This window comes from Wyeomyia smithii, chromosome 3 (assembly GCF_029784165.1).
Source record: "Wyeomyia smithii strain HCP4-BCI-WySm-NY-G18 chromosome 3, ASM2978416v1, whole genome shotgun sequence".
NCBI lineage: Eukaryota > Metazoa > Arthropoda > Insecta > Diptera > Culicidae > Wyeomyia > Wyeomyia smithii.
The window spans coordinates 39,505,729-39,750,526 of record NC_073696.1 but is presented as its reverse complement, the minus strand read 5'-3'; the positions used below and the strand labels follow the sequence as shown (position 1 = coordinate 39,750,526).

Sequence of the window (244,798 nt, the reverse complement as noted above, 5' to 3'; positions counted from 1 at the left end):
ATTGAAAACACAGCCTGTAAGGTTTTTCCCGTAAGGTATAGTATATCCGGATATCCGACTATTCGATTATCCGTATCCGGATATCCGGACATCCGAATAGTATTCGTTTACACATCCGTGATCCAAGCTTCGGATTACCGGATCACGAATATATCCGACTAAAAGTCCCAGCACTAATCGGCACCTTGTGGAGGTTGAAATAGGAGTTGCTGAACAAAGACGGAAGACCACTAGAGGGACTCGAAATCCAAAAACAAAATCAACATGGTGCCATCAAAAAATCTTTAATGGAACATAAATGTTTCGCCTACAGCTAGCAAATTTGAGTTCTTTGTTTAAGTTTCTTGCATGCGCTAATTCGACTGCAAATTAAGCCCTGATTAATACTGTAGAAGCTTCAAATGTAAGAATAGTCAAAAACAAAAAAATAAAAATATTTAACTTCCGTTATCTTCCTCACAATGACCATCGTGAACCACCCGGCAGCACGCACTCTTGAATTGTCCGAAAGCTCAGGGGAAACATTTTGTAATTTTTTTTTTCATTGGTCTGAAATCAAATTATGGTGATAAAATCATAATATCATTACCAACTCAATACGTACAATATTGGAAACATGTTTATGAGGTAGGTGAATTCTTCACGTAATGTAATTATTTGTTAAATAAATTCTGCTTGCACCTCATATAGACGATATGAGCACTCATGTGTTGAAAACTTTTCCTCTCAAGGTCAATTCAAGAACGACATTTTCATCGTGATAATTAAAAAACTAAAACAACAGAAAATCGTTGAAAACTATTTGCACACATCTGTTTTACTGTTTCTGCTGCTGATGTATAAACTGCAAAAGTATCATACGGAAAAAGGCATGTCACTGCCAACTCGAAACAAAAAGATCTTAAACAATTCCGAAGCGTTTGGTATATCTGAAAATTCACACATTAATTAACAATTATGATGTTAATTATGATTCAGATGGTGTCGTAAATAAATCTCATGTCATGCAGTGAAAATTGGTTCTGACAGTAATGATAGCTGCCGTAGAGAAAATGCATATTGCATAGGCGGTTGAAAAACAAACAAATAAATAACTTTCTCGTGTAGGAATGTCACGGCACCTTGAGTGATTGAATTTCTACGTTGTTGTATTTCGGAAGTAGGTACTGTTTGAAACTGTGCAGACCTAACACCGAAGACCATGCGTAACACAGTGGTGCAACAAACACCAGGGCAGTTAGAACTAATTACATTTGAAAAAAAAATCTTCAGAATAATTTATCGAAGCGTAAGTTGGAAAATAAGACGCCATGAACTAGATCTCAATCCAGTCGAATTTAAAATTAGGCATAAGACTCGGAAAGCCCAGAATTAATTAAGATGTAAAAATCAACACATCATAACTCTTTTACCAGCCACCTGAATTTTGATCAATATACAAAAAAATAAACGTAGAATCAGTCATACAAAATTTCGTTCCTCCTATATATTTATCTAAGGTTAATAAGCTAATCAAAACTATCGAAACTAAACTTTTTTATAAAAATTATTTGAATTGATAATAGTCGAATTGAATTAAAATGATTGCCAGCAGAATTTTCTGGCATGACTGCTCCAGTTTTCGATCGAGTGCCGGTAAAAAATGAAGGCAACTTTTTCTAGGTTCTACCAAGCAATTATTAACACTATTATTGACATTTTGATTGCATCTTTTTAGATTTGCTTATGAATTGCTACGCACAACTAACGAGAGTGAAATAGTATATAGATACAAATTTCTTAGCTAAATTTACGCCTACATGTTGCAACATGGTATAAAAACACAGAAACTCAAAAAAATCTAGGACTCAAATTATCTATATAGCTCATCATCGACTATAAAACGAATCACACTCACTCAGATGTCGCTTGTACAGAACAGATCGTCAATTCTGTAGCCTCTGTGTTCAGTTCATACCCCGATCAAATTCTATAGTCTAGACTTTCGTCAAAACGTCTACCCGCGACAAAAAGCGTACCCTCCATCGAGAACCCGATAACTGTCTGTCAGAATTTTTCCTCAAGCGCGAGTAACTCCCACCTCCCCAATCGTGTGCCGGCAGCATTAGTTTATCTTCTTATTCATTTTCATTTATCCTCCGGAACGCTACAATACCAGTAGCACCGGTGTGCGGATCTTTTAGTTTGAATTTACGCGCCAAACAAACCGATAGGTTTTCGATGCGCAATGGCGCGCGCTTCGGCTCGGCTTAATCAGGTTGGTTAAAAATGTAATCCGAAAGTGAGCTATTGGACTACCCAAAATGTGCTACTGAACAAAAGGAAAGTGAAATTGTGAAGACGGTGAGGGTGAAAACGATTATTAGAGTACAATTACTGAGGCGGTTGACATTGATGTGATAAACTGTATGAATAACCAATGAGACTGTGCTTTACGGTGACAATGCGTAGCAATCGAACAACTCCAGTCATTTGTATCATCCTAGCTATCCTTAACAAAGTTAGTGGACGAGAGTTCAGGATAGGGCCATGCAATGTGCAGTATCTCGAACCGTGTACCACGGACACCATAAAATTCTACTTGTTCACCAGTGATAGCCCAGAGGCTGCGCCAATTCTATTAGATAATATTGACCCGAAAGTTCCTGACCATATAAATCTCAGCAACAGAAACAAACTGATCGTGCATGGTTACGCCGGAGGCGTAGATTATAATGTTACTAAAATAATTCGAAACGGTTAGTCTCGTAGTTACCTGAATCAGACAATCTTTCTATGTTCAACGGGATGAATGCTTCTATTACAGCCTATCTGAAGCAGCCCAATACAAACATTTTCGTCGTTGATTGGAGTAAGTTGTCCAACGCACCCTGCTATCCAACGGCGGCCTTCAATACCAAGCAAGCTGGCGAGTGTACAGCAACGTTCCTTATCGGCCTCAAGGCCAATCATCCGAAGTTCAGCTGCCGGGACCTGCATGCTATTGGGTTCAGTCTTGGTGCCCATGTGCTCAGTTTTACCAGCAATGCATTGGAGCAGGCGATTGGAATTAAATTCAAACGCATCACAGGTTCAGTATGACTTCTTTGAAACAAAAAAAAATATTCAAACCGGCATCGGCTTTACTAGTCGCAAGATGTGTATTTCTCCGTTTTTTAACCTCACAACACCCCCAGTCGGTCGCTGTTATATGCCTGCAACGGCTAAACTTTTCTTTTGAAGAGTTGCAAAATTTGTAGCTTGGAGTGCTGTAGGAAATAATGTTACACCAGTACCAGCATCCAGCTCGGTACAGCGTCATCGAATCCAACTCGATACAGTCATGTGAATCGTGTAGAAAAAAAGGCTATCGGCTTCTGATGTCTAATTACGTGATAGGCGTTATAATTCGATCAACGATTACTTCCCAGTGTAATGGGAATGGAAACGGTGTCGTAATAAACCTAGCGATTATCCTAATTCTAAAATTGAAAGCTTCTGAAGATCATGTTATGGGAGCAATTGCAGCTTGTAATTGAAAATGTTTTGAAGCTTTTGTACATTTGAAAAATTTGACTGCCTTAGATTATCGAGTTTTATTCACGAATAGATGAGTTGAATTTTTTTCTTCAGTGGCCACACGCTTATTTTCCGAAGCAATGCTCATTGCTCATTGCGACGATGGATTATTTTCGTTTACCATATTGAGTGACAGAGCAGTGGAATGAATATCAATGGCTCCTAAAATGATAATTAGAAAAGTTTTGGTGATTATCAATCCAAGTAGGTAGTGAAAGTGTTAAGGGGGAACCCTACTCTGGAAAGTGGAAAACAATGAATTTTAGTGATTTTTTTTTTAGATGTTTAGAGTGAAGAACTATTCATTAAGGTATTTTTGAAGATGTGTTTTGCATGTCGTGGATGCAAATATAGTGAGTTATATGCTGTTGGCAGCTGGGAACGCGAATGCTCTCTCTTAATTAGTAACTGACCAGTGGTAAGTTTTCTCGCATCTGCTGAACTGATTTGGCAGAATTTTTTTTTAGCATGTAAAACTTAATTATCTTGTTACATAGCCGTTTTTGAAAAATCCAAAAATTGCCATTATATTAATTTTTTTATGAAAAATCACTATTTAAAAAATCATAAAAAATTGAAAAATTCAGATATCGAAAAATGGCTATTTAATAAGTTAGATAATCCATTCTTACACGCTAAAACAAATTTTAGCCAAATTGGTTCAGTTGATGCTAAGAAAAGTTTACCACTAGTTGCAAAAACCTGGTTTCGAGACAAACGCTGCCAACAGCGTAATACTCCCAATATTTGCATCCACGACATGTCAAATACATGAAACATCACTTCAACTAGAGCGTTTTCATGCCAACTGATCTAAAAATATGCAAAAATTTAATCGACCATTGTTCATTTGAATTAAATTTTGCACACAAATTTGATTCAGGGGCTGTCCACATTCCACGTGATTAGAAGATAAAAATTTTAACTAAAGAAACCAAAATAACTCCGAAATCAGCTGGAAACACTCAAAAGCAACTACGAAAAATGTAAGTGTTTGTTTTTCAAGTTTTGCTGAAAATTGTTCTGTTTTTTTCTTCAACATTTTTAGTAAAATGATGTTGGAAAAACAGAACAATTTTAATTTAACTAAAGCGCTTCTAAAAGTAAGAAAATCCAGGAATAAAAACAATCAAAAATGCACCCTGAAATAACTGGAAGCATTTTAAAACTAATGAACACAGGAAACAGCGAAAAGCCACAACAGAAATTAGTTCCGGATTGAAAAAAAAAAAAACATTCTAAGCAGCAGAGAAAAAAACATTAAGATGTGACAACTTAAAATTTGGGATTTTTTTCTACAGCTGCCAAAAAAGGTGGATAAACTTGAAGAAAAACTGATTTATTTTTCATGAAGATACATTCATTCCCGGCCTCTCATCAAAGCTTTCTTATGATTCCGAAACAAGAGTATTGTACGGCCTTCAAGTCCGCTTTTCGCATCTCTTGATTCTACCGATCAACTGTACTGTTATTTTTGCACCGAAGGAACTCAAAATCCCAAAGGAATCTTTGATTGGACGATACTGACGTGGATACCTTGGGTTGTGTATTTGGGGTTCAAATGGAGTCGAGTGGTTGTTCAGGAACGTTTGTTTTTTTTTTTTTGACGTAATGTGATGATAGTTTATCTGGCCAAAACACATACTTCCCATCGGTATAGTGTTCTGGAAGAAATGGAATCATAATTCTGTTCAAACATTCGTACTGGTATACATTTTGATAGATAGCCAAACCACCAGGCTTTAACCATGATTTGACAAAAAGGAGAAAGTTCTTTTCTGTCCACTACCTTCCTGGCGGATAATAGTTTAGGTATGTGGGCAACCATACATAATAGAAACCGGAAGATTTTTGCTTTCAAAAAAGTTTACCGTAAACTTTTTGCCAGAATTGTTGTGCAATTCATAGCGTATTGTACAATTAACGTGTGGAATGCTTCTTGTTTGGACGCCATTTTGAACTGAACTGAGCATGCATTAACAATACCAAAAATACTGGCATATAAAGGAAAGATGTAGCTTTCATATACATAATATCATTTCTCTATGAGCGTTTTTGTTGTGTAAAAGAGCCCCAGATAAATTCCAGATTTTTAGTTGTGACCCGTTTGTATCTAATAACTCAATAAAAGCAACTATACACCAGAATAAATACCAAACTCAAAAAAAAAATTATTAAATTCAATTTAGAATGCAAAAAAAAAAAACTTTCGTAGATGTGGCTTGAAACATCTGAAAATACTTCGAAAGGCTTGAAGGAATAAAAAAGAATGAATTCCGAACTCAGCTCAAAATAGTTGCGGAACGTCTCTGAAGGCTAGAAAAATCCAACAATGAAACCAATGGTTTAAAACGTTTCAATGAGACAGAAAGAGTCAAAATAAAATATTATTAAAACTTGGATAAAAGGGCTGAAAAATGCTTCTTAGATTCAAAAGAAACATAGGAAAATAAAATTGAAAATTTGGTCTATAATACATAAAAAAAACTCTGAAAAACGGACGAAGCAGAGTAGGTATTACCAAATTACCATATTGATTATACAAAATGAACTTAAATATGGTATGATAGCCAAAAAGAAAATGATTAAAATTTTACCTAAAAGGTCAAAGCAAATATTTAGCTAAAAGTGGTCCCATACTCGGAAGGAACTGATTCCAAATTCAACTCCCCGCTTAGTTGAAAGTGCCTCAAAGAGTTACAACAAAGTTCATAACCAATAATTTCAAGTTATCCTAGAAAAAAAAAACTAAAAATGCCTCTACTAACAGTAGGAAAACAAAAAAAGGAATATATCCAATTTTATCTGAAATTCTTGAGACGAACTCAACATGTTTGCAGAACCTTTCCAAAGAACGAAAAGGTCACGAATAAAATGATTCCAAATTTAACCAAAAGATGTCAATGACTCTAAATTTAAAATATCTGTAGAATTTTTATTATGAGTCAATGTATTTTTTGGCAGATTCCCATTTTTCCGAAAGAATTATACGTCTACGTGAACATTATCATTATCCCATCTCCCCTCCCGTGTAAAAGCGTGGCGTTTTTTAGAAAGACAAAATTATTATCTGAAAAATGTTTTGTAATCATCAATATCTTTTCTACATAGCTCCTCAAAAACGTGTCTTGATGGATAAAAATAACCAGTAACACAAAATGACATCTTTTGCCCATAGACACATCTCTGCGAAGTGCGATGAAAAATGCTCGATGAACTAATTCTAATAATTCGTGATATTTCTCAAAGTTACACTGAATCAATCTTCATTCACTCGAAGCTATATACTTTAACTCTAAGGAATTCTCCTTTATAGCAATAAAAAATCAATGAAATGTGAACTGTGTGAACTACTCTTGACCAGTTCTATCAGCTTCAGTAAACCCACCCTATAGCTCTCTTCCACAATCAGCACTATGAAGCCGATAGTAAAACAAAAATTATGCGAAAGTGATCAGAGGCTAATTTGCATCTGTACTGAGTTTAATAACTGTACAATTTTCTGTTCACCACCAACGGATTACGCACCTTCTACAGAAGCTCAAATGTCACTCACATTGACACCATTTTATCTGATTGTACCGCAAACTAGTTATGGTAGCGTATACTTATAATTAAACACTGAATAATAAGTGTGTTCGTGCATTGCATTATAGTCGATCACTAACATTTTTATTTAAAGTTTCACCAAAAAAAAAACAAACCACTCAAGAATGATTGACCTAAAGTTAAGTTTTTACCAGTTCTAATGAAAAAACTGGTAAACAGCTCGAAGCAGTTGTAATCATGTCACGAATCACCTATTCACGAAGCAGCATCCTTAAATATTCTCTAGCGGTTTTTGAGCCAATACTTAGGTGACTACCGGTTTGGCGTCATCCTGTAAGCAAAGCACGCCACAGTGGTTAATGTCAAGTTCAAGACCAAAATTTACCACTCTATATGATGGTTGACCTTTTTTTGTTTCTGTGACGTATGTTCTATAGAATTGAAATTTATAAAAACGCTTCTACGAGTGCAATAAGTGCTCTTGTACACTAAATGACTTCAACCCTCTAATTACAGGTCTTGATCCAGCGTTGCCGTTCTTCGCCACAGCGCCCACGCAGTGGAAGCTAGACTTAAGTGATGCTGATTTTGTGGATGTCATACACACAAATGCGGGCGTTTATGGAAAAATCGAAACCTGCGGTCACGTGGATTTCTACGTTAACGGTGGGCACAAGCAGCCCATGTGCAAAGGGGATGATAGTAAGTATGCGAACACTGCAATTGAAATATATTCGCAGTTAAATGTAAATAATAATGTAGAGTTTTTATCTCTCAGTAGAGTTTCTTATCTCACTCTTCGTTATAAGTATCCAGCAAATGATAGATAGTCGCAATGGTTTGATTGCAATAGAAGCCAAAAGTCGTACTATAATGTTCGATAGCGTAAATCGATAAAAAATGTTTTTGATAATGATCGTAATGAAAGCTCGTTCTGAATTGAGAACGAGCTCATGCGGAACGCCTCTATAATAGGTGTTAAAACTAATATTTTTCCATAGCAAACAAAATAGAAATCAATATTATATTTTAATTACATCCAATAAAATTAACCTCTCAACACGGCAATTAGAACTAAAACAAGTTTTGGAAATCTTCTAATAATAGTCTGTATCGACCTTTTATAGAACGGACTAAAAGGTAGAAATTTAAAACATGACTAGGTTGAATCAGGCTTAATTTTTTTACTACGCGATTAGTTTTTATTATAAACTAGTGTTTTTGTACATGGTTTCTTTATCGATTTTTTTTATGAGAACGTATCAATTGTAAAAATCCGATCCAAAAACCTTCAAGAACGGTAAGAAGTGCGATGTACGATGGATTTTCATTGCCTGTCCAGCAACAGTTAAACGTTTTTCAACCATCCATCAAGATTGTAACTCCAATTATCTGACCCGTTGCTCATAGCTGTCAAGAAGCAGAACGTAATTTGAACGTCTTTTTAACAAGAAATAAAATCAGTAACTTGTAATGACTGTTAGTTCGAGATCGCAATAACGATTTAAACTTTATGATCCGTACAACCTTCACGATCTTGGCTACTAAGCATGCTAACAAATTTTCTTTCTATTTTTTTTTTTTTTCATCGAACGCTGCCGCTTCGTCTTACTTATCGGGTGGGGTGCTCGCTTGCTCGCTGCATTGACTACAGATGAACCCCTTTGCAGTCACACGATGGCACCTATCTACTTTGCCGAATCGATCTCCAGTAAGACTGGCTTCTGGGCTACGAGATGTACCAATTACTTCACTTACTTTTTCGGCCTGTGCCGGTACAAAGTTGAACATCTACAGGTCCAACACCAACCGCCAACTAGTCAGGAAGGGAGCATCAGCGAAAACAGTTTGGACGATAACTATCGAATATTGATGGGCGAGAGCTGCTCGACTACGTGAGTAGAATTCATCAAATTATGTTAACTGTGTTTTGGTTGAGGACTACAATGTATTTACGCGTCAATTTTTGGTTTACTCTTTCTAAACAGCGCGGAAGGAGTGTACTTTATTTCAACCGGCATGAAGTCACCGTTTGCTATGGGATACTGAGAAAACAAGGCTGAACCGAGGTTCAACGTCTCTAATTGCTTCCTCATCTGATCGATTCTTGGCGTTCCACCATACACAAAATATAATAACTGCGTTCCACCATACACAAAGATAATAACTGCAAAATTGGTGAGCAGTTCAAAAACGGTAGTTGAGACAACTAATCGATTCAAGTGACTGCGGAAACCAGAAATGCGGAAAAAATGCACAGCAGCAGCATCGATGATGAGCTTGACCACAGCAAACCCACTGCCGCATGAGAACCGTAATGAATTTAAATGTCAAGCACCAAGTGTTGAAACATAGACAGTAAGGAAAAAATATAAACAATTGATGTACAGATCAAAATTCTATCTTAGGTCACAAGTCATATACGTAACATACTTCAATCGATGAGACACTGAAATATGTGGTAATTAATCTGAACAAACACTTTATGTTCATTTATTTAAGGAAAAATCTTAATTAGAGCAGCACGCATTTGAATAAATTAAAAGCATCAATCATGTTATATATATCTTAGAGAGAGCTGTTTAATACGGATTTTTGAATCGAGTAACTCGAATACCTTCTTGCATAACTTTTAAAATAGGTTAAAGTATCATATTAAACACATCGCACCAAATTAAAAGTTAAAATATTTTAAAATTTAAATATGTTATAATAATAAATAGTTGATACCGAAATAAAAAAAAAATCCTCAATCTATCGACAACGGATAAGGGGCTACTTATTCATTCATTTATTTATTTTTTTCGAAAAATAAAAGTGGACTATATACATTTATAACTATCCTACAAGTAGGCTTGGTATTTTCCTCAATATGTGAAAAGAGCAGAGTGGATATTTACCCTTTACTTCTTGCCCAGCACTTTTCCCTTCTACTTTGCGCTGTGTTTCTGCTGCTCGCAGAAAAACAAACTTGCTGCTTACACCACAGCTGAGCGTTACAAGAGTGGTGAGTGGGTAAATCACTCTGGTGATAATACACAGAAGTACGCCACGGTGTACACTGCTGAGATAAATTCGATAACATTCGAAGAACAAACATGCGTGACGAGCGGCTGGATTTATTATTTTTTTCGAGATGCAAAGCAAACAACGCAATATACTTTCCTGACTAGATTTTCCCCTCATTTGATATTTACCTAAGAGACACACAGTAAAAGCACTGCAGTGAGCTCTGTTGTTTGTTTATTGAGCGTATTGTCCTCTTGTGTGAAAAAGATCACACCGGTTTTTTATCTCTCTGGAGAGATATTTCATATTCCAGTGCGGTGTTTATTGCGTGCTCCCCAGATACACATGATTGGCTGATTTTTTCAGACAAGTGCGCAGTTCTTTTTGCAGTGAAAGATAATCTCCTACACAAGTAAAACATGGAAATCTGCAAAAAAAGTGTATTGGCTTATAATAAAAAATTCTACTGGTTGGTAACTGAGTCGTCGTTGTCAACTATATTTGAGATAAATTTGGAATGATTTCTTTCTGGCCTCTTCGTTTTCAGGAACATTTTTTAGACATGCTGAGCACATGAACCTGTCAAGAATATCAGGTAAAATAAAAAATATTACCTTTTCCTGTAGCAAACATATTTCTGACTGTTTTAAGCTAATTCAAAAACATTTTCCATAATAAACTTTGTTTTAACTCTTCAAAACACTTTCAGCACAATTCGGAATCCGTTTTGTCTTTAGTAACATATATCTACTTCTAGTAAATTTAGAAACAATTTCTGCGTTATCCTTTTCTTTCATTAGGAGGAGTTCTTCAATCATTAGACTGAATTTCGAACATTTTCTTTTTGGCCTTTTCCTCTCGTTAGAATTACTTTATCAATTTGAACCAAGTTTGGAATTATTTTCTTTTTTTTTTCGGTAAATTTCAGGAGCATTCCCAAGCATGTTTAGTTACTAGTTTTCTATAACTTTTGATAATTTTTCTATCTTTTCTGTCAAAAAAGAACGTCTTAAACCATTGCTGACTTTTTCTAGCAATCATGTTATTTTCTGATCTTTTATTCTTCTGTTCTAGTCTGTTGGAGGTAGGGTGGTCGGTATTACCGACTTTTCGAAAAACCGGTATTTCGGTATTCATAAAAATAAAAACCGGTAAAACCGGTAAAAAACCGGTATTTTTTTTTTTCGGATTAATACAAACCAGAGGTGACTCGTGGTCTTTAAACCTACTTTTTCAACTACAAAATTCTTAAAATCATAGTTTGGGGAAGTAATGATGATTGTCCGCGAAAAAAAACGCATGTCATTCTCTCTGTACTAGGTATTTAAAATAAAACTGAAAAATAATTAAAGATATAAGGTGTCGAACGTCTCCGGTAGTGGTTGTCTTTGGCCGGTTTTCTGCCGCAGTCTTATGTAAAAACCTGCCGAAGTAAGCCACTGCCGAAGAATAAAATTTGGATTCGAAATTTATTTTTTGCTTAGCGTTTCAGGTTGCATCTATGTATGGACGTGTCGCTGCATGATTATGTTTTTGCATTTATGAGTACCTATGATTCATTACGATCCAGATTGTTTTGTAAGATTAGGACCTCTGCGACCATCATTGTTTTGATCTCTTGTGGTATACGATCCAGATACAACACTGGATAACAGTGTTTGAAGAACTCCAATGAATGAATCTAGTGATATGATTGCGAAGAACATAATTTTGAAACTAATGTTATAACAAAAAAATTAATCCACCTAGCGGTCAGACCCAGCCTTTCTCATTCAAACTTTTATTTGTAAAAATAGATTCACATTAACGCTTCAGTCCAATAAATGTATATTCACTCTTTAGGTTCTAAAATATTGATGTTGTAATCTAAACATATAAAAATGTAGTCTGTCAGTCTGTTTGATCCATATAGGCTCGAAAACTACCGAACCGATCGACGTGAAAATTTTTATGTAGGGGTTTTTGGTGCCGATAAAGGTGCCTATGATAGTTTGAGACCCCTCCCTCTTCTGGAAAGGAGGGGTTCAATACAAATGAAACATACATTTCTGCACAACTCAAGAACAAACCAAGCAAATGAAACCGAATTTAGCATGTGGATGTTTTAAATATGTCCATAATGGTTCGACGCCCCTCCCTCTTATGGAAGCACATGTTTCTGCACAAATTTCTGCACATCTCGCGAACTAATCAACTGAATGGAACCATATTTGGCAGGTGAATGTTTTTAGTGGTAACAAATATGTTCCATAATCGACCTCAGGCAACATTTTGGTTGTAAGATGGCAACTTCCGGTTTCTGGAAAACAGCCAAAAATGGACTGTTTCCACCCAATATAATAATATCCGGATAAAGAAAGATACACAGGAGCTAAATTCGACCACAGATACAATTTTGAATTCTAAGATGGCGACTTCCGGTTTCGGAAAAAACAACGGCAAACGACCAAATACCACACGCAAAACTTTTCCTTATTACTTTAGAAGCAATAGCGCAAAATTTCTTTTTGGGTAACAAACCTATTACTTTAAAGGCAATTAAATTCTTCCCCAGTCAAGTAACAACACATACTGACATAAATTTAGCACGTGTTACGGGAGTACGACTATCTAATAATGGTCGTTTCAACCACATGCAAGATTTTTTCTGTCGAAAACTGCTTACTTTCCATCTCAAGCAAAAAAAAAATCACACACCGTCGCATATGTTGCGCATGTTACAAGTTTCTTCAATCTCCAATTCATCCGGTGTGCGTGTATTAGTTCGCATACGGAGTAGAGAAAAAATATGACAAGAGCTGCCAAGCAGCATTTTCTCCGTCATAGAGTATGCAAACGTTGATGATTTCAAAGACTTGAAATGCGTCTTTAAATGACATCACGATCTGTAAACTGCGTTAGAGAAAAACAAAAACATTTGCTTTCCTGCTTTTAGATATCTTTAAAACACATACTCATTGGTTCATGGAAACTCATTTGCACCTGTTTGAAAATACAATACTCGAGCCTATCCAGACAATATTCGCAACTTCGGCAACTCTGGTCAGACAGTATTACATATTTCCATTTCATGTAAACACTGAGGGACGAAACGAAAGTGTTTCTAATTAGACATTTGAGGTTGACGGGTGAGATTCCCATTATGTGTGGATGAAGGGAAGCAAAAATGAATCTGATCGTTGCATCAATACAAATGCAGCGAGTGAAGTCTTGCTAACACATGCATTGCGGTGGGTGCTTGGCTGTATGTTCTCCTCCAGAAACACATACAAGCGTGTGGCCGTCATAATTTTTATTACTTTTTGTTTGTTACTATTTGTGTATAATGCGCAGTCATAAGACACAATAAGTAATAAAAAATTGCCCTAAAGTAATAAAATGTTCCCCGTTTGCGTTGGGTGCACCCAATATGGGTATTTTCGGAAACGTAATGATGCACTGGAACCACAAATCGACTTCAGACACCATTATGTATTGTAGGATGGCAACTTGTGGTTTCTGGAAAACAGCCAAAAATGGCCGATTTCCGTCTAACATGAGTATCTCCGGATCTATAATGATACACAGCAGCTGAAATCGACCACAGACCCCATTTTGGATTCTAGGTTGGCGACTTCCGGTTCCTGGGAAACAGCGGAAAATGATCGAATTACACCCAACATGGGTGTTTCTTCAACCAGAATGACGCTCAGAGGCCAGAAATAATTTTAAATACCATTTGAAATCCAAGATGGCGACTTACGGTTTGTGAAAAACAGCCTAAAATAACCAAATACCATCCAATATGAGTATCTCTGGAACTAGAATGATGCAATGAGCTAACAATTGACCTCAGGCACCATTTTGAATTGCTAAATGGCAACTTTTAGGAAACAGTCGAAAATGACCGAATAATACTCAATATTAATATTTCCGTAATCGAGATGATGCATAGAAACCAAACATTGACCCTGGACACCATTTTGAATTTAAAGACGACCACTTTTAGTTTCGGGAAAACAACCGAAGTAACTAAATACCTCCCAATATTGGTTTTTCCGGTGTCAGATTGATGCCACAAAATCCGCTGGAAATGACCGAATATGAATATATTCAGAATTAAGGCGATGTACAGGAGCCAAAAGTCGAGGATGTTGTCATTTCGATAAAACCAATCATCTCAAACAATTTGTTATTTGACTTTGATCATATCCTATGGCCGATTCATCGTGCCTTTGAAAACGTCGCAAGGAATCAATGAATTTGGAACGTTCAAATAGTACGATACCACATTTAAATTATGTTGATGCCACATATATCGCTCAAAGCAGGTATAGTTTTAAATAGTCTTTGAATTTCTTCTCTTTCCATAACCTTTGAGCAACATATCAAATTGTTATGAAGTTTGTTATTTGTAAGATCGAGAGATGACTCGTTCATATGACACTAGTTATGTTCAAATAAGTCATGTAATCTTTGAGATAATAGACTTCCGTTGTTTTATTAACAATTTAATACATAACGGTTGCTTAAGTTCAATTATAATCAAATGAAATGGGAACGTATAGGGCAGCCAAACTTTGAAACCACGTGTTCAATCATAATTCATCAGTTAACCCTTAGCCTGATAATCTGATAATAATATTGATAATATTGATCAAATCGGTTGTGTAGTTTCTGAGATAATGAAGTTTCGTGATTTTCACATTTCGACACATTACAGACGAAGTTACAGTCCGATTATAGTTAAATTCAATAGGGTGTTATGAGACAGCTAGACCTCTCATTTGACTTTAATTTAGTGAAAATCGGTTCAGCCATCTCTGAGAAAAGTGAGTGAGTCCAAGTAGTCTTCGGAATATGTTCCTTTTCATAGCTGGATTTCACATTTACATTTTTTTTTTACATTTTGATACATAACCTCCAAACTAACAATCCGATTACAATAAAATTTAATAAGGTCTTACGGGACAACAAGACCTTTCAATTGCAATTAATTTCATGAAAATCGGTCCAGCCATCTCTGAGAAAAGTGAGTGAGAATAAAAATCTGCACATACACACACACACACACACACATACACACACACATACAGAAAATACTCAGCTCGTCGAGCTGAGTCGAGTGATATATGTCATTCGGCCCTTTGGAGCACTCTTATACTTTCGGTTTTGCAAGTGATTGCTATACCTTTCTAGGAGAAAGGCAAAACATGCAGATTCTTACTTAATTTTTTTTCTCATTGCAAAACTTAGTTTCAAATTAGTGAATAACTTTAAAATTCATAGAATAACAATATTTCAAACTGTTGAGTAGAGTATATAAATAAAGTAAAAAAAAGGAATCACGATCAGACCAGAATTTACTTTTTACGAATCCGAATGAATAGAAGATAAATACTTCTTTATTCTGTTCGATTAAATTCCGTTCGATTAAACAGATCGTTCAAATTATTTATTATTATAATTATTTTATTAACTTAAGCTCCTGATGGAGAAACGAAAAATGTGGCATATGAACAAGTTTGTAACTGAAATAGAAATAAATGTTTGAAATGAGAGGTTGGTAAAACATATATGAAAATATAGAAAATTATGGAAAACTTTTACACGAGTGAGGCCGGGTACATTCAGCTAGTTGCTAATAAAAGACCGCTGCGGTACGGGCGACGAAGGTTTGAACTAATCAAATTTCACTTTTCACTTCATTCTACTGCTCCTTGAGAGCAGTAATTTTTAGGATGAAATTCTTTATTGGTTGATTATTTCATCCTGTAAACACTTTATATCAACAAAAAATGAATTCCTAATCCAAATTTATATTTATTTATTGTTTTTTAAGTTTTACTTTCAAGTAGCACAAATAATGAATTTTCGCTGTGATTACTGCCTCAAACTATGATTTTCATAATTAGTAGTTGAACTGGCAGGTTCAAAACTCACGCGTTGCCACTGTGAGTATAAGAGTGTAAAAAGACTAGCTGTTCTACTTAAAAAAAATATTTTGCTTTATTGATATGAAGTTTTTTGACATATTATCGATACAAACAAACACATCGTCTGAATCCGAGCAGAACAAACAAAAAGATAACAAAAATTGATAAATAGTTAAGGGTAAATTACTATTTAATGTTGCTTTTGTATAAATGTATTAATTATACATATACATCGCCATGTGATTTGTAAAGCCTGCCTAAGTGAGTAGCATTCATTAGCCTAACAATGATTTATGAATATTGTGACAAGTTTTTTTTTTTTCAATTTAAAGAAAAATACCGAAAAAACCGGTTTTTTCGCCTCTCTAATACCGGTGTTTCGGTATTGAAAAAATATCGGTTTTACCGGTTTTTGTTTTACCGGTAAATTTTGTTTTCATGCTTTTTAAGCTACGTTAAGAGCAACATTTGAATTTTTAATTTGAATTTTTCCTCTTTTAGTACGTTTCTCAGCCCTTTCTGAATAAATTTTGATGCGAGTCTATTTATTTACGTCTTTTCTGGTCAAGGTGGTTTTACAAACAAACGTTTTTCAACTTTTTCTTGTAAAAAATTCTCCACGTGGACAAATAAAGGGAGAGGTGGATTTGGTCAATGTTCACGAATGTCTCCTGGAAGGGACGGGGGGGATCTAAAATGTCGATTTTTGTGTCCACGTGAAATGTGGACGGCCAATAATTCTAAAAAATAAATTATCCATCCATCATTATAACATTTCACGTATCGAGTCTCATTTTTGATATGTTTGATGTTTTTTACATTTTTGACATTCTTGTTTTAAATTTATTATCTTTGATTTTTTAATTTTCTAAAGGGATTTGGGAGGGTTGTGATAAGATAATAAGAACTTTGAGAGTATTGAAGAGAGAGGCAGATTGAGATAGAGCAATCAAAGTCAATACCTTTGTTGTAGCAGTACGGGACTAGAAAAATTAAGGTTTGACACGCTTACTTCACTCGCTCTCAATACAGGTTACGTTGTAGTAGGGATATAAGTGCGAGTTAATATTGAAAAGAGAGAGAATCTGAGAGAAGTGTTATCCTGCGATACCACTCACTGTGCAACGCACAGCACGTTGCGAAGTTCAGACAATGGTCGATTCGAGAACAATATTCGAATTGTTGTTTATCGCGTGACATACACTGAAAGTTCGAATTTCGTTTAGCGATAGAACTCAGAAGTTTCATGTTCTCAAAAAAAAACATGCAAACTTCCAGCTCATTCATGCAGCAGCTTCTTTCCTAGAACCAGGTATAATTACGAAATTCCATTTCCACAGACAGATCGACATTCGCCGCAACCTTGCCATGCATAGTCTGAAATAGTATATTTTCCCAACATTCCTTCACTGGAATAGAGTGCTGATACTAGACACCCATGTTTCCCATGTAAACCAATGACGGGCGCTTGGCTTGTTTTACTTTTTTTAGTAACTATAAGTGACAGGGAACAGGCAAAAATTCTAAAAATTAGAAAAGGACAGGTAGAAACATTGCAAAAGAGAATTTCTACGCTCCGGTTTTTCAGAAAGTTATGACTATGTAGAATTTCTTTAAGGCAAGTCTTGATTCCGGGTGGTCTTTATTTTCTCCGCACGTTCCGGGACATATGGATTACAAGTAAAGAGACTGTAGGATAAAGCCACGCCACTGCACTATTCTAATAGGGTATACCTTTCAAAACAATCTGAAATTGCAAAATTAATTTTAGTTCAGTGCAATTCCATAAAACACGTGCAACCATTTTAATCGACCATTTTTAATAGTAAAAAAATCTGATTATTGCAAGTCACGTACATCATTTTCTCATTCAAAGTTCAGTACAGTTTAGTGGAATATTATGGAATTTTCTATCATAAGCGATGGAAGCAATTCGGTTCGACATAAATTTCAGCACTTTTTTCTAACTGTGTGGTCTGCTTAGATATTTCTATGGACATAGATTTCGTAGAAACAATTCAGATTTTTAAAAGTGAATTTTTTTAAACATATGATTTTTAATAATATTTTTGTATTTTCTTCATCTTAATTTTTTTCTCTTGCTGTGTGAATTTTTCTGAAAGTACAAAATTATTGTCTCCAACTTTTCAAAATAATTATCTATAATTTTGGTCATTCCGACCAAACAAACCGTTCTGGCTTTAAGATTGATTGAAATCATCAATACCGAAAAAAATATTCTGATAGCACAGAATGACATCTTCAGCCCATAGGAGCATCTGTGCAAAGTTGCAGTCAAATAAAATATGGCATAAAAAAATAGTGCATATTGAATATTGTATCACTAAACGCACCACTTTCACTGTACACTAGCGCTCACACAACTACCTTTGCGCGGACGCGAGGCTGAATGAAGCTGATAGTGCGGACCTCTTCACTAGTAGCCTGCCGCGTAGCAGTAGGTACTGTTATTGATTGAAATCAGATTTGTTGATATCCGTCCAGCTGGTTTGCGTAACTAGTGTTTGTGCAGTTTGTGACAACATGCCACTAAGGTAGGGCACGATTTGAATACCTAAATAAACCGCATAGGCACATTCGAAATAAATCAGTAGTGCATCGCATCGCGAATCTAGCTCTGGGTCAATGCAGTATGCAACTATCCGAGATTATGACGGAAGCGGAAACCGGAAGGTACTAGGCAAGCAAACAAACTTACTGATATAGTTCGAAAGTGGTTTACAATTTAAAGAGTGGTTAACGTTTTGCTGAAGGCAAAAATTCGCCAAACTTTTTGAATCAATCTCAAGGTGAAGTGTGAACGAGTGTCGAATATGAAATATATGTTCATTCAAACAACTGTCGTCGAAGAACGTTCGGTATGTTCCCCGGTGTGGGACTGTGCATCGTTTTCAGATAAGGATTTGTGTGTCTCGATATACGTGCATGCGTCGCGCCAGTACAGTTACCGGCAATGTGACTGGAATAATTGGAGCTAAGTATTCGAAATTCAGTAAATCGATTGGTCGGGGTGGTCAGATACGCCTTGGAGCGCTTTTAAATGTGGCCCCCTCGGAAGGGAAAGCAGCTGAATCGTAGTGGCGGATCTCAAAACAAAGCCATCGGCCGTTTGGCAAAGAAGAAAGTACCCGTAGTTAGTTAAAATTTTCACGACCGCTACACCTGGCTGGACGATTGTTTGTCGCCATGTCAATTGAAGTGACCAACATGGCTCAGTTTAGTTGACGCGGTTCTAAGCTTGGCAGCACACCTGGCCACACCGTATGGGGGATGTGCCATCAATTAACACGAACGAATTAGTGCAAGTGTCATGGTTTAGCGAACAATGTGCGTACAGTGAGTAGAAGTGCGGACAATTACTAAATATAATCTTTTGTAAACTGGTCTTAATTTATCTGTTGAATAGGCGTTGATTTATGTGTTGAAATAGGTATTTGGATATAAAATGGATTCTAGGCATTGTACGAATCTGCAAACAAGACTGATAATTCTAACAGGTAAGTTGAAAGTTAATTAACATTACAAGCAAGAAGCGCTCCAAATGAGTAAATGAAAAGTTAATGGGCATTATACGGATTAACTTACCAGATGATATGCGTTAATGTATCATTATTGCATCAGTTTCTGAAACAAAAAGCAGTTATAATTACTCGGACTTAATATGATTTAAAAAATCAAATTGAAATTGAACCCTAATGAATAACTTTAGCATCGTATATCGATTCATGACGGGACACTTTTTTCAACACATCACTGCTCCTAGAAGTTTTACTTATTTTTTACCTTTGATGTACAATAGCTGTAAACAGAGGATTGCGAATGAACCGATACGTTCGTCATTGATTCCCGCTGGGCTCTGATAGAAATTGAGACTGAAGCAAGTTTCAGATGTCTTTAATAACCAAGTAAACTTTAAAAAAAAAAAAAAAAAAAACCAAGTAAACTTCTTGCTAAAATACAAAGTGTGATTCCAACAAATGCCAAAATGGATCATTGTATTTGAAACCCGTTCAACTCCTACTAGATTTAGAAGGTTAGATGTTTCAACCTATTTGTTGAACAAATTTTGGAATCTACGCATCTTTATGTGAAATTTAAAACCAATGAACGTTTTACTCTGCATTTTAAAGAAATGTTCAATGTATGAGAATTTCAATATTTATTTTTCAAACAAACGTTACCGCGTTCTGAATGCAAGCCTACATTTAGGCGAAAAGAATCTGTGCTGACATGTGCTTATTATTTTTTCTATTCTTCAGTATCTCTTCTTCTGGCGGGTGCTACAAACGCCATCCCAGTTATAAGCCGCGAGTCACGCAGTAGCTTCACTATCGGCTCCTGCACCTGGGTAATCGACCGACCATGCCCGGATGACGATGTAAAGTTCTACCTATATACGCGGTCCAACCCCGAAGACCGTCAGTATGTACACATCGACGAAAGCTTGGAAAAGTCAAATCTCAGCACTTCGTACTTCAATCCGTCGCTGCAGACAAAAATCATCATTCATGGTTATAATGCGGACATGTTTCTTGCGCCCTTAATCAACATGAAACAAGGTACGCATTTCTGCGTTATGATAAATGTTATTGCAACTTATGAATTGTGTTTCAGAATACCTTGATCGCGGTAGCTACAATCTGTTTTATGTCGACTGGAGTTTGTTGGGCCCTGGTCCGTGCTATCCATCTGCAGTACACAACACCCGCCACGTGGGAACCTGCATTGCGCAGATGGTGCAGCGGTTGTTGGATTCGGGAACGAATAACATTCATCTTGTTGGGTTCTCACTGGGCGCTCAGGTGACAAACTATGTGGCCGTCAAACTTCGACCATTCAAACTCAAACGAATAAGTGGTCTAGATCCGGCTATGCCTCTATTCATCACGGCCGACGCAGATGATAAACTTGACCCCTCGGATGCGGACTTCGTTGATGTGATACATACGAATGCTTTAGTTCAGGGAAAAATAGAGCGATGTGGGCATGTCGACTTCTACATGAACGGAGGCATTATTCAACCGGGTTGTTGGGCAATTGGACAAAGTAAGCTTTCTATGATTTATTTTCATATTATTATTTCTCTCACAAAAATATATATTTTTTTAGACCCTATGGCATGCAGTCATCATAGAGCTCCAGACTATTTTGCGGAATCAATTCGTAGCCTTTCCGGCTTCTGGGGTTGGAAGTGCAATAGTTATATCTATTATCTATTAGGATTCTGTCCCCACAACAACTACCAGGTGATGGCCGGTGAAGATTGCATCGCTGGAACGGAGGGAATGTACATGGTGACAACGAATTCCGATTCTCCGTTTGCCATCGGCAGGTGGACCGATACTGTTGGTCTGCAGAAAAAAGACCAAGTGCTCAATAAGTTTGGTCTTAATCGGGATCCGTTCATAAGCGACATAGACCAGTGGGGCAAATTGGATAGTAATTTCAACAACGTGGAACATTTCCCAACCCCGTATTCCCAGGATCCGAACAATGCCAACGGTGAAGATTGGCCTTATTTCAATCACATCGGCACCAATAAGCTGACCAAAGACTACATTAAGAAAATTTTAGAACAGGATAAAAATCGGTACGACGATTCGGGGGCGGCAACGAAACAAGCTTCAACGCCAAGTATCATAAGTAATGATGTTGACCAGAATAAAAATGGCCTGAACGACCTGAGGAGGCGCCTTCAACTGAAGGAAGCTAGTATTTCGGAACATTACACGTTACCAATATTTAACACACAATAAAACAGTCCGGGAATTGTGTTCACAAAAAGCCGCCAGTTAAAATATATGGATGACATCAAACTGCATGCAGACATTTTTTATGTTTCACTTATTATTATACTTTACCCGATAGCGTTATGGATGCACCCGAAAAAAATGCACTAACTGTCAACCATTATCAGGATTAATGGCTTTGCTAAGTTGTTGCACTGATAGATTTCGTTTACGAAAAAAAACAGGTTTTTACACAAATGAATGACAGTGGAAATTTTTTAATTGTACCCTACTACCTCAACGGGCTTCGATCACGTAATAGTATTTCGATACAGGCACAAATTGGTATATGTTAAAATAATTCTAAACACAGCTAATTTCCGGAAGCCAGGAACCCGTTTCAAATCATTCTCGATAACGCTGATGTGACTGTTTTACTGAATGGAATTGGCATGCTCGAAAAGCGTCTGTGAAGTGTTACGCGTAATGATTGAAACATGTTGGCGAATATTAGAGGGGTTCAAATTCAAATTCAGAATTATACATAGATTTTCAATTGGCACTTTATTGATTAATTTTTCGCTTATAATTTTGAATCGAAAATTGACTTTCAACTTCATACATTCACCCTTTATTCAACCCTGCTCAGTGTAATAGAAACCAGTTTCTTGTTACAGGTTTTCGAAAAATACACAATCATATGATTAATGTACCTGAGTCGCTAGTTGAAACAGTGATAACAATGCTAGTGATTGTTTCTCCTATGTATGGCTTTAAAACCTTATACAAGCAGGGGAAAATGCCTCAGTTAATTTGCAATTATTGAAACATAAGCATCGCAAACATAATTTTAACTATGGAGAAACTTAGTCGTTACGGTGGAATATTACTTCTCACATCACTATCGGTGTTCTCAGGTGGGTGCAGTTAATACAAGTGACCAGATTGTAAACCACATATTTTCACTTTTTATCATAAATTTCCTCGATTTACTTGGTTTGTGGTTACATCCATTCAGGGTAAATGAACAAACGATTATCTCCGAATAAGTTTGTATAATACTTTCTAGAAAGTATTACAAATTGCTGAAATAGTAGGACTAACGGAAAATCAGTTAGAGGAATCAAGAGTCAAAATATTTATATATCCAAAAAATAAGAATAATGGGTTTATCAAAAAATAATGTTTGAAAAAAGCACTGTCTAGTCGCTAATAGCCAAAAATTTCAAACTGTGGTAAAATGTAAAATTCATGTGTAACCGTAATTTTTTACTTTGTAATTAAAAATACGTGAAAATTTATCTAAAGCGTTTCGAATTGATGAGTAGCTAGCGGTAAGACAATTCGTAGATTTCTTCTTTTAATCGGTTGCTATTAGCGCAATTCATTCTTTTGCTCTTACCACTCAAACGAAAATTCCAATATTCCAGCTGCGGAAGCAAATAAACATCAAAGCTCTAAACAATTGTCGTTATAAATATTAGCAACAATCCCAGCATTACTATCACTGTCTTCAAAATCGTTAATCTCAGCATAAGCTTTCATTGCAAAGCACAAGCACACGCGCAAAAATAATAACACTAACGGCTGGAGCGTGACCTGTTATGAGCTTCTAACTGCCCCAAACACCAATTAGAATCTGGAAGATTTATATGACACAGCAGCGTACGCTAGGCCAATACAAAAAAACTATTCACAAACCAAACGCACGCTCTGTGCTGTATCATCGACTAGCAAAATAATAATAACAGCGAACGCGGCGGACAGAGCGTGATTTTAATAGTCGCAATTTGAACTTCAATTGGAACATTAGTTGGGGCTTTCCGTGGGACGACCTCCAATTAGAAGGTTACCTCTCTTAACCAAAATTCAGTTATCTGGAATTAAATTAGTATGATCGGTACCGTTAGCAGTGAACCAGTGAATTCTGTGGATGCAAAACTGCCATGATTGACTTCCTGATCACACTTGCATGTCAACATTTGCTGCTGAAAAACGTTTTCAACTGTGAGGAATAAATCGCACCGCTAGTGTCAAGTCAGACTGAAAAAGCATTAAGAAAAACTTATTCGGGTTTCCTTCTTTCTCCCAGCAGTGAAGTGTGATATGGAGCAGATGAGAAGCATAGATCCGAACTATGGTGTCACCTGGATGTTCCTGCCGGATGACAAGGGAACACCTCACATCGTTGATTTAACGACGCCTAATGACACTTCGGTAGAACGGGCAGGAAACACCTGCAATGACGATGTTACGTTTTACTTCCACCGACAGTGAGTAGTGTGCTTCTTTTTTGTGTAATTAATCAAACATCATACGTACGTTTTAGGCAAACCAAGAATAACCCAAAAGCTTTTAAGTTTATTAATGACCCCGCGGCTCCATTAAGAATCGATCCATCATACAATCCCAGTTTGCCGACAAAGTTTGTTATTCACGGTTGGCGTAATTCTATCAGCAGTCCTGTTTGTCAAACGATTAAAGACGCGTATCTACAACGACAGGATATGAACCTTTTTGGTATAATTTTTCAGAAGTTTTGTTACGAAAGTGAATGTGAAATTTAGGTAAATCTCTTTCCGCAGTGGTTGACTGGAGTCCGTTGGCGCAAGACACCTTTTACTTCAAATCGGCTGCTGCTACTCGAGATGTAGGTCGGCACGTTGGTGCATTTATAGATCGGATGGTTGTAGAGCAGCTAACCAACCTGGACTCGGTACATATAATAGGACATAGCTTAGGAGCTCATACGTCCGGATTCGCCGGAAGTTTTGTTCGCTCTGGTAGAGTAGCCCGAGTAACCGGCCTCGATCCAGCCCTTCCTGGATTTCACGATCAGCAGCCGGACAAACTACTCGACCCCAGTGATGCTCGATTTGTTGATGTTATCCATACGTGTGCGGGAATGCTAGGGCATGATAAAAACCTTGGACATGTTGATTTTTGGCCAAATGGTGGACGAGCTAACCAACCGGGATGTGGCGGCATGAACGATTTTACGGGCGCTTGTAGTCACGGAAGATCATACGAGTATTACGTGGAGTCTGTTTACACAAGAAATGCATTCTTAGCCTACCCTTGCAGAGATATGAATGATTTTAACAGAAACAACTGCCGTACTGAAGCAGTGCCAATGGGCGATGGAGTGCCAATAGAAGCCCGAGGCACTCACTTTTTAGAAACTAATGCACCGCCCAGATTTGCTAGAGGATTACACAGGTGATATTTTTGAAAAAAGAATTCAATATTTTTATTCAGACGAATAAATGAAATTGTTAACATTATTATTTCTAAAAACAAACGCAGAACGAATAAAACTTAAGCCTAATTTTGGTTATATTCAATCATGAACACTAAGGCTTTTTTTTTCTTAGTAATACATTAGTCCATCACATCTGTTCGGGCAATTATTTCATTTGTAGTACTGTTCATCAGTATATCCTCCGGTCGTGGCTTAATTTCATAGGCAAGAAAACCATCAACGTCATCTAGCTCCTTAGAGGTGAATTTTACAGCGATTGTGGCGCGACCCACGAATTCCGGTGTTAAACTAAACGTATTGCTAATAGTTTCATCAACGGCCACTTCCGAGTGCTAAAAATCAAAATTGTTTGAAAATATTTCCACAGTGCTTCCCTCTTTCTTCTAAGTTACCTTGAAAATCAGTGGTTTCTCGATAGCGGATCCTTCCACGTGGAAAATTCCCTTCCGAAGTGCAATTGGCAGTGGATTCAGTAACGAAATCGTCACTTCTACGGGGTTATGTGAAACCGCTTCATCCGATAACTTGATTTTGATATCGGGTTTTCGAACACGAAAATCGTCCTGAGCGAAAAATTCATACTCGGTGTCCTCGACAGTTGCCAAACAGGAGATATTGAATGCCGCTTGATCACGCAGCTTTCCGTAATACTCATCGAACGTTACATCCATTAGAATGGAATCTTCGGAGCTTGGATCGAGAACAACACTAAACGGTTCCACCTTCACCATTTCACGATATTTTCCTGTGTAAAGTACGGTGTCAACATTGAGGGAGCCATTAACTGTATGTGTCCGTTCCGATGAGCGGTTTTTAATTTGAAGAATCTTGAATCGATAAAAAATTTAAATTAAGAAGGTTACTCTTTAAATTAATTTCCAACATACCACTGAAAACGATTCACCAATTTTGATGTCATCCCGAAGCTCGAAGTTGAAGTAAATTTCATTGAAATCCTCATTCAAATAATACCTGCTAAAAGCACTGTTCGCTTGCTTCAGTGCCTTCAACATGGTATCTCTCTCTTCCTGAGATTTTTCGGCAAATTTGTAGCTGCTCGTGATGTCCTCCCGTTCCCACTTTCCAACGGCTTTCGTGCTAATAAAGTGACCAATCCCTAACACGTCCTTGCGGAGCAGTTTTAAAGGATGCGCCGGACCTGTATAACGCCAAAACACTTTATCCGCATTTACTTCAGCAAACAAAAAGTTGTTATCATAAGGTTTCGCAACTTCTCCAAGCTTTACAGCTAAAACGGATGCCGGTCCACAGTGGAACATCCCATCGGACATTTCCTGGGGAGTTGCATCGATCGCCTGCCAGCCGCCATAGTCTCCATCCGAACTCACTCCCAGGTCAGGCCGTTTCATCCAAACTTCGTTCCATACGTGATAGTTCCAGATCGAGTCCGAATTCAACTCCTCCATAACTTTGCCGTTTTCATCGACAAAGTAGTCAACGGTTAGAGAACTTTGCGTGTCATGAGCACATGAATAGGTTGTTACCACACGCGAAGGAATTCCGATAGCTCTCGCAACTGCAGAAATAATAATTGAATTCATTTGTTTCGTGTTATTTTGAACCTACTCACTAGTTGAAACAACCCCTGAAAATACCCAACATTGTCCGAACTTTACCGGTTTTCGCTTCTTATAAAACTGCTGCATTATTTCCACTGATCCAACCCACTTCGTTGGGGCTGTTCCACCGGAAAAATCAACACCCCAGTTGCCGAGCAGAACACCGTCATCATCTGGTGAATTTACGGCCGCGGATATTGCTCTACTTACGCGTATAGGATCACCCCGATGGGTAGCAGATACTTTGCCGACTTTGGAAATTAACAGTAGCGAACATTCGAGAATGTGCCTTTCGAACTGACCAAACTTCCAAACCGATGGTCGTAAACGATTGTAGGAACCTCTCCAGATGAGCGTCGTATCATTTTTAACACATTCATCGCGAAGGGCCTTGTCTGCAGCGAAATTTAAATTACCAATGAAGACTGTAATTGATAACAAATTAACTCAACATACCGTCTAAATAAACCTGATCATCCTCACACCATGGATTGAAGAGTAAGTAGAACGGTAGAAGCAGTGAATAACTTTTGCCGTATCCTTCGGCCAAAAGTTTCGTATCGATATCCAACTTCCACTTGGTAACCGGTGCAGTAGCGGCTGCTTTAACTAAAATCTCCAGCACATCACCGCTCACGAAGTCGATCGCGGCTCCCCATTCCAGCGGATTCTCGATCATGTGAAGATACTGTTGCAATGCCACACCCACTAGTGTGCCGTGTCCGTGTGTTGGCCGTTCCTCGTCGCCTACACTGAAAATCAGACTCATAGCATCACGGCTCCGATCGAACGGTCGATCGCACATCAATCGAAGACGAAACAGCTGACCTCTTCGAACTACTAGCCTGGCTGGTAATCCACCGCCACTATCTCGGTTCATCAGCTCGAACCGTTTCGTGTGATGTAGTTTGCCATTTTCTTCGATACACAAATCTACCGCTTTCACGGTGAGGACATCAGCTGAAGGGGAGTCTGTATAGAAAGGATAGACATAGTTAGTCGGAAGATAGTGATGAATCAAATACGCAGTTCATCTTAGCTAAAAGGGTAACAATAAGTAAAAAATCTGACTACGGCTTTCTCTGAGGCGAACTACGAGACGTCTGTAACAAAAATATGACTTGTTTACCGTGGTTTAATTCAAGGTCGCTGCACCAGATGAAGTGCATGAGCCCCGATACGTATTTTTAGACAAAACCACGCACTCTCCAAAGCATTTATAAAATGTTCGCTACAGTTCGAAACTAATCGAATGTTTGTTGTTTCGAACACAAGCTTATTTGTTTTTCGAGAGCGAAAAACATGAATCGATAATAAATCGAAACTAACGTTTAAGACGCGAACTGGAATTATCGAATGGACCATCGTGCAAAAGAAAAAACACAGAGGAAACAAGATCTTACACAAATACAAATTTTTAAGAAAAATGGTTCGATATTCAGTCATACTGAATAAACTATCAGAAGTCGGAATAAATACTAAACAACTATTTCAGAGAAAGTGAGATATACAGTCGGCCAAGTTAAAGAATATAGAACCGATCAGCAATGTAAATAATTAGCTCATGATTGATGGTAGCAAACACAATAACCATTATTGATTCATAGATAAAAGTCATTACAAAACGGATGCTCTCACGTTAGGCGATCTACAGGTGCTGCCAATCAACTTTGTTTGATTGATGACAATACAATAATTAATTATCTCAAAAAGCTGATCGCTGGTGTGGATTAGCCGCGCTTTGCTTTTTATTTTTATTCATGTGATGAAACATTTCTTTGAAATATTTAAACAAAACCACAATCCATCACATCAAATGACATTCTCAGCATCCTGTGGGATAGGTTGAGATTCTGTGAATTCAATTGAACAAATTATTACATGAAATATATTTTCATTGACAATACGATTTTTTTATTTCAAGGAGAAGGCTGAATGTTTTAGTTTATCTCTTGGTACCCTAGTTCACATCTGCTGTCGTAATGAATAGTTTGCTATTTTGCTTTTAAGCTCTTGTGGAGGTGATTTAGTTGTCTTTGACAAGTGTTGGACTAACATTCGGCAATCTGATAACTAAAGAAACTAAAGATTGCATGATGCAAAACATAACATAACTTTTATCGTTCATAACAGTTAAATTAAACAATCAATCATCATAATATATTGATTTTTTTGAACGAGAAGCGGTCGGCGTGCGACCAAACCGAGCCAAGCGCCAAAAACATTATTTCGAGTAATCATTAAATCGATCGATTAAAGTTTAACCACCTCGTATGTTTCCTGCAGGCTGCTGCAGAGAGACTTTGTTATAATACCATTGTAAACTGTTCAAATGATTTTGTTTTTTCATGAAAGATAGATTATCAATTTTTCATCCACTGGTGAAAAAACTCAGTTAAAAAAAAATGGCGCTTGGTTCGGTCTGGTCGCACGCCGACCAAGTTACTTAAGCTTTTCTTGATAAGTCGGGTGAAAAGTAATACAAACAAAGATGCTATAACTAAATACTCGTGTCATTTCAAATCCATGCAAATAGCACGAATAGTATTGCTACTGAGTATGATTTCATCGTACGAATGGAGCTATAAAATTTATAGTCACGTTAGAATAATAAAAATAGCTGTTCAACCTATTACTTGGGGAATAATCTGTTTTTAATCCGATAAAACTGTTCAAAAAACATTCAATATGAATATAGGTAATAGGTAAAATGCAATAATTAGCAGAACGTAGTCTTAGCCAATTTAACCATCAAACACTGAAATTGGTGTTTTGCTCTACCGGAGTTGCTCGAATGTTTCAGGGTAAGTGTACTAATAGTGGTGCATTTAGTCATCACAATTCAAGACAGTTTAAATAAGGCAAAATCAACCAAAATACCTGACATGAAAAATGCAGACATTTTGCTGAAAATTTTACTGACCATTACAGACAAAATTAAAGACAAAAAACTGAGTTTAAGGAGGAGTGTACCACAAAAAAACTCTATTTTGTCGTGTCCAATATACAGATAGCAAAACGCAGTATCCAGCAACTTTTTTTCTTCTAAAATTTTCCACAACTTCGCTGAAGAAGCAATCTGGTATATTGAAAATTATAAAAATATTTATTTTATCTAACTGTTAGGTGCATTGATCGAAAAACCGAAAACGCCAAAAGTAAGCCCTTGTTCTATGAATCAATTTTGCTGAAGGCATTGAGTACATAAAATCAGTTTTCCACAGTCAAATCTAAAACGATCACGATTTTTTGAGTTTAGACCACTGTGCACTGTGAGATTTTCAAAAAAAATCTTTCCATCAACTGTAAATGTCATGGAATATAATGTTCGGAATGTGTAGAAAATATTTTGGAAATTATTTCATGAAATGGTGGTTGAAAAACGTGCATTACAATAAGTATTTCGTCGTTTTTGTATCACTCTTCTGTGCTTTACGACCTTCAAAATGGTATTACCCAAAAATGTAGGGTACGACGATTTCTAAACTATGACCAGAGATTCAGGACGTCATAACGAATCGAGTGGTGTACTCAGATTCTTTGTTTATATTAACGGTCTGTGGGAGCACCGTGCCCGGCTAAATGTGCCGTTGAATGTGGGATGTCCGTAAAGCGAGCTTTCACTAATTTCTAGTTTCTCACGAATAAGATCATATGTAGTTATTGATTCTACAACGAAAGGTGAAAATTTAACTGTTCGTGAATGCATAACTGTGTCACGTTGGGGTGGCGCAAAGTAGTCGTTTGTCCAAAACCAAGTTTTTTGATTCCTTTTGGGGCCCGAATAATCCTGAACTTATCGGAAGTCGATTGGTTTTGTCTCTGGTTGGCGCAGATTCAAATTTGTATGGAAAAACCTACTTTTTTACATTTTCCATTCTATGGGGCTCAATAATGCTTCATTAATGCACAACATTACCCTAAAGTATAGTGTTTTAGATGCTTTAATGAAGACACTAAAGACATAGAATGTCCCTAAAAAACTATAGTTGTTCAATGTTGTTGCTAAAAATTATTTTTTCTGCCAACACTACCAGCGTCAATACGAATTCCAGCAGAAGTAACCTGGCATATGGAGTTTATATACGCAGTGGATCTAGCTAATAAAGCTAGGTCAATATTCTAAGTGCAGGTTTGAACAGCTATATCAATTTTTAGGGACATCGTAGCTGTTAAGTGTCTTCAGCAAAGTTGTTAAAAATCAAAATACCTACCTGAAACGTATGGTCCAAACCATTTTGAGCTCTTTAGAATGTAAAATGCTAAAAAGAAGGTTTTCCCATACAAACCTTCATACAAATTAGAAACGCTATACGTCAAACGAAGACAAAACCAATCGACTTTCGGTAAATTTAGGATTGTTTGAGGCCTCAAATAGAACAAATAAACTTAGATCTGGCTTTGTGCTATCCAGTTTTATTTTTCCAATAAAGCAATAATTAGTTTTAACACCCCAAGGTGTACATTTTACCCACACGTGTCCATATTAACCACATTTTTTACATTTTTTCATATTACCTTCAAATAAAATCATAAGATTTCAGCTTTCTAACCATTCCTGTAAATTTTGGTACCCCTAGCAATTACCAAAACGTGAGAGTTCCCGTAGTAGTTGCTCGCTGGGTTCGTCGCTTCAACTTGTTTGAGTCTCTGACAAGATGTTAGTGGCTAGGGGCACCGAAATTCACAGGAATGGTTGAAAACCTATAATCTTTCATTGTTTCTAGTTTGAGCTTAAGGGCCACACCTGTGTTCATCAGTATTATTTTCTGTGGTCTGTTTTAATTCAAAAAAAAAAATAGTTGAAAAAATTAACTTTTTTAACGAAAACATTAAAATAATCGGATTATAAAATTCAACTACTTGTAAAGCCATTGCGTAAAAATAGTATTTCCTTGAGTGTTATAGGAAATCTTCCGTGGCGTGACCCGATTAACCTGCCTCCATATCCTGACCGTTGTCGTCTGCTTGGGATTGACACATTGCAACGACGCAGAGAAGTTCAACAAGCGGTGCTCGGAGCAAAAGTTCTAAACTCCGAAATCGACTCACCAGACATAGCAACCAACCTTGCTTTCACCGAACTAATTTCGGATTCAACGACCCGTTAGCTTGCTACATCCGATCATTCTTCAAAGTGGAACTTTTTTTTTGCTTTCGGTACACCATCATTTAAATTCGCAATGAGAGTTCGTCGTAGTTTTTAATTATATTGACTAGTCCATATTCATTAAGACAATTTTTGTCAGGTGAATTTTTAACAAATAAAGAATGAAGAATAAGAAATCCGACAAACTTTCGCAACTCGTTTTTCAAATAGTTTTTCTCAGTCCTTTTTCTAAATAAGAAGGCCTTTTTACCCCCGACTCTTCGTAAATACCAAGTGAACATACCGTAATCACTTTATTTGCCCTGATAATCGTTAAACTTTGTATAAAGCGACCTTCATCACAGTACAACCACTATTGGCACTATACCTCCATTATAGGAGCGCTTACCCGATGTTATAAATAAGCGCTCATTTACTGCTAGAAACACTGCCGACCATCTATTGAAGGATAGAGCTATGCTACATTAGGCAGTATTGCAGATGACAAGCGAGGCATTTTCAAATTCTTGCTTCCCTGAGGCAATACGATTTAATGAACGGAAATGAGCGGCTGTGGGCATAGGTATTATTTTGCTGTGTTTGCTTGTTCGTCATTTTGCTGCCTTTTGTCAGTTATTTTAGATAATTAGCAATATCACCAAATGATTAGAATTTATTTTCCATTCACATTGTATTATTTCTCAAACAGAAAAGTCGTGAGCTTCAAACACTGTTGACGATCGGTATTTTGTCACTTAGACGTCTATTGGCCACTACTGGCTGAGTTCCGGGAATGGTTTCGAAACCTAGCTTGCGGCCTATCGAAGATGTCGGCCAGGGACGGCCAGACGTCCAAGTGGCCAAATACCGATCACCAACAGTGTAGGTAGTTTTTCAAAAACTTAAAGTTGGATAGGTTGCAAGCGAGGTTCGTTTCAATCTAGCCTGTGTCTCTGGAAGGGTACTAACCCCACGGTTCCCCTCGATAAATCCGGAACTACGGAAAATTTTGAAATGTCCCCTACTGTCCCTAAAACTATGATAAATTTGTGATCACAAAAAGGTTGGATCAAATTCCGTTCAGATCTTGCGGAACGGCAGGTAAAAGAATTTTCTTTTTTTCGGGTCTGGAGGGGTCAGGTACGCAAGTATTTAACACTTCATCGGTGACTGTCAAACGAAACTATGTGTTCAGGAGACACAATAATAATGACCACATCATTAGCAGCAACAAAGAGCACCGCTATCAGTCAATGACAACTAGATCGAAATGAATCAGAATAAAAGTCGGAGAATTCCATTTGACAACCGGTCACCGAGATCAAGTATGATTAGCTGATTATTCAGACTGCATTATATAGGTATGTACCTATATTGTTTGACATTCAATTGTGAATTGAATTTAGTGGCCAGTGAAATGAAATAGAGTAATTTGCTGCTTTCTACACGTGATTAATTGACGCCTTTGTTAGATTTTTTTTCGTTAAATAATACTGAATAACAAAGTATTACTAACAGTTGATCATATTTCAAATTCGTCATATGCCAAACAAGGCTAAAACGACTATCCATTTCTAACCTCAGACAGACAGACACTCAACACTGACAGAATAAATTAACAATTATTGTCTGCTGATTTAATTTCCGACAATCTATCATCGAAAGCGAATTCCATATGGTCGCCTGAATTCTCAAACAAGCGTGTGAACCCAACGGTGTATGCAATGAATCCGGTCAAGGTCGTTTCATGAAAGCATATTCTTCTTGTGAGGTACTGCTGTCAGAAGAATGGTCACTTCCCGATGGTGCTTTCATGCTTAAGAATAGCTCCCACGTCGAAAGCCTAGCGCCTGCCATGCCATCATCGCGCGCGTTTGCGCTACGGGGGCACGCGATTGGCGTGCCGGCGGTAGTGGGTAGCGAGCAGAATCAGAACAATCGCGCTGCTTGCAACACCCACGGAACGTATGCGTGTGCTTCGATAATCGCATTCATTCAAATTAGCGTATTACTCATATTTTTGGTCAGCTGAAAGCGACCAAGAATAGAACCACACATTAGCAGCAAAATTGCAAACTGCAAATTGCGAATTGTTTAGACTGTGCGTTTAATGATCGGTTGGCGTTTGCACTGGCTCGGGCAAACATCAACGCCGGATGATATCTGACAATACTTTGCTCCTAGGACAGAGGTGTGCGAGGCTGTGTCAATTTTTTGCGAGGGTAAATATAGCAAAACAAATTGCAGATGTGATGATTGGTACATTTTAGCTTCAAACAACACACGTTCAAGGAGTGCAGGAGATAAAATATTGGACCAGAATCAAAAAATGTGAATTTATTTTATCAGATTTGAAGTACCTACGATAGAATTCTGTACTTCATTTAGTCCTCAAACCTAAAAGTCATGAACCACACACTGCGTTTATCAAAATAATTAATCAAACCGAATTTTACACAAGGCTGCGAAAAATTTAATGTTCACTACACCTATTCTACTGAGTGATCGCTTGACGACATCCAAAGCGCTGCCCACTTCATCAAACGTTAATATCAATTATATATTCACTGCAGTGAACAAACAAACCGTTTCTTCAATACCATCTGGACTAGACTCAATCAAAAGTCAGCTCCCGTAGCTTGCGACATTTCTTACACATGATGTAATCGCTTCCAACAACATTTGAAATACCTGCATTCCTTACTTATTTCCAGAACAAAAATCAAACCAAACACTCGAATAATCACCTTCTGGTGGTGACCAGTGCACCATTGGTCGTCGGACCCGCTTCCGCCTCCAGGATGTCGGTAACCATCGTTCCACATAGTCATACAAATAGCTCATCCTCGTTTACGATGTACGATAACTAACTGTGTCCGCCGGCGGTTCGCACTACTGCTTAGGAATCGTAACTCTTCGACTTGTCCGCGCGCGACTAGATTTACAACTGGTAGCATGCAGATCGCTACAGATTTTCTTATACAGAATCTCTTCTCATAGATGAATGAAAAGAGAACTCGTTGGATGTTGAATTACAACAAATAACCTAGCTTAAAGCACTTCACATCCGAAGTTCGACTCTGAGTAGCGCCTACTCCTAGCGTGCATTGCATATATCAAATTATTCGCGCCTTATGCATGAACGTGCCGGTTGCTGGCTTGCGTTCAGGATAGAGAGAAGACGATCATTTGATCGACCTATTCGGCCACACAAGAGAATCGTGCATTGCTAACACTAATGATTCTGTGGAATCCCCACTGGTCAAATATGATTCTCTCGCAGCTCCGTATCCGCCGGGCTCCAAGACAGCTTGGACAACACTTGTAACAAACATCAGCGGAAAAGAACACAAATCACAGACTGGCTATTCATCGTCTCGAGATTCGCTCTTCTCACGAATGACTTGCTGATTCATGTCGTCAGAAGCTCCACAACGTCATTGTTGGTCGCGATGTCTAACTGCGGCGTGCCCCTAGGGGCCATACGCCGAAACACGACTATGATGTCATTCCTAAATGCGATTCGTGAATTGCGCACAAAAAATGGTACCTACTTGAGTTTTTTATTATTATCATTAGTTATTATTTAAGGCTTTGTCATTGTTTCCCAATGTCAGAAAGTATTAGCATTATTGATCAATTTGATAACCATGGGAACCATACTCTAAAAAATTGTTACTTTTGCATCCATTCAGAATTGAAACATTGATACTAAATTATGGGAAATTCAATCGAATATTCATCAGAAAGTATTATTAAAAATTCTCTTCTTACAAGTTGTTGAGTTTATTTCTAATATTCCATTTAAAAATATATTTATATTTTATAAAACTTCTAAGGCAGAAACCGACAAAATTATTACAACTTTAAAGCGCGAGTATGCGTATTTAATAGGGTGGCAAAGAAAGTCAACATTTCAAATTTCGCTTAGAAGTAGTGCTCAAAAGTTTCATCTTCTCGAAAAAAGCCTCCATGCATAATTTCAGCTCAATTGGACTTTGGGAACACATGCCTCATGGCGGTCGAAGTTTCTCTTTTTGATCGATGCAAAAAAATAAAAGTTAGGGGTACTGGGGGTAAGCCCGGCCCCCTAAGGAAAATGATTCTTTAGTATGACTTGATGGCAAATATTGTTATATTTCTTTCACAGAATCATTGTCCAGATTGTTTTTTAAAAGATATGAAGACTGTCAGTACTTTCGAAGTGTTATTTTACAAAAAATAGTGAAGTTTTTAAACTATGATAAAAACGACGTTCAGCAACCAGTGCGGGTGAAACCGGCACCCCTTGGGGGTAACACCGGACCTAAGTTTGTTCATGAATTTACTCGAATTAAATGAACCGATTTGAATTCTGAAACCGTCAAATGAGAGATCTTAAATTTCTATACGTACTGTTGAATTTGGTTGTTGTCGGTTAGCTGGTTCTGGAAGAATTGCCGGAACAAGTTCCGGTGAACATTATGTATAAACATTGAAAAAAAAATGATACTCGGCAAACCTATCATGTGGCGCCTTAAATCATATATAGGTATAACTAGTTTCATCGAAGCCAGGATCACATTGACCACATCGGAGCATATTCCAAATACCACCGGGGAAGCGGTCAGTTTTGTGATTTGATCCAGTACATTCGACACCTCTTATAACCCTTGGTTTCATTTATAAATCACAGAAGAGCTTAAGTGCATAAGTCGATCTATTGATTTATTTAGCAGCAAGGCATCGATAATAGATGAAAAATATATGTCAGTAACATCCAACTAACCTCAAACCATGTCGGGCTTACCTTGCTCACTGGATGACGGTCTCACCCCGTCAGCACACATTTTTTAAAAAAGAGTATTTCTGACAATTTATTGCTTTGATTTACCTCAGATCAAATTCTTTTGATTGCTAATAATACAGGCAACAAATTGTAGAACAACGAAAAAAAAATTCAAATGAATAAAAGCTTAAGTTCCACTTACAAAAAATTACATCCTTTTACGCATCGGCTGCTGTAGCGTGTGTTTTGTCTATTATTTTGACGTTTAACGTTTCACGGTGGCTTTGATGTATCTTAAAATGTCCAAAATATCAAATACCAATACTATATATTCTGAAACACAGTTAATTTGTGTTTTCTAGTAAAACCCTAGGGGTGACGGTCTTACCCTCACTGCCGGGCTTACCCCCAGTACCCCTAGTATGTAGTTTATAAAATCGTCCAAATCGAAATTTTTTACTAGATGCTAAATGTCTAATAAATGCATGAAACATCGAGATCTGGTCTTATCTCTAAAGACAATTTTCGGAAGAATCGACTTTCTGGGATTTTGAAAATTTTCGAGCTTGGAGCCAATGCATTGGTATTCATGAAAAAAAAATTAGTTTTATTGTATCACAGTAGGGCTCATGAGTTTCGTCTTCTCGAAAATAATCTTCAATAAAAATTTTATATCAATCGGGCTACGAGAACACGTGCCTCAAAGCGGTCGAATTTCCACTTTTTCGGCTATTAATGAAATTTTTTTAAAAAAATCGACTTTCTGGGACTTTTGAAATAAGGGAGATTCCCTGCTCAAAAATTTCTAAGGCCCAGAAAGTATTTTTTTTTTCGATTTTACTTTTAAGATACACCAGACCCGGCGTTCCATGTATTTTTAAGACTTTTGGCATCTTAAAAAAATTTCGATATCGACAATTTTATGATTTTTCATTAATTTTTCATCGATCAAAAAAGTGAAACTTTGACAGCTTTGAGGCAGGTGTTCCCGAAGTCCGATTGAGCTGAAATTTTGCATGAAGGCTTTTTTCGAGATGACGAAACTTTTGTGCACTGCTTGTGCACCAAGCGAAATTTGAAGGTCTTTGTTGTACCAAATCATAGTATGTAATCATTATTAAAGGAACAAATTATACTTCTCCCAGTTTACCACACAACCTAGTGCTTAGGTAATTTGTAAGTTATTTCATGGTAACATATTTGATCAATGGTAACGTATTTGGTTTAAACATAACACGAGGTGGTCGGATTTATTCGGACTGCAATAAGATATCGCATTAGATACATAAAACCACCAAACTGCTCCTATAATGTATTGATCAAACAAGAATAAAAAGTCCCCTGACTAGTTATTATTTTTTAATCTCTATACTAGTTCCAAATATTCACAAAATTGCAAAAAACTCACTTCGCATTTTAAATACAGTAGCACTCGAGTATCGAGGTTGACGTTGAAAAGTAGTGTCCGATAGCTCTTAAGGGTCCGAAGTTGGTTGGATGGACATCAGCCAACGGTGAAATAAAACGGCTTCCAGCCAAACGTATTTTTCCTGCACTCGCGGGGAACTGGATTTCACATTGGCGATAAATACACTTTCTTTAATTTACACCAACACCGTGCTAACACTATTATTTTATTAACTATTTGTCTTAAATCTAATTAACATTTCGAGCTTTATTTAATCGTGTCAGTAGCGAAAGAGAAGAGAGATCATCTGCGCTAAGCGCTTTTATAGACTCGAACCCAAGCCAAAAATTAACCGCGAATTAGAATCGCAGCCAGTTGATGCAGTTCCTTCTGTCACTCGGTTGTCATGTTGATACTGAGCTACTTGCATCGCGCCGGGGGGAATACGCCCGCTCCAATAGGGTGGTTCACCAACATCCTCGCCCCCCTGAAACGTCCCGTGTTTCAGCCAACTAGTCGCTCTGCTTCAATTCATCGTCCTCTGTTGCCACCGGTAAGATGCATATTTTGTCCACCGGTCTATTTACTGTCCCGTTCGCCGTACGAAGGGTAACTACTCTAACCACCCCGTCTCGCCCTGGATGAGTTTCAACGATTCGTGCCATTCTCCAACGTGTGGGTGGTAGGTTATCGTCCCGAATTACTACTAAGCTTCCCTGCGTGATTTCGACTGGCGGTTTCCACCACTTTCCTCGTCCCTGAAGCTGATTAAGGTATTCCGTTCTCCATCTACGCCAGAAATCTTGTTGCCTTTTTTGTGCCGCTTCCCACATGTTAAGCCTCCCATAATTTGTGTTGGTGTAGTCTGCTGATGGAAGTGATTGAAGCGCAGAACCTACCAGAAAGTGACCTGGTGTAAGCGGTTGCAGATCCTCGGGATCATCCGACATTTGAGTGAGCGGCCGTGAATTCAAGCAACTCTCGACTTGCGTCAAAAGCGTTGTCATATCCTCGTATGAGACTGTCGAGTTCCCAAGCACCTTGAGAAGATGTGTTTTCGCCGACCGTACAGCAGCCTCCCACAGGCCACCGAAATGTGGTGCTCCGGGTGGAATAAACTTCCACTGCATGCCCTCGTCCGCGCACTCTATGGCAACTGTTTGATGATGCCTTTTGGTCTTTAGGTTGTTGAGAAGCTCCTTCATCTGGTTTCTGACTCCAATAAAGTTTGTGCCGTTATCTGACCACAATGTGGCACATTTTCCTCGACGAGCTGTGAACCTTCGCAAAGCCTGGATGAATCGTGCCGTCGAAAGGTCTGTTACTAGCTCCAAATGTGTTGCCTTCGTCGTGAAGCAGACAAAGACGGAAACATACGCCTTTATCGCATTGCGACGATATCCTTGTTTAATATAAACTGGTCCGAAATAATCGACCCCTGTGGTCGAAAATGGTCTCGCCATCGTTACTCTGGATGTCGGTGAGTCAGCCATAAACTGCTGAATCAGCTGAGCACCGCATACATTGATGACAAACTGTTCTCGCTACATTTCTCCCGCCCAAGGGCCAGTATTGAAGCCGAACAGTACTCAATAATAATTGTGGACCAGCGTGCATAAGTTTCATATGATAGCATTGGAAGAGCAATTTGGTAAGCAAATGTTTTGCGGGAAGTACAATGGGGTGCTTTGCATCATCAGACTCTCTCGATTGCCCTAACCTCCCCCCGACCCTCAATAAACCGTCTTCCGCAATGAAGGGATTGTACCAATCACCCCTGCGGTGATGAACGTGGTACGCATTCTTTCTTCGCCAGTGCCTTGAGCTCATTGGGAAATGTTTCTGCTTGGACCACTTGAATGACTTTGTATTCTGCCTGTCGAAGCTCTACTGTTGTTAATGGTCCATCCTGTCGATTTTCTTTACTTCTCAGCCACCGATTGCTCAGGTATCGCCGCCAGTACGCCGTTCGTCGAACTAAAGCGTTGTAATTGGAAAACTGTGTAAAATACCATTCAAAAAAACTAGGATTTTGTGGAGCCACCGCCAACACTACATGTCTTTTCTCCTCTTCCAGGTTCTCAGGTGACAGCGTCTGTGGTTTCGGCCAATGTTGCGTACCTTTGGATAGCCATTCGGGTCCCATCCACCATAAGTTGTTGTTGATAATGTCATCTGGCCTAACTCCCCTAGACACAAGATCAGCCGGATTATGTTCCCCGGTCACATGATTCCAATGGCAGTTTTCAGTCAGCAATTGAATCTTGGACACGCGATTTGCCACAAACGTTGTCCAAGTTGAAGGTGTCGCAAGCAACCAACGTAGCACTGTTGTTGAGTCAGTCCAAAAGAAAACTTCTGCCAAACACCTGACTGAGTCTTTCACCTTTGAAAACAATTCAGCTGCCATTAATGCACCCCGTAATTCCAGTCTGGGAATCGATTGGGTTTTCAACGGTGCAACTCTGGCTTTTGACGATAAAAGTACAACCTTAATCCTACCGGAAGAATCTTCGGTACGCATGTACGCGCAGGCTCCGAAAGCCTTTTCAGAAGCATCCGAAAACATGTGTATTTGGATACAAATTGGATTGCATAGCATAACACAACGGTCGATACGCAGATCATTCAAAAGCGGGATTTGTTGGTGAAATACCCGCCATTCTTCCTCAATCCTTGTTGGCAAGGGAGAGTCCCAAGACAATTTATTCCCCTCTTGATCTTCCAAACACCAAAGTAGTTGCATAAAAATTTTAGCTCGAGTAATCAATGCTCCGATAAGTCCTAACGGGTCGAATAGAGTGGCTATTATTGAGAGAATTTTCCTTTTCGTAAAGTGCACGTCCGGTGACAGAGGCGGTATGTGAAAGCGAAACCGAAAAACATCTGTCTTCGGCATCCAAATTAAACCCAACGTTTTAACCATGGGATCAGGGTCTAGATTAATTCCGTCGTCAACCTGTATAGAGAGGTCCTCTGCCGGTAAACCTTCGAGCACGGTCTTACAATTAGAAGCAAATTTTCGCAACCAAAACCCACCTCGGCGTAACATTTCCTGCAACTGCACTCGTAGTTCTTTAGCTGTATCTGGATCGTTCGCACCTGTTATCACATCATCCATATAACAATCCTCCTTAACTGATTTCGCGGCCAGTGGGAATCGGTGCTGCTCATCTGAAGCCAACTGCATAAGTACCCTAGTTGCCAAAAATGGTGCCGGCTTCGTGCCATACGTAACAGTCGCTAGTTCGTATATGGAAATCGGAACGTTAGGTGAGAGACGCCACAAAATGCACTGAAGCCGCCGATCCTCGGGGCGAATTTCGATTTGCCGAAACATCTTTTCGATGTCGGCGACCACCATAATCTGACGTGTACGACTCCGAAGTATAATTGAGCGCAAATCTTCCTGAATAACAGGGCCTACCAGCAAACTGTCGTTCAAAGAAATATTGGTAGATGTTTTTGCGGAGGCGTCAAACACCACCCGCACCTTAGTAGTTGTGCTGTCTTCCTTCACCACTGGGTGATGTGGGAGGAAGCATCGCTTAACGTTCGCATTGTGTTCATCGGGTATCAAATGCATGTGGCCCATAGATTCATATTCGCTCATGAAGGCTGCATATTGCTCTCGTAGATTTTGATCTCGTTCTAAACGTCTCTCCAACTGCATGAATCTCCGCTCTGCTATAGCCTTCAAATCACCAAGCTGGGATAGCACCTCACTATTCCTCGGATAGGACACCGTGTATCGACCAGAACCTTGCCGTTGTGTAGTTTGTGTAAAATATTCCATGCACCTAGCCTCCTCGGGAGAGTGCTTGTAATCTTGACCGATGTCTTCAGTTTCCCAAAACCTTTCCAGTAAAGTATCTAGTTTGTTACTGATTGCGATGTCGCAAATTACAGACTTAATGGGACTATCCACCAAACATTTGCCCGTAACAACCCAGCCAAACACCGAATCCACCAATGAAGGTAAGGTATCCCCTAATCGGATTTTACGACCAGTTATGAAAAAGTCGAAAAAGGCTTCAGCTCCCAACACCAGGTCAACTGAGCCACCTTTGAAAAATGTTGGATCTGCCAGTTCGATCCCGCTGGGTAGTTTCCATTTATTTATATCGACCGATGATGAAGTCATTTGTGCAGCGATTTTCGGGAGAATGTACATATCCATTGGCTGGGAGAAATCCGTAAATCTCGAACGTACTTTAACAGTAATTTTGCCCTGGGCCCGGGTAGCCAAACCTTGGATGCCAACGACTTCAACCATGCATCGGTGTTCCTTGACCGTGAGTAGTTTCCGCACTCTATTGCTGATCAAATTGCATTCCGCAGCACTGTCCAACAATGCTCTGGCATGAACCTGTCCACCTCGATCATCTTCCAGAGTGACAATCGCAGTGAGCAAAAATACACCCGTCGTTGAACCAGCCGCTGCGTTGCAGGCCACCCTGCTAGTAGTCGCCAAGTTGACAACTTTGGATTCAGTTAGCTCATCACCCGAAGCTGTCGGTGACGGTTTTGGTTCATTATTCACGTTCGGTTTTTCATCGGTTGGTTTACCCTTGAAGCACACTAGCGTGTGATGTTTCCCTTTGCATTGCTTACAAGTGAATTTGGAACTGCATTCTCTCGCATGATGACCACGGCGAAAGCAATTTCGACACAGGGAACGATTTCTAAGTAGTGCATCTCGGTCGGAAACGATCATTTTTTGAAACGATGGGCATTGATAGAGAGGGTGATTATCCGAGCAGCAAACACATTTACTGCTACCCGATGACTGTTGAATCGATGCACTGTATGCCTTAACCGAGGTTGGTCCCTTTGGATGTTTAGGCTGTGTATATTCTACCTTATGTTCATTGGACTTGATAGGCAATGATTCCAGAATTCTGACTCTACGTTGCAAGAACTCAAGCAGCTCCTTAACCGTATCCGATTCCTTAGACGAAGAAAATTCTTCCCATGTTCTACGCGTGCCATGATCCAAGCGCGAACATAGAAGATGAACCAATAGCATATCCTTATAATCAGCCTGTTGAGGGGTGACTTGATCGAGTGACTTAATAGTTTTTTCGAAAGTATCCAGAAGGGTATGTAACTCATTAGCCGATTCTCTCCCAACCGTTGGTAACTCGAAGAGAGCTTGAACCTGTCGTTTGCGGAGAACCTTCGTGTTCGAATATCGCTTCGTTAGTAATTCCCACGCGACGGTATAATTTGCCTTAATGAGAGGGAGTGAATCTATAACCGATAGCGCTTCCCCTTCTAGCTGGCTACGCAAGTAGTGGAACTTTTCTATCTCAGGAAGATCAGTCTGCCAATGAATTAGTGACGTAAAGAGATCACGGAACGTAAGCCATTCGTCTAATTTGCCACTGAATTTTGGAAGGGTAATTTGGGGCAACCGCACATGAGGGGTAGAGGTGGGGGGATTATCGAGAGAGCGAGTAGTCTGATTTAATATGGTTTGATCACAATCTTCCTTTTGCTTACCAATGAGAAATGTTTTTAGCTCGTAGAACCGATTTTCAAAGTCGATGCGATCCTTCACGGAACTGTCCGTATCGGCAATCGATTCTTCGTGGGACTCAACGTCGTTAATAGCCTCGTTCATTCTGTCCCACATGCGATCTAGCTGCTCCAGTCGTACGTCGACCTCCGCCAAATTCGTATCATCCCGGTGCTGTTCCATAAATCGATACATATTGCCGAAAGACGTCTGCAGTCCGCGTAGCTTCGTTTGCAGTGACTTCAGCTGCGGTGATTTGTGTTTAGCAGCAGGCATAGTGTGTTCTGATGGCTCTTGAATATGAGCCTTTTGTTATACTAAAGATGCTCCTCGAACAAACTCCAACTCAAACGATGGTCAGATGTCGATCAGCTGATATTGATTGTACACGACTGGGAACGCGAGTATCCTCTCGGGTATCAATTTATTTCCAATTGCAGCTTGTGTCCTCCAGGTAAGTAAGTGTAGCACAGCGATGAATTAATGTCAAAATCGAGTCGCGAAAACCTGGGTGTCCACAAAACGAAAGACCGCGAGCACTGGGATTTGGATTGTAGGTTATTGGAATCGCACTCACCGATTTTTAATGAGGAATTGGGCCTTGTATAAATAGTTCCGTGGGGTTTCCTCTAGTGAATAAACCGACGCCAATTAGAAAGATGGCGTCGCCTGCTGGGCAATCCGTAGTTCGGTTTAACTTCCTATAGCGATGACTGATGTCTCTTGGATTGGGTAATTGGGTTCCTTCATCCGGTTCGAAGGACCAGTTGTCCGATAGCTCTTAAGGGTCCGAAGTTGGTTGGATGGACATCAGCCAACGGTGAAATAAAACGGCTTCCAGCCAAACGTATTTTTCCTGCACTCGCGGGGAACTGGATTTCACATTGGCGATAAATACACTTTCTTTAATTTACACCAACACCGTGCTAACACTATTATTTTATTAACTATTTGTCTTAAATCTAATTAACATTTCGAGCTTTATTTAATCGTGTCAGTAGCGAAAGAGAAGAGAGATCATCTGCGCTAAGCGCTTTTATAGACTCGAACCCAAGCCAAAAATTAACCGCGAATTAGAATCACAGCCAGTTGATGCAGTTCCTTCTGTCACTCGGTTGTCATGTTGATACTGAGCTACTTGCATCGCGCCGGGGGGAATACGCCCGCTCCAATAGGGTGGTTCACCAACAAGTAGTTTGAGCGAATTTCTATATGAGAAATGAATGAGTGCTTGCTTATTTCAATACTTTTCTGACTCTTGTTGGAATACTTTGTGGATTCCAAAATATTCCTTCGCGTGACGCATGTTCACTTCATAAATTTAAGTGTGTCAAGCATTTTTTAGAAAAACGCTCCTGAACGACAAAATATTCAAAACTGTACAAAATTTCTATAATTGTTTGTAGAATACACATTTAAAATTGCGTAGCGAGACATTAAAAAACATGAAAAGAGGTGATATGAGACATGAAATAAAATATTTTGTTTCTGTGAGAATGTGCAAAACACAAATTTATTATACATGCAGGTTTCTGTGCTAATTTCAGTCATATTATTAATAACTATGATGAATACCAAACAAATAAAGCAAATAATTATGATTACTTTGCTAGGTATACCAAAAAAAAACTGAACACAATTACGCAAAAACAAGTGCATCCTTCAAAGAGCGACCAGCGTTCCGTTCCACATTTTCATTCACTTTAAACGCTAGGAAGCCATCCACGTCATTCAATTCCGTTGCATTAAATTTGGCCGCAATTTGTGCCCGTCCCTCGAACTGAGGCATCATGCGGAACCGCACAGTTGCCATCTCACCCGCCTCTATGTAATCACTAGGGATGTCCACCGATTGCCAAACCCCGGAGCATTCAAACCGGAAGGCTCCATTTGTCAGTGGAATCGGCATCGGATTCTGAAGTGTAGCAGTGATGTAGAGTGGTGCACCGTTCACCGGTTCATTGTCCAGTGCAATTTTGATGTCTGGCTTCCGCACACGGTAGTCCTCTTGGGCGAAATATTCATAGTTAGTTCCCTTCACACTGGCCGAACAAACAATCTTGAAGTATGCCTGATCCAAAATATTGTTGTAGTATTCATCGAAATCGACATTCAATTCAAATACGCTAGAAGAAGATGGTTCCACGTCAATGTTGAAGGGAATCGCCTTCAAAGGCTTCCTTAATCTTCCAGTGTACAGAACTGTATCCACATGTACAATTCCTTCGACAGGATAAGTCCGCTCCTCGGAGTTATTCTTGATATTTAATACAATGGCAAAAGGCTCACCGATTTTAACATCGTTTCTTATGTCAACTTTAAATTCAATATCATGAAAATCCTCGTTCAAATATAATCTTGCGAACGGACTGCCGGTTTGTTTCAATGCTTTCATCATCGTTAGTCTTTCGTCGCAAGTGTGCTCCTCAAATTTATAAGTATTAGTTATGTCTTCTCGCTCCCAGGTTCCAATCGCTTTGGTACTGATGAATTGGCCAATCCTCAACGAATGCTTTGACCGGCGCGGGTCCCAACTTATACATGCCGTCCGACATCTCTTGCGGGGTGGCGTCAACAGCCTGCCAACCATCATACAGCTCGTCAGCTCCTGCTCCAAGATCGGACCGTCGCATCCACAGTTCATTCCACACGTGGAAGTTCCATGTCGAATCAGAACTAAACTCCCTCAAATGCACATTATTCTCACCGAAATAGTAATCGATCGTGAGTGACGCTTCGGAATCATGAGCCGAATTGAAATTGGACACCACCCGGCATGGGATTCCAAGAGCACGAGAAACTGTCAAAAAATGAATATTTGAAAAAGACCAAAATTTTACGATTCTAAATAACATCTTACTTGTCGCTAAAACTCCAGAAAATACCCAGCACTGTCCGTATCTGACGGATCGCTTCGTGTGGTAGTACTGTTGTAAAATCTCCACCGATCCAACCCAAGCCGAAGGAGCGGTACCGTCCGGAAAATGCGTATTCCAGTTTCCCATCAACGCTCCATTGTCATCGTTGCTGTTAACTGCGGCCGAAAGAGCTCGTGAAACTCGAACAGGATTTCCACGATATGTTGCACTTACTCGGCCCACACTCGATAACAGCAGTAGTCCACAATCCAACACATCGCGCTCGAACTGACCCAATTTCCAGATGGTTGGATGAAAACTGCGATCACAGCCACGCCAGATTAGTGTCGTGTCGCCAAGAACATATTCCTCGCGCATTTGCTCGTCTAGTGCAATAGAACATCTCTTTATTTATTGAAATAAAATATTGATAGAAGATCGGCGCAGAATGATGTTTACAAACTGAGTTATTGACTAACGAATGTTGTAATTATTAAACAAATATTCACACTACACTTTGTAACATCGATCTTCACCTTCGCCCAGCTCATCAGTAAATTTACAAACCTTCCATATAAACAGGATCCTTTTCGCACCACGGATTGAATAGTAAATAGATTGGCTCCGGCATGGTGTAGTTTTTCGTTTGTTCGGAACACTTAGTGTCAATCGCGACTTCCCATCTAGAAACAGATGCATTTGCCGAGGCTTGAATGCTAACGAGAAGCGTATTGTCTTCCACTGCTTCCAAACTAGCTTTCCATTCGAACTCGTCCTCATCCACGTTATCGTCTGATTTTGTCAACGGCAAGTAAACAACAGTCCCATTACCGTGACTTACTTTCTCACCATTCATCGGTTGAACGGACAGGATGATGGAAACAGCATCGCGATCCTCGTCGTACGGTCTGTTAGAGTACAGCCTCAGTTTAAAAGGCTGGCCACGCCTCACCACCAAAAGTGAGGAACTGCCATCGATTCGGTGTCGATTCATCAACTCAAACCGCTCGGTATGGTGTTCTGTTCCATTTTGCTCGATACAAGGATCCACATGCACAATCCCAAGAACATCATCTTCCTCTGTTTGATCTACATTTTAAAACGGAATTAAATGTTGTTAATCACTAGTTGCTACAATTTTAAATGTTATCACATAAAGTTATCAAACACTCACAATCGGTTGGTTGCCAAATCAGCAAAGGTTGTAAATTTGGATAAAAACCGTCATACATTTTTTTTTCGCTGCGTTTGAACGACACACGCGCACTTGTTGTACTCGCACAAGCAGATATCCGTGCAAAACGACGAACAACCACAAATCACTCGAACAGACTGACACCTCGCTTTCGACTAGAGAAAGAATTTATACACATTGCGAACGCGTCCTCCGGCGTACTTCTGATTTATTTCGACGTCGTGGGCTTAGTCACTCACGCGGACAAACGCGGTGATGATCTTCTTTCATATTTATATTTTTTTTTCTGGACTTATCAGGCGTTGAAAGTGCGCTAACGATAATAATTTTCAATTGATGATTTATGGTGAGACTGGCATCGGAATATTGTTTCACTCTTGAGCAGTGGAATGGAGCGTGATTGGTGCGAGTATCAAAAAATTAATTGCTCTAACGTGACTGACTATTTGAAACATTACAATTACGATCTAATTACTTAATTGAAAAATGGTATTAGAAACTCAAGACGTTATAATGTTAATTTTTTTTTATCAAACTAGGTAGTAAATTATGCTTTATGAAAGAATTGCGCATGCGAATATGTAATAGAAGAAAGCGTATTATGTTAACTTTCCTCATCGTAAGCGTTACTTGATGACACTTAAAACGTCCAAATATACACGAGTTCAATTCAATTCATTGTCGGCATGTATGAATCATGAGAATTGATGAGAGGAAATACTTATCATCTTCCAAGAAGAGGTTGCTGATAGCTTGTACTCATTTATGAACGAATTTACCACGCGTGATCCTATCAGAACTTAAATATAAGAAAGATTGACTAAGTGTAAAAATCGTAACAATATAACGAATAGAACGTAGAACGATCAACTCAAAACTTAGTTCAATAATTATGACGACCTTTGAAAAACTACTTGATTTTGTTAGTGGTTGCTGTTGGACGAATCCTAATATCAATTGTAAATAAAAAGAAAAGTCATTCTTGTACACCAACTTATAGAATTCAACAAATTAGAATTACTAGAAAACCTGTATGAATCATATGATCCAGAACCCGATTACTCCTCCACCTACACCACACTCCATTTTTCAGTTTTCCACCAAGTATTGATCTTACGCTCGAAGATTCTAAGTGCCCGCCGGTTGGCCTCCTTCATCGACCTACACTCTTGGCCGTTGAGTACCATCGAGTAAAACAGCGTCCTGTAGAGCGTTAATTGCGGGATATCAGTTGCCTACGTAAACCATAAAAAGTCCTTTTTGCGGCTGCGTCGAGATCTGGTGTTGACTTAAAAAAATTAATTTGGATTTTTTTTTCTTTCAAATCGACTTTCTAGGACTTAGATATTTTTGAGCTGGGAAACTCCGTTTCATGAACCTGTGCTACCTGTGCTTTTTTCATTAATCGAAAAAGTGAAACTTCAGCCGCTTTGAAGCACCACTTCCCCAAATTTTGTTCGAGAAGACGAAACTTTTGAACCTTGCCGCCAAACAGTACCAAGATTCTCACTGATTCCTTCTTCAAAGGCATGAATACCTTACCCACTGCTTTGCGGTTAATACCGACGATACATTGGTATCATCCGCAAACCAAGAGCATACAGCATTGAACGGAACATTGGCAACAGAAATCGTTCAATTTGGCGGCCTTAATTTCATCGACACATTACGGCATAGCAGTCTATTTTTGACCTACATACATAGGTTCATGAAAGATCAGTTGAACATTAGTTTATTAACAAGCGACATTTTGTGTTGGTAAAAAGTCAACCTTATCAAGGTGCTCTAAATATTGGACAACTGGAACGATTGCGGTTGAACACAAAAGAGTAAGACCTCGTTCTACCACCTCTAGTGTTTACGCTATGATCAATAGGTGCATCAAAAGAGATCCTGTAAAATTATCCTTCTAAGTACAAAAAGAATCGCAACTCTTGGTATCAAGCCAGACAATCAGACGACGCACAGTGGTCGGAGACCGGAAAAAACTCGAATTTTCATTTCAATATTTTTGATTTTTTGCATTTTTCCGAAGATTGTCAAGCTGTAAATGACCTTTTCCCAAAGTAAAACAATCGATTAAGATATTGGTTTTTCAATCGCACTTTAAATATTGCTAAATCAGGCAATTGCGATGATTTTGATGTTTAAAATCACAATTTTTAGCTTAACTTCAAACGCCTGTAACTGCCTCAGTTTTGATCCGATTTTGATACAACAAATTTCATTTTGAAGAAAAAATTATGTACTTTTTGGTTGATTTTCAAGCCTTACCAAAAATACAACCAATTTCTCAATCGAGGTAAAACATATTGCAGGGAAGCCAGAAAAACATGTTTTTCATTTCTAATTTCATTTCTACCGTACCATCTTGTGAAACAGTTCGGAACGATCGGATAACCTACAACCAATGGAAAATTTATACTTTTCAGATTTTTGGGTCCCGTTTTGCACATCGTTGCTCATAGGGAGATATTTTGTAAATAAAATTATGGAGACGTATGGTGATCAGTTATAAAATATTCAGTTTCGTATATTTAAACAAAATGATTAACTGGAAAGTATAGATTAAGTTTATTCCAGTAGTCTCAAGCGTTTTTATATAAACTTGTAAACCGCTTTAGGTACCAAAAGATGTATAAAGAGAAGATAAATTGAATTGATGAGAAAAAAATATATCGTCTTTTATATTTCCGAAGACGTTAAAATAAACTACCGTACGATCTCATAATTTTCTTTAAAAGGTCTTTCGGTCTTTCGGTCTTTAAAAGGTCTTAGAGGTCTTTCGTAGAAAGATCTTGTATTGATCAAACGGTTTAAAAGCTAACAACTTTTCAAAATAAAATAAATTGAATTATGACGATTCTTGTACCACCACAATTTATAAAGGAGTAGGTACCCCAAGAACCAAACAAAAAAATACGATTCTAAAGATTTTTGATGAGGAACTAGCAAGGGAACCGTCGCTCGTCGCTTTTATTTCGCTTTTCTCATTGCTGTTAACTTCCGACTACTCGACTGAATCGGGAGGTAAAATAAAACTACTTTTACTTTAAATTTTTTTTTCTTTATTATAGGCTTTTAGTCTTCGGACTGGTTCGTCTCTTTTTTACTTTAAAAAAGTACAATTTTACAGTAAATAGAACAAATAAGAGCAATAATAAATGTTGAAATGAATATAAAAGCGGTTTCCCTATTAAAATTTAAATTTTAAGCATGATTGGAGCAAAAAAAAAATCTGATCATGAAAAAGGCCTAACGACACTTTAGATGCGTATATTGCTATTTTAAATATTTTCTGACATCAGTAATGAGTTCGGGTTCACCACAGAAAGCATAAACACAAAAGGCAGAAGCACGAAAGGCAGAATCATAAAAGGCAGAATTCTATGACTGTACACACAAGGCAAAATATTTCAATAAGCAGAAATATGAAAGGCAGAATTTCGAAGGGCGCGTAAGGCAGAATCACAGTTTTGGCGGGAGGTGCAAATCAAGCCTTTTATTAGATCCGAAATGCGCAAACTGGTTTGGCTTAGGTCCTCAAGACTCTCACGTCTCAACGGCTTGTTGGGTATAGCTAACATAAAACAATTCATGCGGCGAAGACTTTTTGTTTTTTTTTTTTCCTAATTTGGTTCAGAGACCTGTCACTGTGCCGTTGAAGCCGGATTATTCTCTCGACGCCCTGCGAAAAAAATCTTTGATTTCTTTGAAAAACCAGGAAAAATGACTTGTATCAGCCTAACCTCATATTGGTTGGACTTCGCAGAAGGCTTACGGTTCTATTCAGTGATGAGTCTAAGTTCATTACATTTGGGAGTTTGGTCTGAGGATGTTTCTCTGCTAACGGTCTCGGAAACAGATGGATTTGGTCTGTTGTGGATCGCCCTTCCCAAAAACCGCACTGGCAGTCTCCGACAAAGACTTTCTGCAACGGCCTCAGTCTATGAAACAGGATGCGGGGCAACCAGAGTTGAGAAGTGTTATGCCTCGATAAATACTAGAATGGGTCAAACTGATCGATTTTCCAGGACCAAGTTTTTTGGTTTCATTTGGGGCTTGAAACAATCCCTAACTTACCGAGAGTCGATTGGTTGTCTCCGCTTGGCACATTGCATTCAAAATTTGTATGGAAATTTGTTTGGGAAAGCTTTACAACAACGTTACGTTAAAGTATATTCTACAAGTTCTGTAAACTGTTTTTGTTAGCTTATAGCCGATTTTAATGAGTTTACCTTCATATGCCCTGACGAAGCCATCCATGCAGCATCAATCATAGTAACCCATAAGTCAGCAGAAAATAATTGACAGCTCTATCAGTCGAACTTTCACCGTGATGGCGGAAACAGTAAAGCTTCTCCATTTATTTAGTGTGCGCGTTCAAAGAACGGTACCCCGCCGCGTCGAAAGTGAACGTCATGCGGCACTTTGTCAGGGGCGGACGAAGACTGATTTGAGCTGCAGGCGAAAACTTATTTTGGCCCCCCTTCATTTTTTCGCTCACAGTCAGGTTTTTTCACGCGGTGGATACGTACCTCTTAAAAAACCGCGTAATTCGAAATTTCGCGTAAAAAACGCGTTAATTCAAAAATCAGCGTAAAAAAGCGTTAATTCAAAAATTTGCATAATTGCATTGCGGGGGCATAGCGTGGTTGGTAACGTCTTCGCCAACCACGCTCGATGCCTGGGTTCGAATCCCACCGCCGACATAGGTGTCGATGGTTGTGAGGTGGCGTGATCCACTCACAACCAACCCAACTGGTATAGATTCAATCCTAGCCGACACCAGGAGATTTTCTGAGGCAAAAAATCTCTGGGATCACGCCTTCCATCGCATGAGGAAGTAAAGCCGTTGGCGCCGGTCCGTTAATCAACGGGTCTTGAGTTAGGGTCCTGGGTTGGAGTTGCCTCCCCGGGCGTCGGTGATTGACTCAACAACAGTTGCGGAACTAGACCGACGGAATATAAGCGGAAACAAAAAAAAAATCGCGTAAAAAAGCTTCGTAAAAAATCCGCGTAAAAACCTGACTGTATATCAATAGTTATGTTCGACATCGCACCTGGATTCCAAAGAGTCCGGTTCGAAGTTCTCCCGGCTTCAATTTCCGATTATTCCGGACCGGACCAGAACGGAGCTATCTGGACCGGGTATTTTTTCCGGAATCCGGTTAAAAATCAAACTCAACGTTTTTTAAATCACAAGCAGCAGACTTACTGGTTTCTTCATTTGCATTTCTATGAATGTGCGTAATTTCAATACAAGTAAAATATTTCAAAGCAGCAAGCGCCCTCCAATGAATGACGAGCAGGCGACCGCCTGCTTCGCCTTCGCCTTAATCCGCCCCTGCACTTTGTAGACGCCAGATACGTTCCAGTATCTATAACATCTTTGCACTATTGGACAATAATCAGAGCGTCGGAAGAAAGCCTGATTCCAGACGGCCGACGACCCTGAGCGTCAAGAAGCTTCAAAAGATGCTTAAGAGGAAGACCGAGGGAAAAGTGGTTACATCACTGCGTGCGCTTGGCCGAGGCTGAATATCGATGTGGTACCTAAGTCGACAAACCCACCCAACGACTAGCTGCGTCCCATTGAGAATTTCTGGCCAATCCTCAAGCGCAAAATCTACTACAACTTTTTTATCACGAAACTGAGCAGGAATTGATAAATAACACGAAGAACTCAAAAACATGCCTACACGCATGTTTTCGTTCGCCTTAGCGACCGCTCGCAAGCGCTTAGAATTTTTTGCAAATAAGCTACTACCTTACACGGGAAATTTAACAAACTCAATTTTCTGTCATATTTTTTTTATCACCATCAGGAAAAAGCCCATTTTTATAAGGCGAACGCTAATGTGAATGTGAATTTTGTAGAATAAAATCAGATTCATAAAAAGCGAGCCTTTGAGATAAGAAGGTAGAGCAAAATCATTTCAAATCGCCTGGAAATACGCGAAAATTTAATCGACCATTTTTGATTTGAAAGAAACTTTGCACACGTATTTGGCTTAGCAAACTGAGCATTTTTCACAGATGGAGAGATTTTTTACACCCATGAGTTACATTCTAAAAGGGCGTATGCCTTTTGGTATAGGTTTTATTCGAAGCATTGTAGCCCAGAAACCGTTGGTTGTATGGAAAAACTGTCTGAGAATGAGTTGTAGGGAATAAAAAATGCACCATAAAAAAATATACACTGTACAAAAAAAAATTTTTTTCGACCAAAAAAAATTAATAATAAACATTAAATTTCAATTTAAAGAAAAAAGAGTTGAATTTTTTTTAATTTTTTTTTTTAAAGAAACTTGACGTTAACACGCAACTTTTTAAAAAAAAGTCCAGGATGGAGAAATGAAAAATAATTTTTTATTGTAGATTAATTTTTTTATGAAAATTCTAATTCAAACATTTTTCAAAATATTTGTATTCTGATGATTTTAAAAGATGCAGAGAGTCATTTTGAATCAAAAAGCTCTTGGTAGTAAACATTCTAAAGGCATTGGTTTTCGAGTTACTAATTTTCTAATTTAAGCTCGAAAAATCATAATTATTTAGGAAAATACACGTTTTTCTTAATTTGTCCATGGTTCTCCAGCAAAAACCATACGTTCATTGGAATGCTTGATCAAAAATATACAATTAATTATTTGACAACAAAACGATTGGGCGAACGGTTCTCAAGAAAAGAGTTAAATGTTCTAAGTGATATAAATATATATAAGAATCAAATATTTATTTTCGAGTTTTATTATCTTAGGAATATATTTTTTTATGACATAGATAATTTACAAAACTAGTTTCACCTTATATTTTATATACATCATAAGTAAATGATTCGTCATCTTTCGAAAACAGCTTCGTTTGATCTTATTTTCTGAAATCGGAACAAAAGAGTAATACTTTTGTGTGGCAGCTATTATTATAGATTTTTTGAAAATATTGCTCCGTTCTGTTACTCCTTGTTCATATTCTTCATATGATACCCAACTAAATGACATTTTTGATGAATTTTTTTTACTTTTCTGATTAGACCAATCATTCAATTCTTTTGCGCTTGTAATGGGATGTTCATGTTCTTTAGCTAAACTTGCATTACCTGCCATTCGTTTTAATATGCCACCAATTGCATCGCATGGGCCTTTACCATGAGAAGTCGCAAAAAATGCCACACTGCATCGACGTTATATTTTGTTTTGAACTTGCAAAGTTTTTTCTATTTTTATATTGTGAGGCAGCTCCATCAGACATTAATATCGCTTTTTTCAACTCTATTGTTGTTTTCAAAAAACTCATTAATTTGGCAATGAACACCTGAACCGCAACAGTATCATGATGGAGTACTTCCGATATTATGATGAAGCTGATATTCTTAAGTGTTCCAGATTCTGAATAGTGAACAACGAAGGAATGAATGGTGGCTTGACTATCATTCCAATAACTACACGAATCACAAATTGATAAAGACGTATTAAAATGAGCTTGACTGTTCAAAATTTTTAATTTTGCAATAACGTTTTCGTTTAATTTGCGTAAGCTTGATAAACACCGATGATCAGAAAAGGGTTTACAGCATTTGGGCTTGGTGTATTCCATTTTCACTTTATTCATCTTCACAAAATGCAAACTGTTACTAACACACCTGGAGTAGTGCAATCGTATTTATATATGAAAACAGATTTTATAGGTCACCCAGTAGTTAATGGTTGCGTACTTTACAAACAGTTATTATAAGTAAACATGTAGGTAGTGTTGCACGACAAACATATTTTTTATAAAACATTCGGCAAGGGGGAACGTGTAGGTAGGCTAAGATTTAGCGCTTGAGTTATTTATCCAATCGTTTTGTTGTCGAAAAATGAATTGTATATTTTGATCAAGCATTCCAATGAATGTATGGTTTTTGCTGGAGAACCATGGACAAATTAAGAAAAACGTGTATTTTCCGAAATATTAATAATTTTTCGAACTTAAATTTAAAATGAGGCGAAAACCGATGCCTTTAGAATGTTTACTACCAAGAGCTTTTTGATTCAAATTTGAATACAAATATTTTGAAAAATGTTTAAATTAGAATTTTTATAAAAAAATCAATCCACCATAAAAAAATTATTTTTCATTTCTCCATCCTGGACTTTTTTTAAAAGTTGCGTGTTAACGTCAAGTTTCTTTTAAAAAAAAATAAAAAAAAATTCAACTCTTTTTTTTTAAATTGAAATTTAATGTTTATTTTTAATTTTTTTGGGTCTAAAAAAATTTTTTTGTACATTGTATATTTTTTTATGGTGCATTTTTAATTCCCTACAACGCATTCTCAGACAGTTTTTTTATACAACCAACGGTTTCTGGGCTACAATGCTTCGAATAAAACCTATGCCAAAAGGCATACGCCCTTTTAGAATGTAACTCATGAGTGTAAAAAATCTCTCCATCTGTGAAAAATGCTCAGTTTGCTAAGCCAAATACGTGTGCAAAGTTTCATTCAAATCAAAAACGGTCGATATTCGACCATAGGTCATTTCGCGCGATCTTGCTCGGTATTCAATTTATGATTATATTTCTGTGTTTTTATCCTCAGAAACATCTTTTTGTCTGGCGGTGCATATTTTTTTCTGGAAAGACAAATTACTGTCCTCAAATTTGCTGAAGACGTTATACCAATCAAACTAAACGTTCTGGTTTCAATTTTTTCCCATTTTAACCTTTTTGTTTCTCATTTCTCCATGATCAGCCATCAATGCTCAGGTAATCTTTTGAAGTTTTTATAGAAAGAAAAATAAATTTTTGAAAAATGAGCTCAGATAAATAAATTTTAATTTTTCTTTTAACTTTTTTCCAATTGTATATATTTTCGGAAATACAAATTATTATCTACAACTTTGTCAAAGACAACACGCCAATCAAACAAACCATTTTGGCTCTAACAATAATTGTAATCATCAATACTTTTTCTACATAGTTTTTCAAAAACGAGCAAAGTTTCAGCCAAATTAAAAATATCAATTTAAAAAAAAACGAAAATTGGGAAATTTCTGTGGAATTGCTCATATGTATTAGCGTTTTGTTGATTTTGGCGGAACCAGAGGTCCTTTGTTAACATCTATAAAGATATTTTCTTTGCAGAAAGTTCAAATAAATAAGTATTTTCTTATCAAGTGAATGTATTCATAAGCAGAAATCTTCACATTTTTGGTTCAATGACTAGTACAGAAACTTAACTATCACATTTGATATGTTACTCAACTAAACTCACCTGCTTCGTCCCTATTTTTCATCTCCAGAACCGGAACAGCCAAAGGGTTTCTTCTCTCGAGCAACCGATCGTGAACGCTCTTGTCTGAATCGTCTGACGCAGAGTCCGCCGGGCAATGCTTCTTACAGTATCGATTGGATCCACAGCACGAACAGCTACAGCAACTGGTTACGTTATTACCCATATTAGAACAGTCGTCACAATAGTTGGGCTTTAGTCTAAAAGCAGTCGCACTAGTCGGTTAGCTGCGCGTTGAAAACAAAGCTTCACTAAAAAATCTCTGTAGCTCACCGCAGCCTCTCCTACTTTATAATAGGCTGTTATCAGACCGTTCAAGCATCAATTATGATACCAGAGAAGGTGCTGTGTTGTGAGTTCAGTGAGGTTAACTATCTGAATGATTTTATGCAAATAGTTATTCTGTACATTCCGTTGGTAACAAAAATTTAACACTATTTTTTTCAATGCGATTTCTCTGCTAAGAAACAGCTGGAACTTTTTTAAAAATTATCTTTTAACACAGCACCATTGTACTTGTTAACTGCATAAGCGCAAAACACAACACCTTGAGGGGCGGCATATTTTGATCCGCCTATGCAACGACAATTGGTGAACGATGATGTCACGACAGATTTTTAATGAAATTTCCCATTCAGGGATACTACATCTACATACAAATCAACAGTGTCACAAAATCGGATGTTTTTTTAGTTCAACATTGGGCGAGTTGTCCGTGTTATTCCTCAGTTGACAACAGATATAAAATCTATATCCTCACACAATGGTAATTGTTTTAGTTATTGCGTGTTGAAATAAATGTATTAGGTAATTATTCGCAAAAACACTTGTCCACTCAGTTATTAACAGTTAGCCGGCGATAGGCCCGCAATTAACATACAGTAAATCACTAGTGGTGATCACTTGCAACCGACCTAAAGTAGAATTCTTATGCAGCTTTAATATAGGCACCTTATTGTACTCATACACAGTAGTAAAGAGTAACACTGGTCGCGACAGGAATTACAAGTCTATCGCGCCGAAGTTATTTGAGCCTTAACAGACGCGTGTTTGATCGGCCCGACTTACGCAAGTAATCTGAATCGTTTTCCGTTGACCGTATCAAGCGAAGTGGATGTATCAGACTGTGCGTAGCATCCGTCCCTGATGGATACGAGAACCTCAGTTTTTTTTTTCATTCATTCTCAAGTAGTTTGTTTCAAGCGCCGTGGGAGTTTACACGCGACATTGAAAGCCGAGAACAGCGAGTGGAGCTGGCAAAATCAAAATATTTTTTCGTGCTATGTTATGTAGAATTGAGATTTAGACAATATTACAAATTCCATTATTATTTCACGCCACAACTTTTCAGAAATGCCAATATAAAAGCCCTTGCTCTTGAAACTATTCAAACCGTTGTTGTTCTGACTGACACCAAACTTTGGAGAGGAGGGGATTAAGCTATATTGCAGTAAAGTTATGCAATATTTTATTACACGTAATAACTGAGGAAACCGTTTTTTAATTGCGGTCGTGACAAATATTTAAATCAACACAGGGAGTGATGTCATATTATTTAATTTACTGTTTAAAATATAACACTTTTTAAATCTCCATCCAGTAACACATAAAAAAGTCCACGAAGTTCTGCTCGATGAAGCTTATCTTGGCAACTTTCTGTGCTCCTCCTAGAATATACTTCCTTGAACGGTTTTCTAAGTATTTAGGTGTGAAAAAGAAATCAATTTGAATTTGAATATCTTTAACATTTCTAATAATCATAAAAGATCTGCAATTCTGAGATCGTCCCTATCTGCGTAAATTTCAAAACCAACGTCAACACATTTCTCGTTTTTACATAGTTGTTGCAGAGTTACATCGATCACTTACCAATTTACCATCGTAAAGATCCGCAGCATCCACTTTGAGATCGAATATGCGCATTTACATTTCATTCCAAACGTGAAAGTTTTTTATCTTCTCAGAAAGGCCTATTACTTCGCTCTGAAAGTAAACACTTTTTCAACACTCCTTATCCTTATAATTTTTAGATTTAGTTTCGTTAAATGTGTTGTTCAAAATTTTGTTATTAAGGACCCGAAAATACTAACACTAATATCACTTTCAAAACCATAATTTATCAAAAAAACTGCATTTTATAGCTAAACATTTAGTCTAAAAGTAAAATATCTCTGCGGATTCCTCAACCACAAGCTAAAAACTATATGTAATGGGATACAATTTTAGTCTTGCCCAATAAGACACTCAAGTAGGTATATAATGATATATATTTTACACAATTTGTCTACAAGCAGTGCTTTATAACAGAAACAAATAACTAATTTAAAGTACGGCACTTGAGACTTTCGCAAATCTACTACGTATATTGTGTGATTCACACAGTGCGAATATTGATGTACTTGGAAATATTAAGTACCTCATTAAGTCATTATTTGTCTGATGCTGAAACTAAACATTTTTATATATTATTATAAATCAATAACTAACAACGTTATAAAGATTTTATAGTATGATAAATTATTCCAAAGATTAAAGTGTTTCGATACAGAAGCCCAATGCAGTGATATAGTGTGCATATGCAATCACAACGGTTTGTAGGTAAACATAACTTATTTATTGCTGCATGCAATCTGAAATGATGCAAAATTCTAACGAGAATAATAAACGAAGCGGTCAGTCCCTTCAACGTATTGTAGCTCTCTCCTGAACTATTTTACCATTTCGATATCCAGTTCAATGTTGAGACCACTGGATCGTTTTAATGTCTATCCCTTCCTGCACCATTTCCCACAGAGGAGACATTTCCCGCAAACGTGTGACATGTTTAATACACTTTTCAGCTGTGTAGTCGATCTCTTCGATCGTTGTAAATCGACCAATTCCGAAACGAATTGAACTGTGCGCCAGATCTTCGTCTGCACCGATAGCACGCAGTACGTAAGAGGGCTCTAGAGAAGCAGACGTGCACGCCGATCCACTCGATAGCGCTACATCTTTCAATGCCATCAGCAGGGATTCACCCTCGACAAAGGCAAACGAAAGATTGATACAACCCGGATACGATTGTACAGGATCGCCGTTACGAATCACCTGTGGCAACGCTGAAAATAGTTTGTCCATCAATCTCTGCGAAAGAAACTCCACCCATTTGTGGTCGTATTCCATTTCGCGCATGGCGATCTCACATGCGGCACCAAGCCCTACTACGAGAGGAGTTGGAACGGTACCACTTCTAATACCACGCTCCTGACCACCGCCACTTTGTATGGCTTCCACTCGAACGCGGGGTCGTCGCCTTACGTACAAGGCACCCACTCCTTTCGGACCATAAATTTTATGTCCCGATATTGACATAAGATCAATGTTCATTTTGTTTACGTCGATAGGAATCTTTCCAATTGCTTGTGCTGCGTCTGTATGGAAAAACACACTTTTTGATCTACATAATTTTCCGATTTCGGCTATCGGTTGTTTCACTCCAATTTCGTTGTTCACCGTCATAATTGAAACAATTGAAGTATCCGGCGTAATAGCTTTATCCAAAGCTTCCAAATTAATTAACCCGTTTTGCTGTACAGGCAGATAAGTCACGCGAAACCCTTCAGCTTCTAGAGCTCGGCAAGAATCCAGTACACATTTGTGCTCAGTTTGAGTCGTAATAACGTGTTTTTTCTTTGTGCCGTAAAACCTCGCGACTCCCTTAACGGAAATGTTATTGGACTCGGTAGCACCAGAAGTAAATATAATTTCTTTTGGATCGGATCCTATCAATCTGGCCACCTGCGTTCGAGACTTTTCCATTGCATCCTCCGATTCCCAACCGTACGCGTGTGTTCGTGAATGTGGATTGCCGTAGTAGCAGGTTAGATAAGGCAACATAGCATCCAAAACTCGAGGATCCTAGAAAAAGGAGGAATACCATGTAGAGCATTCAAGTACAAAACGAATTTACAATAGAGCTGAGATTTTTTATATTAGAAAAGAATAAAAAAATACTTACGAGTGACGTAGTTGCCTGTGCATCCAGATAGAGCGGCCTGCCATCCACAACCTCATCTTTGATATTAAACTGTTTGCCTGAAATTAACAATATGTAATTAATATAATCAAATTCCTTTGATATTACAATCAGTTCACGTATCTAAAAATCAACATTAAGTAATAACCTTGACCAATTACAGCCTGAGAATTACAACGTCATTGCAATTTGTTATCAACACAGCTAAAAAAAATATACACAAAACATTACTCACCGGAACCCAAACCTTGCCGTTCAACACTAGCGGAAACGGAGGCACGACGTGCAATTTGTCGCGAAATTGCTCCACCTAACTTGAGCGAAACATTCAACATTGTGTAAACTAGATGTTCGCTGCCACAAAATACAATTTCTGGAGTATTTAAAAATGATCCACGATAAAAATTATTGTCGGTTACTCCGTCCGCAATAATTTCTGAATAATACTCTTGGCTGTCAAATTTTTACTAAATAGGGTTGTCAATTTAAGAATGAGCTTCAAGTAGAAATAAAAATAAATGTGCCGTTTGAAAATTACGTCATAAGAGTTTTAACTTCTTAGACCGAAAAAAAAATTCTGCTTCATCAGTACATACTATAATATTTGAGTTTTTCTTTACAATTTTTCGTCAAAATGTCAAATTTCATATGTTTTTACATTAATATCTCAATACTCTAACAATTATTCATATTTAAATTTTACATCCTGGTTGATTGCTCAAATGCTGAAATTACCATTAAAACCCTTTTAACACTTTTTTTTATTGTAACAGAGTATATATAATTCCTTAATTTTGATTAGTGTGATAGAACTCCCAGATGGTCTCAAGGTACGATGCTGGCCTAACAAGCCAGTCGTCTAAGGTTCGAGTCTCGTCTCGGGAGAGACTGTTAGCGTCAGTAGGATTTGTAGCGTTAGCCTCGCAATTGTCCTGTACACTAAATAGTCGGCTGCGAAGTCTGTGTATATATAAACAGAAGGTCAAGTTCCGAATCGGAATGTAGCACCAACGCTTTGCTTTGCTTTTTGCGCGAGTGCCAATCCTAAATACAACAATATAAAATCACTTTTGATGTTATTGCCGACATTAAAAGATTTCGGTTTTGGTCGTGTTTTGATTTTGCAGCTTGAAAAACAGCAACAATAACAAACGTACAAGCAAAAAAACGTCACCCGTGGATTGCCTTATTGCCTTTAAACACGAAAAGGTTAGACCCTTTTGAATGAAACGGCTCGTATGTAATCTCTGCAAAAAAAAATAATAACATATTTTTGTGTACTTCGTAAACACTCCACGAACAAATTTCAGTTTTTTGTATTCTATTTAGTGCAAATCTTATCAAATCGGAATTTGGCAAACATGAGCCGTCGAAGACATGCTAGCTCGTCCTCTTCGGAAGACAGCAGCATAGACAGTGAGGAAGAGGCCCGCCTTCGGGATATCAAAGAACGTGATGAGTTTTCCCAGCGCCTGAAGAAGAAAGATGAAGATCGAACACGGAAGGTGGTAGAATCTACTAGCCGGAAAGCGTACGAAGAGGCTGCCAAACGTTTGAAGCTTGAAGCTGACGACCGGGACAAACTGCTACCCAAACTTCGCATCCAATCTCGCCGGCAATATTTGGAAAAACGTAAAGATGACAAAGTGGCTGAACTTGAAGCGGACATCCTTGATGACGAATACCTGTTTGAAGAGTCGGAAATTACAGCTCGGGAACGTGAGGATCGAGAATATAAGAAAAATTTACTACAGATCGCAAAGGAACATGAGAAGGCACGGGAACTGGAACGCATTCAGCGGTATCACATGCCAAAAGATATCAAGAAAGGTGAAAAGGAAGAGTATGTCGAGGTGGACGAACGAGAAAAAATGCCCAATTCGGAACAGAAAAAATGGGAAGCGGAACAACTGGCATCGGCGGTGTATAAATTTGGCTCAAAAGATGCTAAAGCCAGACAACAAGAAGAGTATGAACTACTGCTGGATGACCAAATTGATTTTGTTCAAGCTTTGCGTCTCGATGGAACAAAGTCGAAGGATGATAAACCGCGGGTTACCGAAGCGGAGCGGAAAAAGATGGATATTGAAGAAACAAAAAAGTCTCTTCCTGTATATCCGTTTAAAGAAGATTTAATTGCAGCAGTGAAGGAACATCAAATTTTAATTATTGAAGGAGAAACTGGATCAGGAAAAACAACCCAGATTCCGCAGTACCTATACGAGGCTGGTTTTACCAACGACGGTAAAAAAATTGGCTGCACCCAACCCCGTCGTGTAGCGGCAATGTCCGTTGCAGCACGTGTCGCGCAAGAAATGGGCGTTAAATTGGGTAACGAAGTTGGCTATAGTATTCGTTTCGAAGATTGCACTTCCGAAAGAACGGTTATCAAGTACATGACAGACGGTACGCTTCATAGAGAATTTCTCTCGGAACCAGATCTTGGATCATACAGCGTTATGATTATCGACGAAGCTCACGAGAGGACACTCCATACGGACATTCTCTTTGGTCTGGTGAAGGATATTGTAAGATTTCGTGTGGATTTGAAGTTATTGATATCTAGTGCCACACTGGATGCTGAAAAGTTTTCCGAATTTTTTGATGACGCACCTATTTTTAGAATACCCGGACGACGGTTCCCTGTAAGATAGATTGTTTCAAATATGTACGCATTTATTATAATATATTCTATTTCTAGGTTGACATTTACTACACAAAAGCGCCTGAAGCGGATTATATAGATGCATGTGTTGTATCGGTATTGCAAATCCATGCCACTCAGCCACTAGGAGATATTCTTGTTTTTCTAACAGGTATGTGTTTGTGCATGGCCCAAAACTATTTTGATATAATAATATCTCATTTTTATCCACAGGTCAGGAAGAAATAGAGGCTTGTCAGGAAATGCTACAGGATCGTGTTAAGCGACTTGGATCCAAACTAAAAGAACTGTTAATTCTGCCTATCTACGCTAACCTTCCGTCGGATATGCAAGCTAAAATCTTCGAACCCACTCCTCCGAACGCACGTAAAGTTGTTTTGGCCACAAACATTGCCGAAACATCGCTTACCATCGACAATATCATTTATGTGATAGATCCGGGTTTTGCAAAACAGAATAACTTTAATTCTCGCACAGGAATGGAAACGCTAATGGTAGTACCGATTTCAAAAGCATCCGCTAATCAACGAGCTGGGCGAGCGGGTCGAGTTGCTCCTGGCAAGTGTTTCCGACTGTACACCGCTTGGGCTTACAAACACGAGCTGGAAGATAACACCGTTCCGGAAATTCAACGAATAAATCTAGGCAACGCAGTATTGATGCTAAAGGCATTGGGCATCAACGATCTGCTGCATTTTGATTTTTTGGATCCTCCGCCTCATGAAACTCTGGTCCTAGCGTTGGAGCAATTGTATGCACTGGGTGCGCTTAATCATCACGGAGAGTTAACTAAGCTGGGTCGAAGGATGGCTGAATTTCCTGTCGATCCTATGATGGCCAAAATGCTACTGGCTAGTGAAAAGTACAAATGTTCCGAAGAGGTCGTTTCGGTTGCAGCTATGCTATCTGTAAACGGGGCTATCTTCTACCGACCGAAGGATAAAATTATACATGCTGATACAGCCAGGAAAAATTTCAATCACATACATGGCGATCACCTTAGTCTTCTTCAGGTATATAATCAATGGGCCGAAACGGACTTCAGCACCCAGTGGTGTTACGAGAATTTCATTCAATTTCGCTCAATGAAACGAGCGCGTGATGTTCGTGAGCAGCTAGTAGGTTTGATGCAACGAGTTGAAATCGAAATGGTCTCAGGTCTGCCAGAGACAATCAATATACGAAAAGCCATCACTGCAGGTTACTTCTATCACATATCGCGCCTATCGAAAGGAGGTAATTATAAAACTGTAAAGCACAACCAAGCGGTAATGATACACCCAAATTCGGCACTGTTTGAAGAGCTTCCACGGTGGGTCTTGTATCATGAGTTGGTTTTCACCACCAAAGAGTACATGCGGTCGGTCATTGAAATCGAAAGTAAGTGGCTGTTGGAAGTTGCGCCACACTATTACAAACCGAAAGAACTGGAAGATTCTTCCAACAAAAAAATGCCAAAAACAGTTGGTCGGGCTACGCTAACCGAAGCGTAGCCACGTACATTTCATACTCGGTAAGTCAGCGAATATACATTTCCTACTATTATTCTTCACAAATACGATGCGATTGTTTTTTTGCGATGACATTGCTATGCATTGCTTTAGGGTCCGTTGATTAGAAACACAGCTTAGAATAATTTCAGAATAGTTTATTGGTTCATTCTTTGGGTACTTTTATTGTTCATAAGACAGATACAGTTTGTGTGATATTTTCGTTTTTAAAAGGAAGAATTCGCCAGATACACTTCTATCCATAACAGTACCAAAATCTCAACAGTAAATGAAACAATTCTACAATATACAAATCTTTGAGTACGGACTAGATAATAAGTTATTAAAAATAAATACAATGACTTAGTTAGGCGTTTCTAAAGCACAACTTCTATGGCGGTATATCGAGGTTATTGCACTAAGCAACTAAATTGTAACTTTTTTTATTTCTTCGTTTCCATAGGGTACCACATCTGTTGTTTGCGCTTATCGGTTCACTTTTTTTCCTGCGAGTAAAATATTAGTGAATATCAAGTGAAGCCTTAGCGAGCTTGAAATGCTTAGTTCACTTTGCTATTTAAATGCACAACTTTTGGCTTTCAAATGTACAAGTGGATATTAGATACCTAACGAGTGTATAGTTTGAATCAGTTGAGAGGACATATTTGCACCATTTCATAGAACATTCTTTCTCAATCTCGATCGTGTAGCTTTCGGTGTCGTTTTAAATTCGATGAGCAGGAAAATTTCTTCAGACAAACGTCGCACGTATAGGGGCGTTCACCTAAGGAAATAATTTATTCTAGTAAAATGCCAATACTAATGATGTTGATTATACCTGTATGCGTTCGGTAATGTAACTCGAGACTCCGAGCGTTATCGAAAACCTTTGTGCATGTAGTGCAACGATATGGGTTTTCATCACTATGCACCCGGTAGTGTGTTTTCAATGTCGAAGCGTTGAAGAATGATTTCGAACAGATATCACATTTGTATGGTTTTTCCCCATCGTGTAGCAGCATGTGATGCCGAAGATCACTGAACGTTTTATGACATACATGGCATTCATGATTACTTATGCGTGTGATAGGTATACGAACCGTTGATCCAGGACTTTGAAGCTGGGCAGGTTTTCCAATCCGACTTACAACATTATTGTTGATGTTAACGTCACTACTACTATTAACTAACGTTGTACCTCTCTCATTGTTGACTAGAAAGTTGGGTGTAAAGTTTGCGTTCTTTATGCTTAGTTTCTGTGAATTTTTAACCTTCGAGTGTATGTACTCGACATGCATGTTCAAATTTTTAGCAAAATGGAACGTCTTTGGACAATAAAAACATTTGAAAATCTTCTCTTCTTTGTGACTAGTGATATGCTTCTCAAGTTGTTCTAGGGTTGCGAATTCAGCCGAGCAAAACTCACATTTGAATAGAGAAATATGCGACCTATGCTCTGCAAAGTCGGTGTCGCTGTCCAGAAGAATATCCGTTTGTGATAATTCCCTTTTGATAGAATCGTTTTGTTGCACATCGTCCGAAATGTCATTCGAGTCCGACTCATCCCACTCTTCGATGTCGGCTTCATTAATGTCATCTTCGTCATCCTCATCTTCCTCGTCAGCAGTTCTAATGACAAAGTCTGGCTCTGTCTTGATCACAACTTCCGGTTCGAGGAAGGTCGATCGTAAGTATTCATCGTTTTGAATACATCTCTCACGAAACTGATGGAAGCTCTCGATTTTAGTTTTGCATGATATACAAATAGCGCTCGGATATCCTAGTTTGGGAGATACCTACGATGATGGTCTCACAATGAGCTTATCAAAATCATAAGCATTAGAAAATGACCGATACAAACCTTTACCGTCGTGCAGTCGTAAATGATCATTTGGAGTAGTTCACTCCCGCTATCACCAAAAATAGATTCCAAGTTGTCATCGCCGGACAAGCAAAGCCTGCAAATGTTCTCTATTTTCGCACTAGAAAAGGGAATAATTGTGTGGCAAGCCAAATACGATCAGAATTCTAAGCATCACAACTCAGAAGTAGTTTCCACAAAGAAACATTAAAAATAAACTTACTGAAAGAGGCTCATGTTATTCTTACTGCATTTGCGTGTTCAAATTTCTGAAAAGCGAGGTTTTTTCGTCGAATACTAAGAATTTTTATCCTGCAATAAATTTGTTTACTTTTATCGGCGATGGTAGAATCTGTCAAACAGTAGTTTGCTATGGATGCTCAAAAGTATAACTAACCGGCCTAATTTTTGACGTAGGACACGTCTTTGTTTACTATACTGGGATGCATTCTGTAAAATTGGAAATGAAACGGGCAAATGTTGCGTCAGATTTCAAACGCTAATAACAGCATAACCACATGATGGATAACAATAACCAATATGTTGTTGGATAGATAAAATGTATAACAATTTTGTAATGTGTTAATTATCACTCTAATTTCATTGCTAAGCGGTAAAATTGATAATAATTTCAATAACAAATTTACGCGAATAATGAACCAATTACATGCGAGCATTCCTAGCACAGACGACGTGAATGGACACCATCCGTTCCCTGTGATATTCCCTGTATCAATTTCGAAATAAAAATTGACAGTCTCCCCGTCCCAATAGGTCAATTTATTTTTGCTTCCATGAGCTTTGACTAATATGATGTCTCGAAGGTAAAAGTTTTCCTAAAAGTTTGAAACAATACCCATCCTTGAACAATCTCTAAACTTGAGTGTTAGGTACTGTAGAACCTAATAAAAACTGATGTCTTGAAAGAAAACATGCCAGTAAAAGCAACAGTACCAGTGGAGTATAGAACCGCAGGTGTCTCGTCGTCTATGATTGCATTGGTACTCTTCTATTCGTACTGCAGCAGTACTATTCGTATTGCAGTGGTACACTTTTGTTCGTACATTTCTATTCGTATGCAATTGAGGAAAAACTACAATGCTGCTGTTGATGGTGATTGAAAGTTTATTCCATAAATATGATTGCCGTGAATTACTCAACAAGAATTGTAAATTTTTGCAACGGATATTTTTTTAATTTTATCTTCGATATTCACTAAATAATCGTGACCGGATAGTATCGAAAGAGTAAATTCCTAAATATATACATTTATAGAAGAGTAAGAACCTGCGAATGCTTGTGATTTTTTAGTTTATTTAGTAAGATTCGTACAGAATCTCTTTTTATATTTCAAAATTGTTAGATGATATATTATTATTCTTAGCTTTACCATAATAAACGTATATTTCCTGTTTTCGTAATACAGCGAATGTAGTTGCAGGCAAATGAAAAAATTGTCAAGCAAAAAGTAAAATTGTAATTGTGGATTTCTACGATTTTTTGCTGGAACTTGTTAGGAATTTTGTTCAAAATATTTTCTTATGTTTTCCAATTGATGAACCTTTGTAAGGGCTTCCATATTATTTTGAAAGTAATATCCATACTATAGATTTGATTTAGTTAGAGTTAAATAAGACAAAACCATTCATTATGATAACGTAAGCATTATTGGATTTGGTTTTTGAGGATATAGAGATAATTCTGACTTTGACGCATTATGAGAAATTCTTGGTGCTTCTTCAACAAGCACGATATGCTTGTGCCTTGTTAAATACATATTTTTTTGCACAAAAAAAAAAATACTAAAGGCATAATATCGCCAAATATAAATGATTTTTCTTCGAGTGTTGTTGAATATATTCCAAAAATTGATTTCCAGGGGTGGCTGAAAATAAACACATTGATTCTGTCTGCAGACTCTGTATATTTTGTAACAAAAAATCCCCTAATTACAGTGTTTAGTTCCACGTCACCATTTCATACAACCCTAGGGCTGTATACCTTGTAGTATTTTATTATAATTGAACTTTATTTTAACCTAGATTTTTACCTGAATTTGAATTTAAATTTTGACTGGTGTTTGAATTTCTAAATTTTCCTCAGTCGAATCAACTCCGAGATAGAGCTAAATCATTTGTTCCGGATTCTGAATAAAGCAAGCTTTATGTATGATTTCTTTCATAACATCTAAAAAAAGTCAAAAGAAAGTAGGAGGTTGTATCCAAGACACGACCGCATAAATGACGTAGAACTACGTACACTATTAACAAATGCATTGAGTGTTCATTACACTAGTAACACAACTGGTTTTTTATAACACGAGTTGCACCAACCTTTTAAGCATAATTTTGCAACACGAACAAAAACCTAACAAACCTGAGACAATAAAAAGATTCGACATGGGATTAAAATTTATACCTTATTTTCAAATTAGTTTACTAATTTCTAATGAAACTTTTCACCAGTTATGATATAAATATAAGCTGTAAGCGATAAGAGCTTATTTTTTGCGAATTCGCGTTGCCTAGTGAACATATTATTGCAGTAAACATTAACATTTAGCAGCTCTAGCTGTTAAGTTATTATTAGTCAGTCGAATTGGTCAAATTATAAAACACGCATTTGCCTTAAACACAGTGTTGAAATAGTTACCGCCGTTGTGTTGTTATTTTGTTACAAATTACGAAGAAAGAAAATATTTCCGCACAAAACTTCATTCTACACTCAAACATTATACCATTTTTGTGCATGTGGAATAAAATAAAAAAACTATATAGCCGCTAAATTTCAACTGTAATTTTTACAATAAGAGACGAGACAGTGTCTGATTTCAGATTGCTTACAGCCAGTGGTGGGCACCATTCCGCTAATTCGCTAATTCGCTAATTAGCGACGCTAAATACAGTTAGCGATTTCGCTAATTTTTGAGTTGGTTAGCGAAACTGTTAGCGTCGCTAAAATTTTGGCCTTCAAAACGCTAATCGCTAATTCGCTAAATTTTGTAGAGAAGCGACAATAGAAATATTTAGAAAAACTGTGAATTACTGATGGCGTACGTAAATTGCTTCGAAAGATGAACATACTTTACTGCGAAAGTTACTTTTGTCAGTTTTTTACCCTAGAATGGAGTTTCAGGTATCGTACAAGCCACAGGAGCATTTTGAAGAACAGGCACAAGGTCTAGATTGAATTTCCGGCACACCAAGAACTTTGGTAAATTGCAATGCGCTTGAAATTATAACAACTTTGGTTCTACTTTTTCTATCTATCTATCTATTATCTGAATAATAATTGAATTTTTATTAAAACTTTTTTTAAGAGTTCCTGTTTTTAATGCAAGCTAAATAACTTTTGTTATTCTTGTTTATATAAAATCAAATAAGAATACCGTTTCGCAAACCTCTTACTGTAAATAGCTTTAAAAAGTAATTGTTTTCGTTTGTTTAACCAAAACAGATCAAAGTGGTCCAAATCTTACAAAAACCGAGCAATAAATATAGCGATATGACTATTTACATATTAAAAAGTTAGCGATTAGCGAAAGTTCCGCTAATGTGGGTTTAGCGTTTAGCGATTATCGAGCTAAATTTTCCGGTTAGCGGTGCCCACCACTGCTTACAGCTTTTGACAGCCACTGGTATGTTCGAGCGGTCGCAACTTGGGCACAATCCGAATAGGAATAGCATCAAAACCAAACGTTGTCCGATCGATTGCTCTAGTATCACGAATGGAAATCCTTTCCACAGCTTTACACAACAATAAAACGTCACTTTTGATTTTTTTTTCCGGAATTGAAATTTTCGTGTTCGGTCTAGTTTTGAAACTTCAAAAACAGTCACAATTACAAGTAACAAACGTATAAACCTACAAACCGAAAAACGCATTGGTTACCGTGGATAACACTTCAAACAAAATTAAACAAAAAGTTTCAGTGCATACAGGCATACACTAAAGGCATTTTTATAGCGAACGACTTTGGCAAATCCCATTATGGCAGAGCTAGGGAAGAGAAGAGAGCTAAAAAATGGAGAATGAGAAAATCATAAAAAACACAAACATTAGAGATAATCAAACGTCAAAAAATGACTCACAACTTGCACTTTCCGTCGAATCAATTATACCTTTAAAGTTCTAACATTAGTAATTAGTCGCAATAAGCTGCTGTTCTGTGATAAGCGGTATTCATCACATTTATAAGCCTCAAAAAATCAATTTATAGAATAAAGTGTTTTATTGTCACGAGACATTAGTGTGAATATTGTTTACCATGGTCTCAAAAAGTTAAATAAAACAATCCTCTGAAGAATTAAGTGTTCATTTTTTTTGCAGTCCGTATAAATAATTGTGTTTTTTGAATATCAAAAGTGAGTATTAAATTATTCTTCCGGGATGAGCAGTACAGAACCATTTTTTCACAGTGCATCCAGCAGTTGTAGGTCACCGTATTACGGTTGATACACTCAATGCGGCGACTGGAGGTAGTGCCGTTGAGGATGACCCGGACAGTCCAGTGGAAGCATTCGAGCAAAGTATGTTAACTATAAAAACGCAAACCCGAGGCCCAATCCAAGGTATCCCTAGCAGCCAGAGAACTGAAATTTCTTCGCCTTGCTTTGTAACTTAAGTCATTAGTCGCTAGTTGTAATAGCGCTTTTGTTCCTACTTTGTCTCACGAGCTCGTCAGTGGGCTGAGTCATATGCATGGTCGATTTTAAAAGAAGTTTGATTTACTTTATTTTGAAAAGTTTTATTCGTCACATATTGTCACAATTTTGCATGATAACTTTTTGATTTCAATTCTCTTTGGTTCAACATAGCGCTTTTGGAAGTTTTTTTCATTACTTAAAAAATTGAATTTTCCATTTTTGGTAATACCCTACGAAAGTCGAAACTTTCTTGTAAGTTCCGGTGAATGCTACTTTCATCGACATGACTGTATCTCTTTCTCTAATTTACGGAAAGGCTAAAAGCTGTCAGATATCAACCTTCAATTGCATTGAGTTTTTTTTTCAGATGCATCGGCAAATCTTTGTAGGTTATTTAGTACCTACTTATTAAAAAAAATAATAAATATTTTCATTTTTAGATATCTGGCAGCGTCCAAGCAGTCGACCATTGCCAACCGATGACGGCACAGTGTTACGCTTCGAGATTTCTTGCGCCCGTATACTTCCTCCGGCAGACAGTAACAGCGCTACAGGTGCAAAAAAGTATGTCGTCTACGACGTCAGTGTTCGTGTGGACAGTAAGGAACCAGATCCCAATCCAACCAGTATAGAACGTAGATATACACACTTTTTGAAACTATATGAGAATCTTAAGAAAGAACATCCAACACTGGTTCAAAGCGTAGTTTTTCCCAAAAAGGTCCTGATGGGAAATTTTACCGCTGAACTGGTTGGGGAAAGAAGTGCTGCTTTTGAGAATTTTCTTGATTATATTATTTCGGTGCCTTCACTGCGTGATTCGGAGCATTTTTTAGAATTTTTACAAGCCGACGAACTAAGCAAGGCCTGTCAATTACTGGATGAAAGAAGGAATGAGTTTGCTGTGCCCATTTTGGAGAACACCTTTCGTATACTGAATAAAATCTTCCTGGACAAAAGCAAATGTGTTCTACTGCTCTTATGTCGTCTCGTTGCTGCCTGCACTACTTCTCCGATCCCGCACCCCTTAGCCGAGCAGTGGGCCGAGCTGGCGCTTAGACGTTACGAACACGTGTGCGATACTGATCTGCTGGTACTTTATATACCGTTGCTACAAACTTGTTTGCATTTGTGGTACGATTCGTTTTTTTTTTTTTTAATTTTAAGGCTAACAACTAAAATTTTCATTACAGGTGGCAACGCGGACGCGATAGAACATTACTAGAAGAGCGCCTAGATCAGATGGGTAAAAAAGGTATTAAAGTCAAAGGTGGACCAACACTGGCCAAAGCTATTCATGCCCTTGAACCGAGAGCAGAAACAATATGAACAACAAAGATGTAAACCAGAGCTTTGATATCAGCAATACAGTTCATACATTGAGAACGCGCGAAAGCCGGATATCTATTTTAAATTTTACATCACACATATGTGCATTATCTGTAGTAGATACAATTGATTTGATCTTATTTCCCAACGAGTTATTAGATGTTTATGTGCAACGTTAGGTATTTAAGTGCAATCAAAATATTGGCAGGTTGTGATTTACGTAGTAGTATTTTGAAAGGTACAATGATTATTTCGGTATAAGTTTATTATGTTTGTATTAGCAAAAATGTCCAAACGATAACTGTTTTAGAATTAAATTTAACCTGTCCACAGCATCAATTAACGCTCTTCTACTTATATTGCCAATACATTATGTCAATAAAACCTCTAGCCTGCTCTTTAAAAATATCCCATACAACTGTTAATGAAATGCACCGTGACAACAAACCTTCGTAATACTACTCGCTCAGTGGTTATCATATCAATTTTATATGCAATACGGTCGATTACATTTCGAAATTCTTAAATATACAGTCGTGTAAAAGTGAACTAGTAATCTAATCTCATATCACAACCATTCTACGCACATAACTGGCATAAACCAAATTGCTTTGCTCATTTCAGTTGAAACTAGACAACATTTTTTGCCTTTTGTTCGTCTTCTCTCGTTCTAGATTATTCAAGTCGTGTTGATTCGTGTCCAATAACTGGAAGCGGTCTAAAAGTGCTACAGGTTAAAGCAAAGTTCAATCGCACAATAAAAAATACTCACCTCCTTACTCCAGGAAAACGCAATTGTCGCATCTTTTGAAAACAATTGCATAGGTAAAGTGTACTTAAAAGATATATACCAGCCACTAGGTTACGGACGAAAATAAAGCCAGCTTCCCCTTTCGATGCTTCGATCAACCGCGTCAGTAGTGTCCGAGTTTTGTTGAAGCTATGAAAATAGCAAAACATTGTACGTACAATAATTGCCTACAAAAAGAAGCGAAAAAATGCTTATTGATAAAAAGTAAATTTTATTGACTTTATTGTACATACCAATATTTTTTCATCTCGTAGATACCGTAGAAAATATTGGTTTGGAACCCATAATAAACGTAAGGAAAGCTCACATATTATAACATTCACAGCTATCTATAATTCAAAAGAAAACTTTTTCATAGCATTCAGCATATTAATTTGACGAGTTAATAAAAATAAAAACACGCATCAATAAGAGTTTAGTTTTAAATATTGATAGGCGGTTTTCATTAAATCATTAGACTGCGGTTTAGGTCTTTTACGTTATAGTAATTTAAAACCTTTGACCAATTTTTTCGAATGTCACAAATATACCTTGAAGGCAAATGGCAGTAAAGTCTTCGCTGAGTCGTTTCTTGCGCGTCGATTCGACGTTTTTTCCAGCCAATTTTCAAAGAGAATACTACTGGCTATCACAAACATAACCGACGCGAAATCGGGAAACATGGTTTCCGGTGCTTTACTCAGTTCTCCGAATAGGTCTACTAAACTTAGAGAAGTAGCGTGTCCTATAATGGGACCGAGTACAATCGCAGCTCTTTGATAGTTGAAAGCCATATTGATTATATGTTAAGTTTTTGTCAGATTCGGCTAGTCCACTGTCAAATCTTAAAATAAGGCAGAGCTTTCTTTGATTTTTTCATGAAATTTAAGTACCCACGGTTATGTCTCAAAAGCATCCCAGCAAAGACAGGGACAATACAAAAATATTATTTTAAGGGATTCTATTCCCTAATTACTTCAGCCCAAAACATTAACTGGTTAAATTTTCCAACATTCTGTGGCGTTTGTAAAAATATACTCTGTAAAGCGAATATTTTTACCATAAAAATCATGAATACACTCGAAAATATCATAACTTCAAATACTTCACTAGCATCATTCATACGGGTACGGTTAAACGACCCATAACAATATTAGGACAGCATGATTCAAACAACCCTGATATCCTTCGACGAAAAGTTTTGGTTGTTTAGGGATGTTTGAGTTCTTAACAGTTGTAGTTAACCAACAAAACGTTGTCGGAAATATAGGCATACCATCAACACACACGTTTTGATTTTTGATATCACCTCACAAATTGTAATGTTCAACTACAATATAAATAATTTGTGACAAGCAAAATTTGTTCATGTAGGTAATAGACTTTACAAGTCAGAAGGTCAGTATTTTAATTAATAATCTTATCGCTAAGCTGTCAGTAGACGCCCCGTGCCTTCGCAAAATTGTATAATGTACCTAATCTATGTCATAACAAGTTTGATGTTGAGCAAACCGTTTCATAAAATATACGTTACTTCTGGTGTAAATAACAACATTGATTTTTTTTTCACTCAAACAAGCATCCCTAGATTTTCAAATCATCAGCATCTTCATCTGAACCTACTATAGGTGATAGCATAGCCTGCCTCATTTCTCGATATAATAGAACTAACTATGAAAGTGACGATAACGAAGCTACTCGCATCCTGCCGGCCGACAGTTGCAGTGGAGCGGAACTCCAGCCCGCATGTTCCGTGTACGGCGAAACTCTCGAAAGGCGACAAATCCCTAACAGTTAAGCGGAAATTGTGTTGATTCATTCCTCTTTGAGTTTGATGTTCCTAAGTGGTTAGGGGAATCCTCCTCCCGCGTGGGTTTGATGCTTTACTGCTTTCAAGAAGCGGTTTTCTGCTGAATGAATCCACTTGTTGAATGGGTGACTATATACTCCGTTTTCCACTAGAAAAAAAGGTAACATTCTGTTTCATTTTCTCCTATGGTAAAAAACCTTTCTTTCCTTTCAGCGAATTTTCACCCCATGCTATTAGTTGCGGACGGGCCGGAACCAGATTCAACGATAGAAAGGTGATGAGCTAGCTTTAAATGATGAAAATCAGATATTCGATTCTGGATTTTGTTTTCCAGTTTATTTTTCTTTGTGCAAAATCTGGTACGTAAAAAAATTGTTTCAATATGAAACTTATGAGAAAGTCATCTCTCAAAGTATTTATATCTGCTTTTATATTATATTATTATTATTATTTTAGTATTTTAATCTGCTTTTATTCATATTATTCGATTTGAAAAGTTCATGTTTCGTGGCAATGGAGCTAAGTTCCAGTGTGAGGTCTGTTTGTCTATGATTGAACGTTTCTCGTTTTGCCCAGAGTATACTAGTTGCATAGAGAGTGGGAAAATAATGGATGAAAAGCTAGCCGAGAATCTTAACAGACGGTACGAGAAAGGAATACAGGATAAAAGCTTTTCGCAGTGTTTCATGAGATTGGCAGTGATTTATTTGTGTACATATGTATTGAATAGGTAGCGACTTTTTGTCTGACTGGAGGATTGCAAAGCTTCGGGTATATGGCGCACATAAGTTGTTTATTCGCTTTTACTCTTCGTACCTTGACAACTGAAGTTTGAAGATTATTTTAAAATTTTCTATTGCTATGGTTTTGATTTTTACTTTCGACTCATTTTTTGACGTAAAACCAGCTCTTTCGGGAAGTTCGGTTACATAGGGACGTAAATTGAAAATCTAAAAACGTGAAAAGGGAAACTATAGTACCATTGAAAATTGTCAAGCCTTTTTGAAACGCAGATTCCGACCTCTGATTAGTCACTTAATGCTTGCTCTTCCTAGCCCGGTTGTCAGAATTACACAGCTAGTAAACCTGGAATGCACTATTCGGGCTATATAAGAACCTGCTCCTGCTTAAACCAATCATAATACTAGAAGATGGCGACTAGAAGGGTCCTAAAGGGTGTTACGGTCAAGAATTGTCCAAACGAAATAATGTGTAAATTATTCTTTTTTTTGTCAAGCTCAATTCGCACAGAATAAAGGAAAAATATTGACTCATGCTTCCTTTCTAGCGAATGCGAGTGGCCGTCCGTCCTTTTGACTCCTAGTTTTGTGCAGCCTTCTTGGACGATTGTCCAGTATTTTTCTGTAGGGCGAAGTTCTGGTGTGCTGGGAGGATTCATGTTCTTTGGCATCACCTAGACGTTGGTCACGGCACTCCTTGGCCTTTTTCCCGATGGGCCGATTTGTTTTACCTATCGTCACGATTTGGAGCTACCACCATTTTGTAAGTCGACAATCCGCTCGTTTATAGCTAAATTCACAGTTGTAGACGACATCTCGGATGGGAAGGTTGGGCTTCCGCTTAAAACTGATGGCCACTCCTTTCATCGTTTTGCGGTCTTCGATTTCGGATATCGATTTACTTTTATATTTATTTTTTATTCGAGAATTTTTTTTAATTAAACGTTTTTTTGGAGGGAAAGCCGTTTAAAACCGTTATGTGCTCGACAAAAAAGTACCTTTACGCGTCCAACGGAGTACCCGGGTACTCACAAATTAAATTCTTATCAGTTTTGCAGTTTGCCTCCTATGTCGATAGTTTTAGCACCAAAAGATTCAGAAAGTCATCTTTATATTTTCAAATAAGCGTTGGTGGTGTCCCGTAAGAATTTTCTTATTTCCGAAAATCTGGGTTTCCGGGTATATATTCCGAAAAAAAAACCAAGCTGCGAATGCGCGTATCGTTGAAAAAAAGCAGGGATAAAAACTTTAAAATTTCTGCCTTACAGTGACGAACCCGCTATTCGACCAATTCAATATTTATTAATTAATGATCAAACCAGCAAGAGAAGCAATGCAAGGACGAGTGATTAAATACAACGATTCTATGACACTTATTAGAGCCATTTACACAACGTTCGAAAAACTAAAAACAGAAGAGAGTTCTAAAAAGTTATAATCTGAAACAGTAAATACATTGAAGGAATTACAGCATTAGAAATCCATCTTCGAGGGTCGCCTTATTCAAAATCGACGATACTGAGAGATTCTATTCGCGAAGAAAGAATGGAGCGATTCAACCGCTAGCCCAAATTCTAAATTTGACGATTCGCATTGTTTGATCAATGTTCATGTTCGGTTTTATTTTGGACCGAACTGTAACATAGTTGTCCGGGCTAGGTAACGGACTGGGTTATGCTTCCGAGGTGTGAAAAAGTTTGGACAAAATAAATTGAACTGAACGTAAACATGAATCACAAGAAGCACACTGCAGGAAGTTTAGATACTGCCTGAATATTGAATATTTGAAAAAACTAGTCTTGTGTGTCATTTTTTGCCCACGATTTGTTCAATCCAAGAAATCAAAAAGTGGACAATAAAAATTTCTGGAAAATCTGGTCAATTTTTGCAGCAAAATTTGTTTTGCATTGTTCTTATATAATCAAACATATAAAACTGTGATTGGGCTCACCAAAAGATAGAGTAATTTAACCTTTTCGGATTTAAACATGGTTCTTTTGAGATTTAATAGATTTCTCATTTGTTTTTTTTTTTACCTAGTATCAATCAAATATATGAGAAAATTGCGTGGTGGGGCAATGAAAACGCGTGGGGGGGCTAAGCCCCCCTAGCCCCCCCGGTAGCTACGGGCCTGGGTGAAAGTGTCAGCGGTAGGTGCAGCGGCGCTTCCTCTATTAAAAAGTTGCTTTGTGCAGTAGCGGCACTTCATCCAATGAACAATGACACAAGTAAATGAATTGAAGATTTAATATTCTCTCGGTTTGCGCTAGAATAAAAAATGTTAAATGCAATTTTATTCTGCATGCTTTCTGACGGTTAAAACTTGTTTGCGCTGCATAGTGTTTGTTCCATTCCTGCTCAGTGATATCGTATTTATATGGGCAAATTGAAATTTGGTAGCACTTCAACTCCTATATTGCACAAAATTTTAAACATAGTTGATACAAGTAATGTAACAAACAACGTTATGTAGTTTTATGTCAGCTTTGCGGTCAAAGATTTTTTCAAAGAAATTGTGTTTAGTACCAAACGAGATTTCCCTCTTTTGAGACCCTCATGGTGTTTCTAAACTGATAAGATTGGGCCAAACGGGATTCCAGTCACGATCACTAATTGTTAATAGACGTTTTTTGAACGCCAACTTCCTTGTTTCCTTGACATTTTGCTCATCAATGAACATCGATAGTTGCTCGGGCCGCTCCAAGTATTCAATATAGCTTCGCGTTCTTTCGAGTCTGCAAAGTAAAATGTAGCACCAAAGGCCTTTGGTAACGTCTAGTTTATTGGCAATTTTTTGCTCAATAAAATCAGTCATTGTAAAAATCGAAAAATTCACTTTTGGCGCCATACAAAACTATGTGTAATTCAAGTACCAAGATAGTGACTTTAAAGCGACGTATATTTCACTAACTGTGAACAAAAATAAAATATTCTTTTTTAGCCCGCATAATTTAAATTAAAAATTCACCATACTTGTTGATCTTAGTACAGGTATACCTCGATTTTACGCACATTCTTGGATTTGACATGTGCGTAAAATCGAATTGTGCGTAAAATCGAAGCAAGAATTTTAATTTTTTTTATAACTCAAAATTATTTCCCGTAATAGTAAATTTGCAAAAAAACATCTAAGAGAACATTCGATTATTACGTAACGCTTGAAAGAGGGGTTGAAAAGTTTGACAACGTATACAAAAAAATTTCCATGTCAGAAAAAGAGACATAAGAGGGGGAGGGTTCGAAGAAGGTAATTATTTGCGTTACGTAACTAATAGGCATTCTCTAATAAACTATGTATGGCTTCCATAAAATACTTGAAAATACTCGAAATACATACTAAAAATACTTGAAAGGAATTACTTAACGCAATGAATATGGGCGTATGTGTGTATATGTATGTGTGTTGTGTGTGTATGCGTGTGTTAGTGTGTATGTATGTGTCTATGTATGTGTTTATGTGTGCGGATGTGTACAAGTACGTGTGTATGTATATGTATATGTATATGTATATGTATATGTATATGTATATGTATATGTATATGTATATGTATATGTATATGTATATGTATATGTATATGTATATGTATATGTATATGTATATGTATATGTATATGTATATGTATATGTATATGTATATGTATATGTATATGTATATGTATATGTATATGTATATGTATATGTATATGTATATGTATATGTATATGTATATGTATATGTATATGTATATGTATATGTATATGTATATGTATATGTATATGTATATGTATATGTATATGTATATGTATATGTATATGTATATGTATATGTATATGTATATGTATATGTATATGTATATGTATATGTATATGTATATGTATATGTATATGTATATGTATATGTATATGTATATGTATATGTATATGTATATGTATATGTATATGTATATGTATATGTATATGTATATGTATATGTATATGTGTGTATGTGTGTAAGTGTGTTTATGTATGTGTGTCTGTGTATGTACGTGTGTGTTTGAATATGTGTGTGACCCGCACATACTGTTTGCCCACAAACTAACGCCGACCTCCATTGAAAACAGCCCCTCTATTTTGCTACAGTAGGGGTAATAGGGGCATAATGAGCACCCTAACTTGGTTGCTGATTTAAGCATGCAAAACGACAAAAATTTTAAGCTGTCTTCAGTGCAAAACTTGAATTAACTATCTATAATTAAAGGTACACTATTCACAAATTGAAAAGTTTATCGTATAATGGGGAAAAACACAAATTAGATTCATGCATCAAAAACTAGCAATCAGTCGATGTGTGGGGCACAATGAGCACCCCACTGGGGCATAATGAGCACCTACGGGGTATAATGAGCACTCTTATAGAACATATCTGGAAACTGTGTAGAAGTACAACTAATGGGCCAACGTTTTTTGCGGGATGCCGTGATACTTGACGGCTTATTTCGTGAATGTTCCATCGCCCCTTATGGTGGCCAATTCTGCCTGCAGTCCCTTTTTCTGACCGATTCGGTCTCAAAGATTTTCTAATATATGTTCGCACCATCACTGTAAACAAACACTGACTATGGAAACAGACAAACTCACAAGTCTACTGAGATGAATTTTAGGTAAGTTTATGTGACAAGGTGTGCTCATTTCACCCCACCTAAAGGTGACCATTTTGCCACTATCGAATTAGTTAAAGTTAACATGCGATTTTAATACTAATTATAGCTTAAAATCAAAACTTCAATGATGGTGAAATTTGGGATACGACCCATACGTAATATCGATGTGTCTACATACTTGATTGAGCCATTTAAACGAACGTAAAAGCTTATTTTGTAGTGCGCAATAATAATAATTTTTCCAACATCCGGAAAACAAATTGATTTTTTCAATATATTTCCATATTTTAAACAGACAAACCACTTTTGTTCTACATAGAGAGATACTGTAGTAACTACGGAAGAGTTCCACATACCATATTGTATTAAAAAATGCGTAGTTTCGCATAAAAGAGGGGTGCCCATTTCGCCTCGTGTGCTCATTATGCCCCTAATCCCCCTAGACGTTTTATATAGAAGTGTGAGTAAATTACTCTAAAAAAGCTGTGTGCGTACGACATCTAATATTTCACACGTTAGACACGTACAAAACCTTAAAAAAGCTTGCTGCTTCGAGATGTTATTGTTACTGTCTCTCGGAGGGTTTCGGCAGATTCGCAAGCCTATTTGGACAGCCCTTTATTTGTGAACGATGTCTAATATGTGTAATCCTGCGTTATGCACAATTTACCCGAAAACATTAGAATTAAAAATGTTTTTGAAAATAGTGTGCGTAAAATCGAGGTAAAATGTGTGTATAATCGAGGTATTCCTGTAGTTTGGATTTTGAATTATAGAACTACAGAAATCTTCTCAACTATAAACATTTGTGTTTTATGTAACATAACGTGTAGCGAAAAAACCTTTGTAGCAACAAGTATTACGGTTGAGCAATCGAATTGGTTTCCATCTTATCTATTCCGCTTACAGTAGCTAATTATCGCAACGTCCACCAAAAACAGTCGATTTAATCTGAACGTGAACATGTTGGTATATACATACACGTCCGGAAGGGGCACTTGAATTGGATTTGCACTCTGTATCGCTCATATCTACTTCATTCATGCATATGTATAAACGAGCACAACTTATCACAATCTGCTTCCCACAGAGTCAACCGTCAGGAGTGGAAACCAGTCCTGTTCTTGTCTAGGTGCTAAATGTAGGAGTGATGTGCACTAGATTTGAGATATTTACCGCCACAACGTCCTAAACCTCAGCATGGTGATATTTAGTCAATGGCCAATGAACATAATAAAATAGTCCAAATTATACTTATCATTCATTACTGTAACTGTGAGTCTATCTAGCTTCTTTCAATTAAGATTACTATTGAAAGTATATACACGAATTAATTGCTAAACAACTTTTTGGTTAACAAAATTATTATCCTGACGATTAACCAACATACCTTTTTATACTTTTGCTATCTAGAAGCGATATTCCATCGGTCAGGAGTGAGTTCCACTGTGGCCCATCAATCCCTTTGGAACAACTAGAGTCTCTCAACTCTCACCGTTAGCAACCAACCAGCCTTATCGAAGAGTCGGTAGGTATGTACATGAATATTCACACATTTTCTCAACTGCCGTAACTACGGATGGCGGACGACAGCACAGACCATCGAGAATGAGAATTTAAGTGAATGAAGTGCACGTATTCTGTGATTTGCTCTAGTGAAGAACGAACTCTGCTTTAAAAGCCTGTCACGGCCAGTGTTGGCTTTCAGTAGCATATGAACGGTGCGATCGCGAGCACAAGCGTGTAAATACCTAGAAGTGGGTGGAAGTGATCCGACGCGAGTGAAGGCGGTATAATATAAGGGGGTTGAAAAGCTCTCGTTTGATGTAACCTGTTGCATTCGCACGTTTCGTTTTCGAAGGTGTGTGGATTGAAACGACAATTGCAGAATCGGTCAAGTGCGAAAAATCGTTTCGGTGGTTTTGGGTCTGTGGTGTTAGAAATCAACCCCCCACTTGTGTTGTGCGGTAAAGTTGTTGCCGAAGTGGCATTGAACAAAATAGCTGGTTGAGACTTTGAACTTGAACGGTGACGAAAAGAGAGGTAATTTTTTTCCGATCCGTTTTATAGCGTACCTGGGAGTGGTATGTGTAGAACATTGTAGGGGGCAAAACGGAAGTATAAGGAGAGTTGCGAAATTAATTCCTTTCATTTGATTTATGAAGGACAACGATTGCAGAAAACAGTTTTTGAACGCAAACTGTTTCGTGGAAGTGAACGGTGGTGTATTTTGCCGCTGAACAAGAGCGGAAGTGACAACTAAGTTTATCGCTGTTAGATAAAAGTTATAATGAATTTGTTCGTATCTATGTAATTTTTAATGATACTTTATACTCTTGATTCCAAGAGTTGAAACTAATTGTTTAAAAATTATTAAAAAACGCTCATTCAATATATGGTAACATTTTGAAGTCGATTAGCAATAACCCTAAACAACCTATCGAATAACAGATACGATTGAGTAAATAAGTTTCGGTAATCGAAGAAAAGTCAATTTTACAAGCTGTTTCCGCTATACATCAGTGCTTCCAACCAACGCCGCAGTAAATTAAGTTATTTGCTCCTTTCAATCTATAATTGAGTTATATTCGTCAGAAACTCTACGCTCCGCTTGTACAATTCGGGAGTGACATATACTGCTGGTACCCGGATAACTGTCCCATAATGAAAAACAACATGTTTTTTTTTATTTCTCTTTCTTAAGGAGATTTTCAGCCTTCGGCTGGTTCAGCTCCGGAAGCCCCGGAAGGGAGTTTCCCTGATTGCTATACATAATTGTTACAAATAATACATCCAAAAAAAGAGAAGTTTTTCGTGTTCACTGTCGGAGTTTGTTCTTGTCGGTGTTATTTCGTTTTCGGCTGCCTGTCTAGGTACTGTCGATGAAATGCTTGACGTCTTGTTTATCACCATGTCAGATTTGATTATATATACTGGTATCCTTCAAATTTAATAGTGTAGCTTCCGTTGATGGATCGTTCGCCAGGGCATCTCTAATACTGTCCGGGATTCCATGGAAATCCCGGATGCTTTGAAAACAGGGACAGTTTATAACCATGTGTTCCACCGTCATTGTAGTATTACAAGTGTCGCATCTTTTTTTAAAGGTTGTTGCTCTACCCATATTATGGGTAAAACGTGTATGTCCTGATCGTAGGCGGGATAAAACGCGTTGGTCGCGCCAGTTCGAAACATCCACCCATTTGGTGGTTTCGCCTTTTACTTTGCGAGTGAAAAGTGTCGTGTTAATTGACCATTCTGCAGACCAGGAAGAACGAAGAGCACATTTCACAAATTTTTTAGCGTCGTGTCCTGGGACATATTTGGTTGGCAGCGTGCCGGAACGGCCAATAGCCGCAAGATGGTCGGCCTCAATGTTGCCTTGGATTCCGCAGTAGCCCGGGATCCAAACAAAAACTGTATTCTGGGGGCCCACTTTTGTACTGCTTGTATCCATGGGTGTTTTGATGTCGGTGATTCCAATGCAGCGAGGGCACTAGCGGAGTCGGACATAATACATAAAGGTTTGTTAGCTGGTGTGGTGGCCGCGTAAAATATTGCTGCTGTTTCGGCCGAGAAGATCGAACATTGATCTGGTAGACGAGAAAAAACGCTGCAAGTCTGATCGGCAATTCCGAAACCTACCCTGTTTGCAGTCTTGGAGCCGTCGGTGAACCGATGGTGAAAATCTTGATATTGCTTACCCAGCAATTCTGCAACGTGTGCGTGCATGGCACGAGAATCATCTCCTGCTCGAAATTTGTTACTAATGGAACGATCGATTTCCAGAGTTGGCGCATTCCATCTCCTAGTTCCAGTCCAGTGGATGCATGCCACCGGAGGGAGCTCTAGATGGGTGAGGGAGCTGAGAACTCTATTCCCCTCTTTGAGGAGAAAGACCTCAGAGTTTCCATAGGTTTTCTCTAAATAACTGATGGTTCTGCAGTTTAATATTTCCGCGAATTGGTACTGGAAGAGCAGGATGCCGAGTTCAACGCAGGCGGATTCGGCTGGGGTAGATGGGAGAAGTCCTGCGATGATTCGTGTTGCATGATTGTATATGGGAGAAAGTTTTGTGTTAAACGAGTCGCCGGCCATGCAATATAACTCGATACCGTAAAATAATTTACTGTTTACTGTGGCTTTGGAGACTCGGAGAAGAATGTCTCTGTTGCTGCTCTTGTGTGGTTTAGAGAGCGTTTTGAGTATGTTCAAACGAGTCCTACATTTTTCTCTAGTATCGTTGAAATGATCTACAAATTTAAGGCAACGGTCCAGTCGTACACCGAGGATTTGAATAGTCTTTTTAAAAGGGATTGGGGTTCCGTTCGAAGTAACGGCCTTTGGTAGTGGGCGATGGGTAGATCTGCATATGTGGGACCTCACACTCTTTTCCGCTGATAGAACGAAGCCGACTTTGGATGCCCATTTAGTAGCAGCTGATACGGCGGCTTGAATTTTTGTGTGTAGTCTTTTCAGAGTGCGACCCATTGCCAGCAGGACAATATCATCTGCGTATACGAAGATGTACACATCCTTCACGAGGGATTTGAAAATACCGTTCATGGCGATTAAAAAGATGGTGACTGCAAGGACGGACCCTTGCGGAACACCAGTTTCCTCCGTTCGGGTTGAAGAGAGATGATTGCCGATGGCTACTTGAAAAGTTCGACCACGCAGGAAATTCTTTATGAAGTGCAATAGATGTCCGCCTAGTCCCCATTCGATAAGCTGTTGAATAACGCGTGGGGTCCACGCGCGGTTGTATGCTTTTGCCAAATCCAGAGATACGATGTCCACGTGCATATCTTCTTCCATTGCGTCTTGTAATACGTCTGCGAGCCCTGCGAAGTACGTACTCGTCCCGTGACCGGGGCGGAAAGCGTGTTGGCGGTGGTCTAGGAGAGCGTTGTCCTCGAGGTGTTTAATCAGGCGACGGTTGACCATCCTTTCTAATATTTTGCTGGCACAGCACGTCAACGAGATAGGACGATAGTGGCTTGGAGTAGAAGCTGCTTGACCTTGTTTAGGGATAGGGACTACTAGGCTGTGGTTCCAGGCTGCAGGTAGGGTGTTGTTTGTCCAATGACTGTTTAGAAGGTTCAGGAACGCTAGTTTAGTTTCGACTGGGAGGTATTTAAAAATAGGGTAACCAATATCGTCAGGGCCGGCGGAGTTCCCTTTACAGCGACTCAGGGCGAGGTCCAGTTCCTCCACGCGGAAAGGAGCGTTGATAGCTAGGAGAGGGTTGTCTTCCGGGATGACCATGTCATTCAACGATAGTCGATAGCCGTATAAAATCATTGTCGTATCTGTCAATGGCAGATAAGGAGGCGAAATAATCGGCAAGAGTGTCAGCGACAATTATGGGATCACGTGTGATACCATCTGGCGAACGTATAGTTATCCCTTCCGCTTTTCGTTTTCCGTTTAAGGCATTAATTTTGCTCCATATATCGGATGCGGATTGACCAGCGTTAATGCTTTCTAAGAACTCGTTCCAACTGTTTGTTTTCGCTGATCTAATGATCTGGCGGCATTCGTTTCGCCTCATTCGATATAGCTCGATAGCCTTATCTTTATCTGGGTGGCCGACAGGGAGTCGTTTAGCGGCTCGAAGTGCCTTCCTTCTGGCTTTAACTGCAACTTTAGTTTCGGGAGACCACCAATGAAGCGATTTCCGACCGGGGTTTGAACTTGACTTAGGGATAGCCGCGTTGGCCGCTATGAGAATGCACTCCTCCAATTCCTCCATGTTTACCAATGGACTTTCCTTTGTTAGCTGAACCATAGTTTGTGTGTACATCTCTCAATTGGCCTGGCCGTATAACCATCTAGGACGACGGGATGTTTCTGGGGTAATGTTTCCCATAGAGACGATGATTGGGACATGATCGCTGCCTGCCGGGTCTTCCCAAGTTTTCCACATGAACACATGTTAACAATGGAGGAGCTGACGGCGGATACGTCGATCGCTGTTTCGGTTTGTCCACGGATAAATGTCATGGAACCGTCGTTAAGAATAACGAGGTCCAAATTTTCCAATATTTTGGCGAAAGTAGAGCCGCGGTGGTTGGCTTTTAGACTTCCCCACGAAGGATGGTGTCCGTTAGAGTCACTTAGAACTAAAAGTGGTCCTGAAATATTCTCTAGTGTATGCTGAAGTTTGGGGTGAAGGTCGGCAAGTTTACCATTGGGCAAGTAAATGCTTACAACCGTTATCGGAAAAGGGTAATCTAACTTTATACCGACGATTGGGAGATAAATGTCGAAGTGCATCGGGGAGAATTGCATGTCTTCTGATATGCCAATCGCTACGGAATGGTAGATGTTAGATTGGCTGCAATTATAGATCCAGCGATACTTTCCGCCGAGTGTACGATTCATATGTGATGGATCGGCTCTATGTACCTCATGTAAAGCAATTATAACGGGGGAGTAGTTTCTCACCAAGAGTTCTAAGTCGCCAAGGTTTTTGTAGTAGCCATTGATATTCCACTGTATGGAAAAAGTTGGTTGCTGCGATCTTCATGGTTCAAAGGACCGGGTGGTTAGATTGGCCGATGCGGGGGTAGTGAAGGGTCCCGAGGCCCTATTGGGTTGAAAAACTCTGGCCATGGGATTAAGTAATGGGGCATTTCCATTCCAGTGATCTTGCGGGGGGAAAGTGAGGTTATCACGCGACCCCGAAAGATGTTGAAGATCGGGAGTTAACATTTGTGGTATTGCGGGGCATGATCTGATGGGAGCAGTGTTTGAATGAGTCACACCGGTGGAGAATGATCGACTGTGAGGCATTGATGACGATCCTGCTACGGGTAAGGCAGTGCCTTCTGTTTCCGCATACCAACGATCGTAAACTTCCGAATCGGTACGGGCAAGTATCGGTATGGTTTTTCTGTTGGGGGGTCTAATAGATCTCAGGTGGTTGGTGACATCCTGTAGGGGGGTCGTGAAGTTATCACTCGATTTAGCTTCCAGGCCTCCCTTCGTGTCCTGTTGGGGGATTGTGATGTTATCACTCGACCCGGTGACGCCCAAAAAGAGTCCCGACCGAGTTTCCAAATAGGCCATCTCATCTTCAGTGGTCGAACAGCTTTTGAGTTCGTTGTTGTCCTTAGGGGGATACAGGATAACCTGCTTTTCCGTCCCTTTTGCGACCCAAACAGAAGACCTAGGGTTGTCCGCCTCTTCGTTACTGTGCGTACCGATAGGGCCTCGGTGCTCCTGTGATCCGGTCACGTTTGTTGTTTTTGTGGTGGTGGTGGAAAAGGTGTTCGCGGTAGCGGGTCCCGAAGGAGTAGATACAAGGTTTTGGTTGGTTGGGGTTGTGGTGTATGATGTGGTTATAATTCTGTTAGAGTGATTTTTGTCCTCAGCGGTTGGTTTTTTGCTGTTACGATTTTGAATAGGTTTTGGAACCATGGGTGTTGTAGGAAGTGCAGTTCGTCGGTTAGGTGTTAGGCCAAGCTGAGGACGAGGATGAACGGGTTTTATTGGAGTTCCAACGAATCTATTTTATTCATTGGCTCGTCGCCCGATGATATCGCTAGGTCTAGATTATCGGTAGTACCCGAGAGCATGTTACCATTCAGGCTCGGAGTTTTTTCGAAGTCCGAAAAAATGATTGGTGAGTCAGTTCCTTTTCTTATTTTTGGTTCAATATTCTTCTGTGAAGTGGTTTTTTTCTTAGTTTCGGTGTTCTTCTGATGCTTGGATTTTGATTGGGAGGTATTGGTTACATTGGATATTAGATCTTCGGTTGGTTTTGTTGTGTTAGCTGACAGTAGTTCGTCTGATGTTGGTAGGGAGTTCTGGGTTTGGTTGGCACGAAGGGTAGCAATTTCGTAGTCTTTAGAAGCCACATCTTTTTTGAGTTGCTGATCTTTAGGAGACCAGGTCAGAGATTGTTCCGTATTTTTTCGTTAATGTCATCCTATCTTGTCCTGTAAGGGCGTTTTCCAAGCTTTTGATTCTCTCGTCTTTACGTTGCAGTTCTTCGCGGAGCTCGGTGATAGCCAGCCTGAGTTCGACTAATGTTTGTACATCAGAGTCAAAAGCCACGGGGCTGGTCTTTAGTGTTTCTTCGAGAGCGTTAATTTTCCTGTCCTTATCAACAAGTTCCTTGATTACTTGTTCCAGCCTCAATTCCAGAGTTTCAATCGTCTTATCTTTACTATCTTTGGTCACACCGGCAAAGGATTTGTTGCCAGTGGCCGTTTCGAAGATCCTTCTCGCTGCGGGGTACGAGATTTCCTTGTCCACCCGAATCCGCTGAATGGCGTCTTCTTGTTGATATACCGGGCAATTGCGACTAGAGATTGACTGAAGGTTTGTTAAGCATCTGGGGCAGAAAGCGGTTGCAGTGCAAGGGGAGTTTTCCACAATAGCGTGTTTCTGGGCACAGTGACCACAAGTAGAAGTCGGTTGCTGGCATCGCAGTTTTGTATGTCCAAAAGTGTAGCACTTGAAGCACAACATTGGGGCAGGGTAGTAAGGACGAGTTTTGCATCGGAGGTATCCGATATCAATGTGCTCAGGGATCCGTGTCCCTTCGGTGTGAGAATGATTGTTGCGGTGGGTTCCCTTTCGTTTCCGGGGCCGGTTCGTCTCGTGATCCGGCGAATACTTTCGACTTTTTGTTGTTTTAGATTTGATAAGATAACTTCATCTTTCACCTGTGCGATTTCCTGGCAACTGATCACGCAGCGGACTGTGTTGAGATTTGCATGTTTGGTAATCTGAATCTTAGTTCCATCATCTAATTGGTTCATAGAGAGCAAGCGTTCCACTTGCCATTTAGATCTAACCTTGAGAGCATAGGTTTTACCTCTAGCCTCGGGAATAGCACCGTCAATTTTACCCTTAATCCACCCTTCGATCGATGAGCGGATCATGAATGGGTTTGATGCTAGTTTTCCATCTTCGAGAGCTGATTGAAGTTTTAATACCACCAGTTCGCCATGGAGTCCATTAGGATCCATGTAGGACGGTAACGTTGCGCCGGTGTACGAACTATCCAAGTATTGAGATATTCCTCCCCCACCTGAATCAGGCAGAGGTGGAAACATCCCGTCCAGCGACATCGCTGGCACGGGGTCAAGTAGTGATATAGGTTGCCAGCAGTTTTTTTTTCCGATAGCCGCTCAGATGAATTACAACCGATACAGGGGAGCGAAGGGATTTGCTCTACGAGAGAGCACTCACGGTAGAGAGACGAAGACTTGTATGCAAGTGACGCGCACTGCAATGGCTGCCGAAAAGATAGCGTCTTTGTGATCTGCCTGATTAGAACAAACGAATCTTTCCAAAAATATCACTCCGTTTAGATCACAGGTTATAAACACTTTCGCTTTTGGAGGTCAGCAGTCGACCCCTAAAATGAAATTAGTGAACCGATCGGATATATATGCCCGATTTCACTCGCAGCGACGTAAGAATAAAACGATATATTGAGATGACGTCCGACCGCGACGAAAACGAACTGACGACTGAAAAACAACATGTTTAGAAAACGGCGATTTAAAATTATCCGTGAATTTTCGGATTTCCGACAATTACATCCAGAACCAATGACCATAACAGTTTCATGGCACCACCAGTTTATCGTTGAGAACAAAAAACCATGGATAAAATTGGTTTTACGTTATATAACTTGAAAAAAAGACAAAATGGGACAAAATATGCGGGTACATTTCAAAAGTACTCGCATATTTTGTCCCATCACATATAAATTCAACCAGCAACCGGCAGTATCATTGGCAACCTAGATTGTACTACAGAAAGACAACATTAGTCTAGTTAATTAAATTACATACTTCTATATGCCTGAAATAATCCGGTATACACTAATCTGGAGCAAAATTATATGTTTGCAGTTTGTACCACTATGCAGTGGGACTGTAATGCGGGTACTTTCAATATGGGACGAAAACAACTTGGTATTTTTTCCATGTTTTTCCATACAAAAGTATCAATTTTAATTTTTTTTCAAGAAAATATGATAACAATTAAGTCGATTCCCGATGATAACTCAAAAGTGACCAAAATCAGTATGGGACAGTTATGCGGGTACCGGCAGTATATCTGAACGTTGAAATAACTGCCCTATCGTTTTAATTGTAGTCTAGATATGAATTCTAGAAGTCGCGATATAATTAGTGTTTGTTGTGCTGTATAATTGTATTGACACCAATACTCGACACCTTCAAGTGGAGATTTATTAACACAAATTTATCAACAGTTAACAATAAAAATCTTGAAATCAGTCACAAGAAACAAAATTAAGGAAAAATCGTTCCAGTAGAATTATAAAAGTTGAACAATTCATCCTCAATGGTATTTTGTTGTGTTGGTTTTCTCTAATTTTTTTATATATTTTCACCAAATTTACGGTTTTGCCAAGTTCACGGTAAAACTTTGTTGTCCTTGATACAATCGAAAGTCGACTTACTAATGAAGAAGCATTTTCACGTTTTGGATACATATACTTCAAATACACTAAGGTCGCTTTTTACGCATGTTTTACGCGGATTCCGGAATTTACGCGGATTCCGGAGTTTACGCGCTATTTCTTTGCGCGGATTTCGGTTTCTCTTCACTCGGATTGCAGAATTTACGCGGATTCCGGAATTTACGCGTTTTTTTACGCGTAAAAAGCGACTTTAGTGTACTTCGAGATGACATTTAAATAGAAAAGTATAATCTGAAAAATGTTTATTTCATACATTCGAAAATTAATTTGAAATTAATTCGAAATATACTAATAATCGATAATCTGACAATGCTGATTTTGCTTTTGTTTATACTTTGGTACATTTGTACACACACACGTTTGCTAGATCCATATCCCCTATTGTGTCGTATTGAACAACATCCATTGTTTCACATCATTGCTACCATACTAGGTCAACTGCCGGTTCAGTTTTGTGTTCTCCTGTGCAATATTTAAGTAGATTATAAATTGTGTAATATTTTAGTTCTTCGTTTATTGATCACTTCATACTTTCATTATGCCAGTCCCAATGGAAAAACGTGTAATGTATAGCTATTACATAGCACCCATTTGATAATTTACATGTGTTGTTACTCTTATTTCACTCTAACCTTGTAAGCTTACTAACAAAAATTTGACATGGGAACCAACCGGTTCAAGGCTCCTCCCGTCGTAAGTTAATTTTCTCTACTAACAGATTATGTGCGAATACCACCGTTATAATACCGAACTGCTTTAACAATTGTTCATTACTTTTTCAATCTCTTCAACAAACAGACGGAGATGCAGGCTCCTCAATTCAAAGAGTTCGCCAAGGAGATGGTGGATTACATTGCCAACTATCTGGAGAACATTCGTGATAGGTAAGAATTTGAGCAGTGTAAAGTTAAGACATAAGTTAAATTTTCCCATCATCACACAGCGTTCTTAATTCTTACTAATTAGCAAAAGCACGTCGATTCACCTCACTATCAATGATCCGACATTACTATAAACTTGACCCACAGACAGCAGACTGTTGAACATGAGAGCCGGCTCAAATGCGCTAAATCGTGCAGCGTCTAGCGCAGTACAAAACTGCATTAATTCACTCGTAGGTTCTCAGAGTACACCTGTGCTGTCCGTTCAAGGTTGTACCTATAACTTGGCTGAGCCCATGCAAGCCCGCGCGCAAGCGAAAACCCAATAAAGAGTGACGCGCCAGTAGACCCAGGAAACGAATTCAATCAAGAAACGAAACTCTGGCCCGACTTGCCGCGGTAATGTTGTTGGGCTTTCAAGGTTCTGTCATGAGTTTCTCGATAGCGCGTAACGGTCGAATATTGTCTTTTATACCTATCCGGTTAAGCATTATTGGAGTCCAGTTGAAAAATTTGTTTGTCGTTAAGCTATAAGCAGCTCAGATTGCTGATAATTGTAACTCATGGCAACACAAACTTGCTTTGATATTGTAATAAATAAAATATATTGATTCTGCCGCTTCGATTTTCGCCTATGGTATCAGCTTGCTTCCAATGAGATTATCATATATGCGATAATACCATAAATTATTGAAAAAACTGTAAGTATTTTTGTGCTGGTAACTGAAAGCTAACTTAACTGTATTTACCGCCCTCATTCTCGTTGACATGTATAATTGGTTGTATGTTACCGATTTTACTGACTCAGTTTTTTTATGGAAACAATTTCGAATTTATTTTACCTTTAATAATATTTTGTATTGTGCATACAATCCTAAGAATAGAATGTTTAGAATGTTATTCTGTTAAAATATATTAATTCTAATTTCTCTAATCCTTCATAAAACATCGTTCAAAAAGCAATCACAACGTAGTGCAAAAAGCAACACTTAATTGAGCACGCAATGAAAGGAATGTCTTCACGAGAAGCCAGTTGCAAAAGGTTTGTTGCTTGCGCCCGCTGTGGAAGCAAGACAGGTTTATTATGGTAATTTTCGAGCGTGAGCTGTGTAAATTCAACCAATAATCTAACTGGTAGCGTCAAGGTTCATCACGAACTGTGCAATTCCTGGGGGTTGGAACGTTTTTTGATTCGCTCTGAATCACGAACTGATCGGCCTTTTTGAAAATGATATTGATGACCGATATTTATGTGCGAACAAACAAATTTCCTGCGTAACAAAAAAAACTTATCAGTTGCAAATATTAAGAATTCTATCTCAAGCCCTGTGAATGTTTTTAATACAGCAGACGAAAGCCCTATTCCAATGTCAACAGATAGTAGTAGAGCAGAAGCACCGATTTTGACCATAGTTTTTTTCCATACTAGTATTTAATGAAAATAAAAATAAATTTAATTAAATGATAAAAGTATGGGATTCTTCCGTCCTAAGATATCGAAACGTACATCAAACCATAAAACGGTCATGTCATTCTTCATGAAAAAGAAACAAGTTTGAAAATAGGCTTTTCAGTACTCGATACAATGTTTGTCTTATTTGAACATATTTTTCCTGAAGATTGTAAGTGAATTAATCGTCCAGTACAATGTGAACCTTGAACCAGATGTAGGTATATTTTGTAGAGGTAATACAATCGACATCGTTCACACACAGCACACTAGGTTATGTTTATACTTAACATATCAAAGTTAGTGCTTTCACCCTAATCACATCGAAAAGCGTTAATGAATAAAAATTTCTAAGCTGACCAGACAGACCAGTTTTATCCACGCCACGCACGTTCAGCAACCATTAGTCATCAGAGTGATTCCAAGCGAGATCGGGGAAACCACCTCTTCTGTCTTACCTTTAGGGTATTTTTCTGCGTCTTATCGGTGAAATGTATAACAGAGGGGAAGAGTATAGTTTACGGAGAGAAGTTGAAGTCTTATCGATTATTCATCCCAATTTTTGTACACATCGAAATCTGAAATTAAAAATATTACCTTCACTTTTTTTCTCACCAGACGCGTTCTACCGGAGGTTCAGCCCGGATACCTAAAGCCGTTGATCCCTTCGGAGGCTCCCCAGCAGCCGGAGCAATGGCAGGACGTGATGGCAGACATCGAACGTGTCATTATGCCCGGTGTAACCCATTGGCACAGCCCGAAGTTCCATGCGTATTTTCCGACGGCCAATTCCTATCCGGCAATTGTGGCCGACATGTTAAGTGGTGCCATCGCTTGCATCGGCTTCACCTGGGTAAGTTAGATATAACGTACATTCGTATCGTCTTACTTATCATGTGCGCTTCTTTTCAGATCGCCAGTCCCGCATGTACGGAGTTGGAAGTGGAAATGCTCAACTGGTTGGGCAAGATGTTGGGTCTGCCAGAGGAATTCCTAGCGAGCTCCGGAGGACAAGCAGGTGGCGTGATTCAAGGAACTGCTAGTGAAGCTACTCTTGTTGCTCTCCTCGGTGCGAAAGCTAAAGCCATAAAGCTAGCCCAGGAGGAACATCCGGAATGGGATGAAACAACTATTATTTCTCGACTGGTGGGATACACCTCAAGTAAGCCATTATAATTTTTATCTACCATCACAACAATAACATATAAACAAATTCAAGACCAATCTCATTCATCCGTCGAACGGGCTGGACTACTCGGAGGAGTGAAGCTTCGCTCCTTGAAGGCTGATTCGAATCTTCAACTGCGTGGTGAAACGCTCGAGGAAGCCATCAAGCAAGATCTTGCGGATGGTCTTATTCCCTTCTACGCAGTCTGCACGTTGGGGACAACCAACACCTGTGCGTTCGATCGTCTCGATGAGCTGGGACCGGTAGCTAACAAGTACAATGTTTGGGTGCACGTTGATGCGGCCTACGCAGGATCAGCCTTCATCTGTCCGGAATACCGTCACTACATGAAGGGCATTGAAACGGCCGATTCCTTTAATTTTAACCCACACAAGTGGATGTTGGTCAACTTCGACTGCAGCGCCATGTGGCTGAAGGAACCGTACTGGATTGTCAACGCCTTCAATGTGGATCCACTTTATCTGAAGCATGACATGCAAGGATCGGCTCCCGATTACCGTCACTGGCAGATTCCGCTGGGTCGTCGATTCCGAGCCCTGAAGTTGTGGTTTGTGCTGCGTTTGTATGGTGTGGAAAATATTCAAGCTCACATTCGTCGCCATTGTGCGTTTGCCAAACAATTTGAATCGCTCTGTTTGTCGGATAATCGCTTCGAAATTTTCACAACGGTTCAAATGGGTTTGGTTTGTTTCAAGCTCAAGGGCACTAATGAGCTAAATGAATCTCTACTGAAACTTATAAATGGCCGTGGCAAAATTCACTTGGTACCATCTAAAGTCAACGACACTTACTTCTTGCGCATGGCGGTTTGTTCGAGATTCACCGAGGAAGCTGACATTGACTATTCGTGGAAGGAGGTCGCGGCTGCCGCTGATGAGCTACTCAACAAGTAAAAAGGCCTCCGGAAAAGTTCCTGATAAGGTGCAATAGTATTGTTTTCTCCCTATTGCTCGCTGAACACACGTGAAAACTCTATGCGGGACCATGCAAAGCAACAATAACTACCATTCTATTGATGTATATACATAAGCAGATCGTATTCTCATTGTTATATTTAAGATGTCCCTTGATGTTGATTAGCCGTTGGAAGCATTATAATACAGTAATTTATTGTGGTTTAAAACTCTGTTCACTTGTTTAAAAGAAATTAGTCCATAAACAATAAATTAATTGATAAAATTTTTAACTTCTGCAATTGGACAAATAAGTTTGAAAAATATTCGAAAATTGATTAATTTTATTGCAAATAATCTCACAAAAATTAACTACATTAATTGGTCCAGATTTCATAGCGGTGATGATTATTAGATTGCTCTCTGAGGTCATAAGCTACGCAATATTAGAAATCAGGTCTTGTGAAAAGGTTCTTAGTTCTAGTCGGAATGGATAAAAATGTTTCTTTTCTTTCATGCTAACTTGCAAATCGAGCTTGCATGAAATCAGTTCTTTGCGTTATTGCGTACAAGTACTTTGAAGTGAAGTCGCATGCAAGATTGAGTGAAAGGTTGTGCTATAGCTTAGATACAAGAAACAGAAGAATACACACAAAGTAATTACAGTAAAGGTTCGATAATGTGTGATTATCATTATGTAGAAAAAAGCAATGTTATAAACATTTCCATTATGGCCATTCTTTATAAATATTTATATAATGGCCGAGATTGAACAGTAAAAATTCAGAAACAAAAGTTTAATAATAAGTTATTTGAAAAATAAATTTTATTTTGAGCGTTTCCATGCCAAATGATATGGAAATTCACAAAAATTTGATCGACCTTTTTTGATTTGAATAAAACATTACACAGCTTAGCAAACTGAGTATTTTTCGCGGGTGAATTTTGCAGACTCAGGAGTAATTTTCTAAAAGAAAGTAAGCATGTTCGAATAGGTTTTATTTGAAGCATTGTTGCACAGAAATCTTTCCAACAAGCAATTATGTTGAATAACGGCTTCTTGGGCTATAGTTCAGCCGAAACCCGCTTGTTAATAGCTTAAAAAGCTGTAAATCAACAAAATTGTTTGTTGGGTTTGGTTGTATAAAAAAAACGTCTGCGAATGAATTGCGGGGAACTTATTTTTAGGCTGAAAAAAAAACAGGACAACTAGGTTCAAAAAATGAGACTCTCATGAAGAAAAGTATTTACATTTTATTTTTATCAAAGCATTGATTGAACCTGCCTCATTCTGGTCTAAGAACTATTTAGCTGAGTATAAAATGAAATAAGCTCGTGAAATTTATCACAGGGAAGTTCGCAATCTTGCTTAAAATTATCGTGGCTTTCAACTCAACTCAACTTGCAACCGTGAGTCCACATACCGGTTACGATAAAGAATGCTATTTCAAGTGGCGTAGTACTACCAAAAAGGGCAAAAGAGGTACTCAGTAATATTAACAAATTCCTGGCAGTTCCTGGTCCCCGTGGCTCTGTGGTTAGCGATGTCGGTCAGCTAGCTCTCTCACACGGTTGTGATATCGGGTTCGATTCCCGATCGAGTCGAGGATCTTTTCGAGCTGGAAATTTTCTCGGCTCAGCACTGAAGCACGGTGTATCGTTGTACTTATCCTACACATGCAAAATGTGCCAAAAAAACAATATCGATAACGAATTCCCTCAACTAATCTAGTTGATCGATACGGCTCTTAGCCCCAAGGCTAAGCGTGCGATATTGTTTTTGGCAGCTTGGAAAATTATTTGACGTTTCATAAAATATTGGAACCCAACGGATTGCAACTGTCACGGACTCCGTTTTCATTGACGCTTAATTTGAAAGTTTTTCAGAGTTTGAATACTCGGTACAATAGAGCAAAAATACGGGACAACTAAAAATAGCTAAAAATGGCCGAAAAAACGGTACTGTCCCCTTCAAAACGGTCAGCCTACTTATAATTACAATTTCATTTTTACAAAGACAACATACACTATAAAAAAACTTTTTTTTGCTAAATAAATAATAAGAAACACTAAATTTTAATTTACAAAAAGAAAGAGTAAAATTTTGCTATAGCAAAACTTGTGGTGAAAAGTCCACAATGGAGAAATGAACGATAATTTTTTTATTAAGACCTTTTCAATCAAACAATTTATAATGATTAACTTCATTAATGCACCCGCTTCAAGTTATTTCAATTTTAAGTTAAGAAAATTAACACTGAATTTCAGACTAATACACATAAAATTTAAATTGCCCTTGAAATTTATTTTTCGTTGGAACACGACATTATTCGAAAGTTTTGGTAAAAAGTTCAGGATGCAGAAATGTAAGATCAATTTTTAATTGAAAATTAAATTTTGAAGATTTTTTTCTATTTCAACTTTAAGCAGAATAACAAAACTACAATGATGCAATATAATTTTATTAGTAATTTCAAATCATGAAGCTCTTGGTGATCAACATTCCATATGCACCCGTTTTCGAAAAACTAAGTTTGGAAAATTTGAGCTTTTTATGAAAATATGCCCCTTTTGTAGGTTATTCGTGGTTCTCCAGCAACAAGCATAGATTCATAGAGATGTATAATAGACATAACACAATTCATTCTTTGAGAGCAAAACTCATCCTTCAATAAAAAACTATTATTTCTCCATCCTCAACTTCTTATCACAAATGTCGCTATAACGCTTCTTTGAAAACGCATTGAATAAAATCCAACTCATTTTTAAGTGAAGCATTGGGTCCCCTACAATTCACTCTCAAAAAGTTTATCTGTATAACAATGCTTTGAATAAAATCTGTGCCAAAAAGCTTACGCCCTTTTGGATAATTACTCTAGAGCCTGGAACGGATTTATCCGCGGAAGATACTCGGTTTGTTATTAATGTAACATGTTTGAGTATGAATAAAACGGAAACTTTTACTAGCAAACAGGTTTATAAATACCGAGTTCTATTTTCCCGTAATCAGGGATGAAGTCTTGGTGTAGAAGTTTTGGGTTTTCTTTCGGAGCTTTAATCTGTAAAATCTGTGTAAACGTTGGACGACCGATTTTGAATTATTTTGTAAATGAGTGCAAGAATCGACGGTGTAATAGTTTCATAGAAAACTTTCAATCTGATATCGAGATGAAATACATTTCCTAACCTAGAGTAGACACTAAATCTACAGTTCAACATTCATATTATCTACACAAAGCAACAGTGTCTTTTTTGGCTCCGTAAAACATTAATTTGTATTGCGCCGTGTCACATAAATGTTGTGAACAAAAAAAAACACTGTCTTCAAACGAAGAGTGATGTCCATGACTTTGTTTCCTTTGCAGGGACGCGCACCTCTAGCAAATGAAACAATAAATATTTTTATTATCATTTAAACATGTGTAACTTATGATGCAATAACCCATAGTCATTGCATTTGTTTTTAACTTTATAATATTCTACCTGTTTATCACGAAAAGGCACAATTTTCGTTATGCTTCGCACGAAAGAAAATGTAAACAAAACTGTTTGCTCAAAAAAATGAAACAATAAAACTCTTTTCCGAACAGTACAAAACTCTGTCAGAAGTTAATTATTAAAGTCTCCAACCATAAGCGTTTACGAAGAAAGGAGCCGAAAGCCGAAACAGTAAACAAAAAAAATCCCAAACAGCCACTGTAATATTTACGTGCGTACCATTTTGACAAATGGCCCTCGATGCCCCGGAGGCTTTACTCGTTTTGCGTCAGTGCAAGGCGGCCTAGGCTTGCTGCAGTATGTTTTATAGGCCTCCACCCATCCACCCAGGAAACACCAGCGCACCGCTTTCGTGGCACGCGTTACAGTATTGCTATATGGTTGAACGGCACTGGTGACTGGCGGGAAGTGTGATGCTTTGCATCCTTATCCTGCTCTGAATTGCAAAAGTTTTGTTTCATAAAATATGTGGTGCCTAGTTAATATTTTTATTCACTTATGTGCATACATTGAAATAAAAACCTTTAGATCACTTTTATAATTTAATTTATCAATAGTTTATTTAGTTTTTCGATTCGAATTGATTTGATTATCGCTCTTCACATAACTTACGCACACAAAATCTGTTATGTTCATAAAAACATGTCCTCAAAACATGGATACTCAGTCGGTTACAGTTATGCACAAGCTTGATATTATTCTTGTACATATTGTCATTAATCAACGATTAACTGACGTACGAGTGTAACCAGACCAGCACAATATTTTGCTTATGAAATCCAACCGATTTCTTGCACCACTTTTTTCGGATTCATCTGGGACAGAAAAAAAAAACAAACAGACTATATCGTGTCAGTGCATTTTTACGACTTTGGGTCTATTTCATTTTTCATTTCACCTTCTACAGCCTTCGGTCCAAGAAACTTTGCTAAACTTTTGATGGTTCACTAATTAATTAGCATGGGTATGGGGTTAAGTATATTGAGTAATAAAAACTGCTCTTCCGGTGGATTATATATTCAATTATGTCTGGCTCTCCGAATGCTGGGAGATCCTTATTGTGTAATCTTAACTCAAAAAAAAAAAAAAACACTAGGGTGGCCATACTACTGCTGATCACTGGATTTTATTTTCAAAACATGATATTTTTGTAGAATTCTGATACTGAAAATTCTTATTCTGAATTCAAGGAAGCTCGATTTTTGTACTATTTGTTTGATTCAATTATGAATAGAGTGTTAAATGTATTTAGTTATGCTACCTTTGAATTACAGCAGTGCCACCCTACGATCAAAAAAAAATCTTATCACACGGCAACATAATCATCGTTTCAACAATATCCACTTCACAATCCATCAGTTGCATCACTTTCATGTCAATGTCCACTCGGAGTTTGGTTACTTGAAGTAGCGTACTTCTTGTCTCGGGCTGCTCGTAGTTGACCGGGTGCTATTATTATAGGTACGAAGACATCGCGCGGTGGCGTCTCTGTTGATGAGCGAAGTTCATTGTTTGCATATTGTCTCATCCCTCGAACCTCGTGCCGGTTTCTTTTACGATCGCTAAGCACCTATTTACCTGTCGCGTCAAGTCCCTTCCGGTCCCGCGGTGCACTTAAATCTGTCCACGCAACCACCTCCCAATCTTCGGAGATCCAGCGTCCAGACATAGGCCATCCTTTACTTTTGCGTGCATCGGTAGATCGACACTGTTATGAATTTTGCTCTGTTGGTGTTTTTTGGGGGTCTGGGGAATCGCTGGGCAATGCGTGGCGCGTCAGCAGTTCTGTGCATAAATAAGTCTGGGTCTGAAAGGCTTTCGCTCAGTCTGTGATCAAGTTCGGTTGCGTACAAGATACGAGCCTCAGTCGGAATAGTACATTCGGTGGTTTGGTGAATAAAAAGTAACATAAAGTGATCAAGAGAGCTGTTGTTCAGAGGAGTTATGTGCATTTAATATTTCTTAGTGAAGTTATTCGGTGCTTGAAATTGATTTTAAAAATGGCTAATATGGACATTAATGAGTTTCGTGAGTTCGGAAGAGCAGCCATAGATTTTGTTGCTGATTATCTGGAGAACATCAGAGAAAGGTACGCACGGATTACATCGCATTGCAATCAATCTACTTGTGCAATTGTGGCACGACATGATAACATCTAAGGAAACTATAGGAAAAAAAACTCAAATGAACACAGTGAATGAAGGCAACGTGCGCAAATTGTGATCTTGAAAACAAAGTTTATAAAACATTTGTCAAAACATCAGCTAGTGCCCTTCATTTGGAACATGACTGCATAGCAAACTTAATAGTGAAGCCACTTTTATAAAAGTTTAAAACAGTGTCGATTATATTTGATCTTTTTACTGACAAAGATATGCTAGCTTAGTATTGAAATATTTGTTCAACTTTACATTCAAATTTTCTAGTGTTTATTGTGTAAAGACTTTTATTGGGTGAATCCCAAAGGAAATTTCAGTTTTAGTAGCGTCTTTCTCTCGCTATTCCATCAAGTCAGATACTAATCGATTCACGATCAAACTAACGAACTTTATAGAATTGACATTTTTTTCTGCGACCAAATGAATGTTTTGTGGAAAGTGAAAAGTGTAAAACGTTTCTAACATCTAACTAATAATCAAAAAACCAAAAAATGTCTTTGAACATCAAAACAACCTTGTTAGGTTAATACTTTAACAACGTCCAATCGATTTTCGATCTACTACAAAGTTTCTTGGTTCCCTTGGTTAGGGTTTCAATTTTGATGTTTAATTTAGTTCGTGATTTGATTTGATTTGAAAATGAATTATAAAAAATAATATACCGCGAAAAAAAATTATTTTATATTACAGTAATTCTAAATAAACACTAAATTTTATTTTACAAAAAAGAAGAAGAGATGTATTTTTCCACATTTTTTTTTAACCTAAAACTATAACAAAACTTTGGAAGAAGTCCAGGATGGAGACTTCTATGAATAATTGAACAATATTTTTTGAGAATAATGGTAAATGATTCGAGCAATTATTTTAAATGAAAAAATCATGATGATTTACTTCGTAAATGCATTCGTTTTCATTGGATTGATTGGATGATCCCTGAAAGAGCTAAATTTTTTTTCCTGCTAGAATTCATTACTGGCGCAATGTGCAGAGATAGCAGAGTTATAGTTTATAAAAAAATTCACAATTGCATCACGGAATCATGCGCGAGAAAATCAATAAATTGAGGAAAATAATAAAAAACCAATTCAGGATCACCAAATTTAATCCTTCATTGTAACGCAGAGGAAAACGAAACAGTGCCAGAAATTTTGCTTATGTCGAAGTTTCCAACTTTTTATTATAGTTGTTATAAAGTTATAGATGTCGACACGTTGAAAATATTAACCTATGTTCCAAAATTAAACTATTTAAATGTGACAAATTTGCTAGAAATATAGGAAGAAATTAGACACAAATGATAAAAAACAGCATTAACTTAACCAGTTGTTAATACTGTAGTGATAAAATTTTCCCAGTCTCAATGTCAAGAAAACTTGGGAACACGGATCACCCCAACCACTTAAAATGCTACATATCGACGTTAACAGTGAAACTCAAACGCAAAATGTTTAAAGTGTTTCACGATTCTGATTTATTCTTCCTTTTATTTTCATAAAATCATAAACTACAAAGCGTTCCTATTATTTTATTCACGGCAGCAGTGCCTCAAATGTCACTGGATAATTAAAGTGACATAAATGGTATTCCTATTTTTGCCCATGGGTATTTCCATACAAAATGACCAACACAAAACTTGGAATAAACCATTACCAATTTTGCTCAACGTTGGGGGTATTATTCATATAGGGTGACTTTGGAAAAACCCCAATTGTCGTGTCGACTGGAATATACCCCACGTTGTAAGACCCTTCTCTTTATCGCAAAACACCACATTTTCTGTTCAAAACCTCCTTTTTCCTGCACAATTTAAATACGCCAGATGTCTGAAAGATACTGTTAGATGATTTTTGACGAAAATAAACGAATGAATTTGCAAAAATATCTTTTATATCCGAAAGTGTTGCCAGTAAGGCTGTGCGAGATTTCGAATGATTTCGTATAATTTCGCAAAACTCGAAATTTCCCGAAATTTAGCGAAATTTCGGTTTCGCGAAATTACCGAAAAGTTTCGTTGAATTTCGCTAAACTCCGCCTAAAATTTCACGAAATTAAACTTCCAACTTCGACGATTACGAAATTTCGCGAAATTATATATGAGACCTGGAAGCTCGTGAACAGAAGGAAGAAAGAAAGATGTTTATATTTTGTTCGACATTCAAAAACATTGTAAAATGTATCGTAGATAATCAAACTGTTTAAACAAATTTCATTATTTTAAATACTTAACAACAAATTGTATTGAAAATCATTCTGAATACACTCAACAGAATAGCGTATTTTAATTACTTTCAGGTAAGGAAAGCATTATAGGGTATCGAACGTCTTCGTCAGTGGTTTTCTTCGGCAGTTTTTCTGCAGCAAACTTATGCAAAATGGGGCCGAAGAAAACCACTGACGAAGACGTTCGATACCCTATTTGTTAAAGACAATGAAATATTATTAAAAATTAAACAACCATTATCTATTTGTTATTTTTGTTTTTGAGAAAATGATATTACCGAAATTTCTATTTACAATTTGCGCAATGACTTATGATAAGTTTTCTTTAACCTTCATTTTTTTAATAAATTTTTCATACTTTATTGTGCATATATTTGCAGAATAAGATCATTAATCAATTCTTTTATGAAAATCAAAATGAGTAACATTTTGCTCTTCAAAGTTTCTGATTGTTTTTCCTTTAGTTTATTTATCTTTACTTGTTCTGGCAAATTCAGGATAACGGGCCTATCCACAATTAGTATTAAAATACAATAAAAATAAAAACAACGAGATTTGAAGAATATTTAAATATTCAGTTACGGTAATAAAATAGTGCGTTTTTGAAAGGCCCGATCGTCATACATTTTAGGCAAAAGATTATTAATTCAAGCCCAAGGCAAAAATCATTGTTAGTGTAGAATCAGCTAACATATAACCAAAGTTTCACTCGCATCGAGTTTGTCACATAAATATTGGCGTCTTCACTTAATCAATTATTCAATTTTAATCGGTATTGCGAACAGGAACAGTCTGATTAGAATTGATTTTTCAAAATTTTTACCACACATGTATGTTCAGACTATTTTTCGTTAGGGCGCTTGGCGAATAAAAAGACCACCTGGTTAAAGCTGGAGGGGGCTTACCAAACGACCACGGGGGGGGGGGGGTAGTAGGAATAAAAGGGATCAAAATATGACGACGTATTTTAGGAATGGCCCCAAATGTATTTTATTATTTTTGGGATCGCTGAAACTCACATAGCATATTTTTTTAGGACAAAATTTTTTTCTACAACTTTACCAGTCAAACAAATCGATTTAGGTGAAAAAATATTTTCAATCTCCAATAGAGCACTCAGTGTATAATTAAAATATTTTTACAACCGAAACAATTTGTTTGATTTGCATAGTGTCTCTGGCAAAGTTGTAGAGAGAAATATTGTCCTTCCAAAAATAAACACGCTGTGAAAAAAAATTTTTTTTTTTGAAAATATATAACTTATTTCTTGATATCTTCATCGTTCCGGTTTTTTTTCTTGTAATTTTTATACAAAAAAAAAGATTTTTGAAGAATAAGCTTTTTCATATTAGTTTAAATGTTTCTCTTACATTAAAAATAAATTATTTTTTTAGTGTTTTTTATCGGAAAGATAAAATTACTATCTAAAACTTTGCCGAAGACGCCATACTGATCAAAACACTTTTGGCTCTGAAAATATTTGTGATCACAATAATCCTCCCAAAATAGCATTTTTAATAGCTTCTCAGCCTATAAAAACGTCTATGCAAAGTTTGGGCAAAATCAAAAATGACAAAAAATATAAAAACTGGACATTTTTTGCCAAACTGCTCAGTTAAAAATTAACTTTAACTTATATTAAAGAATGCGCAAAAATATTGACAACTTCAAAGTTTACAGAATAGTTGACTTGAAGTTTGTTTTCCTCGAATTGATGAAGATGTCACTTGGTCAAATCTGACTAAACGGTTTTAAAAAAAAATTCAATAACACTGGTCGACAAAAGCGAAAAAAAGTTTCCCTGACGCTCAAAATGGTTGCCCTTAAAAGGTGTTACAGCTTTTTAACCATTCCTGTGAATTTTGCTACTTTTAGAGAATACAGAAATGCATCAAAAGGCCGCCGAGTAATTGCTTATCGGATTAGTCGCTTCTACGTTTGCTTAGGGACAAAAAAAACTCACAGGAATGGTTGAAAACCTACCTACCATCTCTCATGTTTTCCAGTTTGAGCTCTGGGACAAAACTTGGCTTTTGAATAATGAAAGTGCTATGAAAGAAGGATTACTATTTTAAGCATAGTTTCATTCAAACCAAAAGAATCAGTTCAGAAGTTTATTAAATTATTATTTACAAAGATATTTCAAATGTGATCTTTAAATCATTTGTATTTATCGCGCTTTTATTACCTGCAATATAATTAATATAAATGGATAGGTATATCCTTCAAGATTATAGTTTTCCATTTTTGATATTTTGTCATTGTCGGTTTTTCGATATCTGATACCTACGTTACTCTTCGTCAACCAGGTAAGCACCTTGTGATTCAAATCATTGTAATGCTATGTTTCAGAAACATTTTTTAAATTTTTCGAAATTTCGCGAAATTTGGAGACCAATTTCGTTTCGTCTCGATAACTCGAAATCCACCTCGATTTCGTTTCGACTAATTTGGCGAAACCGAAATTAAGGGTTAATTTCGTTTCGTTTCGTTTCGACACCAGAAAAGCCAGTTTCGCACACCCTTAGTTGCCAGACAGATTTTATTTGCCTTTTAAACTAAATTTGCATTTTTCGGTAAGTTTACTCGATTTTATTTTAAATTTGATGGCATTCTCGTGTTCCTTGGAAATTTTATATAATTTTTTGTTACTTGGAGTACCCAAGAAACAATAGAAACATATAAAAAATAAATTTTGAGCATTTGTTGCACTAACGAAACTCTGAGGTTTCAGGAAACATTTTTGTTACTATGATGAAATTGTAAAGATACAAGTAACAACTAAAGTTGCATCATTGCTTTGAAAAAACCTCACACCAACAATGTAATTCACGATGTTAGTTTTGTTGTTAAAACGTGTAAACGGCATTTGAAAAGTCAAACTTTGCTGAATAGTTCTAGTGGGCGGAGCATAAGATACACAAAATAAATACCAAACAATACTTCCAAAAGTTGCTGTCATGTTCACAAGCTAGAGTAAATTAACCTACAGTGGACCCCTTGCATATAGTGGATCACTCACCAGATTTACTCAATATATGCATAAACTCGAGGAATTTTCAAAAAATTTTATCGGGAAACATGTTATCTGACAAAGTTAAGAGAAATTGAGTTTATCTAACGTGTGGTCCACCATAAAAAAGATGTCAACTATAGGTTAATTCATCCTATAATTTTCACACGATCTTTCGCCTTATATTTGTTTTTGATATGAGGCTATACAGGGAGTTTAATAAATTTGAATTCACCTTAAAAATGTGTTGAAAAATAAAAATACAGAATATCCTGTTGTGAGTCACTTTTTATTTAAGCAATTGGGTTGTTCAACTATTTACGGATTTTCGATTTTTATATATCAGCTGAAGGAGTGTAATTTTCTGAGAAAAACGTGATTTTTCAAAGTTTTATATCATTGTCCTTCGATTTTAAAATGAAGAATTAAAAGTCTCTATAAATCGCTACAATGACCGTTGGTACATGAGCAAACTGTCATTGTAGCGATTTCGAGCAGTTTCAATTCGTAATTTAAAAATTGAAGGAGAACTGTACAAAATTTTTTTTTATAAAAAACTGTTATATCTAAACAACTTAATTGAGAACCCTTACGACATATTAGCTGGGAGCTCCCCCCATTGTGCTATTTGACGAGCTTGAGACGTTTTTCAAAAGAATCACACACGGCACGCACCTAGTCCATCGGCATCTTGTCCCAGAAGTCTTGTGCCCCAACCTGCTCTAGAACCGCGGGACCGGAGGATACTGCCCAACGTCCACGTCTACAGCCGGTCATTTGGACATTGTGTGCCTGCTACAAGACAAAGAGTTTCTCATCAGAAAACACTAACTCCTGACAAGCATGCCGCAAAAGTATCGGTTGGGCTTTACACAGCCTCTTCTTCGTTGTAGCTTCCGCTACGCCGTGAACCATGCGTTTCTTGTACGGCTTGTACCCCAGGGCGATGAACCAGCTACCTCACCATACACTTAAACTTTATTGCCGGGTCTCGGTAATTTTTGCCTAGAACAGCACCACTGTGTACTCGGTTAAAAATATAATCACAGCTGTCACATATTTTCGTGAATCTCGGTTCAACCTAACTGAAATTTCGGCATAAAATATTACCAAGCTATCACTACCGAGATTACGGATATTTTGTGCCGAAGCTTCATTTAAGTGAAGCGAGATTTACGAAAAAATGTGACAGCTGTCATTATTCGCAGTGGCTCCAGATGATAAACTCCCCATATTTTGAGCCGTTGAGGTCGTGTCAAAGTGGTTCGGACACTTCGTATGGAATGACCCACTTATCTTTTGTGGAATTCAATCGAAAAATCTTGCGGAATCCACCATTTTTTAATCAACTGGCTCAATTTCCGCCCTTCCAACAAGTCCGCAGACAATCTTAATGTCGCATATATGTACCTATAGAGCAAATCGATGAATAGCGCTCAGCAGCCATTTGTTTCCGATATTCAAGATATCTGTTTCAGCTCTCTTACTCTCAACTTAGCTGATCCACCATTTGGTTCGCATACTCACTCTGTATCCTGTTTCGATTCTTACTGGCGTCTCTTACGATTTTTTTTCCAACAGCTTTACAATTTCGATATCTACCACAGCTCTGATGTGTCAGAGTGTGCTTCTTCTAGCATTAACATAACTAATTAAAACATCACTTTTCTCAACTCTTTTTTCTCTTAGGGACGTCCTTCCATCGGTAGAGCCGGGATACCTACACGACCTTCTGGCAACGGAAATGCCGGAACAGGGTGAAGACTGGAGATCGATTATGGAAGAATTCAAACGCACCATCCTCCCTGGTTTGACACATTGGCAGTCCCCACACTTTCATGCGTTCTATCCATCGCAAACGTCCTATTCGTCCATAGTAGGCGAAACAATCGCGGCTGGGCTCGGAGTGGTTGGCTTCAGCTGGGTAAAGTCCTTCACAAAGTTATAGAAATAGTACTGTGAATAATTTGGATACATAATTGTAGATATGCAGTCCTGCGTGTACAGAACTGGAAGTCATCATGATGAACTGGATTGGCAAGCTGTTGAATCTTCCGCAATGTTTCCTCAATTGCGACGGTGGAAACGGCGGTGGTATCATTCAAGGTTCAGCCAGTGAATCCACTTTTGTAGCGGTTCTTGTTGCTCGGGAGCAAGCTGTACGCAGACTAAAACTAGAACATCCAGAACTAACGGAGGCGGAAATTCGTGGTCGGTTGGTTGCATACACCAGTGATCAAAGTAACAGTTCAGTGGAAAAATCTGGTATATTGGGTGCCATAAAGATGAGGCTATTACCTGCGGATGATGATTGTGTTCTAAGGGGAAAAACTCTGATCAAAGCCGTCGAAGAAGATAAGGCGAATGGCTTGTTTCCTGTTATAATGGTCGCGACGCTTGGAACGACCGGTACATGTGCTTATGATAATTTGGAAGAAATCGGCCCGTACTGCAATGACAACAACATGTGGCTCCATGTAGATGCAGCATACGCAGGTGCTTCTTTTTGTCTTCCAGAATATGCTTGGATTAAGAAAGGACTCGAAACGGCAGACTCAGTTATCTTCAACTTGCACAAGTGGCTATTCGTAAACTTTGATTGTTGTGCCATGTGGTTCAAGGATGCCGGAAAGATCACCGAAGCATTTAGCGTCGATCGTATTTATCTGCAGCACCAATATCAAGGTCAAAGCAAGGCACCTGATTACCGTCATTGGCAGATCCAACTTGGTAGACGATTCCGTTCCCTGAAAGTGTATATCACTCTTAAAACTATGGGTGCCGAAAAAATACGTAGTCTGATTCGATTCCACATAAGTCTGGCGCAAAAATTCGAACAGTATGTTCGCACTGATAACAGGTTCGAAGTAACATCATCCACACTGGCACTGATCTGTTTCCGCCTTAAGGGAGAGGATAGTCTCTCAAAAGAACTGCTGGATAACATCACCAAGCGTAAGAAAGTTTTCATGATTCCAGCCACCTACCAGGGCAAGTTCATCCTACGATTCATGATTGCCGGGATCGATCCACAACCGGAGGATATTGATTACGCCTGGAATGAGGTGAAAACGCAAACGGATTTATTGCTGGGAGTGGACAACAACGCCAACAGCTTGTCCATTAAAGATATAATGCAACAAGAGGTGTTTGAAAAAGAGAAACCAATAGAAAAAGTTACTGAAAGTCTCAGCGGAATCATGGTAGCAAACGAGAAAGCACATTAGACGGAGATTGATATGTTAGAAATTAATGATGACGTTTCGTAGCACTTCTTTTCCTTCAGGTGTATAATTTTGATTTTTGTAGGTAAGTTTTCTTGCAAGTTTACGAACGAAATTAATAAAAAAGAACAAGTAAAATTGAAATCCTGTGTTCGCTGTTTTTTTTTTTAACCAGACATCGCTGGTTAGAGTTCATTATGCCCTTAAATAAAATACTCCAAAACAGCTTCACGCAACTAATGAAAAAAAATAGTTCAGTCATCTCAAACAACCAATGCCCATGAATGAACTAGTCAGTCAACAATCCATATTTCGGTAGTGTTTCTTTTGTACGATAGAAGCTGTGCTGTCTAGGCAATTCAAAAACTGGCTGCTGATAGGGCAGCGATGGTATTGATGGAAAGAAAAAACGCATCTTGAGTGCTACGAACCAGCCCGAGCTACAGTTTCTATCATTCATATGCAGTCATATCCAAGTATATGTACGAAATGATAGAAACGTGTGTGAAAATGTGTTAAACCCCGAGCCCATTTGCAACTCTTGAAACAGTTTGGAGCGTGGCGATCGAGATTCACATCTGACTTGAAGAAGAGGGAGAAACTATGCGTGACATGAATAGAACATACATATAGAATAAAAGTAGCGCCATAAACAGCATGAGATTAGCATACATTCAACCTGACAGGGTGGTTAGGGTTGGGATAACAGGGAATACCCTATGGGAGGAGAAAACGTAAAATTTCCTTTCCTTCCCCCAACGGATCCCTGGGGTCGGAATACACCACATACAGAAGATGTGCAAATCACTGTTATAAAGCTGTGGAAACGAGATAAGTTCAACACACGAACACATCTAATGGAGTGTCGTTCATACCGCCAGTTTCGGTTGTGAGTGTATCGGGAAAATATCGCCCTTAGCAACGGTGGGTGGAGCTTGGCAGCCGAGGGTTTTCCACCACCGAGAAACATGTACTAAAATTTTCTCTTTCTTCTCTACTCATTTCGTACGGGAAAATCACGGATCTGTTGCAAATATCCCATACCAACTTATGCACAATAAGGCAGCATTTCAACGATTTCAATGAGACTTGAAGCAAAAGATCTGTTCGTTTTACATGACTGTTAAAGTATTCCTACACTGGACCCAACATTTTTCAAGAGTCGCAAATGTAAGATTGCGCAGGATTGTGGCCGATACTTCAGACGACTGCCTCAGAAGCAGTTCTCCGTCGCTTAGGGAATTCTAACTGTCAACCCATTTCTCCGCGAAAAGGACAAGTAAACCGCGTGTGTGCCACAAAAAGGTTTTATTAGCGGTTTTTGGAAAGAAAAAAAAGTGGTAATTAAAATTGATAAAAAACGAACACTCTGGAATAGGACAAGCATCAAGTGATTACACGCGACGGGTTATGGCTTAGAAGAAAGCAGCCGTTTTGCTGTGAAAAATGGACTGTCAAAACGAGTGCAATGATCTTCCAAGAAACGGATTCCACTTTAAAATTGTGCAGCGAGTGGTTGAACTATACTGATATTAATACCAGAACACCAACAACCAAAAACAGGATTACGTATGTAGCTTTAGTTAATGAAATGATCACCCCGAAAAAAATAGTTGATAACGTAAAACATTGTTGTTTTGATAATTTGATAATTTCGTGAAATTTCGGTTTTCGAAATTTTTTTTTGATGCCAAATGACTTAAAAACGCATGAAACGTCGAGAATTGGTGTCATCTGTAAAAAAATTTTTTTGCAAAAATTTACTCTCTGGGACTTAGCCGTTTTTTTCAATTGTGGAAGGCGGAGTTCAAAATGTTTAGAATTTATCTTTTGAAATTGATCACTAGTCTCTCGAAATAGCTTGTATAATGATATACACTATAACTAACATCGAATACATTATGTTTCATTAGGGTGGTTCATTTATTCGGCATAGAGTGGTTCATAAAATTGTGAAAAATGAGTATAAAATAAAAAAGCACTTCGGTTCGTTTGATTGGTGTGACGTCTTCGACAAAGTTGTAGATAATAATTCGGCCTTTCCAAAAAAATTTCACTCCAAAAAATTATTCGTTCAAAAGTTAAAAGAAAGATTGAAAATTAATTATTCAAAAGGGCTCATTTTTTAAAAACTTGATTTTTTAAATATAACCTACGAAATATTACAAAAACAATGAAACCAGTCCGATCATATAGAAATCAAGCAAAATAAGTTATATTTTTTTGAAATAAAAATATTTTCAAAAAAAAAATATTTTCAATTACTTTTTTTAAAAGGCATTTTTTTTTTTGAAAGGACAAAATATTTTCTACAACTTTGCCGACGGTTTATTTGATTGGCATAGTGTATCTGGCAAAGTTGTAAATAATAACTTCGTTCCTCCAAGAAAAATGTACCCTGTAAAAAAAATTAATTTAAAAATATAACTTTTTTTCTGATTTCTCCATGGCCGGTTTCGTTGTTCAGGAAAACTTTCGTAGTTTTCATAAAGAAAATCGGTTGGCTCTAAAAATTTTTGTAATCATCAATACCTATCCGAAATAGCATTTTTCAATAGCTTTTCAAAAATGAGTTTTGTTTCAATAAATTAAACCAATAGCACAAAATGGCATCTTTTGCCTATAAAAACGTCTATGCAAAGATTCAGCCAATGGGCACGTTCACGTTCTGATGATGTAAACTTGACAGAAAATGTATGGTCGAACTGTCAAAACGACGCAAAGCCAGAAACAACGAGTCAATTGTGTTGCGTATCTGATTGAGATCCCTATACTCTCATTATCACTGAATAACATCGATACAGTCTTTTGTCCGATTATACTATAATATAATTATAATTATAATATAATATGAGTGCAACAAGAATTGACTTTTTTTTCTGCCTTGGCTTCTATATATAATTTTTTTGTGTATTTTTATGCAAAACTGAATTTCCCCGAGTTTGAACATATTTCAACTTAAGGGGCAAAAATAGCGCCATTTTGAATTTTTGAGAAACCGGTAATTTTTGTTGTTTTTTCGACGCCATTTTGTTTTGAGGCCAAATATCAAAATTCTAAGAGTTTGTCCACATATTAGCATCCTTTTACCCATCTTTTGAAAAAAAAAAACAGATCTTAAATCGGACAAAAACTGAGCTCAAAACGGTGATTCTACGAAACCGGGTTTGGCATAGTTTTAGTATATTTTTCACAAAGCAAAATAATATCGATTATTTTTGGGCATTAATGGTAATTCGCTAATATCTTGCAGTGGTAGTTAAATTATATCTTATTTTGAGTAAAAAAGTCTCAGAAATCGAATGGTAGGTGTCTGATCTTCGTAAAATGTCTGCAGATAAACCTATTTTAGTATTTTAGGGGAATTGGGGCAAAATCGACATTTTGCCCTACCATTCGATTTCTGAGACTTTTTTACTCAAAATAAGATATAATTTGACTACCACTTTAAGATATTAGCGAATTACCATTAATACTCAGAAATAATCGATATTATTTTGCTTTGTGAAATATACTAAAACTATGCCGAAACCGGTTTCGTAGAATCATCGTTTTGAGCTCAGTTTTTGTCCGATTTAAGATCTGTTTTTTTTTTTCAAAAGATGAATAAAAGGTTGCTAATATGTGGACAAACTCTTAGAATTTTGATATTTGGCCTCAAAACAAAATGGCGTCGAAAAAACACAAAAATTACCGGTTTCTCAAAAATTAAAAATGGCGCCATTGTTGCCCCTTAAGTTGAAATATGTTCAAACTCAGGGAAATTTATTTTCGCATCAAACTTCATCAAAAAATCATACAAAGGAGCCAAGGCAAAAAAATTGTTGCACTCGCCAGAGCACTGTGTGTTCAATCAAGTGTTGGCAAAGGACATTATTGTGGTAAATAAAACGAATAAATTGTCTGGTACAACATTCGAAAGACGAGTGCAACCCAAGTAACACACAAAACATGTTAGAAAATAAGTAACAACGAAAGTAGTCATATAAGTGTACCACAAGCGCAATTGAAAACTTGTGTTATTATATTGTGTTTGAAGTTGATTTTCATCGGTAATACAACCGCATTTCGAAAACAAGCTCGTTTTTTCTGGTTTTGGAGATGTTTTTAATAACATGAGCTCAAGAATGACAATCACTATCACTTGGTCTTTTCGTTAGACATTATCTAATAACAACACTACGTACCTGCTTTTCCTTAGTACAGTAGTCATAGCATTCAACACCTAACTTAAAATTACTTGATCAAATTATTATTTAAATTTTATGAACGATTTCTATATTTATTCGGAGCGGTTTTGACGCGCCATCAAAAGATAAACAAAACGCTTGAAGTGTAACCAATATCACTTCAGATTTTTGTTATTGTATATCTAACAACGTTTTCTAGTTTTGTTAGATTTTATATTCAGATAACGTTGAAACTATGTGAAAACAATTTCAATATTCAAGCGAAAGAAACAACTCTTTTTAAATGGTTGAATATTATTTTTTGTCATCATTTTATAATCAATTAAAACTGCCACTGAAAAAAGAAATTACCGATCTAGCTGCACTGCGCAGACACAACACATTTGCGCATGCGCTGGTTAACAGTTGTCATAGCAACAGATTTGCGCATTGCCGTATTAGTACTCGAGATGTATTTTGCCACTTAATTATATCAAGTTGGCTTGCTTTCATGCAGTTATCGGTACTTGTTCTACTAGCCTTCATATTTTGCGCTTTTCTGGTGATATTGATGTCATGGAATAGGTAACGTCAACTATTCTATACCAACGTGTGTTACTTGGGAAGTGTCTTAAAGAGTAGATTTTTCAAACAAAGTAATATAACATATTACATCAGTTTCCACCGTTTCATTTAAAAGTTTAAGACACTTGGAATCAAAAACATTTTTTAAATATTAAAACTCCATGTACCGTGTGTAATTTTGCAAATGACATGAAAGCATTCAACATTTTCCACGAGACACAATCTTAATTTTGGTTGAGATATTTTTTTTTCTTGCACAGAGTAGTTTGATACATTTTGTAAATTTGTTTTGTAATTTTTTGCCATTTTACTTTACATTTACATTTTACTTTTTCCAATTCAACATTGCCATCCTAACGACAATGATATAACAAATATTATATTTTCCGTAATTTTTCTATTGGTATTCGGTGAAAAGTGATTTTTTTTTCATTTTATACTTATTTTTACACAATATTATGAACCACCCTATGTCGAATAAATGAACCACCCTAATGAAACATAATGTATTCGATGCTAGCTATAGTGTATATCATTATACAAGCTATTTCGAGAGACTAGTGATCAATTTGAAAAAAATAAATTCTAAATATTTTGAACTCCGCCTTCCACAATTGAAAAAACGACTAAGTCCGTAAATTTTTGCAAAAAAAAATTTTTTCAGATGACACCAATTCTCGACGTTTCATGCGTTTTCAAGTCATTTGGCATCAAAAAAAAAATTTCGAAAACCGAAATTTCACGTACCCCCCTTGGGTGATTTTTCGGTTTTCCAAAAAGCCAAACTTCAATCGCTTTGCGCCACCCCATTTAAAGTCCGATTGAGCTGAAATTTTGCACAGGGTGCTTTTTCGAGCAGGTGTATTTTGTATAAGGTTTTTTATTTTGAAATTTTCTGGTCACTTTTTTCCATACGATGATTGGCGCCCCAATGTCCATCTCATTATATCATGTCGAAAATATGGGAATAAACCACGCTCAACTGCTGAAATAACCTAAGCAAGAAAAATACCTACGCGCTGTTTTCTCAACTTGATGAAAATGAAGATGGAACTGATATGCGGTTATAGGCAGTGTAGGTAAATTGTTTATTGTTTTTTTTTTTAGGTGATAAAGGTGACACAGCCAAATAATTATTTGCATGTATTTAAAGATAAGTTTGGAGTTGAGAAGAATTTTTTTCGATTAGAAACAAAATGGTAGATTTATTACCAATTATTAACGGCAGGTCGTTTCTAACAAATCAAACAGCGTGCAAAATTTGCCTTCTGCTTATCTGTGACACAGAAAGTATTTCCATATTCAAAAGTGTCTTCTGTATACAATAATGCACTTTCGTCAAAAATGTCAAAAAATGAATTATTGAATAATGTGATGTATTTTCGCTATATTTATAACTAATGTGATTTTGTATAAAATGCTTAAGTAGTTTTTTTGTATCTAAAACGCTCATTTGAAAAACATGCTTTTGAAAAAATATAGACTTTAAAATTCTCAGATAGATTTTAGATGGAGAGACCCCTAGCTTCTGTGAAGGAAAAATTACGTAAACTATGACATACAGCATGATATGCTAACTTTTTTAAATTTAAAATATTTATCGAATTTCTGAAAATAAATTTATGTAATTATGCGCTTTCAAAACGTTATTTGAAAAAATCGTGAAATATCTGTCAACGTGGAATGTGGATGGAAAAAAATATTCTTTTGTTCTAAATTAGCCGGTAGCACTTACGAAATTTTCCGTGAGTCAAAAAGCGGCACACATAGAGTATTTGTTCAAACATTTACCTTTTTCTCAATAATCTGCTGGAGAGTAAAGTTATATAAAAAACAAACATTCCAAATATCTCACAAAAGATAAGCTACCTATTTCAGGCCGGTAGTTTGTGTCGGAAGCAACTGTCCGAGGCAGCACTGTACGATAAAACAATACTGCAGCTAGTTAGTGCCGGTACCCAAGAAAGTGAAAAGCATGACAAAACGAAGAAACAAGCAAAATGATAACAGGTCTCCCTCCCCTGGCCGCGAACTCTGCCCCCCACTATTCGGTTCTCCCCTACAAAACCTGGCCGTTCGGAATGAGAAATAAACCGTAAAGCGATAGGACCTACTATTTGTTCTTGTTTGGCGGGTGATAAAACTCGTTTTCGTAATATTTTATATTTCTTGTTTGTTGTCTCTCGCGCGGTTTCTTTCGTGGATATGCAGCGCGAATTTGTCTGTTATCACACTTCGCCACGCGGTTCGTAATGTAGGTACCTAGTTTCAAACCGATACCGGCTGTCACTTTACAACGGTGTAACACTAGACGACAGGTTTCCGATAGGTACATAGTCAGCTGTTACGGACAGTGAAGTGATCAGTCAAAAGTCGAAGACTTTGACGCCTTGCAGTTTCTGAGATATGTAAACATCTGAGCCTGTTGAGGAAACAATACGCCCAACAATCAATAACAAGGAACTCAAGCAGCTTGTACATAATCGTAACAAGACTGAAAGAAGTTTACCTTAGTGCCCAAACTGTTGCTCTTTTTCGGAAGTAGTTGTTACTCATTAAGTTTATAATTTTTAGGTAACAAGTAATCTGTGATCCTTACAAGCACGAGGAGCTCGTAACCTCAAGGTTGGTCATGAGTTCGAGTCTTAGTAGAATCAGACCGCTCGGTGTAAGAGGGACTTTGACGCATGGATTTATTCTCAGGCTGCCTCCCATTCCCCTACTTGACTCTTCCCTTATGCTAAATTCCAGAAAAAATAACCAAAATAACTCATGTTTTTAAATCCGGTGATAAGTCAGACCCTAGTAATTTTCGACCTATCTCTTCACTTTTGGTATTAAGCAAAACACTCGAAAAATTTCTAGTGAATAGACTTGTGAATGTTAATGTAAATTTAAGTAAGGCTTCAGAAAACAACAGCGGTTGGACAACTAGTCGATTTTTTAATTGAGAACACTGATAGCAATGCGTTGTCGGAGGTCTTCTCACTGACCTCAAAAAAGCTTTCGATACTCTGAACTACGAAATTCTCCTACGCAAATTAAAATATTTAGAAGTCCGAAGCCTGGCAAACAACATTGTTAAAAGAAATTTAACAAATAGACAACAATTCGTAACTGTTGAGGATTCTCCAAGTTCATTAAGTTCGGTTTATATTGGTGTTCCCTAAGGGAGCAATATCAACCCATTTTTTTTTAATTTACATAAACGATCTAGGAAACCTGCCTCTTTTGGAAATACTTATGTTTTTTGCTGATGATACAGCAATTTCTACCCGAACAATAATGTTTCACATGTCATCTCAAATATTAATCATGAATTAGCAACACTTATGAGATACTTTGATTTCAATCTTCAATCTCTAAACTAAATATGTGCTATTTTATTCCCCGATGAATACAATCATACAGTAAGCAAATCCGTTTGCAGGACTGACAAATATTGAAAAAGTTTCAAAACACTTGTACTTGGACTTGGAATGATCACATAGAACATAGTCAATCCAAGTTTTCTCATCTTTGTGGCCTAATGTACCATATGAAATCATTTATTCCTCGTAATGTACTCCTAAAACTTTATAATGGATGCATTGATTCACATTTGCGATATCTGATCGTTTCCTGGAGGCATGCCTTCAAGTCTAAATTAAAAAAGCTTAAAGTTTTGCGAAACCGATGTCTGAAAATGATTTACTTATTGCCTCTGTTATGTTCTACGGCCTGAACTAATTTTACGCACAAAGTGCTACCAATACAAGGGTTGCGTGAGCTTCATACGAGATTATTTGTCTATGATATTTTGAAAAATCCGACCATTCACCATAATTTGGTTTTACCTGTTAGAAATCATAGTCATAATACTAGGCACGCTAATAATTTAGAGAGGTCTCGAATTTAGAGTATCTTTGGTCAAATCTCTTTCATCTTTCTACGTTTCTTTCGTTTTCAAATCAATTTCAGATAACCTAAAATCTATTGAGAGTAGAATGTTGTTAAACTCAAATTGAAACAATATTACAAATTATAGTCAGTACGTTCTCAATATCAACTGCCTCATCAACTACCAGAAACTCTGTTTGAGTTGTACACTATAAATTCATAGTTATATAGTTCATTATGTAAATTAACTAAGTTTGGTTCAGAGGCCGAACGGGAATTGTAAAGTAGAAGCTAATGAAAGAGCCGATACGTTAGCCAGACAGGGGTCTTGTTCCGATTTCATAGACCCAGAACCATTCTGCGGGGAGTCAAAAACGCCTTGAAAGCAGAATTGAAAACCTGGGAACATCGAACCATACAAGAGAACTGGATATGCTCTAAAGGGCTACGCCATTCGAAATGCTTTAGAACACCAAACGTGAAAGAAACCAGCAGCTGCTTAGTTTAAACAAAAAAGAACTAAGCACAATACCAAACAAAAAAGAATTAATCACAGTACCATGTCCGTGTTTTCAAGAGATCCCTTCAAAGGAACGTTGTTCCACTGGGTATCTCTAGTTTACTATTTTATTGTTAAGTGTTCATCACTATAACACACCAATGTACCATTTATTATTATATTTATTATGTTTTTTGTTTGTACTTGAAGATGAGTACGCTATCAGGGGGCTCAACTTTAGCCTTTTAATGTGGGGGAAGTGGTGGGCCATTAGGAAAAAAAGTTTGTGTATGACACACAAAATTGGAAAAACAAGAAAAATCTGAGATTCTTCGATCAGAAAATCAAGGAATATCAGGAAAAACTAAAAAACAATCAGGAAAAACTCTTAACCGAGGTGCAATTTTCTTTTAAACGGCTCTTCAGCGCTAAAACGGTTTTCTCAGCATAAAATGTTGCTGCTGGACCTCTACTGATTGGTTTCATATCCTGTCGAACTACTATTTTTACTTGGATTTCAGAGTTGCGTTCATCTACGTTACATTTGTTTGTGCTGAATGCTGAAAAATATCAAGGAAATTAACAGTTATGTACTCGGCAATTTGAACACCAGGAAGTACTTGGCAGGGTACCCGGGTCCCCGTGAAAATGAAATTCTTCTAACTTTTTCAGTTCTTGAACAATTTCGGATCTTGACCCGTCATCAGATTGGCGAAACTGTCTATTTTTAGTATACGGGACTTAAAGTTGTTCTAAATCAGGAATCTGCTTCGGAATGGCCATTTCAGAGACGACTCATCCGATGGACTCAAAATAAATGAAAATCAACTCCTGAATTGATTTCATGAATTTTGATACGTTGTTCGGTCTCATCGATATATGGTGCCGAAGCTCCGGATTCACAGGAACCAGATGTGGTCCCAGGTTCCTGTCGGTCCCGGATGCTAAATTTTTCAATCTTTTGACGAGTTTGTCTTTTTGACCCAAAAACATGAAGTAACAATCTTAAGTTGCAAAATGACGTTGGGGTAAATTTCCAGCCTCTGGATATTATGCCAGTTTCGAAAATACCCATGTTGAATGATACTTGGCCTTATTTTCAGCTCTGATTGGTCGAAATCTGTGTTTAAAAAAGGCATTTCCCAATAGTACAATAGTAAATCATATAATTAAAAATTTTCACCTTTTTGTAGACGCTTAGCTAATTTTCCAGTCGATTGCTGAAAGAATGAAGAAAATCTGTGTAAAATCTACTGAGTTATTAGCATTTAAAATTGAAGAATTTTCGTGACTTTTTTTCATATTTTAATTCGCACCCCTATCCCAGAATGTTATCGTAAGACGTAATTCTACGTCAAAGGTAGATAAGAAAAATCTTCTTTTTTTTTTAATTTAGAAAATGCAAATAGCAGAACTTCATTGTGCTTAAGGTTGTTGTAAGCTGTAATACTCTTCCACGAATTTCAGTTCAACCAGTTTCAATAAAACCAAGTAGTTCTGCAGAACTTGGGCAGAATTTGAGTTGAAAATCGCAGTTTGAAACATGATGCCCTCATTGCAAAGCGATTATATTAATCATAATTTTCAAATTGAAAAAAACTAAAAATCTGTTACACGTTCTGCTACAATTTTTAGAATTTATTGTGGAATTCTGACTGATCGGAAAACACCTGATAAATGGCAACCGTCATTGTGGTTCTATTGTATTTAGCCTTTTTTACCAGTATTTTCAGTATTTTTACAAATATTTGCATTTTGCCGTCTCATTCTAAATATATCATTAAATTTCCGAGAAAAACAGAAAATAGTGCTTGGTGGCAAAAGGAAGTATTGTGTCTATTTGACACAAAATGTTGATGAGTTATGCACTGCTTCTTTATCGTGAATTGTGTACCTTGTTCTAATATAAGATTTCATCTTTTTATGCGTTACGTTTCCTATATCTGAATATGATCTGTATATTATCTTTTTTTCAGAAACTTATATTAGACACCCACACAACAACTATTAGTGCGATTATTCGAATTGGAGCTGACTTCTGAAATTGAATAGATAAAAATCACTCTCGTCATCACTGACTGTAGCCAGTATGGGTGCCGTAATCAGTTTTAGTACAATTCAGTACTAAACACCAATGACAGTTTGAACACGGTTGTGTAATAGTTAACATTTGCAAAAATTGAACTGGCAATGGAGTATCAGTGATAGCTTTTATAAACTCGTGCTGTATGTATAGCAAATGAAGCATAATGTAGTTATATGAAGCACATCGGCAGACAGTTTTGGATGTTACTAGACAGACAACAAACAAATTGGTTTAGGTCGATTTGTATGCCTGGTCCAGTCTACCGTACATGTCACTGGCATCGTCGATGATGCAATCATTGACCCACCCATCGATGCTGACCATGCCAGGACTCGATCAACCGCAAAACACGTCCAGCCTGTTACAACCGCAGGCGCATCATTACCAGCATCACAACCACCTTCATCTACCGTCAGTTACCAACGAATCCCCTCGGAATGGTATGGTGGATCCACCTAATCCGGAACTGCTGCTGGCGCTGATAGCACGAAATAAAGCATTCGAAGGTAAGTGATTTATGAGGGGTTCAAATCCGGATGCAGCCATTGAGCACATCGAAGACCCACTCAAACGCTTAAATGCTCAATCATAATCTGTGCCAGTAATATTGTTGCAGGAAAGGTTGAGGTTCTTGATGGCTTCGTGTTTATAACACCAAATCAAAGTTGTTATCACTGTTTATACTTTTGAACGGTTAACTCAGCAGCACCTACCGATATCTATAGTAGCAAAAGTAAAATGTACCTTATCATATGAAGGCGAAAAAAACATACAAACGGACGCAGCGCGTTGATAGTAATCTCTTTTTGTTTATCATAAAGGTCACCGAAATATCGGTTAGAAATCGTTTACCGCCCGTACTTCTGCATTGTTTATTTATACTTTATCTTACGAACTGTTTAAATTTATTAACTCCCGTGATACGTGATGAGAATTCAGATTTGATTGAAGCTAAATATTGCGTATTTGTCAAAAATAGAATATTTTAAAGCTGTAAAACATGCCGAATAAACAATACTTGGAACAACTGACATGAAATCTATCGAGAACTGTGGCGAATGCCTAAGTGCCTATTACTGTTCGCCGATATTTCCACATGTTCATACTTATCTATATGGGTAGCAAACTTAGCAGCACATCCTTGTTACAAGTTATCGAAACAGGTCTAAAATGCTGGTCAAGACAGATACGATCGTTGTTATCGTCAGTCCACCGGGACATGTAATCGTGATACTGTCATGTTACGTCAACGATTTTTGAAAAGCATATTCGACAGCACTACCTACTTCTCTCTACCGGCAAGAATTCCGCTGCGTTTTCGGTTCAGTGAAAATGTCCGGGAGATGTCCGGCGTCACTGAAACAAATACACGTGTGCGTAGTGAATTAACTCAGGGATTTGGAAAACAAGTGCTTCTGGTGTTGTTTCAGTCAAGTGGCTTCTACGCTAATCTGTTGGCAAACGGTTTGAAACCAGAACCAGACCGATGAGTAAGCTTTGCCAAGTTGGGGCTACGCCTTTATCTCTGATTAAACAGTCTCGCAGGGGTTCAAGTGCGCAACAAGTCGTAATGTTTGTGCTTTGGCTTAGTCGATGAGAACAAGTAGCTTTTTGTGATTGCGCACATTGCACGGTTTGTACTGAAAGCGTTTAACGCGGGCTACATAGTAAATTGACCCAAATCTCGTTTCAACGAGTAAATTTATAAATAGTTACCGTTGAGTTGCATTTGTTTTGAGTTCAGCATATTATAGGCATAAATTATTCTACTGATGACAGTTTAAGATTGGTATAGTTATAACTACTTAGCAAAATAATGCGCAACGTCCGGTGAACTATTAACTAACCAGCCCACAGTTCCGGTGAGGCAGAAAAAGAGCGACCAGGAAAACTTACCAACGGAAAAACCGAATTTATTTTTCATTTAGCCACTCTCGGGCAGTCACGTGCCTGCCACACTCATTAGCTTCCGGGGTTATTTGTTTTGAGTGCCTGGAATCCAACGTGTGCACAACGCTCTCTGAAAGCATACCGTACGCACATGCCGAAAAAGGGTGCCCGCCTTGTGCCTGCTGATGGGCGCTATTTCACACCCTGGAAGCGGAAGTTGTAGATTGACTGTAAGGGAAAACTTGTTGACTTACCCGTGTGGAAACCACAGCCCTAATTTAATGCGTAAACTGCAGTTTAACTAGTTTCCAATAGTTTTTCGTACATTGGATGTCGACGATTTTTTGTTCCATTAACCACAATTTTTCTGTAGTAGCCATCTAGCCTCGGAAAAAAAGTTGTGGGAAGCACACCAGCTACGGTTCAAATTGCATTGCATATCAGATTGTAATTGTTTCGAATTGGAAGCATACTGTAACCGAATCTCCCGGGAATTTACGCGTGAGTTTTGCCCTCAGGAAACAATTATAACCCATAACCGGAGCTGTTGATCGAGCCGGGTGAGAGTTTATTTCGCTGGGAAAATGGGAAAAGTTTTTCTTTGATTTTGTGTTTTTGCAAGAACATTATGTTTAGATCAACCCCTAGCGATTTGCTCAGTACTGTTGCTCTTTCATGCTTCGGTTGTCAAGGCGGTTACTTGATGTTGTTGCGGTGGCTAGGGCGTGCGCTAGGAAAAAAATGAACAATATAGAGTACCTAAATGTTATTTTGTAACATAATATTTTGTCCTTAGGCTGTGAACAAACGCATGCAGCGCTTTCGGTTCGGTTTTAGCTGACACGTGATGGCCAAGTGGTGAAATGATGCATGACCTGTATGGTTTCCAAATTGTCAAACATATCCGATTTCTAGGAGTGAAATTTGAATGTTTATCTGATAATAGCTGCCACAGTTCACTGGCTTTTAGATAGTTTATTTCAGCTTAAAAAACTGGAATAGTTTAAACTAGGTATAGACTACTTGAAAGCAAGTTGTTCATTAGGATTACAAATCTTTATCAATCAGTAATAATGTATTTATTATTAGGTAAATTAAGGTGAATTAACAAACCGTTAAATGTAAATTCATATACCACAAAATGAAACAAACTGACTTTTAGACAATGCCGACGCAAATATCATTGTGCAGTATAATACAAAACGTCACAGTGACAATAGGGGGTTGTTATGTATCTTAACAGTAATTTTTCAGGTATTTTTCGTACATTGAGAAATCAGTGACTATGTTTTTCATGGTAAAATTATTGTCGGTGGTGGATTCAATAACAAAAAACTTCGTCGAAACATGGTAATGACTGGAAACTCACAGTAAAAATACCTTGTTTTTCTCTTGGTAACTGTTCTTACCGCAAAATACATGGTACTTTTTTCAAGAGGCATAATTCAGCGGTTGAGAAGGCCATATTATTATCGCAGAGCCATCAAATATTTTAAACGAAAATTCAGAACTGCTTCATAACTTGAAAGGGCATGAAGTAAAATGAAGATTTGTGCTAATAAATCTATTATATATAGAGTGCTGACTCCAAAAATGTAAAACGACACTTGAACGCTTGAAAAACGACCGAACACAATACTGTGATACTAATTTGGAAAAAATATAGCTCATCCAGGCGGGACACGAACCCGCAATATCCTATTATCTGGCATGGCGTTTTATCCAATCAAACTACTGGGTAGCCATAATTATCCAAACCCAATACGCTCATTCTATACGCTCTAGGGTGGCAACAAAAATCGAATTTTTGAATTTCGCTTAGAAGTAGTGCTCAAAAGTTACGTCTTTTCGGAAAAAGCCTCTATGCTAAATTTCAGGGCAATCGGACTATGGGAACACGTGCCTCAAAGCGACCAAAGTTTCACGACGTTTTATGCATTTCTAAGACATTTGGTCTAAAAAAAGTTTTTTTTTGATATAGACGATTTCATGAACCTATGCTTTTTTTCATCGATATTTTTCGTGAAACTTTGCCCGCTTTGAGGCAGAGCAAAGCAAAGCCTTGGCGCTACATTCCGTATCGGAACTCGACCTTCTGTTCCTTATACACAGATTTCGCAGCCAACTGTTAGTGTACAGGACAATTGCGGGGCTAGCGCTGATCCTACTGTACTGACAATAACAGTCTCTTCCGAGCTCGAACCTACGACGACTGGCTTGTTAGGCCAGCATCGTACCTCGAGACCAGCTGGGAGAGCCTGCTTTGAGGCACGTGTTCCCAAAGTCCGATTGAGCAGAAATTTTGCATGGAGGATTTTTTCACGAGGACGAAACTTTTTGGCACTACTTCTAATCTAAAAGGTCAGTTTTAATGCGCTTTCATTGTTTTATTCATTCATTCCTTCAGAGTTTTCGCGACAGAATTGTCGGAGTAGAACCTACGCTTCCGGTTTGCCCAGAAATTCTCAATGTGATGCAGCTGGGAGACGTTGGGCGGGTTCGCCGACTTTGGTACCACATCGTTATTCAGCCGCTCCATCGATCGCTTTGAGTAGCCGACGCCAAATCTAGCTAGAACAACGCGTCTTCGCACTTATGGCATTTCTCGATGAACGACGCAACTTCTGGCAGGCACTTCGCACTATAAATTTTCTTGTTCACGGCCAGCCTAGAGCAAAAAAAAATGACATCCCCTTTCCGCTGACTATCAGCCACAGCAGCACCTTCTTGGGGAATTTTGTGTGTGAAATTAATTTCACCTCGGAGCTCACTTCCCTCGTGGGAGAAGTACACTACGAAGTGCCCTGCCAGTCGTTGCCATCCAGAGTGAGATAGGTCTCGTCGTCCATCACCACCGCCACGTCATGATTCGCCCGGAAAATCGACTTGACCATCTTATTCAGCCGCTGCGTCATTGCCTGCAGCTCCGAGACCAGTGGACGGGACTGCTGCTTCCTGACATGTATGTCCATGTTCACTGGTTACCGCATGCACCAATCTCTTTACTGTTTTACCGCATGCACCAATCTCCCGACCAAACGAGCGATGTAATCCCTTTTTTCTCTTGGTCTTCCTCTTCAGCATGCTCTGGAGCTTTTTATCGCTCAGGGCCGTTGGCCGTCCGGAACCGGGCTTTCTTTCGATGCTCTTATTGTTGTCCAATAGCGCCAAAATGTTGTAGATGCCGGAACGGGTGTATCTGGTGTCCACAAAGTGCCGCACGATGTCCGGTTTCGACGCGGCGGGGTAACGTTTTTCGAACTCTTACACTTTTGGACGCAATAACTTCACTTTTCTCCATATCGGCTAGAGTTCGACTGATAGAGCTGTCAATTTTTTTCTGCTAACTCAAGGGTTACTATGATTGAATGTGATATACACTTGAAAACAATACCTCATCTAGACGGGATTCGAACCCGCAAGCTGCTTGTTTCTATTGATATTGATTTTTTATGAAGAAAAAAAATTAACCTAGCCTTGTGATTTTTGTTATAGGCACTTTATTAGTTTTTTTAACAGATTCGCACATAGGTACTTAAGGCCCGAATACGCACACGGCGTGACAATGCCTTCCTGACCAAAATTGTCAGTACCTTCTCAAAACCTTCTAATGTGCCTTCTAGCATCCACCGCCTTCCGCCTGTCTACACGGAAGGCGCTATCACGCCGTCTGGAACCCCGCCGTGTGCTAACCTTCTTGTCGTCATGCCACCCAATTCATGTTTGTTTATGTTTGTTGGAAGAAAAAATAAGGCAACACACTTCTAGATACCACCAGCAGGCGAAAATGATACAACACGGCGTTGCCAGCGCCTTCGCCAAAAGAAGGCGACACAAGACCGTGTGGAAGGCACGATGCGTCTACACGGAAGGCAGTCAAGTACGCAGCCGAAGGCAGCGAACGACTACTTTCTTCACTAGGAGGCACAGATAGAAGGTTCTGGTTGAAAGGCGTCCCAACGGAAGGCGCAATTACGCTTTTTAATTTGTATGGAGAAGGCATCATTACGCCGTGTGTGTATTCGGGCCTTTACACATCAGGTCTGAATATTCACGAATTGCGTCCTGTGCCAACCATTCCGACCATTTTCGATCTGAACTAATACTTTTTTGGCGCCAGAACGGTTGGCAAAGTTAAAGTCAGTGGCGTAGCCAGTAATTTAAAGGGCGGGAGTAACATGAACGTAATATAAATTTTAAGAGGGTACCCTCATCAATGGCAATCATGTAGCATAACGGGATTAGAAAAACAGTGATTTGGCCGCTCACATCACTCACTCTCAATACGGGTTGCGTTGTAGTAGAGATATGAGTGCGGGAAAAAATTGGGGAGCAAACAACGTAACAGATAAAGTATTTCCTTGCTATCTTTAGCGATATCGTGTACCGTGCTACGCACGTGCTGTTCAAAATAAACTGTTGCGAAGTTAAGTTAATAGTTAATTCGAGAGCAACATTCGAATCGTTGTTTATTGCATGACATAAACAGTAGGGTGCGAATGGAAATTGACTTTTCGAATTTCGATCAGCGGCAGGTTTTGTTTTCTTGAAAAAAGTCCCCATGAAAATTTCAGCGCAATCGTGCAGCTACCTCCTTCCCAGAACCAGGGTATAGTCACAAAATTCCATTCCCACAGACGTACAGACATTTGAAGCAGACTTCTGTTGTGTAGTCTGAACAAACCGGTTTTATGGGGAGTCCAGGGCACCTATACTTTGGGGGCCTTACAAAAGTTTATTTATCATACAAAACGCACAAAAAAATCAAAAAACTTCGTGACACTTTAACATAACTGAATTTTTTATAAAACTTACACAATTCTGCTAATAAATTCTTTAACTTAAGGCCTCCACAAGGTTCTTGGCTTTCGGGCCTCCACAATCCTAAATCCGGCTCTGAGTTTGAAGTAGTATATTTTCTCGAGGTTCCTTCGCTAGACACCTTGTTTCCCGTGAGCGAAACAACGACGGCCGCATGGTAGCGGAATAAGTATGTTTTCTACTACCCAGAGAGTAGCAATGAAGTTTTCTTTCTTGGTAGTATAGGAGACTTTTTTAGAGAAAACGAAGCTTTTGAATCCTACTGCTAACCAAGGTAAAATTTTTCCCATGTATTCCTTGACTCTCCAATAAACAGTAATGTAGAACCCTTATATCAAAAAGAAATGAAGATCGTTGACTCTGGGGCAGTAGATTTGAGAACCCAAAAAAAGGACCAAAAACCATAACGGTTTGTTCAACTGGTATGATGTCTTCCGCAAAGTTGTAGACAGTAATTTTGTCCTTTCAGAAAAAAATATTCATTATAAGACAAATAAAAAGTTTAAGAAAAAAACCTAAATTAATCCACCTAGCGGTCAGACTCAGCCTTTCTCATTCAAACTTATTATTTGTTAAAATAGATTTACATGAATGCTTAAATCCAATAAATGTTTATCCACTCTTTGGGTTCTAAAATATTGATGTTGTAATTAAAGTATAAAATATGAAATTTGACGTAATGTTAGTACGTAATGTTAGTACGTAAATGTTAGGAAATAGCGAAATAAAAGCAATGACTCTTAATTTCGAACAATTTAATCACGAGCGATGCCGGGAACGTTCAGATAGTACGATACCACATTTAAATCATGTTGAGGCCATATATATTTATCGAAGCAGGTAAAGTGTTGAATAGTCTTTGAATTTCTTTTCTTTCTAAAACTTTTAAACAGCATATCAAATTGTTATGAAGTTTATTATTTGTAAGTTTGAGAGATGACTCATTTGTATGACACTAGTTATGTTCAAATAAGTCGTGTAATACTTGAGATAATAGACTTTCGTTGTTTTACAAATTAAAACATAACGCTTGCTTAAGTTTGATTACAATCAAATGAAAAGGTAACGTATTGTTCAAATCGGTTGTGTAGTTTCTAAGATAATGAAGTTTCGTGATTTTCACATTTCGATACATTACAGACGAAGTTGCAGTCCGATTACTGCAAAATTCAATAGGGTGTTATGAGGTAGGTAGACCTTTTATTTGATACTAATTCTGTGGAAATCGGGTCAACCATCTCTGAGAAATATGAGTGAGTCCAAGTAAGTTGTCTTGGAATATGTTTCTTTTCATAGCTGGATTTCACATTTTTAAACATAACAGGCAAAGTAATAATCCGTTTGTAAAAAAAATAATTAGGGTCTCATGGGTTAACAAGGCCTTTCATATGACACTAATTTTATAAAAATCGGGCCAGCCATCTCTGAGAAACATGAGTGAGATTAAATAGTCTCCAAAACACGTTTCTTTCCATAACTTCTGAACCACATGTTCAATCTTCATAAAATTCAAAAGTTGAGGGTTTTCAAGGTAGCCCGTTCATTTGAAACTAATTTTATTCAATCAGATGTGTGGTTTCTGAGATATTGATGTTTCGTGATTTTTACACTTTGATACATAACCTCTAAACTAGAAATCAGATTACAATGAAATTCAATAGCAACCTATGGCGCAACTAGACCTTTCATTTGCAATTAATTTCATTGAAATCTGTTCGATCAGACCATCTCTGAGAATAGTGAGTGCGAAAAAAGGTGCACATACACACGTACACACCCACACACAAACATATACACCTATACATGCTTATATGCAGAAAATGCTCGATTCGTCTAACTGAGTCGAGTAGTATATGACATTCGGCCATTTGGATCACTTTTCTACCTTTTAATTAGCCAATGATCGTTAGGAGGAAGTCAATATGTTTACTTTCATTATGTGATTTCACATTTTCATGAACAACGGACAAAGTTACAATCCGATTGCAATGAAATTCAATAGCAACCTATGGGGCAACTAGACCTTCCCTTTGACACTAATTTTGTGAAAATCGGTTCAGCCATCTCTGAGAAAAATGAGTGAGTTTAAACAACCTCAGGATAACTTTTCTTTACATAACTTTTGAACCATATGTTCAATCATTACGAAATTCAAAAGTTAAGGGTTCTGAAGACAGCCCGATCATTTGAAACCAATTTTATTAAAATCGGTTATGTGGTTTCTGAGATACTGATGTTTCGTGATTTTTACATTTTGATACATAACCTCTAAACTAAAAATCCGATTACAATTAAATTCAATAGCAACCTATGGCGCAACGAGACCTTTCATTTGCAATTAATTTTATGAAAATCGGTCCAGCCATCTCTGAGAAAAGTGAGTGAGAAAAAAAAGTTGCACATACATGCACACACACACACATTAACACATACACACATACACACATACATACATACAGAAAATGCTCAGTTCGTCGAAAGGGGTCGAGTGGTATATGACATTTGGCCATTGGAACCACTTTTATACCTTTGGTTTTTCCAGTGATTGCTATACCTTTCTAGGAGAAAGGCAAAAAGGACTTATCCGAACACACATACCCCTGCACATTTCTATACACATACATATACAAAGTGATATACATACAGTCATATTCGAAGATACATACAGGCACATTCGAATATACACACGAACATATATATGCGCATGCAAAGTCAGTACTTTCTCATTGATGAGAAATAGTATTATTTCACTTCCTCAATAATTGACATTCTTTGAATAATATTACGTTTCTTTTCATAATTTTCGAACCACTTTGACCAATCATCACTAAAGTTTTTAGTTAAGGGTTTGAAAGACAGCCTGTTTTTGTTCAAACCGGTGAGAACATTTATACACAATGTTCAAACTAATCGTCTGATTATAATAAATTCATTTGGTTTTCTTTATTCAAACGCAAAGTTATGCTACTTATGCACAGTATTTCGAATGAAATCTATTTCCTTGTTGGGATCTGTTGCAAATATCTTAAGGAACAAAAATTCCTCTATCAAGTCTGCTCAATGCAGTCCATAAAGTGCTGCTTCTTGTTAACGTATTAATGAAGAGCCACATTAAATAAAAAATGTTTATCTGTTTATCCTTTTCTACATGCACCAGCAAAAGAATTAACAATTTTTTGTCGCAATTCGCGTTACCAAAGTTGCTGAAGGGCCTCTGGTGTTTGGTTATTTTTGTTTCTCCTTCTGGTTTATAAATTTAATTTATTTATAAATTGTCTGAGAATTCCGTAGAATAGTTACATGTTGATACACTGCACTAAAACATGACACCTCATGGCTTAAATGAGCAAACAGCAACCACCAATTTAACTGACAGCAATAGCTCACTATTGTGACTAATCACTCTAATTACCCCGTTTCCTCATATCCCATAAATCAAATAGCACACATTATCGACATTGTGGCACAGATTCGCCAACCATTCATTGATTGCTCTCCTCGACCACTCAGCTCAATCATCGCAGCCCAATTGCGAGCCTATTAATTCATCATCCACCAAATTAGCGCAATTGAATTAAGCCAGGTGACTTTAAAAGCTGTCGTTTCTCGAGGGAATTGCTCCGGCATTAGTGCAATCCCCCAGCGTCCATATCGTTCTGGTAGATGCCGATGTCACTGTCCAAATTGTAGGCGCACTCCTGGGACATCAACTACACAAATTCGAGGAACACGTCTACAAACCGCTCTAAATTTGAACCATCAATCACTGCGAGCTCGGTGATTAGATATTATGTCTTCGATACTGCCGGAGAGCTGAACTGATAAGGCGACAGAGTCTTAAACAATCAAACATCAGGGCGCCAGCTATGGGGCGCAGAGGTGTGTCTTGCCCTGCGATTGTCATTGTCGAGATACACCTGATCGAATGTCTGTTCATAGAAATCAAAATATTAATTTAAATCAGCTGCATTTCAATAGAAATTGTTCTCTTGTTAAAATTCACTATAACAAAGTGTTTTTGTCGATCTTTGTCGATCAATCAACACCTCACCAGTATACAGTGACAATCCGGGGCATCCTATTTCGACTAAACGGTGCTCTGTCGTTGAAGCGTTGAACCTGTATAGGTTTTTTTTTCGGCTGGGAATCGTCATTGAGTTCACTTGATATCGGTAGATGATAGGAGATTGTGCATTTCTATGTTAAGCTGTCATGTCGGAGACAATCGATGAAAATTTATTGTATTCGTTTTAGAGAAAGTATGAACGAAGGAAAGGTTGGCAAAAAATTATAAAATCATGGGCATGCCATAATAACTTTTTGCCGTCTCACGGATTATGAAAATAATGATTCTGGTCTAGAAACGGTCTAAAGTTTTTTTTAGACTTTTACGGATATAATAATTATCGTAAAAAATACGATAAGAAAATTATTCCATATTTTCTTTGGAGCTCCTATCAAAACTTCAATAAATGAAAAACGCTTAAATTCGTATTCGAACTGGTCCAATGTTGCTGTACAGTTTACAATCTCGAGCTGCACTCGAAGTTAACGCCATGTTGGTTTTTATTTCTGTGTTTATGCTTGTAGCACAAATCTAGAAAAGGTGTGGGGCAACGCATGCGTACTACTACCCCGCACCTTCCCCATCCTATTCGCAAAGCCCTATCAGCAGACGGCACTCGCATGTGATTTTGGGTTGGTACATATTATATGTTTTCTGAAACTCCAAAATGCGAAATGTATTTTAAAAAAAATAATGTTATAAAATACATTGACGACAACAACGATGCAACTTTCGCATGTAAATAAATGTTATGTTAATAATTTCATTGGTGGTTATGACTACGATTTTGTGTATTAATATAATAAACACCATAAAAACTTTTAAAAACTTCACATCCACACTTCACCTGTTTACAATTAACCTGAAAGCCTCCCACCAAGAAGCCCGCTGCCGAATATCTACAAATACTGTACCCACAAGCCAACTGTGAACTCAGTTTCTGCTTCGAGTGCCCACTTCGAAGGACAAATATTTGGCTATGCTTTGATGTTGATGTGGTGCGTCGCATGGTTGTGTGTACTGAAGCACAAAAACCGAAACCTCCGTTATCCCCTTATCAGTGTGCGTAGATTCACTGAATGCGCACCGCGTTGCCCGTTTCCGCTTTAGGGTAGGTTGGTAATTCACCAAAGTTTGATGTTGTTACACCGAGAGACAAGTGTGCAAATATTGACTCAATTCATAAATCTTATTTGCCTTTAATTTTTCACCATGCACTGATTCGCAAGGGAACTTGAAGCAATCAGGACTAACAGGCTGGCAAATAAACGCAAAAAGTAAAGCGCGAGTATTGTTTTATTTGAGTTCTTTTTGTTTGCTTATGGTATAATTTGTATTAATTCAGTGTGCTTTGCTGGTGGATTAAACAGTTTGTAATGCATGCATTTTCAACTACGCCATAAATTCATTACGATTAAGTATTCAGTCTTCAAATACAGTCCCAGTTCTACAATGTGTCCATTTAAGCCTTTTTATTGAATGGAAAAGGCAACTATTAGAAAATAATTTAAAGTTTTTTGTCACCCAATCTACTTTTCATTGTGTAAAAGTCAATTCACCGCAACACCTCCTTAGTAGAGCCGAGCGTCCACAAATATCCGGATCGCCATATGGTCGATATCTTCATCACATCCGTAAGTGATTTATGCGGATTCCCATTTGGCCGCACATGACAAATAGCACGCTTATTAATATTTCATGCTTGTACAGGCCTGTTAACTATACAGTTTTTTTTCGTATTCCTCCCCTATCCTGCTTTGATGCCGCGACTAAAAGTCACTTCCGACCATCATCGGGGAATTCCTCTCATTAGGAGGTACCTTCGCCTGTATTACCGCCAACAAAACAAACTACACAGGAATCAATTCATATTCATTACCACTTTTTTATCCCCTACTCTAGCGATATCCTTCGCATCGTTCATATATGGTGCATAAAGGAATAACAACAAATCGGGGGCACGACAGTCACTCGAGAATAGAGTACCAATCTAACACACCCGTCAAAAAAAACGGAGCGCCCGTCTGAAAGCCATAAAAAAGCCCATAAAAATGTCGAAATACCTGACGCATCCTTTGACCAGTGTGTGATCAGAAGAGTAAAACACCAAAAACAACGTTTGGATTACAAGGGGGAGAACTTGCCGACTGGCATTCTTTCGTTCACCATATGGCGTGAACGAAATATCGCGTGCGCTTACGTAATGCGATCAAAGGTTAATCGTTACCTTGCCTGATGTGATGGGCCAGGATGTAGTAGTAGAGAGAGAGAGAGAGAGAGTAGGTGGCACGAAAGAAAACTGTAAAGTCAATCATGATATTGAGACAAATTTGCAGCAGCTTTGGGTTGTATAAGCCACAATAACAAAATATTTCCGTGGAATTCAATTCAAATACAGTCTCATGCGAATGTTCAATATATATCAATTCGAGATAATACCGGTCAATGCCAATCAAGATTTTCTTTAAACTTGATATTCTATAAATTTACAACTACTACAAATGAAAGCACATAACGGTTTCTAGTACAAAATGTGAAAAACATACAATTTCACACCGTTAACAATACTCAATACAGAATGGTTTTAAACCATGTTAATTTGTACGTTAAGTAATATAAACTTAAAGCTTCAAATATAAATATGCATGAAAATTAACATCATATTCATTTACATTGCATGTGAATAAAATGCCACACCAAATATTACATGGTTTCGAATGCTCCATTTATGTGCATTGAAACAAATGTAAATTCACGCGATTTTTTTTTGACTGTGTGGAACACTCCGAAATAGCTGAAAATTTTTAAAATCTTAACGGACCAAACATAGTTTGATTGAAATTTAGTATTCGTTCTCGATAAAAAAAACAAGTACCTTGAGTACTATTGAAAATTGTCAAGCCTTGTTAAAACGCAGAATTCGACCTCGATTGGTCGCTTAATGCTCGACAGACAGACCTAGTAAATCTGGAATGTACTATTTGGCCTATATAAGAGCCACCTTCTGCCTAAACTAGTCATATTAGTTCATGGCAGCGATTAGGACAGTACTTACTTAGCAGCAGCAGCAGTGTCAGTGTCAGCTGGTGCAGAGGCACTTCCTCCAGTAAAAACTTATTTTTGTGCGGTAGCGGGCAGCATCAGTAGTGGGTACATCAGCCGCTTCCCCCAATGAGAAATTGCCGTTTATTGACAACCAACAAACGTTTTTGGATATTGGCACTCGAGATATGTTAGCCGTCAGCTTCCCACTGTGTTATCAGAGCAATGCCCTATCAGTGGAGATAGCGCAGAAATACGATCAGCATCATATCTAATATTAAATTCAACAACAAATTGAGGATAAATTAAATACTTAATTAAAGAGTTTACATTTTCGGGTACGCTGCGTTGGTTGCAGCAGACACCAGTAGCACTAGTGATGGTAACGGCTTCAGCGGTAGGTGCTGCCGTCTTTTAGTGAAAAAATAACAGAAGGATGGTGTGCAAAGGTACGTCCTCAAGTATACGTAAAAGTACATAAGACTGTTTGTTATATTACTAGCATTGTTGCGTTTGACAATGATCAAAAACAATAACTTTTATCCAACACTAATAAATCAACTCTGGAAATAGTGTGATAAGACCGAAAAGATTCAAAATGACATCTGAGGTCGATTTATGGCCATGTTGACTGCCTGATGCTGGCCAGCCAAATACTGCTAAACATTTTTAAAACCAGGTGATGCCCAAAAGGCGGAAAAGGACTCCAGATTCCATTTTGAAATTCAAAGGGGCAGCTTCCGATTTTTAAAACAGACTTCAATAAGCAAATACCACCTTAGGAGTATTTCCAGATTCAAAATGATATTCAGAGACCATAAATCGACCCCAGTGCCTCTTGAATCCTTTTAAGGGTACCACATTATTTCCAGAAAGTTATTTTATTAGTGTTGGATAAAAATTGATGATAATATAAGATAGTCTATAGTAATATTAGCATCAATCATTCGAAGAGTTATTGCGCGGAGAAATTTGCCTTGTACTTATCACTTGAATTCACTCTCGAATGCAACGATGCGAGTATCGTAACAAACAGCTGTATGTTGTTCTACGTCAGCTTTTTGGTCGTTGCTTTGCACACAACTGACACAAGCCTTGTGATTTTTTGTCTAAATTAGTAAAGCTATTGCGAACATAAAAAACTATTACAATTGAAGCTTCTTATAATAATGTTTTCTGTTACATTCTCCGCATAAATAGTATACGACGGTTTTAAATATTCATTTATGAATATCAAATCTCTAGCTAGGGGCTGTTCAAATCATAATTAAAGCTTAAGTGCATTTATTGAAAAAACTTTTTTAAAACTACGTTTGGAATTCAAAACGTCATAACATCATCCATCATTGCCTAGTGAAAATCACGAGCTTTTATTCAAATTTAAGCTTTATTTGAAAATAAAAACATTAATATCCGTAATTTTGATTGTTATTCTAGATCCAACCACTCATTCAATATCATAAGACATATGTTCTGATTCACCCAATACCAAAACAATTCAAAACATATTCCACACTGGCTGCAGCCATTTAAAAAAAAAACGAAGTAATCCACCTAGTGGTGAGACCCAGCCTTTCTCATTCAAACTTTCTTATTTGTTGAAACAAAATCGTAAAAAAACTTCAAATTTTCGAAAAAAATTACATTTTGATAATTTCTACTGGATTCATAGATTACTTTAAATAATAAAATTAGGTAGCCAACAGCATAATTATACCGAACATTTTAAACTAAATGTTCACACGCATACGAACGTATTTACACACATACAAACATGTACATATTCACACACATACAAATTACATTTGAATAAATATGATTAGGCGAATTTTTTTTTCATGATTGTCACTTTTCAGGTAGATGCCGGGTATTAATTTCAGATTTCATTTTGAAATCTGAAATTGCGGCTTCTATCTTTTGGAGTACATCCTAGCCAAATACAATCCAATAAAGGAATTTCTACTCTTTGCGTTACAAAAATAGCGATTTTGTATTTCAAGTAAATGAATTTCATAATGATAAAAGTATAATGTATTAAATTTGACGTAATATTTTTGAAATTGCTTGTGTTAAATACGTAGGCAAAATGAAAGAAATGATTCCCAATTTCGAACAATTCAATTCCGAGGAAGGTCAAGAACGTTCAAGTTAAATGAAAATGATGTTGGGGCCACATATTATTTTCTGAGCAGTGGGTTTTAAACAGTCTTCGGGTTACGTTTCTTTTGAACCACATAATAAATTAATGTGAAATAAATTACCTACTTGTTAGAGACAACCCGTTCATATGACAGCTGTTTTGTTCAAATAAATTATGTGATCTTTGAAATAAGAGACTTACCTTATTGTAACAATTTGATACATAATAGTTAAAGTAAAAGCCTAACTATAATAGAATATTTTGGAATCTTTGGGGCAACTAGACCTTTTATTTGACTCTAAAAACGCCAAAACTGATCTCTGAAGAAAGTGAGTGAGTTTCGAAAGCCTTCGGAGTACATTACTTTTCATAATTTTTGAACCACATGTCCAATCATTGTGAAATTCATTGGTTAAGGGATTTGTAGGTAGCCTGTTCTTTTGATTCCAACATTGTTCAGATCGGTTGTGTAGTTTCTGTGGTAATGCAGTTTCAGTGGTGGGCACCATTCCGCTAATTCGCTAATTCGCTTATTAGCGACGCTAAAATTTAGTTAGCGATTTAGCGATTTCGCTAATTTTTGAGCTGGTTAGCGAAGCTGGTTAGGTAATTCGCTAAATTTTGTGAAGAAGCGACAATAGAAATATTTAGAAAAACTGTGAATTGCTGATGGCGTACGTAAATTGCTTCGAAAGATGAACATACTTCACTGTGAAAGTTACTTTTGTCAGTTTTTTTACCCTAGAATGGAGTTTTAGTTATCGTACAAGCCACAGGAGCATTTTGAAGAACAAGCACAAGTTCTAGATTGAATTTTTTGCACACCAAGGACTTTGGTAAATTGCAATGCGCTTGAAATTATGACAACTTTGGTTCTACTTTTTCGATTCAGATAATAATTGAATTTTCATGAAAACATTCTTAAGAGTATCTATTTTCAATGTAAGCTAAATAACTTTTGTTATTCTTGTTTTTACAAGATCAAATATGAATACCGTTTCGTGAACCTCTTACTGTAAATAGCTTTAAAAAGTAATTGTTTTCGTTTGTTTAACCAAAACAGATCAAAGTGGTCCAAATCTTACAAAACACGAGCAATAAATATAGCGATATGACTATTTACATATTGAAAAGTTAGCGAATAGCGATTAGCGAAAGTTCCGCTAATGCGGGTTTAGCGTTTAGCGTTTAGCAATTATCGAGCTAAATTTTCCGGTTAGCGACTTAGCGATTAGCGTCGCTAAATTTTCGGTTAGCGGTGCCCACCACTGTGCAGTTTTATAATTTTCACATTTTGGTACACAACGGACAAAGTTACAGTCTGATTACAGTATAATTAAATTGTGTATTATGGGGTAGCTGGACCTTTTTCATTTGACACTAATTTTGTGAAAATCGATCCAACCATCTCTGATAAAAATAAGGAGTTAAAGCAGTCTTTGGAACATGTTTCTTTCCAAAACGTGCTTTCACATTTTCATACATAATAGAAAAATTTACAGTTCGATTACAATAAAATTCAATAGGGTCTTATGGGGCAACTAAACCTTCCATACAACACTAATTTTGTGAAAATCGGTCCAGTCATGTCTAGGAGAAATGAATGTGTTTTAACAGCGTCCGGAACACATTTCTAGCGCTAGCCCCGCAATTATCCTGTACACTGAATGGTCGGCTGCGAAGTCTGTGTGAAAATAAATAGAAGGTCGAGTTCCAAATCGGGATGCAGCACCAAGGCTTTGCTTTGCTTTGCTTTAAAGTTTCGCGAGTTACACATTTTGAAACACAGTGCCTAAACTAAAAGTACGACGACGATGAAATTCAATCGCATCCTATGGGGCCACTAGACCTATCATTTGCAACTGATTTCGTGAAAATCGCTCCAGCCATCTCTGAGAAAAGTGAGTGAATTTTAGCAGTCTTTAAAATATGTTTCTTTTTATAACGTAATTTCACATGTTAATGAATAACGGACAATGTTATAGTCTGATTTCAACGAATTTCAATAGCAACCTGTGGGGCAGCTAGACCTTTCATTTGACACTAATTTTGTGGAAATCGGTTCAGCCATCTCTGAGAAAAACGAGTGAGTTTAAACCTCTGGATAACATTTTTTTACATAACTTTTGAACCATATGTTTAACCATTACGAAATTAATAAGTTAAGAGTTTTGGAAATAGCTCATTCTTTTGACATCAATTTTATTGAAATAGGTTGTGTGGTTTCTGAGATATTGATGTTTCGTGATTTTTACATTTTGATACAAAACCTCTAAACTAAAAATCCAATTACACTGAAATTTAATAGCAACCGATGGAGCAACTAGACCTTTCATTTGCAATTATTTTCATGAAAATCAGTTTAGCCATTTCTGAGAAAAGTTGATGAGAAAAATAAGTTGCACACACACACACATACACATACATACACATACACACATACACATACACACATACACATACACATACACACATACATACAGAAAATGCTCAGTTCGTCGAACTGAGTCGAGTGGTATATGACATTCGGCCGTTGGGACCACTTTTGTACCTTTGGTTTTGCCAGTGATTGCTATACCTTTCTAGAAGAAAGGCAAAACAAATTGTATTTGACAATTTTTTATGAAATAAATTTAGACGTGAGATAGAGAAAATGTTTTCAAGGGTTGACTTCAGGGAATTGTGTGAACTATTATTCAAAAATATCGAAAAATTTAATTTTGAATTCCTTCACTGAAAAAAATATAGAACAAAAAGTGATTTGAAATTACGACCCTCTTAGATTTCATTCAAAATAGGTTTTTAAGAGAGACAATTTTGTTGCCAAAACTCTTTTGAATAAACCAAATCAAAGAATACTTTTAGTTAAAAAATTCTCAGCCAAACACATGGAAAACGCTAGACATTATAGACCGTTCCGATAATTATAAATACACTTTCGATCAACCGTCATTTCAAATAAGGTGCAGTATTCAACCAAACGTTGGCTGCATCCTGTTGTTTACATTCAAAAGAAACAGATGCTGTCATTTTTATAACATTTAGTGCGAAATTATGAAAATGCGTGGCCTTTCCCCCGAGCAAAGAAAGCGAATTGTGCACAAATGGGGCACCCCGAGTGGTCTTTCTATAAGAAAATTAGCCAGAGGAGAAGGTATAAGTGTCGGAGCAGTTCAAACCGCATTGCGGAAGTATTGTGAAGAGTGCACATTTACTGATGCCCCAAGACGTGGTAGAAAACCCGGGCCAGTTGATTCCACAATGGACAAAAAGGTGAAGGAATACTACAAGCGGCATCCTTCAGTATCAGTACGAGATGTGGCGAGAAAGCTTGGAACCTCGGCGAGTAACGTTATGCGTGACAAGGGAAGAATGGGTCTGCAGACCCGTCGGAAGCAGAAGCAGCCAAAACAAAATCCAAAACAAGCCGAATCTGTGAAACCGAGAGCTCGGAAGCTTTATGACAAACTTCTGACCAAAAAAATGGGGTGTGTTATTATGGATGACGAAACCTACATAAAACTGGACTATAAGACTCTGCCAGGACCGCAATTTTATACATTACCAAAAAGAAAGGATGTCCCTGGACCAGTGAAAGCCATCTATACCGAAAAATTCGGCAAGAAGGTGATGGTTTGGCACTTGGCAGGCCATTTGTGAATGTGGGAAAATATCTCGTCCATTCATTACGAATGACACAATGAATGGTAAAATTTACGTGAAAGAGTGTTTGCAGAAAAGGTTGTTACCCATGGTTAAGCAGCATAACAATCCTCCAATCTTTTGGCCCGATCTTGCTTCCTGCCATTACTCTAAGGATGCACTAGGGTGGTATAAAACAAATAATGTCACATGTGTCCCAAAAGAGATGAATCCTCCAAACTGCCCTGAAATTCGCCCTATTGAAACTTTTTGGGCTTTGACCAAGGCAAAGCTGAGGAAATATGTCAAACCAGCGGACAATGTTGAAAAATGTAAAAAAGATTGGCTTAAAGTGGTAAAAATGGTCGGAGAACACACTGTGCAAAAGCTTATGAGTAGTGTTAAGAGAAAAGTTAGAGAACTCGCGTATCTCACGAAAAATAATCCCAACTTGAATTGAAACTGGAAAGAAAACACTGATTATCTATATTTCAGAATAAAATGGCTCGAAAAATCCTGTATTTTTTGTTTTATTCAAGAAAGTTGATGTATTTATAATTTTCGGAACAGTCTATATGAAGTTTTCAGTAGATTTTTTCCCTTACAATTGTTCAGTAAAGTTTTTGGCATCTAAATTGTCTATGGCGACATCCATAAATTACGTAGCCAAATAACTCGATGTTTTGAATACTACCACAAATCCACTCCCCTTTGTAACAAAACATACCCAGAGATTTTTCGTTACGTAGCGCTGATCTCACCTAAATCCCCTCCTAAATTTTGGACTTAAGTGAATTTAAGTTGTGTGAGGATATCTATTGATATCCCTTTCAACGATGCTAAACAGAGAATAGTCCAGTAGATTAAGGTCAGGACTGCTACAGACTGTTACAAAAATTATAAACACACATTTAAAATCAATTCAATAATAATGTTTCCTTTCCAATTTATATTCAATTTGCATTATTTTTGGAAGGATACGCGAGCTCTTTAATTTTTTTTAACACCACTCATAAGAATCTGAACAGCACTTTGTCCGACCATTTTCACCAATTCCGGCTAATTTTTCTTGAAGTTTTCAGCATTGTTCGCTGGTTACATATGTTTCCTCAGCTTTGTCCCTTGTCAAAACCCACAAAGTTTTGATAGGGCGAACTTCAGGACAGTTTGGTGGACTCAACTTCTTGGTACACATGTGACATTTCTGGTTTTATACCATTCTAGCACATCCTCAAAGTAATGTCAGGAAGCAAGGTCGAGCCTGAAGATTGTACGATTGTTATGCTCTCTAATCAAGGGTCACAACCTATTTTGTAAACACTCTTTCACTTCAATGGACGTGAAATTTCCCCACATTCGCAAATAGTTCACTAAACCATAATCTTCTTGTCGAGTTTTTCTATGTAAATGGCATTCACTACTTCAGGGACATGTATTTTCTTCGGTGCGTCATAAAATTGCAGTCCTGGCACTCTGACAGAGTCTTATAGTATAATTTTTTGTAGGATTTGTCATCCATTATAACATACCCCAATTTCTTGCCCAGTAGTTTGTTATAGAGCTTTCTAGCCAAAACTTAAAAATTAAATTAGACGTTCACTTCTCATCTCTGTTTCTTTCTGCTCGTTATTTCAACCAGATTTTTGAACCAGCATCGTACCTCGACACCAACTGAGACGAAAGACAGTTATTATTATAAAAATAATATTGAAAAATCGTACTGTTTATTGCGATAAAGAAAGTCAACCAGAGTTGTTGAACCAGAGTAAAGTAAAAAAATACACAAATACATTACCGTTGTTATTGCCAACCACATATTCTATCACCGTCGGTGAGGAAAAGCATTACTGTCCGCCTGAGCCCCGGAAGGAAGCGTATAAGCTTCCCTTCAACCATATAAAATACCATCTGCGGGTATTTATTTCGATAATGATATCCTAATGTACGTACCACACAGCTTGAATTTTTATAGAGATTTAGCACACAACTTATACACAACGATTAACGTAGGATTTTATTCAGTGAGGGTGTGTTGAACAGAACAAGGAAACCAATTACTCATTTCTAATGTGCTGGCTTGGAAATTCAAATCATACTTTCTAAAAAAAGTCTACAGTAAGAGAAACGTTGAAATAATTCGGAAAAATTGTCACAATATATTCACTTCGGATCGATTTTGTGTCACAGAAACAACTCCGCGCCGACGGGAGTTCTATATTATCACCCATGTAATTTTCACACATTTTCAGGCGAAAGACAAAACATGATCATAAATTCATTTTACACCCCAGCTGGCATCGCGCCCGCTTGCCTTCATTCATAGCAGAGCCGCCAGAGGCAGGCACTCTGCAGGTTTGTTTGCTTTTATTGTATTTTATCACTTATAATGCAATAAAATTTAATATTTATACACTTAACCCCTCAGTGAGAGTGCCGTTATCAAATTACGCTGCTCTTAATTCGGTTTAAACTCGAACTGAAATGTATACTGTGTTGGGTGAACACACTCCCTCCGCTTTTGGGGTCATATATTTTCTGCTGTACTATCGGAATTACCAGCAGGAAAAATATGAATAAGAACTATTCTCTGCAAGTAGTTTGCGATGTAGGATATCCAACAAATTTACACTAACAATGACCGTTTTATAATGCGACAGCTTTGATCTTTCTGTTGAATCTGAAATAAAGAAAAATAAATAAAGGAATGTAAAAAATAAGAAACATTATGAATTTAAATATATTGTGAAACGTTGAACCATTTGTTATTTCAAATAATCATATTTTCTATACCGGCTGCATGTAAACCCCATACTACCCATATCATCTAAAATACTTGAGAAACCCAGGAAAACAGGGTTCGATGAAAAAGAGCAAGGACATAAAATATTATTACACGCGAGTGACATTTTCGCAGCAGGATGCCACTACATGTGAGTTTTCGGAGCAGAAAATTTTCCGCCTATTACAGCATGCTGCGAGAGTTGCAGACACATATATAGTGCTGGTATAACATACACCCATTTTCAGGGGGCAGAAAAGGTTCGGAAGAATCAGCGGATGGAGTTTTCCACCGGAGCCGGCGGTTCGTACATAGCAGGGGCAGACAACTCTTTTGAATGCCCATATGGGACCAATTCGGCTGGCAGGGAAAGTTGAATGCGTTATGTGTGTCCTAAATCATTCGTGAATGTCGGCAAAATTAACATAAATGGCTTTGTGCAAACATCTGTTTAGGAAAATTTTGGCGCCTAGCTTGTGATATTACAGAGTTTGCTCTTTTTTAATTCAAAGCAAAACTTCCTTAAATTACAAACATTAGGTGAAATCAATTGAGCCCAGAAACAACTTTGTCTCGATTATTTTCAAACAAAGGAATTTTTAGAGTGTTTAAAAAATACTCCTGGAACATTCAACATTTATACATATTTTTCAAATAGTATGCGATCACTCATAGTACTGATCAAAAGTAAAAACAAGTAATATTGCTTCAAAATCATGTATAATACATGCTTTAAGTTGTTGCTTTAACTTGTGAGATAAATTTTAGTTTGTCTTTAACCTCTGTGACCACATGTCTGCAATTCTAAATGTGCAAAAATACACAAATAGTTTTGAACATATAAAAAGTAAATTGTACCTTACTGGTACTGTAGAAAAAATCCTGATGAGAGCAGCTCATTTCACCTGGATCTTGTTCAAGTAGGTACAAATGAATCACGTGCTTATTTATTTGTCTGCTGTTTTGAATATATGAGTTAAGGGCTTTACTGTCACTGCGAAACAATAGTGATAAATTTAAACAAATGGACAAACTGCTACGCTCTATACCTATCGACTACACAAAATGTGAAAAGTAATACTTTCCAGCCCCGGGGACTGCAGGAGTTGTCTAGTTGAATATAAGCTGGACTCGTTTTTCACCATCCTTAGAATCACGAAACAAGAAAAGTAATTTACATTATTCTGAAGTTTATCTTTAAAAGCAAGATAGTAATGTATATTATGAAAGACAGAAACGTGACTTCAAATAACAAGAAAGACAGGGTTCAATATTATTGAAATTGCTTACGATAAACATATTTTTCTTGATATAAGATATCATAAATTAAGAAAGGTAAATTTATTGTTTTTAATTCATTTACCTTATTTTTAACTCACCTATCTAACATATTGAATTGGAGGGGCGAAATAAGAAAAAAATTAAGACTGTTAGATTGAAGAAAGATTACGCATAATATAAATCAAGCGGAAAGAATGACAAACGTGACGGACATTAGGCATAATGATGATGTGTGAGAGATAAGAATTCGAACGTTCAGTTTCCACAGAAAATCATTTACTAAACATTGAAGCTTAGAAAAGAGGAAAGAGAAATATGATGTCCCTTAAGAACAATGATTCAGAAGTCAAAATCACCTACTAAATACATCGAACACAATAATTATTGACAATAAGTTTGTAAAAGCGTCAAAACCCACAAACACCTTCAGCGGAATTGCAAATAATTGATAACAACTAACGCTTTTCTTAGTGTGAAGCGGTGAATAATAGATCCGCCTGAAATTTTAGATGAAAGCTGACTCGCCGTTGTGGAAGACTTTGCGCTCTCGAAATCAAGCGGCACGCTGTGCCTGTTGACGTTCAATGAATCCACATAAAGGTTCCCCGCCAACAGACGTCAAGCCGTGCAAAGCCACCCGAATCCTCTAGGGACGTCAAGTTTGAGCATCGCTGCAGCCTCGCTGCTGGAGCTGATCAGCACAATCGAAACGACGTCCAAAAGTGAGATTATATTAAATTAGTTTTGATAAATTCTGGTATCTTCACCGTTCATGCACGTCTGGGGTGGTGAGAGACTAGCGTTGGCTGGTGCGATACACCGCCGGCCGTACTCTCTTGGGGTTTCTAGTGATACGTTCACGGTAAAGCGCGACGACCGCCGCCATACCAGACAACCTATTATTTTCAAGATAGGGCGATTTTTTTGCCTTGTCTGGAAGTCCTAGTAGTATTCCACTGCACAGGATTGGATAGTTTGTTACAGCCTTAAAGAATGAGAACTAATTGCTGGAAAATGTGTATGATTCGATCAGGCTTAATCTGAAAAGAAGGGGAAACATAACACGAACCTCATCTTTCTCATGTTCACGTGTTCGTGAGTATTTGCAGGTCCTTTGTGAAAACATGAATGATATTAAAGTGTTTATTACTATCCGATGAACAAATCCACAGGAAACAAACTTGTCCTTTTTGATGTTATCACAACACTCGACCTGCACGCTTTACAAATCTGTCCCCGCTCTCACTCCTACCTAACAGTTATCGGATACAATCCGCACGTGACGACTCTCAAAAGCCGCGAACAATCCACAGAAATCATTCCCGCTAGGCACAGTGTTATCCAAAAGTACTGACTATGCAAGCCTCTGAACTCGTGCGTCGATCCCGAAGGAAACCAATAATTAAATTAGCAGCACGTGCTTCTCTAGGTCTGCGTTATAACACAGCATTTTTCACACAGAATTTGCGATTCCCTGCGAATCAACGATTCTGTTATTACCAGCACATAGGAGCTTACTCCACTGAGATGTTTACCATAATCGATAGACATTAATCACTTTCCATCCACCCACTGATGAGAATGGCGGATCCTTTTCGGGTGAAAAACTGGGAAACGCACTTGTTCTCAGCTGGCGCACGTGGCGCTGATTGTGTTCGCTCTGGTTCTAAATGCAGCAGCTGGAAAAGGATGTGACTGAAAATAAAAGACAAACTTATTTTGCTCACGCATACGTTTTGTGAATCGGTGCGGAGTGGAACCCATAAAGCGACGCTAAATATATGCTGCAACACGGGCCAAGACACGCCTCGCATTTTGTTCTAGCATCCGTATAGGGAAGCATGCGTTTAGTTACCGTCGTGCAATATTCATATTTGATTGCAGCTAGTGCACATTTGGTTGGAACATGAAGCTGAACATTGCTGAAGTGCCGTAATACTCAAGTTTTTAGTTGATGAACCATCATGATAAACATAAAATACTTGAATGTTAAGTGGTCGTAACTTGACTTCTGATTTGGTGTCAGTATGGGTAAAAATTGGGACATTTTCTCGGAAATGCTCAGCATTGCAGCTCAGAAATCTTTGGTTTTATAGAAAAATGAATTGTATAGAAAACACACACACACACAAAAATATACACCGTGAAAAAATTGTTTGTTAATGAATGAACACTAAATTTAATTTACGAAAAAAAAGAGTTGTTTTCTTTTTTCAAAGAAACCTGAAGCTACGAAACTTCTGGTGGAAAGTCCAGGGAGAAAGGCGAATTTTTTATTAAAGCTCAACGTGAAATGGGACGGGAATCCAAGCATAGGAGGATCGATGGCTCTCTCCTGCATTCTACCGCATTTCGGGGATGGCTCATAAAACATCATGAAATTTTCGACTAACCTACAATTATTTGTTGTGAAACTGGTAAACTAGCATCAGAGTACCTTATTGAATCAGTTTGCACATTTGGTTTTACCGTGAAACCTTTGAAACGTTTCAATCTTGCTATTTTTCACATCACTATTTTTTATCTCCCTGTGTTGTTCATATTTTCGCACCGGTAGCTACTAGAATATTTTTCACAAATACCGGTAATCGTCGCGTAATCGTCGCGTTACTACTTAAACTAAGTATACTTTTCTTTTTTACACTACTAATCATCGCGATCGTAACTAATTTTCGCGAAAAGTTGGCCAAATAGGGTGAAACATGCCTGTGTAGCGCCTCGAAAAATCCCGGCTTTTGCCCTTTCTAGCTCCAAGTCAACTGCATGTGTCAAGTTGCGCGCCCATGTTGTCAAGTACTATCAACAGCAGGCTGTGCTAGCATATGAAAATGTTCAAATTGATGATTCTGTTAATTTTGGTGGCATAACCAAATAGGGTAACGACCCCATAATTCGCCCACTCTATCCGAGTACCCACAATTCGCAAACCTATTTTTTTATTGTTCGCAATATAGTGTCAACTCTTAGAACCGTATTTAAACGTAAAAAAGAAACAGCCCAGATTGAAAATAAATTATTATTGGGAAAATTCAATAACAAACCCCGTAAACAGTTTGTTGATTAGTGGGTGGGCGAATTATGGGGTCAGGGCAAATTATGGGTCCCTTACCCTATATAAATTTGGATAAGATGTATTGTTAACAATGATAAAATGAGGCTTGGTTTCCGTTAGGTTTCACCTCAAGTTTTGAAAAACAAAAGAATATTTGTATGGGCATTTACAATCTAAAAACTTATAATGATTAACTTTCTAGATGCATCCGTTTTTAAATCACCGTAAACTGGGGTGACTTTGATCAAGTTTTCGAATATGTCTAGAATGTTATGAGTGTATACTGAATACAAAATTACTGATATTTTTCATTTACATGATATTTCGGGTTTCAATTTTTTTATGTCTGATGGCTTAAAAATGCATATACCGTCAATATCTGCTATTATTTGAAAATAAATTCCTTAGGTGAACTTCAATCGCCTTGCACCACCCCATTTTAGGTCCGATTGAGCTGAAATTTTGCATAGGGTGTTTTTTCGGGCGAGTGAACATTTCGTAATTTTTTTTTCAATTTCCTGGTCACTTTATTCCTGATTCAAGTGATTGGCACCCTAATATTTATATATAAACAATTGTCTACGGAGAGAAAAGGGGATAAAAAATCACCAAAAACTAGTCCACTAATATGGCTTATCCGATAGTCCAAAATTGCACGTTACGTGACGTCTTCGGTTGTCATTAAAAAAAAAACATATAATACCCTGTTGAGATTATTGGAACTCAACATTACCTTTGAGGAAAAATTGCACAATTATAATAATGATTGTTGTATTAATATTTATTTATCTAACGAACAAATCTGGAAACAAAATTTGAAAAAATCACGTATCGTAGCTTGTTGTTTTGTATCCACTTGAACCGATTGTTTGTATACAATAAAAATTGCACAATCAGAGAAGATTACGAAAAATCCCAAGCAGTAGTGCTTTTTGTCACAAATTCTAAAAAAAAGGACAAAAACTAATTGCGTTTAAATGTACGGGCATGTAAAACTTCAGCAAAGTTGAAGACGATTTGCTTTTCCATGTAGGTACATATTGATTTAAAAAAAAAAGATCAACTTTCAAAGATATAAACTTGATATTTTCTGATAGGTCTCTTAGCATCTCTTTCAACAAGACTTATCATCAAAATATCAATTTTTTAATGTGAAAATGTTTTAGACCACGCGATGTTTTTACGAGTTTCCTGAATCTGTTCTCATTTGCCAACTATTAACCCGTTCTATAAACCTACAGTTCCACACATACTTGTCGCAGGATGTGATCATCAATTAATATAATTTTTTTTGCTCACTCATGGATAGTAGACAAATTTATCTTGGATTCCAAACTACTGCGAATGAATAAATGAACTGCTGCTCGAATCCAAACACACGAATAAATTGAGAATTTTTTAATAAACATCAAATTGAAACAAGCAACTTTTATATCCGATGTAATACATTTTGTTCGAAGTTAGCTGCAATTAAATTTTTTCTACATACAAATAACAAACAACAAGCAAATTTTTCAACAGAACTCAAAGAACACTGAATTATTCAGATGATTTTATTATATCAACATAGACCATGATCATAGATAACATGAATGGAACCGAATGTAAATGTAGTGTACGCCACTCTAATGGAAAAGATACTATCAAAATACCACTCTAACAAAATGGGTTAGGTTCTGCTTTTATACAGACCTCCCGTACTTACCTTTCGCCCGCAATGTAAACGTTCGATGTCATATTTCAGACAGACACACCTGAATCTGGTGAACCAGTTCATATGTTCTGTCCTGTCGCATGTCCTTTACCTGCCAGTGGAGTGTCAGTTAATGTCTGCCAACATTTGAGCACTCTCAGAAAGGAGTGGAGCATTCGGGTTAGGGTGGTGCAAAAACGTAAATTTATATTCTGGCCTTCATGATAAAACTAAAACTCCCAGTTAAATGTTACCGAAACATTCAAATATATCGTAACCAACTTCGCAGAAAACCAATATCAATTATCCACTTTCGTACGGAAATCGGTGTCAATGTAATCCACCCCTACTCCTCATAATTGACCTTAATTTATTTATGCATCCTCCCATCTCCCGGAGATCCGCGTCGGCTATTCCCTATCCCACTGCTCGGCAGTTGGTAATGATCCCTATAAACAGAACGTGCTGAAAAATGCATATAAATGTCAATAAGGTATTTTCGGCGATTTACCAACGCATTTTACCCGTTTTGTCACCCTCCGGTTTCGAACTAGAACGAAAGCGTTAACAATAATCCCTCCAAGGCGAAATCCTGTCCTGTTGAGCCCGACCATAAGCATTTAGACCCGGGAGGGGGGTGGCAAAAGACATCAATCCATTACAGCGCACTTAGTCGACAGAAGTATTTAATGCGTTTAATACGAAGCCCATAACAAAAGACCAAGATTTCAATCGTCTCTCGGTTATGGCTCAATAACATTTGCACCCGTTTTGGCTATACCGTAATCGCAGGAATATGTCCCTGTTCACGGCACTGAGAGGCATTCGAACAGATGGTCTGTAGCATATTCTGCTTGTAAGCGGAACAAAGTTGTTGATGGATGTGGTTTGCTCTAGCGATGCACTTACACTTTGGAAAGTGAATTGCTTCGGTACAAAATGTGCCCAATAAAAGTGTCCGAACCATTGGTTGAGATTCACGCGCTAGTTTCGTGAGATTATGTTAATGATCGAAAATCAATAGAATGAAGATTGTAAAACTATTCGTGGAGTAGACCCAAATGTTCCTAACCTATTTTTCTGATAAGCAATCGATTTTATTACCCGTTATGGTGATTGAAATGTAATTTCATCCAGTTGGTAACACACGCAGTAATAAGAATTTAGTGTTTTACAGAATAACTAACAAAACTAAACTAATTTAGTCCGAAGAGAGCCATCAAATTGTTTCCTGCCAGCAGACAGACACAAATATATTCTAAAGCTCTTCCTTCAGACGAAGACTTGGTCAGGTTATTATCATTATTATTATTGTTATTTCAACTTAACATATTCACTTGGCACTTCCACCCAAAGGGCACAGGAGGGAACTGGCAAAAATATCTGCCGTAACTACATGAACGCTTTGCTGAAGTACATAAATATGTTGCTTGGTCGGCTGCCAGTTCTCGCCTGTTCGCCCCAACATGACTATGGACAAGACTTAAGAAAGATTAGTTCCCATGAAAACGTGCACACAGTGCACGACTACAAGTACAGCGTTGAAACAGTATACTTATTATTGGGACCGGGCCGGTTACCAACATTTATCACTAGACCCAGTCTCTACAGCCATTCGCTACTTTGTCCCTTGCCTCGGTCGTATGCTGCTGTAGTGTCCTTTTGCAGCATTTGGGATTTACCCCGACTAGAAACAACCTCCACTAGAGTCGTCGGCTTTTAAGTGATTATCACCCATTTACAACATTTGTCACCATGTGGATAAATCTATATAAGTCTGCTATAATAGTCCTGCGTCGTTCCCTCTTCTATTCACCCATCGCAGATGGAAGGAACTTTTGCGCAACACGATGCAAAAAGTTACGGATCATGAATATGAATGCGGTTAAGTAATTGTTATTGGGCGTATAAACGAAATTTAAAGCCATTACTTGCATACACTTTCCGAAACATGGTACAAAGCAATACTTATTTGTTAGAATGAATCATGGTTCCAAATGCAATGAAGCTAGATACGTTCACATTTTTGTATAGACTGGCTAATTTGGCTTTCGCCTCTGTACATTCACATCAATTTATCACGATTAAGGTACTGTAAATTATTTTAAATTAGTTCAGAAGAATTAAATTATAACAAAAAAAAGAAGTTGGATGCACATTTTGTTGTATGTTTTGAGTTATTTGATTAAAGTTGGTAGATAGATAAAAAAAAGATCGATTTTACTATCGTTTTTAACATACCAATAAATACTTCGCTGCTGGGATTCCGCATAGTTTGATACGATTAATTTAATTATCGTTCGAATTCCTTCCCCTAAGCAAAGTGCCGAGTCAGGATTGAAAACCAAAGAAACCATATCAAATCAACTGACTCTCCGGTGGGTGCGTTGGGCAAACAATGCGTCAAGCATCCCTTCAGAGAAGCACGATTGTTTTCCGTGACAGGGAAACCCTTGAAATCATTTCGCAAAGCGGTACAGTTGTCGGTAAATACCACCCCTCTTCCTCACTCTCAAAAGAGGCAATCTGTTGCGATGATCGGAAACCGGAAAGCGTAGCACCAACTGGAAAGTCAGTTTCTACGCTAAAACAAACATATTTATCCCCGGCAGCACTCGACGGCAGGTTGGATTTTGATACGGCTGCATTAAGTCTGAAAAAAGGGGCTGCGATTCGCAGGAGTGGGTCCAGAATCTGTGCAGCCATACAAAGGGCGAAATCTGTGAGGCTGCTAGTGGAAATATAGCTCTCGTTATTCAATGCCATTGTACTGTAACCAGTCGGTTTCTTTGTTTATGAAAAACCTAATATTTTTTTTCGGGCATTATTTTTGCAGAGGAAAATTTTGGTAATAACTTCTGTAAGATGCCTTCGAAGCTAAAATTTGCAATAAAAATATACAAAATTTCTTTAAACATCAACTGAGATAATACACTGGTCGAAGAAAGCGATAAAAATTCCCCTGAAGCTCAAACTAGAAAAAATGAAAGATTATAAGTTTTTACCCGTTCATGTAAATTTTGGTTCCCTTAGCTAAGTCAGAAGTGTGAAAAGTCTTCAGTGATCTAAATGAAGTTTTCCCGCGAGCAGACGTAGGAGCGACGAACCCGGTGAGAAATAATTTCTCTGCCTTTACACGCACTTTCGAGCTTGCTAAACGCTTAAAATTCAGAGAAACGGTTGATAAGCTATAATCTTTCATATTTTTCCCGGCTGAGCTCTGAGGCAAAACCTGTGTTGACCAGTGTAGTTTATGTTCTATAGCTATATTTCAAAAATTACTACGCCATTTGTTTATTGTTCATTAGGTTGCTAAATGTTCTAGGCCATCAAAACGTGTAGTTCAATACGAGAATGAGAAAAATATCCTTCATGTATTTATTTTTCGTGTATACACAAAAGTCAAAAGCCTATTTAACCGCAACTAATCAAAACCTAGTGATAACATACCAGATAACCTTACATCTAAATTCAAGCGTCTCGAATTTAAACAGAATCAGCTTAACGATTTGAAACGATTGGCAATCTGAGTATTTTCTGTGGATGGAGAAATGTGGGACAGTTTTTTGTGGAGGTCTTAGCTATTTTGTTTTAAAGAATGATCGTATATCAGTGATGTATTATAACTCTACTGGTTATTTCAAATCAAACAGCTCTCGGTGATCAACTTCCTAAATGCATCCGTTTTCGAACACGCTTTATTTTGTAAATTAATCATGAATAATGACGATTGATTTGCACATCATTGAAACTATGAATCGAACATGCTGCACACATAAATACAAATTAGGTCAATTTCCAAAGCAAAATTGGTAGCAATAAGGGTTCAGATTCAAGGGTTCTACGAATTCGCCATACTTCAAAGAACGTCGTTGAAATCTCAGCTTAAACTGAAACACCCCGCCATCATGCAGAAATTAAATAATTAAATCTGATGTTGAACGTCACGCCGGACCGTTGCTTACCGTTTGTGTTTGGTGTTTCCAGGTTGGTGAATCCTACCGCAGAACACAACATCCCGGCATCTGCTACCGTTAAACAGTTTCAGCAACACCCAACGGCGCTCGTTAATATCTTATGAAATATTCAGCACAATTGTGTGTTTAAATATTAAATGCATCAACTTTTGCTCATAGCACCTTTCTACGGGGTTCATTTCGTTTCAAGTTTTCACCAGCAGTCACTCCGTTCATGGTGCCAGCCAAGATCCTGAACTGGCACCGGCTTAGAAGTTGTGCAAACTACCTTTTATCAGACTTACCTCTTAGTGCTATCCATACGATGATCCCATCTGCTATGATGTTTTTCAGCAGACTTTCCGTTTGCCTTCTCATTCATAAATGAACGCGTGTAAATTCTAACTTTGAGAGCATCAACAGCGTCAGAAAGTTTAGTCGAGCATTCCAACGTTCATGTAACAAACAGAAAACCAGGATGAAAATCTTCTACTCCATCAGCCTTTCAACCGCCCCGAGGCTCTGTATTTTCACCTTTTCATACCATTCCATCGTGAGTTGGTAGAGCGAACTTTTCTTCTCTCCAACAGAGCCCATTACTCTGTCATTTAGCGGAGTGGGCAATTGTTGTGCCATCTTGCTTTTTTATAGCCAAACTTAGCTCTACAGGCGCACGGAAAAGGTCGGTTATCCTGACCGAAAAATGTTCACGGTGGTCGCCATTAGAGGGGAAGCTAAATTATATAAATGAAAAGTATTGTGACCGGCAAAGGTGAATCTGTGCCGGTGAGATCAGATCAGTGAACAGTAAAAATTAAAAGCCTGGGTAAAGATTTTCATTGTGTTGGATCCGTTTTTTGTACTTTGTGATGTTTCATCGAGCTATAAGAAAGTAAAGTATTCTGCAAATAAAATTTAACATGCATCTCGGAACGGAACGTACGGTTTACCTTGTTTAAACTTCACTTAATAACATACAAGCAAACACTGCCACCATCGTGTAATTTTATCAATAAAGCAAAATCCGGTCCCGGTTCACACCAGGTCGACGATAAAAATCAATTATTCAGTGCGTCTGTCTCCTCGTTAATTCTCATTCGCTCTGAACTAAACTGTTTCATTTGTTTTCATTAGAGCATATTGCACTCACTACTACAGCGCCCCTGTCTGTACCGTGCCGTGCGGTACTTACAGAATCGAAAACGATTTCACCTCACCATACCCCATGGACATGTTTCCTGTTTCCGTTTACGTGACGCTCGTAGAAGAATCAGTACATGCTAGAGCTAGCCATTCCCCCGGTAAAAGATAATGAAATAATTTAATAAGAAGAATCTTAACTTTTACTCGATTACGAGTACTTTGCAATTTTCGTCCCTGTGCTCCGGAAACTATCTGCGGCAGTTCGACTCGTTGGTACTGTAGTTCGATAAACTTATATTATCTGGCAAGCTGCAAGGATAGAAGCTTATGCCATTTTTTCGCTTACCGAGAAACGTCGAAAAGCGTTTTCATTTTGCGAGAACAAATTTACGATAATGGCCAGCCCTTTAATACCTGATGAGAATCTTTGGAGACAGTTGACCTGGTCGGCAAAAAAACTTGTGCAGAATCCCACAGTTGCTCATAAAGGGGAGTGGACTATGAGCCATCAGCCGCCCACATCATTGCCGAAAAAGAGAAACGAAACATACCACTCTATTAAAGTTCTACAAGTTTTTTTCTCTGTCGAGCTGACTAAAACTTTGCCCTGGAGTCCTTCGGTTGTTTCTTTTTCAACATAAGAAAAGCGCGTCCTCCGGCAGACGTGATGAAACAAAATGCTTCCCCCTGCACGGAGGGTTGGAAACCGAAACCGGAGTGGTTAGTGTTCTGACATAGCAGCAGCAGCAGCAGCAGCTCCTAACGGCTTCCCAGGGACATGCCGTAAAGTGTAGCAATGAATTTTTATTTCAATTTTATTTCGATATAATTCGCAGCAATGCGTAGTCCGTTGTTCGCTGTCGCTTATGTACGGATACCAGCCCCTGATCGTTTTTGGGAACCGAGGCGCACATCAAACCGACGCGTTTCGTTCAGTTGTGTATACAATGACCTTTTGGGGGGGATGAAAACTGTCGTACTTCGAAATAATTTCGGAGACAGTGAATAAAGTTAGATCTGGCTTGAATTCTACTCTATCTTAGAGTAGCATAGCACGTTAATTCCGGCAATAAATCACAAATAAGCCTCAACAATGTTTAGACGCGTTAAGCAGTTGTAAGTGTTCGCTTTTATCCTTTTCGATAAATCAAAATGACCTCCTCGATTTGACTGACAACAGACATATCAGCTTACAACCTTTATAAACAATGACTCCGATTTTATACCATTCCGCAAGCAAGATGCCGGGCAAGTTCTCGTGTATCTTTAATAACTTGTTGGCAAACTAAGTTATATGTAGTGATCAACATCGGGTCCGGTAGACTTCGAAATGCCCCGTTGAAAATCTGAGGTCCGGTCGGAAAGGAATCTCAACACTTCAACAGTACGATTTAGTTTTGGAATGAAACCGGAACGGAACGATTTAAAATGGGTCACGCGTCTGGTGCAAGAGAAGACCGATTTAATTTCGACAGTAAAACTGTCCGTGACAAAAATTACAAATTCTTTGTTCGAGAATACAAAACTTTGAGCTCATTAGGTTCCAATGACCTCAGCTCTAAAATTTCCCAGAAAGTCGATATCTCTCGAAAATTTACCATGTATGTACTGATACCAGATATCAACGTTTCATGCATGGTTTTGCATGGGGACTGTTTTCAAGCAAACGAAACTGTTAAGCCCTTCTTTTAAACGAAATTCGAAAAGTCGATTTTCATTGCCACACTAATCTGTATATTGCCCCAATAACAATTCTAGACATCACGTCACTGCTTGCTTTATTGTTTATTATTTCACACACACACATACACACACACACACACACACACACACACACACACACACACCCACACACAAACTTAATTAAGGACTATTCCAAAAGCAAAAAGCAGACGGTAGTGCTTCACGAAGTTTTAAAATTTCGGATTATCTACTAGTACACTAAAGTCGCTTATTACGCGGGGGATACGTGCCGCGTAAAAAAAAACCGCGTAAATTCCGAAATCCGCATAAAAAAACAAAACGCGTAAATTCCGGAATCCGCGTAAAACAAAAACCGCGTAAATTTCGGAATCCACGTAAAAACCGCGTAAATTCCGGAATCCGCGTAAAAAAGCCGCGCAAAAAAAGCCGCGTAAAAAACCGCGTAAAAAGCGACCTTTGTGTACTTCAATGTACAACAATAAACATTATTGAAAACAATTACTTACAACTTTCTTGCCTTTGAATTTTCTTTGGGACAGAGGGCCCCTCGAAAATAAAGAGTTGTTCGGTCAAAAAATGGTCAAGCAAAAATGTGTGGAAATCGGTAATTTTTTTTTTTTAAACCGAATCATGACAAGTTCAATTCCTACATAATAAAGGAAAAATATTGACTCAAGCTTCCTTTTTAACGAGTGCGAATTTGACCCCTTCTTGCTTGCTTGCAAAATCTCGGACGGAAAGGTAGCGATTCCGCTTGAAACTGCAGCCTCTCTTTTCATCGTTCGTCGCGCTTCGAATTTCAATTTCCCCAGGTCCTGACCGTCTTCCTGGCAGACAACAAACGTTCGCCAAACAGTTTTGTTCAATGATGACATGAACTCGTGCAAAGTTGAACTGAGTAACACTTTTTCAGATTTGAATCCAACTTGAATCTGCTTCCTCTCGATAGTTTGAGTTTTTTTGCACCGCACACTCTGATCGATTGAGTTTAAATGCGTGCAATGCGTGCAGTGCACGATGTATCCAACGATGCAGGCGTTAATGTGACGCGACGAGTTTTGTTCTTAGATCGAATTCATGCTTTCAAAGGACAATGCAACAAACTGTTGCAGCAGACGCGGCGCGAATTTCATCTTAATTCGATTTTTATGCAATTGATGTTATGCAGGATTCAAACTCAAATCTAACTCAAGTGTAATGCACTGTTAGTAGGGTTTACGTGCAAACCGAAAATAAATGTGCAAGCAAGTTTTAAAACTCACTTGGATAAGAGTGCAAAGTCACACTGCCTACTCTGGTTTTGTTACGTTGGTGATGGTTGATTAGGCCACATTCAAAAATTTTGCCAACGGGCTGTGAGTAGATCGGATTTCCGCGATGCAGAAGCAGATTTTGACGCGTTGCTCCTCTTGCTTTGAAGCCATTTTCACAACTGAAGAGCAAATGTCAAAATCAAACATGAGGCATGTCACTAAACACACACACACACATCTTTAAAATGAGGGGTGTTCATGTTTTTTTTTATTCTTTTAGTTTTTTTAATCGACTTGATGGTGATATTGTGCTGACATGCATCAAACTTCAGTTTTATCTCCTTATTTTCATACGGTGTATATTTCTAGAACGACAAAAATACTATCTACAACTACAAGACACATAAATCTAACAAACCATTTTGGCACATATATCTAACAAACCATAGAAAAAATATTTCTATGAAAATTATATTTTTTCCCCATTTTTCCATGATCGAATTATCGTTATTGCTAGCCCCATGGGCGCAACTACGGGGGGCTACGGCTTCAGCCCCCCCTAGAAAGTGTTCAGCCCCCCCTAGAATTTCCCAGAGAATGGTTGTATTCAATATAAATACATTCCATACTACTTATCAGAGCATCAAAATCAAAACAAATTGAGATGTCGTCATTCATTGGCTAAGAACTAGTTCTGCACCCAGGATCGATTCTCAAACCTAGCTCTCTTACTCATCTTACCAGTCAGACGAGAGCTGTAGTAACTCGTGCTGTATCAAGAAGTTGTCGCCATTTTACTCGGTTTTGGGCTGTGTTTCACCAGTTCCCCAGACGTCTCATCACTCGCAAGTCTCTTTCGATCTGGTCGAGCCATCATGCACTTTTTGGTGCCGGCAGGGTTTGCTGAAGAGAAGCGATTTCACAGGGTTGTCGTCCGGCATCCTTACGACGTGACCGGTCCACCGCAACCTATTGTCTTTCGTCAGGTGTGCAATGGGGTTCTCTCCAAGCAGCGCTTGTAGCTAATGGTTCATGCGCTGTCGCCGTTATCCGTCGTCCGTTTGTACTCCACCGTAGATAGTCCACAGCACCTTCCGTTCGAAAACTCCAAGAGGACTTCCGTAGAGGACTACCGGTTATATCAGGGTTTTGTAGTTTTTTGTATCGAAGTGGTCATGTCCGATCAGCACTGTGATTGGTGCGTACGTATGTAATGTCTGAGAAGAACGGGCCGTCGATGAGAACGTGGTCAATTGTTTTGCTGTACGTTGGTCGAGGAAAGAAGGGACTTTGGACAGCCAGCCCGCGGGAAGCTGCGAAGTTGGTGCATAGCTGGCCGTTGTCGTTCGTCACGGTGTGCAGGCTGTGCGGGGCGATCACCGGCTTATATAAGTCTTTCCTTCCGTTCACGTCCCCAATGACGATCTTGATGTCTCTACGCGAGCAGCTATCGTAAAGTTTCTCCAGCTGTGCGTAGAACGTTTCTTTCTCTGCATCAGGTCTTTCTTCGTGAGGGCAGTGCACATTGGGAATAGTGTAGTTGTAGAACCAGCCTTTTATTCTCAATAAACACAACCTGTCGCTGATTGCCTGCCACTTCATCACATGACTCTGCATCCTGCCCAGCACTATAAAACCGCTACCAAGCGGTTGTGCCACCGCTTTGGTGGTACTCTGCCTTGCGGTCACAAATCCACCGCACCTTCTCTCCTTTCAGGCAAAGCTCCTGGAGCGCAACGATGTCGAAGTGGCGGGATTCTAGCTGATCCAGCAGAATCCAGTCGACATCCGGGGCGTTGAGCAATCTACTGTTACATGTACCGAGCTTCTAATCGTCGTCCTTATTTCGTCGGCTGGGTTATTGCCTATTGTTCCGGTTCGTGTTGAATTCTTGATTCGTCGTAGTATGTTTATGTTAGTATGCTGCCTTACTAGGGCTGCGATACCTAGTCTCGTGACGGGGCTGCCGCCTTAAGTGTAGCTGGCGAGACACCGCATTTCATAGTTCAGCCGTTCGATCCGGATCAGTCGCTGTTTGAGCCGCCCCTAGCTTGTGGGGCTCAGACAAACTGCTCTCTAAGGAGCACAACTACCCCTTTCCTGTCAGCATACGACCAAGTTCCCACCGGTTCACCGGTTTTCCCTTGGTTGCTCGTATCCCAGTCGGTAACACGTGGATGTAGGAATAGGGCAACCACACTGGGGTCTATTCTATTCCAGCTAGTACGGGTGTGCTGTTGAAAAGCACTGCCCAGCCTTTTACCAAATCTGGCTCTCCTCAATATCAAATCAGTGTTGCTGAAAGAGGTTGGCGTTGACGCTGTGTTCAAGATATTCAGTACATCTTCGGAGATTCTATCCCGAAGTGATTTTTTCTGCTGTTGCGACACTATTTTAAGCGTTATCAAATAAGCATATTAAAACTCCTTTTTCTGTTTTTTAAAATTACATACATGAAACTAGCCCCCCCTAGAAATTTTCCTTAGTTGCGCCCATGGCTAGCCCTGGAAGTTTTGATGAAGAAATTAGATTTTTTTTTCAAATGAACCTCTGAAACCATGTAGAATTACGTCTTACGACAACATTTAAAAATTTCGGGGTCCAATTTAAAAATTTCGGCATTTCGTCACAAAGTCGGACCCCTTTATAGTTAATTACGTAGCTTTATAACACACCCCCTCCCCACCCCTTTGACCTTTTTTTCGAAAATTTTATTATCAAAAACATACATTGCATCAGAAACGACCAAGAAAAGACAAGAAAGTATTAAAAATGACCCTAAACAGACAAAGCAGTATAAAAAACCAACATTTAGAACAAATTCAATTTTTTTTTCTAATTTCATATTTGCTACGTAGCTTGGCATGAACCCATACCCTCCCCCTCGTCACATTTCGTCACAAAACTGCAAACCCCCTCCTCCCCCCTTGAATACTACGTCATTTATGGATATTCCCTTATGGAGTTTACCGAAGCTGCAGAATTACTGGGAATGGCAGGAAATTCAGCCAGAGATAACAAGTGAATTAGAGTCATCGGTAAATGACAATCCGAAATGATAATGAATTGAACAAATTTGCCGTTGCTGTTACTATTGTGAAACACAATGGCACCTTTTGGCGCCCCAGAATTATGTCATTGAAGTAGTTGAGATTTTTCTATTATAATAAAAAGTTACTGATAATGACAAAAAACAACGCAAAATCGCATATTTGAAATCACTTTTTCTTCCAAGTGTTTTGTTAAACAACAACTGTGATTGGCAACCACTGCAAATATGTAGTAGTGTGATGTTCACCGCAATTCGATGATTCTTCGGTAACCAGTGGTATATACGAAATCAATCCGGTTTGATACAGAAAAGCTTGACATTCATACTTCATTAAAAAGGATGGTACATCTTAAAAAAGACTTCATACCAGTTATTGCCAGCATGAACATAATTTTTCCCAGTCGCACATCGGCAATATGCAACACGCAACAGTTGTACTCTTGATATCTGCTTCCATCCGGCACGAGAACAACTTGATTGTCTTCCTTCCAAGCAGACTCGACAATTTTGTTCAATTTCTTCCTCTATGCAGATTGCCACTTGCACGACGTGCGAGATGATTTTTTTTTATCCTGTGTGGACTTCCTCACTGCGATCAGAATCGTAGATCTATTGTGAGATATGCCCGGGTGTCTGCTGTATCCCGCACTTCTGTTATTGAGAAGTGGCATGCTTATTATTATTATCAGTGCTTGTGTGTATGTGATACTCTTCCTTACACGCTTATTGTTCTACTATACCGATACTCATTCCTCTTGCCAAATATCACCAATTATAATTCCCTGGAGAAGTTTCGTCGTGCGTCCTTCTGGTCAGTTTTATTGATAAGAGGGACTTATTTTTGTTAAGAGGAAGTCACGCAAAGGTATTTTAGATTCAAGCGTAAAGGAAGGGTAACTGGTGGGGAGCCTGAGAATAAACCCATGCTTAAGTCCTTCTGACATCGGATGGCCTGGTTCTACTAAGATTCAAACCCACGACCATCCGCTTGACAAAGCGGACTCTGTAACTTTGCGGCTACGCAGCTCCCCGCGTTCTGTTGCTATCTCGGCAGCACTTTTTATCATTTTCAAAATTTCATCAGCTACTGAGTATTTTATAACAGCTAACAGAGAGACGAGCGCTCCAGCATTAGAGCTTCACAATATTTAACACAATTTATTTTCATCAGCGAAAAAACATTGACATAAAACAGGCTGTCGTAATTTTACGTTAACCTTAAGGTCGTGTCTTATATACAGCCTATTCAACTATTTTTAGATAATAAATTTCACTATTTTATTGTAATTTGTCTTCTTAAATTTTTTTATCGGTGTTTATCAGATCAAGAACGGTCAATTAAAATGGTCGCTCTTATTTTGAAATAACTCCGTCGTTGCAATTTAATAATGCAGCACTGATAAAAGATGTGCTAGATAAAATCAACACATTATCTTTTCAAATGAAAGTTGTTTATATTTTCTTCTACCAAATATCTGTACCAAAATTATATCTATACTTAAAATAATATGTGGCTATCACGAAAAAAATGTTTCGTTTTATGTCACAGTATTGGTAAGTGTATTACCGAAAATGATGCGCTTGGAAAAAAATAAAATACGATTCAAAATGATAATGAACAACGAAAATCGAAGAGCATCGATTCGGAAAATTTTTTTTTTTCGCCAATATGGCTGATACAAATTTCGATTTCTTTTTATGTCTAAGGTTATCAAAGTTAGCAAAGGGGGTGGCTAAAAATAAATAACACCGAGACGAAAAAAAAGAAATATCTTTGATCAAAGTTTGTGTGCAAGTTATGACGTTTGTAACTTGCACTCAAATAAATGTTGAAAAATAACACTTTATTATTATTATTATTTATTTTGCTTGCCTTTTGACGACAAACTCGCTGTCACTTGACTTGTTTGTTGCTAAATAAAGCATTTATGCTGTCGGAAAACCAATAGAATGAACAAAACGGTTTGAGCTTTTTTTTTTCTTTCCCTTTCAATATTCAAGATTTTTGAAGGGGGGTGACATAAAATGAAAATAAAATTTGTTACAGCCTAACTCTGTTCATATATTTATTAAATCATTCGCAGCCTAGCAAAAACTTAACATCTATGTTCAAAAAACTTTAAACTTTGCCTTTGTAAAAACCAAAGTGTTCAGCAGATAGCTACCCACTACTGTATAGTCGTCGTTTCCTTCCCCCAGCTGGATCGCCAATAGCAGCCAAAGCGATGAGCTATTAGAGCTCCTTCTAGTCAACCCCTTCCCAAAGATCTGAAGTTCTTTTGTTCAATTCAGTCGTTGGTTCTGTTTTTCCTTCTTCCTCTCACGTACGCAGGCTATGCCCGCGGTCTCCATATCGATACTTGTTCCCTGGATCTCGAACCGTTTTCCACGAGCAGATGCACAGTCTGTATAGTATACGAAGAGGGTTTACCGCTTTTTATTTATGTCTTCCATGAAACGCTCCCATTTTTCCACATAGCTTAGAGTCGTTTTTCGTTCCGATATTTATAGAGCAACGCTATTCAATCCAGGGAGCTGCTAGTGATGGTGGTGGAAAATGGTGGAAATTTTGTGAAAATGTGACTGAAAAAAATATTTTCCCCGGCTCCCCTTTGCTTTTAGTGCTGTATGAATGCTGCCGAGCTATTGAACGAACGCGGGGAGTTTCGCCTGTCATGTCGTTCGGTTTATGTGAGGATAGAGTAAAATTCCGGCCTGACTCTATCGATGGGTTGGTTTGAGGGTCACAAGAAAAAGAGAGAGTATTTCGACTTTATCTTCTCGTTTATGTTCGCCCCAGTAATGTTGTTATATATGTGCACGCTGTATTGGGGTGTTCTGGGTGTAGCATACGATGGGTTTACTGGTGCAAAACAACGTATACCGACTTTTGTTTGAAGTCTTTGTTCAAAAAATCCCAGCTTAGGCGATGGTAGGAAAACTTCTATTCGGGTCTTTACCATGCAGTGAAGTGCACCGAGCACGGCATTGAAATGGGGTCCTTTTGTGTCACAGATTACCGTCCATTTTCCTGTATGAACGTTGCTGCTTTTCGCAACTGATAGGGTTGGATCATTCGAAAAGTTTTATTTTAATCGTATTTACAATGCATTGTGAGCTGGAACGAAAAACAAAATTAATGTAAATGATTTACATTGCTCAGTCAAAACCTCAATTTAGCACAAAACATGACAAAAATCAGATATCTGATATGTTTAGATGATAAATAAAAGTTACCATTTGAAAAAAAAAACATGGCGGATGGCATCTCTTTGAGATGTGGCAAGCCTGATCCACGGCAATATTTAATGATGTTCATGAAAAACTGTGGTTTGTTGCTGTTATTTAACGCTTTGTTTAATATAATCAATGTATTCTTTATGCATGAAAACTAAAAACAAATCGAATTATTAAAGAAATTGTTCATGTTAAACATATCAAAACACGAACATCACATTTATCGCTCAAAAATAGCAGCTTTATTGAGATTTATCGGTGACATTCCAGTTAATAGTTTCCTCGGATTTGAGACAATCGTTGATTATGCGTCATTCACAGTAGCAGCTAGTTCTACTAAGCCAGCTAATCGCGCTCATTCAAAGCTGCTCAAGCATCAAATTATTCAACAAAGAATTCACCTGCTATGGGTTTGATTTTTGTGAAACTATTCCGATTGCCGTTGCCTCACACCGCATGTGACAATACCGAGCAGCACCGAGTTTTGTGGTTTGATGCATGAACGGTTCATTCATCGACAACATCTAGTGACGACGACGATGACGACGTATACAATTGACATTTAGATGTTTAGACATTCTGCTCTAAAACAGCCAGTACTCGCGTGATACAAAGTTCCGCAAACGAGAACGTCATGATGATATCTCATGTTTTTGCTGCCACCTTTATGCTCTGCGTTTGATAAATAGCCCTTTTATCCAAAGGTTTCCAGAGCTAACCATTGATGGGTGTGGCGGTTCATTATTCGATTGAATTTCTGCCGCATCAGTACGGTTGCACGCGGGGAGGGCACTGTATCGGTTAGCAATGGGCGATATTGTATCGGTATCGGAAATATCGATACTTTTGAGACGATATTTCGATTTTTTGGATCGATACACAAGCGTCCGATACTCGACCGTATCGATACTGAAAACCGCGATATTTGTATCGATATTCTTTTATGCATACGGACCAGCTAGCTGACATGTTACAAGGGCTAACATCTCAATGTGTACACGAGATCACCGCCACTTTTGATACGCTATGTTATGCTGTCTGTCAGCGTCAGTAGAGCCCACAGATCGTAGAACCGCTGCGATGTTGGCTGCGATAAAGCAAAGCAAATCGGATGGAGATGCCAGCTACTTGATACGAGCTGGAACCACTGAAAAGCTGCCACTGTCAGTATAAGTATCGCACAAGTCTATTTGCACTAGCAAAACTTAAGCCTGTATTACACTCTTTGACCAAGCGTCAAATATTTTGCACTTTTTGACAGATACAAATTTGGTCGAAGATAATTATTTGTCACTCTGCAATTTTAACATGAGGCAAACACGGGCAAACAACAAACATGATGTCAAATAAATTTGACCATTATGTCAGAAGGTCAAAAATTTGACCATTAGACAAAGAGTGTACTACAGGCTTTAGATGGAGAAATAGATAGAGAGAATGTTGTGAGCCAAACGAACTGTCAAAATCTGAGCCAAACGCAGCATAGGGCCAAATTCGAAATTTGTTTTACTTAAGCCACACATTTAAAGCCAAAAAGGAGTGCTCAATAATAACGTGTTCTCAAATACTTTCAAAAATAGGCATAGCTCTACGTTGCATTATTAAGGCACAAAACTTATATTATTTCTCTGACAATTGATTAAAATATTGTTTGTTTACATTTATACTCAGATTCATTTGTTTTTATTTCAATTAATTCTACTTTCTGCGTTAAAATGCATCCACAAACCCCTCAAACGAATTTCAACGTTATCAGAAATGATGTTTGGCTTCGATTTAGTTGGGCTATAACCCAACGAGCGGGAGCCCAACTAAAACGTAGCCCAACTAAAAATAGCCCAACGAGCGAAATTTGACTGTATTTTAAAAACAAATATAAGTTTTCTGGTTACACTGTTCAGATCGAATATTTGCAAGCGGAAACTAACTCATGCTTTCCGTCGACACAAGTTAGAGTACAAGTGGAAAAAAAAAATTGCAATATTTATTAGTTAGAAAAATTCAGCGGTAGACTTCACTATCTTATTTTCGCTGACATATCTAACTTTTTTATGTCATCAACTTCCTCATCAATTAATATGGAAGTGTGTCAATAATTTATACAAATAAGACGGGAGCTTCACAGCCCATTGGCCCAGTGAATACAAATCTTGAAGATATAAGTTGTTTAATTCATTTGTTTACCAAAGCTCAGAATTTCTGCATTACCTGTATGTATTTGTTTGTGAAGTCATTTGATTCATGCTGCTCTAGAGAATGCGGATAGATACCAGAAAAACAACAAAAAGTCGGCACATCAAATTTTCATTGCTGGAAACCACCAAAATTTTGCTGATTTTTGGTGTGCTGTGCTTCCAGCAATCTGTTCAGCAAAATGAAATTTGCTAATTATTCAGTAATGCTCAATTGCATAAAAGTGACAGGTCGTTTGCTGCATGTTCGGTAAAACATAATACAACTTGCTGGTTGTCAGCTATGACAATTTGCTGTTCATTCAGCAAAGCATAAATCAATTTGCTGGTTAACCAGTTAATTCAAGGGAACCATGTTTTCGTCAGGCACCAGATTCCATCCGCCCATCGGATCATAGGCAAATTACTGTTGAACTAGAGACGTATGATTATCATTTCAACTTTTAAGTTCATCTAGCCCAACAAGGACTCAGCTATGATCCCATATTCGCTATCAGGAGCTTAGCGATGATCCCGTACCAGCTGCACAGCGATTTGGCGCGTTTTACTAATGACAGCTTGACGTAAATTTTTTGACATATCAATTCTTTTGCTGGATTCCAGCAACCATTCATTTACTGTTTTCTGTTCAGCAAATAGTTTTGCTGTATTTTCGCGAATCACTGAATCGAATACTGGTTTTCAGTAAATTCAGGGTGGCCACTCAATATCAATTTTCAATTTCCCGGTTTTTTCCCGGTTTTCCCGATGATATTTAGTGAAATTTCCCGGTGTTTTATTTTTAAAACATATGAGAAAAAAATCAATTTTCACATGCTTATTTGTGCCTTGCAAAAATAGTGTTACAAAACTATGAAAAACATTCCTCCTTCATCGTGTTTAGCTGTTTGTCGACTTTAGCAAGTACCTTCATGGTGATCTGCTGCACAATTTTTGCCCTCTTTATCTCCAAATCGTTGAAAATCTTTGCCTTCTCGCGCTTTTTTGCTTCCTTCTGCATCTTTCTCTGTCAACCTTCTCTCGAGCTTGCAGTGCTTCTGTAACAGGATGCCAATGAAATGCGTGGGATAAATTCAAGAGTTGGGGCATAGAGTTTTTGTCTTCTAGAAAAATGTCCTCAGGCAAAACTTCAAGCGGATTTTGGGAAGAAGAGCCTCAGAGTGACCAATGAAAAAAATGCACATGAAACTGTCTAGATGCATTTTGCAAAATGCATGAAACGTTGAGATCTGTTATTTCAAAACAATTTTTTTTTCGAAAAACTTCGATCCTGGGACTTTAAAATTTTCGAGCTGGGGTCAATGTAATGTATAAGAAATTTTCTCATGGTCCGTAAAATAAATTCAACTGACACTCTGAATAAACAATTTGAAAAAAAAAATTTTAGCTACTTTTTGTTTTTGATATAGAAAAAATCGGAGAAATCTTTAACAAATAGCTCTTCAAGGTGGCGTCTTTCCCCAACAAAATCAAGTAGTCAAAAGGTCCAACACAGAATGAAAAAATTTTTGTTTGCTGCTTTTTGCTGCTTGTGGTTAAAATCATACCAAAAATCGGGAAGTACAAACCGGGTAGCTCCGTTCCGGTCCGGTTCGAAATAAAATCGAGACTCGAAGTTTCCGGTCATATTTGACTTTTGACCGGATTCTCCCCGATGCGATGTCGAACACTATTCACAAGAAGTTTCAATACGCCTCCCGCGACGCTGATAACTTTTTGACTTCTTTAAAATCTGACAATATATCTTACGGAACAGTAAATTTATCCACCTGATCAAGCCTGATTTTATTTGACGCAGATCTTGCTGCGAAGCCGCTGTCGACTTTAACTGAAACCAACAACCAGCTTTCCCCTATCCGGCAGAATCATGCCAGTTAGGTAAACATAAAAAAACAGGGTCTCATGTTGACATTTTCTCAGAAACTGTTGAACAAATAAAGCGGCAGACATGAAGGAGGATGATTTTCCCGGCGTGAAGCCTAATTTCCCGATTTTCCCGTATTTTTTTTCCCGGTGATTTAAAATTCCCGGCTTTTTCCCGCTTTTCCCGTTTTTCCGGTAAAGTGGCCACCCTGCGTGAATGTATTTATCAAAAATTCAAAAAATGATCTCAGCTATAGTATCGATACTTCTGGTATCGATACTTTTTGACCGATATTTTGAGTATCTCGATACTCTTGGTTCTTTGGGTATCGATACTGAAGTATCGATACTCTCCGTCGTATCGCCCAATGCTAGTATCGGTTTCCGTGTCTGTTTTATGAGGTGACTATGGATTTCAAGGCAAATTTAATGTGGTATCCGGGAATGTGGCCGGTTCGGGTAGCAGGTCAAGGTTAATGGCGCGAATACGGAGCTACGAACTTTACCAAGTACAGGATTGGGTTCTAGTCACATTACTTCTTACACGTGTTTTATGTTGTAAATTTGGGCGTTTTAGTAGAATTTAATTACCTACTGAAAATTCAATATTTTATCAAAATAATTGTGAGACTACTATTGAAAATAATATCTGTTTAACAATCTGTAAAACCATATAGGCATGTAAAAAACAATATTGTTAGGAAAATTTTATGAAACAATTTATAAAACCGACAGTGTTACCGCAAACACAGAAACATTGTTACTTTCAAAAATGTAAAAAGTGTTAAGCTTGTTTGATTTCGAACCAAAAAAAAATTGAGTGCTTCGGATTATCTAGTCTCTATGAAGTAACACGCGAAGTAACATAATTAGTCATTACGAATATGTATGCTTTTTTTGTTCAAAATGTTATTATCTACCTTACCCAAGAGATATTGCAGTTGTTACTATAAAATAGAAAACCGGAGAAGCACTTAAAACCTTTGGCATATGTTTAGTGGAAACGGCACCCAAAGACTTGGCGACTTTTCGTCACAACCACCTAGCATCTTCGGTGATCGTCTTTCCTCTTGAGGCGCTCGACCCAGGCGGCTGAGCAAATAAACGAGCAAAACAAAACGGACACATAACCACACCCTACTCTCGCACACAGCGAACGCGTCTGCCCAATCAGCGAGCGCGGACCGTTTGTACTAAAACCAACACTGATACGCACAAGGCATTCCGCCAAGAACGAACAGAAAATCGAGCCTGAGCGCATAAAGTGGAAATTCGAAAAAGGGGTTCACTCGCACCTACACGTCCTATGCCGTACACCTCTTTGGTGCTAGGCGCCAGCCACAGCGATGCAGGGCTCAGTTCGAGTTTGTCAACCGATCGATAAGGGTGCTTACGATGTGAAGCACGTATAGACTGGTTAGTGTTGACGTCGCGAAAAACGGAAACAGATACCCAATGATAGCCACGGGTAAAAGATATTCATTTTGATCCTCTGCGCGGTGGGCGTTTGCAAGCCGGAAAAGCTGGAATCGGAAAATCGATTATTTTAGCACTTGGCTATCTGTGTTCCCCGCGTCTGGTGGTGTAAATTTGCTGACAGTGAATTTTTATGTGGTCAAATGAAATAACGAAATTACGGATATCGTAAAATCCGATCGACAAGTGATTGAGATGTGCAACGTGCGGTTTAAATTGCTCGGTTGGTTTATGAAACGGAAACAATATTAGGCGGAGCAGATTCGCACAATTTCGAGATATTTTACGTCGAACCTTAGACGTCGGAGCAAGAAATAACCATGGAAATGCTGAAGCTGATGATGGATACCAGTGACTACATGGCCAATTTGGCTAGTGTGAATAATAACAACAACAATGAAATCATCAAGAAGGATCTTCAACGGTCGCCCAGTCCAGAATACAGGGTCCCTCCAATAAATTTGGATGAATTGCCCGAAGCATTACTTTGTGAGTGTGACATTAATAGATTAGAGTTAAAATTACATTGTTTATTGTACATTCACTTTTGCAATGTTGAATCGTAATACAGACGAATAATAAAAAGTTTAGAAAGAAAAAAGTTAGTTATGCCTAAAGTACAAAAATGTTAAAATTTAATACGTTGTATGTTTGCCTAGAAACCAACAATAACCGTAGGCTGTTTTCTGAGTTGATAAAATAAAAAAACAAGTCACGTGTATTATACAAAGTTCAAATATGGTTCGACATGTAACGATGTAGCAACGCTTTGAAAGACATTTCCGCCGGGTAATCTGCCGGTACCCGGATAGCTGTCCTATAATGAAAAACAACATGTTGAGAAAACGGCGATTTGATATTCAAATTAAGAAAATCTCTACCGAGCGTCTTAGCAGAGTGATTTAAGAAACCAAAGAAATAGTTATCGGTTTCCGCTAGACTCCACTAGAATTTTTTTTATATTCGTAAATTTTCTGATTTCCAGCTATTACATCCAAAACTAATGACCAGAACAATTTCATGAGACTACAAGTTTAACGTTGAGAACAAAAAACCATGGGTGGAATTGGCTTTACGTTATATAACCTGAAAAAAAAACAATATGGGACAAAATATGCGGGTATATTTCAAAAGTACTCGCATATTTTGTCTCATCCCATCCCAAATTCAACCAGCAACCGGCAGTATCACCGGCAACGTAGATTGTTCTACAGAAAAACAACATTAGTCTAGTTAATTGAATGACATACTTCTATATGCCTAAAGTTATCCGATATACACTAATCTGGAGCAAGGTTATATGTTCTCAGTATGTACCACTATGCAGCGGGACTGTAATGCGAGTACTTTCAATATGAAACAAACACAACTTGGTATTTCTTTCATGTTTTTCCATACAAAAGTATCAATTTTAGATTTTTTTCGGAAAATATGATAACAATTAAGTCGATTCCCGATGATAATTTAGAAGTGACAAAAATCAGTATGAGACAGTTATGCGGGTACCGGCAGTAATGTTATATGCCAAAAAATGCTTGAACATATATTTTCGATAACATAAAACATTTTTGAGCAATTAACTGTCTGGAAAAGCTAATAGGTTAATCTTTGATTTCACTCGTTTGTGTTAGTTGATAACTTGTTGATGTTTATTGATTGTCTACGGAAGAAACTAACATAAAGAAGTATACTTAGATTTTTTTTCCTGTGTTAGAGACAATGCGATAAAAACCTGAGTATTAATACAGATTAAGCCAAATTTTCCCTGGAAATCATTGCTATTGGCTATAAGTTATTCAAACCTCAGGTTCTTCATAATTTTCATTTAAAAAAATGGGAATACCTCAAAAGTACCACGAAAATTCTTATTTTTTTTAATCACAGGCGCTGAAATATTTTTTTCCTTTGGATAGTGATTCGCGAATCCCAGTCGAGATTTGATGGTCGAAATATTTATCTCTATTTATCTCGATCCAAACATTAAGAAAAGTGCACATGATAACCAATAGCAATGTTTTAGCGCAGACAGACGTCCAAGCTCAGTTCCAAACTTGTGTAAAGTTTTTTGTAGTAGCAATCCGTAACCAGATAGCGCTACCAGTACCGCCAGCCTCGTGCACCAGCGAAAAAAAAATGTATTGTAGCGATATGGTAACCAGGCGGCGCTAGTGTACAAGTGATTTATAACGCAATTTACTTTGAAAATTTACACGGAAATTTTGATCAATATTGTTCTTGCTTGGACGTATGTCTGTGGCTTTAGTTTTTATCAAACAAAACCAAGGAAATTCGTATTCATTCAGTTTAATAATTTAAGTTTGTGTTTAAGGAAATAGTTCGATTTCAGTTATCCCATGTTATGCTATTATATTCACGTTCTTCGGCTCAATAACGTTGTCCCTGCAAGATATCTTCGTTAACTTAAACCTAAGAAACTCTGATATATCATCATAATCCACTGGTGGGAACCGTTATTCAAAAATTTAGCGACGTTAATCGCTAATCCCTTAACTCAGCGGTTCTCAACCTGGGGTACGTGTATCCTTAGGGGTACGCGAGAGCCTTCAGGGGTACGCGAAAGAAAAATCAGTAATGGCGGACAAAGCAATGTTTTTTATACTACTTCAGTTGTTGTTCAAACCTGCTCTCAAAACATGACTGTAGCAATACAACAAACTATAGTCCAATTTGAAACCTGGACTAGACTACCACAACGTGATCTACCACTACTTTCTCTCACTCTGCGAGGACATTAGAAGCCAGGGGGTACAATTAATTTGGAAAATATTGCCAAGGGGTACGCGGACAAAAAAAGGTTGGGAACCGCTGCCTTAACTGATGAAGTTAACTCGATAATCGCTAAACGCTGAACTCACCTTAGTGGAACTTTCGCTAATCGCTTATGAGTATTTAAACTGTTATTGGTTAAGTTTACTACTCTTCAAAATAAATGGAAATAATTGGTTATGAGTACTATTTACAAGTCGTTAAATTTTCACAAAACGATTTTCATACTTGAGGGTTTTGTGTAAATGGCAGAACAAAATTAATTCTGTTTGTAGTTCAATAAGTAATCGAATTTTCATAGCTCTATCGCGAATTTTCAAATTCTAAGTCCTAAATATTCACGATTTTTTCTTCTAGTTTTCATTGTGCTTCACAGGTGGAAATAATCTTCGATCTTTTGCTAAATTATTCAACAAACATCATTCGTAACATTTGAGACGTTAAGATTGTGTTCAGGATTTTCAAATTCAATGACGTTTTTTGCATGGATCTCAAAGTTTACGTGTCTTAGTACTTTGATTTAGAAATTCACGCGAATTTTGCTATTGCCGAATTTCTACTGCATGATATCAAAAAGTACAAACACAGAGAATGGACATTCATCTTACTCTCAAAGGATGTGTAAAAACTTGAAACCGTAATGTTAAACATAAGCGGTCATGTCCAGATACGGGGCGCTCGCGTCACTTAGTCGGGCACCACAAGACAGATGTTTTTATAAGAACATGAAAGTCTGTTCCCTGCTGTACAGAAGCGTTTTTCCACAGAATCATAATTTTGTTAAAACGCGAGACATCTCAAACGCGTGCGGGAAACTTTAAATGAACATATTTTAAAGCAGTACGGTCAAACCTGTTTTTGTGCGACTTTTTTATGCTATTATTTTTTTTTTTTTGTACGACTGTTTTGTTTGTTTGAATTTTAACGCATTACATAATTGTTGCATTAAAAAAATACTAATTGAGCCAGCTTCACGTAGGAAAAGTCACGTATTGCTAGCCTACGAAGAAAAGCGGTTGGAAAGATTAGTATGTTTAAAAAAGTTACGTTTATCAATCCAATATATTAAAATTGTTCTCATAGGTATTCTAAATCAGAATAATCAACTTTCGAGTTATTTTTAACTGAGAATTTTTCTATGCGGTCCCTATCCACCGCATAAAAAAAAAGTTTTTTTCGATAATGTTGTGGAAACATTGTTTTGTAGCTGCACGTCAAATGATTTTTTTTATGCGATTTATTTTGTGCGGTCCCTATCTCTCACACAAAAACAGGTTTGACTGTACATTTGCCAAAACGCGAGATTGTCCCGCGAAAAGACAAAAATGCCAACGTTTATAAGGAGAGCGGAACTCTAGACAGCATTGAGACAATTGATCATTTGGAGGTGTCATTTCAAGCATATAATCAATAAAGCACGCCATCAGTAATCAACAATTTTTGTAAATAGTTTTTGTCGCTTTTTTGCAAAATTTGCGAATAAGCGACATGTGTTTTGAAGCCCCAAACTAAACCGCTAACCGAAAATAAGCTTCGCTCATTAGCGATTTATCAAATTAGTGATATACGCCCACTACTGCCAAAATCAAATTTCAGTCCCTTGATCCCATTGAAAAGTCCACTGTAAAGACATATCTTTTCTACTTCTTCTTCGCCTGTTTATATCTCATTGATACCGTATGACATCACTTGACATCGAGGCTTTGATAAGAGTTCAACAATTATACTTGGAATTTTGAATTGTGAAATTACTAAATATGGTGAGAGGATAGATCGATCTTCTATATGCAATACAGTTTATACCAATACTACTTGTAAATAACACAGTGCAACAATTTTTTTGCCTTGGCTTTTATGTATGATCTTTTGATGAAGTTCGATGCGAAAATAAAATTCCTCGAGTTTGAACATATTTCAACTTAAGGGGCAACAATGACGCCATTTTGAATTTTTGCGAAATCGGAAATTTTCTATGTTTTTTCGACGCCATTTTGTTTTAAGACCAAATATTAAAAATCTAAGAGTTTGTCCACATATTAGCGTCTTCTTACCAGACCGATGTCATGGCAACAGTTTCCTGAAGCCGCCGCCGATGATGATGGCGATACTGTTGGAAATATGGTCATAAGCTCCGTTCATTGTGCCGCATGTGTTACTGTACGGATTTTTTGCGTGTTTCTAACTATATTGAATGTAGGGCTATCCGGAACGTGTTGAAACATGTTTGAACGTGACCATTTATGTCCTGCACAAAATCCATAAAACGTTCAAAACAAAACAACCGTTTTTCGCTTTCTGCATTTCTTCACACCACTTGCAGCAACAGTTGATCTCGCATGGACGGTGCTTAATCGGCTGTTTCGCAAACACTGACAGCCTTTCGACGTATAATCGGGCCAGACAGCCAGAGAAAAACGGCTTCAAGCGGAATGTATGGGGATGACGTTCGAGACGGGGATGTGCTTCTTACCCATCTTTTAAAAAAACAGATTTAAATCGGACAAAACTGAGCTCGACACGGTGGTTCTACGAAACCGATTTTGGCATGGTTTTAGTAAATTTCACACAGCAAAATAATATCGAGTATGTCTGAGCATCAATGGTAATGCGCTAATATCTAAGGGTGGTAGTCCTATTATGTCTTATATTGAGTAAAAAAGTCTCAGTAGTCGATTGCTAGGTGTCTGGTCTACATTAATTGTCAGTAACATGTCGATTTTGCCCCAGTTTACATTCAATACTAAAACAGGTTTATTTCGACGTTAGATTAACTTATTTGAAATCTGTTTAATGTAATATCAAGAGTATAAGCGATACTCAAAAATACAACAGCAATTTGTCTTCACATGATTCTCTCCTTTTTGCGGGGAGGTCAATGGACTCAATACACAAACGCCTATATGACTTTTGATTTTCTTAATCACAAATCATTGTTTTTTTTTCTAGATTCGGCTCTTAAAGATTCGATTTTTCATTTAAATAATAGTTAACAGCAGCTTTTTACTTTTTTGCACACTTTTGAATTTATTTTATTATTTTTTCATTGTGTCTGCACGACGATGCTGTAGACCATCGGTTCTCAACCTTGTTTTGTCCGCGTACCCCTTGCTCTCCCAGCTGGTCTCGAGGTACGATGCTGCCCTAACAAGCCAGTCGTCATAGGTTCGAGTCTCGGCTCGGGAGAGACTGTTAGTGTCAGTAGGATCGTAGCGCTATCCCCGCAATTGTCCTGTACACTCAACAGTTGGCTGCGAAGTCTGTGTACAATAAACAGAAGGTCAAGTTCCGATACGGAATGTAGCACCAAAGCTTTGCTTTGCTTTTTTACTCCTTGGTGATATTTTCCAAATCAATTGTACCTCCAGCCTTGGTTCGTTCTCGCAAAGTGAGAGAGAGAGAGAGAGTAGTGATAGATTATGTTGTGGTAGTCTAATTCAGGTTTCAAATTAAAGTATATGGTTTGTTTGATTTCTACAGTCATGTTTTAAAAGCGAGATTGCAAAACGAATGAAGTATTATAGGAAAAATTACTGATTTTTTTTTCGCGTACCCCCTGAAGGCCTTCACTTACCCCTAGGGGTACGCGTACCCCAGGTTGAGAACCGCTGCTGTATACATCCGATTTCCGTTTTTTTTTTATTTGAGTTTGAGACCATATTTCTGATAGAAATCTTTCAAAATGGCTTAGTCAAATCTGAGAAATTAACATCACGATAATGTCATTAATAGTAGTAAATAAGTTGGCGAGGTCTCAATTTTAATATATGAAAGAAACAGAGAATGAAGAATAACTAACTAAATGGTAAAAATTTCATGCAAATCGAATGAAATATTTCCGAAAAAAGACGGTAGCGTAGAACACACATTAAAATTGCATTGCATTGAATTCGCCCCTTCAATGCACACCATACACTGATTCTACTAAGATTTAATAACTGGAGAGCCTCCTCGCTGTATAGCATCATCAGCAGCTGTTCTTCAGGAATTCTGGGCAACTATAACCATTAGACTACAATCGCTGAACATTACAGAGTTATTGTTCAATATTGTTAGTTAATTTAATTGTGATATTGTGCAACATCAAAGTCGAAAAGAAAACAAGATCAGACATATTCATCATCAATGTTACGACCTAAAGCGTTATGGTGGGCCTTTTAATATGATGACTCGCCGTATGTTCCTTCTTATGCCCTCATCCATATTGGTTTTTCTCTAGAAGAAAGTGCAAATAAGAAAACAGTCTGTCATGAAATAATATGCTTTGATCCTTTGAAAAAAATGCTCAATTTTACAACAAATTTTCAACGTCTATCCTTCCTCTTTTCAGCAACCATTCCAAAATGCGGAGGATGTCACGAACTGATTCTAGACAGATTTATCCTCAAAGTAGCCGATCGAACGTGGCACGCCAAGTGCCTTCAATGTAGTGAATGCCACGTGCAACTAAACGAAAAGTGCTTTGCTCGAAATGGTCAATTATTCTGCAAGGATGACTTCTTCAAGTAAGTATTAAACATCACGGCTCCAGCTATGCCCAACCCTTCTGTGGGTCGAGTGCATCTGGCTACGAATGGAAATTGTTTATATGTTAATGTTTAACTTTCTTCTATGTTGCGGGTCCTGCAGGCGGTACGGCACGAAATGTTCGGCCTGTGATCTGGGGATCCCTCCGACGCAAGTGGTCCGACGAGCGCAGGACAACGTATATCACCTGCAGTGCTTTATGTGTTCCATGTGCTCCCGACAACTCAACACCGGCGACGAGTTCTACTTGATGGAGGATGGGAAATTAGTTTGCAAACCAGACTACGAAGCCGCGAAAGCGAAAGGTAATTATTTTTCCAACGAGGTCATCGAAATACGACCAAAAACTCCTATAACACCACATGAGCGCCCATTGTTTATAACGTTCCTGATTAAAACTACCCTAATTTTATTCGCTTTTTCTCCCTCCTTCCGTGCTATATAGGTTTGTATCTTTCCGATGGATCATTAGATGGTGAATCATCAAACAAACGTCCACGCACAACAATAACCGCCAAACAGCTGGAGACGCTCAAGAGTGCTTATAATAGTAGTCCGAAACCAGCAAGACATGTCCGCGAACAGCTATCTCAGGACACTGGGTTGGACATGCGAGTGGTGCAGGTTTGGTTTCAAAACAGGTAAGGGTTGATGATCCTGCTGACTGCTGGTGATCAAGTTAATTGATAAATGTTCGGTCTCATTTCAACAGAAGAGCCAAAGAGAAACGACTGAAAAAGGATGCTGGCCGTACCAGATGGAGTCAATACTTCCGCTCGATCAAGGGCGGTAGTTCACCAAGTAGACATGATAAACTGTTAGATAAGGATGAATTGAAACTCGATCTAGATAGCTTCAGCCATCATGGTACTATTTCGTCACGGGATTTGATATATTCGTCAATAATCAATACAAATCATGTACTCTTTCAGATCTGAGCAACGATAGTTATAGTACGTCTAATATGGGCCTAGAGGATGGTGCATCGCCACACAGTGGACGAGGGTCCTACATACATGGCAATGGAAGTCCTCCGCCGTACTTATCTAGTCATTCGCCTCCGCCCATCGGACCAGGTCACCACTATGGTTCCTATCCGGATAACATTGTATATACACCACTAGGTGAGTAAGTAGCTCAATTGTTATTCGCTTCGAAGCATATACTAAATATAACAAAAAATTCCAAGGTCAACCTGTCAACTCGATACACCATGGCGGTCCCCGGGGTCCCCACGGACTGCACGGTAGTGGGGTTTCAGATTTGAGCAACGATTCTAGTCCCGCGCAAGGGTATCCAGATTTTCCACCCAGTCCCGACTCGTGGCTTGGCGAATCCTGTACACCGAATGGAACCGTTCCAACAGTTGTACAACAGTCGGCTCCACCGCCACCACAAACCAACGGTAGCCAAATACCAACCGTGTTACACTATTGAGTCAGTAGGTAGTTTCTGCTAGGATATTCCGACAAAACTTTTGAATGAACACAGGGTATTTGTTGATGGAATTATTCGGATTTTTTTCAACTGTAAACCAGGATAATCTTAGAGCTGTGAATTTACATCACTCGATTTTTTTTTTTGCATTTTTCACAATGCTGTAATTGAAAAAATATCAAGCAAGAAAACAATTCACCAAACTGGAATTTTGAGTAATTCAGTGTAAATCAGTGTTAACTTCCTCTGTATTACATAATTATTTTTGCTTTGTACAAGAGAATATAGCGAATCAATTAATTTATTATTTTTACCTCCCAACAAAGTTTTTTCACAGCTCTAAGGTTTTTTTGGTTTAATCAAATTAATGTATTTTAGTAACGTAACAAGTGAAGGTTGATACTATACAGCTAATTAGTTGATGGTTTGTCATCCGGCACGCTGACAGTGCACATATACACACACACGAAACGCGAGATCTAACTAGTCCAAAAATAAACTTTTTAATGGTGTCTATGATTTTCCAAGAAAGCAACGCTGTTAAGTCTTGTGTGAGCAAATGAACTAGATTTCGAAGTATAATAGAAAGAAAACAACACCCAATGAGTTTCACTATCAAATAGTCTTCTTGTGTTGTATATTTAATGGGGAGTATGGTTCGACATACTAAACGTATGAGTTCCTTTCACAACAAAATTGTACCAAATATATTATTATGTATTGTAGTTCGTTCGTAGATTTAAAATGATAGGTTGTATACTATTTACAAAGCGAATAAACTTTCGGTTTCCAATTTACTTAAAGCTCTAGTCTTGGGCATTGGTTCCTGTATAGAGAAAGAATCAGATTTTTCGAAAACGATACAGCTCCAATTATAGTCGGTTATCAGTTTTACCCTAATCTAAAAGTGTACAAATAATTTTCTTGCCTAATTCCAGTACGGTTGAAAACTGTATATAATCAGAGGAAGAATATTTCATCTTTATGTAATTAACAAGGACACAAAAATTATACAATGCAACCTTAGCTCTAGACAAACCACTAGAATTATAAATCTACTGTGTACATATTTATTTAATTTATTGCTAAATGAAAAAAAAAACAAGACTTACGGATCTTACAAATGAATACATTCCCGTCTCCGTTCATTTACCACAGTTCAGTTGTTACGAATGGATAATCTCACAGTTCTGTCGTTGCAACACCCCAGTATTGCTGCATGCGGCCCCCATCCGGATCAACCGTGTCCAGCTCTATAGCACTGCCCTCAATGTTGGCATCATACCTTTCCTGCAAAGCGGAAAAATCATACTCCAGGTTGTAGGGCATAAGCCGTTGCAATGATCCAAAGTACGCTGCATTCGGACCAGTATTGATTGGTTGCGGTCGAGTTGTATTGTAACGAATAGGCTTGAAGAAATTTTGGGAGGACGACGGTTGAAATGATCTCGTGCTCCCAAAGTGCTTCGAAAGGAAAGGAACCGTTGTTCGTTGTGTATTTCCGATCGTGTTATACCCATCCAAAACAGAGTTTATTCCGCCATTTGTTTCTAAAGCAAGCTGCGGGGAGCTCGAAGACAAAGATCTCATCTGCGGTCTGGTCAAATTTGTCTGCGGCCGTTTTGTGAAAGCCCTCGAAATGGTATTTAGCTCTTTATCGAAAAGAAGTTGGGTATTTTGCTCAAGCATGTACTCCCAACATTTGAACTGCTCCTCGGACATGGCAGAATCAGATTCCTCAACCTCACGCTCTTTCTCCTCTTCGATCCTCGCGCGAACAGCCCGAACCACGCCTCCTCTTAAACTCCTTCGCTCATTCGTCAGATAGGCATTAGATTTTCTACCGTTAGACGTAGTAACATCTAAATATTTTGGTTTCGCTCCGTTCAGGTGTGTTTCGCTACCTGACGTTTGATCACTTTGGCCACTTGGCGATGATCTATCGCTTCTTCCTGATGGGTGCCTCGAAAATGCACTAGATGCACCAGAATGACAACAATTGTTGTTAGATTCACAGCAGCAACCACATTTGCAAAACCCTGATATCACACCACCCGCACTCAAAGGTTTTTTGCGTATCGTTTGTCTTAACTCTCGCATTAGGAAATCAATATCTGTTCCCAGGTTGTTGAATTTCACGATTATAATACTGATATTCTCTTCTGCACCGTAGCTCTGGGCAATATCTTGAACTCGCTTGGCAGCGAGTAAAATATTCTCTTCCTTACGAATTTCCTCAGCAACCGTTTCCATTGTTATCACATCCCATAGTTTTTTGTTTGCTATCACCAGATACTCATCCGCTTCACTTAGCACCACCTCATTTATCTCCGGATCCGGTAACATCACAGGAAAGTTAGCACTCAATCCCAGGCGTCGACGGGGATTTCCAGTTGTCAGCTTAACACAGCGATTATGTTTTATTAATACCGCCAAACTTTCACCAACTGAAGCTACCCGCAATATGAACTTCCTACCATTGGCTGCCTGTGGCAAATAACTCATCACTTCACTTGGAACTTTACTTCTCGATATGTGACACAATATCGCATTGACAGCCTCGTTTTGACCAAGCTGTTTCAGTTCTCGATGAGCCGAAAGCAGTGTGTACTTCATGTAATCGTTTGCCGTTTCCTTTACAGTTCGTTCCTCCAGTAAAATTTTCGGAATCGACTTGATCAGCATCCTTGGAATAACATTGCTAACTTCACCGTCAAACATACCAAACAAGCCCTCCGAATTGCAAAAACCCGGTAACCGCAACTGCGCAATGGATAGCTTCGGTAAACAACCTGGAGTCTCGGTGAAGCCCACTTTCCAGCAGGGTTCATATTCGTCATTCTCCTGATAAGAACCAGGAGCAGAGGGAAGTGATGGTCTGTTTTTGCCGGAGACATCCACCAAACTCATCGGTCGCTGTGATCGGCAAGCCTGTAATTGGTAGGGATCCACTTGCAGTTGACTGTTGCTCGAGAGATCCAAAAATTGCAGTTGTTTTGATACAATAGACACCATGTTAATCTTATCCAACTGATTGTGTGCAAGATCCAAAACACGGAGACTGGTGCTCTTGGCTAGCGCTGGCACCGTTTGCAGCTGATTTGAGTGGACTCTTAAAACGCGCAATGTATGAAGAGTTGTTAGATTTTCTGGCAAATGTCTCAGTTTGTTGCCCGATATCACTAGCTCTTCCAACTCTCCCCAACAGGTTATGCAGGTTTCCGGCAGCGTCGTAAGCAGATTGTAACCTAGGTGAAGAATTTTTAACCGCGTGAGGCATATCAAAGAATCGAGAACACGATCCGAGAGGCTGTTATGTGTAGCGTAAAGCCTTTCCAAGTTGCAATTTGTTCCGAAGATAATGGGTAGAGTCATCAGCTTGTTACTAGATATGTTCAGTATGGTGAGTCTTTCACAGGCAATAAAAAAGTTTTCCGGAAGGTCTTCGATGGCGTTACATTGGAGGTAAAGTTTCTGAAGCGGCAGCTTACGCTTAACCATAGGTGGAAAGCTTGTTAGATTGTTGTATGCCAAGTGAAGGGTCATAATTTTCGCATGTTCGTTGTTGAGTAGATGTTCCGATATCACATTGAGCTGATTATTGTTAGCGTACAGAGTTCGAAGTTGATGGCAACCGACCAGCCACTCTGGAAGCTCACGAAGACAGTTGAAGCTGATATCGATGTGTTTGAGATTCGTTGGGGTTGCCCTAACCGATATTTTGGTAAGATCTGCGGCAGAAATAAAATTGCTTCAACGTGATAAACTCAATTGAAAATCTATACTCACTATTATTTCCGGCAATCAACGAGTGCAAATGACGACCGTTCAGTGTCAGCTCGACCAAGTTGTTTCTGCAACACTGTATAGTCTCTAACTTATCTAAAGCCGAGAGGTCCATAACCTCTATCGAGTTCTCACTGACATCAAGTTGGGTTAGAAGCTAAACGAATTTAAAAAAAGTTAATGTACGCGTCAGCCAAAAATATTTATTAGTGAAGGTACCCCATAATTGCCTAGAATGATGCTGCCCTTTAACTGATTTCCTCGAAGATTAACCTTTGTCAAGGTGGCGTCGATCTTGTAATCATCCTTTTCCAGCGAATCCCTCCTACTACTGCTCCGGAGAGAATCATTTCTCTGCTGCAAAAAAAAAACTTCTTTTACACGACACGACTAAAGCGCGATTAACCAACCCTTTATGATACTTACGAAAATACCCGTAGGTCGCATGTTGTTCACCATGAATGAAGGCAATCTTTCTAATTGGTTGTAAGCTACATTCAAAATCCTCAAATTGGTCAACCTATGCAAGGAATTTGGCAATTCTAGCAGTTCATTCTTTTCGAGTATCAACTCCTCCAAACTGAAATATTACAAAGGAATTGCTGTTGTAATAAACAAACTACTCATATTTGTGTGGTTTTTCACTTGACTTGACTGGAGCAACCAAATGTGGCATAAATTAGTTCCACCGTGAGGCCTTTTAAAAATGAATATTAATGACTGCAACGCTACTTTTTTCGCCTACGGAAAAGCAAATCCGAAGCAAAATTGAAAATGCAACGATCATACACAGCGATTGTACGTACAACGATACAGTTTCACTAGTTGCGCTTAGCGCCAGTTTCTTTTTCTTCCCACTGGTGACCAAAAACTAACAAACAATAAGTGATTGATCAACACTGGTTTGCTATATACACTTGTAGGAATAGGAAACGTTAACATTTGCGATTTTGCATCTGGAAAAGTCGGCGAATTAGCAATAGGTTGCATTCCATTCTCCGGTCCATCAATGCACTTTTGTTTGTGTATTTTCAAAATTTTTACAGAGATCACTTTACACTTTATATTTATACTTTCAATCTTCTTCGCTTTTTATTTCTATCACTTCCGCTTATCATTTTTCTTAATACCGTAAGCACTGAAGAAAACTCTATGACGGAGTTAAAATACGTGTCTGCGTATTGCGAAAAGTGATAGAATTAACAAGTGAAGAAGATTAAAAGTGTAATGTAAAGTGCAAATTTATTAACTTTTTAATTTATTGTTAAACTAACTCTTCGCACTTTTAATTACATTTTGAAAAATAAATGAATTCATTCTATCAGCACATAGCGTGAATATGCTTGAAGGTCGAGTTGTATTTGATGTACCATTTAAAAAATAACATTCTAGAAAAAAAATCATTACTTAGGATTATACCAATTAAAAGTGCGAGAAATGGTAAAAATATATTCACATTATTATTGATAAAAAATATTCATTATCATAACAAGTGGTAAATACCTGCAGTTTCAGATTACACTATAATGTTTGTTCACTATTTCTGAGAACCCTCGTATAGCAAAGGGTTGTCCTTGCTCAACGTTAACGTATGGCTGAACTATCTGTTGAGATCTTCACGGTTTCATGCCACAGCTTTCGTTTCTGCCGTTGGCACAGGTGTATACAAAGCACTGAACATTTCACTAACATTGCCTGGATGTTTCTAAACCGTCAACTCGAATCGTGATTTTCCCCTTTTTTGTATGTTTTTTCATAAAACAAACAGTTTTAGACAATCTTTAGACACATAACTTGTTGTAATTTGTTTCCAATTTCAACTAAACGAAGCATCACATCATTTTGTTTTGATTTACGACGTTAGTTACAGACAACTGTCGTCGAATATACTTGCTCTACTGCAACTTAAAGCGATTTTATTAAACGAAAACTCACTGCGAAAAACCTTCAACTGAACGGTTAGAAAAACCGCGAAACACTAACGCGTCCACCGTGAAGAAGATTCCACACGCCATAAGGCACGCGGCACACCCGCTGATTCAGCTTGGAGCAGTGCATGCCGACGGTTTTTGGACATGACTGAAAGCAGTACAACATGATCTCTTTTTAGATTAAATGATCTTCATCATATGAAATTTCATAGAAATTTGTGTGATTTAGTTAGTTATCCAACGTTTCCTAATAACAAAAATAAATTTGCCGCACTGGTTCAAACAATAATGATCTACCCTTTATTCGGACCATTTGAAGGCGCAATAAGCAGTCCAGTCGGCGGTGCAGCTCTTGCAAGACAATCGTTTCCTCTTTCCAATTGGATAACTTTTGGAAAATTGTACGTTAGTTATGCCACATACAGAGAAAAGTGTGCGCCATACTAGCTTAGGCGGTGGGCTTGCTTAGCTAGGGTTAAATGTGGTTTGAATTGCAGCAGGGTATTAGTAAAATTGCTAACAAAATTTGGTTACTTACTACATGATCGATCTTCATTGAGCTCAACATTCGAACAGCAAACATTCAAAATGAGAATTCATTATAAATCAATAATCAGTAATAGTAATTTCACTATCGAATTTTCACTTTCGATAAGTTAGTAAAAGTTTAGTTAAATAAATCAAAAATAGATAGCTAAAAATTTGTCTAATTTGGAATACCTACGGGTAAATTTCTTGCTTTTATTTGAAGATTAAGTTTCGTAGATGAAAGTCAAAGCTAAAATGTTAAAATGAAATATTCTCATTTTGGTAAGCTTTCCATAGCATATGATAAACTAATCGACCCGTTGCTGTGTACGTCATGATAGAAACTGGTGCGCCTAAAGGTAGACCATCGAAACAAATATAAACGCACACACGCTACAGAGCTCCACAGCTGTTATACTGTTATACTCTATACTTACCACATCAACAGAGCTATCCTTTCCGGTAGTTTTCTGATTTCGTTTTCTTCCAAATCCAGCAGAGTTAGATTCCGCAGATTGAACAGGCTGTCTGGAAAACTTTTCAGCCCATTGCTGTTCAACCTCAGCACTCGCAGCTCAGTAAATTCCCCTAATGCCCGCAGCGCTAACTCCTGCAGTTTGTTCTTTCCTGCCAACAATTCCACAACATTAGCCGACGATTGCATGAAAATTTCTGGAATCTGTTGTAGACCGGATTCTCCGAGATCCAAACGCCTTGTATCTCCATCTCCAGTGTCATCAATTTTCGTCTGAAATGAACAGAAGCACCGTTTAAGTTCGACCTCATCCAACATTGCTGGTTACTAACATCTTCTAGCACTTTGATGTCGTCAAGCTGATCTAAATCAATCTCCAAGGAGTCTAGTTCAATGGTCTCCACATCGGAGAAAGTAACGCGACTCTTATTCGATTTTATACTACTAGTTCCATCATTTGTTTTGATGATGCACTTATTCGATACCATTTTGTCCGTTACTTTTCTGTCGAAAAATGCTCACGCAGAGAATAGATGATCACCGTTCCGTACCCATTGTAGAACTAAGTTAGAGCTAGACTTGGAGACCTCGATCAGTAGCGATCGTCATTAGGGTTTCCCGAATAGACACTACCTATGCTACCACGGGTGTGCGCACAAGTAGCGCATCAAACCCAAAGAAGCATGCGACAAATTGCGTTCACATATGTACGATAGGGTGAATCAAATTATGAACCTTATGGAAAATCAAAACATTGAGACTATTGCAAATGCTCCTGGTTTATTTGAGGTTATTTATTACGAAAGGATTAGAAATCAGATGAAAAATATTCAGATACTGATAATAAGCAGAAATACGAAGACAGAGGAATAACTGTAGAAATGCATCATTTTGAAACATTCTAACGCAAATACACGAAACATTTTCAACTGTAGCTATTTACTGCGTCTTGAAACCATGATTTTTTTACATAAAATTATCAATTTGCGTCTGGTGGTTGCCCTACTTGGAAGAAAGACTTCGCCGTAACGACGGGGATAAACTATTTTGATTGTTCTTTTTCTGTTTAAATTTCTAGATGCAAATGAAATAAGACCAGTGGTGGGCACCATTCCGCTAATTCGCTAATTCGCTAATTAGCGACGCTAAAATTCAGTTAGCGATTTAGCGATTTCGCTAATTTTTGACCTGGTTAGCGAAACTGTTAGCGTCGCTAAAATTTTGGCCTTCGAAACGCTAATCGCTAATTCGCTAAATTTTGTGGAGAAGCGACAATAGAAATATTCAGAAAAACTGTGAATTGCTGATGGCTCTTGTCAGTTTTTTTACCCTAGAACGGAGTTCCAGTTATCGTACAAGCCACAGGAGCATTTTGAAAAACAAGCACAAGGTCTAGATTGAATTTTTGGCACACCAAGAACTTTGATGAATTGCAATGCGCTTGAAATTATGACAACTTTGGTTTTATTTTTTCGATTCAGATAATAATTGAATTTCCATGAAAACATTCCTAAGAGTATCAATTTTCAATGCAAGCTAAATAACTTTTGTTATTCTTGTTTTTACAAAAACAAATATGAATACCGTTTCGTGAACCTCTTACTGCAAATAGCTTTAAAAAGTAATTGTTATCGTTTATTCAACCAAAACAGATCAAAGTGGTCCAAATCTTACAAAACATGAGCAATAAATATAGCGATATGACTATTTACATATTAATGAGTTAGCGATTAGCGATTAGCAAAAGTTCCGCTAATGTGGGTTTAGCGTTTAGCGTTTAGCGATTATCGAGCTAAATTTTCCGGTTAGCGACTTAGCGATTAGCGTCGCTAAATTTTCGGTTAGCGGTGCCCACCACTGAATAAGACTAATCTTTGAGAATTATAGAAATATAAAAATGCAACAAAAATTCGGAGTTCTGTTTGTGGCAAACATAAAAATTAAGATCTCATATTAAACACTTGACCATCGTTCAACGAACCGGTTGTCATGCGATCTGACAGACCAACACTTCTGCCATATGACCGTCAAAACCATCCGCTGGAACCATTACGTTATTTTCTGCTATGACAGTATCACGAGACAAGACGTAATTGCCAATTTATTGTCAAAATGCATCATAATTTTATTCGGTAACTTTCTGTCCGTTGACCGCACAATGGCAAGCGAGATGAGCTTTTTTAAACGAATACCTACAGGGTTTTGAGCATTAAGTAGCACACTGGCACGGTTCGATGACTTCGATTCGTATAGATAAATGTTATGAAATTGAAAACGAACAGGTATACAAAACCTTACTCTCAATAGCATTTGCTGAGAAATTAATCTTAATACTTTATAATCGAAATATAATTTCTACAAATGTCAATCTTTAAAAAAACGTTTTTCAGGCAACAAACTGCTGTTACATAACATTTCTCCTTTATATACAAATAAAAATGTATGAGTTAAAATTTTTTGATAGACATTAAAGCATACGTAGGTATATGTAGTGAAGGCATACTCTCATGCGTGTCTGGCTGCCTTGATCCGTGACCGTAAAATGCAGATACTCCCCCGTGACTTTGTGCCAGGTGTTTGTACCTTGTTGTACTCTTTGTAGACAGACTGAGTGATCAAAGAGGAAGAGGCCCACCACAATAACTCTGGGCCCAACTGTACGACGCTACGCCTCTGGAAGCGAAACATTTGTATAATTCGCATTAAAGCAGAGATAAATAACTATTTTCGTATTGCAATGAAATAGCACACAATATTGAAAGAAACCTTTTAAAATTAAAATTGCCATATTCAACTCCATACCTAATGTATTGTGTCGAAGCAACAACAGGTGATGGACAGTTATCGGTTTCTTTCAATCTGAAGCAAACGTTTCTTTTTCGTTTGCCGCATGAAAATGACGGTACCTGACTTGTAACGCTTGGCTGATCATTAACTTAATCAATTTACCAATCAAAAATGCTAGCGGTATTTGGTTAATTATTTCAATTTATCACCTAATGTAACTAAAAAGCGCAAGTTATACTAACCAACAAACAAATCATAAAACATACATCTTACCTCAGCAAACCAACCACTCCATAGGTCACGTTCCCAGGATTCTTCGAATCCAAGAAACAGAACCGTCTCACGATCGTTGATTGACTGCATGCTGCTGTTACTGTGGTAGAGATGGGGGGTGCTAGTGCTGTCCAAGAACCGACCAAGGTTTTCTCTCATGTCGCTTCCGCTGCTATTCTCAGATGACTTTGGCACTATTTTTATGATTAGACGATTGTGGTCCGGCGCGTGCTCGAAGATGTCGGCTCCAGTCAGGTTGTACACTTCCGGTGACATGCCGAAGCTCGCTGCGAAATGAGTATATTTCCATTGTTCTGTTAAATCATGGGTACAACCACGTCATTGAGATGATTCATCTTTTTGAGCTCGACGATGCATTAATTATTATTCGTCTAATTCAAAGTGAAGTTGTGTTTAGCACTTTGATCATATGAAGCGATACATTTTGTTTTGTTAAGCAAAGTAACATTTTAAAAATTAAAAAACAATCGAGCTTTTTTTTATTTAGGCATTTTTTTTCCTATCAGGAAGTTTCAAGAAAACATTCCATCAGGAAAATAACAACAACAACAATATCGCACGCTTAGCCTTGGGGCTTATAGCGGTCTCGATCAACTAGATTAGGTGAGAGGATTCGTTATCGATATTGTTTTTGGCACATTTTGCATGTGTAAGATTAAGTACAACGATACACCGTGCCCCAGTGCTGAGTCGAGAAAATTTCCAGCTCGAAAAGATCCTCGACTCGATCGGGAATCGAACCCGATATCACAACCGTGTGGGAGAGCTAGCCGACCGACATCGCTAACCACAGAACCACGGAGACCACGGGGTATGGAAAATAAACATATTTTGAATACCTCATTTTCGACTTGCATAAGTAGCAGGCTATAACTTTTCGAGCAAAAAAATGCTTCAAAACATGACGCTAAAATGTAATGATGAATCGAGTTGTGTTGGAAAGAGCATAACTCTATCGAAAAATGCTGATGATGTTCTTGAACCAAATAACGTATACGTGATAACGTACCTGGAAATACAATTAGCTTGCTTCCTACAATCGCCAAATATCGTTTTCTCCACTGGGGAAAAACCAGCCCTTTTAAAATCTCCACCGACCCTGACCGCAACACTCCCTTGCACATTGGAATCTCCGAAGGTCCGATGTGGAAACGAAACAAATGCTTCAACTCCGGATCAATGCCGAGACGGCCCCTACGGGATTCATCTACATAACCCAATGATTTGAGAAACTCTTCCTGCACCAACAATGGATATTCATTTTCCTCCAGCCTACGTGTTTTTGAGCCGCCGATTTGAACCTGTAAAATAAACCCAATCTTATTTCCCGAAATCAAATACAGTTTTTCGTAAAAAAAACTGTAAAGATTTGCAGGATTTAATTTATAATTTACTATTCATTTATTCACGAAGAATATGGGTCAACCACATGGTATCCATCCCAAAATTGTAATTTTACAAGACTTTTTAAAAATATTACAGCAATCTACAATCTTCTTTTCGCGTTTTTGACATCTTACCCACAGCGTATACTCCATCGGCAGGTTCATATCTTTCACAACATCAAGTGTGGTTGAGGTTGTGACCACATGTATCATCCGACTGGGGTCCTCTAGACTTACATCACTTCGATCGGGACCGCAATAGACTCGTATCCAACCGCTGGTATTCCACAGAAGCGACATCTTCGACAACGTCAAGTTCACTGGTTTCGCACCAGTGGAGTTGATGCTGGATCCACTTTTACCATATTCTACACTTTTATTCAACCAGGTACTACTGCTACCATTGCAGTTTGTAGTGCACACACTACTGCTTCTATTATTATTGCTATCACTATCACATGAACTAGTCGACTTATCATAATTAATCTCAGCACTCACGATGATACGATTAGAATCCGGTTTCTGCTGATGCTGCAATTTCGCATTTCTTCGTTGTTTGATCGAACGCAGAGTTCCGTTGGTATGCACCTGTTTGGGCTTGACTCCGGCGCCACAGCTCATTATCAGGTCTTGCCTGGCAGAACTAAAGCTTACGATCTCCATCGTTTCGTTCTGTTTGCACTTTAACGAAGTTTAGAATACTCGTTTAGAAAACACAAAATTGATTGCACAATTCAATTCATAGTAGAACACCTGTTGTAAATCTATACACCCTTTTACCCATTGCTTATTTATCAGTTCTCACGATTAGCATTTCCAAATTATTCCATTCTCACTGAACCACGGTGCACTTCCGAACTTGTCAATGACCCCGTTTCTGTAAATGATCTAGTTAAACCACAAAACGGTACATTCTACATATCGCACAATGTCATTCCGCTAAGTATTTGTTCGCGGCGGGGTGACTAAAACCAACTGTATCAGTAGTAAACCGTCCACTCCAATATGTATATTAAAAAATAGAAACACCTTCCCTGACGGAACAACGCACCGACTCGGCTCGCGTCTGGTGTTAGACTGGACTGTCCATCATCACTGTCATCAGCGCGCGGGGGCTCAAAGCTGGACGGCTTCAAGATAAACCAAGAGCCATAACACACCACGTAGGTAGGAATAAACCAAATGACCGAGAAAGGTACAAAGCGAAAACTACAGAAATACCCTCATATACTTGGACGAGGTAACGACGAGCGTACGAAAATGTAATTCAAATTTAAAACAAAACGCGTCATGCTTCACCTGGCGCGTTGGTCGCTGCTGACCGCGTATCTACCATGCAGTGGAAACGACTGCTTCGACGAAAAGCCGAAGTATCATGAGCGTTTGATTGGATGTTGCACTGGGTACATGTGAAGTGGTTACAAAGAATGTGGAAAGAGTTTTCGGGAATCGCAAAAGAGGAACCACTTTTGATAAGTACAAACTATTAACGAAAAGTATGTATGCCATATGTTCTATCTCATTCTAGATTTAATGGCTTTAATGCGCTCGAAAATCAAAACTAGTTTAACAACTGCAAAACATTGATGCTAAAGCAGTTTAACACCATAACATACCTGTTAACCCATTTTAACCGACCCAAAGCGACCCTCTGTAAAGGTGAGAATCATAACAAATATTTCGTCCCTCCAGTGCGAACTAACCAACGTTCTGCTCCAGTGAGCCTTTTATCCATGATTCTGAATAGTTGCAATCTTTATTGCGGGATAAAGGTGGCTAGCGAATCAGAATTGTGTTTTTTTCTATTTTTTGCTAAAAATAGTCGTAAAATCGCCACAAATATCTGAAAGAACGTGAGAGTATGAATACATAACTTGTTGGTACGATGCCCACAAAGGAAAATGATCAAGTGGAAGCGGCCGATTATCGGAATATTCATTTTTCACTTACCAAATGCATTTTTCAATATGAGTATTTTCTTTGTAACGTTGGTTTTTTGTGCGAACACACAAAAGAACACCCACAAATCAACTTGTTGTCGATTGATTGTTGTCAGATACTTAACTCAAAAGCATAACTTATAACAGTTTCGAATGTAACTACTATAGCGTTCAAAAACTGATCAAAATAATTGAATACACCCGATTTTCTTTTCTTTTTTTTTTTTTTTTTGATTTGTTGAACTGTGTTATTTTGAGAAACTGTGCAAAAAAGGTGTGAAAAAAAATCCGTGTAAAATTAAACCGTGAAAAAAACGGGTGCCTAATTTTTTTTTTGGCACAGGGGATGCATTGCGGGAAGGATTTTCCCGGAAAATTTCAATTTGCCGGGATTCCCGATTTTCGGGATTTTTTTATTCAAATTTTTGGATCCCGGAAAATATTTCCTATGAATCATTTCTTTCACTCCTTGTTTATGGATATGCTCCTTAGAATGCTAATGGAATGTATGGGAAATTTTTTTTTGACCTTTGACTCTATCGGATTTCTGGAAGTGGAGTTTCAAAGTGGTCGGAGTTTCACTTTTTGGAAAAAAAGGAAGTAGCTAATAAAATTGTCGAAATTGAAACCTTGTTTTTTGATGCCAAATGTCTGAGGCGTCATCCAAAAATTATGTAAGGAGTTTTTTCGAAATTTTCAAACACCACCCCACCCCCTCCCCCCCCCCTCTCCATCATAATAAGGCTTAATAAGATTTTGCTTTACTCCTCTCCCCCCACGAATCTTACATAAGATTTTCTTTTTAGGAAAAAGATGATTTTCGAAGATGAAACATTTTTTTTACACATAGCATATTCGTAAAGGATAAAAACAAAATGAATCAAAAATTAATACCATGTTAAAGCAAATAAAATTTAAAATCAAGTACAAATGAAGTAAAGTACATAACACTGTACTACAAATGAAAAAAAATGCAAGAACTTCTGAAGTGACCTAGTGTAGGTTGTAGGTCTTGTTGAGTGTAACATTCGCTCATACTAGAAATTTTCCAAACACCCCCAAAATCTGAAGTTATGGTCAACATACGGTTTTTTGGACCTCAGCGCATATAATATTTTTTAACTCAGTCATTTGTCAACCGATTTTCAATATTTAAAGCAGTTTTGGAAAGAGGACAAATAGAGCTTTCAAAATATATACAGGTTTTTACTAATATCAATAAAATATGTTAAGTTATTTGAGTTTATATCTAATTTCATAGACTTTTTCACGCAATTTTACAATTTAATTTTAGAATTGCCGTCTATTTTTGTAAGAAACATACCTCAAATACACTATAATTTCGATAGTTTATTCAATTCCGAATCAAATAAAAGCAGTTTAGTGGAAATCGGTTGATATTTGGCTAAGTTATATATTTTATAAAGAAAACCAACATTTTGGCTTCTATCGCACATTTATTTCACGGTGCAACAAATGATGAAAAAATCATTCGTTATTTTGCTTTCGTCTCGATTAGACGCAAATTGTTCATCTCCGTTTGAGTTTGCAAAATAACAATACACGAGTTATCGTACGGGTGTTTTTTTGTCGATTAGTTCTTGTGCTGCGCGATAACAATAGCCGGTAGTTTATCGGCAGAAACATCTTCTGCACACTGGTAGGGGCAGGCTACCCCGCCAGTGATCCGATACGCAGCTGATATATCAGCAAGAATAATTCTCCCGCACCGCTGTTACCCCGCTAGCAGCACGGACCACCATACGATCGAGCGAGTGGAAGTCAACTACAAGTGGCATCTACAAGGTCGCGTGTAGGATACGGCCACTGTGTCACAACACGAAGCTGGATCGTCATTGTTTGTTCTGCGGAGACGCTCGATTAATCCTACTATCAGCCGTGAGGTCGTGACTTAGACGTTCGGTGAAGTATTCACTTTAGAATTTTATCATTATTAATAATAGTATTATTATTATTGTTATTATTATAATTATTATTACTATTATTATTATTATTATTATTATTATTATTATTATTATTATTATTATTATTATTATTATTATTATTATTACTATTACTATTATTATTACTATTGTTATTAGTATTAGTATTACTGCCTTTTTTTTTATTTTGATCCATTGTAGTTTGAAAAATTGTTTTTAAAATTTAATAGCAACTACTTGACCCCCCCCCCCCCACATTCGAATATTTATCGTTTGTGTGCGGTAGAGCGTAACGCTCCTGCAAAATGGACGACATGCAGGTGCAACTATTCCTGGATGTGGAAACAACTGGGGAAGAGATTGAGATCTCCCCCATCAATTCTCCTCTACCTTCCCCGCTACCTAGCCCCGTACCAAGGGTACCGGCAACACGGGTGAAAGCTTACCCAGATGCTTCGAAAGGTCCGTTCGTAGTTTACTTCAGGCCCATAAAGAAGCCTCTAAATATAATTCAAATCGGCAAGGACCTGGCAAAACAGTTTTCGGACGTAACCGAAATTACAAAGGTTAGACCGAACAAACTGCGAGTTGTTGTGAGTAGCTTGAAGCAAGCAAACGCAATTGCTAGCTACGAGCTCTTCACGAGAGAGTACCGCGTGTACATCCCTGCCAAGGACGTGGAGATCGACGGTGTGGTTACCGAAGGAAGCCTCACGGTCAATGACATTTTGCGGCACGGGGTTGGCTGCTTCAAGAACCCCCTGATTCAAGATGTAAAGATACTGGATGTCAAGCAATTGCATTCAGTATCCATCGAAGAAGGGAAGAAGAAATTCTTCCCTTCGGATTCCTTCCGTGTAACATTCGCCGGATCCGCACTGCCGAACTACATCTCTTTGGACAGGGTTCGTCTGCCTGTACGCCTGTTCGTACCGCGGGTCATGCATTGCCAAAACTGCAAGCAGTTAGGTCATACAGCCACCTACTGCTGCAACAAGGCACGCTGCAGCAAGTGCGGAGGCAATCATGCTGAGACCGCTTGCAGTGAGGATACTGAAAAGTGTCTTTACTGCGAGGGAACTCGGCATGACCTTTCGGCGTGTCCCGCGTACAAACAGCGCGAGGAAAAAATAAAGCGTTCCCTCAAGGAACGATCAAAGCGCTCTTTCGCAGAAATGCTGAAGAGTGCTGAGCCACCCTCGACAGGAAACATCTTTTCCTTTTTGCCAACCGATGAGGGTACATCTGACGATCCCGTCGAAGGGTGTTCTAATGCCATGCCAGAAGGATCTAGGAAGAGGAGAATGATCAACTCTCCTAATCTTCCTCGCAAAGGTCGCAAGATAACCCCTAGCGGAATGACCAATAAGCCAACACAAAAAGGAAGCGGTGAAGAAAAACCGAAGCAAGTACCTCCCGGTTTTAATTTTAAATCAAACCAGGAGTACCCACCGCTTCCTGGTGCACCAAAAACCCCTCGTGCACCCATTTCTCGATCAGAAGATAAAATAGAAACAGGGTTCATAAAATTTTCTGATATTGTGGACTGGATATTTAAAACATTCAACATACCAGATCCCCTACAAAATATTCTTCTTGCCCTTCTTCCTACAGTGAAAACCTTTTTGATGCAACTAGCAGCAACTTGGCCCCTCATTTCAGCTATCATATCTTTCGATGACTAATACGGCGAAAGAGGTTAGGAATTTTATCACTGTATTACAGTGGAATTGCAGAAGTATCATCCCCAAATTCGATCTATTTTCTCATTTAATAACTACATACAATTGTGACGCATTTGCGCTCTGTGAAACCTTTCTCAATTCAAACGATCAACTCAATTTCCACGATTTTAACACTATTCGTCGAGATCAAGACTCACACGGTGGAGGGGTACTTTTAGGGATTTAAAAGTGCTATTCCTTCTTCCGAATCGACCTCCCCTCGATCTCGAATATTGAAGTCGTTGCCATTCAAACGAATATGAATGGAAAAGACCTATGCCTTGTTTCGTTATATATGCCTCCATCCGCGCGGATTGAACAGAAGCATCTCACTGATATAGCAGAGTTGCTTCCCGCGCCTTTTTTGATATTGGGAGATTTTAATTCTCACTGTTCGCTATGGGGGTCGCTGTACGACGACAACCGATCTTCTTTAATCTGTAACTTGATCGACGACTTCAATATGACAGTTTTGAATACTGGGGAAGCGACACGTGTACCTAATCCTCCAGTACGTGAAAGCGTGCTTGACCTATCCCTTTGCTCGACATCACTAGCGTTAGATTGCCGGTGGAAAGTAATCAACGATCCCCACGGTAGTGATCATCTTCCAATCGTTATATCAATGGTTCAACTCCCCCGAACCCAATCAATATTTCCTACGACCTTACACGTAATATTGATTGGAAGTGTTATGAGTCTATTATAGCGCAATCTATCGAGACTCACGAGGAACTTCCTCCGGAGGAAGAATACACGTTCTTAGCTGGCTTGATAATCGACGCCGCGACTCAAGCTCAGACGAAACCGATACCCGGGGTAACGATTAGACAGCGCCCTCCCAACAAATGGTGGGACAAAGAGTGCTCTGAGCTGTACGCGCGAAGGTCCACGGCGTATAAGGACTACCGGGAGTACGGCACTGTCAACCTGCTTCGAAAGTACGAGGAACTGGGCAGGCAGATGAAGAGCTTAGTAAAGGCGAAAAAACGCGGGTACTGGCGGCGGTTCGTAAACGCGTTGTCCAGGGAAACAGCGATGAGCACTCTTTGGGATACCGCCAGGCGCATGCGGAACCGTGACGTTTCGAATGAAAGCGAGGAGTATTCAGATCGCTGGATACTCGATTTTGCCAAAAAGGTCTGTCCAGACTCTGTACCGGAACAGAAAACCTTTCGCGACGCGTTATTAGTAACTACGGAAGAGCCTCCATTTTCGATGTTGGAATTTTCAATGGCTCTCCTGTCGTGCAACAATAAGGCTCCAGGGTTAGATAGAATAAAATTCAACCTGTTGAAGAATCTACCCGACTCTGCAAAAAGACGCTTGTTGAATTTGTTCAACAAGTTTCTTGAGCTAAATATTGTTCCGCATGACTGGAGGGAGGTAAACGTCATTGCTATTCGGAAACCCGGGAAACCTGCCTCTGATCACAATTAATATAGGCCGATTGCGATGCTCTCTTGCCTCCGGTAATTAATGGAGAAAATGATCCTCTTACGGTTAGACAAATGGGTCGAAACAAACGGGTTACTTTCAGATACTCAATTTGGCTTTCGCCGGGGCAAGGGGACGAACGATTGCCTAGCGTTGCTTTCTACTGAAATTCAACTAGCCTTTGCTCGAAAAGAGCAAATGGCTTCTGCGTTCATGGATATTAAGGGGGCTTTTGACTCTGTCTCTCTAGAAGTTTTAAGCGCGAAACTTCATTCGCAGGGACTTTCACCGTATTTGAATAACTTTTTGCTCAATTTGTTGTCAGAAAAGCATATGTATTTCTCACATGGCGATTCGACAACTTCCCGAATTAGTTACATGGGCCTCCCCCAGGGCTCATGTTTAAGTCCTCTCTTATATAATTTTTACGTCAATGACATCGATGAATGTCTTGCAAATTCATGCACGCTAAGGCAACGTGCAGACGATAGCGTTGTATCCATTACTGGTGGCAAGGCTAGCGATCTGCAAGGACCATTGCAAGATACCTTAGACAATTTGTCTGAATGGGCTCTTAAGCTGGGTATCGAATTCTCTCCGGAGAAAACTGAGCTGGTCGTTTTTTCTAGGAAGCATAACCCAGCTCAGCTGCAGCTCCTACTAACGGGTAAAACGATCTCTCAGGTTTTAGTCGCTAAATATCTCGGGGTCTGGTTCGACTCTAAATGCACCTGGGCTTGTCATATTAGGTATCTGACACAAAAATGCCAACAGAGGATTAATTTTCTTCGTACGATTACCGGAACTTGGTGGGGTGCTCACCCAGGAGACCTTCTAAGGTTATACCAAACAACAATATTGTCAGTTCTTGAGTACGGCTGTTTCTGCTTTCGCTCCGCCGCGAACACGCACATTATAAAATTAGAGAGAATACAATATCGTTGTTTGCGTATTGCCTTGGGTTGCATGCAGTCGACCCATACGATGAGTCTCGAAGTGTTAGCGGGTATTCTTCCGTTGAAACATCGTTTTTGGAATCTCTCTTACCGGTTGCTAATTCGATGCACAGTTATGAACCCATTAGTAATTGAAAATTTCGAGAGGTTGGTCGACCTTCAATCTCAATCCAGATTTATGACTTTATATTTTGACTATATGGCTCAAGATATTAATCCTTCTTCATACGATTCCTCCAATGTCGCACTTTTAGCTACTTCTAATAATGCTATATTCTTCGACACCACCCGGATCCCGGATCAATTGCGACCCCAAGAGATCCCTAAGATTTTTTCCAATAAGTTTAAACATGTTAGTTATGATAAAAGGTTTTTCACTGACGGATCTAATCTAGATGAGTCCACTGGCTTCGGTGTTTTCCACGAAAATTTTACCACCTCCTACAAACTCGATGCTCCTGCTTCCGTGTACGTCGCAGAACTTGCTGCTATTCAGTACTCTCTTGGAATCATCGAAACCCTACCCATAGACCACTACTTCATCTTCACAGATAGTCTCAGTGCCATTGAGGCTCTGCGATCAATGAAGCCTGTGAAGCACACCCCGTATTTCCTGGGGAAAATACGGCGGTTTTTAAGTGCTTTAACAGATAAAAATTACCGGGTTACCTTAGCGTGGGTCCCTTCTCATTGCTCGATTCCGGGTAACGAAAAGGCTGACTCTTTAGCTAAGGTGGGTGCTATTGACGGCGATATTTATGAAAGACCAATTGCTTATGATGAATTTTATAGCATTTTGCGTCAGAGAACACTCAACAGTTGGCAATCATCATGGAACTCAGATGAACTGGGACGGTGGCTACATTCCATTTTTCCTAAGGTATCGACGAAAGCATGGTTCAAGGGGCTGGATGTAGGTCGGGACTTCATTCGCGTGATGTCCAGACTTATGTCCAATCACTATACGTTAAACACGCATCTCTTTCGTATAGGGCTTGTAGACAGTAATCACTGCGTTTGTAGCGATGGCTACCATGACATCGAGCATGTTGTTTGATCGTGTACCGAATACTGTGGTGTTAGGTCTGAGCTTATAGATTCCCTTCGGGCCCGAGGAAAACAACCGAACGTACCCGTTAGAGACATTCTGGGAAGCGGTGATCTCCAGTACATGACACAGCTATACGTGTTCATAAAACACGCTGGTATTAAAATATGAAACTCTTCTATCTATTTGTTAGATTACCATTCCCGCTACACGCTGAAAGAAGATGATACACTAAGCTGGAGACACTCAAACGAAGACTCGGCATCTTTATGTTCACGCAGACACCTCAGTCCAAACTGCTCAAATAGAACATCACTGCTTAGCCATGTACAAATAAATAAATCGTATAACTCAATATAGTTAAAATCAAAATTGTAACTCCCCTCCTCTCACCTTAAATCCCCACTAGCTCGTAGTCGGCCGCGAGAATAAAGAAAAGGCCTCCCTCTTTTCCCTGCTAATTTAGAATTTAAAAAAAATGTACTTGGCTCAGTTAAACATAAATTGTATCGTGCCGTGTCAAATAAACTATTTAAAAACCAAATGATGAAAAAATGCAAGAACTTTTGATGTGACTTAGTGTGGGTTGTAGCTTTAGTCAAATGTTACTTGCGCATTTACTTGAAGTTTTTCAAATACCCCGAAAATTATAAGTTATGTTCAAAACCCTGTTTTTTACCTTAGCTCACATTTTTATGTTTAATACGGTTATTTTTCAACCGATTTGTTATATTTTGGCTGTTTTGGAAAGCCGAAAAATAGAGCATTTGAAACATATAAATATGTCAAAAAAGTTTACCTACACACTTAAAATTTTTTGCCGGGTCTCGGTAATTTATTGCCGAGAACGGCACCACTGAGTGCTCGGTTGAAAAAATAATGTCAGCTGTCACATTTTTTCGTAAATCTCGGTTCACCGAACTGAAATTTCTGCATAAAATACCCGAATTCCGAGATTTCAGTTAGGCTGAACCGAGATTTACGAAAAAATGTGACAGCTGTCATTTTTTTCTTAACCGAGCACTCAGTGGTGCCGTTCACGGTAATAAATTACCGAGACCCGGCAAAAAATTTTAGGTGTGTATATGTGATGAATAGTTTTAAAATAAATAAGAAGGGTTATGATATTTTCAAATTTTTCCAAATTTATTCGCAATTTTTCACACATTTTTGTAATGATAGAGCTTCAATTGCTGTAAAATTTGGAAAGTTCTTTTTAATACCAAACGAAAACAATAGGTGTTGTTAATGAAAATATGTTATGATTATGCTGAGAAATGATTTGATGAAATCTAAGTATATGGTGGAAAACATCAAGTCATATCTCAGCCAAATTATAACAGATTTTCATAAACAACACTTACTGTTTTCGTTTGGCACTAAATGTACTTTTCAAATTCTACAGCAATTAAAGCTCGTCCATTACTACAATGTGTAAAAAATTGCGAATAAATTTTGAAAAATTTGAAAATAACATAAACTATTTTATTCATTTTGAAACTATTCATCACATATAGGTAAAATTTGAAAAAAAAATGAATCATCTTATTTTATTAATTATAAATTTTCTTATTTTATTTAAAACTATTCATCACATATAGATAAACTCTTTAGACATATTTATATGTTTCAAATGCTCGATTTTTCGCCTTTCCGAAACAGCCAAAATATAACAAATCGGTTGAAAAATAACTGAATTAAACATAAAAATGTAAGCTAGAGTAAAAAACAGGGTTTTGACCATAACTAATAATTTTTGGGGTATTTGAAAAACTTCAAGTAAACGCGCAAGTAACATTTGACTAAAGCTATAACCCACACTAAGTCACATCAAAAGTTCTTGCATTTTTTCATCATTTGTAGCTCCGTGAAATAATTGCGCGATAGAAGCTCAAAATTCTGGTTTTCTTAAAAAATATATAACATAGCCAAATATCAACCGATTTTTACAAAACTACTTTCAATTGATTCGGAATTGAATAAACTTCTAAATTATAGTATATGTGTGGTATGCTTCTCACAAAAATTGACGGAAAATTGACGAATAAATTGAAAAATTGCGTGAAAAAGTCTAAAAAATAAGATTTAAGCTCGAATAACTCAACATGTTTTATTGATATTAGAACAAACCTGTATATATTTTGAAAGCTCTATTTGTCTTCCTTTTAAAATTGCTTTAATATTGAAAATCGGTTGATAAATGACTGAGTTAAAAAATATTATATGCGCTGAAGTCCAAAAAATCGTATTTTGACCATAACTTCAGATTTTGGGGGTGTTTGGAAAATTTCTAGTATGAGCGAATGTTACACTCAACAAGACCTACAACCTACACTAGGTCACTTCAGAAGTTCTAAATCACTGTAAATCATTCAGCGACGGTGAATCAACTGCTTTCCCAAGCATCAACTGTTAAGATCGTCGCGAAAAATAGTTCAACGAGGTTAACTTTTCCCGAGAAGACGAAACTTTTAAGCCCTATCGCTAAACAAAGTTTGGATAATAGATTTTCATAGGCACCCTAACCCTTATGTTCGTAAATTACTATTAACATCGAATGTCGCTATTTGTTTGTTTTCGAGAACTGATCATTTTTTATAGTTTTAGTGCTTTTTATGAGTTCGAATCATCGAAACATGTTTTTAATCTTTTCTTCTATTCAAATTAAATAAATCGCCCTGTTTTTACTTTTCTTCGCATTTTTGCTGATTTCCCGAGATCCCGGGAGTTTCCGGAAAATAAAATTTTTATTTCCCGAATCCCGGGTCCCGGGTCCCGTGTAAATACAAGCGTGTAAACAAAACCCGTGCTATTCCGAGAAACCGTGAAAAAAATGGCGTGAGGAAAAAAATCCACGCTAAACAAGATCATGCTTAAAGAGAATTCGGTGTAGCATACACCGAATTCTCTTTAAGCATGATCTTTTTTAACGCGGATTATAGGACTGGACTTCAGATTGAACCTTATCCACCTGTTTTGATATTTCGGATCTTAAATTATGGTGGACAACCTGCAGAGTTTGATCAATTGTTTTTTTTTTTTCAAATTTTGATTTGATAAAAATAATGATGGCTCTTTGAACCGCGGTGCAAATGCTGAATAAAAGCTGCTTAGCTAAAAAATAATATTATATACCTAAAAAAAACGCCTTCGACATTTTAACATGCCATAGTAAGTACCAGCGTACAATGACCTTGTGCTGTTTGCTGTGGAATATGTATGTATACATAGTGATGACTCTTGAGACCGATTAATATACTGTTTCCCTGCGTCAGGTGCTTTATCGTTTGTAGTTAGCATTCCAGTAGCACAGCTTGGGATTACCGGGTGCCGAATTGTAAATTATGTAAATTAGTATGTATATAGGAGCATCATGCTTCTTTTGGTCGTAACATAACATTCAGAGAAAAAGCACCGCGAAGTAAAACATCAAATGACAGCAAAACATTCCCATCAAACCTACCAGAAAAATTTCCAGAAATTCAGCGGCTTCTGAACAGAATACATAAGCAGATAAAATAAGACTCGTCGCTATGGGTGAATCGAAAGTAGGTACATACACAGAAATCTCTGTTTATCATAATGATTGACGATATTTTCTGCATCACCACTTACTCACCTTATTCGTTTCATGATGTGGTCCAACCTTAGATTGCAGACATCGTAGTGCAACTATGCGCCATTCATGCTAAAGCTCTCCTGAAGTTGTACGTCAACCATTCAAATCAAGCCTGCTCAAACCATGAATGAAATTAAACACAGTCATTCTAGTCACGTTGCATGAATTTGCATTGTGCACTGTGGTACTCCTCCTCGAAAGATTTCGGGAAGCGGAATGGAGTTGCATTGGTGCAAAACCGCTACTGTGGTGGAAGATTCTTGATAAAATAAATTACACTTAAACAATCATTTATTTATGGCACATTTCGGTGATAACACCGCTGGTCATAGCGGTATCTCACTAAACAAACAATGGGTCAGTCATGTACCATTCCCTGGCAGGTACAGGTGGCCATACAATTCCGCTGTCGATCCAGACCTTCTGGTGTCACCGTGTTACAAAGCCAACCAGGCCAAGTTTTGTATAACTCCCTACAGTTCGCCCACAAATCCGCCGAATTACAAGTGTTGGTACATAACCTTTAAAAAAATTCTTGTTGCCTAATTTATGGGTGAAGCGCATACCAACTGCTTACCTGATTTTTTTCGATTGGCATTGCTGCTGGCACGAGCCGCAAGGTTTGCCACGCCTATAGGGAACACCCAACTTGTCTTCGTGATTTCCGCTGGAACGACACGATAGCAACTAGTACTGTTTTATACTGAAATTCTAATTCCCTAATGTGCACAATTTATGAGAATTCAGCACTGGAATATTTTAAAAAAATTTTTTGCTGCACTTGTAGTATTGGATCGTAAGAGCTATAAATTTTATTAATTCAAACACTTTAGGTGTTTCAAAATCATAAACTTCAATATCTGTTATCGACAGACTCATAATCTCTTGTTTTTGTAATCTTCCTTAGCTATAACAGTGATGATAAAAGTCATCGTTTAATTATACTCACATGGGACAGTAGTTACAAACATAGTTGAAATAAGGTTTGCCTGTTGGACCACCCCGAGCACACTTTGCTAGACCGCATCCAACTTTATGCGAGGCCGCCCACACCATTTGTGTGTAGTGTCCAACTGCTACCAAATCATTTTTATGTGATCCATATGTAAAATTCTGCCGCTCCAAAAACCACGTCCGAAGTGCAAACAGCCTGAAAACATAGGAAATAATACATGAGACAGGTGTTATGATTTATTCCACCTAGACATCTCCAACAGGTGAAATATTTTGTATGTGACGATTAACTATAAAGATTTGATTAAACCAGTTTTGTGTAAAACCAGCCGAACTTACCAGGGAACTTTATGGGTAGAGACAAAGATGTTCTGTCCGCAAGCTCCGTAACTGTCGATCCATCGTCCCTTTGGAGTGTCGTGGGTTAACAGTCGGCACTGATCCGCCCACTTTTGTGCCGATCGAGCTGCCACATGGTGCCACCTCTGTGAAAGTTTCAAGAAGTTAATGTTCGATTTACTACGATCAACTATCGATACCAAAAGCACATTGAAAATTATTAAAGAAAAAATGGAAAATGCACTTCTTAAATGAAAAGCAAACTGCAAGTACAGTGATTTTCTTCAAGGTTATAAGAAAATAATGTTGGTGGTAAAAAATTGAAAATAAAAATATCTCCCACCCATCGATACTCCGCACGCGGCCTCATGAATTTTATCCCAATGTCCACCCGATTTGGAAACTGGGTCTGTCAACTACCATCGCATGCGACAATAAAAAAACGCCGCGAATGTCAACGCCTGTTAGTGATTTAGTATCTTTGGAAGGATGAATCTCAGAAACAACTTCAACCAGAGGATGGTGATCCCAACTTTGTAGAAATTAAAAAAAAAATGCAGAATATTTATAAAAGAATATAGAAGATATGGTACAAAATCTTCAGGTTAAATTATTGAAAAAATCACAAAACAAATCGTACATTAACATTAAGGTCTCCCAAACTAAAAGAAAACTCCCACGCAAATATGAATTTGTCATTGGCGCCTGTTTATAATAATGTGCAAACAAAATCGCTCTGTGTGTTAATAAATTTACTACTTAAAAGAAAAGATATCCCAATACAGTATACTTCTGCGCATATAGTAACACAATACAATATTGCCTATCCAGGCAACGTTGAAATAAATTCACACCTTTTAACAGTTAGGGTATAGCATTCTCCATTGAGAACTTAATCTGGTTCGATTAACACTCACCATACTCAGCATATTGGAAGCTGGTGGTGCCACTTTGGTACGGAAAAAATTGTGTAGAACGACTATCCTCCGCTGAACTTTGCGCGTCCGTGGTGATATCGCTTTCATTGAGAGCCGGTCTCCATACAGTCTGGGCACTGTTCAGCAAACCACGCGTCACAGAAGGGTGATGATCCATGCGCGCGACGATACACAAATGAGACGATTTGATGCGAATGCCATGGGAAACCAAATAGGAATAATCGACGTTATTTGAAGTGTTGGTTCTTAATTACTAAAATGCGTTATCAACTTAATCAACAAAAAAAGCGTTTTTTTATGGTTCACGCACCATTTTTAGGATTGAATGTATAAAAAAAAATATACGAAATCAAGTTGGGTTCAATTTTTGATAGTGTAATAAAAATGCAAACCTTGAATAAAAATAATTAAATTTAATGTTAAACGACATAAGCTTTATTTGATTGTAAGGCGGTGTTTGAACTTTATTTGACACAGCTTTCTGTTTTATTCATGTGATGTCGCGTATCTTGATATCAGAATCCATACATCTAGTTTTCACGGGAAATTTGGTGCATGACATTTGATATCTAGATAGGCAATATCACATGATATCCACTGTAGTGTGAACAGGTGATCACACTCACCAACGCTCGTTAAGATCTTTTAAAAAAATGATTGACGTAAATAACTTTAGAAGCATGCATTCATACATTTATGAATATTTAGTGTCACAATGTCTTACATCTGTCGAATCTCCAGCTAAACGCCAAATCCACCGAAAGCGCCAACAATGCTAGCAGGCATATTATCTTGACCATTTCGCAATCTGAATTTTTTCGATAGTATATTTTACTAAGTAACCTTTATCAATGAATCTTCCCCTAAGTGCTTAATAGATTTCACAATGACAAAATTTCTATTCCTTGTTTCATTGTTTTTCTGCAAATCTCAGCAAGTACGCACCGTTCTGCAAATTACGACAGCATACGAAGCAGAAGAAGGAAGATCATTCAAGTGTCCCAATAAATTATTTTCAATGGGCAATTCAAAAACATCTGCAATCGTTAAGTGCTGAGGAAACCCGCCAAGATTACACACAGAGACAAAATAATTGGACATTCATTCGATAATAAAAATATACACTACAAAACGATACATATGTTCTGTCTTATCTGCATTACACTCTCTCACAAAGATTGTTTAACATAACGAAAAAAAATTTAAATTAAGCTTGCGATAAAGTAGTTCATAAAAACTATTCAGATGACTTATATCAACATAAATTTACAACAGCAGAAGAGTTCATCAACACGCATAAATCTCCCTCTATTACCACTATCGAAATATCACCAATCGTCACAAAAATTCCGTAGACAAGGGAACCTGCAGATACAACTGGCATTAGTCACACACCGCCAACACAAGTATCGCTATAAACCCGCTGCAGCTTGAGATTCGACCGGCATTCGGCGACAATCTGTGAGTTCAACTCGGTAACAGCGGATGGTTTTGGCGCGTCCGAACCGTGGCAAAATTCGCACTGAACTGATTCATATACTACAAACCGGTTGCAAGAAAGCACAATGATTCTACGATTATCCTACCCGGCTTCTACAAAGAGATCCTGCGGTTGTTTCGATTGGAAGAGTCGAGTTTTTCTTATATCAGATACTATACCATGTCATGTAGACAGAACAGATTAGTAAACAAAATCAAACCACACATGTCGCATCTAAAACGGTTAAGAGATGCGCCGCACCTGGTTCGAGAGAATCGTTATGTAGACCGCGAAAATAGAGATCAATGAAAGCAATTCGCCTATCGGTGTGGTTTGTTCTTAGATCGTTATCATGTTTATCAACTTTCAATAAATTGTTAAGGACGTAAACATTTATTTACTCCTTACGAATAATCTTGACAGTACGGTTAACATGTTCTAATTGTGTCGAAATGAATTCCGGTATCGCGGAACTAATTTTAAGGTGAATACACAAGCTTTTTTCACAAAGAGCGAAATGAAAAATAAGCTTAAACGAGAATCGTGATCAACCAGAGTTTATGGAGTATACGTTGCTATCTCAATCGCGAAACTTGTCCAAGAACCTGTCTGCTGTTTTTGATTGATTTATGCAGCCTGCAAATTTTGCACAATTTTCGAGACCGATTGCAGGCCTTTTCGGCTGATGGATTGAGATATTGGATAATTATGGAAGCGCTTCCTTGTACGGGAATTGATTATCGATTATGGAGGTCGCATTTCGAGTTTTATTTAAATACATATTAAAGACAGCTTAAACGTGAATTAATGGCGTTCAAAAGTTGACAAAATCTAGATCTCGTTCCATTTTGAGTGTCAATTTGAGAGTTTTGTCTTCCAAAAACCAAGCGGCGTTACCCTTATCAGGGTTAACTCTGTGTGGCAATTGGAGCTTTAGGAAGTATTTGGGCGATTTTACCACAACACACTGCTCTTGAACTGAAAGGTCAATGTGTTGGATGCCAACTGTTTCACCTGCTAAAAAGATCTCAACAACCATGCTCTCACAGCTCGCCGTACTCGGAGTTTTGCCGTTCATCTGTAGATACAGGTCTTCGGTGCAAACAGTTTGTTTGTAGGAAATTCTATAATCTGGACTAGGACGTGATTCCAGCAGTGCATCACCTTCCTGCTCTTGCTGGTGTTCCCATTCTTCTAGGGTTTTAGGTTGATACGTTTCAACGTCTAATGGCTTGTATGTGTTTCGTTCCACCAAGTTCTCGGTGTTTCCATCTGATCGTTTCGAAGTTTTGGCAGATCCAATGTCCCCAGGACCTGGATGAATAAGCAGCAATAGTGTTTGAAAAGTTATATATTTATACACAAGATAAATTACCCATATGTTTAACGTTTTCCTTGGGCGAATCATCTTCCGAGTCGCTGTCCGCATTAGGTGATATGAACAGTTTTTTCAACAGTTTAATGTTTTCAGCTCCTAAAAGCGACATTGTTGCTCGATTGTTATAGATCTCGATGCGATAACAGCATTAAATACCACAAAACTTTAAGTCTGCGAGAAACTAAAAAATAGAGTTAACGAAAGAGGACTATCGATTCAACAACAATGAAACATTTGACTCTTAGTTACTGTTGCTAACCAGTTTCTATGCCATACGAACCAATAAATTAATCGATTGAATTGAAATCAAGTAAGTAGGTAGATACCTATGAACGTGAATTAAAATCTTTTGATTTGAAATTTTTCTCTCTATCGATTAATCACTAGGTATTCATTGTTGGCACATGATTTTTCTCAAAATCTAATAAAATCTTCAGACAGGGTGGCGAAAAGTTTTCACAATTAAATTTCTGGTATTCTTTGAAATATAACATTATTTCCCTGATATTTTTCGGCGTTCAGCACACGCAACGTAGATGGATGCAACTCTAAAATGCAAGTGGAAAAAGTGTTCGATCGTATATGAAATCAAACAGTAAAGGTACCGCATTAGCTTTTAAAAATCCGTTTTGGCCCTGAAGAGCCATTTTAAAAAGAATCACGTCTGTGCTAAAAAAAATTTCCCTGATTGTTTTTCAGTTTTCCCTGATATTCCTTGGCATTTCTTGATTTGGCAGGGTTTTCTAGGTTTCCGGTACCCTGCTAGATATCGTTAGAAAATCATGCTTTCCATCCTATGAATTTGTTAAATAAACATAAGAAAGATAAGCAATACGCAATAAAGTAACTGGAAATAACATAGTAAATTACGAAGCAACTTTAATTTTTTGTAATCAATGACAAAAGTTAGAAGTACGGCAGTCGTTCTTCGAATTCTTTAGTAGTAATTGTCAGTCCGATACGATGCTAAGAATATTGATCTGAAATTTTATCGCCGATGAGTCAAAATACCGTAATCGAGCCAACTATGATCTCGATCTTCGATCCTTTTGATTATCACGTAGAGAATTGTACCTACTTGTATTAAATTGTCAATTTATTTTTATTTGTTAGATTTTTTATAATATATAAATACAGTTTTCATTTTATTAGACTATCCCTTTCGTTTTGCTTAGTTTTATTAATTACAATCAACATTCTGTCTATTCCTATCTCGTTTGGAAATTCATACACCACTTCGGCGGCAAACGCTTCAATCGGTATAGTAATGAATTGAGTTCGATGTAAACGATATGAAAAATCATAACATTTCGACATGTGAATGTGAATAGTATTCAACCACATTTAGGAAAAATAATTAAAAATGTTCACCAAGCAGGTTTACTACGAATATACGATACCAATTTTCAACTGTGATACCTTAAAAGTACGACGTGTAAACTGTGTGACAACCTCTTTTCACAATGAATGCAACAATATTCTGTAAGCATTTGTTAACACCATACTAAAATTTTGAAACAATCGTAAGTAGGTGCTGAAGTAAGGCAACCAATTTTTTCGGAAAAAAGACCATTGCATCAATTAAAAATCATAAATATAAATAAAAAGTTCACTCATTTACGTTCACTAACCTCAATTGAAACGCACTGCCATAATCACATTGCCATCATCGTATTTACATGTATGCTAATAAAAAGTCGTTTTTCTTTTAGAGTTAATTTATAACTTCAACAAAAATGTTTGCACACTTTTCTCCTTTTTTGACGCATAAATCCGCTGCTGCTTGTACAATACCTACTGCACACACTTTTAGTGTTTGTTTCTTTCATTTGTTTTTTTTTTCGTAGACTAATTTTTGCTATCAAATAAAATCCTCGTATGAATGAAGATACCGTTAAGAACATTCCAATGTTGGCAGAGATTGATTTACAACTACTCTAGTGATCAGAACTGCATTTTCATCATAGGGAGTCAACAAACTCAAGCAGGAGATATTAGTCTGTGAAACATTGGGTCTCCCAAGCCCAACCACACTTCGTAGATGATTTTCACGATGCAGCATTAAAGAAAACATATACACTTCCATCCTTCCTTCCTTTTTCAGCCTGTTTCCATCGGTATTTTCCTTCATTTACTAAAATTAAAATTTTAGCGGGTTTATTCTATAGATCAACGAAATCTTTATGCCACCTTTGACATATTTTGATTCCATTACCACTCCCTCCATAGTCTATCTATGTAGCATATACAAAACCGAAGCGCTGTGTTTCTACAACAGCTTGGACACACAATTACGGCACCACACTACCATTTACCTATTATTACAACCGGAAATTAACATTACAAAAATCGATTCACAAACATGCATTTAATTATGTCTGAACAAAAAAAACATACACTGTTAAAAAAACCTGCAAAACAATCTCTCACGAAAGAAACTGAATCCAAAACTAAAACGTTTGTCTTTATCAGATGTTATAAATGCGAATTCTCATCATAAAAACTACCTCTTAATAATATCAAAACATTTCTAGAGCTTTTGAAGCTAAGTCTTCCATTTTATTTTTAAAACTCATCATAACGTTCGTCACCTGTAGTTTCATGTGTTAGTCAGTAAGTTATGCTACCTTGTTTAATTAGGTTTGATTGAATGGAATCTGTACAGCCGTCCAATAAGCTTCGAGCATCTGTTAGGCGGACACATCGTTATTAATCCACCAGTCGTTCTTACCTGCCTTTTAAAGTTTGTTCGCAAAACGTATTAGCAAGTGCATGGAAAGCACCGCGTGTAATCTTTCCTTGCAATGCAATTTCAACAAATGATTTAATATTACGAGCCGTATGATTTTACTAATATGATTACTACTTTCCAAGTCTGGATTTTATGATAAGTAACTGGCAAGTCCACCACATGTCAGAATTGGATGATATGAATTTGATTAACGTAGCAGCTTTTTCAAGCGTCTTTAAAATGTGGATGCGTATGTACATTTTTCTTTCAGATAACCAAACTGTGCAGCAAATTATTTAAAAAAGAAAACAACAAAAGAACCATTTATCTCTACTATAAATAGTTAAATATCAATATGACGGAAGTGTATATCAGAAAAAAAACTAAAATAAATCACGTCGCTGTTAGGCTGATGTTTTAGAATTATTCCTTAAATAGTCATATTATTCCTGTAATATTCATATTTTACAGATTGCGAATAAAAGCGAATTTCCATCTAATAACTTATGTTGTTATTTTTGGGAGCTACCATGCCCAAAACTAAGGACATATATTGACAAATACTAAGTACTTGAACACATATTTTTCATCCATAGCTACCTCAAATTCTGCTTGCCTGCTAATTACTTTTACATTTGCTTTCACGTTGACAAGAATCACCATGTTTGCAAACCTGATATTTTCTATCATCAGAAAACCAGTCCATGAAGTCACAATTTATCAAGTTTTAAAAGTGAACATTACTTTCAACTGGAAATAGCATCTCTTTTCCAGATTGGAGTATATAGGCCCCTATTACCGAAGACGAGGCGAGAAACTCGCCTCGCCCGCAGTCACCGACAAGTCGAGTAAAATATTGTACATGTTAGGGAACGCGAATTAAACTTGGCTGGTGACAGCTACTCGTCCAAAATCCAGCCGACTCGACATTTGCAATACCAAAATTGATCAGACGAGTAACGTGCCGTTCGGCTTGTCTTCTGTAAAAGAGACCATAAAAATCAGAAACAGCATAATTTTTAATAATTCCGCACGACATAGATAGGTCCATGCGGTGCTTATGATTATCTCCACTTTACATCACTAGACTGTTCGAAAGCACTGCAGTCAAGATGAACATCTATACCAAATCTCTTCCCCGGTCTGTCTAACAATAACGGGAAAATTAAAAATTTTCAGCACTTTTTCGTCACCAGAACAGCAAAACATCAAATCAAGGTCTATAACCAACTAATTCAACCTGCTTCCAACTGGGTTAAGGAATGAATCGAACGAAATAAAACAAAATGTGTATGCTTAACCGTATCAACAAGTACATTTACATTGTATTACATTAAATCATAACTATGTTTTAAATAAACATTAAAAAATGTGTTTCGATTACTATTGAACTTGATCTTCTACATTCTTTTTTTACCTGCCCGCAGAGCAGAGTCCTTATTGTGTAAGAATGATAATAAGTAGTTATCTTAAAAACCAAAAACTGCACGGAACAAAAAATGTGTTCGAAACGATAGTAATATTAGCCAAGTCTAAAAGAAAATTATGTAGCAAAATAAATATTCTGAGTACATGTTATCCAGCCTGTCCTAAATAAGGTCGAACACAAACAAAACACCTGGAGGCCGACGTGTACCGTAGTCCGAAGTAGCTATCTGGCGCATGATCTTAGTCAATAAGATGCCGTCTTTCATCTCTAGTACTCCTACCATGCTGTCGTTTGGGTTACACCTGCACCCTACTTGTCTATTTCGTAAGAAGCTTTGCTTCGAGAAATTTTCGCGCCTTTCATGTGCAACTGCTAATTTCGTTCCGATGCTCACTATCACGATAAGAAATTGTTTTTGTTTGTTCGTTTGTTTGTTCAAAACAAACCTAAGAAAATGGCACTCAACGACAACGCATATTCCTCTGCTTGCACAAACGTGATCGTTGCCTGAACAGTTTTGTCCTGATTGGGTTTGGCAGGAGCATATTTCCAGAGCTACTTGTTTGACAATTTGCTATTATCTTCTCCAGTTTTCTTCTACACATGTTCTGGGTAATATTCATAACAGTAAAATCATTCCGATGTGTTCCCTCGTCTCTTATTCTGTTATCAGTTTTAAGATGAATGTATGTGTGTGTTTTTCGTTTGCTATAACTTTTTTTAGATTTTAATCCTTTTTTTGGAGAGTATACTCACTAGTTACCTTTAATTAGTTTTTTAATCTTATACAATATGTGTTGTTTTTTTTTTGTTTCTTTTGCTGAAGAATATTTTAGATTGATAATCATTTACTGATAGTGCTACTACTACTGCTATCGGTTTGATTATTTATTGTTTGTGTTGATACAGAAGTGGGGGCGTCTGGCGAGCTATTATTACTACTGCTACTGCTAATAAGATTAGGTCCATGCTGTGGTTGTTGGTGTGGTGGTGGCGGTAGTGGCAGTGTCGCCGTCGATGACGCAACCGAGGAGGACGCTAATGAAGAAGAAGAGGACGAAGACGATGAAGAAGAAGAGGATGACGAAGACGATGATGAAGACGACGCCGCTGAAGAAGCGCCAGAAGACAACACCGTAGATGACGGCAGAGACGACACCAAAACGGATGATGGCGGTGATGCTGACGAAGACGTTGCAATTACAGCGGTACCAGTGATCATTGCTACGGTGTTTGGTACGGATGACCCCGATACCCCGACACCAGCGGCAGCGGCGGCGGCGGCGGCAATTGCAGCATTATAATCCAGCTTATAAACTGAGTTTCTCGTCACATCCTCCATAGAGGCTTCCTGACAGTCCAATCCGGTATGTTTTTGGGAACCGCAGTTAAAACAGGACATGGCGCAATACATTCCTGTCGGTGTAGTAGCACTTGGCGGATGCGGGGGTGGTACTGCACCAATTGCGGCTGGTGGCGTATAGGCTGTGGGCACTTTCTGTTGTATTAGCGGAGGTTGTGTGTGTGATGATTGAATTTGCTGCTGGGATGGAGGTGGCGGCTGAGAGGATGGAACTGATCGAATCGTTTGAAGGGTCTGTGTACTAGCAGCTACCGGCGCTGCAGCATTTGGGGGTAGAAAAGTTATAGTCGCTCCTCCACCAACGGTCGGAACCTGGGCTGTGTACGGGTAGAGGATCTCCCCATTGTGCTGCATCGTTGGATATGCAGCTGGCGGTCGGAATGCGGTTCCCGGCGGTAGACCTGTCGCCGTGTGGGCCGAAATCAGAGGTCGTGTCGCAGCCAAATGCGCCGTATGATATGGTGGATAAGGAGCAGTAAACTGTGGCTGCGAGCTCAAAACTAAGTTTGTACCGCCGGCCGTTGGCGTCGGGGCTCCTATCATTACAGCGCTCGACACTACGCTATTGTTATTTCCATTGCTATTATTCATAGTATTGTTATTATTATTACTATTACTAATTAAATTTTGTGTAGCGGATGTTACCATTATATCGTTACTACCGCCGACGAACTGCTGCTGCTGAGACTGAACCTGCTGCTGCGCTGCTGTCTGAGTATATATCACAGTACTACCTAATTGCTGCTGCTTATCAGGGCGACCATTGATTCTGCCCATGTTCGACGATCTGCTTCGGATCAATCCGCTAACGTTGTTCAAAGGTGCCACATTCAAGCCAGGTGTTTCAGGAGGGGAAATGTCCCCAGCAGAGCTGCCAGAATCACTACTAGACTTCTGAGTCAAGTCAATCAGACTTATGTTATTTATCGCATAAGATAACCCCATTCCAGTGTTAGTGCCATGGAAGCCTGTTTGCTGCTGCTGCTGCTGTTGTTGTTGCTGCTGATGAGCCTGCTGTTGCTGCTGGTGATGATACTGGATCTGGTTGACGTAGCTCTGCTTATTCGATTGACGGGGCAGAGTATTATGACTGGGACGATAGCCATTCCGTAACTGCTGCAACTGGGTCAGCGCCATGGTTTGGTCAACGCCCAGCAGCACCGACTAAAACAACAAAAACAAAGCAAAGTTAGTATTATTTTAGTAAACATTTGTTTTGCGAAAATTTTGCCGTCGACAGAGTATTGTTTGTACTCTCGACTAACACCATGCGATCCTACTGACGTGAAGTCATTTTTTATCTAAACTCTTAATTCTTAATTCATGGAAACCGGACGGACCAGATAAGATTTTTTACTCATCGTAATTGCAAACTAGTTATGAATAATGTCTCAAAATCAAAATAATTCTCTTACACAACGAAGGGGACGTAAAAACGCTGGGTTTTCTAAAAGTATACCGCAAAATAGAACACGACAGGTTTTTATCATTATGTGGTCGGCGGCAAGCCAAACCAAACCAAGCGCCAAAAACACTATTTCGAGTTAGCGACGTTCAAAGTTCAACCGCCTCGTATGTTCTCTGCAACCTACTTCAGAGAGTTTTTGTTATGAACTGTTCTAATAATCGTTTCTTCATGAAGGATAGATTATTAATGTTTACATCCACTGGTGTTAATAACTCAACTAAAAAAAATCGCGCTTGATTCGCTCTGGTCATCACTATTCTCTGTTGTTTTAATTATGTGGACAGTAACGCTCATCAAAAACAAAATATTTCCAGGACATAACAAATTATAGATTCGAATGTACTAATCTTCTAATTTGCCTTATATGTATTTTATTGGCCATAATCAATCGTTCTGTTTTCAACCGGCATTGAAAATCAGGAAAAAAAATTGCAGGTTAATCAATCTAGCTCCTCGTTCTATTCTCGGTTGAAAGGTATTGAAAAATGTACGTGAAGTCGATTCGCTAGCCCTGTAAACTGCTTTTCTACCTGCAATTGATCGAAACTCTATGGAAACTGGGATAACTGTGCAGAAAACAACAGTAAATATCGTGTACACTTACAACCGACTTCGAAATCTGACGATTAGACCAGTCAAATCTCTAGCCTAAGGAATCAGTACATTTGTTTTCTATGCTAGTAAAAACTTTTTTTTAATTTCAGTTTCTTAAGGAGATTTTCAGCCTTCGGGTGGTTCATCTCCGCAGTAAAAACTTATGTTCTTCCTAATTAGGTTTGTTTTAGTTTGGGGGTATTATTTTTCCGCGATTAGTTAAAAAAAAAACATTTGTCATGCATAACAATTACGGAGTAATTGTTACGGTTACAAAGTCTCTGATAGTTTCTTCCAATCAATAGAAAAAAAACGAACTTTACAGCAGCATGGCCGCTCAGCTAGTCTTGTAATACGTTAACTTTTAATGTCAGATTCGTAACACTAGCTCCGCAATTATCTTGTATACTAATAGTCCAATATACAGAATGGTCCAGCACCGACAGCGGAACCTTTGCTTTGAGGGCAAAAAAAGAAAAATCTTCCAGTACTACGTGTACTTAACTAGTTCAGTAACAATCCCTATACTGCCGCGCATAGCAAGTCAGTCCCATTTGCATTTTCAGTAAAATTGAGTTATTACGCGCAAATGGTAGCTAACAATGCATAGTTTCGTAACAATGGTTCAACAATTTTGTTCTGAAAAACTGCTGGAAAACATCCAAACATATTGTCCCATCTCGTAAGAAGCAATGTTATCAAATCATATAAAAACGCGTTTTTCTCGGCTTACTGAAAATGCAGGTGGGACTGACATGCTATGCGCGGCAGTATAGCAAAGAGAAAACTAACCTCGTCAACTGGTTTCAACAGTTGCTGCTGGGACTGTTGCTGAACGTCTCGATCTCGGTGATCCTGCTGGTGCGGATGCTGACGCTGAGTTTGTTGTTGCTCCACCGGCGTTGGCTGTTGGTTCCGACTGATGCGATGCTGTACACTGCTAGCTGGAATTCTTGTCGGGCTGGCTGTACGACTGTGAATCGGCGACGATGGATTGCTCAAATGGGGAGAAGATGACGGAGGTGGAAAAGAAGTCTTAAAGAAAAACACCAACAGTTAGTGAAGTCCGAAAGCCCATAAACGTAATGGCATGATAGAGCTAGGGTACGGATACTTAGTGGTTGCTGTGGTCAGGAAGGTGGGGTGCTATTGGTTAACATTTGAAGGAAAACTGCAGTAGTAAACAGCATGAAGTGCACTCACATCTAGTCCCACCTGGAACAGGGGATTACGTAAAGTCCAATGTGGCGGTACAGTTGACGGTGGTGGCATAGTAAAGTCCTGAGGTATCTGCATCTGCAATTGTTGTAGGCCTTCAACTGTCATATGTGGCATGCTTGCATCACCGGGAATCATCTAAAATAAAAACAACTCAGTTATTACAAATGCATGCGAATGTTATGATGGTCGGTTAATCACGCTTACATATATTTTTATTTAAATACAAATTACTCAAACTAACGTTTAAACGCTGTCATTCTTGCAAATGAACATTCGATAAACAGTTTCTAAAAAAAGGTTAAAACCTATTTTTAATAATTTAGTAATAGAACGTAAATATTTTAGCACTAAAGTTTTTCATTTTCTAGCTCGATTCCGGTAACTTAACAGGACAGTGTTTTGATTTCAAAGGATAAAAAGTTTTATTATTTATTAAAATTTTTACCATCCCTCGTTAATGCTCTCGCTGCAACACTTTGCGCAATGTTCTAGTGTATTTTTAGTATACATTTTTCCTGTAAAATATCGGTCTTTTGAAATAAATGCTACGTCGATTTTAATCCAACACCTCCCCCCCCCCCCCTTGTCAAAGTTTGTCACAAAACGATAATATCCTCCCTCCCCTCTTGAATGCTACGTCATTTAAGTATGGTCCCTAAAAAATAATTTTTCGCAGGAAATGGCACGTCAAACTCACTAGTTACACTAAGTGCAGCAACAACAAGTTTGTACCATGCGGAACAACTACTCGAACAATCAGCTTGGCGTTATTGGGCTTATGTATGGATATCTGACCAACATCAGCGCAAACAGATTTTTATCAATAGCAAATCATTTCTGAATGAAAAGAGAACGAAAGTGCTAATAAAGTGAATGCTTCACTACCTATATACAGCACTCCAAAACATAGCCAGACAGCATGCAGTGAGTATCGTATAGCAATCATATCATTTCTTCATAAAAAAAATGTGCATATATTAACGGAGCCGTTCGACAAGTTGCCTATTACTATTTTCTTCACTATTCATTTCAAATAAAAAGTGTTTTTTTTTTTGTAGAAAAAAATATATTTCTGTTAATAATAAAATCACAAGAAAATTATCAAACAGTATTACTATCAAGCAGTGATCTAGTGATTTCTTCATATACGCCAAATCCAATACAACGGCGTCGGAACGTCCTCGACCTAGACACTACAGGTCAAACGCGCTACCAAACAAAATCGAATGGAATTCGTACAATGCGCAGCCATGATTATTGCAACCCGCTGCCATCAACATCAACCACACATATTTTGTCACCTCGGTTGCGGTCGTCGCCTTTACGCTTACGGATGCAACCAATAATGAAATCTTGCTCTTACTACCCATACTTTACACGCTTGCCGGTGTAGTGTTGTTGTACCATCCCAACCCTGGCTAAACGACAGTGACTGGAATTAAAAATTCACAATACGCGAAAGCACATCGGAACAGGATGACTCATCCACTGGCTACTGGAGAAGAGTTCGAGTTATTGTTCCCGTAGCACTATGTTCGAGCAGAAAACAGACAGCAGCACGATCAAGTAAAAAGTAATTAGTTCAAAACATTCTCCTTAAAGTGCATTTAGCAAATAAAAAACCAGTTTGCGAGTAACGTATCTACGTATTCTACGATTGCGTTTGTTGAATAATGGATTCAACGTCATTCATTCTAGTCTTCGATATTGGCTTTTTCTCAGTTTTTGAAAACAGCCCTAGATTTTGAAACATTTATCGTTTTCGTTATATCGTTGTATTCATGAGAACTATGAATTATGTTCAGTTCAAGGCGAGTCGATGAAAATATGCTTGAAATGTGCTCAACAAAAGGAAATCACAAGTTGTTGAGATTCACTAAGCAGTTTTGGGATACTAATTCGATTCCGATGACCGCAATGTTACGAATAGAATCACATTTTTCGATTGAAATTACGATACGATAACGTTTGATTGATTTTTTCGCTAAATTAAGTTTCATTGAATCAAAATTTATTTTATAATCTTTATTTTCTTCTAATTTATAAACAATGCAGCCTGTTTTATGTAAGGTGGATATTAACTTTGATAGCTGTTCTTTTTGGCAATGCTTGGTGATATTACTTGTGAAGCTTATCAGAAGTATTTTATCTTACAATAATACAAAGTGGCTTCTGCAACAAAGTGGAATCGATAAATTTTACGAAAGTTTCAAACAATTGCAGCATTTTAATGTGTGCAAAGAGCGAGATGACATAGATTCTCAGGGTGTTACGGTACAAATCAAGATTTAAACATACCTGTGCCAATGCGGGCTGCGGAAAACCCGGGATCGGAATCGGAGCTTGCTGGGGCGGTGCCATCTGTCCCGTCTGCTGGGATGGCATTGGAATTTGCATTTGTATCTGTTGTTGTTGTTGCTGGGGCGGCGCGGAGTGTTGCTGCTGTTGGGAAGAAGGTGGCAATCCCAGCGGCGTACCTGCACTTGGTGGTGGTGTCGAGGTCGCTAAATTATCCGTGTCTGACTGCCCCGTTGGCTTCAATTCACAGGTTTTAAGCTTATAAAAAATGTCTCCACATTTCATGCGTTGTTCAAACGAAAAAACAGGATGATTGGTAGCCATTGTGTACACCAGTAACAGCTCTTGCAGAACATCCTCATCAAAAAGCCTTGCAAAGTCCCGTGTGCCCCAGCCCTCGAGCGTTTTGAACAGCTCGTTCACGCAGGTATGATTACAGGCTCTTATCAGTGCCAGAAAGAGGGCCATTTTTCGACGATTCTTCCGATCCGTGGGTTCTCCGCTTTGGCATGATGCGATGTCGGAAATGAACTCCATCGGGTTATTAACCCGAAGCTCGATTCCACGCAATTCCTGAGCATCACGCCGGCCGAGCTCCTCCAGACAAGTCCCCAGGAAGCGTAGTTCGAATGGAAGGCACATGTTGAGTAAGGTGCACATCGTATCTATCCGGTTATAGCTCTTTAACTCTTTGAACCAGTTTACGACTTCGTCCTTTGTATTAATCATTTCCAGCAGTACATTTGATGACAACCGGGGCCAGAGGGGCTTTATTTTATAACTTCTGTTGTTTCAACTATCGTCGATTTCGGCACTTTCAACCGAAAATACTGTAAGCCCTATTTTGGTCTCAATAGGCTCCTTGCGTTGTCACTTCGCAAGATTTCAACGGCTCTTGGTTGCCTTTGCCTCGGCTTGCTGGTGCCGCATACGGACAAACGATCCGCACACACACATTCGAGCGTTTAAGCACACCAAAATACACACACCGTCATACAAATGCGAATAATCTAATTCGCTATATTTCTGTATCGCTTTTGGTTGTGCTCGTTGAGTTGCTGAGTTCGACGTCAAATCAAAAGCAGTATAGAGTAATAGCTTTTAACAATTGAACTCAATAGTACAAAATACGAAAATAGTGTAAAATAAAAGTAATAAAATCCTATGCTCTTTATCTCACTTTGACTGCAAGAGGATCGCGTTTTTTGTTCGTTTTCTTCTTGTTCTGCTAGCGAGATTGACTCTTCTTTTTTCAGGGGTGCTCCGCAAACTCTTTTTCTTACACTCTTTCAGTACTGTCAGTCAGAAATTTTCTGCTGCTTCCTCCTCCACATCCAATACCGTTGCTGTTGCACCTACAGCTCAACACTACTTGACAGTCAAGAAAATGAAAATTTTCACAGGCTCCCTTGGAAGGAGTTTCTTACTTTTTTGTCATAAACACACTTTGCAACAAATTATTCCTCCTAGAATGGTTTTTTGTTACTGCATTCACAAAAAGAAAAAAATGCATGCAATCCGCGATACTTTAATTTACTACTGCTGCTAGCCAAGATTTACACTTCCTGCGCCACCATCATACACCATCCGAAGAGAAAGAGGAAGATGGTAGAAAAAACGGGAAAACACTTTCGGCTGCACACACGCACTGGAGACGACGACAGAGCCGATCGGAGGCTAAGAAAATCTTTGCGTGGAATAAACTTTTCTCTATTTCCGCTTGAAGATTTTCCACTACACAACAAATAGTAGTGACTGCGAAGACAAATCGCACCATTAAACGTCCAGGGTAATATAATTTTCCTTCCTTTCGCTGCTGCTTCTCTGGCTCTTACGCTTCTCTTCGTTTTCTTCTTCTAACTTTGATACCTTTTTGGTACCGGCCAAGAGCTGTACATCGAAACGGTGGTTTGTGTAACTCGCTTGATACGAAACAATGTAACAAAAATTATTTTGCACCAAGCCATAGCGCGCGCGCGACAGCACTTTATGTGACAGTTGGTGACGCCTCGTTTGACAACTGTTCGCATAAAGTAAATGAAAACTTGGTGCATTATTCCATGTCCAATTTCTTGTTTCTCTCTGTCAAACTGAGCAGTGGTAGTTTTGTTCAATTCATTTTTTGTTTTGTTTTTGTAAAGTCATTTGCAACATTCAACATATATTGTTGAGTAAGCTTTTGTTGAAAATAATGTGTTTAATTATTCAAAACAAAATCAAGTGTCACATGGTTGAATGGATGATACTGAGTACCGCCACACTCCGTAAAAAATACATACCAATGTTTTCTGTGAAACAGTATATAATCCGACAACAAAGGCACAAACACGAATATAATATTTGCATGTATAATTTATGATGTTGCTGTAAATTATGTTGAAATCCCGAAAAAATAACATCAAAAAACCTTAAAAGTTGCTGTAATTGTACATAGTTTTACCATAATTTTACGATGTTTTTCATTGTAAATACATAATTTTTACATTAAATATCATTGTCCAGAACAATAAAAAACATTGTTTTTGCCATTTTTACCGTGAAAAAGAGGGGTTGTTATGTATCTTAACAGTATTTTTTCAGGCACTTTTCCCATACATTTAGAAGTCACTGACAATGTTTTTCATGGTAAAATTATTGTCGGTGGTAGATTCAACAACAAAAAACATTGTTAAAACTTGGTAATAACAACAAACGTTCGCAAGCTTACAGTAAAAATACCATGTTTTTTATGGTTACAATAAAAAATATTGTCCATTAACTGTTCTGACCACAAAATACATCGTAATTTTTTTTCGGGATCCGAAACAAACAATCATCATCGCCCTTACCACACCAAATCTAAATATCGCAAAACATTTTTGTGATATTTTCCTCACATAAACGACATGTGTATTAGCACATTCATGTTATCGAGCACTACGCATAAATAAATGTAGGAAAGTAGGCGGTTAATGAAGCATTTAAATATAACCTAAGGGCCTTACAAACCTTTTATATAGATTCTAAGGTACGGAACTTATGGGTATAAGAATAGTACCTAATATTGTGGCGTCAGCACTAAATTTAAGTTCGGAAGTCGGGCTTCCGACTTCCGAACTTTCTTCCGATTTCACAAACACATAGAACAGCTACGTGTTCACAAAACATGAACTGCGGGAATGATTTCAATGTATTTGTTTTTGTAAGCCGGACTAACGAGAACAACAAAAATAAACATCGGAAGTGAACCTGACTGCCAGTTCATCAGCGGCGTTTTGATAATTTTTATTTAAATGCACATTATAGATACAGTCGCTGTTCGATAACTGCAAGACTTTTAACTGCAACGCTTTTTAACTGCAAGACCGATAACTGCAACAACTTTGCAGTTATCGGACCGCAATCCGTCAAATCTGATGTCAAACTCATATTTGACATTGAAGTGACAGATCTCACGGGGAGATTCTAAATGCATTCGAAAAAGAAAATTGTTGAATTTGTAGAAACATTTCAAAAGCACTCTTTCATTTCTCTCAATTTTTTTTCGATTTCGTTCACTTGTTGTCTCTTCATTCTAGATGGGAGATTACAAATCTCCATTATTAATCAATGAAGCAAAATCACCATGTTATGTGGTTCACTTTCTGTAATTATTATAAGAGAAAAAAATATCCCTTGTGCATTGTTTGGCTAGCTTTCACTACTCAGCGAGGCAGGGCATAATAGATCACAAACAATATTTTGTGACCATTTTACGATTTGACAGGTGTCACTGATCCCGCTGACATTGATGTTGCTTTTACTTGCGTTATGCCAGCGGGTTCAAGCTTTCTGTCAAAATTTAGCTGTTTAGCTATATCAGTTTTTTATAACATCTGAAAAAGCTGCGTTTTCTAAGCAAAACGTGATTTTCAAAAATTTTCTATCGTTGGTCTTCGATTTTTAAACCACGAATGAAAACTGCTCGAAATAGCTACAATGACAGTTGGTATATGGGCGAACTGTCATTGTAGCGATTTAGAGTGATTTTTTAATCTTCATTTAAAAATCGAAGGATAATGATAAAAAAAAATTGAAAATCACGTTTTGCTCAGAAAATTACACTCTTTTAGCTGATACATGAAAATCAGATATCCGTGAATAGCTAAACAACCCAGCTCAGAAACGTTTCGTAAATGATCTATTGTAGTGATGAACTTTATCTTCGCCTACATATTGGTTAGGTAAAGTAGTTACTAAAACGCAATAAATTATGATGCGGAAATATGGATATCAAATTGATTAATCGAAAAGCTCGCCTATTTTAGTTTTCTGCTATGTTTTGCCACTACTCCATTAAAAAAATACATTTCGACATTATTAAAAACAAAAATGTAGTTGTCGAACGACGACTGTAAATATATCAAAAAATTGTGTCTATTCCAAGACTGAAGCTAAAAATCGTGTTGAAGCTATTGATGATAATTTAATGATAAACTACAAACATGAACAAAAAATTCTATATAAAAATCGGGGGGCAACACAGCTTTTATTTGAGTTAATCTTATGCTTGGGAGTAACTCTAATTTCCTCAATATAACTCCGAAATTCTCAGGTTCACAGGTTCTCAGGATTCACATCTTTGAGTGCCTTGAGAACAAGATCAAGTGAGGAAAAAGTTTAAGGATTGATATTCAGAGACACGAGAGTTACTCAGATTTGCTCTTTGTTTTTCAAGTTTTCGCAAAAAAAAAAATCTCAATTCTCCTCACTTTTATCTGAGTTACTCTTTTGCTTGAAAGTAACTCTAATTTACTCAATGTTACTCCGAAATTTTCAGATGATTCACATATTTGATTACCTTGAAAGCAAGAAATTGAAACGGTGGGACCGAGCAACATATGTATATTTGCGGTGGGAAAAAAGTTTAAGGGTGGATATTCAGAGACACAAGAGTCACTCACATTTGCTCTTCATTTTTCAGGTTTTCTCAGCGACACTCTGAAAAATTCAAATTTACTCACTGGCTTACCCCTCAATGAAAATATCGATTTTCCTTATTGCTGTTCCCAGTGAAAATATTTGTCTGGAAATTGAGGAGAGTAGAAAACAAAAGAATTTCGTGTTACATCGCACTATTGGCTCATATAGATTTAAAAACTACTACAAATACGATTTATATTTCGAATCAAGGTACTTTTTCGAAAGTTCTATTAAAAGTACAATTGTTTTAAAATGTCACGTTTTTTTTTTAATTTGAATTTTTTTATTTCCGGACTGCTTCATGATTAGGGCGAAACTAACGACGACAACAAAACTCAAAATATGCAAACAAAGTTTTCGCTCATAAATTGAGTTCAACAATATATTTGCCATTCAAATATGCTAATAAAAGCAAAATTGCTTTAACTTTGTATATAATACACATAAAACTTGAGTTTAAGTCGTTTTTTATTTTGTTGTTTCGCCCTTTACTTTGCGCCTTATTTCACGCCGTGTTTACGTTATTGTATCGGAATACGCCTTTTGTTTTTCAAGTTTTTTTTTGTTGAAAACTTTGATTCCGCATATTTATCAACATGAAATCAAGTTTCGCCTTTCAGTAACGTAAACAACTAAAAGGGAGTGTTACTAGTTAAATGATTGGTCTGGAATAAAGTAGATTTCGCCTTTAACAAATATCAAATTTTTTAAAAGTTAGAAAAATTATACAATATTTTCTTGAAGTTTGAAGGTAGGTGATAGCTCACTTGATATGTTTTCAGTAATATCTCTATTTGTTTACAATTTGTTAGATTTGCTTTTATCACAAAGTATACTGGAGTTATATAATATTTTTTCTTTCATATAACCATGAAAAAGCTTAAATTGTATAATACAAAACACTTCGTAATTTGTGACGAATTATAAGCTTTGTAAATACCGACTCAACAATAATTTTTGTTAAATGCTTTGAAGATTTTCGCTGGGCTATCTTCTTTGTTTGACTTTTGAGCTAATATTCAAAAATACCGAATGCTCGTCAAGTAAACAATTATTGAACAAATGGGACACCCGACAAAATGTTCAATGCTAAGAGATGGCGCTACAGTGATAGTGGTAGTAAAATCGAAATTTCCCTGAGCATTTTGCTTAATGATCGGGAACTGCTATTAGTTAACCTGTTTTTATGTTATTCTAACTTTCTAGTACTTACTTTTACCACAGACAGACGTCCAAGCAAGAACAAAATTGATCGAAAATTCCGTGTAAATTTTCAAAGAGAATTGCGTTATAAATCACTTGTATACTAGCGCCGTCTGGTGACCTTATCGCTACATTACATTTTTTTTCGCTGGTGTATGAGGCTGGCGTCACTGGTAGCGCTATCTGGTTACGAATTGCTACTACAAAAATCTTTACACAAGTTTGGAACTCAGCTTGGATGTCTGTCTGCTCTTTTACTATATGGAATCTATTTTTATCATAAAACTTGGTTTTCCTATACAACTCCATTGACTCAATGCAGTTGCATAGAAAAATCAAGTTCTTTGAAGAAAATAGATTGCGTATAGTAAAAGTAAATACTAGAAAGTTAGAATAATATAAAAAGGGTAACTAATAGCCGTTTTTCCGGTCATTAAGCAAAATGCTCGTGGAAATTCCGATTTTACTACCACTAGCACTCAGTCTCATCGTGTGTAACAGAGAGGCTCATATAATTTGCACAGAACACTGAAGCATGTTGAAAAAAACGGATGAATTGATTATTTTTTTCGCGCACTAAAAGCAAATGCACTCTATGTGAAGAAAGCAAAATACGCAACATCAGAAAGCTTGTATTGTAAAGAGTAAGCGCATAAAGCTCCCGCAGAGAGACTTTCTCGATCGCAACTGATAAAATGTAGATAGCGCTCATTCATTACTCAATGATAAGGGCACTATGATGAAAATTCTAGCTGGGAAAACTTTTCTGACTGTTTCCTTAATAACCTGTTCTGTAGCGTTTACGTAGGGCTCTGCGCTATACTCACTGTGTTATGCTCACTGCGTTTTTTTTACTATCACGGTGCAGGTCTATGATAAATTTAGCCCAGACACAATAAATTTACTCAACAGCACGCAGCTTTGGCTCGCCTACTCATGTGTGTAGTTATATTCCACACTCCCTACGCGTAAAGGCATCGCTCAGCAAGGTTGTGCTTTTTTTCTTGCTCATCACAATGCCTACTAAAAAACTGATGTGATGCAATTGATGTGCTGATAAATGCACAAAGATGAGTAAGTGGACAAGACTGCTAGCACTACAGCGCCGTCTCTTAGCATTGAACATTTTTTCGTGTATCCCATTGCCAATAGCTCAGCTGTTGAAAACTCAGTGAAAAGTGCGGTAAGAGCAACTTATGCCGAATTCGTTTGTTCGGTGTAACTGCAACAGAACTACACTTTTGCCAGGTAGCTGTTTTTGTTACCTTCCGGACTACACCAGAACTACACCTTTTCTATCCCGTGCAACACCCGGAAAAACGCGAGTTCTCATATGCAATTGTCAATTTATGTGTGAAAACAAAAGCAAAAATATTTCCCTACTTCACTTTCGCAAGTAAACAGGAGGGTTGTGTGCAAAGCCACGACCGCAAGGATGAAGTATAATACTTTTACACAGCTCTACTTACGACTGTACATTAACCTACGGCCGGGCGAATCGGTTCGCGCCGCTTTTCGCGTTTAGCCTGGCAGAGGCCTAATGCGCACGGCCAACACAATAGAAAGGTGTTTTCACATTGAAAATTAGACACGGCTTTACTGGAGTAAGTGTTGGCAAATGCATCAACCGCTAATACTGCCGCTATCGTACGAAAGTCAGCCTGGCAGAAGCCTGAGACGTGGTGACCAACCACAGGGCAAGTGATTTGTTTAATTTGAAGGCAGCCACAGGCGCAACCCGCTGCTATCCTCTGTTACTGCTGAGTGCTGATTACTGCTGTCAACGTTGTGGACGGTCAATCCAGTTCACCTTCCGACTAATGAATGTAGCTAGTTTTCCCAGAAACACTCTTTCATAGCCGAAGGGTGCTACGTAATAGGCCACGCCTTTCAGTTCAGGTTTACCATTTCCTTATGTTCTTTAGACGAATTATTCCACAATTCGCATTTGATTTTTGTATCCAGCGAACAAACACCGATGGTGCTCTTACACACGCAACGGTTTTAACCCGTATCTTATTGCGGTTTGTAACTTCAAGCGATTTCGTTTGCTCGCTGTTGCGTGTTGCATCATGTTGCAATTTGGCAGCTGGGAGACGACGAAATTCTGTTTATGCTGATTGATTGAATCGACTTCATATAATAGCTCTGCATAGTCGAACTAACTGCTTTTGTGAATGCGTTCTAACAGGGCAGTTTATTATTCAATGTCGGTTATGCTGATCGCAGCCTTTGCGCTGCCCCTACAGTGGGGGGTTTACTAAATAAAGTGATAATTAGATAACTACAACAGATTTTGATTGCATCCCGCACAGAATGTCTGCTTGTATTGATGCCAGAAAATTATTAACCTTCAATTATTTTTCTATTTGCCTTGAAAAAAGCATTTTGCGGTACAAAATCGGTTACTGATTACAACTTTTGAGCTGCCCTAACATTGGGGGAATTAAGATACACGGACAACATGCACATGAAGCTATTTCACATTCAGTAAATTAGATGGGTGCGACAGATTTAAATTGCTAGGATGCAACACAGAATGCTTGCTTGCGTTGACAAAAACTATTAACTTTCAATGACTTGTTTATTTACCTTGAAATAGGCATTTTGATTTCCAAAATTGGATTTCCTGATGGCAATCTTCATGCTGCCCCAACACGGGGGGAATAATGGCTGTCTGGCGACACATGCTGAGAAAAACCGCGCTGCTCCTGAGACGTGGTCCTGACCAACCACAGGGCTAGTGCTGCTGCTAAGGAAGGACGACTGCTATTGTCGCTGTCTAGAACTATTATGAGCGGCTCCGGCTGAAACAGGCTCTTAGATATGCCAAATAGCATGTTTTCAATTGCAAGGTATATGATCCTGTCGACCGTGCTTGGGAAGCAAGCATATAACGACCAATCAGAGGTCGAATTTTTCGTTTTGACAAGGCTTGACTATTTTCAATAGTACAATAGTGTGAATAATAAAATTACAATTATCTTATTTTGGGAAGAATCTTAGAAGATTTTCCAATCTATTGCTGCAAGAACGAAGGAAATCCATCGAATACTAACCGATTTATTAGCATTCGAAATTGGACATATTTTTCACATTTTTCGGTTTTAGATTTTCATTTCACATCCCTATGTAGCCGAACTTCCTAAGAGAAGTATTCTACTTCAAAACCAAACCAATATCAACAGAGTCGTCAGGGCCAATTTACCACAAAAACATGATAATTCGTTTCAGTGTAACACAAGCAACACTGCCAACTTGCATGAAACAATGATCGGATTGAATCGTTTAATACCCAACCCTTGCTTACTTCAAACTACACGAATATCCATGACTCGACATTAATCGTTTGACATTTTGACAACTCAAACATTCGCCAGCCATTGTATCATTGCAAAGCAAAATTTTCAAACAGCAAACGTGCAGACGATCATTCTAAAAGTATTTTTTCCAATCATTTCGTGACTATTTTTTTGCTCAAAGACACTAAAAATGGTAGTTACAAGTTCTGAACCTGCTATTCAGGATGTTGAAATGGAAAGCGCGGAAGATGCCGAAGCAGCCAAAAAAGATGCAGAACTGATGAATATTCAAGAGATTCGAGAACACACCCGGCAAATTGATAAAGCTGTTGCCAACAAAGAACCAAGATTCATACTACGAGTTTTGCGATCCTTGCCAAATACAAGAAGAAAGTTGAGTTTGGTTGTAGTTCGGTCGCTTGTGGTACAGCTGTATCCGGCAGGGGCCGAAAGAGATGCTGTATTAGCTTATATCGAAGAGTATCCGGATGGAACACAAGAGCCAGAGCTTCCGAGACCTCGAGCTGCAATTAAGAGTCCTTTACCGGAAGTGGATGCTTACTTCCACTTATTGTTACTGGTAAGATTACTTGATAAAAAAGAGCTTGAAAAGGCTTCAAAATGTTCGCGGGATTTGATGTCCAAAATTGTGGGACAAAACAGAAGAACGTTGGATTTGGTAGCAGCAAAAAGTTACTTCTACCATTCTAGGGTAGCAGAATTAAATGGTGATTTAGAAAGCATTCGAGGCTTCTTGCATTCTAGATTGCGAACTGCAACCTTGCGTAATGACTTCGAAGGACAAGCTGTCTTAATCAATTGTTTACTTAGAAACTATCTGCATTATTCATTATATGATCAAGCTGATAAATTAGTAAACAAATCTGTGTTCCCGGAAGCGGCCAGTAATAACGAATGGGCTCGTTTTCTTTATTATCTTGGTCGTATAAAGGGTGCCAAGCTTGATTACAGTGCTGCCCATAAACATCTTGTTCAAGCTTTGCGTAAAGCTCCGCAGCATGCAGCTGTTGGTTTTCGTCAAACGGTGCAGAAACTAGTTATCGTGGTTGAATTACTATTGGGAGACATACCCGAGCGACAGATTTTTAGACAAGCTGCCTTACGTCGTTCTCTTGGCCCGTACTTCCAGCTTACACAAGCTGTTCGCCTTGGAAATTTACAACGCTTCGGAGAAGTTCTTGAAAATTTTGGTGACCAATTTCGTCAGGATCATACTTTCACTTTGATCATCCGCCTGCGACACAACGTTATAAAAACTGCTATTCGTTCTATTGGCTTATCTTACAGTCGTATAAGTCCTCAAGATATTGCTCTTAAGCTAGGTTTGGATTCTCCAGAGGACGCGGAATTCATAGTTGCGAAAGCCATTCGTGACGGCGTCATCGAAGCAACACTCGATCCGGAGAAGGGGTACATGCGCAGCAAGGAGAGTACTGATATTTATTCGACGCGTGAGCCACAGTTAGCGTTTCATCAGAGAATTAGCTTCTGTCTGGATTTGCACAACCAGAGCGTGAAAGCTATGCGTTATCCACCAAAATCCTACGGCAAAGAACTTGAAAGTGCAGAGGAAAGACGCGAACGAGAGCAACAGGATCTTGAACTTGCCAAGGAAATGGCTGAAGAAGATGATGATGGTTTCTAGATGGATGGTCTTACTTGTGACAGACTCATAATGAAATAATACATCTATATATGATATTCAGATAATCTAGCAGGATATACATTATTCAGTTTTCAATAAAGCACATTCTATGCCTATATGTATTATGTTTTATTTGGAGACAACTTTTCCAGAGGTACTAAGAGATTAGTGCAGATTTATACTGCCGCTCCAAGCATAACTGTCCCAGCGCCCATAAGGTTTGCATAGAATATGGGACAGTTATGCTTGGAGCGGCAGTATAGAAGTTATGCATTCAGATATATCGATGCATAGTAAGAAAAAAAATGTTTCTATCTCTTATGTTTATGATGCTGGGTGCAAACCAGCCTGTGGCTGAAGGCCACATAAAATAATAAAAAAATATTTTTTTTAATAACAAAATTAAAAAAAAAAGTTTATGATGAATAATGTATCTTTTGACGTGGGACTACGTCTTTCTTCACTATACTAAGGTACCTTCTGGGATAACTGGATTGAACATGTAACGTTTTTGGTTGGCGGAATGGAAGATTTTAGATGCTAATAGCGCTCAAACAACTGATCCGATTTCAATAGTTAATATACCGTTGGAAAGCTAAAACATACAAGATTTGTATAACATGATAACTTCAGTTAGCATTTTCTTATTACTCCGTGAAAATTGCGGGAAAGTTTGAAGGTCGAATATCCACATACATTTTTCATACGATTGGTATATTTCCCTAACGCAGACTTTAAAAACATAGACGAAATGATTTCACGCATTCAGTCATTGGCTAGCAATGCCAGCCAATTGGCATCGCATTCATCACCCAACGTAAACGACGGAGAAGGAAAGCAGAGATGCTTCCACGTGATTGGTTCTTCCCCCAAACACCCAAGTTCCCCACCCCACACTGAGTGACACTATAAAAGGACATTTCGTGTTGAGAGACGCTCATTCCCTGGTCGACCGTCAAAGCGAACAGTTCGGCTTCCCTTCGATCTGAGTTGGACCCCACCAGTGGTAATCTAATTCAAATATCGTTGTTGGAATACAGCCCGAAACTGGACGTGATCGGCACTGGGGACCTTTGGAAGCCGTTGGAAGGGAGCATTGGAAGACTTGGAAGCCGTTTGGGTGCTGCCGATAGTAATTTGTGTAGGTATAGTGTGTCGTATACCCAGTGTGTGTGTTTGAGTAGCGTTGGTGAGTGTATGTGTGTGTGTGAGAAGCGTTAGCGTGTGTATGTGTGTGTGAGTAGCGTTAGCGTGTGTGTGTGTGTGTGAGTAGCGTTAACGTGTGTATGTGTGTGTGTATGTATGTGTGTGTGTATGTATGTGGGTGTATGTATGTGCGTGTAGGTGTGTGTGTATGTGTGAATGTGTGTGTGTGAATGTGTGTGTGTTTGTCAATATTTGTGTGTGTGTGTCAATGTTTGTGTGTGTGTGTGTGTGTGTCAATGTTTGTGTGTGTGTGTGTCAATGTTTGTGTGTGTGTGTGTGTCAATGTTTGTGTGTGTGTGTCAATATTTGTGTGTGTGTGTGTGTCAATATTTGTGTGTGTGAATGTGTGTTGTGAGTAACGTGTATGTGAATGCGTGTGTGTGTGTGTGTGTTTGAATGTGTGTGTGAATGTGTGTGTGTGTGTGAATGGGTGTGTGAGTGAAGTGTGTGTATGTGTTAGTGACGTGTGTGTATGTGTGAGTGGCGTGTGTGTGTATGTGTGAGCGGCGTGTGAATTTATTCATGACAGAATACTTTTATAGGCAACAAGTTAATTATTTTTCCTATTAGTTTGTACGCTATGGTTTATGAAAGGTGTATGTGTTTTTTGTGAAGTGTTCATGGATTGTTGTGTTTGGTGTTTGTACGTTTGGTGTGTGTTATATATTATGGCTATGGCAGAATTAAATCTTCACACTCACAATAGTCCGTCAAGCCTACGTTTGTGCACTCAAGCACATACCCTTTAACTTTTTTCTCGAAGGTGATAAATTCAAAAAAGTTACAATTTTTACTTCGGTTGAAACCAACTACCACTAACTAACTATTGATCGAGAATTGTAATTTGTCAAACCGAAATACGTCATGAATCTCTTGTACACTACATATAGTGGCGCATGGTTACCTTATTCCCACAACAAAGTTAATTCGCAGGCGTACGAGGTGGCATAGCAGGTAGCGCTATCTGGTAACGCATTGTTAGTACTATAAAATTTTACACATGCCGAGAAATTAGCTGCGACGTCTGTTTACGTATATACGTGCCATGTGTCAGCAAACTCTGTACGCCTGCACAAGAGATAAAACATTCCTTACTAAAGCCTGTATTACACTCTTTGACCAAGTGTCAAATATTTGTCACTTTTTGACAGATAAAAATTTGGTCAAAGACAATTGTTTGTCACTCTCCAATTTCAACATGGGGCAAACGGGCAAACAACAACCATGATGTCAAATAAATTTGACCATTATGTCAGAAGGTCTGTGACCATTAGACAAAGACTGTTCTACAGGCTTAAAGCTACAACAAGTTACTTATGCCCAAAGAAAAAGTAAAAGCATTTTGTGCCACAAAAAAGAGAAAAAATACCTACTTTCCCATGATGACGATATTGTAAAGAGATAAAGAAACATACCTCCATTCAGTGCTGATAAGTCATTTTCCCCAGCAAAATTCTTCGAAAATTACAGCCAATCATTTTCAATTTTCACTTCCAATGATCGCGGCACTCTTTCAGATACACTAGATTTTGTTTATTGTTTCTCGTCTTCGAATAAAAATCGTACAGACTAATTATAGCTTATTCTAATTTCTAATTCTATTTTTAAAAGCCGTTTTCGTCATACCCAGTTCATGGAGGTCACTGACATCGTTATATGCTTTCAGACATGCATTATATGCACTATCACGTCCGTAACTAGTTCTTCGGAAAGGTAAATTAATCGTGGGATAACTTCGGAGGGCTCGTGGGGGTACATTAAAATTGATGTGTCTTAACAGTTCTGGACAGTCAATAACATTTTCTATTATGTCGAAAATAAACGTTCTCTGCAGCTTGATTCGACGGGCTGCGAGAGTTTCTAAATTAAGAAGCATGCAACGCGCGGTGTAGTCAGGTAAATTCACCGTCCTAGTAACGTGCTGTTATACTCAAATGAAATAGATCGCGCGCATCGTTCACGGTTACCGTATAAAATTTGACGACAAATCCAACCAAATGATCTTCACTTCAAAGCGGAAAAGAAAAACAAACAGTCCACTCAATCAAAATGAACTCACCGAAAGACTTTTTCACTGACACTGACCGATGCCTTGACAATCTTCCTTAACTGATAAACTGCTTTTGTTGTCTTGCTTCCATCGCATGAAATACAATGAGGTGTTTCGACAGTTCACTTCCATGCAAAAAGCGGGAAGGGAGAACTCTGAAAGGATTGTAAAAAAATAACGTTTATGGATGCTTTTTTTAACTTTCACTCAAGAGTGTCAACAAACATCAACCCTGCCTCCATTACCTATAGATGGCGTAATGATCCCGTCTTTAGAATTTGCAATGTACGCAATCCATAGATATGCAGCGTTCGCAAAACATAAAAAGTTCAGGATGCTGGCAACTCTGGTCGGGACTGACCAACGTGAAACCGAACTGTCAAACTCTGTCAAGCTACCATTTTCATTCCAATATTTTCGGCGTTTCGATCATATCCATTGCTTCCACAAGGTAACCTCATAGTTAATTTTTCAGCCGATAATTTATAGTATTTTAAATTATTGGGTTATAAAACAACTCTTCTAAAACAGGAGATATGTGGTCGGACACACTCCTAATCGTTTTTATTTCCGTTTGTACGGCATTTCTCGGTGAAGGTAAATACGAAACAATCTACAAATTAATATTGTCGAGCAAACTGCCAATGTTTTATTTATAGGTTTAACCTGGTTAATGGTATATCGCACAGAAAAATATCAGAAACTCAAAACTGAAGTTGAGAAGCAAAGCAAAAAACGTACAAGCTCTGTTGTAAAGGTTTTGATTCCTTATAATCGCCTCATTTTATTGCAGTTGAAAAGCGAAAAGAAACTCATGGTGATTCGCTGGATAAATCTCATAAAAAGAAAATCGAACGAGATGAGGAAAAATTGAAGAATAATAATCGCGACTTGTCTCTAGTAAAAATGAAATCAATGTTTGCTACTGGTTTTGCTTTCACGGCACTACTGAGCATGTTCAACAGCATGTATTATGACTAAAACTTCAATTTTGTTGTACGTGATGGTAATCACATTGTTTTTTTTTTGCAGTTTCGATGGTCGTATTGTAGCTAGATTACCTTTTACACCCTTATCATGGATTCAAGGATTAAGTCATCGTAATCTACCAGGAGATGACTACACCGAGTGTTCATTTATATTTCTCTATATCTTATGTACGATGTCAATTCGACAGAACATACAGAAACTGCTCGGGTTTGCACCGTCACGAGCGGCTAGCAAGCAAGCAGGTGGCTTATTTGGGCCAACACCAGGCCAGTTCAAGTAATTAGCGAACTATCAGTGAACGAGTCAAAGTTATCAAAACGAGAATAAATAAATGTGCAGTTGAATAGTTTTACGTTTTGGAATCTGGAGTGAGATTCCTTATTTATTAGACTAGAGATTAAACTTACACACTCCTGCATCCATCGTTTCAGGTCATCATTCAGTAACAATCATTTAGTTTACGGTTATTTTACTAAAGGTTACAAATGGTATAGTAATTCCAATGATGCGTAAAAGCCAAGAATGAGAAAATGTATGGAATATTTAAATACATATGTAAGTAGAATACCAGTCATACCTTGTGTTTGATCTCATTCACAATTCTTCTATTTACGAAACTCATCAAACGATGTTAGCTTCATATAGTGGTTGATCAACAAGGATTCTGTCAAATCCAAACCGTGTCAGATCGATCGTCCGAAACTCGCCATCGATTATCATCTCGGATATCGCTCTCCCAACAGCTGGCGTTTGTTGAATACCTGTTTAAAAAATAGCTTGAAGTTAAATTATAGGTGTTTTTTTAAAGATGCAATTACCATGTCCACTGAAGCCTGTTGCAATATATAGGTTGTTGTAGGACGGATGTGGCCCTACTATACCATTTTCGTCAAATGTGTTATACTCGTAGAAACCAGCCCAGGCGTTCTTTACTTTAATAGCCTCAAACGCAGGCACTAAACGAGCGAGATCAGGCCATACTTTGCTATCAAAGTATGAATAATCTACTTCTAAATTATCGGTAACTGGTTCTTCCTCGGGACTAGGACTCTTACCGCCTAGATAGTTTCCACCCAGCCCATCACGCCGAAAATATGTTCCAGTTGGGTCAATTGTTAGCGGAGTATTAATTCCGGGTCCGCGATCATTTTCACATTGGAACACATAAACGTAGCGTTTTCTCGGCTCAACTGGAAGCGGAACACTCAATACACCCTTTCCGGTACCAACGCGTGCCATTTTCGCCACCTTGCCAGATTCTGCACCAGCAGCAATTATCACAATTGAAAATTTCACAGTCCTAGTTTCACCATCTTTCATTCTAATAAAAACCTTGTCTAGACCTTCATGTTCTCCCATCGATGAGTTTCCCACTAAAACGTTTGGCAGTTTGCGAAACTCGAACCCAACAACTTCAGCGTTAACATAATGAGCACCATATTCGATTGCTCGTTTTTTGAAACCTGATAAAAGCGCCCATGGATCAAACCACCCTTCTTTTTCTAAACCATGGCAACCAATTGCTATTCCATCTGTGTTCATCCAGGGAAAACGCTCCTTCAAACGATTTGCAGTAAGTATTTCGTTTTTGGCTCCTAGTACATTTTGTAGTTTAGAATTTTCCTGTAGCTGCTCTGCTCCTTCTTCCGTTGCCAGCATCAGATAACCAAAAGGAGTAAAATTAACATGAACATCACTTCCGAGTAATTGCTTTACATCACGTAAAAACTCCGCACCATACAAACTCATCTGAATGTTTTCCACAATTGAGAACTGTTGCCTCAGTCCGCCAACAGACAGACAAGTTGATGCTTTCTGGTATGTTGAATCTTTTTCTACTACTACGACATTGAGTCCCTTCCGGGCACGTTTTTTAAGCCAGTAAGCGATTGAGGATCCTACTCCACCACCGCCTATAATCAACACATCACAATGGCTCTGGAAGTCCTCTCTTCGGTAGCGTTCCAGGTAATCAACATCCTCTTCACCGGTAACCTTTTTGCTGGGTAAAATAAAATTTTTTACTCTCTTCATATCATTGCCCAATATTTTAAATGTTCTCGAAATCGGATTTTCTGTACTGCCTGTAACACTTGATTTTTTTATATGATTATCCTGATTTGATGCATCGGATGCCAATCTGCGGATGTGGGGTACATTCCGCTGGAACGAGGTCCTTCCTACCCGAAACATATTGTGTTATAATGATCACTTAATGGATCTATACTGAGCAATTTATATTTGGATGAACAAGAAAACGGTTCTTATCTTATCACTGTGTTATTCTCGTTTAAACTATAATGAAAATGCAAAAAATAATGTTTGCGAACGTTACATTTGCGTAAATTTTATACAGACATGCACATATTAATCATGGTGTGTTTTATACTGATATCAATAACATACAGGGTTATAGTGGAATCACCAAACATCGATAATATCGATGATTTCCTGATATCGAGAAAAACACCAAGGCTTACACAGAGAAAAAAAACATGGTAATTTTTACTGTTTTGGGGGTTAGCATGAGCAGATCTGATCGGTGGTTTTAAACCGACTATTTTATATGGTCTAGATAACAATTGTTGGGATTACAATACCGAACGTGTATGCTCTACAAGTGTACTTTTATTTATGCCGCTCTTCTTCTCTACATTTTGGTATATCTGCTTTATGGCACTTACAGTGTTGCCAATAATGTATAAACACTACAACATACCTCATATTTTCCAATAAAAGAAGTTAATTGAAGCAATACAAGAATTTTATCTAAATCAAACAAAAGTCTTCGAAACGTTTTGGCATCGCAACAATTCGACGAGGTCGATCATGACGTGGACTGATGGGTACGGCCAGCTCAGTAGGCTCACCGTTAATTGGTATTCGGGCTGTTGTATTCAATGGCTCAGCTGTCCTTGGTGTGGGTGGATGATAAACTTTAAGATGCGACGTGTTTCGTTTGTACCGTTGACCGGACTCTGCTTGCACCGTTGCCATATTACCGGTTTTCTCAAGGACTGTAGCTGGCACGGGAAGGAACGTCGGTGATAATTTATTCGTTAGCTGCATGTTCTTCATTAAGACTTCATCTCCGACATTGATGGATGTTTCTTTGGCTCCGACTCTCCTATCTCGGTTTTCCTTCGCACGGTATTTGATGGCTGCATCCTTATCTCGCATCTCCTCATCGAAAATCACTTCATCACGTACATGAGGAAATAGATCTCGGAACCGACGACCGAACATCAGAGTGGCAGGAGGAACTCCCGTGACACTGTGATTCGTTAATGAGTACATGTAGAGAAAACTCTTGCAGTGCGTCTACTGGATCCGTCCCTTGTTGCTGACTTATTTGGTTTTGGCGCTCTACTTCACCGTTCGCAGACGGCCAGTATGGTGTGGTGTGCGTAAGTTTGATATCGTAATCGACACAGTAGTCCTTTAGCTCAAGACTCGAAAAGTTTTCAGCATTGTCAGTTTGCAGAACATAAGGCCGACCCATCCTCGTGAAAATTTGCTTTAAAAAACGGATGACGTCGGAAGACCAAGTACGAGTCATGAACTCCGCAACCACGAACCGACTGTAAAGATCCACCATTACGAAAATATACTTGCCGTTAGGGAGTGGTCCCAAGAAGTCTGCGCTCAGATGTACCCAAGGAGCGGATGGCATTTCGCGAATCCTCAGGGGTTCTGGCTTGCTCATTGGTCCAACTATCTGGCATTCAGCGCAACTTCTACAGGCTTTCTCGACATCCGAGTCCAGACCCGGCCACCACACCGCTGACCGCAAACGCCTTTTCATTTTTTCTTTTCCAGGATGTCCCGTATGTGCCAACTGAACTACAGATTCTCGTAGATCGACTGGGACCACAATTTTGTCCCTGCGCAGTAAAAGGTCCTTCGAAAAGCAGAACTCGGATTTGTACGGTGCGAATGTCTTCAACTCTGCGTTCCATTGGTTGTCATTGAGTGCAATTTTTACCTTCTGGAACTCTGGGTCATCCTGGGAGCTACGAATAATTTGAGACATGGTGATTGCAGCCGGTTTGCTGATTTCGACTATAGAGTTCAGAACCTCCTCGGACCTATTGTCGTAAGTTTTAGTGTCAACCGTCTCACACAGCCTGGAAAAAGGGTCTGCGATATTCGCCTCACCAGGGACGTATGCAATGGAATATCGATACGACTGCATGCGAAGAACTCACCTTTCTTGACGCTTATTCGGACAGGAAGACTCACTAAAGATGTGAACGAGCGGTTTATGGTCAGTGAGGATTGTAAAATCTAGGCCTCGGAGATGCATTTCAAATCGCTCCGTTGCCCAAACAATAGCAAGGGCTTCTTTGTCCAACGTAGAGTATTTCTTCTCCGTCTTGGAGAGGCTTTTACTAGCATAACAAACTGGTCTCGGTTTCGAATTGTTAGCTTGCATCAAAACGGCGCCTAAGCCGTTATCGCTCGCATCGGTAATCAGCAACGTTTTGTAGTGAGGGTTATAGAAGGCCAAATGGTTGGGGTTTGACATGGCTTGTTTGACTTCGTTGAATGACTTTTTAGCTTCTTTCGACCAGTGGAACTTTGCACCTTTAACTATCATTTCACGAAGGGGCGCTGTTAGGGCGGACAAGTTGGGGATGAATTTTCCCACATAATTTATCAACCCCAAAAAGCTACGCATCTCGCTGGCAGATTCAGGACGACGAAAGGTTTGAACGGCACTGACCTTCTCGTCCGTTGGCAGGATTCCGTTTGCAGACAGCTGGTGTCCCATAAATCTCACTGTACATTGCCCAATTTCGCACTTTGCCTCGTTGATAGTGAGCCCATTCTCCTTTAGACGAGTCAACACCGCCTTAAGCCGCATATTATGCTCGTCCTTAGACGATGCATACACCAGCAAGTCATCAATAAACACCTTCACTCCTTTTAATCCTTTTAGCACTTCCGATGCACCGCTGAAAGATTTCAGGGGCCACCTTCATTCCGAACATAAGCCTCTTATACCGGTAATAAGCATCCTGAGTGACGAAGGTGGTAATGTCGCGTGACTCAGGTGTCAATTCGATTTGGTGAAATGCCTTTGCCAAATCAATCTTACTAAATATTTTGCATCCCACCAAATGAGGCATTATTTCCTCGAAGGTTGGTAGAGGATGTTTTTCCGGGATTATCGCCTTATTGGCCTGGCGCATATCTACGCATAGCCGCACATTGCGTCCACCATCCTTGGGGGTAACTACGAGAGGAGAGGCCCAGGTGATGTTGAGTGGAGCGGGCTCAACGATATCTTGTTTTAGCAGGTCCGTAAGTTTGTCGTCCACCAATGCCTTCAATGGTATCGGCAAACGTCTGCATGACTGTTGGACCGGTAATACCTTACTGTCCAGTTTAATTGCAACTTGAACCCCTTTCAATTTTCCGATAGGAGGCTCACCATCACCAACACTGAACACCTCTCCGCGGATTTCAAGCAGTCCAAGTTCGATAGATGTCGCTTTGCTCAAAAGATTAGCTCCTTTTTGATTATCCACTAGATAAATTTCATGATGCACTGTTTCATTCCGTGATGCGATATCCGTCTTAATGATTTTATAAACTTTTAGTTTTCCATCTCCATACACTTTCAGTTCTTTGTCCGATTTGCACTCTTTGATCACAATGCACCCTTGGTGTTTCAGTCGCTTCCATGTTTCTCGAGTCATCACGTTGACGTGGGCGCCAGAGTCGATGATCCATTCCGATTTGATACCCCCTACAAAACATGTCGTTGTCTCCAAACCAGAACCAGTCGCATACACTGGCTGCACATTATCGGAATCAGTCTCCTCTGCACATTCGCTTGAAGAATCCGATATCGTATCATGTGCCTCTCGCACTTGTTGAATTTTTGACTTCCGAGACGACGTTTTTCCAGACTTCGATTTTGTTTTGCACATTTGCTTGAAGTGCTCAACAATTTGAAACTTATCACAGGCTCTGAATCTTGCTGGACACTTTTTGTCATTGGCGAAATGTCCTGTGTTACCGCAGCGGAAGCAAACCTCTTCACGTCCCTTCTTTTTAACCAGACTCAGCTGCGTTTCTTCCGGTAGCTTCTTCATTTGGTCCCGATTCCGCTTCACAGTTTCTAGCACTCGACCCTCCTCCGCAATTTCTTGAACCGTCATTAGCTTTTTCTTCAATACCGCTTCCCTTAAGGCATCCGATTCACAGTTGTCAAACACTTGCTCCGTGATCCTCATGTCCAGGGCGGCGCCATATTCACAAAGACGCCCCTGATCTCGGAGTCGATGAATAAACTTTTAACCGGCTCATTCTCCTGTTGCATCATTTTCCGGAACACACATCGCTCATAAGGAACATTGCTGAGCGGGGCGAAGTGCGCGTCAAGCAAACGAATAGCTTCTGAGAACACATCAGTGCCTGGGGGAGCATTCGCATCATGCCCTTCAATATTATAAAATATGTCCTGTACTTCAGGGCCAGCGAAGTGTAATAAGTACAAACGCTTACGAGACGGAAGTGAAACACAATTCACATCCAGGCAAAGATGAAGCGATCTTTTCCACTTCGTCCACCGGCTTGCTATTGACGCTGTGTCCGTGACATCAAAAGATGCAAAAATTGCTTTGTCCATCTTCCGCTGTGAGGTTAGGTTCAACGTAGCCGCACGTGTATGAGTACTACGTTTTCACGTTCCGAAACGATAAAAAAAAAAAATTCAGCTATCCGATTTATTCGTATTAAAACAGTTCCTTTTCGCATTTAAGCACTCGATCGCCGAATTTAATCGCGAAATCCCATCTTCGTTGCCAAAAATGTTGCGATTACAATACCGAACGTGTATGCTCTACAAGTGTACTTTTATTTATGCCGCTCTTCTTCTCTACATTTTGGTATATCTGCTTTATGGCACTTACAGTGTTGCCAATAATGTATAAACACTACAACAACAATTCTGTGGTTATTACAACAATACCAAGACCAAAAGTCGAACGGTGAAATCGACCATGTATGGTTAAGATGACAATGTATTTTTTATACTTCAAAACTGTCATAATGATTATGTTTAGTTATAATGAACCATCTACCTAGTTGTTCGTATGACAAGAGAATAGTCATTTTTAGACGCCAACATGAAAGCTGGTTGTTTTGACTATGTATTTGTTGTCTGAACCAAATTTGATAGTGGGTTGAAAAACACCGATGCAACCTGGTCTAGGTGACCTCTAAAATAGTTAAATTGACAATTTCTCCGTAAGCAAATCTCTACACTTTGATCAGCATTTTTCTTATCAAAATTTCTCGTACTCGGATTAAACGGTATAATTTGAACAGAATTAAGACAAATATTGTTGTTATATTTATGTCAATCTGGTCTTAATTTCGTTCAAACGATACAGTTTAATGGGAGTACAAAAATTTTCGATACGAATAATGCTGATCGAAGTGTATAATAGTTTTGCTTGTGGAGAAAAACCATTTTAGGGGCTAGCAACTCTAAAACCTGTTATTTGATCTGTATTGTATAGTAATAATAACATAACTGAATATATCTACAAAAAATGCAAGACTCGTGAGTAGTAGAATATGAAATAAATCTATTACCATTATCAATTTCCAGTATACATACATTATAACTATTCAATACATGACTTAAAATAATTTCTCTATGGTTTGCAGGTATTATAACTAATTTAACTAGAGAACTAGCGAAATTTATTTGGAAGCCTTTTAGAGCAAATTTATTAATTAAAAAAAATAAAATTACTGTTACTCCTACTGTTTTTCTGATCGTCAATTTCTTTGTTAATTACATATACACTTGAGTCTGATCTGATAAATCTGATAAGGGAACATTGCTAAATGACGTAGCATTCAAAGAGGAAGGGAAGGGGGAAGGATTTGCTGTTTTGTGATGAAATGTGAGGATGGCCAAGCTACGTAGCGAATATGAAACTAAGAATTCATGCAGATACTGCAACGAATTCGTTCTAATTGTTTTTTTATTTTTACTGTTTCGGTCGTTTAGGGTCATTTTTAATAATTTCTTGTCTTTTCCTGTTCATTAATGCTACAATGTATGTTTTTGATGATAAAATTTACAAAAAAAAATGTCATGGGGGGGGTTGTTATAAAGCTAAGATATTATCTATAGAGGATCTGAAACTTTGTGACGAAATGCTACGATGGAGGAGGGGGGAGAGGTCAATAAAACCTTAAAAAGCTACGTCATTCATGCATGCTCTTTAACACTTCTGGACTAGGCGTATTGATAAAGTTGTTAATTCTACTCATTGTCTGAATATCCTCATGTAGCTCCTCTAACACGTAGTGCTTGAAAATCGCAATATATTGCCATAGCCTCTATGCAGATCCATTCTCAATCAACAAAGAAGATATGCAGATTCAATAACCTGGAAACGAAAAAAACAGCTATTAATACTCTTTTAACCAAGTATGAAGGTAGTGTATGTGTAAACATATGTAGAGTATATATGGGGTCAAATAGTTCCGGGTATCACTCAATAGATTCAATGGGGAAAAAAGCTCTAATGAAATTCTACTGGAAATAGCAGCAGCTATCATGCCAGATTGTATAACAATTCCTCGAAAACTATTCCCCAGAAAATAAAACGCCGAAGCTTTTTCCCCAGAAAACAAAATCCCAGAATGTACCAATCACCAGAAAACTGCTACCCAGAAAGTACTAATCCCCAGAAAGTTATTATCCGGAATGAACCAATGCCCAGAAAACTATTTCCCAGAAAATACCATTTCCCAGAAAACTATTCTCCAGAAACGTGTTACATGTTAGTTCTTGCTTCACTAGAATATTTCATTTATGTATTTTTTATATTCAATCCAGAAATATCTCAGATATCTTGTATATTTAGTGAAAACAAAAAGATATGGTAACCATACCTAGCAATCCGTCTTGAATGCCTTAAATAATAAAGACCGCGTAAATTTTGAATTCCGATTAAAGAAAACCGGAATCGGCGTAAGAAAAAAATACCGCGTAAATTCCGGAATTCGCGTGAAAAGCCGCGTAAAAAACGCGTTAAAAGCGACCTTAGTGTAGATAGGTATGTGTGTATGTACGTGTGTATGTATGTGTGTATGTATATATGTATGTATGTATGTATGTATGCACGTATGTATGTATGTATAATCAATCGGACATATGAATATTTACTCTTAGATTTTTTGGCGAGATTCAGCTATTTGAATTTCCACCTTTCGTTATCAATATATGACCTCTATAAGTACTACAAACAAAATAGAAAAAGGGCATTATTCCTAGAATAATTTCCATAAGGAAAAGTTCTTGTGGCAAGATATCTGCATTGCTTCATTTGCTCTCAAGAACGTTTCTTTTCAATCCTGAGATTCATTTGCAAGAAAAATGCCGAATGTCTTTATTTTCTGTCTTTTTGTTACGTCTTCATACATGTCTCTTGTTTCTGCACAATAGAATAATATACTGTTGATTATTGTTATCAACCTATTATAGATTGATAACAATGATCAGCAGTAGAATTCTATAGCGCCAAAAACAATAGACAGGAATGAAGGGCTGATAAAAAGACAGAAGTCTAGGCTTTCGGCACAGTATATCGAAAGTGCTTGAAGATGGAAGAACAATTTTTTGGGTTCGAGGAAGCCTCTCCTCTTAGTGACAACACGTGTGAAGTAGTGAAAATTAATAAACGTGGTTTGAAACTATTACACGAAGGCTATGAATACCACAAGGACAAACAAGTAAGTAGATAAATTTTTCATTTTTGAGTCGCAGTAATCAAAATCTAGCTCACGTCATTAGTTTGAAACATTTCATTATTAGGTTACTGTGATTAAACGAAAACCGTTAAATAAATTTAAGGCCTGAATACACACACGGCGTGAAACCTTTCGATGTGCCTTCTAGAATTTACCACCTTCCATTTGTCTTTACGGAAGGTGCAATTGCGCCGTCTTGAGATCCATCGTGTGTACATTTTTAAAACTTGAATCACCAGCAGATTAAAATGATACAACACGGCGTTAGCCAGCGCCTTCGCCATTAGAAGGTGACACAGAAAATGCGCCCTGTGGAAGGCACGATACTTTTTCGCGGAAGATTGTCAAGTGCGCGGTAGAAGGCGGCAGGCGACTACCTTCTTTCCTAGAAAACGAAGTTGGATGGTTCTGGTTAAAGGGCAACGGAAGGCGCGATATCATCAATTTGCGCGATCAAATTTGCATGGAGAAGGCCATTACGCCGTGTGTGTATTTGGGCCTTTACACTTCAATGTATTCTTCACTTTTTCCCCTTCAAGCGGCTCTATCAAACTAACTTTTAATATTTAGAAACCAACGAAAAATTAACAAAACAAACAAATGCTATTGGCAGTGTGCTCTTAGACGGATGCAAGAAGCCAACGCCAAATGTCCAGGACGATCGCGAACGGAAATTATCGATGGAAGGCATCGAATGATATCTTGCACAGAGCACAACCACATACCAGATCCACTACGAGCCGAAACTACTCGGTACAGAGTTGCCCTCAAGCGCAAAGCTTTAGAAGGAAACGAACAGCCGGAAAAAATAATACGTTTGTGTGCCGCACAGTTTCCAGTAGAGGTAAAGTATTTTTGTTTTTTTTTTTTCACTTGAATATGCTGCTATAAAGACAGCAAGTTAAATAGTATGAATAAATAAGTTTTCTAGTTTGTTTTTCTACAATTAAAAAAATAAAAATCGGTTTGTGCGGTCTTCGGTCTACTTGATTATTATATTTGATATGCATACTGCTTTGTGAAAAGACTAACAGTCAGTTGCCTGCATGCACGTGGCTGCCACTTTTAAGTTTCAAACTTTTGTGCGTTCAGCTTCATGAAATCGTCTCATGATACAGTCTAGTGATTGCATATCTTTCTATACTAAACCAAACATAATTGCATTCCATTCGATTCTTTCGAATTGTTCCACAACTTAATGCATTTTGAATTCTTACTAGTCCTGTGCGCTGCCGCCGCCGCCGACGATTTTTATTCGGCGCGCCGCCGAGGAAATTTAAGCGCGCCGATTTTGATTATGATGGTGTATGCAGGAGCCGATAAGTGTAATTTTATTTTTTGAAAATTATATACAATATTGGACATCAAAGGTATCAATGTCGTCATCAATGTTTTTCACGGAACCAGTTTTTTCGAGAATATGGCTTCGGTCAAAATAAGTTCATATGTTTATCTTTATTTTTTATATGAGCAGTCCGAACATGTTCGAAAAATGATAAATACAAATGAAGATTCGGATAAAAATGACTAGTGTAAATGGTTTTTCATTAAATTTTTGTTTAAGGCTTTACGTTTCATTAGAATACCAGTTATATTTTTTTGAAGATCAATACACATATGCAAAAATTCACAGAAAATTCTGCACAAAGTACG

General features: G+C 38.2%; 19 protein-coding genes and 1 pseudogene across 36 annotated transcripts; 10 read left to right on the top strand and 10 right to left on the bottom strand.

Moving 5' to 3' along the window:
• The first annotated feature begins 2,210 nt into the window (after nucleotides 1-2,210).
• On the top strand, nucleotides 2,211-9,726 carry LOC129727538 (pancreatic lipase-related protein 2-like). Its single transcript, XM_055685459.1, has 5 exons — nucleotides 2,211-2,738; nucleotides 2,807-3,070; nucleotides 7,624-7,809; nucleotides 8,762-9,002; nucleotides 9,096-9,726. The coding sequence occupies exons 1-5, from the start codon at nucleotides 2,420-2,422 to the stop codon at nucleotides 9,154-9,156; spliced, it is 1,071 nt and encodes a 356-aa protein (XP_055541434.1). The 5' UTR covers nucleotides 2,211-2,419; the 3' UTR covers nucleotides 9,157-9,726.
• Nucleotides 9,727-18,452: 8,726 nt separating this feature from the next.
• On the top strand, nucleotides 18,453-21,819 carry LOC129727535 (pancreatic lipase-related protein 2-like). 2 transcript variants are annotated; one of them, XM_055685452.1, is made up of 5 exons: nucleotides 18,453-18,725; nucleotides 19,459-19,549; nucleotides 20,312-20,611; nucleotides 20,667-21,098; nucleotides 21,162-21,819. In XM_055685452.1, the coding sequence occupies exons 2-5, from the start codon at nucleotides 19,498-19,500 to the stop codon at nucleotides 21,806-21,808; spliced, it is 1,431 nt and encodes a 476-aa protein (XP_055541427.1). In that variant the 5' UTR covers nucleotides 18,453-18,725; nucleotides 19,459-19,497; the 3' UTR covers nucleotides 21,809-21,819. The 2 variants fall into 2 exon arrangements, with proteins under 2 accessions (XP_055541427.1, XP_055541424.1); XM_055685449.1 differs by having other exon boundaries at nucleotides 18,453-19,388.
• Nucleotides 21,820-22,437: 618 nt separating this feature from the next.
• On the top strand, nucleotides 22,438-25,124 carry LOC129727537 (lipase member H-like). Of its 4 annotated transcripts, none has more exons than XM_055685458.1 (4): nucleotides 22,438-22,698; nucleotides 23,877-24,054; nucleotides 24,111-24,301; nucleotides 24,367-25,124. In XM_055685458.1, the coding sequence occupies exons 1-4, from the start codon at nucleotides 22,638-22,640 to the stop codon at nucleotides 25,002-25,004; spliced, it is 1,068 nt and encodes a 355-aa protein (XP_055541433.1). In that variant the 5' UTR covers nucleotides 22,438-22,637; the 3' UTR covers nucleotides 25,005-25,124. The 4 variants fall into 4 exon arrangements, with proteins under 4 accessions (XP_055541433.1, XP_055541432.1, XP_055541431.1 ...); XM_055685457.1 differs by having other exon boundaries at nucleotides 22,442-23,788; XM_055685456.1 differs by having other exon boundaries at nucleotides 22,616-22,698; nucleotides 23,874-24,054.
• Nucleotides 25,007-57,770, bottom strand: LOC129727533 (annulin-like). Of its 2 annotated transcripts, none has more exons than XM_055685447.1 (6): nucleotides 56,719-57,770; nucleotides 27,080-27,595; nucleotides 26,635-27,018; nucleotides 25,931-26,580; nucleotides 25,436-25,870; nucleotides 25,007-25,375 (listed from the first exon to the last, which is right to left on the bottom strand). In XM_055685447.1, exons 1-6 carry the CDS (start codon nucleotides 56,900-56,902, stop codon nucleotides 25,163-25,165), a joined length of 2,382 nt encoding a protein of 793 aa, XP_055541422.1. In that variant the 5' UTR covers nucleotides 56,903-57,770; the 3' UTR covers nucleotides 25,007-25,162. The 2 variants fall into 2 exon arrangements, with proteins under 2 accessions (XP_055541422.1, XP_055541423.1); XM_055685448.1 differs by lacking the exon at nucleotides 56,719-57,770 and adding an exon at nucleotides 34,460-34,673.
• LOC129727534 (annulin-like) lies at nucleotides 44,545-47,625 on the bottom strand (annotated as a pseudogene).
• Nucleotides 57,771-59,327: 1,557 nt separating the features above from the next.
• Nucleotides 59,328-61,222, bottom strand: LOC129727593 (cysteine desulfurase, mitochondrial). The gene is made up of 3 exons (XM_055685569.1): nucleotides 60,990-61,222; nucleotides 60,737-60,813; nucleotides 59,328-60,636 (listed from the first exon to the last, which is right to left on the bottom strand). The coding sequence occupies exons 1-3, from the start codon at nucleotides 61,087-61,089 to the stop codon at nucleotides 59,470-59,472; spliced, it is 1,344 nt and encodes a 447-aa protein (XP_055541544.1). The 5' UTR covers nucleotides 61,090-61,222; the 3' UTR covers nucleotides 59,328-59,469.
• Nucleotides 61,223-61,771: 549 nt separating this feature from the next.
• Nucleotides 61,772-64,980, top strand: LOC129731083 (pre-mRNA-splicing factor ATP-dependent RNA helicase DHX16). Its single transcript, XM_055690833.1, has 3 exons — nucleotides 61,772-63,399; nucleotides 63,456-63,570; nucleotides 63,633-64,980. Exons 1-3 carry the CDS (start codon nucleotides 62,116-62,118, stop codon nucleotides 64,910-64,912), a joined length of 2,679 nt encoding a protein of 892 aa, XP_055546808.1. The 5' UTR covers nucleotides 61,772-62,115; the 3' UTR covers nucleotides 64,913-64,980.
• A 72-nt stretch (nucleotides 64,981-65,052) lies between these two features.
• Nucleotides 65,053-67,172, bottom strand: LOC129731084 (zinc finger protein 836-like). Its single transcript, XM_055690834.1, has 4 exons — nucleotides 66,994-67,172; nucleotides 66,771-66,891; nucleotides 65,748-66,705; nucleotides 65,053-65,693 (listed from the first exon to the last, which is right to left on the bottom strand). Exons 1-4 carry the CDS (start codon nucleotides 67,005-67,007, stop codon nucleotides 65,602-65,604), a joined length of 1,185 nt encoding a protein of 394 aa, XP_055546809.1. The 5' UTR covers nucleotides 67,008-67,172; the 3' UTR covers nucleotides 65,053-65,601.
• A 3,663-nt stretch (nucleotides 67,173-70,835) lies between these two features.
• On the top strand, nucleotides 70,836-73,289 carry LOC129732242 (sorting nexin-21). Of its 3 annotated transcripts, XM_055692919.1 has the most exons (5): nucleotides 70,836-71,040; nucleotides 71,100-71,134; nucleotides 71,189-71,341; nucleotides 71,857-72,550; nucleotides 72,610-73,289. In XM_055692919.1, coding segments are annotated over exons 2-5 (984 nt in total). In that variant the 5' UTR covers nucleotides 70,836-71,040; nucleotides 71,100-71,133; the 3' UTR covers nucleotides 72,746-73,289. The 3 variants fall into 3 exon arrangements, with proteins under 3 accessions (XP_055548894.1, XP_055548895.1, XP_055548893.1); XM_055692920.1 differs by having other exon boundaries at nucleotides 70,836-71,134; nucleotides 71,189-71,299; XM_055692918.1 differs by having other exon boundaries at nucleotides 70,837-71,134.
• LOC129732244 (uncharacterized) lies at nucleotides 72,993-74,876 on the bottom strand. Its single transcript, XM_055692921.1, has 4 exons — nucleotides 74,087-74,876; nucleotides 73,790-73,885; nucleotides 73,518-73,723; nucleotides 72,993-73,463 (listed from the first exon to the last, which is right to left on the bottom strand). The coding sequence occupies exons 1-4, from the start codon at nucleotides 74,327-74,329 to the stop codon at nucleotides 73,421-73,423; spliced, it is 588 nt and encodes a 195-aa protein (XP_055548896.1). The 5' UTR covers nucleotides 74,330-74,876; the 3' UTR covers nucleotides 72,993-73,420.
• A 7,479-nt stretch (nucleotides 74,877-82,355) lies between these two features.
• On the top strand, nucleotides 82,356-95,820 carry LOC129732241 (aromatic-L-amino-acid decarboxylase-like). Of its 3 annotated transcripts, XM_055692915.1 has the most exons (6): nucleotides 82,357-82,746; nucleotides 91,818-91,870; nucleotides 91,976-92,061; nucleotides 94,127-94,361; nucleotides 94,421-94,670; nucleotides 94,728-95,820. In XM_055692915.1, the coding sequence occupies exons 2-6, from the start codon at nucleotides 91,838-91,840 to the stop codon at nucleotides 95,588-95,590; spliced, it is 1,467 nt and encodes a 488-aa protein (XP_055548890.1). In that variant the 5' UTR covers nucleotides 82,357-82,746; nucleotides 91,818-91,837; the 3' UTR covers nucleotides 95,591-95,820. The 3 variants fall into 3 exon arrangements, with proteins under 3 accessions (XP_055548892.1, XP_055548890.1, XP_055548891.1); XM_055692917.1 differs by lacking the exon at nucleotides 91,818-91,870 and having other exon boundaries at nucleotides 82,356-82,746; XM_055692916.1 differs by lacking the exons at nucleotides 82,357-82,746; nucleotides 91,818-91,870 and adding an exon at nucleotides 91,379-91,739.
• Nucleotides 95,821-100,902: 5,082 nt separating this feature from the next.
• LOC129729782 (3,4-dihydroxyphenylacetaldehyde synthase) lies at nucleotides 100,903-109,832 on the top strand. The gene is made up of 3 exons (XM_055688601.1): nucleotides 100,903-101,177; nucleotides 108,173-108,407; nucleotides 108,469-109,832. Exons 1-3 carry the CDS (start codon nucleotides 101,089-101,091, stop codon nucleotides 109,708-109,710), a joined length of 1,566 nt encoding a protein of 521 aa, XP_055544576.1. The 5' UTR covers nucleotides 100,903-101,088; the 3' UTR covers nucleotides 109,711-109,832.
• A 949-nt stretch (nucleotides 109,833-110,781) lies between these two features.
• Nucleotides 110,782-179,083, top strand: LOC129729514 (LIM/homeobox protein Lhx3). 5 transcript variants are annotated; one of them, XM_055688141.1, is made up of 8 exons: nucleotides 110,782-111,276; nucleotides 120,816-121,431; nucleotides 176,322-176,498; nucleotides 176,614-176,823; nucleotides 176,964-177,159; nucleotides 177,231-177,385; nucleotides 177,451-177,646; nucleotides 177,708-177,911. In XM_055688141.1, the coding sequence occupies exons 2-8, from the start codon at nucleotides 121,194-121,196 to the stop codon at nucleotides 177,766-177,768; spliced, it is 1,233 nt and encodes a 410-aa protein (XP_055544116.1). In that variant the 5' UTR covers nucleotides 110,782-111,276; nucleotides 120,816-121,193; the 3' UTR covers nucleotides 177,769-177,911. The 5 variants fall into 5 exon arrangements, with proteins under 5 accessions (XP_055544116.1, XP_055544112.1, XP_055544113.1 ...); XM_055688137.1 differs by having other exon boundaries at nucleotides 110,783-111,276; nucleotides 177,451-177,642; nucleotides 177,708-179,083; XM_055688138.1 differs by having other exon boundaries at nucleotides 110,784-111,276; nucleotides 176,322-176,496; nucleotides 176,621-176,823; nucleotides 177,451-177,642; nucleotides 177,708-179,083.
• On the bottom strand, nucleotides 179,078-190,200 carry LOC129729513 (protein phosphatase PHLPP-like protein). Its single transcript, XM_055688136.1, has 8 exons — nucleotides 189,277-190,200; nucleotides 188,766-189,057; nucleotides 187,736-188,022; nucleotides 184,638-184,948; nucleotides 182,168-182,321; nucleotides 181,961-182,098; nucleotides 181,745-181,898; nucleotides 179,078-181,686 (listed from the first exon to the last, which is right to left on the bottom strand). Exons 1-8 carry the CDS (start codon nucleotides 189,802-189,804, stop codon nucleotides 179,138-179,140), a joined length of 4,413 nt encoding a protein of 1,470 aa, XP_055544111.1. The 5' UTR covers nucleotides 189,805-190,200; the 3' UTR covers nucleotides 179,078-179,137.
• An 11,233-nt stretch (nucleotides 190,201-201,433) lies between these two features.
• LOC129730628 (cysteine-rich venom protein-like) lies at nucleotides 201,434-205,682 on the bottom strand. Of its 3 annotated transcripts, XM_055690108.1 has the most exons (7): nucleotides 205,355-205,682; nucleotides 204,764-204,988; nucleotides 204,019-204,155; nucleotides 203,102-203,247; nucleotides 202,758-202,958; nucleotides 202,386-202,475; nucleotides 201,434-202,329 (listed from the first exon to the last, which is right to left on the bottom strand). In XM_055690108.1, exons 2-7 carry the CDS (start codon nucleotides 204,837-204,839, stop codon nucleotides 202,167-202,169), a joined length of 813 nt encoding a protein of 270 aa, XP_055546083.1. In that variant the 5' UTR covers nucleotides 204,840-204,988; nucleotides 205,355-205,682; the 3' UTR covers nucleotides 201,434-202,166. The 3 variants fall into 3 exon arrangements, with proteins under 3 accessions (XP_055546083.1, XP_055546084.1, XP_055546082.1); XM_055690109.1 differs by having other exon boundaries at nucleotides 202,386-202,495; nucleotides 204,764-205,682; XM_055690107.1 differs by having other exon boundaries at nucleotides 204,764-205,682.
• A 592-nt stretch (nucleotides 205,683-206,274) lies between these two features.
• LOC129727984 (dynein axonemal assembly factor 6) lies at nucleotides 206,275-210,771 on the bottom strand. 3 transcript variants are annotated; one of them, XM_055686314.1, is made up of 3 exons: nucleotides 207,224-210,771; nucleotides 206,895-207,078; nucleotides 206,275-206,833 (listed from the first exon to the last, which is right to left on the bottom strand). In XM_055686314.1, the coding sequence occupies exons 2-3, from the start codon at nucleotides 207,004-207,006 to the stop codon at nucleotides 206,334-206,336; spliced, it is 612 nt and encodes a 203-aa protein (XP_055542289.1). In that variant the 5' UTR covers nucleotides 207,007-207,078; nucleotides 207,224-210,771; the 3' UTR covers nucleotides 206,275-206,333. The 3 variants fall into 3 exon arrangements, with proteins under 3 accessions (XP_055542289.1, XP_055542288.1, XP_055542290.1); XM_055686313.1 differs by lacking the exon at nucleotides 207,224-210,771 and adding an exon at nucleotides 207,178-207,193; XM_055686315.1 differs by lacking the exon at nucleotides 207,224-210,771 and adding an exon at nucleotides 207,147-207,161.
• A 148-nt stretch (nucleotides 210,772-210,919) lies between these two features.
• LOC129727983 (trithorax group protein osa) lies at nucleotides 210,920-219,871 on the bottom strand. Its single transcript, XM_055686312.1, has 4 exons — nucleotides 218,002-219,871; nucleotides 215,686-215,838; nucleotides 215,275-215,517; nucleotides 210,920-213,584 (listed from the first exon to the last, which is right to left on the bottom strand). Exons 1-4 carry the CDS (start codon nucleotides 218,728-218,730, stop codon nucleotides 211,902-211,904), a joined length of 2,808 nt encoding a protein of 935 aa, XP_055542287.1. The 5' UTR covers nucleotides 218,731-219,871; the 3' UTR covers nucleotides 210,920-211,901.
• Nucleotides 219,872-227,487: 7,616 nt separating this feature from the next.
• On the top strand, nucleotides 227,488-229,231 carry LOC129727331 (probable 26S proteasome non-ATPase regulatory subunit 3). The gene has a single exon (XM_055685070.1). The coding sequence runs from the start codon at nucleotides 227,638-227,640 to the stop codon at nucleotides 229,111-229,113; it is 1,476 nt and encodes a 491-aa protein (XP_055541045.1). The 5' UTR covers nucleotides 227,488-227,637; the 3' UTR covers nucleotides 229,114-229,231.
• Nucleotides 229,232-232,739: 3,508 nt separating this feature from the next.
• On the top strand, nucleotides 232,740-233,933 carry LOC129731456 (calcium load-activated calcium channel). The gene is made up of 5 exons (XM_055691467.1): nucleotides 232,740-232,820; nucleotides 232,901-232,966; nucleotides 233,029-233,106; nucleotides 233,163-233,337; nucleotides 233,402-233,933. Exons 2-5 carry the CDS (start codon nucleotides 232,906-232,908, stop codon nucleotides 233,637-233,639), a joined length of 552 nt encoding a protein of 183 aa, XP_055547442.1. The 5' UTR covers nucleotides 232,740-232,820; nucleotides 232,901-232,905; the 3' UTR covers nucleotides 233,640-233,933.
• LOC129731455 (FAD-dependent oxidoreductase domain-containing protein 1) lies at nucleotides 232,770-235,801 on the bottom strand. The gene is made up of 4 exons (XM_055691466.1): nucleotides 235,718-235,801; nucleotides 234,178-235,654; nucleotides 233,937-234,120; nucleotides 232,770-233,831 (listed from the first exon to the last, which is right to left on the bottom strand). The coding sequence occupies exons 2-3, from the start codon at nucleotides 235,550-235,552 to the stop codon at nucleotides 233,981-233,983; spliced, it is 1,515 nt and encodes a 504-aa protein (XP_055547441.1). The 5' UTR covers nucleotides 235,553-235,654; nucleotides 235,718-235,801; the 3' UTR covers nucleotides 232,770-233,831; nucleotides 233,937-233,980.
• Between the last annotated feature and the right edge of the window lie 8,997 nt (nucleotides 235,802-244,798).

Bases quoted from the DNA above. Each gene is read 5' to 3' on its own strand.
- LOC129729782 (XM_055688601.1), top strand. From the start codon at position 101,089: ATGGCTAATATGGACATTAATGAGTTTCGTGAGTTCGGAAGAGCAGCC. The intron at 101,178-108,172 runs GTACGCACGGAT...TTTTTCTCTTAG, and splicing joins CTGGAGAACATCAGAGAAAG to GGACGTCCTTCCATCGGTAG. The intron at 108,408-108,468 runs GTAAAGTCCTTC...ACATAATTGTAG, and splicing joins GAGTGGTTGGCTTCAGCTGG to ATATGCAGTCCTGCGTGTAC.
- LOC129731456 (XM_055691467.1), top strand. From the start codon at position 232,906: ATGTGGTCGGACACACTCCTAATCGTTTTTATTTCCGTTTGTACGGCA. The intron at 232,967-233,028 runs GTAAATACGAAA...TTTTATTTATAG, and splicing joins TACGGCATTTCTCGGTGAAG to GTTTAACCTGGTTAATGGTA. The intron at 233,338-233,401 runs GTATTATGACTA...TTTTTTTTGCAG, and splicing joins CTGAGCATGTTCAACAGCAT to TTTCGATGGTCGTATTGTAG.
- LOC129732241 (XM_055692915.1), top strand. From the start codon at position 91,838: ATGGGAACCAACCGGTTCAAGGCTCCTCCCGTC. The intron at 92,062-94,126 runs GTAAGAATTTGA...TTTTCTCACCAG, and splicing joins CTGGAGAACATTCGTGATAG to ACGCGTTCTACCGGAGGTTC. The intron at 94,671-94,727 runs GTAAGCCATTAT...AACAAATTCAAG, and splicing joins ACTGGTGGGATACACCTCAA to ACCAATCTCATTCATCCGTC.
- LOC129727983 (XM_055686312.1), bottom strand. From the start codon at position 218,730: ATGATTAATACAAAGGACGAAGTCGTAAACTGGTTCAAAGAGTTAAAG. The intron at 215,839-218,001 runs GTATGTTTAAAT...TTTTTATTTTAG, and splicing joins CGCAGCCCGCATTGGCACAG to ATGATTCCCGGTGATGCAAG. The intron at 215,518-215,685 runs GTGAGTGCACTT...TTTTTCTTTAAG, and splicing joins TGTTCCAGGTGGGACTAGAT to ACTTCTTTTCCACCTCCGTC.
- LOC129729513 (XM_055688136.1), bottom strand. From the start codon at position 189,804: ATGGAGATCGTAAGCTTTAGTTCTGCCAGGCAAGACCTGATAATGAGC. The intron at 189,058-189,276 runs GTAAGATGTCAA...TTTATTTTACAG, and splicing joins CGATGGAGTATACGCTGTGG to GTTCAAATCGGCGGCTCAAA. The intron at 188,023-188,765 runs GTACGTTATCAC...CTCATTTCGCAG, and splicing joins CAAGCTAATTGTATTTCCAG to CGAGCTTCGGCATGTCACCG.
- LOC129732244 (XM_055692921.1), bottom strand. From the start codon at position 74,329: ATGGCTTTCAACTATCAAAGAGCTGCGATTGTACTCGGTCCCATTATA. The intron at 73,886-74,086 runs GTATATTTGTGA...TTTGAATTATAG, and splicing joins TACTGCCATTTGCCTTCAAG to ATAGCTGTGAATGTTATAAT. The intron at 73,724-73,789 runs GTATGTACAATA...TTCTTTTTGTAG, and splicing joins TACGAGATGAAAAAATATTG to GCAATTATTGTACGTACAAT.
- LOC129727537 (XM_055685456.1), top strand. From the start codon at position 22,638: ATGGAGAAACTTAGTCGTTACGGTGGAATATTACTTCTCACATCACTA. The intron at 24,055-24,110 runs GTGAGTAGTGTG...CGTACGTTTTAG, and splicing joins ACGTTTTACTTCCACCGACA to GCAAACCAAGAATAACCCAA. The intron at 24,302-24,366 runs GTATAATTTTTC...CTCTTTCCGCAG, and splicing joins ACAGGATATGAACCTTTTTG to TGGTTGACTGGAGTCCGTTG.
- LOC129731084 (XM_055690834.1), bottom strand. The intron at 66,706-66,770 runs GTTTGTATCGGT...CCATCATCGTAG, and splicing joins ACGACTGCACGACGGTAAAG to GTATCTCCCAAACTAGGATA. The intron at 65,694-65,747 runs GTATAATCAACA...TTATTTCCTTAG, and splicing joins ACATTACCGAACGCATACAG to GTGAACGCCCCTATACGTGC.
- LOC129731455 (XM_055691466.1), bottom strand. From the start codon at position 235,552: ATGTTTCGGGTAGGAAGGACCTCGTTCCAGCGGAATGTACCCCACATC. The intron at 234,121-234,177 runs GTAATTGCATCT...TTTTTTAAACAG, and splicing joins AACAGGCTTCAGTGGACATG to GTATTCAACAAACGCCAGCT.
- LOC129729514 (XM_055688137.1), top strand. From the start codon at position 121,194: ATGTCACTGGCATCGTCGATGATGCAATCATTGACCCACCCATCGATG. The intron at 176,824-176,963 runs GTAATTATTTTT...CGTGCTATATAG, and splicing joins CGAAGCCGCGAAAGCGAAAG to GTTTGTATCTTTCCGATGGA. The intron at 177,643-177,707 runs GTGAGTAAGTAG...AAAAATTCCAAG, and splicing joins CATTGTATATACACCACTAG to GTCAACCTGTCAACTCGATA.
- LOC129727593 (XM_055685569.1), bottom strand. From the start codon at position 61,089: ATGTTGAATGTTTCGCTCAAGTTAGGTGGAGCAATTTCGCGACAAATT. The intron at 60,814-60,989 runs GTGAGTAATGTT...TGTTAATTTCAG, and splicing joins ACGGCAAGGTTTGGGTTCCG to GCAAACAGTTTAATATCAAA. The intron at 60,637-60,736 runs GTAAGTATTTTT...TCCTTTTTCTAG, and splicing joins CACAGGCAACTACGTCACTC to GATCCTCGAGTTTTGGATGC.
- LOC129730628 (XM_055690107.1), bottom strand. From the start codon at position 204,839: ATGGTCAAGATAATATGCCTGCTAGCATTGTTGGCGCTTTCGGTGGAT. The intron at 203,248-204,018 runs GTGAGTGTTAAT...AAACTTTCACAG, and splicing joins CTTCCAATATGCTGAGTATG to AGGTGGCACCATGTGGCAGC. The intron at 202,330-202,385 runs GTAAGCAGTTGG...ATTTTTTTAAAG, and splicing joins TGCCAATCGAAAAAAATCAG to GTTATGTACCAACACTTGTA.
- LOC129732242 (XM_055692919.1), top strand. The intron at 71,342-71,856 runs GTATCCCTAGCA...TTTCATTTTTAG, and splicing joins AACCCGAGGCCCAATCCAAG to ATATCTGGCAGCGTCCAAGC. The intron at 72,551-72,609 runs GTACGATTCGTT...TTTTCATTACAG, and splicing joins CAAACTTGTTTGCATTTGTG to GTGGCAACGCGGACGCGATA.
- LOC129731083 (XM_055690833.1), top strand. From the start codon at position 62,116: ATGAGCCGTCGAAGACATGCTAGCTCGTCCTCTTCGGAAGACAGCAGC. The intron at 63,400-63,455 runs GTAAGATAGATT...TTCTATTTCTAG, and splicing joins TACCCGGACGACGGTTCCCT to GTTGACATTTACTACACAAA. The intron at 63,571-63,632 runs GTATGTGTTTGT...TTTTATCCACAG, and splicing joins TATTCTTGTTTTTCTAACAG to GTCAGGAAGAAATAGAGGCT.
- LOC129727538 (XM_055685459.1), top strand. From the start codon at position 2,420: ATGAGACTGTGCTTTACGGTGACAATGCGTAGCAATCGAACAACTCCA. The intron at 7,810-8,761 runs GTAAGTATGCGA...CATTGACTACAG, and splicing joins CATGTGCAAAGGGGATGATA to ATGAACCCCTTTGCAGTCAC. The intron at 9,003-9,095 runs GTGAGTAGAATT...CTTTCTAAACAG, and splicing joins GGCGAGAGCTGCTCGACTAC to CGCGGAAGGAGTGTACTTTA.
- LOC129727984 (XM_055686314.1), bottom strand. From the start codon at position 207,006: ATGTCGCTTTTAGGAGCTGAAAACATTAAACTGTTGAAAAAACTGTTC. The intron at 206,834-206,894 runs GTAATTTATCTT...TTATTCATCCAG, and splicing joins GGAAAACGTTAAACATATGG to GTCCTGGGGACATTGGATCT.
- LOC129727535 (XM_055685452.1), top strand. From the start codon at position 19,498: ATGGATTCTAGGCATTGTACGAATCTGCAAACAAGACTGATAATTCTA. The intron at 20,612-20,666 runs GTACGCATTTCT...ATTGTGTTTCAG, and splicing joins CTTAATCAACATGAAACAAG to AATACCTTGATCGCGGTAGC. The intron at 21,099-21,161 runs GTAAGCTTTCTA...ATATTTTTTTAG, and splicing joins TTGTTGGGCAATTGGACAAA to ACCCTATGGCATGCAGTCAT.
- LOC129727533 (XM_055685447.1), bottom strand. From the start codon at position 56,902: ATGGGTAATAACGTAACCAGTTGCTGTAGCTGTTCGTGCTGTGGATCC. The intron at 27,596-56,718 runs GTGAGTTTAGTT...CTTTCTATACAG, and splicing joins GAAAAATAGGGACGAAGCAG to ACTCCCCTTCAGCTGATGTC. The intron at 25,376-25,435 runs GTAACTTAGAAG...TTTGATTTTTAG, and splicing joins AGAAACCACTGATTTTCAAG to CACTCGGAAGTGGCCGTTGA.
- LOC129727331 (XM_055685070.1), top strand. From the start codon at position 227,638: ATGGTAGTTACAAGTTCTGAACCTGCTATTCAGGATGTTGAAATGGAA.